General features: G+C 39.6%; 11 protein-coding genes and 2 long non-coding RNA genes across 24 annotated transcripts; 5 read left to right on the plus strand and 8 right to left on the minus strand.

Moving 5' to 3' along the window:
* Positions 1-3,017: 3,017 nt before the first annotated feature.
* Positions 3,018-33,171, minus strand: znrf1 (zinc and ring finger 1). Of its 3 annotated transcripts, none has more exons than XM_088417837.1 (5): positions 32,059-33,130; positions 20,462-20,557; positions 11,150-11,255; positions 6,941-7,027; positions 3,018-4,388 (listed from the first exon to the last, which is right to left on the minus strand). In XM_088417837.1, the coding sequence occupies exons 1-4, from the start codon at positions 32,450-32,452 to the stop codon at positions 6,970-6,972; spliced, it is 654 nt and encodes a 217-aa protein (XP_088273963.1). In that variant the 5' UTR covers positions 32,453-33,130; the 3' UTR covers positions 3,018-4,388; positions 6,941-6,969. The 3 variants fall into 3 exon arrangements, with proteins under 3 accessions (XP_088273963.1, XP_088273962.1, XP_088273961.1); XM_088417836.1 differs by having other exon boundaries at positions 3,018-4,416; XM_088417835.1 differs by lacking the exons at positions 3,018-4,388; positions 6,941-7,027; positions 11,150-11,255; positions 20,462-20,557 and adding an exon at positions 21,192-22,263 and having other exon boundaries at positions 32,059-33,171.
* On the plus strand, positions 32,443-38,615 carry LOC148421854 (uncharacterized). The gene is made up of 2 exons (XR_015865957.1): positions 32,443-32,831; positions 37,007-38,615. It is a non-coding gene; the product is annotated as an uncharacterized LOC148421854 (long non-coding RNA).
* Positions 38,616-41,783: 3,168 nt separating this feature from the next.
* Positions 41,784-67,014, minus strand: ldhd (lactate dehydrogenase D). Of its 2 annotated transcripts, XM_088418435.1 has the most exons (11): positions 66,877-67,014; positions 59,278-59,390; positions 57,597-57,738; positions 57,294-57,435; positions 55,019-55,178; positions 54,681-54,880; positions 54,379-54,507; positions 52,611-52,738; positions 52,062-52,152; positions 49,401-49,512; positions 41,784-42,706 (listed from the first exon to the last, which is right to left on the minus strand). In XM_088418435.1, exons 1-11 carry the CDS (start codon positions 66,949-66,951, stop codon positions 42,526-42,528), a joined length of 1,473 nt encoding a protein of 490 aa, XP_088274561.1. In that variant the 5' UTR covers positions 66,952-67,014; the 3' UTR covers positions 41,784-42,525. The 2 variants fall into 2 exon arrangements, with proteins under 2 accessions (XP_088274561.1, XP_088274563.1); XM_088418437.1 differs by lacking the exons at positions 57,597-57,738; positions 59,278-59,390 and having other exon boundaries at positions 66,877-66,969.
* A 193-nt stretch (positions 67,015-67,207) lies between these two features.
* Positions 67,208-75,889, plus strand: fam169b (family with sequence similarity 169 member B). Of its 2 annotated transcripts, none has more exons than XM_088416216.1 (7): positions 67,208-67,240; positions 67,673-67,795; positions 67,893-67,995; positions 68,933-69,018; positions 70,309-70,471; positions 70,682-70,864; positions 74,778-75,889. In XM_088416216.1, the coding sequence occupies exons 2-7, from the start codon at positions 67,673-67,675 to the stop codon at positions 74,912-74,914; spliced, it is 795 nt and encodes a 264-aa protein (XP_088272342.1). In that variant the 5' UTR covers positions 67,208-67,240; the 3' UTR covers positions 74,915-75,889. The 2 variants fall into 2 exon arrangements, 1 of the variants encoding a protein (XP_088272342.1); XR_015865791.1 differs by having other exon boundaries at positions 67,209-67,795; positions 74,778-75,459; positions 75,526-75,889.
* A 439-nt stretch (positions 75,890-76,328) lies between these two features.
* arpin (actin related protein 2/3 complex inhibitor) lies at positions 76,329-87,001 on the plus strand. Its single transcript, XM_088416680.1, has 6 exons — positions 76,329-76,502; positions 76,958-77,033; positions 78,917-79,049; positions 79,287-79,493; positions 82,467-82,630; positions 83,928-87,001. The coding sequence occupies exons 1-6, from the start codon at positions 76,411-76,413 to the stop codon at positions 83,934-83,936; spliced, it is 681 nt and encodes a 226-aa protein (XP_088272806.1). The 5' UTR covers positions 76,329-76,410; the 3' UTR covers positions 83,937-87,001.
* anpeplb (alanyl aminopeptidase, membrane like b) lies at positions 86,655-111,586 on the minus strand. Its single transcript, XM_088416679.1, has 20 exons — positions 110,979-111,586; positions 109,384-109,526; positions 109,095-109,225; positions 108,590-108,710; positions 106,411-106,565; positions 104,760-104,873; positions 104,350-104,493; positions 104,192-104,257; positions 100,943-101,008; positions 100,688-100,836; positions 99,454-99,533; positions 99,070-99,200; positions 98,705-98,760; positions 98,453-98,600; positions 98,137-98,228; positions 95,939-96,055; positions 93,474-93,641; positions 91,885-92,025; positions 89,436-89,499; positions 86,655-87,451 (listed from the first exon to the last, which is right to left on the minus strand). The coding sequence occupies exons 1-20, from the start codon at positions 111,584-111,586 to the stop codon at positions 87,260-87,262; spliced, it is 2,886 nt and encodes a 961-aa protein (XP_088272805.1). The 3' UTR covers positions 86,655-87,259.
* Positions 111,587-113,311: 1,725 nt separating this feature from the next.
* Positions 113,312-145,549, minus strand: LOC148421859 (uncharacterized). 3 transcript variants are annotated; one of them, XM_088416806.1, is made up of 3 exons: positions 145,409-145,549; positions 119,276-119,898; positions 113,312-114,090 (listed from the first exon to the last, which is right to left on the minus strand). In XM_088416806.1, exons 2-3 carry the CDS (start codon positions 119,804-119,806, stop codon positions 113,503-113,505), a joined length of 1,119 nt encoding a protein of 372 aa, XP_088272932.1. In that variant the 5' UTR covers positions 119,807-119,898; positions 145,409-145,549; the 3' UTR covers positions 113,312-113,502. The 3 variants fall into 3 exon arrangements, with proteins under 3 accessions (XP_088272932.1, XP_088272930.1, XP_088272931.1); XM_088416804.1 differs by lacking the exon at positions 145,409-145,549 and adding an exon at positions 120,995-121,254; XM_088416805.1 differs by lacking the exon at positions 145,409-145,549 and adding an exon at positions 120,498-120,953.
* Positions 122,191-151,268, plus strand: chka (choline kinase alpha). 3 transcript variants are annotated; one of them, XM_088416809.1, is made up of 13 exons: positions 122,706-122,854; positions 124,597-124,705; positions 125,259-125,319; positions 134,699-134,752; positions 140,205-140,318; positions 140,847-140,980; positions 142,439-142,543; positions 142,910-142,968; positions 143,073-143,160; positions 146,767-146,875; positions 146,962-147,068; positions 147,163-147,244; positions 148,339-151,268. In XM_088416809.1, exons 2-13 carry the CDS (start codon positions 124,659-124,661, stop codon positions 148,396-148,398), a joined length of 1,020 nt encoding a protein of 339 aa, XP_088272935.1. In that variant the 5' UTR covers positions 122,706-122,854; positions 124,597-124,658; the 3' UTR covers positions 148,399-151,268. The 3 variants fall into 3 exon arrangements, with proteins under 3 accessions (XP_088272933.1, XP_088272934.1, XP_088272935.1); XM_088416807.1 differs by lacking the exon at positions 125,259-125,319 and having other exon boundaries at positions 122,191-122,854; XM_088416808.1 differs by lacking the exons at positions 125,259-125,319; positions 134,699-134,752 and having other exon boundaries at positions 122,192-122,854.
* An 8,235-nt stretch (positions 151,269-159,503) lies between these two features.
* On the minus strand, positions 159,504-172,903 carry cetp (cholesteryl ester transfer protein, plasma). 3 transcript variants are annotated; one of them, XM_088417645.1, is made up of 19 exons: positions 172,655-172,903; positions 172,526-172,572; positions 172,100-172,445; positions 171,497-171,611; positions 171,285-171,416; positions 170,993-171,063; positions 170,811-170,898; positions 170,622-170,691; positions 170,451-170,511; positions 168,529-168,620; positions 168,286-168,385; positions 167,983-168,062; positions 167,806-167,856; positions 167,546-167,692; positions 165,973-166,040; positions 165,583-165,622; positions 160,794-160,863; positions 160,127-160,212; positions 159,504-160,052 (listed from the first exon to the last, which is right to left on the minus strand). In XM_088417645.1, the coding sequence occupies exons 3-19, from the start codon at positions 172,386-172,388 to the stop codon at positions 159,954-159,956; spliced, it is 1,659 nt and encodes a 552-aa protein (XP_088273771.1). In that variant the 5' UTR covers positions 172,389-172,445; positions 172,526-172,572; positions 172,655-172,903; the 3' UTR covers positions 159,504-159,953. The 3 variants fall into 3 exon arrangements, 2 of the variants coding, with proteins under 2 accessions (XP_088273771.1, XP_088273770.1); XM_088417644.1 differs by having other exon boundaries at positions 172,526-172,903; XR_015865936.1 differs by lacking the exon at positions 159,504-160,052 and adding an exon at positions 162,177-162,260 and having other exon boundaries at positions 160,147-160,212; positions 172,526-172,903.
* A 2,761-nt stretch (positions 172,904-175,664) lies between these two features.
* Positions 175,665-185,488, minus strand: herpud1 (homocysteine-inducible, endoplasmic reticulum stress-inducible, ubiquitin-like domain member 1). Its single transcript, XM_088416253.1, has 8 exons — positions 185,076-185,488; positions 184,421-184,498; positions 183,242-183,322; positions 182,131-182,312; positions 181,484-181,594; positions 180,894-181,268; positions 178,571-178,682; positions 175,665-177,031 (listed from the first exon to the last, which is right to left on the minus strand). Exons 1-8 carry the CDS (start codon positions 185,226-185,228, stop codon positions 176,846-176,848), a joined length of 1,278 nt encoding a protein of 425 aa, XP_088272379.1. The 5' UTR covers positions 185,229-185,488; the 3' UTR covers positions 175,665-176,845.
* Positions 185,489-190,106: 4,618 nt separating this feature from the next.
* On the minus strand, positions 190,107-217,265 carry slc12a3 (solute carrier family 12 member 3). Its single transcript, XM_088416252.1, has 26 exons — positions 217,050-217,265; positions 216,784-216,912; positions 212,213-212,288; positions 209,376-209,471; positions 207,496-207,635; positions 206,604-206,714; positions 204,890-205,001; positions 204,679-204,809; positions 204,519-204,603; positions 203,587-203,747; positions 203,089-203,196; positions 201,607-201,730; positions 200,900-201,001; positions 200,355-200,510; positions 200,168-200,267; positions 199,162-199,273; positions 198,005-198,130; positions 195,701-195,807; positions 195,512-195,594; positions 194,717-194,791; positions 194,422-194,526; positions 194,221-194,332; positions 191,864-191,950; positions 190,899-191,049; positions 190,556-190,623; positions 190,107-190,475 (listed from the first exon to the last, which is right to left on the minus strand). Exons 1-26 carry the CDS (start codon positions 217,263-217,265, stop codon positions 190,334-190,336), a joined length of 3,015 nt encoding a protein of 1,004 aa, XP_088272378.1. The 3' UTR covers positions 190,107-190,333.
* LOC148421864 (uncharacterized) lies at positions 191,990-216,913 on the plus strand. Its single transcript, XR_015865799.1, has 3 exons — positions 191,990-192,432; positions 216,727-216,756; positions 216,876-216,913. It is a non-coding gene; the product is annotated as an uncharacterized LOC148421864 (long non-coding RNA).
* Positions 217,266-227,923: 10,658 nt separating the features above from the next.
* Positions 227,924-238,123, minus strand: LOC148421865 (E3 ubiquitin-protein ligase TRIM65-like). 2 transcript variants are annotated; one of them, XM_088417259.1, is made up of 9 exons: positions 238,100-238,123; positions 234,790-235,160; positions 234,080-234,175; positions 233,778-234,011; positions 233,545-233,704; positions 233,407-233,448; positions 231,998-232,060; positions 231,681-231,919; positions 227,924-229,201 (listed from the first exon to the last, which is right to left on the minus strand). In XM_088417259.1, exons 2-9 carry the CDS (start codon positions 235,153-235,155, stop codon positions 228,908-228,910), a joined length of 1,494 nt encoding a protein of 497 aa, XP_088273385.1. In that variant the 5' UTR covers positions 235,156-235,160; positions 238,100-238,123; the 3' UTR covers positions 227,924-228,907. The 2 variants fall into 2 exon arrangements, with proteins under 2 accessions (XP_088273385.1, XP_088273386.1); XM_088417260.1 differs by lacking the exon at positions 238,100-238,123 and adding an exon at positions 237,882-237,971.
* Between the last annotated feature and the right edge of the window lie 26,639 nt (positions 238,124-264,762).

A 264,762-nucleotide genomic window follows, 5' to 3' on the forward strand; every position in this document is an offset into this window, starting at 1 on the left:
TTTAACTATCTGCTGGAAATTTCATCTCAATATTTTTTTCCCCATTAATTATTTTATGAGAATCATAAAAAAGTACAAGAAATTTCCATAATTTGAATGACTACTGGTGCCAATTTCGTTGTGCCGTGTTCATTTTAGCATATTTTGTCAGTTGAAGTTGTTTTCATATTGGTTCGTTTTTTTTTTTATACGTTTTTTTTTTTGCCTCCATGCTTTTGTGATTGCACCTTTTTTCAGCGTTTTTCCTGATGTTTTTCTTTTTTTTGTTTGCAGATTTTTAAAGATGTTTTTGTTTTTTCCTTTTGCAATTGTTCTATTTGTAAGTGTGCTTCCATTCCAGTTTTGTGTTTGCGTTCTTTGTTTAAAGGTGATTTTCTGTTTTTGTTTCCCTTATTTCTGGTTTTGTAGTGGTCTCCCCGTTGCAAGGCTTTTGCCCACATCGGCCACCGAGTAATATCATTTAGAGGCACACACAGCTCTGTGAATTTCACCAGGAGCAGCACTGAATGATGTTAAATGTAGGGGTGAGTCGCTACACTGTTGCTACTCTAAGTCTATATTGCATGTACATTTAATCTCCATATAAAGGGTAATAAAGAAAACATTGACTCTCAATTGCAATTTTAATTCGAGTGTTATCCCTCTAAAATGCAATAAAATGCAGGTTACAGATCTGGTCCTCAGCATCTGGGCAGAGTAGAAAAGAAATGCGTCAATAAAACAGCCCATATTTGTGATGATCCACTCTTGTCAAGTCATCCAGGGGATGGTCCTGATGATCCTTTGCCCAAGGGTTGACACAAGGCAGACTGAAAGGTGATGCCTAATTTCCCGTTGATTCGGCTCTTCGAGGCCAGATTCCTTGTCTGGCCAAGTTGTCTTGTAGAGGCCAAGCTGGTTCCCAGCCTTGGGTCATTCTGTTCTGCACTTAAAAACACACACACAGGCACAACACACAAAGCTGAACAAACGAAGCATCCTGGCCAGGAGTTGTAATCCGCTCTTGCCCTCATTTGGCCATGTTGCACCGATAGCCAATCACACGTCAAAGTGGGAAGCTGAGCTGATTGACTGTTTGTTCCACTAGCCTTGTCCAAGCTGTTGACTGCACCGCCAGCAGCAGCCTCCACCCAACATGCCAGTGAGAACACACGGTGGGAGGAATATGGTGAGGACAAAAAACAAGAGTGTTGGGAACATGTTACAAGTTCTAATAAATAAGGTTGGTTTCCAATGTAAACTCTGCTTCCCTGTTGTCATGTTTGGTCCACTCTAGGTCAACATGCGAGGGCCGTTAGGTCGAGGACAACTCGATGGAAATAGGAAGGGATAACAGTACAGTTACTGTATGAGGTTTAATAATTAAAAATATAAGTACTGTAAATATGTGTACTACATTAATCTTTGGGGTGGGGTTGAAAACCCTCAGAGACAGGCAAATGCAGTATTCCTCTGCATGTTTGCATTTTATGTTTTCCACGCATCATCAACAAATAGTGTGAGTACATAATTAATCATTCAAAGTGTTGAACTGTAGAATGGTTTACGTATAAACCGAAAGGCGAGAACCTTGGCGCACCGATCCCCGGCTACAGAAGCTAGCTCTTGGGACATGGAATGCCACCTCTCTGGCGGGGAAGGAGCCTGAGCTGGTGTGCGTGGCCGAGAAGTTCAGACTAAATATAGTCGGACTCGGTTCCACACACATCTTGGGCTCTGGCACCAGTCCTCTCGGGAGGGGTTGGACATTCTTATTGCCCCCTACCTCAGCGCCTGTACATTGGGGCTTACCCCAGTGGACGAGCGGGTAGCCTCCCTCCGCCCTCAGGTGGGGGGACGGGTCCTGACTGTTGTTTGTGCCTATGCACCAAACAGCAATTCAAAGTACCCACCCTTTTTGGAGTCCTTCGAGGGTGTGTTGGAGAGCGCTCCCTCCGGGGACTCCCTCGTTCTGCTGGGGGACTTCAATGTTCTCATGGGGAATGACAGTGAGACTTGGAGGAGCGTGATTGGGAGGAACAGGCCCCCTGATCTGAACCCGAGTGGTGCTTTGTTATTGGACTTCTGTGCTCGTCACGGATTGTCCGTAACGAACACCATGTTCAAACATAGGGGTGGCCATATGCGCACTTGGCACCACCCTAGGCCGCAATTCAATGATCGACTTTGTGGTTGTATCATCGGATTTGCGTCCTGAGTTTTGGACACTCCGGTGACGAGAGGGGCGGAGCTGTCAACTGATCACCACCTGGCAGTGTGTTGGCTCCAATGTTGGGGGAGGATGTCGGCCAGACCTGGCAGATCCAAATGTATCGTGAGGGTCTGCTGGGAACATCTGGCAGAGTCCATGGTCAGAAAGAGTTTCAACTCCCACCTCCGGCTGAATTTCTACTATGTCCCGGGGGAGGCGGGGGACATTGAGTCCGAGTGGACCATGTACCGCGCCTCCATTGTCGAGGCGGCTGATTGGAGTTGTGGCCGTAAGGTGGTCGGTTACCTGTCGTCCCCGAACCCGCTGGTGGACGCCAGCGATAAGGGATGCCGTCAAGCTGGAGAAGGAATCCTATAGGGCCTTTTTGGCCTGTGGGACTCCAGAGGCAGCTGACAGGTACCAGCTGGCAAAGCGGAGTGCGACTTTGGCGGTCGCCAAGGCAAAAACTCGAGTATGGTAGGAATTCGGTGAGGCCATGGAAAGCGACTTCCGGACGGCTTCAAGGAAATTCTGGTCCACCATCCGGCGTCTCAGAAGATGGAAGCAGTGCACCATTAAACAGTGTACAGTGGAGATGGAGCACTGCTGACCTCAACTCCGGACGTTGTGAACCGGTGAGCAGAATACTTTGAAGACTCGAGGACCTATGTGGGGGGGGCTCCGGGTCCCAGAACACAGCGGTTAGAAGATGTTTGGATGGATGGAGAATCCATAATGTCAGGTCATCTTTCTTCAGAAATCCTCTTCAAATTCCTTCCGCTTCGGTCATGTGTCATTCATTTCTTGTCATAAAAAAATTCAACCATTTGTTTACTGTAGCTTTATTTTTATCAACCATTTGTTTACAGTAGCTTTGTTTATACATGTTCTAGTCTTTGTAAATTAGCTCTTGGCATTCTGAAGAGTGAGTGACAACTCACATGATTGTAATTTTAAACAAATATTGTTAAATATGAATGAAAAGGTTAAAGAGTCTCTTTAATTGATCTACAATGGGAGAATAGTCCTTTGGTCTACAAGAGACTAACTTTCTTTTCAGCCTCGAGCAGTTTGATCTATGCTAGCAGAAACAGTAGTACAGATCACAAAGCTCCATTTCAATCATACACACAACAAGTGGCACAAAATGACACACTTGGGACTCTTGAGGCGTTCACCATATGAAAACAGTCTAAAAAAATAAATAAATAAAAGAGGTACATGATGTAATGTGTACAATATGCCACATAGCTTCTCAGTAGCTGTAAACATCAGCAAAGTAAAGGGAGGACTGCCAGTCACACATAGGGAGCATCAACATCTAGCTGTAAACATTCGAATATGCAGACAATCACACAGGCACACAGAGCACTGTCCCAGTCAGCCTCCAAATTTGAACTCAGACACACATGCGCAAAAAGCCTGTCGTTACAGTTCCCATAAATATTCAGTCTTATAGCATACTGCACTGCTGGCTTTTTTTGTCTTCTCTCAAATGGGAATTTTGGGTCGACCTCCCCTCTATCCTGTCTCCATCTGTGCTGTTGACATTTTTCCAAATCAAAATAATTTGGCTCACTATTTTAGGAGCATTCAGATTTTTCTTTGTCAAACTGGCAAGAAAGAGCATAGAAATGAGGCAAAATAACAGATAGACTGCACGATGAGGGTTATGACCAGACAACCGAATGATCCGCTAAATATTGCAACCAGTTTTTAGGGTCTTGTTCATTTCCTTGTACTCCTGTTCCCGCTTTCTGGTGTGATATGAGTCCTGTCTTCATCCAAATGTCTTGCCTTTTTTTTGTCAGTTGTTTCCCTCTCGTTTCCAAGTTAAGGCCAGGGGGGGGGGGGCTGAACACAAATGATTAGCAAATCTCGGTCTTGACAGCGCGTGGGATCTGAACATGTGAGAGAGAGAGAGGTGGCCACACATGTTTTGGGACGAAAATGAGGCAGGTGAAGCCCTTTGAAGGACGTTTACGCTTGTCTTCAGTCTATTTAGCAGAGGTCTCTGTATAAGGGTCTCTGGCAGAAAGGAAAGTTTCATGATGAGCCACCTGTTCATGTGGCATTTTTTTTTTTTTTGTTAATTATTTTCCCCAGGGTAATGGATGTTGTTATACATTTGTTTGCCCGCTTCTTCTTATTTGGTTGCAGCTGTTTCCAGCTATCAATGGCATGACCGTAAGCCATCCTGGGGACGGAGAGGAAAAAAGGGTGATCTAAGTGTAAAGGTAGAGAAAAAAAAGAGATAAGATACAGTAGATTAAGCAACTTGGTAAAGAATGAAAAACACTTTTTTACCATAGCATTTACAGTGGTACTTCATTCACGAAATGAAATTCGTTCCGGAAGTCTTTGCAAATTGTTAATTTTTTGTAAACATCTAAATGGCTGAATCTCTTCCAAGCTTCCCAAAATGCTCCAAAACCCTTTGAATGAATGATATTCAAAATAGAAAAATCCTACAAAAACTGTAACAAAAACATTAGGATCACCAGTGCGTAATAGTCATGGAACTCAAAATGCCTTCTGTAAATAATAATTAAACAAAAAAAAACAAACCAAAAAAAACCTCCTAAACCCTCTAAATTAACCATATTAATTGTAGCAGTAGACAATAAGTACACAGTTCCTTTGTTCGCCTTCAGATGGTGCTGGTGTGTTGGTGATGAGTGCAGAGAGCGACCTTTTTAGGTTGTTTTATTTGTACATTTTTACTTTACATTTCCAGTGATCTCTGCATCATTTACAAGTCCACGGGAGCAAAAATATTTTTTTCAATTATTTTGAGCATGAAAGTTTACTCAAGTTTAGTTTGAGGTCATGCCAAGTGCTTACTGTGTCACGTCATTCAGCAAGTGCTAAAGTGCTAAGGACATGCTAACGACACTTATGTCACATGCAACAGCCCACAGTGGTCTGTTATAATGTTACCCACCTCATTTGCTGCCCATGTAAGATGTAAGAGGAGCACTGGTGTGCAGTTACTCAAAACATTGACTTAAGACTGATTTTGGGGTATGTGTAACACAAGTATGGGTTTTCATGTGAATATGTACAATGTTAGCCATAGCTAATGTCAATTGTACGTTTGTTAGGTTTACGGTGTAAACTGTTGGTGGAAACTGTTAATGAAGCATGTAAAGATGAAAAAAGCAAGACCACAGTAAACATTGGTGCAAAGAACTTGTGTCGTTTGTGGACAAGCCGTCATATTAATACATTTTAAAAATGTGTCAAAGACTCTAACAAAAAGACATAACATATACATAACATATTACCGACTTGTTCATGCGAGCTGGTGTCTCATTATTATATGCCAACAATGTCGCCTTTCGTAACCTGAATTTTCTGTTGTTACCAGACAATATTTTGCCACAGAGGTGTTTCGTTACCTGAATTTTTTGTAACAAGAGGCGTTTGTAAGTAGAGGTACCACCTGTACCTGAGTTCTGCACCATTTCATTATTATTTTCTTGAGAGAGATTGTTAAAGCTTGTTTAAGCTTTGTATGTGAAATGGGAGATGGGTCTAGGCAGCTGGCTGGCAGGTCAAACTCTTGCCTAGTCTTGCTGGTTTAACATGTACAGAATGTGGCTTGGAATTTAAACAAAAAATGTTGGGTCGTCCGTAGAAAAGATGCAAGTTACGCATGCCATGTGTGCTCACACCTCGTCACGCCATCACAGATGCTGAATCTTTAAATTCGTACAGCTAAGAGTAGATATTAAGAAAGGATATTTGTTGTCATCTTTGCCTCAGAGGGCGTGAACATCTCTAGTTTTCCAAAACATTTTGAAATGTGGACTCATCAGACCATAACACACTTTTCTATTCAGTGTCAATATCGCAGATCTCTATGTCAGATGAGCTCAGACCCAGAGAAGTTGGCACCGTTTCTGGATGTGGATGATACTACATCAATGATAGCTTTTGCTTTGCATAGTAGATACAACTTGTATTTATTAATGTGAACAAAAAAAGAGTTAATTAACAACGATTTCTTAAAGTGTGCCTGAGTCCTCATGGCAATACCTGTCATACCAAAATTCCAATTTTTAATGTAATGCCAACCATAGGTCTCGGTCATAGGTATTCAATGTTGGCTTTTGGAATTTTAGCTTAAGTGCAGCAATTTCTGCAAATCTCCTGATTCTCTTGCTTTTGTGCTTTCAGAAACATTGCTCTTAAAAGGTTGGACTCCATAGTTACCTGGTCGCTCACAATTTACTCAACTTTGGTCATCCTTCTTTGTGAACAGCTAAGCATTTCAGAGATGCTTTATTTAACCCTAATCACTGTCTTGTTTCCAATGTGCCACTTCAATGTTCCAATTAGTGTTCCTCAACCTTCCCAGTCTTTTGTGGACCCAGCTCTACATTTGAAAATGTTTAATTGTACTTAAAAATATGTTTTAATGTAGGCTAAATTTCTTGTAGGCTAAAAAGTTAAAACAGCACATTTTCCATATTGCTACCATTATGGGGAAAATATGAGTGGACATAATGATAAAACTACTAAAATTAATATTTTGGTATAATAATATATGGCAGTAGGCATACAAAGCTTTCACATACAAAGCTTAAACAGTCTTAAACAATCCCTCTGAAGAAAATAATGATGAAATGGTGCAGAACTCAGGTACAGGGGCACCATTAATTAATATGTAAAGCTGAAGTCTCCCAATGTGTTAGAAACACGGTTGTAGCATATGTTGTCACAGCACATGTGTGTAGGTCTCACCTTCATCTTGTCAGTGGGCCTGTGGTCAGTTACTCAGACGGGTGTTCGGGACATGACCGATTGATTTCAAACCATGAGTCTATACAGCTGCAAAGATACAAACACAGCCACACATACACATACACACATACAAAAAAGAAAATCTGTGAAATGATGGTTTTACAGGAACTTACAAATGTACAGTAGATCTTCAGGAAGTCACAAAAATGCAGGAAAATGTATGCAAAAATACAGTAATGTGTACAATTCCTCAAAAATCGAATTAATTTAACACATGTACATACAGCATGTAATCAAGATACACCAACATTGTAAAAACAATCAAGTTACAAGGAGGGTCAAAAATCGTGTGGTTGCAACTAGAGTGGTACTCTGATTGATTAGCCACTGATTGTGAATGTCCAATTTTAGTGGATAAGGTTCTTGACTGGCATATGTTGATCACTGCCTTTCATTGCTGATCACAAAAAAATATCAGCATATAGCACCCCCTCCACTTTTGCATAACACTGCACAGAAAATTTGAATTGATTTTTTTTTCATCATAAAAATGTTTGCCAGACTAATTGTTTATTCCTATAATAAATAATGACCAGCTCTCTAATGAAAGAGCTGCCCCATGTAATCATAATCTGTATTAGTCAAGCTCATTCATGAATGGTTGGTTTTGGAAGCTGCAGCATATAAACTCTGATCAATACACCCACAACAAATGTTTTAAACTCTTAACTATTCTGAATGGACACAAACTGCAAATTATGTAATCTAATAACAGAATTATTGTTTGAACTACAAATAGGAATATTGGTAGTCCTCCCGAGACAGCTATCCATTCATCCCTCCATTATCTACCACTTATCCGGTATATATAGTAGCTTTAGCAGGGAAGCCCGGACATCCCTTTCCCCAGCCACGTCATACAGATCCTCTGAGGGAATCCCAAGGCTAGCTGAGAGACATAGTCTCTGTAACGTGTACTAAATCATCCCCGGGGCCTCCTCCTGGTGGAGACATGCCAGAACACCTTACCAAGGAGGCATCCAGGAAGTTTAACCCGATGTCCGAGCCACCTCGAATGACTGCTCGCATGTAAGAGTAGCGGTTTGAATCTGAGACTCTCTCAGGTGACCGAGCTTCTCATCCCATTTCTACGACAACCCACGCTTCCAGCGGCGGAAACTAATTTCAATGCACACAAAGCTCTGACATCGGTGTACAGGGATGAAACAGCCCGTATCAGGGGGGTGTGGCACCCTGTACTCCAGAAGCAACCCCCACAACTCCCTGAGGGACACGGTAGAACTCTTTCTCCAAATCCACAAAAGACATGGACTTGTTGAGCGAATTCCCATGTGCCCTCAAGGACCCTGCTTAGGGTGTAGAGCTGATCCAGTAGTGTTAAATGACCGAAACAAAAATCAAAATGCTCCGACTGAAACTGAGACTAGACCTCCGAACAGACCCTCCTCTCCAACACTCCTGAATAGCCATCACCAAGGCAGCTGAGGAGTGGGATCGATCCCCCTTAACTCTTTTAGTGCCAGGCATCGGAAAAGGAGCCAGTACATTTAGCATTTTCGCTCATCTTTCTAGGCCAACAGAATATAGTATGCTATGTCTATGTAAAGGTAAAAAAAACGTATTGGACGTGAATTTAATCATTTATTATTGTTTTTACTATTTTAGGTGATGAGAATTATTGTCCATGGCACTGAAAGAGTTAAACAGGTGGACCGCCACCGCAGTCTGCCAATCCAGATGTTCTGTCCCTGATGCAGAGGCGTGTCAGCCAGGGTTAGGGTTAGGGTCACGCTCAGAAGATCCAGAACCTTTTGGAACTTGAGGAGCTTTTCAATTTCCTTGGTGACTTTAAACCCATAGATAGAAGAGCTCAACCCAGAGGCTTCCACACCTGAGTTTTTGCCTCGGCAACTGCCGAAACACATTCCGCTTGGCTAGTTGTCGCCAGAGACGCGCACGATAGGACCACTTCTTCAGCTTGATGGCATCTCTCACCACTTGTGTCCTCGAGATGGTTATGGGACTGCCGTCACAACAGGCACTTACCACCTAACGGCGTAGCTCCAGTTGTCTGCCTTGACAATGGAGGTGTGGAGCTTTGTCCACTCAAGGACCCCCGCCTCCCTCTGGACATGTGAGAATTTTTCTCGGAGGAGGGAGTTGAAACTCCTTCTGACAGGGGACGTTCACAGCAGGGTCTTTGTTTAATTCTACTGGGCCTGCCTCCGTGCCTTACTGTACAAACTCTCAAATGCTTTCAGGAGAACCTTTTACATTTGTACCTTTTACTGTGCAGGAAGTTCACAAGGCTCTCAAAACTCTGAGTTACAGAAAACTTCCTGGGCCAGATTTGAAAGAGCCTTAATTTTTGAATATAGCTGCTGATTTTATTGCACAGCCTCTCACAATAGGTTTTAATCTATCAATTGAAAAATTCCTCCAGTCTGGAAGTCAGCATTTGTTGTTGTTAAAAGGAGGTGATCCTGCAGGTTTAACAAACTATAGGCCAATATGAAGTTTGTTCGTTTTGTCAAAAATTCTTGAATCCCTTGTTCGTGATCTACTTAAAGAGTTTCTATATTCTAATCAACTTCTTTCAAAAACTGTTTTCGGGTTTTAGGAAAAACCACAGTACCATCACGGCTGTTACAAAAGTGATCAATGATATACTTGTTGCTCTTAATAAAAAAGCAATACTGTGTGGCACTTTTTATTGATCTGTCAAAAGTGTTTGACGCTGTGGACCACACAGTCATAAAGCAAAGACTTAGCAGTTTTGGACTGTCAGACCATGCAGTCTCCTGGTTCACCAATTTTTTGAGTGACAGGACCCAATGCATCAAATATGATGGTCTGTGCTCCAAATTTGTGAGTGTCCACAAGGGAGTGCCACTTGTTACTGCCACTTGTTACTGCAACGTTTTTTTTTTCCATTTTAGACGATGGAGACTTGCTGTATATGAATGCTTTAGTTATATGTCTGCGTAAGATTGACTCTGTGTATCATGCTGCTTTGAGGTTTGTTTCTAAATGCAGGGCCTTGATTCACCACTGTGAGCTGTATTCCTGAGTAAGATGGCCGTCTTTATCCACTAGATTGACTCACTTTTACACTTTTATCAAGAAGGCCATGCTTGGACTATTGCCCACCTACATCTGCAACTTAATCACACAGAGAAGTGTTGAGTCATATAGGTTGCGTTCAAATGATAAATTGTTGCTCTCTGTTACGTTTGTAACGTATTGTGAGAGGCACACAGTTGGGACAAATGGCTTTTGTCTTCTCTGCCCCCTCGACATGGAACAAAATGCAAAAGGACTGGGAATTAACAGAACGTATCTCATTGAATGGTTTTAAATCCAGATTGAGAGCACTTGAGACAACCTTCATAAATGGTACCTGTTTTACCTAATCTGTATGTCATTTTGTGTTGTAATTATCTTTTTATTGCCTGTTTTTAACTCACCATGGGCAACTCCAAGAGTGGAGAAAGAGCCCAAACCCTCTTGAGAAGACTGTTACTGGAGCCCAAGCTGTGTGTGTAGGCGAGTCGGACTATATTTCTTTGGAACTTCTCGGCCTTGCACACCAGCTCAGGCTCCTTGCCTAAAGGTAACATGTCCCAAGATCCAGCTTCTGTAGCCGGGGAAAGGTCCACCTAGGTCCCAATCCTCACCTATCTCTCTCTGCACCTGGCCCCTTTGGCTCCTTACGCACGTTTTGAACCCATGGGAGGAGGGACCCACATTACCTCTTTGGGCTGTGTCCAGATTGGCTCTATATAGGTGCAGGCCCGGTCACCAGATGTTTGCATTTAACCCTACCTCCAAGACTGATGAACCACGTTTGGGCAAGGGAAAGCATAATCAAATAATGTTACTCATCATCAGAGGTCTGTGAGCCGTGCTTAGTCGGGTCCCGCAACCTAAGGCCTGTTTGCAATGGATGACCCTGCCAAGGTGCATAAGGCCCCAGACAACTTAGCTTCTAGGATCACTGGGACAAGCAAACCCCTCCACCACAGTAAGGAGACGGCGCAAGGAGGGGCCTGCTCTGTTATATTACTTTATATTAGGAGAAAAACAAAAACAAAGTAGGACAGTTACATAAGGGGGCCAGACCAGTCCAGTAATATCGAAGCACTGTTAGGATAAAAAGCAAAGGTGCCGTTTTTCTCTTTGTGTCACCTTTTGTGGTAGATACAGAGGCACGGCAGTCTGGCTATGGTGTCTCCTTGCTGTAGTTCGTCGAGACAGATCACACATTCACCAGCATCCTTCGCCAACACATCATCTAAGGTGTCAAGCAAACACAAACAAATCAAACTAGCTAAATGCACTCAGATCAGACAGCAACAGTTTCAAATTTGACACATATAACAGTGAGTCTTTTAGAGATAAAGTTGGTAAAGCACATACAGTGAACACAGTAACACATTGCTGAGAACAAACAGGCCCGTAGTGAGTAATTTGGACATTCTGGCCAACTCCCGTTGGGCTTTCCAAATAAGAGCATTAAAAAGAAAGGTGCTTTTAAATTCCTCAGTTTTGCCTACATATGGAATAATGTTTAATCAATCTGCCTTTTAAATGTAAAATGTCTCATACCATGTTGCTCTTGGGCTATTTTATCATTTTAATATTTAGAGTCTCATATTTGTTCAAATATACACCGTCTGTGATCTTGTAAGGGAATTCCATTGTAGATGAGTTTTTTTATTCAAAAAAAGTATCAATATAATTGGCAGGAATGGTAAGTTATTTTAAATAAAGACACACAATGGAATAATTGTTTCACAATGATTCAATAATCACAAGAGGATATTAAAAACTAAATAATCAACAATCTGTTTTGGGGAGAGGTACAGAGAGGGCACAAACTCAATACAAATATGCAAACTAATTCACCAATTAATACAATATGACTTTAATTTCACATTGCAAATGTGGAATTGAAACTGTCAAGTGTTTAGAAAAACTTCTGTGACTTACCGCTTTTTGAGCATTTTGAGGATTGCACATCTACATGATTTTTTCTTATGATTGATAATGAAGACCAAAAAAAAAAAATGTCCCACATGAGACACAGTCAGATCTTTACCTTTGTAATTTCCATTTCTGGTTCTGTGGTTATTAAAGCATTTGCTCTGAACTATCACTGACCCCTTTCTTTGAAAAAAAATTCACACTCTTGTCGACACCAATGCTCATTTTACCTCTGAAAACTGATGGGTCCATGGGACTCGCAATACTAAAAAACTATAGGTCCCAACAGAAATGTTTGGAGTCCCAAAAATCGCACAGTAAAAACAAAATTTAAGGTTCAAACTGTATTTACACGATTTGAGCAAAAATCAACAACAAATATGAACAAATATCACAGTAAAAATTATTAAAATAATTGAATGAACTTGCATATAGCCTCCGTCATCTTCTTCATATTGTGGCCACCAATATAATGGTTCGCTTAGCTTCAACATGTCAACATTTGTTCCTCTTCTTGATCTTCCGAAGCGTTTCGCTTTTGCGTATCCTTTCTTGCTCATTGTTAGCTGATTGTGTATTACTTGAATTGTCTCTGATACTAACAAAATTGCAGAGTTGATGTTGTTTCGGGCCTAAAGATAGCACTTTTAGGCTTTTTTTTTTTTCTATAACTAGATCCTGCAGGCGAAATCTTATGACAACAAGATCTTGGGTAAAAATGAGGAACCGTGACCTGCAAGATTCAAAATAAACAAGGTGGACTCAGTCGTAAAAAAATGTTAGTAAGTGGTCAAATTTTGCTGAATAAAAGGGTAAATGGACAATGATTAATATTTTGATTTTCAAAAACTAGAGGTGGGAATCTTTGACTGTCTCACAATTTAATTACGATTTTGGGGTTGAAGGGATTTATATAATTTTATACATGATAATGAAGCTTTATTAATTTTCTCTGGAGCTATTCCAGCGTAATATAGATTGGTAGTTTCTTCTTCACTCTTGATTTGTAATAAGATCAGTTGCAAATTGTGGTCTGGTCACCCCCCAGGGGGCCCTCCTGCAGTTACAGACGCCATAACACCTGGTGAAGTAAAGGAAAACGGCTCAACTGTGCATTGTTCCATTCTCAACCTCGAATATACATTTCAGTCAACTGACGCCCACTCGGACTGTGGGGACCTCCAATGTATCTCCAAGAGTATTCGCCAAGGTACTGAGGGCAGCAGCGGGCCGGAAACAACATGCTGACCTGGCCATGGGACCACCCCTTTTGGTGGACCGGCGAATACAAAGATGGGACCGGAAGACAAACCGGCATCATTCTCACCGTGACACGGGAATGATCCAGAGATCTCTGTTTTATATAATTGGCTTTTAAACTGCATTAGACAATTTGGTAATAATAAAACTTCGAAGTGTTGTTGACGCGATGAACGTGTGCATGTGTGTTTATTCCGGCTCATACCCGAACGCGCAGGAAGCTTTCACAAAGGTATGTGAACAATACAGTATTAATCAACTGCGTCTGCAATCAAAACTAAGATTAAATGTGAAAGATTCAACAGGGTCTACAATTCAAAATGATTTGATTCAATCAAAAAGGATTTCCGCAACAATGTATAGATTTGCACAGGATCATCATACAACTTGAGTTTGCTTTGCAAGGCAGAGTAAAAAAGGGAAACATTTATTATGTTTTGATTTGTAAGGAACATGCCTTTTCCCCCAAAAATAACATGTGGACAACTGATGCTCTTTGAAACTAGATATACATTATATAGCTATTATAATATGATTAGACTTTTTTTTAAAAGGTAGAACAAGATACATTGTCATTTCCAAGGAAATTGCAGAATCAAAATCAATTTTTCAACTACTTTCTGTATTAATTAATAGTATAACGTGAATTCTACCATGTCATGTCATGAGGGTCTAATTCCTCCTGAATAGCCTTGTTCTGTTTGTCAGTTCCGCTTGCTCATTTTCAAAATCCAAAAACCTCCCAGACAGCTGACTATGTTTCTTTGGGCGGGGGAAAAGTTCGATTGGTTTGCCTTCTTGACCCACACTTTAGATCGATAGACTGCTTGCGCCCTACCTCGAATGATGTAATACTCCGTGAAAGTAGCAAAGTGGGTTAAGGCAGTCAATGTCTTCAAATCATACTTGAAAGCCTACCTGGACACTCGAAAGCTGTGAAAACAAGGACTTCTTGTGAAAAATTTAATTAATTTGTTGACTAAATGTGCCTTATTTTTCTTTTTATTTTTTTCTTTACATTCATCGAGTATGCTGTGTTATTCCTGTTGCTTGTTTGTTGTTGCTCATTTTTGACATTTGCGTGACTGAGTTGTTAGAATGAGTGGCACTTGTAAATAAAATTTAAAAAAAAAACGGTTAAGGCAGTCAAAAAGTTTTAGTCATAATGAGAGGATTCCCCCCTCTGCAGGCTTCAACTGCCTCGTGTGAAATAACGATTAAGCATCAGCCCTACAAAAAGACGTTGCGTCCGGGGACGACATTGATTTGAAATTATGCGTCCTGCAGTAAAAATCTTGCAGGGATGCAGGCAAACGAGAGCACTGCGACACATATGAAAATTATTTCAAATATGAAATTCGGAGCACATTTTTTCAACACATCGTTGGTTGAAGTATGTTGTGACTTGATTTCAATTTGTGTATGAAGTCCCATGGTAAATTGTATTCTGAACTTGGGACAAGATGGAGGTCCACCAGCATGTGATTAATACAGTGGTTCTTAACCTTGTTGGAGGCACCGAACCCCACCAGTTTCATATGCTCATTCACTGAACCCTGCTTCAGGAGGTCTCGCTCTGCTGCTTATCCAGCGCTCTCAAAGCGTACCGTTAGGGAGTCTCACTCAGACACATATACAGCCGTCTCTAAGCGGTCTGATAGAGAGGTCTCACTCTGCTGCATAAACCAGTGACCTCAAAGCGGACCTGTAGGAAATCTCAGAGCAGGACACTTTCAATGACTGTGCCCACTAACTGCAGACTAGACTGAGGGGTGGACCTCTGCGGCGCAGGCTCCACTGAACCCCTGAGACCGACTCACCGAACCCCTGGGGTTCGATCGACCCCAGGTGAAGAACCACTGGATTAATATCTGCAAAGCTGTCTGGAAAAGTATATATATATAAAAAATATACATATATATAAATCTACATCACCCAAATCATACCATGTAAATTGTAACTGAGCGGTTGCTAAACAGAAGGTCCTGGCAGTGTTCCAGGCAGAATATGGGGCAGATAAGGACAGGGGGATAGACCATGAGATGCGCGGAGAGACAGGAGACATATGCTCTGACTTCAAATCAGCTTAGTAGCTCAAACAAGATTGCACCAACCTGCTCTTCCCATTTTCTATTGTTCATCCCTCACAGTCTGTCATCCCCCGAAAACACCTCAATGAAATTGCAGAAGGATGTCTATGCAGCAGTCCCTTTCTCTTGTTCACATTTCTCAAGTGTGCAAATCCAACAAGGAAATCCATTCTCCAAATGCCACTGAATGACTGACGTAAGATTTAATATTCAGTTAAAGATGAAAGATTTATGTCTTTTATGCTTAGGTTAGAAAAAAAAATTCTCTGCAAAAATACTCACAAAAAACACCAAACATCAATTCATAGGGCCAAATTGCCATTAACTTGAGCAAAGTGAACCATGTTCACATCAACTGACCCTAACATTTTTTGAATTGCTACCATGTAATATTATACTGTGTGTATGTATGTATGTATGTATGTGTGTGTATGTATATATATATATATATATATATATATATATATATATATATATATATATATATATATATATATATATATATATATATATTTATGTGTGTATATATACACACACACACACACACACACACACACACACACGCACACACACACACACACACACACACACACACACACACACACAGCAGCTATTTTGAAATTGGGTCATTGCAGTACAGTAGCAATCTGCTCAAATGAAAACAGGCTACAGTCCCACTTCCCCAGATGTCAAAATACTGTATTGTAAAAAAATAAAAATAAAAAAACAGTCTCACTCGCAAAGGTTTAATTTCATCAAGCCAATTATAGCATCAAGCTGATGCACCCAAGAATAACGCAGTTTCCAAATGATGATTTTAGTTTAAAAATACAAACCTGAAGTCACCTAAATAGAAAACGTTAGACAAAGTGAAAAAGACGACTAAATCTGAAGAACAAAGACAACATGCCACAATTCACATAAATTTCTGAACAAACGAGAAAAAAAGTGAGTGAAACCTATCAGTTTGGAAAAGGTTACAAAAGGTTATGTCTGAGCTATTATCCACAAATGGAGATTAATGGAAACCTTGCCAAACCTTCTCAGGAATGGTGGACCAACGAAGATTACTGCAAGATTATGACAGTGAGTCATCCAGGAGGTCACAAAAGAACTTAGAAAAACACCAAAAGTACTACAGGCCTTGCCGGCGTCAGTGAAGATCAGTTTTCACAACTCCATTAAAGAAAAACTACTGCTGTCAGTAAAGAACACAAAGGTTTGTCTCACATTTGCCAAAAAGCAACTTAACTTTTGGAAAAACATTCTGTGGACTCAAAGAGTCAAAAATGGAACTTATTGGAACGTGTGCAGCCCGTTACAACTGACGTAAAAATGGAACAGCGTTTGATAAAAAGAGCATCCTCCATCCATCCATTACACATTCACGGTCAGGTCGCGGGGGTAGCAGCTTTGGCAGGGAAGCCCACTCTACTCTCTCCCCAGCCTCTTCGTCCTCCAGAATGGATCCCCGGCCAACTGGGTAGTCCTCAGGGCCAACTAATGGTGGTGACATGCCCAGAACACCTTACTAGGGAGGCGTCCTGACCAGATGCCGGAGCCACGTCAGGTGAGTCCTCTCAATGTGGAGGAGCAGCGGCTCAACTCTGCACCCTTCCTGAACAGGCAAGCTTCTCATCATGTCTCCAAGGGAGAGTGAGGCTAGCCACATAGATCAACCAGGAACTAGAGAGCTTAGACTTTGGGCTTAGCTCTTACTTTGCCGCAACAGATCGGTGCAGAACCGCAGCATGGCGGACGCTACACCAGAGGTGAACATTTCTGGCCATCGAGAAGTGGTGTCCTGCATGTTTTCTAGTGTTCTATCCCAATACACCTGATTCAAATGATTATTTGCTCAGCAAGCTCTGTAGGAGCTAGGAAATTAATCTAATTGAATTGATTAGCGCATCCGCAAGCTCTGCAGGATCTTGAAAATGATCATAATCAGGTTTGTTTAAGAGAGAAAACTGGGAAACAGGCAGGACACCACCTCTTGAGGGAAAGAATTGTCCGCTTCTGGTATAGCGTCTACTGTGATAAGCCAAAATTTCCCACCTCTAAGCTACACTGATTTGCCTTATAAATCTCCTGCTCCATCCTGCCCTCCCATTTGTGAAAAAGATTTCACGATACTTTAACTCCTCCAAATGCGGTAGCATCTCATGCCCTGCCAGGAGCGGGCTTTCAACCAACTTCCAACTGAGGACCGTGGTCTTCAGATTTGGAGGTGCTGCTCTTCATCTTCACTGAGTCATTCTCAGCTTCTGCTGTGATCCCTATGGCACCTCCCACAGATGGTGATCCTATGGGAATTGACACCCATGTTACTTTTTTGGGCTATGCTGTGCAGTAGGCCCAGCCACCAGGCGCTCGCCAGCGTGACCCACTTCCACGCCTGGCTCCAGAGGAAGGCCCCAAGTGGCTAGCGTTCAGACAAGGAAAAACGTGATACAAGATTTTGGCAACTTACATTTTTTTCTGGCTCTACCTTTTTTGTTCTACTTTTAAAAATAATTATTTCATCATATTTTATACTATAAAAGCTATATATTTTATAGTTAGCTTCAAAAAGTTGCAGTTGTCCACATGTTATTTTTGTGAAAAAGGCATGCTCCTTACAAATGAAAAACTTAATGAATTTATACAAAAAAATACATTGTCTCTCTCTGTTATTCTGTCTCAAAAAAAATGATGAAAGTATGATGATTTTTTGCACTTCTATAGATTGAAGCAGAAATTATTTTTATTGAATTCAATCGAATTGTTTTGAATCAAAACCCGTTGAGAACGAAAAAGGTTAGGCTGTCTCACAATTGAACTGTGAGACAGCCAAAGATTCCCACCCCTAAAACACACACATACTGCATATATCCAAAGGCAGCATAGCGGATGTGCAGGACAGCTACAAGTACCTTGGAGTTCCACAGGCAAATAGTAATCACGAGGAAGCTGCTCGGACGGCAGCTGTGGCAAAATATTTAGGGAGGGCAAAAGGGAACCTGAATATTTAACTGAATGGCAAGAATAAGCTAAGCATAAACATAAATGCCTTGCCAGTAATTTCTTGGCCCCTGGAGGACATGCAAGGCACTGATATCAAGACAAGAAAGCTCCTTACAATGGTCCACCCCAAGTCTGGCATCCTGGGCCTGTGCAGAAGGGAGCAACTACGGCACTATTCCCAAGGAAACTAGCCTTCAGTTAGAAATCGAGGTGATGACCCCCGCAAATTAACTGCTCAATTGAATGCTTCAGACAACAGAAGCCCTTTGAAAGAAAAGGAGCCAGATGAACTATGGAAAGACAAGGCCCTCCATGACATGTACCACCATCAAATTTAAGAAGTGGCGGCACGGAGGTGTAAATCATGGCAGCACAAGAGAAGAGACGGCTCTGAACACACGATCAATAGAGACCAAGATCTACCATAGAGAGGATCCCAGGGGTAGGCTGTGCAAAGGAGCACAAGGGATGGTACAGAACATCACAACAGGGTGTAATATACTGGCAGGCAAAGGCGTACATGGAGTAGCATAACCATGTAGCAAGAATAGTGTGCTGGAACATCTGTACCAAATATGGATTGGAAGTCCCAGAATGAAGACAGCAGACAACTCCAAATGTGATAGAAAATATTTCTACTATTTTTACTTTAAATTTAATGTTTTCAATTATGCATTAAAGCAAGGTGTGTCACGACAGTTTGTTCGTTGACATGGAGATTATGGCAAGTCTGATACAATTTCTTTTTATTCATTTTTTTAAAGTAAAAGTTTTGAAATCCCTTTTTAGTAATCATGTCCACTAATGCTGCATTCACACCAAACGCGAATGAGGCGAAAAAGCGGACAGTTTTGTACTGTAGTCAATGTAGTTTGCACTACAGGACGCAAAGGAGCGTCGGGCGACGCAAAGGAGCGTCGGGCGACGCGAAGGAGCATCGGGCGATGCAAGGGACGCATATGGAACAACGTGTAATACCACACGACACGGAATTCAGCTAATTTCGCTTGTTGCTAGAAGTTAAAAAAATTAACTTTTGACGCGCGTCCCGACAGACAATCAGCCTCTGTAAAATTCATCGTCTCACACAGGGAGCAGGAATGAATCATGGCGGCCAGTTTGCGGTCACCCGGAGCTACCCAACACAGCCAGCTGCGCTTTCAATACAAAAACAGAGCCAAGCAAGAGCACTCACCTGGCTTGTAGAATGGCGGAGGGGGCACTTGGGATAAGCGGTGAGTGAAGGATTTCCTTCCTTTTTTAACACCTATTGAACTGTAGTTACCCTGCCAAGATAGCATAGTGCTGCATTGACAGCACAGTATTTAGCACAGTATCAGCCACTTGATTGCAACGTTGAAACTTTTTTTTTTGTCAGACAGGTATTGCTGCAAAGCGAAGGACACGCAACATAAAAACAGAAGAATAAAATTGCTGTACGAGAAAACATTGGCTCTGTTATATGCCAGAAAAGTGAATGTTCTCAGTGGGGCTCTCCTTTCCAGAGCTACTATAAAGTGCTCAAAAAGCTCACCCCTCGCACGAATATGTGAATAAGCTAAATGCTGGTAGTTAACACCCGGTGACCGAAAGCCTACCAAATGAGAGTAGCAACGCGTTATATCGCGTTCGGTGTGAACGTAGCATAATAATGGAACATAAAAAAAGTAATGGTTTGACCACTCCTCAGTCATTCAAGGGGTTTACCTCCTATTAATGGCATGTCCCACAAGTCTACAACATGTTAAGAACTACCATTACAAATGTCTATTTTAATGCTTGCTTATTTGAGACGTGAGAGGAATATTACACCTGAAATCATAGCAATAATACAAGCATTTTATATTTGAGGGACTTTTATGCCCTGCAATGTTGATTTTGTACTTATAACATTGTGAAAAACAAATTTCAAAACCAAACAGTGATGAACATCAAAATATTTTGTTTTGTTTTGTTTCTTACTTTGTGGCCAAATGCATTTGAGCTAAAATATCCATGATAAATCTTACTTTAACAGCTATGTCTCACCAAATGGCAATTACTTCTTTAATAGACACATCAATTGCCAATGAAATTTCCCATTGTGATCATTTGATATAAACACATAGACACATCTAACTAAACCAATTAATTTATAAAGTGCTGAGGTGATGCTCACCATTGTATGAGAGTCGAGGCTTACTCAGGCACATGATGAAGTGAACTTCCATTTCAGCTGATGCCACAGCTTTGGAGCACACAGGACACTTGAATCCTAAATGAAGACCACAGAAGTCAAGAAAAAAAAACAACACACATACAATGACTAACTACAGTATATTTATGACTATCTACAGTATATTTACTGCACTCAAGAGAAACAAATTGTGTGAGGTCTATTTGATCTTGTGCTAGTTCTTGTGTTTTGTTAAGGGTGTGAGAGATTAACAGGTTAATTGCAATCAATTGATTGTAGTGCGTTAAAGCATTATGTTTTTAATCACGTTATTGCAATGTTTAATTTTTAACTTTGTAATTTCCATATGCTAATTGGACCAACTTTAAAAAAAAAAAAAAAACGCCTTGATGGCACCTTTGAAAAAATTAGAGTGATAGTCTTTCTTTGTAAGGTGGAGCTTACTTACAACGGAAGTTCTTGAGGTTTAGTCAACCACATACAGTAAATGCAAAGCACCCAAAAGTGACTATACTGTTTGGTATGCTAAGATTTCTTTTGCAAATTTCATCAATAATTCTGAGTATGCCTGAGTATAGTAAAGTGTAGGAAAATTGTGATAAGTCTGTGTCAAGATTCAAGATTCAAGAGATTTATTGTCATATGCATAGTTGCACCACACAAAGACATTCTTATTCTGTTCCAGAGCAGCAGACGACATTCCATAATCAAGCAATAAATAAATAGCATTAAATAAATAAATAGCGATACAAACAGAGACAATGGTGCTAAAAGTGTAGTGCATAATATCAAGATTTTAGTGCAAGATATTGTTTATGCTTTCAGTGGAGAGAAGGAGGCAGATTAGTTTGTGAGGGATTTGTTAAGAATCTGGATGGCTTGTGGGTAGAAGCTGTTTGCCAGTCTGGCAGTCCTGGCCCTCAGGCTCCTGTAGCGTCTGCCCGATGGCAGCATTTCAAACATATTGTTTTATGGATGTGTATTGTCTTTTATGATGTTTCGTGTCCTCTGCAGAACCCTGGTGTGGTAAATGTCCTGCAGTGAGGGTAAGGCTGCTCCACAGACGCACTGTGAGGAATTGATCACACGCTGGAGAGCCTTCCTATCTTGTGCCGTGCAGTTGCCGTACCAGAATGTGATGGCGGTGGAGAGGACACTTTGGATTGTGTATCTGTAGAATTTGTTAAGAGTCTTTGCTGACATGCCACATTTCTTGAGTCTCTGCAAGAAGTACAGTCTCTGTTGGGATTTCTTGATGATCTGTCAAGCATTGTGGGACCAGGTGAGATCTTCACTGATGTAGGTGCCGAGAAATTTGAAGGCTTTCACCCTCTCCACCTCAGTCCCATCAATGAACAGTGGTTTGTGCGGTTCCGCCTGCCGCCTTGGGTCTGTGATCAGTTCTTTGGTTTTGTCCGTGTTGAGTTGGAGATTGTTGCTGCGACACAAGGCCACAAGGTCTGCCACCTCTTTTCTGTATGCTGTCTCAGCCCCGCCAGTGATCAGTCAGATGACTGTGGTGTCGTCCGCATACTTAATTATGCTGGTGGTGTTTTGGGAGGTAATACAGTCATAGGTGAAGACTGCGTAAAGCAGGGGGCTTGGGACACAGCCCTGGGGTGTCCCTGTGCTTAAAGTCCTGGTGCTGAATGTGTGGTTCTGGACTCTGTCTGACTGGGGTCTGCCGGTGAAGAAGTACAGCACCCAGTTGCAGAGGCGGGGTGCCAGGCCAAGTGTAAGGGGCTTGTCCGTCACTTTGACAGGGATGATTGTTAAATGCTGAGCTGTAATCAACGAAGAGCATTCTTACATATGTGTCACTTAATTCTATTGTAATATATATTTAGTATGAAAGATATGAATACCAATTCTAATGTAAAACCTGAAGACAAAAATCCAATAAATGAATGATTTATTACAATTTTCACAAATGTTCAATATGCAAACCTTTGGTTACCCGGCATACATTGAAACTGTATTCCATATCTTGTCAAACTGTTAAGGAAATCCTCTCCAAAATCTGCGTTGAGTACATGCCCATGACTCTGACTCTCATTAAACTAAGACATAGAATGCACTCGCCTTTCCACAGAATGGCATTTTAAATGTAAAATGTAAAAATTGAATCAGCGAAAGCCATTACACAAAAAGTAAAAACATTGATTGTGATGTAAAATTGGCCTGTCAAGAACACGGTAGCAAAAATCTTGAAGCATTTCACTTTTCAATATTGCTAATCTTGCCAGTTCCTCTGAGTTTTTAAGAGAGACTCATGAAACATCCCTCTCCTTAAACACACTTAAGCATGTTGTGGATCCACAAGAGAAACGGTGAGCGTACGATAGGTATTAGCACATTGTTATATGTATAGTCACCATTATTAGCCTTTGTGTTTAGGTTTTGAAACAAACCTGACACTATTTGTTGTAAGAATATTTCTAATAAACTGAATTGAATAACTATAAAGACAAAACATGTCCAGTCATTTTTTTCCCCTCACTTGGTAACAACCTGATGTGAAAAAGATCACACTTTATCCATCCTGGTTCATGGAAAAAAAAAAAAATCTATCTATCTATCTATCTATCTATCTATCTATCTATCTATCTATCTATCTATCTATCTATCTATCTATCTATCTATCTATCTATCTATATATATATATATATATATATATATATATATATATACACACACATACATATACATATATGTATGCTTGGGGTGCAACAACAAACACTGTATATGTATTGAATAATTCCATTAAGTCTACCAATATTTTTTTTTTGTGGGTGTTTAAATTGGGAGATACAACAGCCTCTGCACCTCTGACATTCTTTTTTTTTTTTTTCAAGTTTTTTGTCAAAATAAAATACCTACATATCATGTACTCTAACCAGACTAATACATAATTATATAAATAATTAACTTTGGGACGTATATCAACTTCTGAAAATACAAAATACATACCGCATGATCTCCACTGAAACATCGCTGAACTCTTCCATCCCTGACACAACCATTAAGCTAACCGATAGGACTGTCTACACAGACAGAACGGACCAGTGACATTCATAAGAGCAGAGGAGAGCATGTATGTGAACCATAACTGTTGTATACAGTGCCGTGTTATAAGCATCCACTGCTGACGTGACGTGGAGTCCCAAGTTCTGTGTAGGCTCTTTTACATGACAGCTTGTCTTGACAGCTGTCTACATTGGCCCTGATGCTAATGTTAGCTCTGGACTGGCCCACCTTCACCATATCATTACTATGCAGCAGAAAAATCACCCTGAAGGCATCCATGTGAACTGTGTCACCAGGGGACACAATACACTTGACCGTGTGTACCGGAACCTAAAACAAGCCTCCAGGACAGTGCCCCTCACTCACCTAAGACACTCAGACCACTTCTCCTTGCTCCGCCTCTCTGCCTCTCAGTAGGACAGCCAAACCCTACATTAAATTTATCACAATATGGCCTGAAGGAGAACCCCCACAACTTCAAGACTCTCGTGCTCAAATGTCCTGTTTGAAGATTTGGATCTTCAGAAATATACAGAAACTGTTCTTTTCTATATCAACACCTGCATCACCAAAATAACGGTAAACAAACACATCCAGGTATTTCCAATTTAAAAACTCTGAATGACTTCAGAGGTAAGCAAGCTAGATGTAAAATTATTTAAAAAAAGATGTTTTTTTTTTTTTTTTTACTCATAAGGACCATTTTTAAGTCAGTAGGTTTTGATGTTGGTGATTATGATCAGTAAATGTAAGTCTTTGTAAATAGATGCTTATATATTTCTTGATTGAGTTTAATTATAATAATCATAATAATCCAAATGGATTTATTGTGCTTTGGAAAAGAGCTCCTCAACTATGTACTGGGTTTATCTACTGTATCTTGTCAATTCTCATTCATTCAGTTGAATAACTAAACATGAGCATGAGTGAGTGGGTGTGCCCTGGAACTCCTTATACATGTATTCATATGCAAGGCAGCGTTGAAAATTGCACGCGCACAAACACACACACACACACACACACACACACACACACACACACACACAATTCCAAAAACCTTCCTGAGCAGGACAGAAGATTAACTGAACATCAATAGCCATCTGCTGTTATGAGAAAAAAACGGCATCCCTGAAAACTCTTGGCTTGATTAGCCCTTGCTTTAAAACTCATGCAACTCTCACCCAAACACTCTCAGTATTTTATCGAAAAGCTGTTTCCATGGAAACAGGACAGAACAAGACAGGAAAAAAATCGAGTGAGGTGGAGGAAGTGGATAGTTTGTGAAATGAAGATAGCTTACAGTAACATAGAAGAAGCACATATGTTGTTTTATGCAGCAGTTAGGTGAGACCTTTGAAGGATGTAAGCTGTATGATGGAGAACAGTAGAATGAAGAATGCCTTTGTCATTGCACAGCAGGTGTACAATGAAGTTAGGAATTTGAAGAGCTAAAAGCTGCTGCACCCATCCACGCTGCCATCTTGTAGCTCTATATACACGACACAATACAACACATAATGTAACTGTTAGAAAAAAATAAAAGACCTGGGTAGAAGGGGCCCAGGCGTCAAGAACAGTGCTCAGTGGTCAAATACACAAGCATGAGCGTGGTGATGCCACACCTGACCCCCTGCTGGGACAACGAGCTGACTGGTCTGGGAGATGTCTTGGATCGAAGCAAAGCATAGACTGAAGAGAGAAGGAAAGCACATCCACACCCGCCAAAAGGGGATCCCCAGCAGCAGTGTGTAGCCCTCCTGAAGTACTCTCTGAAGCATCATCCAAAGAAGGAGAAAAAACAAGCCAGGGAGGGTATTCTGAACAGCTGAACAACAGTCAGGACCCCTACCCAAAAGCCGGGGGATGTGAGCGTCTCGTCCATTGGAGTGAACCCTAACCCTCCACACCCGCCAAAAGGGGATCCCCAGCAGCAGTGTGTAGCCCTCCTGAGGTACTCTCTGAAGCATCATCCAAAGAAGGAGAAAAAACAAGCCACGGAGGGTATTCTGCACAGCTGAACAACAGTCAGGACCCCTACCCAAAAGCCGGGGGATGTGAGCGTCTCGTCCATTGGAGTGAACCCTAATGTACAGGCACTGAGCCGGTGTGGCGATAGGTTTGCCCACACCTGCTCTGCGCCTCTCATTGTGTGCAACTCAAGAGTGTAAGAGTGTCCAACCGCTCTCTCGAGAAAACCTATTACCAGAACCCAAGCTGTGTGTGGCGGGGAGTCCGACTATTCCCAGTTGGAACTTTTCTACCTCGCAAACCAACTCAGGCTACTTCTCTATGGGAGAGGAGACATTCTATGTCCCTCGAGCCAGCTTCTGCAGCCAGGGATAGTCGGCTTTGTGCACCGCCCAGCTCACCCGACCGCTATCGCCCGTCCCACAGATAGTGAGCTCAAGGGAAGGGGGGCCCACGTCACCGCTTCGGGCAGCGCCCCGTGGATGTAGGCCCGGCTGGGGAGAGGGATGTTTGGGCTATTTTGCTGCTACCTCCATGAACCGACTCTGAATAAGTTGAAGATGCTCACCTGCTCGTTTAGTTGCTGTGAATACATTTTTTTTATGATATATCTTTAATAGTAAACAAAGGAAGAGTGCCGTATCGATAAAAATGACAACAATCCATTGTTGTTTATGTTTTTGTCACAGCAACAAAACCACATTTGTAATCCCCAAATCTAATGCAGCCATTTCGCCAGTCTAAACTGATTCTTTACCCTAGAAGGAATTCAGCAGGTTTTTGAATGTAAAATAAGTGCATGCCCTGTCCTCTGATGCTTGCACTGAGAATGTAGTGCTGAATGATACCATGGAGAAGACAAGGAAGCATCGTCTGCATATGCATCTCATTTGCATGAAGGAAGGGGGGGAACACAAGGCATGGTATGGCTGACTTACAGTGTGTTGGTCAATCCCACACCTAGAATGCAAAGAACCACAGTTGTTTTCTTAAACTTCTTGAAACTCTACTATGTGTGCTCCGACCACAACATCAGTCTGAGTGAACACAACAAAGCAATGCAACATAATGTTCAAATTGCATTTACAAGATGTGAGCAAAAACCAACAACAGATATTAACAAATGTCACAGTAAAATGTATTAAAAATAATAAAATTAAATTACATGTAGCTGCCGGCATCATCTTCTTCATATCGCAACTACTGATCTAACAGTCCATTTTGGTATAAAAGTCCACTTAGCTTCAAAATGTCAACCTTTGTTTCTTTCCTTGATAGAGAGTTTTATTTTTGCTTTTTACTTTTTGGCTCACTGTTACCTGATTGTTTATTACTTGACTTGTCACTGATAACAAAATTGCCAAGTTGATGTTGTTTCGGGCTTAAAAATAGCACTTATTTCTGCTTCAATCGATAGATGTGCAAAGAATCATCATACAATTTCAGTCTGCTTTGCAAGACAGAATTTAAAAGGGAACTTTTTTTTTTAATTTACTAAGTGATTCGTAAGGAACATCCCTTTTTTCCCCCAAAACAGCATGTGTACAACAACTACCCTTTGATACTAGCTATAAATTATATATATTTTATCTTATAAATAAGATTAAACACAATTATGTAAAATAATATTTAAAATAAAAAACGAACCCTGTTCTGTCAGGTTCATTTTCGAAAGTGGAGTAGTAAAGTAGCAATTGGCTAAGGCAGCCAAAGAGTGTGAGTCACATCAAGAGAAGCCCTCCGCTGCAGTTTGCAATTGTATTGTGTGAAAAAAAAATGTTTAGCAACTCCCCTCCAAAAAAAACGTTGTGTCCAGTGGGTGCACGTTGATTTGAAATGATATGTTCCATGGCAAAAATCCTGAGTCGCGGATGCAGGGACGTGGGCTAACCAGAGCACTGAAGGAAGGCGTATTTGAGCTGATTGCAAATTCATGTTCAGATTGGAAATGAAAAATATTTTAAGACGTCAGACACCTCATCAATCCTTACTCAGATCGTTAAAGAACAGGACCTTACTAATATCACTCAGAATGAAAAGCTCCAAAGCAAATGTAACAAATATAATTTAATTTCTGCCAATTCTAAATAAATGTGTTTTTATTTATTTTAGACAGCAGTAGCATATGTGGCCAAAATGTAAACATGTCATAAGTGTCTTTCGAGAGTCTGCTTGCAGGCTACTGCTGAGGTTCCCTTTAGCAGGACACTGTCTCCCTCCCTCAACTCTTAATTAATTTTGACTTTTGCTGTTGACATTGTTATCACAGTATGAACTTAATGGCCTCATGAAAATTCCTTTTTGAATGTGAATGTGAATTGATAGTTGTCAAAATGTGTCATGTCAGTGGCTAGAGACAAGTACAGGATGGTCTCTGTTTGATGACAAGCAATATAAAATACACAATGGAGAGACTGGGAAATATATATATATATATATATATATATATATATATATATATATATATATATATATATATATATATATATATATATATATATATATATATATATATATATATATATATATATATATGCTGTTTTTCCAATGGCCAAGTAAAATTTTTGAGCACTCTCTGCTTTGGGGTCCACATCCTCCTCAAATCCCCTCTCTCTCTCTCTCTCTCTCGCTCTCTCTCTTTAAACACAGTGTATATATATATATATATATATATATATATATATATATATATATATATATATATATATATATATATATATATATATATATATATATATATATATATATATATATATATTCCCTCTTACACCTGACTTTTAGATGCATGGAAGAGGGATTTGAGGAGGATGTGGACCAAGGTCAAAAAAAGTCTTGCAAAGCAAACCAAAAACCAGAAACAAACTTACTCAAAAAGCCTTGGATGATGGACCCGAAAAACAGAAACAACTCCCAGGGATGAACTGGACAATGACAATAACAATTATCCGACAAGAAGTGAAAGGAAACTAAATACAACTCAATTTCAAGGGATGATGATGAACACCTGGACAAGACACACATGGCGCAGGGAGGTGATTGGCTAACTGGGGCAGCGTGACGAAGACAGGTGGACACAATCTAACAAGACACTGATAAGGGACAAAAAAAAAACAAACATGAAATAGTTAGTTACAAAACCATAACAAACGCAAACCCAGAACTTGGAAGGAACAAGACAACGTAAAATAAGAAGAAAACAAAACAATAACCAATGCTACCCAGAAAATGAATAGAAAAACAAAAATCTGTATCAAAATTATCATTTAATTTTAGATAGCAAAAATATGTGTTGGATTCAGAATCGGATAAAAGATTTACCAAAAGGGACCCGTCTCCCAAATCAGAAACATTTGAAAAATCAGAATTCAAACAAAGTTGTGGCAAAACAGAACGGGAAGGCGACAAGAAAGGACTAGCAAAGGTCTCTAGTGAAAGTAACACAAGAGCAGAGCAGAGGGTTTACTCGAGGGGAACAAGAATGGTCGGCAGAATGACGACGGAAGCAAGCGGAGTGACAGCGTCTTGAATGCCGCCGTTGTGTCTCTAGCTGGGTCTTTTCTTGGGCAGGTCATACTGTTAGGTTAGATGCGTGGCTGTATTATGTAAGGATATGGACCCAAAAGCAAGGAGGCAGCATGTGCTACAAAAAAAATCATTTAACTTGGCCAAGGGAAAAAAAATGTAACTAACCAAGGTCAAAAATGACTTGCAAAGTAAACTAATAACCAGAAATAAACACTCTAAAAGGATCGCATAATGCAGTGGTCCCCATCCCCCGGTACCAGTCCATGGATCAACTGGTACCGGGCCGCGTGGGCTGCACCCGAAATAATGTTTTGGAGATGACTTATTTAATGCTACGTGCACACCGAACGCGAACGAGGCGAAAAAGCAGAGAGTTTTGTATCGTACCTTTCGCCCCCAGTCGCGCGACGCGATGGACGCGAATGTAGCGACGTGAATGGCCGCGCGCAGTCACGAGAAGCGAAATTTCGCCTTTCGCGTGGTTAAAAATTTTTTGAACTCTTTTCGCCTTTCGCATCGCGACAGCCAATCAACTTCGGGAACATTAAACGGCTCACGCAGGGGGCAGGAATGAATCATGGCTGCCGCTTTGCGGTCACTGGGATATACTGTATTAATGTCATATACTGTATTAATTGCAATCTTTTAGCATATACACACAATCATAAACTTGGTCAAAAACAGGTTCTGCTCAACTTAGGGTATTTATGGTAAAATGAATTTGAATCGTGTCGCGAGGGAAAGGAACATCAACTGCTTCAAGCGCATTCAACGTTACAGTGGCGAGGTTGTCACTGACCACTCACAATGTGGGGAATCTGAAACACGTTTAACTTAAAGTGCAAGAAATATATAACTTCCATAGATGAACACAAGAAAATATGAAGAGTTTACAAAAATGAGATTGATTTTCTTTTCCATTTTACAATGTTGCCAAAGTGTTGGTTCATCTAATACGCTGTAACATAGAAACGACCAGAATTTGACCCCAAATTTAAGGCTGTGTCTTATACACAGATTTGTCTTATATGGGAATTGTGGTCATTTATATATGATGAAAAGTAAAAAAACGGCACTTGCATTTCTTGGGGCTGAGAGCAGTCATTTGAATTGGAGCAGCATTAAATTGTAAATTACTTATATGGGAGCAATGTTAGTTAGCACACACACACACGCGCACACACACCCACACACCCTTACTATAACATAATGAAGTCTAGCTGACAACCAAGTAGTTTTAATGAACATAATGTGTTCATTTAAGTACAGACTAAGCTTCACTCTTATTTAGAACACTGGTTCTCAAACTTTTTGTAGTCAGAGACCCCTTTTAGAAATCAAATTTTCCAAGGACCCACATTGCAAATATTTGCGGAAACAATACAAAAACGATCATTAACCCAAACATAAGAGCCTTAGTTTTTCACCAACAGATTCAATTTGACAACAAGTATATTTGGTACTTTTCGGCATACTGAAGTTTACAAAATAAAAATGACAATTTGTATGCTTCCTCATCACAGACTAGGTCAATTTCCCCCAAACAGGCTGCTGCCAATATTTAGTGACTAAATAATCAAGCTTTTTGATATGTGGATTATGTGGGTCTATTTGAGAAATTTCAAAATTACTGTATTACATTGTGAAAACCATATCCTACTGCTTGAATTGTTTGCTTTATTGAAGAGTCATTAATACTTCCACATTTTAATATAAAATAAAAAGAAATTATCATATATATATATGTGTGTGTGTGTGTGTGTGTGTGTGTGTGTGTGTTTTTGTTGTTTTTTTTAATGAACAACCCACATTCTTTCACAGACCCCCTGCAGTTAGGCCACGGATTCCCAGGGTCTGTGCAGCCCACTTTGAGAACCACTGAAAGTGTTGATATTTCCATAGATAATGAAATTGATGACAATTATTATAGGATAAGATCTACTGAGAATGAATGGATAATCTGAGTTTCTAACTACAAAAGGTCTTTTTCAACCTATTCCTGAGTTCCTCTCATACAGCCTTGTGTTCTCCTCACACTTACAAGATCATTGACAGGGCAAAGGGAAAACAACTGAGCTGCTGACATCCAAGTTGTTATTCCCCTGCTGTGAGCCGGCTGGGGCTTCAGTAATGAGAGCCTGGGGGCCTGATTGTGTCTGCCGTGCATGTTGGCGTACACCTGTCTTGTTCATTTCTGCACATGTGTTGTCCATTCAGTGAACAGTGACTATGTGGTTAGGAATTTATGTTTATACCTTAGACTGAAATGCCAAGTCACACACTGAGATATGTGATTATGAATGAGGTAAGCTGCAGAAAAGCACAAATCCTACCCAAACTGCTATCTCCCTTTCATACACATCCTTCTACATTTTCTATCTTTTCCAGTTTGAGCAGCCTCCTCCTTGTACTCTAATCATTGAGCTAATTAACTCAGCCCGATTTAGACTATTAGTGTCATTTCACACAACAAGGAATGACATACTGTATACAGCACAGGTGGTGCAACAGTGCTTTTGACATTGAACTCTTGTGCAATGTTTCGTTCAACACACCACATTCAAACACGGACCAGCCACAACATTATGGACCACTAAAGAGCTCAAATACAAAAGCTGACATGACATACTAATGCTCAAGCAATCTGATATTGTTTTAGTGTATAGGCTATTTATTATTGCAGGTGTACATTTAAACTTTTAGTTTCCTTGTAGTGGTTTCCTCAAGTAAATTAAAATGCATTAAAAGCATTATTGAATGAACCTAGGGAGCAAACAAGTTAAACATGGAATTTTGTTTTCCACGTGTACAGTACTATGGAGACAACAAAAACAGAATACAGAGGCACACTGTAGTTACAAGTCATATTCATTTCACTTGGAATTTGGGGTCTCGACTAAACAGTGGACGAGACTAACCTTTAAATCTTATTACCGGTGAGGCTATTGAGGCTGCATGCCCTGCATGTCTACTGTATGGGGCGTAGATGGAGGGAGGGGAGGGGGGTGCAAAGCGCGCCGAAGAGCGCCTGATGTTTTTCGTGCGCCGACCGCTCTTACCACTGTGAGCACTGAACCAGCGAGGAGCGATGTGCAGGGGTAAGGTGTCAGCCAGCGAACCCCGGGACCCCAGATAGAGCACCTCGTCAGTGTGATGCCGTCCACCGCCACCATCCTGGTAGCCATTTCCGTGAGAGGCGGCGGGAGTGCCCCCTGAGCCTCCTCCAGCTCGATTCGAGTCCGTGCTTCTGGGGGTGTAAAAGCCGAAGGGCACCGTGGGGGATTGCTCGATGCCCATCGCGGCTACGGAGCTCACTGAGCGGCTTCGGAGGCCCATGGTGCCGCTCGAGCGGTAGTGGCCGAAGTGGGCCGACGGTGGTACCGCGCTGTCATCAGTGGAAACGCCGGGAAAGGCACCCCGGGACCGCCCCGCCGTGCTCTGTTTCCCCCCCATCCAACAAACGAGGGGGGAGGGGGGGGGGTGGTCGGTCGAAGCGGGAGGGGGCTCGGCTCGATCCGCAAAGGGTCGAGGGAGCCGTAACAGGCTGTCGTCCCCCTCCTCCTCCTCCCCCTATCTGTCCCTCGGCCCACCCGCCTGTCGGGTTGTCTGGCCTGGCGCCCGTATGTGTCCGACTCCGCAGGCTCGTCAGCTATGACTCTGTGCAGACGCAACAGCTCGTTTCCCCGCTGAGCGGATCATTGGCCAGCCCGGGCGTCTGGATTCAGCTCTCGCACAGACAGCACCCGGAGGAGACTGACACGCTAAACGATGACGCAGATATCCCAGGATGACACACGCACGCACACATGCAACGCTCCCCTCGCCGTCCCAGGTGATAAACGAGCTTGCACTTCAGCAGGCGAGACGCGGCAGCCGTGCAGCTGCGTCGCAAAATTCGCACCGCCGCCGCTCCCGTCTCATCTCGGCTCAGACATCTTGACAACTGTTGCTGTTTGTCTCGCCGTCGTGACACGGCGAAATGTCCGCGATTGCGTTTTTCTTGGTCTGGTCTCTTTTCCAGATCTGGCAGGCTCGGAGCCGATGCTCGCACTCGGAATCGGGATCGCTTTCCTCGCGCTCGGCTTGTGTACCTTCCTTTGCAGCCGCTATCCGCCAGACAATGGACGCGAGCGCTCAGTGCGCAAACTCCGATCATAAATATAGATAGGCCTACTACATGGGACTGCCCTAGATGCAAAATTCAATTACTTAAGTTATTTCCAACAAATACTCAAACTGGGTGGTGCTCACAATCTCTGCAATTGGCTACAGCATAATAAGCGGGTCAATGCCTGTACTTTCTAGTAACTCTGAGGGCGAGGTGATTGTCTCAGGGTTAGGGTTAGTACAGTACCTGGTCGTACTGGTCGTAAACATGCCTCAATTCATATATATTTTGAATATATATATATATATATATATATATATATATATATATATATATATATATATATATATATATCAAAATATATATGAATTGAATGAATTGAATATATATATATATATATATATATATATATATATATATATATATATATATATATATATATATATATATATCAAAATATATATGAATTGAGGCATGTTTACGACCATATGATGATACACATATTAAAAATGAGTAACATAATCGACTGTACAGTTAAATTAAATAACATATTCAAAGGAAAAATGGCATTTACCTTTGGGGCGACGTGACTTGAGCTGGGTGGAGGCGGAGGGGAGCAGAGACCAACCCGCAGAATTTATTTATTTATTTTCTTAAACCGGAACTTTTCTCAAACTAGAACATATCACCGGCGATTTCCTTCTCTTTAATCCATAATAGAAGAAGCCTCTCCATTTTGTTGTCGATCGAGGTCCGTCCCCCAGCAAGGAAAGTCTTGCCCTTATAAGATTGCCGAGTGGTTACAGCCATACTCACGAGCAAGGTTAACCATGCGTGCGCCTCCTTCGTATTTTTTTTTTATTATCTCCTGCTTCGTTTCTATTGTCATCATCCTCTTACTTCTTCCTTTACCGCCACTAGGAATTTTAGAAGCCATGTCTAACAGATAAAGTTTGCAAAGTCTTAACAACATTCCTTCCTTCCGTTTTTGACTGATTTTCTCTCCTTCCTTCCCTCTTTACCAGCTGTGCCATCAAGCTAGATGAAGGCATTCGACCAATAGCATATCGGCATCTCCGTGACTGACACCGTGACTGAAACAGTGACTGTGACATTGTAAGAGCAACAGCATATCAGCGTTAGCGTGTTATGCGTAAGCAGATGATTTTGTTGATGTAGCAAAGCGAGGTCAATTGTACGTACACATTGACTGGCAATGCGTGGTGAAATCATAGTTAAAACCATCACGAATTTACACACATATTTAATATTAGTACCACAATATAAAGTACAGTTAATTTAATTAACATGGATATACAAAGAATAAATGACATTTACCTTTGGGGCGACGTAACTTGAGTTGAGTGGAGACGGAGGGGAGCAGAGAATTTTTTTATTTATTTTCTTAAACAAGAACTTTTCTCAAACTAAAACATATCACCGGCAATTTCCTTCTCTTTAATCCATAAAAGAAGCCTCTCCATTTTGTTGTCGAGCGAGGTCCGTCCCCCGGCAAGGAAAGTCTTGCCCTTAGAAGATTGCCGAGCAGTTCCGTCCACACTCACGAGCAAGGTTAAATATGCATGCGCCTCCTTCGTATTTTTTTATCTCCTGCTTGGTTTCTATTGTCATCATCCTCTTACTTCTTCCTTTACCGCCACTTGCAATTTTAGAAGCCATGTCTAACAGATAAAGTTTGCAAAGTCTTCACAACATTCCTTCCTTCCGATTTTCACCTATTTTCTCGCCTTCCTTCCATCCCGACCAGCTGTGCCATCAAGCTAGATAAAGGCGTTCGGCCAATAGCATATCGGCATTTCTGTGATTGACGTGACGCCGGCCAATAGTATCTCCGTGACTGACTCCGTGACTGACACCGTGACTGAGACAGTGACTGTGACATTTTGCATTTGTTGCTGTGTTGAGCGTTAACTTCTAATTTAGTTGACGTAGTAAAGCGAAAATAAACGTACGAATACAATAGACGGAAGGTTTGTTCGTAAGTGGGGGACAAAAAACTCTGCGGTCCACACTCGTAAGTCGAAATGTTCGTAAAAGAGGGTGTTCGTAAACCGGGGGCCGACTGTATATATATATATATATATATATATATATATATATATATATATATATATATATATATATATATATATATATATATATATATGTGTATGAAACTCTGAAGTGAGGCGTGTTTACAACCAGGTACTGTACTAACCCTGTTTCATATATATTTTATATATATTTTTATTATATATATATATATATATATATATATATATATATATATATATATATATATATATATATATATATATATATATATACATACATATGTATATGTAACTCTGAATTGAGGCGTGTTTTCAACCAGGTACTGTACTAACCCTAACCCTGAGACAATCGTCTCGTCCTCAAAGTTACTAGAAAGTACAGGCATTGACCCGCTTATTATGCTGTCCATGACTGTATCCATGAATTTCACACATATGTCTTCTCTGATGTCAGACTCTCAAATAAATACCCTCTGGACCTTTCAAACATCAATAAACCTACATCAGTCATTAAAACTTGTCATTATACATGATGCTGTCAAAACTTCACAATCGGCCACAATTGATCAGTCTATTCAATATCCCCGGATTTTTCTTGACCTCTTCATGCTCCCTTTTTCTGCTCTGAGATGTACAGTGTATCCCCTCGGGTGTTCCCAAAAGTTTTTTTAAAAGCACCATAGCACATTCAGAAGCTCTCTTTACCTTCAAACTGAGATGTACAATATTTTAAATCCACTCGGGTGTCCCCATAAGTTTTTAAAAGCACCGTAGTGCGTGGGTCCAGCTGTGCTTTGGTGTCTCGTTTGCTGCCTTGGTTAAACAATTGAAGTCTGCAAATCCATTGTAGCTCCAAACACCAAATCGTTCCTTTACAAGCAAAAGGCATTCCCAGCCAGAAAAACAGCAGTCTAGCTCACGCCCCTGGTAGCCCAGTCAGAAATATGGACAAGTTGGGACAGGTTAGGTAATAGCTACGCTACACCTCTAATGCAAAGCAAGCACTGCGTAGCTTGCTTGTTGAGCAGTGCACCGCCTTCCAGCAGTGAGCATCCACTCACGTCACATTCAACGTGAAGCCTCTAGATGGCAGTCTTATGACTCGGTTGGTTATACAACTATCTATTAAGTTATACGGGCCGCTCACATATCCATCTGCGCTGGCGCAGAAGCCCGCAACTGTTGAAGCAAATGCCCTAGCCCAGGGGTGTCCAAAGTCAGTCCTCGAGGGCCGCTGTCCTGCATGTTTTCCAGGTTTCTTTTCCTGACTCCCCTGATTCAATTGACCAGGATAGTTATCAGGTTTCTGCTGAGCTTGCTGATGAGCGGATTATTTGAATCAGTTGTGTCAGGAAAAGAAACCTGGAAAACATTAAGGACAGCGGCTTTGGACACCCCTGCCCTAGCCCCTCCAGGAGCAGGCAGATTACATACAGCCTGGCGACACAAGTTAGGTAATTTCTAACTAGCTAAAAACTCCATGGATATAATAAGACACGAAAATAACAGAATATGCAGAATAATTTTGTAAATTAAAAAAACAAGTAAAATATATTTAGTAAAGATGAATTTAAAATGAAATTGAATTTAATTATAGTTATTATAATTATTATAGTTTATTATCGTTATGACAATGATGTCAGACCAGCAGATTGATAACACTGATATATATATATATATATATATATATATATATATATATATATATATATATATATATATATATATATATATATGTATACACACACATTTGAGTAGTGTTTATTGTTATAGTGTTATTGAAGTATCCACTGCATCTTCAACTTTGTCACTGATTGTTGAACATTGTTTGCAAAAAATCTGCAGATGCTGACCGTTATCCATCCTACCTACCTGCACAGCACAACGGCATGAGGAACCAACACCAAATTTTGTTTGTTCCAAATGTTTGTCATGGAATGCTGTGTTCTTCTTCTACCAAGCACACCACCCCTTCTTATGTCCAAATAAATACATTTTAGTATCATCAGTCAACAGCACCTTATTCCAAAATGAAGCTGGCTTGTCCAAATACGCTTTAGCATACTTCAAGCGACTCTGTGGCATATGTGCCACATGACTCTCTCATACAGCATTTTTTCATGCAAAGTGCGCTGAATAGCACAGTGACACCAAGCTGTAGGTCTTTGGAGCTGACCTGTTGGTTGAGTTTGACTGTTCTCGCTATCCTCTACCTCTGTTTATCTGAGATCTTTCTTAACCTGCCACTCTGAGCCTTAACTCGAACTGTGTCTGTGTTCTACCATTTCCTCGCTATGTTCCCCAATGTGGAAACTGACAGCTGATATCTCTGAGCTAGCTTTTTGTATGCTTCCCCTTAACGATGATGTTGAACAAACTTTGTTTTTAGGTCATTTGACAGTTCTTCTGAGAATCCCATGTTGCCAATCATCAAAGAAGATGCAAAGAAGAAAACAACTTGCCACCTTAAATACCCTTTACCATGATTGGCTTTGCGTGTGTATGGGGGTCAAGAGTCAACGAACTTACCAGACAATTTTTGTGTTCCAATAAATGCTGATAAAGGTATTCAATAAATCAATGAAACAAGGGTGCCCAAATTTATGCATCACAATGGTGCTCTGTTTTGTGCTCACCGTATTGCTCCAGCAGCACCATCTCACTAACGTGTGAGGGAGAGACTGCTTGATTGGCGAGACAATCAAGACAATCAATCTGCTGCTGGACACGTGATTGGCTCCCTGCATGACATCGACCAATGAGGCAGGGAGTAGATTAAAACTCCCTATTTTCAAGGAGATGAACCATACTACAGTATTTACAATATATCATATCATCAATTATAACAACAGGTCACATTTTTAGGGTGTCAAAGTGAACTTTTCACTTTCTTCTTTTGTGATGTTTTTGCAACGTTTTTCTAAAAACTATTTTGGTTGTTGTGCTTTGGGTTTACATCTTTCACATTCCCTTTTATCAGCTAATACCTCTGTCAATAGATGTAGTATCCTCAGTCCACGTTGGCCATTTTCTTGCAACCAATGGAATGTACTAAACATAAACTTTGACAAAGCCCACAACCCAATATAAATGTTTGCATTCCCCGTAGAGGTAACACGCCTGAAAAATGGTACAACTACACTTTAGTCATATTAGGATTGTTGCAAAAACTCTCTATTTAACTCTCTAAAGATCTCTATTTCCATATGCCGCTCTATTACTCCAGTTGGCAGCCCCCCAAACCACCTCCTTTGCTTTTCCATTACAACAAGTACGTGGTGACATGGGGGAGACCAACTAAAATGTTCAAGCCTCTCGCAGTATGCCAAAAGTGTTTTTTCAGATGGACCGTTTCTTCATTTGTTGTGCTCTTTAAATATAATTTTGGTTAAACTTTTGAAAATGAAAATGTGCCATAAAATATGCCATTTGCAATAAAAATAATTATAACATGGTTCATTTGTATTTCATGGTATTGGTTCAAAGAATGTCAGGTGGAATGGCTGGCCCCCACTGATTTTCACCTTACCAAATCTGTCCCGCTTTGAAAAAATGTTTGGCTACTCCCGCTTTAAAGTGTACCTCCGAAGCTCGAAGGAAAACTATGTATGGTTCATCAAGAGCGGCATGCATGCAGTTGTTATTATGACCGCTGACGACCGGCTGCTATCTTAAAACCTGGAAAAGGGCATGTGCACTTGAGTTTCTTGGCACATTGCACATCATGGGGCTTTTTAGTGGCAGCACAGCTTGACCCAAAACAGTTGGCGTAATAAAACCAGATCAAGATTTTCCTGAAAAGTGTTTGCAATGTAACCGCTCAGTGCCAAAAATGGCTAATGGCCATCCCAGTGTGGACTTGCATTAATAGGAAAGCGCCATGAAACAGCTCATCTGTGTCTTGGCACATAAATACTAGTGTATCTTAACTTTTTGTACCTGTGCAAGTCTCTTTTGTTCGAGTAGTCTCAAGCTGGGTGTTCCTTCACTTTGGTCCATTTCCATTGTGGAAATAACTCGTGGAGCAAGGCAACAAGGCAGCAGGCCATGGAACAGACAGTGGGCTAGGGTTACGTATCAGATTGTATGTGCTGAGCCAGGCCGAATTAGAATTCTTCCAAAAATCCCAAGAGACATTGCTAGGCCAAAAACAAGCATCCTCAGAAGAATGGACTATGTGGCAGGCCAATTGGGCCCTCCCTTGACGGCCCAAGGTCACCCTGATGGATGTGCTGTTTCCCTGGGCGCCAGGCATCAGATCCTGGAGGAAGCTCATGTTGCTGGACATCTTGGTAAGGCGCAAATGACACGAGAACTCATACATTGAGTTTGCTATTTATTTAATGCCCATGTCCGATGCTACCGTGGAGAAAATTCACCGACCTGATCAATCGGTTTTGTGGCTAACGTCATTGTGAATGCTTACACACACTGGCCTGATGAATACACCTGTAAAAAGGAGGATTCATTAAGGTGCTAGTCAATTATTACTTTCAGACTCATGCCTTTCCTTTGTAAATTTAATCAGATATTGGAAGTTACTACAAACATTAACATCTGTGAAAAATTGAGACAGTGATCAGGATCAAACATTCATTTGGAGCAGTTGACCACCCCCAGTCTCAGAGTAAAGTAGATGGAATGAACCGTAATTTCTTGTCAAAAACTGCTAAAACCAGGGTTATAACCTAATTGACATGGGTGGACTTGCTTCCCTTACCTGAAAGTCTTGAAAATAAAAGGGACGAAGCCTCGGTGGACCAGCCCCAATGAAGCCTTGGGCATTGTCTACAGTTACCAGGGCTATTTAAACACACATATTCTACCACCTTGAGTAAGAAAAATTTGGTCCACATGGCTACAAGAATCCACATATTGCAGTTTTATGGAGCTTTATGGTTCTACATTGGCCAATTCTCACTGGCCCTCACGGGGGTTGTCAGAGATGTGCAGGGCGAATGAAGAATTGTCAACTCCATTTGTTTTTACCATTGATTTTGTCTATTCTAATCATAGACTCATAGACTGTTGGGGGTTGGGAAATGGCAGAAAATTAGGCAGTGAACGGGATAAGGCACAGGGATTTGACAAAATGTCTTTAACTTGTTTGATGAGTGCTTCTCAATAATGTTTTACAAAGCCCGCCCAAGGAAAGAAAAAACATTTCGCCCCACCCCCACTTGTCACGCTCGCCATAAGATTATTATCTCGAAAAATTCTATAAAATTCTATCCTTGTGAACATCGATAAATGGAAAAAGCAAAATAAACCAACTTTCAACTATCGTTAATCACGTTTTTTACAGCAGTTAATACAGGTTACAATTTGTCCAAGCAGGAAAACACCCAAGTGCATCAAATTGCCTGAAGAAAACATGGCAATCATTTTTTCATCACAATTACACTTCACATGACAAAATCAAATCCTTTTCCCTGGGGTCATCATGATATGAATTTGAATTATTTCCTGCACAATGTGTTTTTTTGCAATTTTGACCCGTTTGTCGTTGTGTGTTAATGGATGTCCGGAGTGGGATACGTTTTTTTCAGATATTGGCTTTGGACACTTTGGCATTTGTTAACCAATTTTAATTTAGTAAAGGATCAATTTGAGGCATCCAATTTTTTAATTAGACTTGCTAACTTTATCCGCGTTTTCGGGAACTCCAGATTATCAAAACGTGGAAATCATCAAAGTAGGAAAAAGTAAGCGGGATTTGTGGGGATATTATTTCATGTTGGAGGCCAAAGTAACAAGGATGGATCTTTTAGGTATTAAGTATTGTTAAATGAACCCATGTCAAGTAACTGTCAGTGACTCCCCTGATGGCTAATCTTCTGGACATGGTTTTGGAGGAGAGAAGTGGGACTCTGCAGGGTTTGATCACTCTGTGGAAGGAAATGAAGACTCACTCGGACACGGATAGTTCCACTTGCCACCGATGGATGATCTCTTGGTTTGGTAAATATAAAGAATTAGTTAGCTTGTTTGTCCTCTGCGGTTGTTGTGTGTCCTTTGTTTGCTTTGTGATTGGGTGATCATTACTGCGGTTAGGCACACATCTTTCAATTTTTAAGTCCAAAACCTGCAAGAATTTTCAGGATTGTAAAGAAATTAGGGCTATGGTAGAATTTAAACAACTGCTGTTCCGGACACTTCGGCCGTTTTGCCCTTTTAGGGTTGAACCAGCTTTAAAATCAATGTCCTTCAGATATCATTTTTAGATACCATTTTGTATCGTTTAAAGTTCACTATTATTTTTCACCTTTGACTAACATGTTTGAAGAGTTTTCGTCCAGAGAGAGCATATTGTTTAGTCATAATGGACTTTTACAAGGATGGGTGAATTTTCTTTCGGATGATATTATGAATAAGCAAGTCTCTGTTTAAGCTGTATGTCCGGTGTTTACAGGACATGGGGGAGATGAAGGCCAAAGAAGGATATTGGATGGTGCTTCCTCTCTTCTATGTTGCTGCAGCTGGTCTGAAAATGGAGGGTAGGGGATGAAAACTACTGTTTTGACAAAATGCATAAGCATGCTATGGAGAACCAATGCAATGTCGGGTTGAGAAGTTCTGGGTCGACTCTTAACAGACTGGATACAATAACAAACACAGTTGATCTCTCTTGTGTGAGGTTTTATTGGTAATTCTTTTAGAGTAAAAAAAAAAATAGATCACACTTCTTGGATATGTCCATAAATTACTATTCATTAAGATTTGATGCCTGGTAACAGGGTAACGAAAAAGAACAATTTCTAAAAAGCACAGCCATTCAAGTTTTTGTCCAGAGGTATTCAGTGCAAGTAATAATTTACTTATTTATAGATGGGCACACCTTAAAAGGTAATGGATGACAAGTAATTTGCATCCTCAAATCTAGTGTAGCAATTATTCTTTATATGTGCCTGGTCGACTGTGTTGCAGATTTCACCTAGTTATACCAAGCTCTTCTTTATAGCGTTCAAAATCTTTGTCATGTTCCTATGGGTTCAGCATTTTTCCAGGTTATTTCTTCAGAGCGATGTAAATGATGGTATTGCCTATGGCCAATGTTTCCAGATCTGAAATATTTAGCACTATTTATTGTTTGAATAATCAGTGTAGTGGATGGACTCATCAATCGCATTCCAATACTTCATCACCTGAAAAATGACTGGATTCAAACATAAGGTTCATTTTAAGTATGTGTTTCAGCCAGCTTTAAATACCTGGAAATAAAAACTTAAATGCTGATTAAAACCCAGATTTTTAGTTAGCAGCAAAAATGAAGAAATGTGTCTTATTGTTCCAATATTATTCTAGGTGAGTGTACATGCAGTGTAGTGTCCTACACACTTTTGTCACTTGGTTCACTCTACATTTCAAGGCTCTCTTGGAAGCAAAACCTTCCCCGGATTCATTAAGTTGTTTGGGTCAAGGGCATTCTTGATGTCCTGCATGACCTGCATAGTCATGCATCCCATCTCTTCATAGAGCAGTGCTCGCTTGCCCAAACCCACTCCGTGCTCTCCTGTGCATGTACCATTCATAGCCAGGGCCCGTCTGAGAGAAAACAAAGAAATGTTCATCAGGAAAAAAAAAATACACAGATAATAGTAATGAAAAAGTGCAAAACGTTACTGGATAAATTGCTCATGAAATAGGATGTGATCTGTGTCATAACAATACAAAAAAAAATAAAATGACCACAAACATTATTTGATGTTTTTATGCTTTTTTTGGAGCAGCAGTAGCTTCATTCACAGTGTCCTCTGCTTTATGTCTAAAGACATATTCTTATTAAGTGCCCTATTTCCATAGACAAGTACTCAACCAAACCAAAATCATCTTTACATGATCATCACTTCTGAGTAGCAACAGCACTGTTATGTTTCTATTTATAGACATAGTATTTTCTCATGGACTGATAAATATCAAGGCTTGTAAAAATGCCTGTGTGACAAATTCCAGATTCAATCAAGTTGATATATTCTTTTTTGGTATTCTAAGATTTCTTTGTATGACGGTGTGCCAACATCTTGGCACACTGATTGGGTTCGAGATTGGCTGGTTTCTGACTTTGATTAGCACTTGGAGATGTCAATAGCCTTGGGCATGTTTACATAGTAACAAAAGAAACAATATGGTTGTTTTATTCTATTTACCTTATACCAGTCACTTTGGCATACAAACGTGCATCAAATGTCTTCACGTTAGCAGCAATTTGTGCTGTGTCATAAAATGATAGCATAACTGACATGTGGTTTCTTCGCGTCTTAAATCAGAGATTCAATGGTAGAAACCTAATGTAATGGCAATAATTTGGGATGAGGAAGTAGCGAGGAAGTCAAGCTAAACAGAACGCAAGCAGCATTCTGAGGAAACACTTCAAAATAGAAGCTCGGTATTATAGGTGTTTTGTGTATTTCTTGGTTTATGTTATGTTTTGAGTTGTTAAGTTATTTTAGTTCCTTTCATGTTTTGGGTTTGAGTTTGTGTTCTTCATCTTTTTTTGTCCCCATGTCTGTATCTTGTTAGTCTGATTCGTCCACCTGTCCTCGTCATTCTGTCTTTGTAGTTCTTGCTGTCAAAAAAGGGGAAACCGTTTTTTTTTTGTACATTTACTGAGTTTTGTTTTGTAAGGAACTTGCCTTTTTCCCAAAAAATACTGTAACATGTGAACGTGAACTCTTTGAAATTATATATATATGTTATATTATTAAAAAAAAGATCAAACAAAATATTTTAAAAAGGTACAAGATACATTGTCATTTCCAAGGAAATTGCAGTACTAAAATATTATGTGAAAAACTTACACTAATAAAAAATATTAATATCTCTATCTGTTTTTTCTGCGTCCTGTTTTTGCATACCTTAAAGTTAATTAAATACGTCTTTCTGCATTTACTCCCTTTCTCTAAGCTTCCCTGCAATTGGGTCCACAATCCCCACTTCCACGTCGCCCTCTGACAAATGTTTAGACCCTAAATGGACCCAGTGATTAGCTCACAGCTAGAAATGGGCCCAGCTGATGAGGTAATTGACCTGGATCGTCTTCAACAGAAAGATCAAATACTCGCTCTGTTTCCTAAGCAGCTAGTGGCCTTTACAGCCGCCTTGACAGTCGTGCAAGCTCGGTAGTCGCCCTTCATCCATGCAACGGCGGCGCAAGCCTGGCAGCCGCCCCCTGTTCCCGCTACAGTGATGCAAGCCTGGCAGGCCCCCCCGTTCCCGCTTCGGCAGCACAGGCCCAGTAGCCGCCCTCAGTTTGAACTACGGTGGCGCAAGCCTGGCAACTGACCCCCGTTTATGCCATGATGGAGCAAGCACAGTAACAGCCTTACGTTCCCACAACAGCAGTGCAAGCATGACAGCTGCCCTCCACTTCTGCTATGGCGACGCAGGCTTGGCAGCCAAGCCAAACCTGGGGAAGCCCAGTGGTCGCCTCCCATACAAGCTCATGCCCAGCGGCAGCCGCCACAGTCTCTGGTCAGCGCCCAGCAGCAGCTGTCTCCTCAGTCTCCGGTCAGCATTCGACAACAGCCACCTCCTCCGTCTCCAGTCAGTGTCCAGTGGCAGCTACCTCCAGGGTCTTCAGTCAACGTCCAGCAGCACTACCACTAGTCACCGGTTGAGACCGGCAAGGTCACCGAACCCACGAAGGCTGACTGCAGTCACAGCAGTTCCGATGTGCGCCGTTGCTGGGGAGATTCGCTATTTGCCATAGCTTCTCCCTGCTGTGCACCCGCCCGCGCTGAATGCACGGCACAGCCAATCCCTACTTGCTTCTTCTATCGGTCGGCCCTGCTCTGGGAACTGGGAACTTGTGCGGGTGGGTTCACAGCAGAGAGTGACTACGCGCTGCACACGCATGGTCTTCCTTCGTCCATGCTTCTTCTGACTGACTGACTAACTAGGAAATGACATTTAGCACTGACATTTCAAAGTAGAAATGGTTCCGGGATAATTGGAATCTATTCCCAGGATGACTTTATTCCTGATATTCGGTACTCAACCCTACACAAGGGTCAGGTTGAAAATGGGTCGAAAATTAAAAAGCAAGCCTTGATAAAGGCCACCATAGCATGTTCAAAATATTGGGGGACGACACCAGAATTATATATATATATATATATATATATATATATATATATATATATATATATATATATATATATATATATATATATATATATATACACACACACATACTGTATATATACAGTAATCCCTCGCTGTATCGTGGTTCATCTTTCACAGGTTCGCTGCTTCATGGATTTTTTACAGTGTGACTATTTTTTACAGCGCATTGTGCTAACCCTTGAGATAAAATATTGACGCTGTACTGTATTGGTTTTTCACTTCTCAATTTATTTCAAAAGGCAAGAGGATCAAAAAGCTTGCTTTGTCTCTCCTGTGTCTCTCCTCTAACTGCCGTGTGCGAACGTGCTAGTAAGCACATTGATTGACAGCTTGGTCTCTGGGAGCCGATCACGTGACTCGTAGACATGCCAAGAGCAAACGCGCACACTATGGAGAAATGCGCAGCTTTGGAAATCTGACTTGTATTTCTTTTATAATAAATTGACATTTCAAGTGTATTGTTTTGATATAAGAGGCTTCACTTTAATTCGATGTCCGGGCATACCCGTTTATAAAAATCTTGCTCAGAAAAAAATAGAGCTTAACTACTACTCATAGCAATGTGCGGGTTCAGGACGAAGAGGCATAGCTGGGACTGTGAAATCCGTGAGTGACAAAGTTTCCAACTTTGTACTACTATATTAAAATGATTGTTTCAAACAAATTTGGGGCTTTAAAACAGGTTTTGATTTTTGGTTTTATTCTATAGTTTAGCATTGCATTGTGAAATAATTAAAAAAATAACTTGGCTACTTCACGGATTTCACTTTACGCGTGTTATTTTTGGAACGTAACTCCGGCGATAAACGAGGGATTACTGTATACACACACACACACACACACACACACACACACACACACACACACACACACACACACACCCTGCATCCCCCGATGCATGACTTCTGCCACGGGTCCCCCGGACGCAGTTTTTTTTTTTTGTAGGGGCGTTGATAAACAATTTTTTCACAATTTTTTCGTTGAGAATGCAGGCTGCAACGGAGGGTGCAGAGTTTCAATGCGACTCATATTCTTTGGCTGCCTTTGCCAATTGCTACTTTCAAGGAGCTTTATATTGGATGTTGTTCAAGGTAGAACGCAAGCAGTCTATTGAGCTCAAGTGTGGGTCCAGATAGCAAACTTTTCCCCCCATCCAAAAAACACAAAGGCTCTCTGAGAGATTTTTGGCTTTCAAAAACGACCCGGCGCCAATGCGAGATTGACAGACAAAACAAGATTATAAAGAGAGAAATAGACTCTCATCGACATGAAAGGATAGAATTCACATTGTACTATTAAATAAAACACATAGCAGTTGAACAACTGATTTGAAATCATCTTCTATCACTCGATGTTTGTCAATTTTAAGTCATCTTTCAAAATATTGTGCTTTTCTACTATGAATAAAACGGTTTATATAATTTATAAAATACTGTATGTATTTTAGAGCTGGAATTTCAATGCAGTGATATTTTTGCTCAAGGTTATCTTATGATGTCAGAGTGTAATATCGTTCCATGCCTAGTCAAAAACATTCAAAATAAATAAATAACGTGTTACAATTGAGGCTGATAACTCTCCTAATATGTTGAAAGATGAACGAACTCACATGTTTCATGCTTTGCACACACAATTTAGCTGCTCACTTGAAAAAGTTTAATTTCATCACTCATTTGTCATAAATATACTGTGAGATATTAATATTTTTTATTATGGTAACAGTTTTTCACATAATATTTTAGTACTGCAATTTCCTTGGAAATGACAATGTATCTTGTTGTACCTTTTTTAAATATTTTGTTTAATCTTTTTTTTTAATAATATAACAACTATATATTTTATATCTCGCTTCAAAGAGTTCACGTTCACATGTTACATTATTTTTTGGGAAAAAGGCATGTTCCTTACAAAACTAAACTCAGTAAATGTACAAAAAAAAACGGTTTCCCCGTTTTTGATCTGTCTTGCAAAGCAGACTGAAGTTGTATGATAATTCTTTGCAAATCTATACATTGAAGCGTAAATCATTTTTGATTGAATCAAATCACTTTTAATCAGAGACCCCAAAATCAGAATCGACTCGTAAGACAGTCAAATATTCCCACCCCTAGTTTTTGGAAATCAAAATATTTATCATTGTCCATTGACTCTCTTACTCGGCAAAACTTGACCTCTTTCTAACATTTTTTACTATGACATTTGTTAATATCTGTTGTTGGTTTTTGCTCACACGTTATGAATACAGTTTGAACCTTAAAGGGATATTGTGTAAGATTTGACAGTTTTTCATTATGGACAGCAGGTGGTTCTGCATTTGCCATTGTCCGTAGCTATAACAAACATGGCAGTCTCCGGAGAAGTGCCACCCCACTTGTAATATAATTTAATGATCTATGAATTTACAGTGGACCCCTGGTCTACAACGTCCCTGCCTTACATTTTTTTCAGCTTACAACATGACTTATTGTCCCCATTTTTTTCACGTTCGGACAAAAACGCCTCCTCAAACATGGCGGTCAGTGTGCATGCGTGACTGCGAGTCGCTCTACGCTCATACGTCTATACACGTATCACCGTTTACATCATTAGGACGCTGGTCGGCGTCACAACTCCCTAAGATAATGGTCTGCTATTGGTTGGCGTCACAGAAGCACTTAGATGCTTGTCTGCTATTGGTTATCCGTAATGGTTTCCAAAATGGCAGAATGGAAAAGCTTTGCTTGTCTGTCACTGCTTACAAAAACATATTTATAGTGCAATTTAGTGCTTAATTCAAACTTGAATTGGTTAGCCTTGGGTCCCAAGATTGCTAGTGATGTTAAAGAGAGAAGATGATTTATATGGAAATGAAGTTGGAAAGGAAGCTGGAGATATTCAAGAGATACGAAGAAGGCTAAGCTGGGCTAGGCCACTCTCACTATGGAATATGGCTAATAAGAAGCTCGTCACGTTACTTAAAGGTAAATAAATCATGTCTATATTTTTTTTATTTATGATGTTATTTAAGTAGCACTCACTATACTGTTTTGATACCAAGTTTTAACATGTATAAACAAATGTATGTTTTTACCAGCGGTTTTACACACATTTGTTATTTAACAAAGGTTTGGATTGTAATTTATTCCAGTTTAGCTTCAGTGAAGGGGGTGGGGAATCGGCAGAAGATGAGAATAACAAGAAGTCAGTAAGTTTATTATTTGGATGACTTAAAGTGTACCTCCGAGATGGATATCAGAAGGTTCTTCGCCCGCAGCCTGCAACATAAGTCTGTCCTAAGTTCATGCTAAGTTAGCTAACATTATTCCTTGTGTCAAAACAAACATATATATTTGCTGCACAAGCTGTCGAAGGAATTTGCATTACTATAGTAATTAAATGCTACAGCATTAACTCCACATAAACAATGTTCACAAGGTTAATGAATATTAGATTTGTTTTTCATCTGTAGTTCAATGAAAAATAATGCAGCTTATTGTCTGTTGGCTCTACGTGCATGATAATTTTGAGAAACGCATCATTGAGCTTGTGTTAGTTCACAGTTATAGCAACAGAATCAAAGGTGTCAAACATACAGCCCACGTCCTAGCTTGCAAATGGGTTTAAACTGGCCCACGAGATAATTTTGAGATGTACAAAAATGAGCTGAATTTTTCCAACCTGAAAAACTTGAAATGTTTTATGACTAAAAGTAATGTTACTATTTTATGATTTAATAGTAATGTTGTACTTGCGTTATTTTGGACAGTATTAAAGGTCTATCTTCAGGAGGAAAAACATTTTTCCCTATCATCAAGTTGTGGGCCATATACTGTACATACTACAGTATATACTGTATTTACTTTGACATTTGCAAATATCTGTTGTTGGTTTTTGAATGTCTCGTTGATGCAGTTTGAATCTTGGACTTAATTTGTCCTTTTTAATGTGCAATTTTTGGGACTAAATACATTTCTGTCAGGACCCATAGTTTTTTGGTATTGCATGTTCCTAGGACCCAATAGCTTTCAGAGGTAAAATGAATACTGCTTTACCCATCAAAATCTCTGAACGTACACTCAATATAGATATTTATTAAAAACTAATAATAGTACAAGAAATAGAAAAGAAACATTACCTTGCCAGACGCTCACTGAACAGATGGACCCTGTGCAGTTCTTCTGGGTCGTTAGGATCCACGACCATCAAACAGTGAAAGTTCCCATCACCAACATGGCCCGCAATAGGACCTGCATGAGCGTTCCATTGTGCAAAAGGTTCAATAAAATACAGATTTAATCGAATAACATTAAATAATAATAATGTTTCACTGCTAAAAACAGCATTGCAATTGAAATTTGTGATTAAAAAATCGGATTGAGACATTCTGTAAAAAGTGATGATGTTCCCTTATCAGAATGACATTTGCGCACTTTGTGCGTGACAATGGAAAGACAGATTGCAATATATATATATATATATATATATATATATATATATATATATATATATATATATATATATATATATATATATATATATATATATATATGTTAGAATTCAGCTAACTTGTGTCGCCAGGCTGTATGAAATCTGCCTGCCGCCCTAAGCCTGGGGCATTCACTTCAAAAGTTGTGTGCCATCTGTGTCGTGTGCAAAAACACATGTAAATGGGCCCATACTGTATCCTTAATTGACTGCTGCAATAGCTAACCGAGTCATTAGATCACCATCTAAAGGCCTCACTTTGAACGCGACATGATTGAATGCTCACAGCAGGAAGGCGGTGCAAGGCTGGGAATGCAATGTTTGCAAAGGATCAATTTGGTGTTTGGAGTGACACTGGATTTGCAAACTTCAATTGTTTAACCAAGGCAGCAATGATACACCAAAGCACGGCTGGACACACACGCTACAGTGCTTTTAAAAACTTTTGGGAAAGAGAGAGCTCCACACGATTGTTCTGTTTCACATTATGGGTTGATGGGGTTATTGTTTTGTCCTTTAGTGCCACCTTGTGTTCATTTATATTATATGCCCAAGAGGCTCTGTCGTCGGTCAGTTGAAGATCGCCGTTCTACAGTTAAACACCTCGTTCGTGGCCAAGTTGAGAAATTATGTCTGTGAGTACATGTTGTCATCCTTGTGTTGTTTATGTGTCCGAAGGATGATAGCGTGTATATGTTCAAGTTCTGTTTAGATTTGCTTCCTCTAGATAGTTAGAACAGTTGCCAAATGTATTAGCTTGTTAGTAGTGTATGTGTGTGTGCGGAAAGCTAACTTCTCAAATGTTGCTAGTCGAACGAGTGTTGTAAGTATGTTATAGTGTGTAACGTATGTTTGATCAATATGTGAATATTGTAAATTGTTAGAAAGTAATTATATTTCATTTCCATGTTATTGCAGTTTTACAGAGAGAGAGAAAAGAAAATGAGTAATGGTTCTAATTGGCTGTACAAGCCAGGAAAACAAGTAAAGAACTTAAACTTCCATGCTTTCATTGGACCAACTCAACTCGTGTTAGCTATCTGTCTAGTTTGACAGCGGTTTACGAACTCCCTGTTTTATGAATTTTTCATCTTACGAACGTGGACCGCACCACCCCCTCTTACGGACAAACCTTTCGTCTTACGAACAATCCAACATGCCGGTCAGTGTGTCCGCACTATTTTTTTCGCTTTGCTGCATCAACAAAGATACCTATTCTCGCATGTCACGGAAACGCCGATATGCTACTGGTCTTATAAGGTCACACTCACGGTCTCAGTCACAGTCTCAGTCACGGAGATGCCGATATGCTATTGGTCGATTAAGGTCACAGTCACGGTCTCAGTCACTGAGATGCGGATATGCTATTGGCCGGCGTCACGTCAATCACAGAAATGCCGAAATGCTATTGGCCGAACCCCTTCATCTCGCTTGATGGCACAGCTGGTCGGTGTGTTGTGAAGACTTTGCAAACTTTATCTGTTAGTCATGGCTTCTAAAATTGCAAGTGGCGCTAAAGGAAGAAGTAAGAGGATGATGACAATAGAAACGAAGCAGGAGATAATAAAAACATATGAAGGAGGCACACGCATAGTTAACCTTGCTAGGGAGTATGGCCGTAACCACTCGGCAATCTTCTAAGGGCAACGCTTTCCTTGCCAGGGGACGGACCTCGATCATCAACAAAATAGAGAGGCTTCTTCTATTATGATTAAAGAGAAGGAAATCGCCGGTGATATGTTCTCGTTTGAGAAAAGTTCTCATTTAAGAAAATAAATAAATTCTGCGGATTCATCTCTGCTCCCCTCCGCCTCCACCCAGCTCAAGTCACGTCGCCACAAAGGTAAATATAATTTTTCCTTTGGATATTTATGTTATTTAATTTAACTGTACAGTAGATTATGTTACAAATTCTTAATATGTGTATCAAGTCGTGATGTTTTTACCTAAGATTTTTGCACGCGTTGCACGCATTCACTAATTAACATAGGTTTGGATTGCCCGTCATACGAGCAATTCGAGTTACGAACATAGCCGCTGAACGGATTAAGTTCGTAACACGGGGGCCCACTGTGTGTATGTATGTATATGTGTGTGTGTGTGTATATATATATATATATATATATATATATATATATATATATATATATATATATATATATATATATATATATATATATATATAGATAGATAGATAGATATGTATATACCTAAGTTTTGAGTAACCAACTCTTTATTTGTGTTCTCACATTTGATTTTGTGTGGCGCTGATGGCATAGAAAAATAACTTTTGCATGTGCAGTGTGCAAACCTGTTAGTTTGTTTTCAATTAGGTCCGCTTTTGTCTCCACAATGATTTGAGGCAAATGAGAGATAGGAACACAGACATCTGTAGAATAGGCCTATGAACAAACATATTGGGAAGTTAAAGTCACACACTTTGAACTGCATTAAAATGTTGTGAAAAGTATGAAACGGCTTGATATAAATCTCAATTTTATAATGATCAATTGACAAATAACATTTTAGAAGGAAAGAAAGACGTTTTAGCAAAACAGAACATTATTCATCGCTCCTCAAAGCATATAAAGTTGTTTTTTTTGTTGTTGTTAGGAGGGCTCATAAAGGCATTTTTTAAAAATGTTTACCAGTAGTTTTTATGCATTGAAACAGGAGTGATATGGCTATATAAGACACATTGATTTGATTTGGGAATTTTTTTATTTTGCTTTGTTCTTGTCAAAATGCACCATCAAATTTGGTGGACTATTTTCTAGTTCTGCTTTTGTAGTAATTTTTGTAGCATTTTACTGCTTCAATTTTTCATTTGTTTCATAAAGCAAAAGGTAGAACACCTTACCTTGCAACAAGGCCTTAGAGCCTGTGCAGCATACCAGGCATCGTGCCGAGCTTTCCACAATTTGTTCCGTGTTTCTGCATCTCTTGCCCATTGAAAATCAGAGCCACCATTAATTTGTGTAATTTCCTCTGTGGATTTAATAAAATAGAATAGAATAGATTAGAATAGAATACCTTTGTTGTCATTGTACAGCAGGTATACAGTGAAATTATGAGATGTGCTCCGATTGGTGCATACTGTATTAAAAAAATATTAACAATAAATAGAATGAATAGAATACAGTAAAATAAAAATCCGAGTTGAAGGGAGTGCAATTGTTTTTGTTATTTTAGATATGCTCTAGAGCTCAGACCATTAATAGCTCTAGAGAAAAAGCTGCCTGGGTTGTTAGACCAAATTTTATGCATGAAAAAATAAAGCATAAGTTTTGATGCACAAGTTGTGTACATATTTAAGCAGAGAATAAAAAAAACATCTTGTAATCTCCAAAATTTTAAACTTTCTGCATAGGAGCGACAAGTACCAGATGAAATTTGAGGAAATGTTGTTTTCCATGTTCTGTTCTCTTCGTGTCATATTATATCCATTTGGTTATGCTCCTTCCAGTGTTGTAGTTTTAGGTTAGAGTTTTTATCCAATCAGAATTCAGGTAACTAGTGTCACCAGGCCGAATGAAATCTGCCCAAGGCCTTCACAATCAACAGTTGCAGGTGTCTGCGCACTGTGAGTGTACAGGCACATCAAGTTAATAGATAGATGCGATAGCAAATCAGATCACAAGGTGGAGACAGTAAAGCCAGCTAGAAAGCCTCACGTTGAACGTGACATGTACGTGCTCTATGATTGAATACTCAACATGGAAGGCAGTGCTACGCAGGTCAAGCAAGCTTGGCTGTGACAATCCCTGTATCCTGTGATTCAGTAAAGCGCTCATTCACGGGCTTTTTAAAGCGAATTAAAACATACGATAGAAAAGGATTTCTTGTTGAAACTGAAACGCACAGACAAACTGAACAAGCAAGTCGCTGAAGTCTTCTTGAGGAAAGAAAGAAAAAGGGATTTTGTGTTGAATGAACTGTTTTGGGAGACACCTGTTTTGGTGAGTGCAAGCATTTTATTGATGTATTTTGAAATGTGTGTGCATATAGTACACAACTCGAGTGAGTGGAGAGCAAGATGTTAAGCGAGGGAGGGAGGGATATCATGAGTGAGCAATGATAAGAGTTGGAGTGAGCAACAACAAATTTTGAGCACAGAAAAACTTTTTGCTTGCTAAAAATCTCTCATTGCTCACGATAGCCGTTCCTCCCTCGCTCAACATCTAGCTATCTGCTTGCTCGAGTTGTGTAGTCTCTGCACGCTCAATGTGGCACACACGTTATGAATGTGCCACAATTCCAGCCAATCAAAGCTAGTAAAAGTACATCGATTGACTGCTTGGTCTCCAGTTAAATTGCTTTGTTGCATTCACCCTGAAAGAGGAAACGAGATTGCGTCATATCACTATGGCGTTGACTTATATCATAAACTAAAATCAGTTCTATCAAATGAGACAATACAGTAATAATAATAATAATAATAATAATAATAATCATCATCATCATCATCATCATCATAAAAATGATCCCCATACAATGTTTCGAAAGAAATCCACGTGTTGACACGATCTTGTTTGTTCTTTCCGGGTGAAATAATTCAAATAAGTCAAGGCTGCTCCACAAAAGGGGGCGCCAAACAAATTAACAAATGAATTCATTCAAAGACTTACCAGTTGTGTTGACTTGTTCTGCAAGACTATGTTCAGAACCATGAAACTCCAGGAATAAGGTTGGAGTAACGGGATATGAGAGAGAGCTGAACTTGTTGCATGCATTGATCATCACATCATCTAAAAACTCTAACACACAAAAAAGAAAAAGGGTGACAATCATGTTGTTCATATATGTTATAATTGATTGTAAGTTATCCAATTGTAATAACTTAAGAGGCAATATTTTCTAGGCACTTTGTGGCCGTTAAATTGTGTACTGACAAACGGTTTCATATATAGCGTGGGTAACTTGTGCTCACCAATTCGAGCGATGGCTACCCCAGCTTGTAGGATCTGCACAGTGCTATCCACAGCAGCCTGTACAGAAGGAAATGAGCAGACTGCTGAGACCATGCCTTCTGGAATACCATAGAGGCGCAGAGTTGCCTTAGTAATAATTCCCAGAGTCCCCTCTGATCCAACAAACAGGTTTGTCAAGTTGTAGCCTGCTGAAGACTTCCTAAAGTTTATTAATAATGAAGACAGGAAGAAACTTACATAAGCAGTGTGTCATTTTTGATGCTCCTGTGGGAAAATGTTTGTTTGGACACAACACGGAATTATAAATGAATATGAACTTTTTTTCCTTCTGTCTTACCTCGGACGTCGGCCCTTGCCAGCAGTGTGAATAATAGTCCCATTAGCAAGAACCACCTCCAGGTTTAAAACATTTTCTCGCATAGTTCCATATCGCACTGCATTGGTACCAGATGCACTTGAGGCTGCCATTCCACATAGTGAAGCATCAGCTCCAGGATCTAAGAGGAAGTTGCATTTTAGATTTGTTTTCTGAATCCTTTTACAAATGTTAGGAGCAAAGCTATCTGGGGTCATAAAGTGTTTAGAAACTAAACAAATAGATTTACTAAATAAACAATAAGTGTCATACAATAAATTTGTTTGCTGGCAACAAGCTTGTCCACAAAAAAATAAATAAAAAAAATAGCCAAACAATAACTCGAATGTCAAAAAAACCCTAAGGCCCCAAGTATGCCACTGTAGTAGTAAAATGTTGGTTGGCTCTTTCTAACCCCCAAACTTGCTCTCCACTGTTTATCTATTCGATTAAAGGCATATAGACTGATTTTGTATAATTACACATTTAAAGACAAAACTAGCTGAAAAGTATGGTATTCGGTAAACCAAGAAGGTCACCAAAATTCAGTTACAGTATCTGTCAGTCAATCACGGACAGACATCCGTTTTGCTGACACCCATTTTGCCGACAGACCAATGAATGACAAGAATGCGAAAAAAAAAATGTCGGAATGTTCCAAGTGTGATTTTCATCAGTCATTGTCATCGTCAGATTAGACATTCCATCAGACAGTCTGCCTGCCCAATGAACTGGAATCACTTTATGGTCAATGAAACTATTATCACTTTTCTCTGCTACAAAGTGTCGAGGTATGTCCAGTTAAGTGAATAAACTGCCTTGGTTTAATTCAATACTTGTAATTCACAAGATGAACACAGCCAGCATTACGGGGAATGTGTGCTGCCTTTATGAGTCATGGTTTCATGAGCCAAAGTTCATACTGTACGCAATCTTTCGCAGCGGGTTTTTTGTACAGACCTAAAGTGTAAAGTAATGTTTAAAATTAAGTGTTAAAATAATTTTTATTGTTTTGCTTTTTAAATATGATTTACATAAAGAAATTGCTTGCTGATAGTTGAGCAAAGGATTCTGGGATTCCTTTCTGTGTGCAAAGATGTGTGGTAATTCCACTGACCAATGGGCACGTCCCAAAGTTACATACTCACTCACAGGAAATGCAAGATAGAAGCTTTTTGATTCCCTGATGAAAGGCATTATTTAGTAAATTGAAGCTCAGCAATTCATTGCTTTTTACTTGATATTATGGATGAAATTTAGACGACTGTGACAAATTTCAATGGAACCCTCACCTAAAATGGTCAAGCAGTTATAATTGATGAACAGACCTGAAAAGTTTGAATATCATATAAAGCATTATAATGCCTCAGAAAGGACATGACTGCCAATTGCAGTCTGGTTCCAACTGCCCACACATATATGCAATTTAGCAGACATGGTGACTTATTGCAGCTTAATGTCAAGGACCTTGGTTTATTTTGACTCTTTGGCTTACTAACATTGCTATTGCATATTTTAGGTGTTATGCAATGGTATAATTTCTGCAATTATACCATTGCCATTAGAATCATTTTATGTTCTGGTAAAAAAAAAAAAAACAGAGTTTAAAAAAGTTTTTGGGGGGTGATTAAGGAAAACAGAAGTGAGCGATGGGGGGTTATCGATGGAAGCGAGCGACAGACTGGCCTGACGGAATAACGATTCCAATTTCAGCATAATAAAAATGGTGGACCAACGATGACAGCAAAAAAACGTAAGATACCCACTTCTGCCGAAATGTGAACGAGAAAAAGAGATAGATAGCGCTTTCTCCACATCATAACAATTCCCCTCGAGAGAACGAAAGACAAAATTTTCATATATTTACATTTTCCAATAGATCTCATTATATTACATACCACGCTGGTGTAAGTAAAGTACATTTTTAACTGTCAGACTTTTATATAACAGCTAAGAACAAATGCAGTTTGTTGACATACAATTCATGTGTTATGTTTGAGAACGATGTATCAATATATTCAAGATCTACTGGATGATAATTAGCATGTATGCCTCAAAAAATTATGGAATGGCTGTCTATGAAAGCTACAGTGTGCTTTCATCCACTGGTGGATGACAAAATGTGGATGTTCAGTGGAACACATTGTAGTCATTTATGCCTAGGAATTTGCATTTCTTTCTTTTATTTTTTGGTCACTGGAGCATTGGGGATTCTGGTCTAAAACGTCAGCAAAAATGGGGTTTGGGTTTGACTGACCAACAGGAAACCAGAGTCCAGTATCTCGCAGGTAGGCATTGAGGGTTTTTCGTGTCACACCAGGCTCTATTGTCACATCAAAATCATCCTGGTTGAGATCCAAAATCTGAATCATATTCCTCAAGCTGAAACACACACCACCCTAAGGAAAAGGGAAAAATACATTTAATATTTGTTATGCTTTCTAATGATATGCCACAACTGCTGAGCTTCTAGCTTGGAGGAAGGACGTGACTAGTGTAGCTGATGGTGATGGATATCAGATTGGTGCAAAGTGCTCTAAAAGATACTGCTTTCTTTCACCTTTACTGCTCCTACACCCCCTTCCAGGCCAGTTCCAGTACCAAATGGGATCATAGGGAGGCATTTGTCATGGCAGACTTTGGCGAGTGCGCTGACTTCCTCCACACAACGTGGAAAAACAACCACATCTGGTGGACGGCATCTATACCAACATTGACATGAGAGCTGATTGGATTGTGTGTATATATATATATACACACATACATACATACATACATACATACATACATACATATATATATATATATATATATATATATATATATATATATATATATATATATATATATTGTTGTGGTTCTGATTGTGATAAACCTGGGATTGGGTTTCTGCAGTGTAGGGGTAGCTCTACATCGAGTGGGATAGAGGGAGGTCGGCCACCCACAAATTCCTTAATAATTTGCCTTATCACCTTCAACAGAAAGCTGTTCAGTAGCAGTTTATTAAATCAACTTGAAAATATGAACAATATGTAATTGTTTTCTTGACTGATTTTAGTGTGCTTAATAAATTAGTCAAATAATATTACAGTGCCCCTTGCATGTTTCCTATTTACTGGATGTGGCCACCCAAACTAAAAAAAAAAATTGAACAACTCTGATATAGACTGATCCTATTTTTCTTCATTCTATGGGCTTCAGCTATCTGTTTTCACGGCTGGTATTCATTTTTATTATTCAAGTTTTGTTGTTTTTTTTCTTAAGTTGCATAATTACTTTCAGAGGCAAAAGTTTTCATAGGGCTTCAGACTAAATTGTATTTTCAGTATTTTCATCTTTTCATCTCATACTTGATTTTTTTGATCAATCTTTAATCGTCGAAACAACAGATGGAAAAATATTTCCCCTGAAAGAAATAAACTCAATGTGGGAAGAAAATGTAGCCATATTCAGTACATTTGTGCAGTCTAAAAATATTATTTATTTAAGCATTCTTGTAGTCGAAGAAGCAAAGGCCAATCCCCTTTATTATTAATATTTTAAATAAATTAAGGATGCACTGAAATTTCTACCACCTAAATTTTGGGGCCAAAAATGGCATAAGTGCATTTTCAGTTTTTGGCTGAGGGGTATCGCTTGGTAGGCAACGACTGTAAAGCATTTCAGCAGGTCGAGCAAAGATCACTGCTGTGCTTCCACTTCTTTCCTGGGGGTAGGAGAGAGCCAAAAAAAAAAGATTTAGCAAGGAAGACACACATCCTTAACCTTTTTGTAAATCCTGTCGACAAAAATACATAGGGGAACATTTTTAAAAATTTTACTTAATCATAATAAATGGTCTGTCTAGTCGCTTATATTTACTATACCTCATAAAATAACTATGGACTGACTTGTCTTCTATTTTAGTCATTAGATTGTTGAATCAAAAAACAAGACAGCTGATTCTGTTATAAACATTCAAACATTTAGCACAAAGCTGGAGCACACGAAAATAAGTCTCCTTTAAACAGGTAGTAAAAGACAGAACAATCTTACGCAGTTTTATTTCATTTTCATAGAACAGACCTGTGCTTGATACACTTGAGACATTACAGTTCCTTCCTGAAGTTGATTAAAAAAATAAAGTTTATTAAATAAAAAAAGTTTATTTTTTTGTGGGTGTTGCCAAGCCTCTCATTTTTGGTTTGACATTTTCATTTTCATTTCAGTGCATCCCTAAAAATAATGATTGAAACAGTGACCTGTGTACAGATTCATCTTTGCCATGTTGCTCTCTGACAGCAGCTCCCAGTGACACTCCATCCTCTCCGCATATCGATCTGAATGCAGAAAGCGCACTGTCCAGCGCAGCACTCTGTGTACATACAATTAGCATGAGTTAAATAATTACCGTATTTTTCTGACTATATGCCGCAACTTTTTCCACATGATTTGTGTACATACAATTAGCATGAGTTAAATAATTACCGTATTTTTCTGACTATATGCCGCAACTTTTTCCACATGATTTGAGCCCTGCAGCTTATAGTCCAGTGCGGCTCATCTGTGTTTTTTGGGAGGTTTCTTTTGTTGTTTTTTTGTTTGTTTGTTTGTTTGTTTTGCTAGCCACCAGCAAGCAAATGAATGCATCTGTTCGAGTTGTCAATTTATGGAACAACTATGAAATAGAACTGAAAAGATGTGAATCAATGGCTGTGTTCAAAAAGAGTTTAAAAAATCTATTATTTAAAAAATCTATATATCTAAATTGAATAAGAGAATGTAAAAAAATTGGGGTAATTTGTGATGTATAAATTTTACATACAATACACAGTATATGATTTTATTTATGTATTTATGATTGTGTATATGAATTATATAGAATGTTTTTATGTTCACTAAAAAAAGTATCAAACAAAGGTAGACCAAAAAAAGATGCTTTTAAAGTGTTGATTTCGATTTTGAATTGCTATTTAACTAACAGTATTCTGTTCGTGTTGAAAATATACATCCTTCCATTTTATATAAATGTTGTCCAGAAAATGCGGTATCTGCAACTTAGATGAATTACTTTTAAAAAAAGACGACTCTCGCGTTTTTTGTACCTACCTGGTACCTGGTTTTGAGGGTGGGATGACGAACAGTTTTAATGAATTAGTTTTTTTCTTTAAACCACTCAATATTCAGTGGCATGAACTCTATCCATACATATGTTGTTTTTATTAAATACATGGCAAAAAACACAACTTGAAAAAGTGAGTCAAGCTCACCGCTTTTCCCCCACTCATACAGAGTAACTACAAGTGTATTCGCACTGGTTTGAAGCAAGTTGGTGTTTTCGTGTAGGAGTTGACACAAGGACAAAAAAAAAAATACCATTAAGTGGTCTTCGGCGCCACCTACTGTCTTAAAGTGTTACACACAAGTCATTTGAGAAATTTCTATCTGTTGTTCTATCTATCTCAACCAACGTTAAAGAGCTTGGTTCAAAAATCGCGGGAAATGCAATAAAACACATAGGTTTAACATCCATCGAAAAAAACGTGTAATATAATGAATGTTGGTATGTCCAACCAGGTACGCATGAACATATGCGTCATAATTATTTAGTACGCCAAGCTGCAACAGTTTAAAATTTGCAGCATGGTTGTAATTTGAACTTTAACATGATTATACTATTAGCGTGAAATTTCAACTCAGTAGTGTTTTTTTTCAATGCTTTCTCCTTTGATTTCACAAAGAAATCATCGAAAAGGTCCCGCATTGGTACCATGTATGCACGAGGGTTAAACTCGTGAAAGAAATTGCACTTAAATAATGCTTAAGTATCAAGCACTGCAAGTTAAGATGTTTTATTAGCTTTGATAAATGTACTTGCACTTATATAGCTAAAGCCTTTCTACCCTAGTTACACAAAAGGCTTTACAGCATAGGTGTTGAACCGGTCGTCGGGGGCCGGTATCCTGCATGTTTTCCAATTGTCTCTCCCCAACACACCTGATTCAAATAATTAGCTAATTAGCAAGGTCTGCAGGATCTTGAAAATGGTCCTAAACATTTGAATTAGGTGTGTTTGAAAGAGGGTTAGAAAACAAGCAGGTCACCGGCCCTCAAGTCCTGGAGTTCTATACCCGTGCACTGACTACTCATTTACCAACTGATGATGCAGCATTGTGAGCAACTGGGGGTTTAATTGAGAGAATTGGAATTGGAAGATGGCGGCACGCAATAGCGCAGCGGCTCACGGCTCCCCGCGTTTCTTTAATTTTGTCTTGATTTTACGAGCACCGACGGTCTGTTCTTACAATCGGCTTTTACAATCGGCAAGATTTAGTAGACATGGGCTACCATTACGAGGTTGCGGTGTCTAGCAAATTCCACCGAGCACATAACATGCCGAGTGACATTGCCAGAACACCAGGCTCGCCGTGGATTATTGTCGGGTCCTGTAGATCAATAGTCCCCATCCCCCGGTCCGCGGACCGGTACCGGTCCGTGGTTTCAACTGGTACCGGGCTGCGTGGGCTGCAACCGAAATAATGTTTTGGAGATGATTTAGTTTAATGGCACGTGCACACCGAGGCGAAAAAGCGGAGAGTTTTGTATTTTAGTCAATGGAGTTCGCGTGACTAGGCGTGAATGCACATCGGGAGACGCGATGTACGCAAATGGAGCGACGCGAATGGCCACGCGCGGTCACGAGAAGCGAAATTTCGCTTTTCGGATGAAGTTAATTTTTTTTTTACTTTTTCTCCAAGCAAGAGTACTCACCTGGCTTGTAGAAAGGCGGAAGCGAAAACTTGGGACAACTGGTATGTGCAGCATTTGCTTCACTTAACAGCTGTTGAACCGTAGTTACTGTGCTAAGCTAACGATAGCGCAGCATTGTCAGCACAATATTTACCAAAGTCTCAGCCACTTGATTGCAACATTGAAACTTTTATTTTTTGGCAGGCGAGTATTGCCGCAAAGTATAAAGGTGCTGTCGGTGAAAATATTGGCTCTCTCACATCCCAGAAAAGTGAAAGTTTTCAGCAATGCTCTTCTTTCCGGATCTACCGTAAAGTGCACAGCAAGTTCACTCCACTCCCCTCCCCTCCCCTCTCCTCTCCTCTCCTCGCGCAACAAAAAAAGTGGACAAAAAGTGCAACAGTGACAGAAAGCCCCGCGAATGAGCGTAGCGATTCGGCGAATGATTTGGCGTTCGGTGTGCACGTAGCATAACAGTTTATACGTTTGTGATGTGGTTTTTAGAGCAGCCAGCACCCCCCCCGGTCCGCAGTATAAATCTAAGGCGTTGACCGGTCCGCGGTGATGAAAAGGTTGGGGACCACTGCTGTAGATGACAGAGACGGCGGAGAAAGAGGAAGCAGAAACGAGGCTGCAGGAGCGGCCTCCTCTGGCGACTAAGAAAGCAGCCTCACAGACCACCTCTTCCCATCATCTACCTCACTAACGCCAGATCTATCGTCCACAAAATCGACGAATTAGAATCACAACTGTACGCGAACATCTACTTACGGGACTGCTGTGCATTGGTGATTTCCGAAACCTGGCTACATTCGCAAATCTCCGATGCTGTGGTGCAGCTACCTAGCCGCACGATGCATCGCGCGGACAGGACCAAGCACTCCAGTAAGGGCAGAGGGGATATCTCTGTATCCACGTGCATGACTCCTGGTCTACCAACAACTGTACCGTAGTAGACAGACATTGTTCTCCCGACCTGGAGTACATGGTCGTAAGATGGAGGCCTTTTTTTCTACCGAGGGAGCTAACAGTGATGACAAGTACAGCTGTTTATATCCCCCCTGATGCTAATGTTGGCATAGGTCTCTCGCTGCTGTTAAATGCCATCAACAAGCACACCGTCGGTCCACCCCGACGCCGTGCACATAATAGCTGGAGACTTTACCAGGGCAAGTCTGAAACCAGTCCTGCCTAAGTTCCACCAGCACGTTAAGTGGCCAACCAGGGGGAAAAACACTCTCGACCATGTATACTCCAACATCAAGCACACATACAGAGCCACCCCCCCCCCCCCCCCCTCACCTGAGTGAGTCGGACCACTTTTCCCTGCTGCTTATTCCAGCATACACTACTCTCAGATGGCACATCAGGCCAAGTACCAAGACCATCACTACTTGGCCTGCAGACGCACTGCTCCAGCTGCAAGACTGCTTCGCACGCACTGAATGGGACATATTTGATAATTTCGATCTGTCAACATTCCAATCCTCTGTGTTGATGTATATCAAGTGCTGCATAGAGGAGGTCACCAGGGAGAAACGTGTCTGGCTCTACAACAACCAGAAGCTATGGATGACCAGCCATGTCTGCAGCCTGCTAAAAGCCCGCAACACCGCCTTCAGGTCCGGTGACAAAGCTCTGTACAGAGTTGCCCGAGCAGACCTGAAGAGAGGAGTCAAGGAGGCCAAAGTGGAGTACAAGAGAACTCTGGAGCTCCACCTTGCCAGCAACAACCCTTGGCGAATATGGCAGGGCATTCAGACTATCACAAATTTGAGAGAAGCAGGGGCAACAACCAGGGACCCCAGCGTGTCTCTTGCTGAGGAGCTTAGCAGCTTCTTTGCACAGTTTGAGACACAGCACACAGCCACATCTGCACCACCCCGCCCCCCACCAGCCCCTGACACCCCTCCAATCATTCTGACAAAGCAGGAAGTGAGACGGCAGCTGAGGGCGGTGAACCCCAGGAAGGCCACCGGACCAGACAGAGTACCTCGGAAGGTGGTCCGAGCCTTCGCAGACCAGCTGGCAGGAATCTTCACTACCATCTTCAACCGCTCCTTGGCATAAACTGTCATCCCACCCTGCCTGAAATCAGCCACCATCATCCCGGTACCCAAAAAATCCGCTCCGACTAATCTCAATGATTACCGCCCCGTTGCATTAACACCTGTAATCATGAAGTGCTTCGAGAGGCTGGTTCTCCCTCACATCACAGCCTGCCTCCCCCCTACCTTCGTCCCTCACCAATTTTTTTTATCGGCCGAACAGGTCAACTGAGGACGTCATAGCTGTAGCCCTGCACTCTGTGCTGAGCCACCTGGAGCAGAGGGAGAGCTATGCCAGGGTGCTCTTCATTGAATACAGCTCGGCCTTTAACACCATCATCCCTGACATTTTGATCAGAAAGCTGCTGGACTTTGGCCTCCCTTCACTCACCAGTTTGCGGATGACACCACCGTCGTTGGGCTTATCTCAGGGGGGGACGAGTCTGCTTATCGGGACGAGAACCAGAGATTGTTGACTTGGTGTTCAGTGAACAACCTGTCACTGAACACCTCCAAGACAAAGGAAATCGTCTTCAGGAAGTACCACCTAGACTCTAGACTGGTGACCTTCTACCGCTCGGCCATGGAAAGTTTGCTGACTTACTGCGTCGGGGTGTGGGGGGGCAGCTGTACTGAGGCAGATAAGAAGAGGCTGCAGAGGGTGATCAAGACTGCCCAGAAGATCATCGGCTGCTCTTTGCCCTCCCTGATGGACATCTACACCTCCCGCTGTCTCAACAGGACCAGGAGCATCATCAAGGACAGTTCTCACCCAGGTTTCCACCTTTTTAACCTGCCCCCCTCCGGAGGGCGCTACAGGTACCTGCGGTCCAGGACCAACAGGCTGAGGGATAGTTTCTTTCCTAAAGCCATCACCTTCATGAACAATAACATGCACTGACACCCCCCCTTCATACAATGCACCTTCATTGTGCAGTTCAATCCAATGGACTACAAATGTTTTATGCTGTTGCTCCAATAGCTTTGCACTTTCAAATGCATTTTTGCACATTGTATTTATTTATGTATTTATGTTTGTCTTGTACTCCCCAATTTAATTTTATACCTTCCGGTTTTTAAAATGACCATAAAAGACTATTCTATTCTATTCTATTCTATTCTATTCTATTCTATTCTATTCAGTATCTCACAGCGACTATATACACAACATCGGCGTTAAAAAGGCCATTCATGTTTGAACATCCTACTATGTTGCTGAACTAAAACAGTTCTGTACCAAGTGGGTCAAAATATGAGAAACATTACCATATACAGAAAACACTTGATTTGGGTTATTGCTCCTGAGGGTGACCCAACCAGTTAGCAGCTTCTGTGGGCAATCACTTTTTCACATATGGCCACATAGGTTAACACAACTGCACAACACAAAACTGCAATTTGTGTTTACTTGTGTTTTATTTGACTAAGTGTGTTGTATACTGTACAATGACATCTATTCTATTCCTTTTTAATATTTAAATTTGTTTAACGAAAGTAAACATTTATGTCTGATGAAGAAAAAAGCAAAACATAAAAACAAAGAGGAAGGGGTCAAACACTTGTCACAACATTCATATTATATCACCAAACCACTGTGACTTCCGGACTGTTCCTTTTCCTAATATTTACTTATTTGTTTGATTTGAATTTTACTGTGTGGTTTCATGTTATACATGTGACAATAAATCTCCTTGAGTCTTATTTCTTCTTATTTCACCTACAGTAATTTCTTTATCAAGACTAGATGTTTCATGAAGACTAGATGCTTCAAATAAGATTACATGAATATGTAAACTGACTGACTTTACCTGAGATAATGACTTTACTCAATCAGATAGAAAAAAAAGACTTGGGATTTTCTTAGGATTTATGTCTTATGACTTGCACACTTTCACACGCGTGCGTCTACCTTGATTCAATTATATGTGCTCCAAACTTGAGACTTTGTGTTGACAACACTGAAGCACGTAAACAACACTTTATTTTTTTATTTGTTAAGCCCCAATTTCCATCCGTCCACCCGCCCATCCATTTTCTTCAGCCACTTATGCTCGCTAGGGTCGGAGGATTGCTGGTGCCTATACCAGCCGTCTTTGAGCCGTATGCAGGGGCCACCTTGGACTGGCTACCAGTCAGTCGTAGGGCACACATAGACAAACACCTATTCACACTGACAATTTGGGCAATTTGGAGTGTCCAATATGCCTACCATGCATGTTTTTTGCAATGACAAACGGGAGCGGAGTGACCCATAGAAGATCCGCGCTAGCACGGGGAGAATTTGCAAACTCCGCTCAGGAAGACCGGGCTTGCGGGGCAAGATGGAATTGGACCAGAGATTTGTGAACTGTGAGGCAGACATGCTAACCACGAAGACCCCAATGTCTTCATGAAAATAAAATGCAGTGCTTTAGTTAAACCTCTAACAATGTAAACACTTCTGACACATCCTGATCGTTATACAATGTACAATCGTTGTACAATTCATGCTTTATGTTCCATATGGTGACTTCAAAAGCATAAATAACAACTCTAGAACAGGCGTTGCCGAAATTTGCCCAAAACAGTGTGAGTTCTTAAAAAATTCTAAAAGGCTGACTTGCTCTAAAACAGTCAGAGTCCCTATCCCATTGAAGGGAAAACGTTGCGAGTGTGACTTCACTCACACTCGCACTTCACGGGTGCGCAAGGACATTTTGAGAAGTTTGCTCCATTTGTCAACCCTCGCAAAAGTCCACATTTCAGTGGGATAGGGGCCCTGACTGTTTTAGAGCAGTTTGGTTGGACCGTTTTATTATTAGATCAGTCAAATATTGACTACTGTTGGATGCACAATATAAGTCTAGCCAGGAACCACTTCATAGACAGTATAATTACATACAAATCGACGGTCACACGTTGCACAATATTCAAAACGCATTTCTGCGCAAAACCAGAAATGGAACTACTTTTACAACTGCGTTCAAAGCTCCTACCTCAACAGAACATTGATATTTTTAATAGCGCACACGACCCTGACCTTAATAGAAAAATAAATGGCGTATACTTTAACGAACAACTTACTCTGGAAATGTTGACTGTTTTAAAGCTGCACCGCTGAGAAAAAAGTCGCTGACTTGCTGTCATCAGAAGCGACATGATTTTGTTATTTTAAGTATGATAACAGCATTTTGTCTGTGGTGTCAAACATTTTCATTATTGTACTAAACACTTCCTTTCAAATATTCAGAATAAGATGCCAACCTTAGACGCAATCATTCGTCTTTTTCTCCTCAGCCGTTCATTTTATTTTTATTTTGAAAGCAGTTTCCGTTTTATTTTATATTTTGTGATTTGGCACTTGCACAGGCAAGTTGACGTAATAACCTCCTCACTCAAGTTACAGTAGTGCTAAAGTACTGCCCAGTATCAAGATCAACACGATCAGGTGTGCGGAATATGAAGGAAGTACAGTGCAGAACATGTGGATCTAACGTGTTTATGTTAAATATTCCATAACGATCCTTCGCTTTTTTCCGCATTTGAATTTGAATAATAGGTTACATTACTTATTCGTGCCGAGTGAATATTTCCAAGGATTTGATCTGCATGCCAGAATGGAATGTTCACGAAGTCAAAGTGGCGTTTCGGTATCTTGTAAATACATTACGTAATACGTAAATACATTTCACAGGAAAGTTGATATTTAATTCTCAAGCATCTCTCTGCATTATTAATTTTAAGTGATATGGTGGCGTAAACCAACGTTGAATGTTAGTTTGAACCAAAATAACCAATGTATTGAATTCGGTGAGTTTTTTTTTTTTTTTTTTTTTTTTTTTTTTTTTAAACACATCGATTTTAAATTCTGCGCTGGGAGATGTTCCCTGTAGACCTTCCACCTGTGGATGAAACTGACCTGAGGTCAGCATCTGAACAATATCTTCTGTCGCTGGACTTCAGACCTGATACTGAGTGGTTTGAATCATCAAATATCTTGAAGGTTGGGAACTCTCTTTAAAACGTTGAATGCCGGTTTAACTCAAGCACAATTGTGTTCTTGTGTCTTAAAGAAATATCTATTGTGTCTTTTCTATTAGGTAGAAATAACAACAAATAACATAAAATGGTTGCAACTTTTTGAAGACAACCAAACAAGATGTTCATTGTTGGCACTTCATCTGCCTGACGATCCAACTCAGGGTGGGATCACGCATACACAAAAGCATACGAGAGATTTTTCTAAAAAAAAAAATAACACATATATTTGTGATTTTCACGTTGGGTTTTTTTTTTTCAGATTCATCGACATTTCTGTGATGTCGCTTATTTTTCAGATCCACAAACATATTTACGATTTTTACGTGTTTGTCTGATTCACAATATTCGCGATTTTCCCGTGTTTTCTTAAAATGTTGGGTATACGTTTATCATAATGTGCCATTTATAAATGTTTAAATGTGCCTTTGAGTTGTCGAATGTGCGGTTGTGGCTCGGCGGACATGCACGTTTATTGGTTTAAACAAATATCACACTTGCAACAAACTGTTAAATCCCCAGAAAGTCCCGTTCCTCTTCCGTCCACGGAGAGACAATACGCATTGAGCGAAAAAATAGTCTCCCGTTTCTCGTTTGAAATTTTGAAATTAACAACTTAAAATAAGCCTTTATCTAAGCTTTATTTATTGTCCAACACATGCTGTGAAACAAAATACTTAAACCAATAATTTCCCCCGTATTCACGCTACCTAAACAAGGGGCTCTGACTTATTTTTTTTCTTCTTCCATGTCGCTAAATAGCAGACTACATTCATTGGAGAGCAGCACTGCCTTTTCGTGGACGGAGGAGGAATAGGATTTTAAACACGTGACTATCTGAGTGTGATAGCTCGTAATTGCGTGGTTTGTCTCGAAAATAAACGCCACTCCACAAATATAACTTCAGCACTCATAAACACAATTGAACGTATACAAACAGTAAATGGCGATGAATGCGTTCACAACATCAACAAACACGCGTGAAATTCAAGCATATGTTTGTGGATCTAAAAACAAACGTTAATGTTCCAAACATATTTGTATGAAAATTTTTAAGACAAATCCGCCGAAAACTAACACGCACACTCCATTCTCCTTCTAGTGGTGGCCTTATACTTGCACGGAAGTTGGTGGTGTGTGAATGATGTTATCCGAACTTCCTGCAAAACAAGGACTGACTTGATTCCAGTAATCCCATTTTATATATCTACATATGATAGATAGATAGATAGATAGATACTTTATTCATCCCCGTAGGGAAATATATATATATATATATATATATATATATATATATATATATATATATATATATATATATATATATATATATATATATATATATATATATATATATATATATATATATATATTATACACACACAGTCTGCATGTTTTCTGGTTTTCTTTCCCCAACACACCTGATTCAAATAATTAGCTCATTAGCAAGCTCCACAGGTGCTTCAAAATGATCCCAATCATTTGAATCAGGTGTTTTTGAGGGAAAAGGTTTGAAAACATGTAGGATACTGGCCCTCGAGGACTGGAGTTCGACACCTGTGCTGTACATAGTTCAAATATTACTGCAGTACATTAATTTAATTAAATCTTAAATCATTAAACCTTATACAGTAACTGCTGTCACCCCTCCCCATCCATTTTGCTGTAGTCTCAGCTGTGGCCATATTAGCGGCGCCAGAAAGAAAATGAAAGTGAACTCAGTAAAAAGACATGAGAAAAGTTACAATTTATATTTGAAATTCCAATTTATTACAAAAGAAATCTAGGTAAGAGCTTTCCAACGGCATGGTGAAGCCGCTTTCCTCCTCCCGCCAGCGTGTGTATTCTGATTACCGGCACTGCCTTGCTTGAGGCACATAAAGTGGTCATAGTAGCGCCGCACGGAAGTCTAATTCAAGTGATAAGACACGATATGATAAGAATCGCAATTTATACCTGAAATTCAAATTTATTACAAAAGAAATCCTGGTACACTACTTCCAACGGAAAAGCGAAACGTCTTCCTCCTATGAGTCTGCATGTTTTCTGTTTGAGATCAGCACTAGTCTCTTAGACAACCAGATGCGGAAGTTGGGGGGGTAGTAGATTACACTCCTGCCCTCATTGGTCGATAGTCGTGCTGGGAGTATGTGCATTAAGTGCATTTATAGTTACCTCGTCTGTCTGGCATGCAAGAAACCTTCATAGCGCGTCTATCGGCAATATAGCTTTTTTTCTGCGATGCACTGAGGGCACGATAGGCGTGACGTGATATAACGAGGGACCACTGTGTGTATAAATATATATATATATATATATATATATATATATATATATATATATATATATATATATATATATATATATATATATATAAACAAACAAGCAGCTTTTTCCTGACATTTAGTTTTATAATACCGAAGTGAAACATGCGTTTATGCTAACAAAGATTTCTATTGGTCAACATATGTTTTTCAGGTGCGGACACTTATGGAGAGGCTCATTATGTTTCTGCTAAGTCAGGTCGTGGAGAGGCCTGCACAGGAGAAAACACTCTTCTCCTTGCACACCCGCACAGAGAGTGCCAAATTGCTGTGGAGAGATAGCCAGGCAGTGGGCTTCTACACTGTCAAACACAAAGGTATCTTTTAAAGCGTCATACTGTATGTGATTTGCTGTATCCTGATGGCGATCAAATTGGTTTTCCATATACTGTATCTGAGTTTAAGTGTGCCATGTGTGGTTAGGATGAATTCAACTTTTTGCTGTTTATGGTTTTGAGCATGAAAATTCTCGATGAATGTATTGGCCTTGCTGTACACACCTGATTCCCATGGGTGGATGTTTTAAGGCAGTCTGTGTGACAACTGGAGCAGCCGCTGTTACGTGCTGCCTGTTCTGGACACCGTGCTGGTGAGGGCAAGTTGGAGAAGGAGAGGACTAGGACTCAAGATGCTAAGTGACTTCTGTTCGTCCTTCCCCAGTGAAGATGTGCTGGGTATCAGTGTGCCTCTTTCCGCCAGCATGGTTGCAGGTTAGAGCAGTTTCCAGGGTTACCCACCATCAAAAGAAAGAATAAATATTACATTTTAAATGTCTGCAGTGTATAAACACGAAAAGAGTTTAGATCAATTTTTTTAACAATAATTATCTTAAAAGTTGAATCCAGCGGGAACTTCTGTGGTTTAAAAAATATTGACTCACTTCTCATTTAATTTCATTATTTTCAAACATTGTAGCAATATACTATACTTAACAACACAGACCAAACTATACATGATTCACGTTAGCCTTCAAAATACTGAATGTCTAAGAAACTTGGAATTGTCTCAAATGAAATATTATTGCAACAAAGAACAGCGTCCTAACAACATGATTTGTTTACAGTGGTTGTTCATGGAATGCTTCTGAGAGTGGGTCTTTGACACCTGTGAATCTCGCTGCTTTAGCTTTACAAAATGTTCCTATATTTTATTTGACTTCAGTTGTTTTCTTTTATTCCTGGAAGACCGTCTCTTCTGATTTCATCCTTTCATCAAGCAAGTGACATTTACAGAATCCTTCCAACCTCACAAGTATTCCATAGTTTAATCCATCATTTGTCATCAGCATTTGGCCAGTACAGAATTTGAGACTTACTGCTATGTTAGAATGTATCGAAATGACATGAATATGAACGAATCCAGAAATTTTCCATCATTACTTATCAAACTTCCACACCTGGGGTTAAAAAAAAAGAAGTTCCAGCCCTCCCAACAAACTAGCAGCACAGGTCATAAAATCAAACAAACATACAAGTAAAATTATAAACAAATGCAGAGGTGGGCAGTCAGCATCGACAGACTGTCCATCAGTCTCCAACCGACAGACACCCCTTTTGCCGACAGACCAACAAATGACAGGAATGCTAAAAAATGACAGATTAATGTCGGGAGCGTGTTTTTCATCCTGTGTTGCAATTGTCAGGATAGACATTCTGTCAGCTGTCCGTCAGTCCGACACTCCCCTTTCCTGACAGAAATACAAGCTCATTGGCTTTGTTGTTTGTCTGCACTGTTGCTTCATCTTTTGACTAAAAACTGGAATCACTTTCTCGTCACTGTGACTATAGTTACTTTAGTTTGCCACCAAGCAGTGGAGAACTACTGTATGTCCAGTTGAGCTAACAAATAGCCTCGCTACAGCTCCATTGACACCAAAACAGACCAGGAATAGTTCCTGGTCGCGGGGTTCCGGGTCGGAAGTTGCTGCTCTTCGTCCCATTCGTTTGTGTTCAGACCGAGGGGGACAGCGGAGGGGGTAACTTATTCAAATCGGGCTGATGACGCAGGCAGGGGAGGGGTTGACCCATTCAGAGTACAGGGGCATTGCTCATCTCTTTGGCGTCGGCATGTCAACAGTGTGTCACTGCGTTCATGACTTTTGTTCTGCAGTAGAGAGGGTGCTGTTGAAAGAAATCATATGCTTGCCCAGTATCCACAAATTGAGAGACATGGCAACACAATTTCAGTGACGATATGGAATGCCACTGTGTGTGGGTGCGATGGATGGTTCCCATATTCCCATTCTTCGCCCTCAGGAATATCACACAGACTACTTCAACCGCAAAGGGTGGCACTCAATTATCCTGCAAGCTGTAGTGGATGAGAAGGGACTATTTTGGAATGTTTTTGTTGTTGCTGCAGGGAGCTTGCATGATGCCATAGGATCTTGTGGACAGGGGCTTACTGCATCCTCAAGAGAAAGAAAACATGTGGACAAGATGTTGGGTTCTACCTACTCGGCAATGCAACATATCCCCTTAAAAGCTGCCAGCTAAAGCCTTTTGCAGACATTGGCAAGTTGGCCACCAAACTGTTAATTTACAACAACAAAACAAGTAGAGCCAGATTCGCAGTGGAGCATGCGTTTGGGAGGCTAAAGGGCAGGTGGCGATGCCTACTGAAACGCAACGACTGTCACCTGGCTAAAGTTAAAATCAATGGTCTTCAATCAAATGGTCTTGGCTTGTTGTGTTTTACATAACTTGTGTGAAATGAATGGGGATGGTTTATTTTTTGATGAATGGGTTGACACTGCTAGTGTTCCTTTGCAGCAGCCTGATAATGCTCAGTCTGCAACAGTAGAAGCTGAGGGCCTGCATGCTTGTATGGCTGCAATGGAGCATTTACTGTAAGTGTAGCATTGTAAAGTATTTCATGTTTATGACCTGCTTTTCAAAATCTAAAAAAAATGACTCACTTTACGTACTAAAAGTGTTTTGTTTTTTCTTTTGTTAACAAAGACAAAAAGGAAGAAAAAAAATCACTGCTTAGTGATCCAAACATCAATGCATCGATTCAAGGTTGCATGAAATCCTATTTGGAATTCCGCATTCCAGTCGTTAAAGGACCTCATGTTGTCATAGTTCAACCTCTGGATTTCGTTTACTCCCTCTGGATTTCATTGTTCGCCCTCAGGATGTCAATGAGTTCCCTTTGCCACTTCATTTCCTTGTGGTGCATGGTCCTCATGAGCTCCTGATCGCTTTCCTCCATATCTTTCACGGCCTCCACAAAAAGGCTGTCCCCGTCTGTGTCCTTACCTATTGGTATGGAAAAGCACCACACAACTTCTTCGTCCGTCCACTTACCATTATTACTCGCTTCCATAGCTGCAGAGCAGTAGTAAGCAGTAATAACGCAACAAAAAAATGGCAGATCACGCACTAGTGACTGGGTTCACGGACCAAAGCAACACACCACTCAGTTCAACCAACCAATCCACATTAGTCAGCACAAGCTAGCACAGCACGCCCCTCTCTGCCCGGGTAGCTACCCGGGTAGCTCACTGAAGACTCTAGTTGCAATTAGGAGCTAAAATGGTTCAGGTTAAATGCTTAAGGGAACCTTCCCTACCCGGAATTATATTTGGTGTGAAGGGAAAGGGGAACTAAAGCTACGCGGTTAACGCAAAAGAGTTCTTGCGGTGTGAAAGGGGCTTACTTGTCATTCACAGCTGTAACATAGCCACCATTACTGGGGATCTCTTTGTTTGTGCTGCCTTTCTGAGCCATGGTTTCATGAACCAGAATTGAAAAAAAATATATATGATTTACATTAAAAAAAAATTGGAAGCCATTCTTTTGATTTTGCCAGAGTATGTCCTAAGTCACAAACATTTGCCTGGCGTTTGTCTGTACCTCTCACCTGGAAATTTCGGACATATTCAAAATTACTCTATTATAATTCCTTGCAACGAGCAGTACAGGTGAATGTTTGATGATAGTCTGGCAAACGTTAGTAACCTTGGACGAATCCTGACGAGATCAAAAGTGCCTCCACTTTTGCTGACACTCACTAATGTTTGCCCCTAGATGGTATAGGAGCTTAACAGTTAAATGTATCTAGTCATTATGTCTTTAATATTTTTTACTCTGCATAGTAAAAAATATGTTTAGTGAAGTCTAGAAATATTTTTATTTATTAATATTAATAATTTTACTTGTCTAAACAAAACAAGTAGGACTTTTATGCTAATTGACAACCAAAATAATTTTTTGCATTTAAAAACAGATATAGGTCAAACATTTTGTCTTTTATTTTTAATGAGAACCTTGACTTTATACTATCATTAAAAACGTGCTTTAAATAAAGTACTGTATAGGCAAAACCAGCTGTCATTTTTATGTTAAGCCGAATTGTTGACATCTGCAGAAAGTACTGTAACTAACAAAGTAAATTTTAGTCTTCCTTTTAAAGTAATCAAGTAATGACTGTTACCTGTCACATTTTCACAGTAGCTGTTGCAACATACATTTCCACCTCATAATGTAATGCCACATTTCCTGCAACATTTTGTTGTAAAATTCTTGAACTCCATAAAGTATGTAATAAACTAATGTATTTTGTAAATGGTTCCATATTGCATTAGTTTCAGCATTATGTGAAAAACCTTTCTGTGTTAAGTTTGTAGGCATTTCCTGCAGCTGAATGAAGATTACAGAGATCGTCTGTATGAAGTCGAGGCTCCGGGAGCATGGACACAACGGCGAAACATCTGGCTCAACATCCAACTATCCCGCTATTCGCTCATGAAGTTGTAGATGTAGTTGGTTAATGGGGGGAATTTCATTTGATCCTACACTGGGTCCACACGCTTTTTATTTTGCCACTAATTGATAAAACTTGTCATTATTTTTCCCCTATACTAACTGTTACGTTCAAGGTTTTGTTTTTTTGCTCTTTTTTAAACCGCGAGCTACTTCTTTGGTACTGAGTAATATGAATGACTACCAGTTTATGGAAAGACCCCGATCATGTTATTGAGTTCTCACAATACATTTAATTAAAAAACAGCTGTTGTAAATATGTAAATCAAGTGTAATATGTAATGTAATTGTCATATATGCATAAAACTTAGTAAAATTCCTAGAAAATCACAGTGTTCTATCACTTAACTATTTGCAGAACAGGTCTGCAGGCTACTCATGTGATACTCGGGGGCTACCCAGTGCCCGGGGGCACCACGTTGGTGACCCGTCTAATTTCTGTGGTAGGTGGTGAGTTAGAGCCCAACCCAGATGACTTTGGGCTCCACGCAGGACACTCATTGTACAAAGTACATTATTGCTTTACAATGATGTGGAAAGTGAGTACTATTCAGTGAATGTATACTATCCATCCATCCATTTTCTAGAGCCGCTTATCTCCACAGGGGTCGCAGGCTTGCTGGCGCCTATCTCAGCTGGCTTCGGGCAGTAGGCAGGGGACACCCTGAACTGGTTGCCAGCCAATCGCAGGGCACACAGAGACGAACAACCATCCACGCACCAATCACTCCTATGGACAATTTAGTATGTCCAATTCACCTGCCATGCATGTTTTTTGGAGTGTGGGAGGAAGCCGGAGTGCCCTGAGAGAACCCACGCGGGCTCGGGGAGAACATGCAAACTCACTCCACACAGGAAGACCGGAGCAGGTGTATTTGAACTGGGACCTTTGAACTGTGAGGCGAACGTGCTATTTACTGCACCACCGAGCCGCCCTGAATGTATACTAATAAATAATACATAAATGGCTGGTCAATGAAGAAAATTGAGATAAATGTTAGGGAAATGCACTCATGCACTGCATGGTAGTATATAGCAGGAAAAAAAAGACTTTTCTGATAACATGACTTTAATAATCGTATATTATATTTATACAGATGTCCCAACAGAAATTTGAATTTAAATGATTCACATTTCTTTTACCAGTTTTCCAGAATTTTGAAAAATTACTGTAACACTCTTAGTAACACTCAGTGAGTGTTTCAATTCCAAGTGGTCATAGGGGAAAAAACTACACAGGGAGAGGGAAAGTATTCTCAATTAACTCCTACATCCATAGCCCCCCCCCACCCCCACCCCACACACGTATGTCCATGTCCAACACACAAATGCCCATCCCAGTTTCCGTTTCTGAAATGGCAGCACCGACTGACTTCCGGTACTTCCAGTTTTGAAAACAGCGTATCATTCATGTGGGCGGAACCGGAAATATCAGTTCCATGAAAATTACTGACGGATTTTTTGGGGAATACTGCTGAGTATTGTGGAAAATGAGCCGGATCTATCACAACACATCTTTAAAAAACAAACCAGTACACAATGAGAACTATAACAGTGTATGGTCACCCGACTCACATGAAAGGTAAGTGGAAAACGTGTATAAATTGAGACATATCCAGATACGCTACCTTACATTGTCATATTTGTCAACGTATTTTGACGAGAGTTATTGTTTTCCTCTGGCTTTACGGCGGTCTTCCCGTACTTGAAACGGTTCAGTCAAAGAAAAAACGTTCGGGTCTTTTTTAAGGAGCACAATTCAGTTAGTGTGCATTTCGGGAAGAGCTTTTTTTGATCTTGTTTTGTCATTGTGTACATGGCTTGTTGGGGGCATGGCATGCGTGCATATGAATAGTATCTGTAGTTTGTGATAATGCGCCGTCATCATAAGGTCTTTTACAAACACAGCATATTTTAGCTGCAAAGGTGGGTTCTAAGGAAATTGTATTACATACGTTTTTGCTGTTGTATTTTAATTGCTACATTGTCACAATTCACACAAAATACTGTTTACATTGTTTTGTTGTTGTTTTGCAGTGGTCCTGGAGTGATTCTTGAAGGAATACTTGTTGATTTTTCAAGACATGCACTGACTGATGTCAGTAATCAGAGGGTACTGTACGGAGACTTACTAATCACGATAACAATAAATGGAAAGTTCAATTCATCAGTCGACTATAAAATGTTTATGTATTCAAGGCTAATGGTTAAAAGAGTATGAGAAAATTACGCTCCAACACACAGCCATCAAATCAATAATTCTTGACATAGCAAATTGGGTTCAAGAAGGATGCGTCTGTTTTGAATAATGGAATTGATCTCAATGTCCTTCACAAACTGAAGTATACAGATTCCTGCCAAACTTAAAATACGTATTACACATTGAATGATCCCAATCTAAACAGTTTAACGGTTTCTTGGTTCAGATCTTACATCCTGGGAAGGACGCATAGTGTCTCTTATGGCGACGCAATCTCTGAGTCTTTCTCCGTCTCATGTGGTGTCCCGCAGGGGTCAGTACTTGGCCCCTTACTGTTCAACATCTACATGATTCCTCTCGGCGATATTATACGTAAACATGCTATTAGTTTTCATTGCTATGCTGATGATACCCAACTCTATATGCCCTTAGAAATAACAGATCCGTGCAAGTGCAGTAAACTGGAGGCTTGCCTCGCCGAGATTAAACAATGGATGTCTTCCAATTTTCTGCTTCTCAACCCTAATAAAACTGAGATGTTATTTATTGGCCCTGCTCATCATCAGCACCTGCTTAAGAATACCACGCTGAACCTAGAAAACTGTATTATTTCCCAAAGTAGTTCTGCAAAAAATCTCGGCGTGATATTTGACTCAACTCTCTCCTTTCGAACACATATTAATAACATGACAAGAACGGCGTTTTTTCACCTCCGCAATATAGCTAAAATTCGCCCTATTCTTTCTCTTAGCGATGCAGAAACATTAATTCATGCATTTGTTACGTCGCGCCTAGACTATTGCAACATTTTGTTTTCTGGCCTTCCCATGTCTCACATTAAAAGCCTGCAGTGTGTACAGAATGCAGCGGCGAGACTATTGACAAGGACGAGAAAGTTTGATCATATTACTCCGATTCTAGCTGACCTGCATTGGCTTCCAATACACGTGAGATGTGATTTTAAGGTGTTGTTAATTACTTATAAAATTTTACACGGTTTAGCTCCTTCCTATCTCGTCGACTTAGTATCACCTTATGTTCCGTCCCGACAACTTCGATCACAAAATGCCGGTTTGCTATCGACCCCACGGGCTAAAAAGAAGTCTGCGGGATCAAGGGCATTTTCCATTCGCGCGCCAGTACTATGGAATGCCCTACCTATGGAAGTTCGCGCAGCCACCTCGGTAGAAATCTTTAAATCCCGACTAAAAACACATCTATACTCAAAAGCATTTAGTTAAATTAGCCTGTCTGCAGCCTTCTTCTTTTTTCCTGCCCCCCTCTTCCGGCCGGGAGAGGGGGCTAGCTAGATGGTGAGGGTTGACTTGACCGCCTCCATTGGGTCCTGCGCTGGTCGACCATCACGGGTTAGGAGTCTAGCCGTCTGCGGTCCACCTGGCTGGAATGCGGGATGGTTCCTGCCCAATGGCTTTGCCTGCTGTCAAGACATCACTGCACTATATAGCACAATATGTTTTCTGTAATTTATATTGTTTCTGTGTTCGGTACATGCAGCATCCACTTCAACCTGTGGGCCTGGAAGGGGGCTCCTCCCACCTGTGGTCCCTTCTGGAGGTTTCTGATTTTCCCCAAATTGGGGTTTTTGAGTTTTTCCTTCCCCTTCTGGGAGCTTTGACAGGGGATGCTGTTGTGTACCTTACATTGAAAAGATGTCTCTGTATGACCTCTTTTCATTCTGTGAAGCCCTTTGAGACTTCGGTGATTTAGGGCTATATAAATAAAATTTGATTGATTGATTGAACGGAAAATGGTACATATTTTTTTCCATTTGGCAGGTTCGTTACTATGTGTTGTACATCAAACCTAGACGCATCCATCGAAGGAAGTATGACCCAAGTGGGAAGGAGATTGAACCAAACTTCAGTGACACCAGAAAGATTAACACAGGCTTCCTCATGTCCTCCTACAGTAAGTAAAGTTCAATTGAAACTTACTTACAATATTTAATCAGTCTGACAACTTGAAAAATATGTGTGTGTGTGTGTGGGGGGGGGGTTTTAGTGGGCCACAAATTCTATGCAGTGTTCTTGAAAACTATTTCACTATGGGAAGTGAGCAAGCACCGAAACTACACCTAATTAAAAAAAAGAAAAAAGGGTAAATTTCCCCTAATGTGTGCATCTGTTTCCTTATGTTACCATGTAGAGGTGGAAGCTAAAGGGGAGTCGGACCTCCTGTCAGAGGAGCATCTGTCAGCGCTGATACGTAAAGCCGAGCTGGTGAAGATAACTGACAAGCACAGACCTGATGGAACGTGGGCCTTCTGGTACCCTGAATGCAAGATGGACAAAACAGAGCTGGAAACTGAAACACTAATTCGACTGAAGACCAAGGGAAACAGCCCTTTTATATGTGAGTCTCTACTGTAATGATGGTACAGTTCTTTTATCGATACAAGCAAAAAATACAACTTCATATGACACATTTTAATGTTTAAGAATACAGTCTAGAGACAGTTGCCCAGATCTATAAATTGACTTTTACAAACCATTGCAAAGATACTATTTGGTCTTAGGTAGGAGACCAGTGCCTAAAATAATCAGGTAATTACTAAAAAAAATAAAAAAATAAATGGCTATTGACAATTATGTAAAGGGTACCCTAACCCTGCCCAAAAATCAATACACATAAGAATCGTGATTCTCATTTACTACAATTTAAATTGATTTAAAATCAATATGCTTCCTGTCGGCTGTGCCATGATGTCAGCGCACAGCCCGTTCTGGAATGGCGGCAGGACGCACGAAAACGAGGATGGAAATTCAACCGCCCTGTCATTGAAAGCAGTCTTGCTTTTTTTTACAAAGTTGTGTGATGCACAAAAGCCACACGGCTGTGTGATTAAATGCAATGTTTACACTCCGCCATTAAGGAATGGAGGGTCATGCGTCCAGTGATTTTGTAAGCATTAAAATAGGCTGTTCTCTATCACGGGTCTCAATCAAGTTGAAGCTGTAATGAATATTTCTGACAACGACAGGAATAGCGTTCAGTCATGTCTTCCTCCGCTTTCCCTCACACTTGACTGTCCTAGCTCTCTTGTGGGTGCATGTGAATTAAATGAGTAAACCAGGCACAAATATTCATACGGAAAAGAAAGCAAACAGTCCGTAATCAACACAGCACAAAACTTCAGCATTTCCACAAAAAATTACATAACACAAAACAAGATAAAATACAAAACAATGTATGTAAACTCCAAATTAGACACACGTTACTTACATATGTACAGGTAAGTGGATGACAATACTGTCTACACTAAATAATATGTTACAACTGTGACTGATAATACTGTACTCCCGATCAGTGTTCCCTCAAAGCTGCGCGCGTGCGCAATTGCGCACTGCTCTTATGTTCTCAGCGCACAAGAAAAGCTATGCTGCGCATAAAACAAAATGCAATATAAACATATTAAGTCATATCTAATATTACTCATCTTATCTGATTAATTGGACCAATAATATCGTTTTCTGTAACATTTTGTATCGTGACAGCGAGTGACAAGTGTCCAGCCAATGATATGATAAATTTCACTTGCATTATTCATCTAATCAAACGCATGGACAGAAACGTTCCCTGCATATACACCCAGTGCAAGTTAGCTCGCAAACATTGCAGAATTAAGAGATGCACATTCTAACCTCTTTTCTTTGCGAAACGAACGAGCAGCGACACATCCACTCATCCAGCGAAAGTAAAAAAGAAGTGCGCTTCGTTTATTGCCATGGGGACAAGTGCTATATACTGTACATCACACTGTCATGTCTAAAACATTTATTGCTCAAGATAAAAAAAAAATATTAATGACAAACGTGTTGAAAACAAACAAAAATAGATTTGTTAAGCAACATTGTGCGGGTTGAGACTTCTGGCTGCCTGGTTTACTTGTATGCTTGCCCAGGTTCAAATACAATAAATACAATTTAAAAAAGAATCTACAGCTCTATCTTTGATTCAACAAAATATTAATGTGATTCCATAGTAGTTCCAAAGCTCTTTAAACAAAAATACTTTAAATAAAAGGTAAACATTACGGTAAAGAAACCGTGTTCTCTAATCTGTGATCAATCTCAACTGCCCCTGTGATGCTGGCCTAAGGCTCCTAAAGGGCCAGTAATACGCACCTTTCCCTCTGCCTTAAAGGGGCAGTAACATAAATGTCCATTGGGCAGTGAGCCAAAACAACTCACAAACAAATAAATAACTTTCTAGCTCTTGGCCATTACAAAAAATGAAATTTAAAGTAACTCTGTCAAGTGAAATGCTGTGAATTGGCTCCTACAAACATGACAGTCACAGATGCATCGTTCTCCCTTATTGGTCCTGGACAACGCTTTTCACCTCAGCTATCCCTTCATAAACGACGGGATAAGTACCCAAAAGCACATTACTCTGAGCTCCCCTTTTTCCTTGCTCATGAATGAAAAAATGTGAATTATGTGATATTGCTCACTTTTGGAGCATCAGATATGTGCACGTTGACTCACTGTGTGCATGTCAGAAGTTGCTCACCGTGGTCCAAAGCCTGCTCAGGGAGTTTGTGTGAATGCTCAGGCGCTTTGAAAATTAGAGGGAACATTGCTCCCGATATGCTCAGAGATGAACGAACTGGCACATGTGTCATGCTTTCAACATACAATTTAGCTGCTCACTTGAAAAGGTTTATTTTCATATCTTGTTTGTCATAAATGTACTGAAAAATATGAATATTTTTCATTCGGGCATCAGTTTTTCACGTAATATTTTGGTACTACAATATCTCCTGAAATGACATTTGTTCTATTTTTCTTTATTTAGTTTCATCTTATTTTGTACTAAAAACCTATCAGTTTATAGCTAGCTTAAAAAAATAGCAAAATAGCCATTGTCCACAAGCTATTTTTGTAGAAAAAGACATGTTTCTTACAAATCAAAACTTAATAAATATAAAAAGCTAAAGGAAAAAAAAAACATTTTGAGTGTATACAGTAACACTGGCTAGGCGTTCACTGACCGGTCACAATGTGGGAAATCTGAAACACTTAACTTTACGCACAACAAACTATTAACTTACAGCTATGAACACAAGAAAATATGAAGGATTTAGGTCGATGAGATTTATTCTGTTTTGCTGTAGTTTTTACATTGTTGCCAGTTGAGAGTTGGCGTGTCTTATACACAGTAACATAGAAAATACCAGAATCATGCGCCTTATATTTGGGGAATTACGGTATTTTTTTTAGAATTAGTGTGGCAGTGGTAGAGGAGTCATTGTCATTTTGCAATATGTGTAGCCTGATTTTAGTTCATTCATATTTTGAACATGTAATTTCCTGCTGTTTATAGTCTCCTTAGCTAAAGTAGACGGTGGCACAGTGTCCAAATGTAACTTTGCCGGAGATGAGAAAACTGGAGCTTCATGGACAGACAAGATTATGGCCAACAAAGCTGGAGCAGATAACACTCAAAACACTGGAGGTGAAGGCGAGGGATTGCAGGATGATGAATGGGTAAGGGTGTCATATAAAATTCAATGTAATTTATGCAAATGTAACTTCATTAACAATTTATGTGAGGGTCCATTTTTAGAACAAAATCATCTGTTTTTAAATGCTCATTCTCAAATGAGGACCAGGCATATTCAGTCACTCACTCTAATGTGTTTAGATACAAATTAATCTTTCTAATACTCTGACCTCTTGTAACCCTTTTACATTGTCTCTATAACGGTTGTAAATCAAATGGGACCAAAACAGAGAAAGCTTGTAGAGTAAGAAGTGACTAGAGATCAACCAATGTTTTCAATGTTTTTCAGTGCTGTTATGATACTGATTATCAGAAGTCAAGGAGGCTAATAACGGATATTTGAAGCTGATATTCACTACAAGGAATGTTTATTGCAGCAACATTGCTCAGGGTCTCTCGAACAACTCAGAACTTTAACTTTGTTAAAATAGTAATTAAAATAATGTTATTATAAAAATAGTATGAATAGAAACACAGACATGCATGCTCAGTTCAATCCATGGCATACAGCATAGCAGACTCAAACTTCCCGACATCAAGGATTCACCTCCAGATGAAACGTCATTTGCATGGTTAGCATATTAGCCAAGACTACCAACTAATGTAACTCGACGTGACGTATACGAGCATACACTTATATTACAATGTACAGCAAGCACTTGCCTCAAACATCATTAAGGAATTAAACTCACCCATTGGCATATGTACATAAACACGCTGGAAAACGGATGGTACATAACTTGCGGTTTATTGAACAAACAGTCTTGAGTTTCGTCACGAGAAAAAGAAAAACGACTGCATGTGGCATAAGCCTGGAGTTGCGTTCACTGACCACTCACAGTGTGAAAAATCTGAAATAGGCTAATTTTAAGTATTACATTAAATGGCAGAAATTACAAATAGTTAAACGATTTGGGCCTTCTAACAGCCATATATGGATTCAAATACTAATTGGCTGTAGCTCTTGCTTGTCTAACCAATCAGCAGTCATAAAACGACAGACTTTATCGGCATAAGATTTAAAAAAAGGCAGATGCCAATATGCATCAATATAGCAGATATAGACCCCAATAATCGGTGTATCGCTAGAGGTGACAAAACAAAACTTAATATAAATAACAATAGAAAAAACAACAGATCTTTTTAGAGGTGACATCACAAAATTTAAAAAGGGTGTCAAATGCAGCCTATTTCATGGTTGGAAAAATAAATATCAGACATATTGGGAATGTCATTAAACCTATTAATAATAAAAAGCTCACTATTTTGTTTCTCTTTTAGGATGACTAAAGCCATCATCAGCTTTGAATTCTTTGCACATCTCCAGATTGTTTGATGTTGTGGATCTGATTTCCTCCCACAAAACCTGGACCTTCTTGTTAATGTGGTGTGAACTGTTTCTTCACACCTACAAAGTGAGCCGGGTTTGCTCTCTGACTAAAACCAACATCTATTTTTTCTGTTTTTGATTTGGTCACCTACACGAATCTCTGATGTTTTACTTGCGCTGCCCTTTTTATGCATATTTGCATTAGTCATGCTGCATTAGAAAGAAGGCTCAAATTCCACAAAGCGACACAAGACTGAATTCCTTTCAACAGCGGTTGAATGAATGTATTATGCAACAGTAATAATAACAGTAATATGACCAAAAAAGGTACTCATTTTGCCTATAGCAGGGCTGTCAAACTAATTTTGATCATGGACCACATTGTAGTTACAGTGAACCCTCGCTACTTCGCCATTCCAATATCGCATATTCACCACATCACAGATTTTTTTTTCCATTACGCGGATTCACCACATCACTGATTTTGTTTTTATTACGCAGATTCACGACTTCAAGGATTTTTTTTTCATTACATATTGAACTTTTGCAATGGCTCCCAAGCGTGCATCGGGCAGGGTAGCTTCCAGACACCTGTGATGGCTTATACTGAGCCTAAGCGGTGTCAAAAAATGATGACAATTGCTGAGAAGGTGATACTTCTCAAAGGGAGAACTTAGGCGGCCGTGGCCTGCCATTTGGGAGTGAACGAATCCACTGTTCGCTACATTATGAACGAGGCAAACATTAGAAGATGGCTACCATCACCTTTGGCAATTCAGCGAAGCCGGTTGTTTACGGCTTGTAATAAAACGATCGTCCGAATGGAAGCTGCTTTAGCAATCTGGATTGCCGACTGCCGATGGAAGAAGCCCTTTCTTTTGAAGTCTCGCGCAGCTGCAGTCATATTAGTCGCGGCCCGGACGTTGAATTAAAGTCTAATGTGTACATTATCAAAGATGATTACAATGTAGAGTTTACACTTGAAATACCATTTCATTATAAAAAAAATCTAGGGAAGAGGTTTCCAGTGATCTGGTGAACGTCGTCTTTGCTCCTCTGTTTCTGCCTCCTGCCTGTGTGTTGACAACAACAGCGCTGTGCACTTCATGAGTTATACGGCGCATGCCTGTAGAGTTTTAATCTACTCTCGCCCCACAGGCACAATCGTGTCAGTCATGAAGCGCACCCACAGCAAAAGGCATATACACACACACACACACACACACATTGTCGGGGCAGAGATATAACAGTAAGTAACAAGACATTCGCCAGACCGTTGGAAATGTCTGACCTAGATTTCTAGCAGCGAGGCGGCAGCTGGACGGCGGCTTTTATTTTTATTGTTTTTTTCCTCGTAACTCACATAAACTGTACTTACATTTAAACCTAACTGTGGTCCGACAGTTACACTGCAATTGAAACACAACACAGTAATATAAGTGTTTCACCATGTGATACAGCATAGCTCACAGGTGTCACTAGCTGCAGCTCGTCGGGGGAAGCTACCCTGCCCGATGGTCAACCACCCAAAACAAAACGATTCCCCCCACTATGCAGACGTGACATCATATGTGTAACCACTAAAGTCAGGGGTAGACTTATAATCACGGTTTTTGTCAAATTCACCCAGTCAGTGCCTCTCAGTTATGTTTTGCCAAGTCCCCCCTAGAAAAGAGAAAACTTTTTGTGCCCCCCCACCCCCACTCCCTCAGTTGACTTGCTGACTATAATTTTATGCTTTACGTTTATGCGAGTTACAGCTTAGTCTAAAACAGAAAAAATAACAAAGTGCCTGAAATAAAATGAAAAAAAAAAAGAAAATTCTTATTCTATTGTAACTACATGTCACATGACAAAAACAAAGCCTTTGTGGTTTTAAGTATATCATACATCATGTCACTTCAATTCATATATGATGTCACTGTTTTCACCATGTGATACATCATAGCTCACAGGTGTCGAACTCCAGTTCTCAAGGGCTGGTTGTCCTGCATGTTTTATGGTTTTCTCTTCAACATACCTGATTCAAATGATTAGCTCATTCGTCAGCTCTGCGGGAGCTTGAAAATAATTCTAATCATTTGAATTGGGCGTGTATGACAGAGAAGGTTAGAAAACATGCAGAACACCGGCCTTCAAAGGCTGGAGTTCGACACCTTTGTATAGTTGATCAGGGCTCAGGTAATGTTCAAAGCAAATGGCAAAACAGCTGGCCCCTGAAATTTTGATACAATTTGCAGGTTTTTACACTTCATACAAATCTAATCTGAGTGCAATAGTCACAACGGTCATTCAAAACGATATTCATAATGACAAAAAAGCCATACCATCAAAACATTCAAAGCTATTGCTTTAAATATAAGGACACAAGGTTTTGTGAGTGAGGCAGTCCTTTTTTATGTTTGTTTTTTTTAATTGAAGGACTGTTTTTTAAACCTGTTTAAACTTCTGTTTTAATCTACACAGACCAAAAAAAAAAATTTAAATATTTTTATCACTCGTTTTTTTTGTCTATATTATGTTCATTTCTGAATTATTTCTGTAGAAAGAAGGGTGTAGAATAATGGACATATTGTACTCATTTTTTTCTTTTATTTTTCTATAATTAATATATCTACAAATGCAAACATACATAATTGTAAACACACTTTAAACATAAATGTTACCAGTTCCTGCCCTTAGAGGTCCAAAATAACCTCTATAGCTTTTTTTCTAGTAAAATATTGCAATAATGTAAACAATAAACATAAATTGTAATAACTACCATCATTCTTGGCATTTCTTTGTCATTCTGAACTTATGGGATGTTTTAAGAGATGATAAATGGAACAAATGAGAAAATAAATCAAGTGATCTTTGTTGTAATGTACAGCATAATAATGACAAAAAACACTAAGAAATCAGGCCTAATCACAACTGTATATAAATACCACTGAGATCCCAATATTTTCTAATGGACTAACTTTCAGCGTTGTACACAAATTATTCAGTCATATGATTTCAATAAAAATCTTGGCATCTGAAACATGTTATCTGCAGTTAATATTTTGTTCTGTGACTATGCTAAATGTAGAAGCTGGACATGGATATAGGCAGCATTCATTTTTTTCCACTTGAATTGGATGAATGTATTATAAATAAATATAACGAGACTTGCCTCTTAGCAGGAATGGACTGTTTAATTTTGTACTGTAATCAGCATTCCGCTTACATTCTCTGTCTAGCTCAGGAATTGGATTTTAGAAAAGTGCGTCAGTCAGTTTTTTCATCCGTTTTGTTGGATTTATATAATTGCTCTATTCTGGATTGGACCAAACAAATGCAAGATGTCGTTATCAGTTCTGCTGAGAAGCCACTCCAGTACGGTATCCTTGTTCTCACTGACCCACTGGATGTTGACTTTGATTTGCTCAATCGCCTGGTCCGCAGCCCCAGAAGCTGAGCCAAGATCATGATTTGTGGCAAAATTCTCCAACTGCAGAAGGTCAGAGGTACATTTTTTAAAATATATAAATGTTACACATTTTCAGTCATCAGCTAATATTTGTGCAAAGGCCTAAACCAAACAATTAAGGAATAGAAATTGAAAGCATCAATGTAGAATTGAAAAAAAATAAAAAGAAAGTAACCAGCCAACATTCAATAGAAACTCAGAGGTGGGCAACTTTGTTTTTTGCTTGTCCGACATTTGTCAGAGCCCCGCCCCCTTTCCGTCATGGTTGGTCCACTTTTTTCAAGCCAGACGAAATTGTAATCGTCAGTCCATCTGTGTATTTTTACCCAACCTTCTGCCACCGCTAGAGGGCGACATTTGACCTTTTTTTCTGGTCTGTCATTTGCTAGGTGCTGGTCTACTTCTGTCTGCGCTCATACTTTTTTTTCCTGTTTTAATACAGTGGACTCCCGTGTTACAACGTCCCTGATTTGCGTTATTTTCATGTTGCGACCTGGAATACTGAGTTTTTTCATCCCCCTCTATGACATTTTCCCAGATTTGTGACAAAAACAACAGTCATGACCCCAGGGGGTTGGCTGTATTTGTGTTGTTTTGCCTCCATCTGCTGGCGTTTTTAAGTAATTGCACTTATTTACTATTGCCGTCTTAACTGCTCCCATGCAACGTGTGACTACAATGCTGGTCTACTATTGGTAGGCGTCTCCTCACGGAGACGGTGGTCTGCTATTGGTCGGCCTCACTCATTTCAAAATGGAGGAATAGTAAAGTTCCGTCCTATCACGAGTGGTTACAAACGCAAAATAGTGCATTTCACTGCTTAATTCAAAGTTGAAAGGGGAAGCCATGGGTCCCAAGATTGCTCGTGATTTTAAAGAGAGAAGTAAGAAGATGATTTATATGGAAACAATGCTAACCCTTATCAGGGAATATGGGCATAACAATGAGCATTCAAAGGTAAATAAATCCTTTCTATAGTTTTTTTAATTATGATGTTTTCTGAATATATACATGTATATTATATATACGTAGAACTTACTATACTATTTTGGTACCAATTTTAAATATGTATGTACAATATGGATGTTTTTACCTGGGGTTCTAAACGCATTAGCTATTTAACATAGGTTTGGATTGCCCGTCATACGACAAATTCACTTTACGACCCCAACCACGGAACAGATTGATGTCATAACACGGGGGCCCACTGTACTTACATTTAAATCTAACTGTGGTTCTACAGTTACACTGCAATAGAAACACAACACACTCATATAAGTGTAACACCATAAAAATGCCAGCTATGGGCTTTAAAACTAGACTTCAACTACAGAAGACAGTTTCGATAACATTTGTCCAAATTTCATCATTCACAAACACGACAAATAAAGTATTACTGAGGTTGAATTTACTAAAAAAAAAAAAAGTCTTTAATTAGGGAATTAAAAAACTTCTATCTTGCATTTCCCGGCCAAGAGCCAATCAGAGGAAAAATGCAAATTTGTTCTGCATTTATAGTTTACTTGAAAGAGTGACTGCCTTGCAGTCGAAACGCATCCCAGAATGCTCTTATCAGCAAGAAAGCTGAAACCAGGGCTGAGAAAGGAAGCAACTACAAATAAATCTCCAGTAAAGTCTGCTGTGTTATAGCTTGGAATGACAGGTGAATTGAACCAACCCAGTTTATTCACTCAACTGAACATATTTCTCCACTGCTTGGTGATACTGTAAAGTGACTATTGTCACGTTGACTGCAGGCTGAGTGCATTTTTTGCTGTAGAAATAGAAATACTGGTTAAGTACCTACGTGCATTGTTGGTGACATCATAAATCAGCGTGGTTGTTCATAAGTTTGTCACTCCATCCAGATAAAAAAAAACAAGGAACTCAAAGGAACAACTGGTGTATAGAACCCAAGATGGGAATGACAGTTTCATTTGAGTGACTCATCTTGGATCCATGTGTCATGATAGGTTTTTTTGACATCTCTACTAAAGATAATTACCTGCTCCAATTCAAATTGAGTTGAGAACCTTCCAGTCACTCCCTCGATCAGCTTGGCTCCATTGCTGTTGACATAAAAAAATAAATAAATGTAATCTTGAATATATTTGTTCTGAAAGATAAAAAAAATGTAACAACATAACAAACGTACCGGTAGCACTTGAAGAACGTTCATTTTGTCTATAGTTTAAAATCAGCTTATGTTTTCCTCATTATCAAACAGTGACAAGACTTTAAAACTTTAAAATTCAAAAATAAAAACTTTAAAATCTTAAAATTTCTAAGAGGTCTTACATGTCATGTTTTCGCATTATCTTTCACCTTCAGAGTGACGGTGAAAGATAACGTCGGAGCATGTCAGGTAAAACCTCTTAGAAATTTTAAGATTTTAAAGTTTTTATTTTTGAATGTTAAAGTTTTTATGTCTTGTCACTGAAAAGAGGAAAACAACATACTGCTAGCATTATTAGGATCACACTTACATTACATACATTTGAACAGAAATAAATGTCACTACCAGCACCAGTGGCCTTTATGGAGAAGGTGCTCAAGATAAGCACTGATTACAAATGATGACCTTTGTATTAGAGGACAACAAATTTCAACAAGCCTCTGTGGATCATTTTATGGCACGTGTTTGTCATAAGAACTGCGCCCTTAAGGGGCCAACGTAAATGGCCAAGTATGCAAGACTAAACTTGTTCACCTATGAGAGTCTCTGACCAAAAGATGAACTCAGAGACAGATTTGCAGGTATGCACCTGCATTAACAGATCACTTTTATGAATCAACATATGAATGAGAAATGTGCTTCCACTTTTTCAGAGTTCTACTTTTGTTTTGCTACAACTTTAAGAAAAAGTGACAATTAATTACAGACCCAAGTCACAACACTGCCATTTCTTTGCAATAGAATTTACAAACTTATTAAGTTGTTTATTTCTTGTTTGCCTGTGTTTGTCGTGGTCCAGCGCCATTCCATCCTCTAACACAGAGGTTCCCAAGCGCTGGTCCGCGGCTCGGTGCTTGTCCGTGGCCTAACAGGTACAGGGCTGCATGGGCCGCACCCGAAATAATGAACTTGTCATGGCCTGTAAGAGTTGGCTAGTGTTTGTGCTGTTTTGCCTCCCTCTTCAGGCGTCTCTTGTGTATCATCGGAAATTCATCTTGTTTTTAAAGCTAGACTGACTTTATCGTAGGAATTGCCATGAACATGCCAGAGTGTCCTATTCCCTGCACTGATTGTACAATGCTACAATGCTGATGTGTTGTCAAATCTCTATTTTACATGTATGTCTGTTTTAAACACTGCTGTGATCTAACACATTTTGCCTAAGACAAATTTCCCCCTGGGGACAATAGAGTTCATCTTAATCTTTTCAGTAGTTGATCTAATATCAATTATTTCCAAGCTGTATTACGGTAGATTTAGACCTTGTCTACACGTAACCGGCTTATTTAAACACTCATAGTCTTCCTCTCGTCACTGTTGTTTTCTTATTTAAAGATATCATGTCAATATGAATCCAGTGCAGTGCGGTTTCATTTACTTACAAGCATGCCAATTCGCTAGGCGGCAGTAGTGTCGCCAAATTCTGTCCAGTCAGAAAGAACTTCCGCCTCTTGAACGTGTCCAATCACAAAGAACTTCTACCTCGGACGTCTTTGGTGGGAAAAAGAGTAGCCCGATGACGCAAATCTCCAGTTTAAGCTTGTTACACGCAACCGCAAAACTGGAGGCTTGAGCAAATCTCAACTTTGGCCAGAGGTTTTGAAAGATTCGGTTTTGATGAAAGAAAAAACCCGCCACGTATAGCAAATAGGGCAAAACGGAGACATTTACTGCCAGTTTGCTAGAACTTGTCTACATGTAGACAAGGCCTTAATCACATGAAACCTCCGGCTGAGGGGACAATGATGACGTAAACTGAACAACACTCCACTGTAGTTTCTGTGCTTACAGCCACTTCGCGGCTCCCAGTGTTCTCGTAACATCCACTTGCTGAGTTGTGTTTTGATTTTCTTTTATGCAACATGCGTGTTTGTTTGTACATTTCATGTTGTATAACCATTTAGTTTGTGTCGAAACAGTGTATTATAATTATTATAATTGTACTATATGTTTTTGTATTGTTTCAGTTTTACAAAATATAACCTTAAGAGGTTGAAGATATATTATTTTTATATTGAAGACATTTTATGTATTAAGAGGAAAGACCCATATATTCGCCATTTGCCCCCCTTCGATGACACAATTGTCGTGTTGACATGTCGTGCCCCCCCTCCAGTCGTCCATTGCCAACGACAAAATTGTTAATTGTTGATTGGTCCACAATAAAAATCTCTAGTGTTGACCAGTCCATGGTGATAAAGTGATAAAGAGGTCGGGGACCCCTGCTCCAACACACATCACAACAACAGATATATTTAACAATGAAACATGAACCAACCCCTGACTGACGTAATCCCAGTGTGCTTGAATAAAATTCCAGGCCAATCCATGTCCTGCCACATTTGCAGCGATGTAGTTAATAGTGGAGGCAACATCCGTTAGTCGTATCTTCTCAGGGTCCAAAGTGTACTCCAAGTATCTGCAAAACAACCAAGAATCTCTTTAGCTCATCTTTGAGTTTGTAATTTACATTACCTGAAGGTGTGGCCATATTAAACAAGACATTATGTGATTATGGTGACATGGTGGAAGACTGGTTAAGACGTCCACTTGACCGTTCTGGTGTTTGCATGTTTTCCTTGTGCTCGTGTGGGTTTTCCCCGGAAACTCTAGTTTCCACCTACGTTCCAAAAACATGAAGGTAGTTGTTTTAGACACTCTAAATTGTCCTTAGGTGTTTGTGAGTGCAAATGGTTATTCATCTTTCTGTACCCAGCGATTGGCCAGGAACCAATTCATTTCAGGGTATATCCCGCCTACTGCCCGAAGACAGCTGGAATAGGCCCCAGAGTGCCCAAGTACCCTGAATGGATGAATGAATGGAAGGATGGATGGATGGATGGATGGATGGATGGATGGATGGATCACAGTGATCTAAGCGGTTAATGGGGACTGGAAACCCACGATAAGTGAAAAACGGTGAAGTAGCGCCTGGATGACAAGTCCTGCCCTCTTTGCTCGATGGTCGCATCGGGAGCCATTTACATGTCTTGCAGGACACTCGACAATGTTTTTAGGAAGGAAATGAGCACTCCTACAAGACACGTGATTGGCTCTCGGCATGACCATCGACCAATGAGGGCAGAAGGTGTAATCTACTCCCTCCCCAACTCCCACTTGTAAGACAAATTCTCAATCATAAAACACACTCTTTTGGATAGGCACAAGGGAGAGGAGGAAAGAGCTAACCGGAGCGTTGTAAATCTCTTACGTAAATTTCTTTTGTAATAAATTGGAATTTCAAGTGTAAACTCTCATTGTTAACGTGTTTGGTCATCAACAGATTTCACTTTAATTAGCCTTCTGGGCGCCGCTAATATAACTGCGTCTCTCTGTGAAACTATAGCCCGTGCATAAGATGGGAACGGGAAGGGAGAACAGTACTACTGTACAGTGATCCCTCACTTTTCACGGTTAATAGGGACAGGGACCCCCCCGCGATAAGTGACATTTCTTAACTAGATTTCTTTTGTAATAAATAGGAATTTCAACTGTGATTTTATCATGTTTTCTACAGCGTTCACTTTAATCAGACTTCCTGGCGCTGGCTCATATGACAGACACAGCTCTCTGTGAGACCACAAACACATTAACTTACATTTCTTGTATAAGGTTTAATAATTTAAGATTTAAGTAAATATGTGTACTGCAGTAGTGGGATGCCCAAGAAGTCTCCATGGCAAGTGCATTAATAGTTATCTTGTCTGTCTGGCACGCAGGAAACCTTCACAGCATGTCTCTCTGCAATATAGCACCCCCCCCCCCCCCCCCACCCCCACCCCCCCCCCACACACACACACGCACACCCCACCCCCATCTGAAATTAAAATGAAACATTATCAGGATTGAATGTTACTGTAGTGTCACCTGCTTAGAAGCCAGATCTTCTTGGTGCATGACAGTGCTTTACGAAGCTGGTCTTTCTCTGAAGTTTTACTGGAGGCCTGGAACTTATTCCATGCAAACTCCCACTCTTTTTTCCCGCCAGCAGCCACAGCTTGGCAGTAGATGACTGATCGCAAGTTAGGGTGAATGCTGACACACACACGATTACACAACCAAAACAATCACAAATTTTAGCATGCATTGTCTCATTTCTTCAGTAGATGTACAGTGAAAGTGATATCGGGATCTAAATTTTTTAATTTCCAAGAAAGGGAGGGACAGAGACAGAAAAAACCCATATGCATCCTGTGCAAGTATGAATACATTTGATTGACAGCAAACTGACTATAAAAACTGTTCAAGAGAGGGATTGAGAATTTAAAAAAAAAAAATGCTTGTACCCCCCCACCACCCTCCAATTTTTTTTTTTTTTTTTTTTGGGGGGGGGGGGGGGGGGGGGTGAAGACAACCTGCAAGTCGGGTTTTTTAGCCAGAAACCTGAAGTCAAATCAGCATTTTGCAGGCCACGTAAAATAATGTGGTGGGCCAGATCTGAGAGAACAAAACCCGTTGAGAAATCTGGAAATTACGGTCTGGAAAAATATGGAACCCTCAACCCATTCTCAACCAATTCATACAGTAATGGGCAGCTGCCATTTAATGTCTTGCCAAAGAACACTGCCACAGCAGGCAGTCAGAGTGGAGAGACTATGGCTGTGACCAACTCTGGTGGCTCTTTTTGGGCTACTCTAATATCGGGTCAGTGAAATCGGGCCAAAAACTTGACTATGTCAGCAGGGTCAACATTAAACCCCTGTTAACATCGTCAAGTTTTTTTTTTTTTTTTTCTAATTATCATGGGTGACAGGAATGTTGACCGATTAAATATTAGTCCAAACCCTGGAAGTACAGTAAGTATCTTTGGCTATGTGCTGTCCAATACGATGCACTTAATAAATTGTACTCTCACTTATCACAGTAAGTATTTTATCACAGTATACCGTCCCTATGGAAACACTGATTAGCATTGAAAGATAATCATGTAACTAACAGTGGTAAATGACTAAGCAATAGCACACAGGAGACAAAGTGACAGGATTGAACTTTGGCTTTGATCATGTTTTTGATAAAACCATAACTTAATACAAATTAAAATGAATTACATTTGGCTAAGCAACTCTGATGAGCACATTCTGCGTTGTATTGTTCATAGATTGCTCTCCATTTTCCACAAAAACATATCAAGCTATTCACATTTGGACTCTTCTAATAACTAAAGCTACTTTCCTGACCACATTCATGTCACCTCAATGGCCAGGTCTCTCCCTAAGTTGATGTGACATCACACCCCTATGGCCTGGCCAGGTCTCTCTCGCTCTCTCTTGATGGCTAATCTTTCTGGAACGATGACTTCTACGGATATATATATATATATATATATATATATATATATATATATATATATATATATATATATATATATATGCACAACACACACAGTAGACCCCCTGGTTACAGCGTCCCTGGCTTACGTTTTTTCATGTTACGATGTTGAATACCCATTTTGCGACAAAAACAACTGTCATGAACCTAAGGGGTTGGCTGTATTTCTGTTGCCGTCAAACTGCCTCCCTGCAATGCGTCACTACAATGCTGGTCTGCTATTGGTTGGCGTCTCCTCATGAAGATGGTGGTGCCTCACTTGTTTCAAAATGGCAGAATAGTAAAGCTTTTTTCTATCGCGGGTAGTTACAAAACCGTATTTATAGTGCATTTTACTGCTTAATTCTAAGTTGAAAGGGTTAGCCATGGGTCCCAAGATTGCCAGTGATGTTAAAGAGAGAAGCAAGAAGATGATTTATATGGAAACTATGCTGGAAATACCACTTATTAGGGAATATGGGCAAGCACCACTCAAAGGTAAATAAATCCTTTCTATATTTTTCTATTTATGATGTTTTCTGATTGTATACATGTATATTATATATACGAAGCACTTACTATACTATTTTGGTACCAATTTTTAATATGTACATACAATTTTGATGTTTTTACCCGGGGTTCTAGACGCATTATCTATTTTACGTAGGTTTGGCTTGCCCGTCATGCGATGAATTCGCCTTACAGCCCCACTGTGTGTATGTATATACGTGTGTGTGTGTATATATATATATATATATATATATATATATATATATATATATATATATATATATATATATATATATAATAGATAGATCTGGCCACTGCTAATAATGGAGTGTCCTCATGTTCTCCAAACTTGAACGTGGACTAATACGTGCTGAGCCATTACTGAAGACTAAAACCACACAAGAATAACAATTTACATCATTAAGACCACCACATTGTTCCAATATTTAAATCAATTAAAGCAAACAAATGGGTTGTTTCTTTAAAACATTTTACTTAGCCAGCTGTGTCCATACCTGTTGGTGTTGTTATCCTTGCTATTCATCCAGTCAGCAAACATCTCTGAAGCTCTACTGATGCATTTTTGGAGTCCATTGGAACAAGCCACATCAATGGCTAAAATCTGGTTGTGCCTTAAAATGGAACCTGGTGTTATTTCTTTTGTAAAGTGATCCGTAAACCTTGACTGGCAAGAAAATACGGCCAGTGATTTGCCGGGTTGTTGCCCAGTATGGGCAAAGTTGTCATGGTATAACAATGCGTATGCGGGACAGTTTTGGATTGTTTAGCATTCATACACAGGTCACAGTCAAGTCACATTCATTTGGAAAGTTGAACGACCTCACAAAAAAAAAGTTGGAATTGAGCATTCAGCCCTGTAGTGTGAAACTAGACTTTCATCATGCCTTTGCCGTAATGACCCAAACGGCAAAGGAGTTCATGGAGAAAAAACAGAAAGGTTTCAGATTAGAAAAGTCCATTTGTAGACTTAAACCCATTGGTCTGTAGATCATAAACCTTATTGGCTAAAGAGGAGACTAAAAAGTGTAACGACCCCAAAACAAAAGACTCGACGAAAACCATACGGAAATCCTAAAAAAGCATTACAAAAGAAGAATCCAGTGGTTTGGAAGTTTCCACAAGGCTTGATTTCAAGCAAGGAATTTTCCACTACTCTACATTCAGCCATCCTATTTCTGTACCAAGGATTAGCTATATCCTATCCCAGAACATGCTAACAACACAGCAGGGCCTCGACTTTGAGGCAGACATGTGGTGGTGCTTTACAGCAGTGCTTCTCAAAGTGAGGCCTGTGGACTTCCGGGTGTCTGTGGCCTAACTGCAGGGGGGCCGTGAAATAATTGGAGTATTTTGGAACAGATTTAGTTGCTCTTTTAACAGTTACAGATTTGTGCCTTGTTTGGCTTAGGGTCCCTCAGAGAGTTCTGTTGGGGGTGCTTCGGGAGAACGGGGTACCACCGATGTCAGAGTTTGGTCCGTATTGCCAGCAGAAGGTCGAATCCGTTTCCAGTGGGGGTTGAACTCCACCAAGGCTGCCCTTTAACACCAATTCTGTTCATTACTTTTATGGACAGAATTCCAAGGAATAACCGAAGCATTATGGGAGTCCGGTTTGGGAGTCTCAGCATTGCATCTCTGCTATTTGCAGAGAATGTGGTGCTGTTGGCTTCTTCAGGCTGTGACCTCCAACTCTGACTGAAGCGGTTCACAGCCAAGTGTGAAGCGGCTGGGATGAAGATCAGCACCTCCAAATCTGAGACAATGGTCCTCAGGCAGAAAAGGGTGGAGTGCCCTCTCCGGGTCGGGGAAGAGATCCTGCCCCAAGTGGAGGAGTTCAAGTATCTTGGGGTTTTGTTCATGAGTGAGGGTAGGATGGAATGTGAGATCGACAGGCGGCTCGGTGCACCGTCTGCTGTATGCGGACTCTGTACCGGTCTCTCGTGTTGAAGAGAGAGGGCAGAGCCGAAGGGCAACCTCTCTATTTACCGGTCGAAATGCATTCATGCCCTCATCGATGGTCACAAACTGTGGTTCATGACCGAAAGAACAAGATCCCGGATACAAGCGGCCGAAATGAGTTTCCTCCACAGGGTGTCCAGGCTCTCCCTTAGGTATAGGGTGAGTATATTGGTCCTCCAGGATGGACTCAGTGTCGAGCCGCTGCTCCTCCGCATTGAGAGGAGCCTGTTGAGGTGGTTTGGGCATCTGGTTAGGATACCTCCCCACACCTTGGGCTCCCCCATCGTAGCTGGATGAAGTGGCCGGGGAGAGGGAAGTCTGGGCATCCCTGCTGAGGTTGCTGCCCCTGCGACCCAACCCCGGATAAGCGTAAGAAAATTAATGAATGAATGAACGGATGGATACTCAAAATGGATTCCAAGGTCTGATGGGCACAATTAGCTCTTGCTCAATCTGCATGTTATGCTTGCTGGAGTTTTGTCCCAGTGCTCCAATTCTTTTCTTCCTCCTCAGGTTTCCTTGTTTCTTGGGTTAATATGCCCATTGGCATGTGATTGCTTGCTACCAGTTTGTAACAAACCAAATTTAAGATAATCTGCGATAGGCTAAAGAATAATACCATGGGTATGATTTAGTATACATTGTATATAATATACTTGCTAAAGTGCATGAAATACATCAAAGTAATTTAAAATACAAGCACATCAAAGCAATGGAAAAATTTGTTGCTTACTGTAAGGAATGATCCACTGGAATTTCATTGAAGTTGTTTGTGAAGTTGCTGGTGTCGCTGTACAAGTTTTCAACTTGAGCTCTAAGATAGGCCTGAAGGGAAACAGTGTTGTGAAATGCATGAATCCATCCATTGATTGTTTCTTAAGCACATTTCTACATAAAGTATGATTTTACAAACAACGTTTATTTTAATGTCCTTGATAAAAAAAAAAAGCAATCACAAAGTCAATAGACCCTCAAAAATGTGACAAATTGCACAGTTATGTATGATTTTTAAATGGTTAACTTGCTCATAATAGCGTAATGGAACATGCCTGCAATGGTCCGTACACCTCGGAGCGATCAAACATGAGGACCAAGTACTCAAGATTCCCAACTGCAGAGTTCCAGGGGATGTAAGCTTTCTCAAAGCGAAGGAACCCAGTAAAATTTAGAGCCAGAGTCACATTGACAATTCCAGCCCTGAAAGAAAAGTTTTAGCAACGTGAGTGATCACGGTGATATTCATTAGTATTGATCTACAGAAAATCAATTGCGTAAATGCTCAGATAAAAAGAAAACAATACCTCGCCAAATGAAATGCATCATCAATGAGCTGCCCTCTGTTCATCACAGGAATGCGCTAGATAGCAAAAAACAAGATTAGACAGATTGTGAAAAACACTGTGTACAGTATGTAAATTGGCCGGTTGCTATGGTCTGACGCTTTGTTCAAGGGGTTTCCAGCCAACCCTCCATGCAGTTTTAATGGTCTGCTTACAAAAAAAAACAAAACAAAAAAAACACGTTTCACTAAACACCTACTTATAGTACTAATAGTGAGCCTTCTATCCTATGCTCAAAACAGTGAAAAAACACAATCAAATGATCAAATACAACAAGAGGGATAGTATTTCTATTACTTTATTTGCCCGTTTGGCTTAGTACTTACATCTGTGTTTGATTCCAGCTGAATGAGTAGTTTTTTCCAATTTTCTGGGTTGTAATTGACCCGGTAATATCCAGTACAATTGACATTTGCAAGGATCCACTCTCCATACTTAGAACTGAATGGGTCTTTAACTGCTCCAAAGGAAATATTGGTTAATGGTGTATGTAAATAAAAATAATAGCAAATCAGTACCAAATCAGGCTATAGTGGAAAAAGGCTACAGCCTGGGACAAGGCCAAGCTGCAGGGGGAGAATCGATCAGGAGAGAAGGTGATCGGGTGAATAGGGGAAAAGATATAGTGAATATGCCACATTCGATCACTGGCTGCTAAAAAGGGGTATGTAATCAAATCTAAAATGTGTAACAAGTTGCTATTCTCCTACCTGCTCTTTTGTCCTTCAGCCAGGTTAGAGCAGGTCCTGATGTATTTGACATCACTCGAATTGGAATATCCCACAAAAGACTGAACAGTCAAAATAACAGACAGTAATCAGGGTTTGTCTTTCCAGGTAATAATATGAGTCATCTGAACTAGGGGCGCTCATGACATAATTTGCAGATAAACCAAAGGAACTATATTTCTACCGTATTTCTAAATGTGCAAGTCGACCTCGTGCTTAAGTCGACCCCCCTCCTTTTTTTTTTTCTTCAATTTGGGTGAATTGTACAAAAACGTGTGTATAAGTCTACCGCTGACTTTAGTGGTTACACATATCGTATGTGTTATTAAATGGTGTGTGTTATTAAAATGACCAAATTCTGATACTTTTAGACACATTTCTTCCTCGTATATTGAATAACATAATATTGTGGTAATGGGGGGAGGGGGTGGAGCGGAAACAATACAAGTGCCTGGCAATGTATGCACGCATGTAGACGCAAATGCCGAAACTAATGTTTCAACAATAAAACAATTTGAAGTTTCAATGCTTTATTTTTTGATACAGCTGAATAAGAATTTGTCGAAAAGCCCTAAAAGTCGTCATCACCATTTGACATGTCAAATAGTTCCTCCCATTTAAATCCTGGGCGTCCTCTCCTTACTGCTTGTCATTTGCACAAACGTCTTTGTTACTCTTCAGTGGGTAGTCATCTTGTGATTAGTCCAATTTTCAAGACCATGTCAAAGTGTCCTTGAGCAAGACATTGAACCCCCAGTTCCTCCTGGTGCTGCATCATCAGTAGGTGAATGACTAGTTAGTGTAAAGCGCTTTGAGTACCCAAGGTAGAAAAACGCTTTATAAATTAAAGTCCATTTACCATTACCTTCTTTACACAAATGACGCCCATGGATTTATAGGTGTATACTGTATATATGTATGTATATATAATCATTTTAAGCTTTGTAAATGACATATTACTTATTTCACATTCAAATTAATGTTATTTTAAGTACAGACGGAGAGAAGATTGGTCTAGTTTTGAGTTATACGGGTTGGGAAAAAAAAAAAACTTGACTTGTACATGGGGAAACACGGTAAGTGAATCACTTAATAGCATACAGTACGGCAAGTAGCAAATCAGCTGCCCCTTGAGATGGCTAAAACTTGTGATTTTGCTTGTTGATTTCCAGTTTATTGGAAACCATACATTTGAAAAATGTGAAACACAACATACCTCGAGTCTAAAGAACTGTTGAAAAGAAAGTGTTTCTGGTCGATCTGGCCACTTGTGGTGTTGATGGTAATGAGAGGAAATCCATTTTGATTGGTCCATGTGTTCATCACTTTGGCTACATTAGTGTGACCCCCATCATCAACAACAGCCTGCATGTGTGACACTTAACAATGTATGAGATGCTTCTCTTTTGTGTAGACTTGCTAATATGTACATGAAAAACTTTTTGGGTTCTGTTTGATTTCATGACCTTACCTTTTGGATGTAGTACCAAAGGTCATCTTGGTCAGTGTTTCCATATTTAAAGGTACTGAGGTACATCTGGAAGGATTAAAAAGGGAAAGAAACGGGTAAGGCTTCCTTCAGTGTTTTCATCTGGGTTGTTGTACATTACAACAGGAAAGGGAAGATGAAAAAAAAAGAAATCTCTGCCAGCAGCAGCAGAAGAATATTTTTGTTTTGTTTTCCTCTTCAGGTGGAAATATTTCCAGAAGTAACTTTTTATTTGAGGTATGACAGGTTGTCAGATGAGAATGAAGGTAATGAAAGAATAGAAATGTCAACACAAACCTCCAGATGTGCTCAGGTAACATTAGTTGACCACCAATTGACCCCTTATATTGGTCACAGTGGCCATTTTTGGCTGATAGTCTAAACTGGCCAAGAACGACCTTTAATTAGGCGCACGTTTTCTTCTTTGAGTCCTAAACAGACATGATTTTCAGGATTTTAGAGAAATTTAGGGGTGTCTAGGAGTATTTAGGATATTTATTTATTCAGGTATTTAGGGGTAATTTAAGCAATGGCTGTTGTGGACGCTTTTGACCGTTTAGACTATTGGCGAAAAGTGGTCGCTGTGCCCAGTAAAAAGGATTAAAGAAGAGCAGAAATAAAGCTAACACAGTAAAGCAAACAACAAGGGCTCGTCAATGTTGTTGTACATGTAAAACGCAGAGGATAGTGAGAAACGCAATTTCCATTCCTTTGTATGTTAAGCACATATGAAGAAATTGACAATAAACTTGACTTTGACAATTTAGTATGTCCAGTACACCTGCCATGCATGTTTGTTGCTGACAGGGATTTGACTGTGCAAAAGCAATATCTGTAGAGAAAATGAGCACTTTGACAGTCTTGCAAACGTTTTGTATACAGTATATGAATTTGAATTCATACCTTACAACAGCGGTCCCCAACATTTATATCACTACGGAACGGTCAACGCTTTAGATTTAAATTGCGGACCCGGTGTGTGTGTAATATCACCACGGACTGGGGGGGTGCTGCTGCTGCTGGCTGCTCTGAAAACCACATCATCCTTCTCACTATGTATGTAATATCAAAAGCGCCTAGAAGCAGCACCAAAAAAACAAAGATCAAGCACAAACGTATGAACTGTTAAAGTAAATCTTTTCCAGAGCAATATTTCAGGTGCAGCCCACGTGGCCCGGAACCAGATGATCAACGGAGCGGTACAGGTCCAAGGGCCCGTGGTTGGGGACCACTGCCTTACACCATCCCAGACTTTTACATGCAAAAGAATTTATGTCACACAGACCTTCTCAAATAGTAGGGCAGGCACAAGGTGATGCCAGGGAGGGGAGGCTTTTTTTTTTTTTGTCATGTGAAGTGTATTTGCAATAACATAAAGATTTTTTTTTATTATTTAGGCACTATGATGCAGTCTGTATGTTTTTTTTCCTGTTTTAGACTAACATTTTACCTGTATAAACGGTATAAAAAAGTAGTTAAGAGTTAATGTAAAAAAGGATAAGGTTTTAGGTATACTAATACAATTTTGATAAATAATGTTATTTACTGGCACAACGAGTGGGGGGGGGGGTGCAAAAGGCTTTAAAAACGCACTCACAATCACAACCCTGTCACATTGCTTCCCAGAAGTCAGTTAACATGGGCATATACAAATTGAGCAGCAGATTGAGTTGAGCCCTCATCTAGGCACTCAGTTAGCCCCACAGGATTTACTTTTGTGCAACTTAAACCAGGTCAGTGAATGGTCAATTGCACAAGTGTCAAACTCAAAAATACCAAAATAACAAACTTGCAAGTTGTCTTCAACTTAAAATTTGGGAGGAAAAAAAAAAAAGAATAACAACCTTTTTTTGTTCCCAACTTTCTCTTTTGAACAGTTTTTACCAGCCTTTCATCTCAAAACTAGGTAAGTGTGCAACAAACACACTCAAAATTTATTATAGTACAGTTAACAGTATTAAGGGGAGTACAGCTTATTTTTTCAGTTGTTAGTTCTATAGTTTATTCCATTTCATAATGGCAGCAGATTTTAGTTCACCTTAAATCAAAGGTGTCAAACTCAAGGGCCGGGGGCCAGATCCGGCCCACAACATCATTTTATGTGGCCCGCAAAATGGTGATTTGACTTCAAATTTCTGGCTAAAATGCCGAACTTGCGAGTTGTCTTCAACTGTTAAAAGTTTTGGGGGGAAAAACCCCAACAATTTTTAGTTCCCAATCTCTCGTTTGAACAGTTTTTACTGACCTCTGATTTCAAAACTAGCTAAGTGTGTGACAAACGTAAAAAATTATTTGACTTTACAGTTAGTGCGGTGCTCTGACAGAAACCCAAACAACAAAGTGGTCCGCGATAAAAATGAGTTTGACACCCTTGGTTTCGTGCAGTGGTTCTCAACCTTTTTTCAGTGATGTACCCCTTGTGAAATATCTTTTCAATCAAGTACCCCTTAACAAGTGCAAAGCGTTTTTGGGTGAACAAAAAAAGACTTAAAACATGCCATCAGTGTCTGTTTTATTAAACTTTTAACTCTTTCCAATTTCATTTCATAGAAGAAATCTGTTATCAAATGAAATAAATATTAATAAATATTTTTCCACAAAAAAATATCAACGTAAAGTGTCTGACCTGTTCTCACAAAGAAATATCTATAATATTTGTTCCCAGAAAAATATTAAATATAAAGCATCCTCTTTTGCAATTACAGTAGAGATCTGTTCACAAAAACAGATCATTAACTTAATTATCAATATATATTTTTCCACAAAAAATAATCAACATAAAGTGTCAGAACTGTTTTCAAAATTAAGTTATTATAAATTAATATTTGTCCACAGAAAAAGATTAAAATTTAGGAATCAGAGATGTGTTCACAAAAATAAGTTGGGTTGAACCAGTCTAGTATGGAGGAGAATCTGGCTTTTACAATACTGTAATGAAATTGAATAACCTAGTGAATGTAAAATTTGTTTTATGAACTTATATTTTCCTGAAACAATTCATTCAATAATTATTTATAAAGGATTTTTGTATGTTTGTTTGTTTTATTTAAAATCTCGACTACCCCCTGAAGTTCTTTCACGCTTACTAGTATCCCCATTTGAGATTTTATTTGATTTTTTTGGTCAAGTTTGCGAGAGTAGAACTTATTTCTTACAATCAAACAGGTCACACCACAGACATAATTATGACACAATTAATGCTGATTCAAACAAGGGCATTTCAACACTTACTTTAATCCCTTTGTCGAAAACCCTTTGCTCCACAGCGTCTGCCAGCATTCTCAGCACAGCTGCTCCCTACATCATGAATAAACAAATCGTATGAATACTCATATCCAAAGTGCACTTATCGATAAAAGAAAACACAAGGTCTTTGTTTCATACGCTACCTTGTAGTAGGATATAGCATCAAACATCTCAATGATCCGTGAAGTGGACTGGACGTTGTTTGGTGGGACATTAAGAGGATTTGAAGAAGCTAATGCGTCCTGCTCAAGTGCTGCATGAAGATCACTCATGATGTTCATTTCTCTCTTGGGTAGAAAGACAAACATCACACAATAATGCCTCTACATTAGGCCAATAAAGAGACATCAACTTGTCAAATCAAAGATTTGTTTGTATAGCCTTTTTTTTCCAGAAATGCAACACAAAAATACAGATTAAATACGACAATAAAATGGCAAATATATCCCCTAACCCACCCCATTACTCTTGCAATGTTTGCTCAGTCCATTTGTACTCTCTAATATTTGGCAAAAGATGTATTTTAGTGTATGTGCAATACATTTCAGCTTACAACTCTAAATGAAGGTTCAACTTCGTCCAGTGCCAAAGTTGACAAGTAGGTGGCAAAGCCTTCATTTAGCCAAACTTGATTCCACCACCTCATTGTCACAAGATTTCCAAACCACTGAAAGCAAAAGGAGACAATCAGCATAAGAAAAAAGTCAGAAATATAGGAATGCAATGCGTGAACCGCTGCTGTATTTAATAATAGAACAACAACAACAAAAGGAGGACTGTTTACATATGTAAAGCCAGTTTTACGAATGAAAGCGGACCTGTAAGCATGTGACTTGAAACATCCCCGTCCGTAATCACATGGTTACAGGTTCACCAAAATGAAACAGAATGAACCTAGCTTACATGTGCAGTATTTGGACTGTCGAAGGCCCGGTACCCAAACACACAGATTGAGAACAAGTAAACTTATAGAAAGACCCAAGACCTATGACGTAAGATCGCTCTCAAAAAGACATGCGTGTTTAACAACTCGTACGACTCTAAATTTTGTTTGAAGTGTTTTCATATGAGGACAACTTAAAATTGTGTTAGTACGACTCAAAACTGCGGTGAGTTTTTGAGTGCAAGGTATTTTGAATACAACTGTTGTTTGCACGACTATGACCACACGAGACACGACTGCACGTCTTTGCATGAATCCCTCCTTTAGAAATGGAGATCTGATCCTTTGCATTCATGTATCTGGATATGCAATTTAAAATGATGTCGCACCAAGCTAACAGACAAAGTTAGTCGATCTGCGAGTCATCCGCTCTGCCATTAGTCACGCACACATATGTCTTTTTGACAGTGATTTTACCCCATATATCAAGAGTTGATAGTTTGTAATGTTAATGTCCAATTTATTCATAAATTATTGAATGAAATAGGACTGACCGGCTTTTGTCCGTAGCTTGCCAGCTAATGACTTGTGTTTCCAAATCCATATATTGTTTGAAAATCATTATTATGAATTATAAATTGGTATGTCCCAATATTTTTAAGAGGTTTACTGCCACATAACCACAACAACAGTTTAACCAAATCATATAAAACTCTTTATCTGTAGTTAGTTCATCTTTATTTCGCAATAACGTTCCACTTCAGCGTTCATGTGTGCAATTCAAAGGAAAGGGTTTTTCCAAATCAACTGCAGTGCTTGTTTCTGCCACCAGAGATCACTAGGTTTTACAGAAGCTTGCCAAAATGATGAAATTGGCCCTAAATGACCACCAATGGCCCATAAAAGCGTCATTTGAACATAACTCAAAATGTGCATATATTATCCTTGTGATTGAAGACTGATGAGCTATTGAAAGCTCCTCTTTGGCGTTCCGTTTGCATTCAATTCAGTCATTTTTTTTGGACTGACTTTGCCTGCTAGCTTGGCATGACGTCGTCTTATTTTGCATATCTAGATCCAGATTCATGCAAATGCGTGAAATCGTGTCTCGCAAAAGTCGTACTCGTACGAATGCTGAAACACGCATACTGTAGGTCTTTTTGACAAGCGATCTTACTCCATAAAACGAGAGTCAAAGCAAACCTTCAAACCTTCAGCTATGAGCTATCCAGCTAACCAGAATGAACCATACTGATTGGTCAGATTTGGTGTGTAAATGTGTTTTGTTCAGAAGTGTTGAAAGACAGTTGTTGTAACTAACCTGGTGTGCCAGTTCATGTGCAATCAGGTAAGAGATTGTTTCCTTGTGCAACTGGGATGACACTCCCTTTTCGTACAGCAAGACTCCCTCATCGTATGTGATCAGTCCCCAGTTTTCCATCGCTACAGCAGATAAATCTGGCAGTGCAATTTGATCTAAGGGAAGGATTGCGCACATTCACAAGTATGAGAAATTTGTCAAGAAAAAAAGACAGAGAATATAGGGCGTGGGGGACACGTGATCGCAGTTTCAAATCTGTATTCTACACTCTTGACCAAATTAGCAACAATGCAGATTGTTCCCAAGGACCACAATTACTTTATTAGACTTGAGTTGACAATTTGATTTGAGGATCTTGGGCATAAAAGATAAAAGCACATTTCAATTTCAACTGTCACCAGTGGAATGCTACTCAGATGAAAATATTTTACTGTTAAATAGCCAGTAATAGAATCAGTGATTTGAGAATAGGCTTTCAGGACAAACAGTTTTTGTACAACATTCAGATAACTTCTGCCATTGCTCTTTCTCTATCACAAATAATTTGATGATGCCTTGGAAAAAGAAAAACAGAGGCAGGAGTCATTATTGGCTGCTAAGCCAGATAAAAATGTTTATAGCTTGATGGGTCATCAAGGTTACAGTATACACAATGTTTGGGCCCAATAAACAATGTGAGTCACACTCATAATCACTAACCATATCAGGAAACATTGTAGAGCTTGGCGATGTTGGTAAACGGATACCACCTCCTTATAATGACGCAGATAATACATACTAATTACTATCAATGTTGGGAGTAATGTATTACAAAAGTAATGAAATTACTATAATGCATTACTTTTTGCTCAAAGGAAGTAGTGTAACGCATTACACACACAAACAATAGTAATATTTTACTTGGTACCAATGAGAATAACGCAGTACATTACAATGCATTTTTAATCTGAAAGTGGCGTTTTTCCCCAAATTTGCCCAAAACACAGCGAGATTGTAGGATAAAAGTTCAGGGCAAAATGTTTATTCCGGTTATTAGTATCTACTACAGCAGCGATGAGTGTGGCTTCCTGTTATTCGTATCTACTACAGCAGAAATAAGTGCGACAGCAGCAGAAAACAGCTTGAATATGGACAATACATACACGAGATGAACATAAGCCCATTACAAGTTCGTAAGCGATAAAGACAAGAAGACTAGAATACCTAGGCGCACTTTTTTTCGCAACACCTAAAGAGCTGTCCTCTTTGTCAAATAGCACCAGTAATTTGTCAAGCCATTTAGAGCGGTGTAAAGAGCAAAAAGCAAAAAGAAGATACGCAGAGGACTGAGAATGGGGACAAAACAGGAAAAATTATGGTTCTCTCGCTCAGGGATGACACTTCCACCTCAAGAGGTGAGGAGACTCATGGCCGAGTATGTCGTGCATAGAAGATATGCTGCCACTTTCCACATTGGATTTGGCAGCATTTCACAAGGTAAGATAATGCTATTTTTCACTGTACAATTGCTTTAGTTTATAAATAGTTGTGGTTAATGCTATCAAGATGAAGCATACAAAAACTCATGTTAAACAGTACGTTAAACACAATAATGATGATTTAAGCTAGCTGCGAACCCCACCAAAACCATCTATTTTTGAAGCTTCAGTGCCTAACCTAGCCAACTGAACGTGAATTTGAATATTAACATTGAAATTGTGTAATGCACTGTTTCTGCCTAAAGCATGAACAATGCATCACTATGCTGTGAAGCTAAGTAATAAAGGGATTAAAATACCAAAAAAGATTTTGTATTAAGTCTTTTGAGGTTTACAATACAGATTAAATGATTTGTACTGTTTTTAGGCTTAAGCCAACCTTCCACTGGATATGTGATGAGCGTAATGAGCAAATTCATATTTTCAATTATTTTGGTGAGAGTAATCTAAAAGTAATGCAACAATACTGTGGTGCCTTACATTTCGAATAGAGTAATATTGGAATATAACTAATTACTTTGAAATGACAGGAGTAAGTAATAAATAATGCATTACAGCTTTGAAGTAACTTGCCCAACATCGATATCTATACAGTAGTAATTTATGCCATGGTGCATAAATTGCAAAGAGTTTAGTTTTGTGTTTTAGAAGACCTTTCATGAAAAGTATTTTATCCATTGATACGCTGAGTGAATTCTTACCAAGCTTTTTCAGATGGTATTTCATATCAAAGTATTCCTCATAGAACATGAGAATCTTTCCTGTAACATTTGCTGCATATTCAGTATGTCCAGCTTTAGTAGCCTCTGGCCGAGCAAATATCTACAAAGAGAAAAATCAGAGAGAGAAAAATCAGAGATTGCACATTGCATAAGTCTCGACTCATTTTATCCTGGCCTACGTTTACACACAGGGCAAAAGTGTTTGTGCCTCCCATTAAAGGTGACGGGTCAATAATTAAAAAAACAAAACAAAACAAAACTATATCTTAATATTTGAATTAATGATTGTGATCATCGATTCCCGCAACTGTACAGTGACTCTTGAGCACCTGTGGTTGTATTTCTTTAATAGAAGGGTGTCAATCATTTTGTCCACAACAGTTTGTGTCCATTAAAATCCCTAAACAAATTGTAGTTTAAAATGAAGAAAATGATTGTGCCGGCAAGAAAACACTGCATTATCTCAAAGTCAAAGCAACCATACCTGAATTTTCACACGGTCGTGAACCGATGGGATGGATGCTAATTCTGAAACTGTGAATGCCAACAAGTACGTGGACATTTTTGGAGTTGGATTAAAATGAGTGACTTCCCAGTCTTCTATGGAATCAGAGTCTGAAAGAAAGGAACATGGGTGGAAATTAGATTGTATGGGATGTATTGTATGTATTTATGTATATTGTATGTAAATATCTTCATTTTGCTTTGTCTCAAAACACGTTGACAACAGTACATGTACAGGAAATCCTTGTGTGTAAGTATGATGTATTCACCTTCAACAGCTTCATTTCCTAATGCATCCATGCTTTTTCTATGGAGGATTGTCACATCAAACACAGCTTTCATTTCCGGCTCATCAAAACATGGAAACACACTTCTGGCATCTGTTGGCTGCAGGTGTGTACTAGCAAGAAATCTATAGATAAAAAGTTCCAAATTTTTATCATCAAGTACATTTTAAGCGGGAGGTGGCAGTATGTCACATATGGTCACCGGTCAGCCTCTTGAAATCATCAACTTCATTGCATTTTGACAAAAAAAGTATACATTTTTGCCTCGTGATGGTCACCTCTGTCAGCTACATCACAGGTGTCAAACACAAGGCCAGGGGGCCAGATCTGGCCTGCCAGCTCATTTCATGTGCCCTGCGAAATGCTTACCATGACTTCAAGTTTTGGGCTTGAATGCCAAATTTGTATGATGTCAACTTTTAATAATACCCGAGAAGACAAAAAGCATTTTTGGTACCAATTCACTTTTGGAAGCCTTTTGCTGGCCTCTTGATTTAAAAATGAGGTAAATGCGGGACTATTATACTTGAATGTGACGCGTTTGCATGTCTAAACTACTTTGTATAATTGACATTGCACAGGTGTCAAACTCAAGGCCAAGGGGCAAGATCCAGACTACCCCATCATTTTATGATTTGACTTCATGTTTCTGGCTGAAAGACCAAACTTTTGAGTAGTCTTCAACATTTAAAAATTAAAAAAAAACAAAAAAAAAAACAATCATTTTCTTAATCCCAAGATCTCTTTGGAACAGTTTCTCCCAGGCCTCCGATTTCAAAATGAGGGAAGTGTGTGTGAATCAGTCATTCAGGCCCTCTGGCAGAGATTGGAACTTCAGTGCTGCCCACAATAAAAATGAGTTTGATATCCCTGAGCTACATTGTCAATACAGATCAGTTCTCGGCCTGAATTGGAATTGTTAATTCACATATCAGAATAAGTATTCGGTTCAGTTTTTTCTTCATTTTCAGGAAACAGAAAAGCTGAAAAATAAATTAGGCGGGTGCTCCGTCACAACATATATTGGATTAGTAAATAAATCATTTTCACTGATCATGCTGTTTTATGTTTTTGTTGTTGTTTACATTTGATCTTTGTGTTATCAGAATGATGATTTGAAAGTGTAAACACAGGCCGAGGTTTATAGAAAGAAAGTGTTGCTTTTTGTAATTGAAATTTCCTAATTATTGTGAGCAATCTCTAACATGATAAGTGTATTCCCATGAACAAATATCATGAAATATTGATCACGTCATTTGAGGAAATTTCAGATATGTGTATGACACCGGTAGTCTCAACTTCAAAAAGGTTGCGGGCCCCTGAACTTGATCAAACCAATTTGTCATTAAAATATAAACTGACTCTTTCATTAAGATGAGATAAGGCACTTTTATTACATTTTCATTCATGATTGCGTTTGTTTGAATCATCCAGTAAAAAAGCAAGTAACAAATTTAGACTGTCCATTTTACAGTATGCCAACAATCAAGTTGGATTTTGCATTTAAGTACCAGTTTACAAAAAAAACTTCACATGGGAGTGAAACAGATTTACAAATGAACATTTTTGTCACTTACCTCTTTGTATTTGTATTGTTATCTTCATAATGTGGAATTCCGTCATCATATGTGCTCATATACAACGCTTGAAAATTTTCTGATATGGCTCCCTTGAATTCCAGAAACAAGCTGTAGTTCATTCCAACCTCCAGAGTTTCTTTTAGCTGGATCTCTAGGAAATCGCTTCCATCTGTGTGATGCCTCATGCTAGATATCCCAATTGTACTTTTTGTATTTTCGTTTTCCACCCGTGGAGAATAAACACTCAAGTCTCGACTATGGAGGTAAATGCTCCGCGTGGTCTCAACACAACGAAAAAGTACAGACGAGTTACCGGTGAACAGCATATTCTGCTCGGGAGTGGTGACATTAACCTTCTCGACGATTCTGGAGTAGAGATGAAGATGAAGAAAAATTTTGTAGATTTCAGGTACAAGGTTAGTCGGCAACCGCATGACTGGCGGTGGTCCCATAGTGGTTGTCGGGTAAGTCGGGCGTGGTGTCGGATTCATTTTGTCGATCTGAATTCTGTATAGAATAGTCATAGTGAGAATGCTGCCAATGACAGACACGGTCAGGACGCCAAAAGCAGCCGCAAAAGCCTTGGATGTCGAAGTCTTCGGCATGGTGGCTGCGGTACCAGTTTGTTCGGCAGATCTCTGTACTTGAATAACTCGGATCTTCAAAAACTTATCTGGAGCCGGGGACCCACCCTCCAATAAATAGGGCTTGGCCCTACCATCCCAAGTCTCTGTTTGGATTAAGCATTAACCTGGACATTACGTAGGGAGCAAAGACTAAGTGATTCAGGGTTGTAAAATATCCGTCATTGACAGTGTTCAAACATCTGCAGGTGGTTACTGTGATTCAGGCCCACTATCAGTATTGGATTGTAAAACTTTAAAGACGAGATACAAAATCTGTTTTTGTATTTTAATCCCTAGCTTCACAGCATACTTTATGCTTGAGACAGAAACAGTGTGTTCCACAATTTCAATGTTAATATTCAAATTCAACTTCAGTCGTGAGGGACAGACATTTAAAAAAATAGATGGTTTCGATGCGGCAAACGCTAGCAGCTTGTCTACGTCATTGTTATTGTGTGTAACTTAGTTTAATATGAGCTTTTGTAATGCATTACAGAAATTACATTACTTTTGTAGCGCATTACTCCCAGGACTGTTCTTAACATCAAAGAAAATTGAGCTGTTCAAGTATTTTTTTGTTTCCTGATATCGTTCCGATCACATTTACAAGCCATGAGACACAAAAGTGCTTCAACAGAACTGAGTTCTCCTTGTCCAAAGGTAAATGATACTGCCAATGTATTTGCGGACATGCCTTGCACTAATATGAATTTAGGTGATTCTTAGTGTGTAGGTATACCCTTTTAAGCAAAACCTGCTTTATTTCTCTTGGGAAGGCTTATCGGGAAATTTTCACCATTCTTGCAGAAACACATTTGAATGGTCACACAAAGCCAGATGACTTAACACTCTCTGCTTTAAATGATGCCAAATGTGTTACATGTGGAAGGACTCTCTGCACTTGAAATAAAATGCATTGACTTCATCCATTGAAATGATGCAAGTGTGCAAAGTCTCCAGTAAATATTCATCAACAAAGAAAATTGACACATATGATCTCGACTGGTCAGCGTGTGTAATTGCAAAAGCACTGATAGTATTTCTCAGTTGTCAAACCAAAACAGTTGAATAGCTTCTTACTTGATCCACAGTCCATGAACTAAATTCCATAAACTAAATTCAACCAATGATTTCCCGTTCATGACAGCAATGGAAATTCGGAAGAAACAAACATTACAGTATTTACAGCTTCGGAAATGTTTTGTTCAGTCATTCATCTAGCTTTAGCTTGAACCCAGACTGAGCTGTACAGCATTCCTGATAGGCTGAGAGCTTAATACATCTTTCTTAGGATTTAATTCGCAGCCAGTTGAAACTTCAAGGTGTATAGAAACTGGTCGTTCATGAAAGCTGGTCCTGAAAAAGCATTTTGTGGTCTTCACTGGTCCAGAAAGTGTGTGTGTTTAGTATTGGTGAATTTACTTAAAAAAATTAAGTTTTCTTTTAATCCACAATCTTGCACAAAGTAAAATACGTACATAATACATTTTCATACATTACGTATTACACACACACACACACACACACACACTTGTTGGGGGTTTTGGTTCTATTATATGGTTGATGACTTTAATTTTTTTGACAAATATTGTGTACATTGGTGACCGTCATCATGGAATTGTCTTACATTCTTGTTAGCCCGACAGGACCGTTAACATTTTGTTTTAAAAAATGTCATTTATGCTGAATTTACTCAATGAAAAATGAATTTCTCACAACTTTATTCCTGTACAGTATGCGTAAACATAAAACAATAGTAGTCAGTTACATTTTGGGACATGGAAATTACCGGCAGTCTTTATCACATTTATCACTTTTGTGACTTATTTGTGTCCCTCTGAGTAGACAGGCTAACAACAGTTGAGAACTAAAACGACATTCACAGAGGTGACTGGTTACCAAAGCCAGCTATCTAGATGCTGAACACAATAACAGGATTCTTCCAGAATGGCGGACAGTTCCCCGTAGCTCTTGTCTCTCCAAGTAGAAAGAAGTCTCTCATTGTTGAGGGCCTGGAGTCTGGGCGTCCCTTCCCGAAGCACGTGGTACAAGCAGGGCCATCGACTCTGGATCCTCAGCCTGGTGCGCCTGTCCAGTGTGATGCCGCGAACGATCTTCTTAGCTCTGAGCTCACGTAGAGCAGGCAGCTTTAGACAAGAAAAGACCAGGCCTCTGCTGGGAGACACGTCCAAGAACTCCAAAGAAAGCGACTCCAGAGTGTAGGAAATACCCAGGTTCCTCAGTGGCACCAGGATGTGTAAGGTTAGTGATTTTAGGTTAGGAAGGGATGTTGTAAGTGTCTGCAGTGTGGATGGAGTCACTCCTTTGAAGACCCAGAAGTACTTCAGCTCCAGAACTTTGAGCTGCTGAAACTGGGTGAGCAGAGACACTGACAAATCTGACCAGTCAAAGTGCGACCTCATCTTTGTGATACGAGGACAGCTCTGGGTGAGTTTAGCCAGCAGCTCCTGGAAACTGGTCACCTGACAAAACAAATTCAATTGCTTCAATGAAATGGGAGCAACAGGTTGCTGATATAACTTTCAAATCAATTTCAAATGCCCAACGGTTCTATATGGATCCCTGCTACATTAAAAAATTACAAAGACAGCCCAAAGTCAGTGGGGGGGGGGGCAAACATTTGGAAGCATGCTATTGGCAGTTAACAAACATTATCATATGTAATAAAATGTGCACGTATACACAGAGGTGGGCACTGACAGACTGTCCGTCAGTCCGCCACCGGCAGACACCCATTTTGCCAACAGACCGAGGAATGATGAGAATGCTAAAAAAAACAAAAAAAAAACAAAAAGGCAAACTAAAGATGTCAGAGCTGCCTGTGATTTTCATCTGTCGTTGTAATCGTAAGGATAGACATTACGTCAGATGTCTGTCATAACTATCAGCCAAACACTCCTTACTAAAATATAATTCAACTGACTTAGATGTTTATCTGCTACAATGCTGCATCTTTACTGTACAAACACTGCAATCAGCCTGCAGTCAATATGACAATAGTCACTTTACAGCACCACTAAGTGGAGAAATACTGTATGTTCAGTTGAGTGATGTATGTATACTAGGTTGCTTCAATTCACTACTTGTCATTCACAACTATGCCACTGCTGACTTTATTAGCCATTTATTTGTAGTTTCTTGCTGATAAGAGCATTTCAGGATGTGTTTCAAGTCACCAATGACTGCAGACCAAATTTGCATTTTTTTTTTTCCTCTGATTGGCTCTTGGCCGGGAAATGCAAGATAGGAAGTTTTTTAATTCCCTAATTAAATACGTAAAGTCAACCTCAGCAATACTTTGTTCCACTTGTAACGTATGTGACAGATGAAATTTAGACAAATGTTAATCAAACCTTTCTCTACAGTTATAGGGCAGGCGGTAAATGAGAACAGAAGCCACCATTGGAGAGTCCGTAAAACATGATATTGCGATCTAGTGGACATGCTTGTTAATTGCATCTCACCCCCTGTATTAAAAATGAGGGTGTATGAAATCCTAGGTTTAAACCGCTTAGCTGGCTTTGTTTTGACGTGTGTGTTGTGTTTCAATTGCAGTGTAACCGTAGAACCACAGACATGGTGTTAACTTTAAGTGTAAGTTTTAGGACAGAAAAAGACTTAGTATGAGTGCAGACGGTGGTAGACCGGCACCTGATGAAGTCCAGGTAAAACAAAGTCAAATGTCGTCCTCTAGTGGTGGCGGAAGGTAGGGAAAAATACACCGACGGACTGATGATTACAAATTCATTTGGCTTGAGAAAACGATGGAGCGATGAAGACGGAAAGGGGAATGTTAAATACAAACGCACTCACAACATCTGTTTGAAATACTCTGGTTCCATTTTCTTCACATTGAGTCGATAGTGGTACTACATGGCGTATTGGTACTCATTTGCGTTGCATTGAGTTTTTGTTATATCTAGCAAATTGTTGCAATATTTTTTAGTAAAGAGTTTGAGGATGAGATTTTTCAGGTGTGAAGATTTAATGACGATTCATTATTCTTTACGGAAGGGGGGTACAAACATTTTTCTCTGAGAGACACATACAGATGAATAGAAAGGCATTTGTTAAAAAAAGAAAAAACGCGTATAAAACATAGTTATATGTATTGTATTTCCCGGTTTTGCGACAGAAACAACTGTCATGACCCTAGGGGCTTGGCTGTGTGTGTTGTTTTGTGTCCATCTGCAGGTGTTTTTAGGTAATTGCACTTATTTCCAATGCCTCCATGCAAAGCGTCACTACAATGCTGGTCAGCGTCTCCTCACGGAGATGTGGTCTGCTATTGGCCGGCCTATAGAGGAGCGGTAAAGCTTTGTTCTCTCATGAGTGATTACAAGACCGTATCTTTAGTGCATTTTACTGCTTAATTCAAACTTGAATGGGTTAGCCATGGGTCCCAAGATTGCTAGTGATGTTAAAGAGAAGTAAGAAAATGATTTATATGGAAACGATGCTGGAGATAATCAAGAAATATGAAGCTAGCCAAGGCTACCCTTACTAGGGAATGTGGGCATAACAAGCTCCACTCAAAGGTAAATAAATCCTTTTATATTTTTATTGATGATGTTTTCTGATTGTACAGATGTATATTATATATATGTAGCCCTTACTATACTATTTTGGGACCAATTTTTGCATATGTATGTACAATTTTGATGTTTTTATCTGGGGTTCTAAACGCATTAGCATTTTAACATACCTTTGGATTGCCCGCCTAAGGGTGAATTCACCTTATGAGGCCAACCGCGGAACGGATTAATCTCGTAACACGGGGGGGCCCACTTGATTACTGCTGCTTTCCACAACTTGAATTTGAATATTAACATTGAAATTGTGCAATGCACTGCCAGAGTGGCCAGAGACAACCCACGCGGGCTTGGAGAGAACATGCAAACTCCCCACGGGAAGGCTTGGAGCTACGTGGATTTTAACTCTGGTCCCTTTAACTGTCAGGCGGACATGCTAACCACTTTTGTATACAAAATGTCACCCAAATTTCCCTGCTGCTCTGCTCCTTTTGGAGGCCATGACTTTTGCCAAATCAGGTTTTTAATTTTGTCAACCCTGCTGGTTGGAGGTTTATAATCTAGGGATAGGCCTCTGTTCTCCACGTCGGTCATAGCCTCGTGCTCTCTCGAGCTGTCTACCTCACTTAGAACATTCTTAAACTGTCCAGGAACAGAGTCTGGAATCATATACCATTCTCCCGCAGCTCCCTCTTCGTCTGTGCATTCCTGACGTTTTCTCTGGGTCTCCGGTGCGTAGTCAATAACAACATGACATTAACAAAATCTTTTTTTGGCAGCTAGGAACCCCTTTTTGTGCCATACATTCTGCAGAACCTCCTCTTTCATTTTGCTGCCTGCAAACCTTACTATTACAGACCTTGGGGGTGAATCGGTGGGGGTTTTTGGTAAAATATGTTGCGCCTGCTCAATTTGGAGATCAGTAGCGAAAGGCAAATACGACTTCTCTTTGAATAAATGTTCCACAAATGTGAGGATTGATGCAGAGTTGTTCTCAGTCCTTTCCACAATGCTATGAATTCTTATGTTGTTCCTCCCTCTTGATCCATTAGCTTATCTACCTACTTAGCTTGGAGGTTTAGCACGTCCCTCGCAAATTCCTCCAGCCCCTGCACTTTTTCCTCAGTCTCTGAAATGCACTTTTCGGTGTCGTCGCTTCTGTTATTCATAGTCTTATTTTTACCCTGGATCGGTGGGACCAACTTTTTGTTTGATTTGGGCATCTCATCAACACCACCTTAACTTTAATTCGTCTTGTCAAATTATTATGAAATAAAAATTTTTTTGCACTTGTGCCGCTTACAGCATGGCTCCCTACCTGAGGTGATATTATAGTTTTTTTTTTTTTTTTTGTCTGTTTGTTTGTTTTTAATCGGATGACAAAGGTGTCATCATGCAGCATGGCTCCCCACTTGAAGTGATATAGTATTTTTTTAATCAGATGACAGAGGTGTCATTGTTTTTAGGAGCAACAGAAGTCAAGACGGACATGCCGTTAATATTAAGCTGATGGACTGATGATTACAGTTTGGATAAACGTCCAAAAAAGATAGACAAAAACAGGTCCAAGGTACCGATGAACCGTAATTGACGGACCACTACAAAAAAGTTAACTCTTTCAGTGCCAAGCGTTATCTAAAAGGCAATCCCCAGAGTACCAGCCGATTTCGAGCACCTTGACCTATCTTTCAAAGCCTATCTTTCAAATTTTGTATTGTATGACTATATAGACATTCCGTGCTTTAGTGATCACTGTTTGGATATAGGTCATTTTGAATGACACCGAGCTATTTTGGACAAACAGAGCATTTTTGTGATTTCTTGCTTAAAGAGAGACTTCGACACAAATGTATACTTTTTAGTAGTATCCGAAACATCTCAACAGTCCTTTTCTTCAATAAACAAAAACAGTGGAAATGTTCTTTTTTGATGGCAAAGTAACAGTTTGCGCATGTATATAACTACATTATAGTGCTCGATTAACATAATATTTAGGAGAATCCTGGCCACGAGTGTCATCCATCCATTAGGAAAAAAAAAAAGAGAAAAAAATAGGTAAGAATTCTTGTCACTGGCACAGAACCTAAGTATTTTACATGATGAAAATTCTCTGAATGGCACTGAAAGAGTTCATTGGCTGCCTCTGATTATTTATATGCCAATTGTCACACAGAAAAGCTGCATTTGGTTATTTTTCTATCTCCCTCTTACCCTCTCTCTCTCCTTTCCCCTCCCTCCCTTCATTCTTAAAAAGCCCCAAAAGCATATTTCATTATATATGCAATTAGCACTAATTAAAATTTACAATGCTAAAACTTAACTATCCCTAAGCTTGACAATTTCTATGACAATTTTATTGTCATAGAAAAAAGAGAATCCCACAAATGTGTGCTGCACAGTTGTCGTGACCTGTTAATAATATTGTGGCACCTGGGGCATCCAAACAGAGCCCTCATCTTTTGTTTATGGTAGATAAATAGATATATCGATGTATTGTGACCATGTTTATAAAAATCTGCAGTCAAAACCATTATAAATATATATATATATATATATATATATATATATATATATATATATATATATAGATGTTAACCCTTTAAAAAGTGGTGCAAAGTATGACGCAATACTTTTTTTTTGTTTTGTTTGACATTTCAGCGGTCTAAGTCTTGGGAGATTTTTCGCACTGAAAGGTTTCAACTGATTAATCCTATTTGGTAATCTTAGTATGTAGTTTGAGAGTTTCAAGGCACTTTGGGCATCTGGTGGGGGTACAGTGCTCCAAATATGACTATGAGACAAAATGAGCATTTCAGAGCCCAAACTTCATACCTCTAATTGGCCTTGTAAGCACAGGATGAGAGAAATTATATTTTTACCACATCAACAATCATCTGTCATTTACATTTTGAGCCAATAAAACCTTTGATTGTCCAACTCCTTCACTATGAACTAACCTTCAGCATATGGTGGGCGTGGCTCCAAAACTTTGAAGGGCCCTAACTCGATAACCGTTTGAGTTGGGAGGCTCATTTGAATTTTAATGAATATTTACTGTGTGTGAGTGAGCATTTACTCTTGATAGTATGCAATACAATCTAGCCTAAATTGTTACCTGGTCCATTTTAGTAATGCTGTCCTGGTGGGAACTTGAGCTGGAGTGCACCCTGAGATCCAGAGGTTCAAGAAGCGTGAAAGTCCAGTTGAGGTCCAGGTGAGTGAGGTCCCTGCAGTGGACATTATCCAACAGGTGGCTTATCAGGTCGCCCCATTTGTTACAGCGATCCCCCAAATCAAAGCTGGCTTTGAGTGTGAGAAGGCTTGCCCGGCGCGAGATGAGATGGTGCGTGTAGAGATGAACCCAGGATTTCCACCTCTCAAACTCACGATTAGAAACAAGCAGCCCCTCTTGCCCCAGGTGGAAGACGCCTCGACGGGAGTAGTCAGCAACCCGCCACAGTTTCCACGAGCGAACGAGGCAACTCCAGCTCAAGCAAACCAGAGCACAGCTACATTTATCCACCTCATTCAGGAAAGACAACACATGTAGCTGGCACTCGACCGGCAGGAAGTTGAAAGGGAAGTAGTCATCCACTGCTTTGTGACGGTTGCTTAAAGGAACCAAGGGTCTTTTACGTGGAGACATGTTGCTAGGACGAAACAGTGGCCTAGGGCGGACGTCAGAATCTCCACCAGGAGGTCTTGTGGTCTGGTTTTGCCATAAATCTGCCTCTTCAGCTTAAAGAAAAGTAAGAAAAGGCAGATGTGAGTCAAGGAAGAATTTGTCTATCTGGTCTGATGGGGTTTTGTCTACATTTTACTAAAGGTCTATCATCTATCGACATTGTTTTACACATGACGCATCTGAGGCCTAATCAGTTTTAAACAAACATGATCACATCAAAAGTGTTTATAATTCTCTGTGCTGTCATTTAGCGAGGGTTCTTTGCACATAAACATGGTGCATTTCTACTGGGTTAAGAACACATTTTTTTCTCCTAACCCTTTCACTACCGATTCCTTTATTAATAATAAAAGTTATGGCATATATTACTAGTTTATAAGTACAGGATACTTGGAAAGTTAGTTAAAAAATTCCCACTTCCATTTCCACCAAGAAATACCACCACAGTATATCCCATAGACCACGACGCTTGTACAAAAAAAAGGACCAGAGAAGTGAAAGTGATCACCAAACGCCTACAATACATCCTAACTAAAGTAACACACACACACACATATTTTACTATTATATATATATATATATATATATATATATATATATATATATATATATATATATATATATATATATATTTCAGCAGTACGCAACCTACCTTGTTGACAGTCAGCCCAGTACTGACTTGTTGTGTATGGAAAAGTTGCTAAATGCCACTAGAATCTGTAGATAGGTGTGTAATGTGCCGCTACCAATTCCATTATTGCTACCATTCCTATACCCACTGCCATTTTATGAAAAGCTGTGGGACGCATTGCCCCAACGGGAGTGAAAGGGTTTTAGAAATACGTTAAGTAATAGTTAAACCTTTACTTATCCTTTCATTATCCTCACAGGTAATGTGGTACGAAGTCCAAATACTGTACAGTTTCTGTAGTTTTACACCAACATTTAGCACATTAAAAAAAAAAAAAACATAATCATAGATCATTTTTATTGATCATCGAGGTTTATGTTGTTTGCTGCAGGCAAAGTTCAGTTGGTGGTTTTACTGCTCTAAATATTTGTCAATTTATAGCTTCTGCAGCAGCTCGTCTACTTTGATAATAACATTACATGGAGGTCATTATATTGGCGACAACAAAGTGTATTTACCTTTTGGTCGACCAGCATTCGATCCCCCACTTTCTGAGGCTAATCTGCTAGTGGCTAAAGCAAGAAGAAACAAAGGAGTTTCCGACCGATATGATTTATTTCCAAGTTGTACCATAAATTGTAAAGAGAACGTTCAAGCGGGTTGGGTTGGCATGGAAGACTCAAAACACTAAAACACGGTATTTTGCGAATTCCGCTCGTGGCCGTTTTTGCCAAACAGCTGACTTCCGCTGTTTTCTTGCTAAGGATCGCGCTGCCGGTGACGCCATCAAAAGCCGCCGTGTTGTACTATGCAACGTAAGGGCCTAGAGGGCGCTCGCCACCCATGATTGATTGATTGTTAAAGCTACAGCGGCGTTGGTAGCATCTTAGATGGCGATTTCAGTCCAGGTGCAAAATAAAATAAATGCAGCGGGGAAAATGTGATTATGATGGATCTGGATGCGAGAAATGAGCTTCTATATCAGTAAGTGTTTAACACAAAACAGCTCTATGTGCATCCACAGCATATGACACACGTAAATTGCACACGTTTGGACCAAATTAAGCGTGATTCCTTGCTGAAAAAAAAACATATAGACACTATGTAGGCGCACGTAACAGCACATGCTGATTTTGCTGCAGTAAGATCAGATCAAAAACTATTTTTTGTTACGAATATGATGATTTCATGATGATGATAATAAGTAACTCATTAAATTATATATATATATATATATATATATATATATATATATATATATATATATATATATATATATATATATATATATATATATATATATTGTGGCGAGGCGAAGAAACCACACGTTGCTGTGCTAGGGGAGATCTTTACTCTTCGCATGTCATCACAAAACTGATACAAAAAAGTCCAAAACAGCAAAGACAAAGCCAACAGGTCCAAAGCATCAAAGGATCATAGCGACATGCCTACTGGGTGAGAGACATGGTCCTAGTGTCCGCCAAAATATATATATATATATATATATATATATATATATATATATATATATATATATATATATATATATATATATATATAGAATAAAATGTACACGTAGGTTTGTGTGCGTTATGCCACTGTGGATTTCACTGTGGACAAGCACATGACATTACTCGGGATTACGTTAGCTATTTTGATTTTCATCTGTTGTTCGAAACCGAGGTGTTCGCAGAAACAATGGAATCAGCCGTATGTCACTGTTTACGGGATTCGTGAACCTGTGGAGGGACAACGGAAGTCAGATTTGTTTTGTTCTCGTCCAAGGTGACCACCCCACTGCCGTGTTTGGGCCAACCAATCAGCTGAGGAAATTGGTGTACGTGAGTCATGTGACCACACCCTCCTTTCCCTTAGCTTCGCAGTCCGCGGCGTTTCTGTCACTCATTCTTAGCAGTATTTCTGTGTGCTGGGACTATCTTCGTTTACAAAGCTTAAACGTCACATTGCTATTTGTCGCATTTCTCCGAATTAAAATTGAGGAAAACCTACTCCTTGAAAATACAATATACAGCGAACCACCAACGAATCATAGCAAATTAAGCAGAAACGGGTGAATATTAGTTTTAGGCGTACAATTCGTAGTCGATTATTTTCCTGGGTCCACTGTTTTAAAAAGCTAAAATGAAGACCAAATTTATCAACGGGGTTTCGTCTTCCCCCTCCATGTCCCTGGGTTTGCTGGTGACCGAGAACGCCCTGCAGGTTCAGCCCGGTTCTCAGGAGGACTGCAAGGAGCTGGTCCGCCCCGAGACTCCCGACCAGGACACACGGTTAAATGCTTATCTGTGGTGCAAGGAGTTCCTGAATGGGTCCTGGAAAACCCTGGCGGAAGACGACTTCGAGATCTCTATTATAAGGTACGTCGTGTGGTTGATGTGTGGGCGATTAAAATGTTAGTCAAAGCAAACGCGCATCTTTGAAATTGTGCACGCTGGGATGGTGGGAGTGCGGGGTGCATATCTGATTTTGAAATAAAATACAATTTAGTATCAAACACATTTACTTAAAAAAGACTTAAAGCAAAAGTAATATTTCTATATCCATCAAGTGAGACTCTATCAGGGACATCATCACCCATTGAGCATAGTTTCAATTATATAGATCACTTTGCTGTGTTTGGTCTAACAGCTCTGACACCTGATAGACCGTTTAGAAAACACTGTTGAATAAATTATTGGTAATATTTAAAATTTAATTATCATTACTGTAATTACAGTAAAATGATTGAAAATAAATAGTGTTAGAATTCAAGATTACGGTACATGATAGCTAGAGCTACTCTACTGACTGATCAAGAACACACTACAATTGATTTTGAAAATACTTATCAAATTTGATTTATAAGTAACATGATTATACTGGTTTGAATGATAACCTGAAGTGTCTGAAAACATTTTCAAAATACAAAAAAATAAAGGGAGGACATAACTTAAATCAGGGATCAGCAATTTAGTTTGGCCGTGGATCAGATTTTTTCCTAAAAATTCTACTGCAGCCTGAAGTTCCATTTCCATAATGCAAATCATTTTTTCATATTAAAAACAATGCATTACCAGTAGAGATTGTAACAATATGAAAAGCTCATAGGTTCATCACATTATGATAGTTATGTGGTATTCTGTGAAAACCCGCAGTATTGCAGTAAGCCTCACTGTATTGCAGTAAGATTCATGGTAAATGGTCTGAGCATTTTCCCAGCTTCACGTCTAAAAGACATCTTCAAAATATCTTTAACCATGAACTCCTGTCCCCATCCATCCAATGTTTACATTCGTATGACACCAAAACAATACTATTGCTGCTGTAATGATCATGCTCTGCTCACGATAACGAAGTTGCAGAGTGAGAAATGATCTGTTCACTACTTTCACTGTATTTGTAATGTATTTCTTAGTCATACTTTATAAATGCCATACATACTGCGTACTCACAATGATTAATTTACTAAAGTCTAAAAATTCAAGTAAGATCCAGTTAGGTATGAGGCAAGGCCTGGAAGTTGCACAAATCTGAGAGGTCTCACGCTCGTAACCCGTCCCTGTTCGATGACGATGGGAAATATGAATTAAGCAGCAAAATCCAGCTATTTGCCACTTGCTGTCTGCTAAAAATCTCAATACAGTTGCTCAGGGCTCAGGAAACAACCAATAAGGTCTCAGCTTGTAAACATCACATGATAAAACTCAAAAGTCGAAACGAAAGAAAATTCAGTGGCCACGTTAGTCAGGTATAAATCACTGGAGTTAACTCATGAGTGCAGCATATAGGTCGATGGCAATTTGTTATGTTAGTTACACTCACTTAGCTTTTTGAATCGAAAAATGAAGCGACAGCAAACAGTATTCCAAAGTCACCATCATCAGTGATTTAAAACATTTTTGTAATCATTGTCACCACTCTGTTGTTTTTGCTATCTGCTTGGAAATTGAACATGCACCATCTGTGTGAAATCAGAGGTGTGTCATTGTTCAATGTTATCTCTATTTTAGCAGAAAGAATGAAGATGAACACAGATTGTGGGATCAGGTTTGACAGTGTGAACCTCTGATTGAGTGTTGCCATTGGTTTATTCTAATCAATTTGTGATACTGTCTTCCAGGGGTGGGCTGAGTAACAAGCTGTTCCTGTGCAGCCTCCCAGACAGCATTGACACTGTTGGGGATGAGCCCAGGAGCATTCTGCTGCGCCTTTATGGGGCCATCCTGCAGGTGGGTGTCTGCTATCACTCTCATTTTTTCAACAGTTCACGGCTGTCTTTTGTCACATTTTGTCATATTGTTAAGTGAAATAAGCACTTTGCATTGGTGCATTCCTGCATTACAAGCCTGTGTACATGATGGGATATTTTCTGACTGCTTGTTTTCAAGATGAGCACTCAATCACAAACATAAAGCTAATCCTCAGATTTACTAAACTGGCATAAATGTTGCCTTGTCTGCCCTTAGGACATATAGTATTCTTGTAAGTGGTTGACCAATATTTTGTTGCTTAAGGCAGACAGCAAACAAACAAAATTAGATTGATCACTGTTGCTATGTGATGATCACGGGACAGAGGAGCGGTGGAAAAGCTTTTTGGTAGTGTGTGCACATGTTGGATTGTGCGTGCGTGCATGTGGCGGACAGGCTGACGATAGCGTATGCATGCATGCGCAGTGATGCCTTCACTCCTGTTGTGTCTGTGTGTTTACGCACGTGTTAGCCATTGTCGTACATAGTAATGTACCCCCATGGCTGTACATGCATGTGTTCTTTGCCGTAGGCTTTCCAAAGGAGCGTGCCTCGGGCACTCTTGTTCCCTGTTGAACCCACCAAAAAACACGGTACAGTATGAGATCTCCGAAATCTCAGACTAATACAAAGTCCAATTACACACATGTATAGTAGCACAACTGTAACTTTCAACACAAATATGTTCCAGCGTGGGTATAGAACCGAGCGTTAAGCCCCTTTCTTGTCTATTTTTTTCTCCTCTAAATATTTAAGAGATTGTACTCAGGCAGTCAGCTGGAACAGCTTTTGAAACATGTTCAAAGCTAGTAGGGCTTAGGGTGAATGCCACTGAACAGAAACAAATCAACACAACTTTATTTTTAGAGCACGTCAGCCACAGCTACATAAAATGGAAAAGACCATACTTAAAACGTATAATCATACAATAGTAAATAACTAAATAAAAAGTATAATGTATGTAAACGCCTTTAACGTTTGCATTTAGCATATTGGCGGTGTATACTTGGATATCGGTAGCCAGGACACTGAAACTATTCGAGGCGCCACAATTATTCTGTTAATCGACAACCAGTTGACTATGAAGTTAATCCTTAATAATTGATGACTTTATTAGTTCCCTTTTTTAATTTGAATTTGTCTAAGTGCTCTGAATTTCAGCTTCTCAGCATTAAGCATTATCTATTTTCTGTAAATGCCAAATAAAGCAGTCTACTTATTTTTGTTTTGACTCAAAAATAAAATCTTTGTTTAAAAAGCTTTGCTTTGCTTTGCACAAAGATCAACATTTTTGCCCGTTTTCAGACATTTACAAACCAAACCAGTACGGGTCTGTAACTGATCCAGTAAGGAAATTAGTTATTTTGTTTATGCGTTTTCTGCACCGTCAATTTGCAATACTGTCTGGTTTTGAATGGACGATGGGAATTTAAATCTCTAATTTAAATGGGAATTTAAATTTAAAAAGAAAAACAAAACAAAACTCAATTATTCAGTAATTGAAATCATTCGTCACCCTCCTAGAAACTGCAATGTCATGATCATAGTGTACATGATGTAACTCATGTTTTTACAAGTTGAGTTTGAGAAAAAACAATAAAACTACTTTATTTCTAACATCTGTGTCATTTGGGAAGTAAACCACATACATACGAATTGGTTAAATTCTCTCATCCCATTTAATTCTTTTTCTCTCACACTTCACTTCATTTTTGCGCTGGCTCTTGTCCCTCTCAATCTCCCCTCTGGGATGCATCTATCCATCCAGTATCGTAATCGCTTGTCGACACAGAGGTCGTAGGTGTGCTGGAGCCTATCCTAATTGTTTTCGGGCAGTAGGCGTGGTAGACCCTGAACTAATTGCTAATCACTTGCAGGGCACACAAAGACAAACAACCGTACACACTCACAAAAGTATCTAAGGACATAGAACAGTGTCCATTACATGAAAGGAAAGGGAAGTACTCATCATAAAGCTATGCAGGCAAGGGGAGAACATCCAAACTCAGGCATAAGCAAACTCATGACCTCCGCACTGTGAGGCAGACCTGCTGACTATTCTCTCCGGGATGTGTTCCTCTTCAAACGCTCATTGTAGTCAAGCAGCAGAAGCTCATTTGGGCCAATGTTCACCACTCAATCTGGTTTTACTTGCCAATATTCTCAAGCAGGGATTCAATGATGTTTCATTGTGCAATTATCATGACAATAGTTATCACGATTAATAATATTATTCCCATTTTGCAAAAAAAAAAAAAAAAAACATCCCAGGTACACAATCTGATAATATTGTACAATGGTTTTCTTTTACAAAAAAATCCCCAACCCTTTTTCACTTTTGCACATTTTGAAGTGCAACCAGTGACAACTAAAGTGAATATTCACATGTGCAAGATGCCACAAAATGTACTTCCAAATGTACCCAATTAAAACAATGCAGTATTATGACTGCGACAAATACAGGTCAGTGCCAATAAAATAAGGGAACATTTCCTCTTTTGTAGTGATATCACCAAACAATGTTTAGTGGTATCACAGTTTAGTAAACACCATACGTATGAAAATATACATCTGGGCTGTGTCACTCACGTGCATAGACTCGTCCAACTGCAGTGAGACACAGAGTCCGACTCGCTCAGCTTACTTCGGCTTTGCAGTACTCATAGCTTCTCACTTCAGGTAGGGAAGAGTAATGACCCAGGCAGGATAGACACATTTACAGATCAGTAACTTTGGAATTAGGGAGGGGACCCGTTGGCCCAGAAGTACAATTAGACCTACAGGAGAATGTGTTGCCTGTCAAGCCACTGTATTATGGTAAAACAGCCAAACAGTGTGAGAAAGCTAACCTATGCGTCAAAATAAACTGGAGGATATTAAGTATTAAACGACAGGAACGGCCTTGAAACACTTGTACAGTAAAACTCCTCTGCAACAAAACCTGCATGTGCAAAAAAATCTATCCATTGAAGCCTTTCTTACTTCCTCATACAATTAGAAAAAAATCCTATTGCATAATACGAAATGTTTTTTGTCTACATTTGCATTGCACTGAAATTCACTACGGCGAAAACAAGCCTGCAGCAAAATCTAGCTTGGTTTTTACTTGCCGCGCTGGCAAGTGTTTTGCAGCACTTTATATTCGAAGCAGCTTTCCCTCGCAGTCAGATGATATTTTCCCATACTATAGATGGCAGTAAATGGACTTTACAGCATACAAACATGAAAATTAATGCTATTGTAGATTTGGCAATTTCCTTCTTTTTTCAAATTTTTTGTTTTTGTTTTTTTAATGTTGGATGGTTTTGTTTTTAACTTCAGTCTGATTGAAGATTGCAAAACACATTTTTTTATGTTGATATCTGAGACATAGATTTGCTATAGTTAAAAGGCCCCTGTCATGAAAATGTTCTGGCTGCAAATATGATTTTGTTGTGGAGGAGTTCTGCTGTATTTTGAAGTTCCTCCTGGAAGCAAGGTCGCAACAATGGTCTACTACTTGATCTTTACTGCAATGAGCAGCGCTCGATGTCAACAACCCTGTCTTCTTTTTTTTCTCGATTGACGTTAGTTTTTTCCAGCTTTTTTCCATGTAGTGCAATGTCATGCCTGCAACCAACAATAGCTAGGCCATCCACTGGTCGACCATGATTAATTAAAGATTATAGTTACACTTTGGACAAAGAATATACATGAACATACACACCTGCTCAAGGTTCCAACAGCCCTTGAAAAATTTTTGAGGAGACTTAGAGATACTTGCACTTCAGGGCTGATTCCCTGTGTTGTTGCGACTTGAAGAACACATGGACAGAGACTGGTTGCGGTTTCCACAACATTATTTACAGAGGTGGAATGATTGATCCATCATGGACGGACACCCATTTTGCTGACGGACTGCGCAATGATGACAAACATTTTAGAAATGATGGACTAAGTAAGCCGGATGGGGAGGCAGATTTTTTTGTCACACAGATAAATCCAAATTAAAAAAAAAACAAAACGTGGAAACTGCATTCTACTTGAAGCAATGGATGTATGTAAACAGTCAAAATGGGCAGAATGAAAGTGTCACAACTGTGTTGCAATAAGCAGCACTCACATGACATACCTTTCACCTCATTGTGATTATCAATCATGGCTGGGAGGTCATTATTTGATCTGCACTTCTTAGTCATTGTTTCATTTACTGAACAGGCGTAATGTTAAGTTCTTGTACATGCATTGTTTTATTCAGTGAAAGGCATGTTAAATAATTGTACAGGCATAAAGTAAAATGCTTTGTTTAGAATGAAGTATTAGGTGATTTCGGTGTTAATTTGCTTTTTAATATTTGAATGAATAAATTGTGTGCACATAGCTGAGCATAGCATTCTGGAATGTCATTGTGTCGATGAGGTAACGTCGTACAAGCAACAATGGCGACTGATCGCAAAGTTATATCTGTGACGATCCCTCTGATTGGCTCTTAGCCGGTAAATGCAAATCAGAGCTACAAGTTAGAGCGTCGCAAAGAAAAAGGCAGTCTAGTCTAATTAAGCTCAGCAGATCCTTGCTTTTTACTTTTTTCATCCCCTCTTTACGGCATTTTTCTTGCTTTACGACATCAACAACTGTGATGACCTCAGGCGTTTTCAGGTAATTGCTCTTATTTTCTGGTCCGGTCAAACTGCCTGCGCTGCAACGTGTCACTAAGATGCTGGTCTGCTATTGGTCAGTGTCACGGTGTCACTAAGATGGTGTCACTAAGATGCCAATATGCTAAAGACTTGGTCCTAGTGTGAATGCTTACAATATTGTATTCATTGTGCATTTTAGTGCTTAGTTCACCCTTTATTTCGTTCACCATGGGTCCCAAGATTGCTGGAGATAATCAAGAATTATGAAGAAGGCTAGGCTAGGCTAGGCTAGGCAAGGCTACTCTCGCTAGGGAAAATGGCCATAACAAGCGCAAACCTCGTCACTCAAAGGTAAATAAATCTATTTTATAGTTTTTTTAATTATTATGTTATTTAATTGTATACATGTATATTATATATAACTAGCACTTACTATACTATTTTGTTACCAATTTTTAAGATGTATATACAATTTTGATATTTTTACCTGGGGTTTTATACGCATTAGCTATGTACCATTGGTTTCTATTGCCTGCCATACGACGATTTCGCCTTTCGATCCCAACCCTGGAACGGATTGATTTCATATAGCGGGGGTCCACTATACATTGAAGCAAAATTCAGCAGGCATATTGCTGCAGTAAGCCTTTTGTTGTGTGTTTATTTTTTTTCCCTCTTGTAATCATTTCTCTCTTACTTGGATGAATGGGTGATTGAAGTTAAAATTATAGTGGTACCTGTTCTTATGAATTTAGTTCGTTCTGGAAGGAATTTCGTAATGTGAATCTTTCATAAGTACAGCCGCTTTTTACATGTAAATAGCCTAATCCCAGGACCCCCAAAATGCTCCTAAACCCTTTAAATGTATATTATTCAAATATGACAATGCATCAGAATGGTAACAAATACATAGTAGCATTACAATCGAGCATAATAATCAAAATATATCTTGTTAAAGAATAATAAAAAACGCTCCTAAACCCTTTAATTTAATCATAATAATTGTAGGAGTTGACAAAATGAATGCAGTTCACTTGTTTGCCTTAAGAGAGACACACCTTTTTAGGATGTTTAATTTGTATTTCTTTATTTTACATTTTCAGTGATCAAGGAATCATATACAAGTCCACAGAAGCAATAATATTTCTTTTGGAATTATTTTGAGCGTATAATTTGACTTTAGTTTGGGGTCATAGAAAGTGTTTCCTGTGTGATGTCATTGCTAAAGTGTTAATGGCGTGCTAACATCAGACGCAACAGCCCAGTTATATGTACATACTGTATGTGTTTTTATGTGAATATGTACAACGTTAGCCATAGCTAATATCAATTTTATGCTTGTTAGTTCTATATTCTACGGAGTACATTGCTGATGGGAAGTGTGGATGAAACAAGTAAAGATTAAAAGTGGAAGACCACAGTAAACGTCGGTGCAAATAACTAGTGCCTTGTTTTTGGGCAGGCTGACATATTGATAAATTATAAAAAACAAAAAAAATACATCACAAACTGTAGCAAATACAGTAGACATCACGAGTTATGACAACATATTACATCACAGTTTTGTTGGAGTGAGCACTGGTGTCTCATATTATATGTTAGCAATGTCACCTTTTGTATCTTGAATTTTCTCTCGTCACTTTAGTAGCAAACACATTAATAATTGTCAAAATGACATCACCAATTGAGCCTATCACTTTATCCAATGTTTGGTTTGGTCCTTAAGCACTTTTCCCGATACAAAACCTTAAGATTTGTGACACGTTATATCCCCTCTTCTTTTCTTGTATCCTTTACATTAGGCACTAAATCTCTGTCCTGCCCACTCTCTTTTTAGTTTGGTATGGTTTACCTTGTTTAAGTGTGTTTCTTGTAGAAGCGCAATTGAACAATTCAATCATTTTAGTCAGGATCTTTCCCCTCTTTATAACATCGTTCAAAACATTTTTAATAATACAATCAATTATTTTCAAATAAGTCATGGTCTAAAGAAGAAAAAAGATTTAATTTTTTTCTTAGGACTCTTATCAGATACCTTGACACACCCCATACAGAGCAAAATGATGCTTGGGTTCAATTTGCAGAGAAAAGAGAAACTCAACGTGCAACACCCTATATTTTGAATAACCCATCAACCACTTAATTCCTAACAGGATTTTAACAGGAAAAACACCAAAAAACACTAAAGGAGAACAACAAACTCTCAAAATTATGTTCAAAGAGAACCTCAGTGTATTATTTGTGACCCCAAAAATGCGAGGGTCTTCCGCTAGCTCAAAAAAAAGGCCTCCGTATGCATCTCCTCATGATGTGCCCTCCATTATCTGTCCAGATTTTACAAAAACTAGCCTTGAACCTCCTCCAACAGAAACCATATAGACTCTATATCCATTTTCTATAGCCGCTTATCCTCAAAAGGGTCGCAGGCTTGCTGGTGCCTATACCAGCTGACTTCGTGCAGTTGGTGGGGGACACCCTGAATTGGTTGCCAACCAATCGTGGGGCACACAGAGACGATCATCCATTCACACACCCAATCACACCTAAGGACGATTTAGTGTGTCCAATCCACCTGCCATGCATGTTTTTGGAGTGTGCAAGGAAGCCGGAGTGCCCAAAGAGAACCCATGCGGGCTTGGAGAGAACATGCAAACTCCGCACAGGAAGGCTTGGAGATACGTGGATTTGAAATCGAGTCTCTTTAACTGTGAGGCAGACATGCTAACCACTTTTGTATACAAAATGTCACCCAAATTTCCCTGCTGCTCTGTTCCTTTTGGAGACCATGACTTTTGCCAAATCAGTTTTTTAATTTTGTCAACCCTGCTGGTTGGAAGTTTGTAATCTGGGGATAGGCCTCTCTTCTCCACGTCGGTTATAGCCTGGTGCTCTCTCAAGCTGTCTACCTCACTTGGAATATTCTTAAACTGTCCGAAAACAGAGTCTGAAATCATATACCGTTCTCCCGCATCTCCCTCTTCGTCTGTGCATTCCTGACGTTTTCTCTGGGTCTCCGGTGCGTAGTCAATAACAACATGACATTAACAATATATTTTTTTGACAGCTAGGAACCCCTTTTTGTGCCATGCATTCTGCAGAACCTCCTCTTTCATTCTGCAAACCTTACTATTATAGACCTTTGGGTTGAATCGGTGGGGGTTTATGGTAACATATGGTGCACCTGCTCAATTTGGAGATCAGTAGCGAAACGCAAATCCAACTTCTCTTTGAGTAAATGTTCTACAAATGTGATGATCGATGCAGAGTTGTTCTCAGTCCCTTCCACAATGCTATGAATTCTTATGTTGTTCCTCCCTCTTGATCCATTAGCTTATCTACCTACTTAGCTTGGAGGTTTAGCACGTCCCTTGCAAATTCCCCCAGCCCCTGAACATTTCCTCAGTCTCTGAAATGCACTTTTCGGTGTCGTCGCTTCTGTTATTCATAGTCTTATTTTTGCCCTTAATTTCATGAATGATTTTCATGGCAGACCTCTTAATTTTTGTCGTATTGTTTGCAGGTTAGCTGAGGCTGCCTTAGTCACTAGCTCCCCGGTGTTATGACTGCCATCCTTGTCGCTTGCGGCAAAATCATCAGTCTGAATGAGTTGTTTGGATCGGTGGGACCAACTTTTTGTTTGATTTGGGCATCTCATCAACACCACCTTAACTTTAATTCGTCTTGCCAAATCATTATTAAATAAAATACGACATTTCCTGAAATTGAACTAGGAGCTTTGTACTTGTGCCGCTTACAGCATGACTCCCCACCTGAAGTGATATTATAGTTTTTTTTTTTTGTCTGTTTGTTTTTAATCGGATGACAGAGGTGTCATTGTTTTTAGGAGCAAAAGAAGTCAAGATGTACATGCCGTTAATATTAAGCTGATGGACTGATGATTACAGTTTGGATAGACAGAAAGACAAAAACAGGTCCAAGGTACCGATGAACCGTAATTGACAGACCACTACAAAAAAAGTTAACTCTTTCAGTGCCAAGCGTTATCTGAAAGGCAATCCCTAGAGTGCCAGCCGATTTCGAGCACCTTGACCTATCTTTCAAGGCCGACAGAATATTGTATTGTATGACTATATAGACATTTGAATGACACCAAGCTATTTTGGACAAACAGAACATTTTTGTGATTTTCTGCTTAAAGAGGGACTTCGACACAAATATATATATTTTTAGTAGTATCTGAAACATCTCAACAGTCCTTTTCTTCGATAAAACATAAACAAAAACAGTGGCATTTTTTTTTGATGGCAAAGTAACACTTTGCGTATGTATATAACTACATTATAGTGCTCGATTAACATAATATTTAGGAGCATCCTGGCCACAAGTGTCATCCATGCATTTAGTTAAAGAAAAAAAATGGTAAGAATTCTTGTCACTGGCACAGAGAATCTAAGCATTTTACGTGACGAAAATTCTCGTCAATGGCACTGAAAGAGTTCATTGGCTGCCTCTGATTATTTATATGCCAATTGTCACACAGAAAAGCTGCATTTGATTATTTTTCTCTCCCCCCTTTCTCTCTCTCTCTCTCTCTCTCTCTCGCTCTCTCTCTCTCTCTCTCTCTCTCTCTCCTTTCCCCTCTCTCCCTTCATTCTTAAAAAGCCCCAAAGTATATTTTATTATATATTCAATTAGCACTAATTAAAATTTACAATGCTAAAACTTAACTATCCCTAAGCTTGATTAAGGTTTCAAGGACTGGTTTTCCTCTAAAATGTGTCAGTACGTCTTTGAGGCGTTGACTAAACGACAAATAAAAATGCATACAAGTTGACAAAGCCATTAGTTGTGGTTTCACCTAATAAGTTTCCAGCTAGATTAAACCCAAGCTAGTTAATAACTGCTGGCTATGACCGTGCTAATGGATCTAATTTAAACTTGGCTTTTATTGCGAGACACGGTGTCCTTCACCAAGGTAACTGCAGCCATATTCTGCAAAACAGTGTCTCATTTTAGGACGCGGATGTTTAGTCAAAAAGCTAATGTAATTAAGAAAATGCAATTTCATTGTCAGAGTGTACAACTACTAATGATTAAACAAACCTTACTCACACTAGAGTTGGCGTTTCTCAGCAATGAAAATATGTGAGTGGAATATTGTACCATGAGTAAATGCATAAAATGGGTGCTGATATTTTTTTATCCCAGTTTTAGTAATTAAGTTCAACAAACGCAGCCAACAGAGAGCATGTGAGTCTGTGTGTGTGTGTGTGTCTGTGTGTATTTTAACTCAAGTTTTTTTGTCGACACTATGCATATGGCTCATTTTGGATGCTCATGGATGGCTTCTCCTGTATTCATGGATAGTTTTTCCTTTTTCTTTTGTTGCTAGATGTCCTGTAATAAAGGGGATTCCCAACAGTCAAACAAAGAGAATCACTTTCAAGTAAGTAACAGATGATGACTTACCATTCAGTGTGTCCGAAAGCACATTTCCCACTATGTTTCTCGTTCACTTGTTGGAATGTAATGTTATTTTTGTGATGGAACTCTTGCTTTGGGTAGTCATAAATATGGACACGCCCTTGTAACCAAACCTTTGGGTGATTGTACTTACTGTACGTTCTAAATGAATTCAGCACCTTTTCCTTCTCGAACATCTGTTCAACACAACAGTAAACTGCTGAGAAATGTGACAGCGATGATGGACGATATTAAACTCTAGTTCAGATCGTGTGAAATAATTGAGTATTGTTTGGGAATTACTATTTAGGAAATTCGGTTTAATGATAGGCAGTAGATGGATGATTCACCTTGAGTTATTTTTGAAAGAAGCCACATAAATGAGCTCAGTGTGAGATGGCAGCTTGAGGGACCTACGAACCTCACAATGACCTCTCAGTCACAATGACCTCTCACATTGTGAGGGTGAATCACAACCCCCTCCATCATGTGATCGAAATGAAGTCATTAGATTGTTGCCTCTCCATGCGCTGCACTGCTAGAATAGCGACAGCCCCACGTTCTATTTTATTCACAATTGCCTGAAAATAAACCGAGCACACTCAGTTGTAATATAGTGTATGCATTACAAACACAGAAGCAAGGGAAACGTGTACAGTATGAATTGATCCAGAGAGCATGCAGGTAGCTCCTTTGTATAGCAACCCACTTTTGGCACTTTGGCTCTTTTGTTCAAAGACAGCTGAGCAGTTTGGAGTAAATTAGCATTTCATCAACAACTATTTCCAATGTTCTTGTTTTGGTGGGATTCGGCACTACAGCCCTTTTTTCCCTGAAGTTAAGTCTTTCAAAGACTGAGCTGCAGCTGCCCCTGTTCTAGAGATAACTTAACCTTGATCGTCTGCGATGTGTCTGGTCCAGGTAAATCCAATTTGGTTTAGAAGGAACGGTACTGCATTAATCCTTTTGGGGTTATATCAGATTGCACTGCAACATAGTGCTGAATCTGCTTCTTCTTTGTTGGCGGCGTATTCCTTAAATGGGAGCAAGTTTAGACCGTGGCCAGTGTTGCATAAGGCAAATGAAGAGGTCACATTTTAGACTTTATCAATGTATATACTGTATGACACAATGTCAGTGACTTTTGAGTTCTCTACTTCTAGTTCATTAGGTTCCCGTGGCGGGCAAATTTGACTTATCACTGCTGTCTTCACTGGCTTATTGACTTACGGTCAGATAAGTATTGAGGTTGCTGGAGCAGCTGTCATTAGCTCATAGTGCACCTGCTGAAACACTCCATGGCTAGTCATGTAACATCGTAGCATTGATATATGAAACAAGCCATGATCTCAGAACCTTAGTCAGCTTTCAGTTTAGCAGTTCATTCCAGTGTTGAAAGTACTATGAGAAATGTACAAACTGCTGTACGCGTGGTAATTGTCTCAATTTGATTTCAGTTTTTGACATGTTGAAGATTAAGTCTTAAGACTGCTATAGTCCTTTTCAAAGGGTTTGAAAAAAATACAGCTGGAAGATTTGTTTTTTATGCTTTTTTGTTTGTTAGAAATTAATATTTGTTGGACATCGCCAAATTAATTCAGAACCAGGAAACTTTTTATATGGTGTGTGCCAGAGGTGGCCACTTAACAATATTTTGACAGTCTATCATTTGTCATCGCCATTGGCACCTTCCATCATTGTGAGTTTGAAATTTCTTCAAGCCAAACCGACCTGTCAGTCCATCATCATTATGTTAATCAAGGAAATCATAGTCCATCAGAGGAAAAATCCATTTAGATTAAAATGGTGAATGAAGTGCACTATATATCAACGTACTTATCACATTGATCATATGGTTGCTGCCCAAAGAGCTTTAAAAAAGACACTTACATACACTTAATCTATTACGAACGCTATTGGTAGGTACAGCAGGAGCACTGGTGACTGCCTGTTGCTTTTTTAACTCCTTCAACACCAACATCATATTCTATTGTCTACATCTAGGCAGGTCTTTTGCAAATGACTGATATTTTTCTTTGGTTTGCCCTGTCAGCTTCATGTCCCCAGAGAGTTTTTTCATCTTAAAAACGAACGTTTCTAAAAACGTCTAATTAAGGATTTACGGATATCTACTGACAGTTGTAACTAGCAATTTACACTGTACAGTATGTCAGTTGGTCATTAAACAGGAAAATATGAACAGAGATGGGCATGTCAAAGTCACGGCCTGCAAGGTTTTCTCTGGCCCCTGGGAATTATATTGATTTCTTATTAGAACCAGCCTGTGGGCTTACTGCGGCTTGCTGGCCACGTGTGTTTTACACACACCAATACAACATTTCCCATAATGTAACGGTTTGCTCGCGCGAGCGGCAATTGGCTTCATCTGAAGTCATTTGCTGTTCAGATACCCATCAAAAATGGCAAAATCCAAGGTGGACACAGAGAACTTGGGGTTTCATACAAGTTTGTTTTCGGGGGACATGCCCCAGAGATTGGAGAGTCCACATCGGAGTCTCCCGACCGACTATGCTTCCTCAAAGGAGGATGTGTGGAATGAAAGTATTCTGCCCACCGGCTCACGGCGTCCCAAGTTAAGGTCAGCGACGCCCCATCTCCACTCACAGTGTTAACGGTGCACTGCTTCCCCCTCCTGAGACGTCGCATGGTGGACCAGGATATCCTCGAAGTCGCTCTCCATGACCCCACCGAACTTCTCCCACACCCGAGTTTTTGCCTTAGCGACTGCTGAAGCCGCGCTCCTCTTGGCCAGTCAGTACCTGTCAGATGACTCCAAAAATGGTGGCTACTCTTAGCTGCTGTTTGTTGCATAGGCACAAACAACAGTCAGGACCCGTCCCCCCACCCAAAGGCGGAGGGAGGCCACCCTCTCATCCATCAGCATAAACCCCATTGTACAGGGTGCGAACCGGGGGGTGATAAGTATACTCACACCTGCATGCAACTCTAGAGTGGAAGGGAGTCCAACTCCTCTCAAGAGAACTGGTACCAGAGCCCAAGTTGTCTGTGGATGCGAGTCCGACTATATCCAGTCAGGATTCACCAGTGAGCCCCACCTCCAGGCTTGGCTCCAGACGAGAGACCCGGCGACCCACATCCGGGGCAAGGGAAAACTGACTCTATTGATATGACTCACCATAAGGGCCCTCTGAGCAAATATCATTTAAGGTCTCTCAAGTCAAACATAATTCATACAATGTTTGCAAGTGTACATTTCATGTTTTAATCAAAACTGCATATTTACTGAATTATTAGCGATTGCGCATTGTCTGTCACTTTCCCAATTCTTTAACTCACGAAATGCCAGCCCCAGTGAAAATAAGTTTTGACTTGCATATCTATCATGGGTTGAAGGGATCTTTTGACTAGCACAACCGTGAAGAATTGAATAAGTTTGAAAATATGTATGTACCATATGTGTTTCACTTTTCTCCCAAGTTAAGCATGTGGAGTATTTCTGTTGCGCTTCAAAAGTAATTAGGAGAACATTTTTTGATGATGGCGCTTTGGTAGTACTTGTTTGTCATTGCTGATTGATTACCTGCTGGTTCAATATTTGAGCTCATTGTTTGACAGTTTAGAGCAACGACCCTTAATTTTTATTTTATTTTTTTTATATAAAACAGCCACATTAGTGAAGCAAAGTCAGGGGAGCACTTTTTTAACAGAATGCTTTAAACAACCCCTATTTACATAGACATAGCACACAATATTCTGTCAGCCTTGAAGGATGAGTGAAAATGCTAAACTAACTGGCCCTCTAGAACAGTGGTCTCTAGAACGTGCCTGCGGGCACTAGGTAGCCCCCAAGGATCGCATGAATAGCCCGCAGGCCTGTTCTGATATAGCTTTCAAGTGATAGAACATTGTGATTTTTCAAGGAATTTTACAAAGAATTATACATGAATTACATTTACATTATATATTAAACTTGATTTACATATTTACTACAGCTGTTCCCTAATTATTGTGAAAAATCATTAACATGATCGGTGTATTCACATTAACTGGTTGCCCTTCATATTACTCTGTATTGAAGAAGTAGCTCTTACTTTCGAAAGGTTGGTGACTTGGTTGCTTGGCAATAATGACCATTTTACCAGTCACTTAGTCATCATTTTGGTCATTCCTTGAAATTAATTCATTAAAGTGTATACCACATAGTTTACATTGTTTACAATTGAACCTCAGCGAAAGTTGAAATGTCAAGATCGATCAGTTACATTCCTCGCGCTGTAGGTGATGCACTGTGAAAGAACTGGACTTGATGTTTAATGGCTCACAAAGAAGAACTGTTTCCTATAAGGCAAGACCTCTTCCTGCAGGACAGCAGGCTACATTCCCTGGCTCATGGCCCAGAAACCAGTAGTCACCCTCATGTGCTGCCTCTGCAGCCATTCACCCACCCATGCTTATTAACTGAAGTCAGTGGCAGCATTTTACACTGCCATTGCTATGTTATTCAGTGAAACATAGCCTTACTTTCACATCAGTTGACGCTCAAATTTCTTTACGTTAAGATTATTTCGTTACGTTTAAATGAAATGAGAAACAAAGCTGTGAAGAAGATGGCGGTCAAAATCGAGTTGCTGATATACCCTACAATGAGAAGACAGGTGTAGAAAGTTAAGTAAACAAAGTAAAGTCACTTTTTTAAGCAAACTTAAAATTTCATTGGTATTGTTAATAGCATAAGATCCATCCATCCATCCATTTTCTAGAGCCGCTTATCCTCACAAGGGTCGCAGGCTTGTTAGCGCCTATCTCAGCTGGCTTCAGGCAGTAGGCAAAAGACACCCTGAACTGGTTGCCAGCCAATCATAGGGCATACAGAGGCAAACAACCATGTACGCACCCAATCACACCTAAGGACAATTTAGTATGTCCAATCCACCTGCCATGCATGTTTTTGGAGTGTGGGAGGAAGCTGGAGCGTCGGGAGAGAACCCATGCGGGCTTGGGGAGAACATGCAAACTCCACACAGGAAGGCCAGAGCCAGGTGCATCTGAACTGGGAACCTTGAACTGTGAGGCGGACGCCCTATTCACTGCACCACTGAGCCGATTCCTTAAGACAATATAGTGTAAGATGAATAAGATTACTAAAGTATTGCTGACTTTTCAGCAACTTTTGCTTTAGGGCATAGAATTGTACTAAGAGAATTATGTAAATTTATTATGTTAACAAAAAATGTTAGTACAATGGCTTGTCCCATTGGAGGTTGCCACCACTTGCATGATGTGTTTTTGGCATCGTTTTTTTGCGTCGGTTAAGTTCACCATGTCTTTTTTATGGAGCTTCCTTGTTTTTGTTTTCCTCATGCATCATTTATACAGCATGCTTTGTTTCGGCAGTTCATTAAGGCAATACCAGACTGCAGCTTTTGCTTATTGTTGTTACTTGTCTGTTTCAGGGTGCAGAGGCCATGGTCCTGGAGAGTGTGATGTTCGCAATCCTGGCTGAAAGGGAATTGGGTCCTAAACTCTATGGTATTTTTCCTCAGGGACGACTGGAGCAATATATGCCTGTAAGTCACCCTTTATGGCTAATGCGCGTTTACTGTATGTAAATGGTAGAGAAGCTTGCTCTTTGCTCTTGCACTCTGCGTTCAAAGTTATTCTTTTAGCACATGGATTCTAAGTATCTACAAGACTTAATGAATACAGCATTCATTGCCGTTAGCTTTTAGGAATATGTTTCTTTTATTTGGTCATATGAACAAATTCAGCCATTGAATGAAAACACATCGGCTGATCACAACTTAATGACAACTTGCACAATCTAATAAGATCAATGTACTGTATCAAATAATCTGAATTGTAAAATGCTGAGTTTGGACTGACATTGTCAGAAAAATGTACAATATTATTAGGTTAAATATTTCCGTTTAGTTGTGGGAGATATAGTTGTTGTGAGATATGTCTGGTGTTTTTGTTTGCTCATTTAGATAGACTCTGCTTGTATTCTGTCCACTTAAAATTTTGTATTCAGTCTATGCATATTAAAAAAGAATATAAATTCATGCCTTTAAGTAGAATTTATTATGGATCGACAGAGCCGTAAGCTGGAAACATGTGAGCTCAGTGACCCAAGCATTTCAGCAAAGGTTGCAGAAAAAATGGCCAAGTTTCATGGAATGAGAATGCCTTTCAACAAGGAACCCAAATGGCTGTTTGGAACCATGGACAAGTAAGTGACTAACATTACTCAGGGATTTTGCTGGTCTAAGGCAGAGGTGATGTCATTCTAACTAGTTGGAGTTGTGTGCATGGGTGGATGTGCGGATGGATGGATGGCCCGTGGGCGGATGGATGGACGCATAGATAGATCTTATCAGCGGTCATGCCGCAAAACACACCAGATCCAGGTTCATCTGCAGCAGGTCATGTCACATGGACAGAGATTCAGGTGCGACAGAGGTGTTTTGCCATCAGGTCATGTTGGTGTGGTGTTTGTGTACGTGTGTGCTTAAGATGTCCTTCGGCTGAGACGCCGAACATACTGTCCCAGTTGGAAAAGAAGAGAGCATTGTCATTTTATCAGTCCAAGAGAACACTTGGTAGGAGATTGTGGCATCTCACAGGATTCCTCTACCAGAGCAAAGAGTCCAGATAACAGTTGTTTAGGGAACAATGCAATCACTTTTAAGTCCAGAGCATGGGACTCTGAATGGGGCTTCAATTAGTCAAATTAGCAATCAATTCTTTGAGGCAAAATGTCAACTTCTACATCATGACAAGTGTTTTGCTCATGTTGCACTTTTTTTAAAAGTTATTAAAAAAATACAATTGAGTTTAAATCTAACGAATGTATGCCAAATCAAGTTCAAATGTCAGCAGTGTCCAGAGCTTTCAAGAATTCTACCACCGCCCCCAAATTGCGGTTCAGTTCACTCACCGCATGAGTCTGAATGTTGTCGGAACCCCCTAACATCTTCGAAGAAGACTGGCAGCTTGTTCTCCAATCCAACTGTGCCCATTTAGGAATTGGTGAATAAGAAATCTACCAACTCTAATAACCCTTATGGAATTATTGCTATTGCAATTCCAATAACGCAGATGTTCTCCGTTTCTATGTTTATTCTACTAGTGAACATACTGTTCCACTTTCAAATCTCTCCAAAGTCAACATAACCCACTTTTAAAGATAACATGTCTGAACTCAAATAACTTTATTGATGTACCATGATGTATTTCCGTTTGAATTGACCCAAAGTTTGTCTCGTTGGTGTTTACAAGGATTACATCACGCAATTATTGTCAGTGTGTAGTGACAAAGTCCATCGTTCTGTTCCACATTTCTTCATGGAAAGTTCCAAAGTAGTATTTTATGACCTGCTAGGTAGAAGCAGAGTACCAATATTACTCAGATGGCGTGGCATGGTCACTGTTTCATTTTACATCATTTGTTGCAAATAATCTTGAACAAAAATGTGAATATGGTGTCAACCCATTTCATTTGTTGTGGGGTCAAAGCTCAAAGTATGTATTGTTTCCTTATATTTCTTTATGTGACATTCCTTTATAGTGTATAATCATACAAGTGTTGAGAGATTCCCTAATTTCTTGATTGGCTCTACATTCTGCTGACTGCACAATTGATATGTTGACTGAATGTGTCCTTGTGTTTAACTTCTTGTGTCATTAGGTACTTGAGCCAAGTCATGAGGCTCAACTTCACCCGTGAGTCTCACTTGGGGCGTTTCAACCGCTTGCTCAGCTACAACCTACTGCAGGAGATGGATTGGCTGAAGTATGTTCAGTCTTGTATTATGTAATCAAGTTAAGGGGCTTTCCATTTGATAGATGGCAGCTAAAGGGCCAATAAAATGGAATTTGTTACTGTGATGCGATATGCGTTCCCCATTGTTGCAATGAGAATGTGAACCTGAATGCCACCAGATGACAAAACAAATATTTCACTCGTGCTCTAGTAATATTTAAGCTGATTATGTTAATTAATTGGCGATTAACGTGATGACGGTGGTGTGTGGCGTCATATTTTCCTCTACACAGATAACCTGTACAACACGGATGTTTGCCGACTAAGCAACAAAAAGACTAAGCATAATAACAGGTTTATGAATTGAACCGATGACCTCTTTTTGTCTATTTTTAGGTCTCTGCTGGAGTCAACCCACTCTCCAGTGGTATTTTGCCACAATGATTGTCAAGAAGGTAAAATCAAGCAGCTATATCCTGTTTGTACAAAATAAACTATGGAAACTCTGTATTTATGTAAGGGAGACAGACATATATAACATTTGCGTTTGTTGCTGTAGGAAACATCTTGCTACTGAGAGGCCATCATCAGTTGGACAAACAGAAGTTGATGCTCATCGACTTTGAATACAGCAGCTATAACTATAGGTATATTGTTTGCATGTCTTTACTTGTCATTCACATGACTCATTTAAGTGCCCCAAAAAAGTCTTTTTTTTTTTCTCCCTACAAATGTAATTTGCTTCTTTGCTGCCTTTACTCCCTTTTGTCATTGTTGCGTCTTGCAGTATCATAGTTGCAATGCTGCTGTCACTAATTTCTGTCACTAATACTAATTTTAAGCATATCACTTCACAATTAACAGGGTGTTTATGAGCAGTTTTCACAAAGGGGTTCAATGCTCCAGGTCAACTTTGTCAAAAAAAAATTTCAACATGAATGTTCATGATCACTATGTCCTATAAAATATCAGAAGTCTTTCAATTGTCTAACACAGCTGCTTCCATTGACTCCTTTTCAAGAATTGTCAACACCTTTGAGAATGTTTTGAAAACCTGGACCTTTTGTCGCGTTCCGACTTGGCAAGGAGAGGTAGAGGAGCGGGCTGTGCTCACAAGTGGATTTAATAAAGGCAAAAAATAAATCTTGATCAAAAATGACTTGAAAGTTAACAAGAAAAAAAAATGAACTAACTCAAGCAGCTATGAGCAAATGTGACGTACACGGATGTAGACATGGGACGATAACCGGATTGGCTGTATATCGCAGTTTTAGAATTCACGGTTATTTAAAACCCTCTAAGTCTGTCCTAACCGGTAAGTTTTTTCTTTTTTTCCCGTCCTGCGTCATCTACCTTAAGGGGTAGCTGCAAATGTAGCTCTCGTGTATCATTCGCCAGTCCTCTTCTGCTGCAGCAGTTCATTTTAATTTTTTTTTGGCTTTAGTATATAGCTAACTACCTCAGCTAAAATGTATCAATTAAGAGTAAAATGTGGATTCTGTCACTTCATGTCCACTATCCCCTCCTCACACACACACACACACACACACAAAAACACACGCACTCGTGCACACGCGCTCTCTCGTCCTATTGCAATCAAATGAGATACTGTAGCGGTCGGAGTTCGAGCCGGAGTCAGTGGAGATGACAACAAGGGTGTTTTTATTGACATTCCAGCTCATATCTCAAAACCAGCAACACACACACACGTCAAAGACGTAAACTTGAAAACATGCCAACACTGCTCTTTTCATACAGTTCCTTTGGACTATCCTTCCCTATGGAAATTCTCTTCTCAACAACATTTCCGTCGGTGAATTATGCGTGCCCCACTACAATACGACGCTAATTTGCATTTGTTTGAGTTATACCGTACGCCTTTAGAACGCCGTTTTTTACACCGCTTTTTACCCCTAGCGGGATGAGAGACAGCATTGAGAACACCTCTCTTGATGCCAACCAGCAACCAATATTTATTTTGAAAAAAAGCCATTTGGAGCATTAACATTAATTAGCAACGCCAGTCGGCATCAAAAATTAAAAGCGCTGTTCCAAACGCCAATTAGTGTCATATGATCTCATCCGCTTGCCGTAGTGCGGAAGCAGGCAAGAAGCCGAGTGACAGGAAGATTGTTTCAATGTAAAATGACAGACTTCACATACTACATTTAATACTACTATTCCTACTACTAATAATTGATGCACATTATAGTTGAATAATTGATCATTTTTTAAAATATTGTTTTTTTATACTAATTAAGTGCCCATATTTCAGTTAAAATTGGATGTGTTCATTCAGAAAGAATTTACTGTATGTCCCGTATTTTCCGAGGGTGCGCCTTAAAATCCGGTACGCCTCATAGTGCGGAAAATACGGTATATGTTTATTGGTGAGGAAAACCTGTGTTGTTCACCAGAGGTTTGTTTCAATTCAAATCTATACCGTAATATTTTTTCTCAAGGTTATCGTACTGTTAGAATCTGATAGTGTCCCATTGCTACACAGACGCAACAGCACAGTAACAACAATCAATGACCTGATGAGAACTGAAAGAAAACAAGAAACTAAATTTACTCAGAACTGTCAAGACAACAAGGAACACCTGGGCGAGACACTATTAGTGCAGGAAGCTGATTGACAGGGAAGCAGCATGACGAGGACAGGTGGACGCTAAGAAGACACTGACACAAGGGGACCAGAAACATGAAAAGCTAAAACCAAAACAAAACAATGCTGAAATTAAGTTCTAATCCTTCATCGTCACTTGAACGTACACTCTTCTAATTAACGTTGTAAGCATGGGTGCGGATGGTGCAGAATGATAAAAACCCATAGATACTCAGCATACAGTAGAAGTAGATTGATGGAGCAAAAGAAAGGAAAAAGAACATTACCTGGCACGTAGCCTGGAATGAATCAATACATCCTCCCAGCAGTCATAATTCATGGCCTTCTTACAGCTTGCAATGTCAAAATACTCTCCGCAGTGGTTATGTAACCAGGATTTTGTGTAGGCCGGTCAGAGCGAACAGTGTGTCTGAGCACCCTGACAAGTATCCAGACCTAATGCAATGATGGTGCATTATGCTTGCTGTGATCTGTTTGAAGAGGTGACAGTCTTGTCCTTGAGAGCCAGCATAACATTGTCTACTGATTTCAAGGCTAATGCGACTAGCTTACGCTGGGCTTGACTCACAGTGAAAAGCAGGCCTTAGCTTTCATTTTCTCTCACAGTTCAATTCTTTTGTCCCCATCCCCCTCACTCATGTGGCCCCTTTAAGGCTTCCTCACAAGCTGTGGTCATGTGATGTACTGTACACAAATGTAATATTGCACATACGCACACATAACTTGTGAGCACATGCTCTTGAATTTAACGGGGAGAATATGTCCCTAAATGGACATCCAACCTTATTATATACAGGTATACATACAGTATTTGTTCACTCTGACATGACCTACTTTGTAGCCCAAGGCCATGAGGCCATGCTTTGGCTTTTCAATCCCAATTTTCCAATGAATGCATTGGATTTGAAATCCAACAATTGAAACAAATTGTGAATAAATACATTTGTTAAGATTTGTTATAATGGGCATGAAATTGAACACCAAATGCAGTTACTGTACGCATATAGACTTCTGGTCATACCGGAACTCAAGCACCTTTTTTACATACTGTAGTGTAGCCGATTCTCAAGGCTTTGTGTGCTTTCATGGTACATTAAGGGCATCAGATTCTAATCAAAAGATGTGAATCCCATTGTCACCTCCATAGTGCTATTCTGATAAGTACTTATTTTTCACAATCAGGAACACCCATATTATCTGCCAGTTCCTTGACTCAGTTTCTGATTGTTTGGTTTGGGGAATTAGCCTGCAGTACGTCTGCTGTGTTTTTGTTGATATTACCAGTTATAAGCCACAGGGTGTCAGTGCAGGGAGCCGAACAACAAAGAAGTCAACATCTATGGAAAAACAAGACTTCATGCCCTCCTCAAATAGAGTAAAGTGTATGAAAACACATTGAGTTGGACGCCAAATTCCTATTTATACACTGATGTTGGCTTCGTGACACTTTATTGATTCCTTAGGTGCTTCAATAAACTCAAAAGTAAACCAAAATGACTTAAAATTATGAGTTTATGGACTCCCCATAAGAGGAATTTGTTTGACAAGTAATTATCATCGGGCAAATATTTGGTCATTTTAATGTAACATGAAGCCTCTGAAATACTTGTGTCATTTGTTGCAGGGGATTTGATATTGGCAACCATTTTTGCGAATGGATGTATGACTACAACTGTGACGAGTTTCCTTTCTTCAAAGTGGACCCTCTGGCTTATCCGTCCAAGGCTCAGCAGGTGTGCGGAATGAACTTTTTTCTTAGAGCACATTGGTGCTTTCCGCTTCAAATACTGTTTGAAGCAACCCTGTCATGTTTGTACAGCTCCACTTCATTGAAAATTACCTGCGCACTTCTGATGAAGGATATGACAACTTATGTGATCTGGACCAAATGAAAATGAAAGAGGAGCTTTACATAGAGGTCAACAGGTCAGTGAGCCACATTTGACACACTTAGAAACAGCTCATTTGAAAGGCTAGCAATTTAAAAAAAATAATCTGTGTGCTGTGCGTTGGATCACAGGTTCTCCCTTGCATCCCACTTTTTTTGGGGCCTATGGTCTATCATCCAGGCCCGTCTATCCACCATCAAGTTTGGATATCTGGTGAGTGACGTGATTTGCAACTTTTACTTTTATTAGCCGAAGGCAACTACTGTGGGCTCCCGGTTTACGAGATTAATCTGTGCTGCGGTTGGGATCGCGACGCGAATTCGCCGTATTGCAGGCAATCCAAACCTATGTTAATTAGCTAATGCGTGTAAAACCCCAGGTAAAAACATCAAAATTTTGTATACATATTACAAATTGGTAACAAAATAGTGTAATAAGTGCTATTTATATATAATGTATGTATACAATTAAATAACCGAAAGAAATGCCATAAAGAGGAGACAAATAAACGTTGCGGTCCTTGATGCAAGGCAGGGACGTCATAAACCGGGGCTCCACTGTAAGCATGAATTAAATTTGCAAAATAAAACAGTAAGCGCTTTTGACCTGCACAGGTATATCTGTTGAGAAATAGTCTGTATAGGTCATGTCATACTGCCGTGTCATCCGACATGTCAAAATGTCCGAATGTTTGCAGTTTTACTCGTTTCACTAGGTGTGTTAGACCTCAGCCCAAAGTCTAACATTAACCAGTTGTCAAATCAATAAGTGAATAACTACAATCTACGGTCATAATGGCCAAAACAGGATAGACCCAAATCCAGACACAGTATCACATTTCTGATAGATTGAAGGAAATACAATTTTAAAAAAATTCACGACAAATACCCATTGAATAATTTGTAAAGTGCGAGTTCAAGATAGCACAATGGTCGGTGCACGTTAACAGATTCGACCTGAGTGAAGAAGTGTGGTTTGAATTAAGTTTACACCACAAAGGTATGGCAGAATCAAGTTGTTGGGGTAGAGTCTTAGTTGAGGAATTGGCCCAGGATCTTTTTTTTTTTTTTCTTTTACACTGCCTATACTCCACACCGTTGTGATGTCAAATTAAATGCAATGATATGAGTAGCGCTACCAAATTCTATGTTTAACTTGGTTTCATGAACCTAGAACCCTGAATACTGATGTAAAAAAATGCTAAACTGACTGATACACTTAAATGCCTTAACATAAAAATGTTATTCATTGTAGGAGTATGCCTGATACACTTAAATGCCTTAACATGAAAATGTTATTCATTGTAGGAGTATGCCCAGGACAGATTTGATGCCTACTTCCAGCAGAAGAAAATATGGGCCGCCTAATAAAGCGAGAGAAGATTTAACAACCTTATCAGGCTGAACGAGGTCATACTACTGTAGTTGATTCCGATTCCATGCTTTACTTACACTCTACTCCAAGAGGATTTGCTGGCCGCTATTGGTGGAAGCCATGCCAAATTGAATCAAGTCCGGGTGCCCCTATACTCCCCGAATTCCGCCGCGGCTCAACGTACAAGTGCTCGCTGACATACAGTAATCTTGTCGGGGCTATTTCTGCTTCTGCGTTGCTCAGTGATTATTACTAATACAGGCTATGACTGAAGCAGGTTGAAAATGGATTTCAGTTGAAGCTAGACTGGACGCATTAACATTGCATCAATGTATGTATTGATCATTCTGTGGGAAAGAGCCAAAATGTGAACTTCTTTGGTAGATTTCTGCTTACTTAAGCATCTAACTGTGTATATTATATATAAACCTCAAAGTACCAGAGAACTGGCCCTCTCTGTTACTCTTGGACTCGACATGATGTAGTTGCTATACATGCTGTTTTTGTTTTTAGAGGCAGTATTTGGCACTGTGATTTAGACCTGAGAAAGGGACTGTTATCTTTTCATTTTGATGAATTGTTCTGAGTTAAACACTCTCCGATTCAAATAATGTCAAATCAATGTAGCGTATTAAGTAGAATTCATCAGTGTATGTAACAGCACACTAACTCTGACATGGCTCCACACACCACTTGGTACACTAATAGTGTGAACTTGCACATTCATGTGAAGTAAATGCTTAGGCAGCTCATCAAAAATAACATTCCATTTATGCGTTATGACCTTGATAATAATAAATAATTGTTGCCTTACTCTCCGTTGGTAATTTGGAGAATCATACTAAAAAAGCCTCCTTAGACAATTAAGAAAAATGGTCGTCTGCAGTTTTCTGGTCAATGAGTTTCCGATACAAATAAAAAATAAATACATAAAATCATATTTTCTAAGAGTAATTGGTGAATAAGAAAGAAATGTTATAATTGTCTGCTATTACCTTTGTTGTTTATTGATTTTGTGCATGAAAACTCTAAACCAAATTGCACAATTGTCAATACCTGTGAGAGCTGTCAAGAAAAAAAAACAGATGTACTGCTAATCTTTAAGAATCCATCCTTGAGGGTAAAAAATTTGCTTTATTTAATAATTTGCTTGAACTGTTTAATTGTTTTGTAGTCGATGAAGCTTTGTGCCGAAAGCTGTGTGATTACCTCAAAAGGTTGATGGACTCACAGTGTTTGACAAATACACTAGACCACTTTCAAACCATCCGACATAACGGAGTGCTTTTAAGACACCATACTGGACTCCTCGGAGAAGTTAGACGTTATGTTAGCCTATCATTTAATCACAAATCTTCATTTTCTATTGACGAATGCAAAGCCAGTAGAAAGGTCTAGTTTTGCATATTGTAAAATTGGATAGCAATCATCATTTCCGATTCAAAATATTTCACTTTTCCAACCCCTGTCGTGGCCAGCATCTAATCTAGCGTCATTTGAGACGCAAAGTATAACGATGGAGAGGTTTTATTACCATTAAGCGTACATTGGGTGGTGGTCTAAAACATGTATCGAAACAATAATTGCCAGTAATAGTGTTTGACTTTTGAGCCACTATATTATGATTTTGGAAAGCCCTAAAATGTGATCCTGTGAAGGGTGCCATTGGTATTACCTCATAATGTTTATTTCAGTGTTTAGGCTCTTAATATGTATGATTTACGCAGCATACCGGGAATTGACCCGTCACGATCCATTGTCAGGGCCAGTTGTATGACGTCAACTTAACCAGATGTGTTTTGATGTCCAGTGTAGCACTTTTGTTCTTCAAGGAATAGAGAAAATGTACTTCAGTGTGTAAAGGGGATTCTGTTGTTTCATTTTACATGTTTTTTTTTTGTTTGTTTTGTACTTGACAGTTATCTTTCTTTTTTCCTTTGTGTATGTTTGTAGTTTTATGATGTGAAGGGAATGGGACTGAGGGCGCATCACAAAACAGTATTGTCCATTAGGCTACAGAATCATATTGGATGTTTTCAAGTGTGAAAGTATGAGCCAAGTTTTATTCTTTTGTTACATTTAGTAGAACATGTCTGGTAGGTGGTTTTTTTTCATATTACATTATAAGCCCTTGTATAAAATACAGTTATAAAAACTCCACTCCTTTACTTTTTAATTAAATACTGAACAATTATCACAATTATGAATTAAATGTAGTATGAATTAAATCTGTAGTAAAGACGGGCATTTTGAGGCTAACGTTTATGAGGCGAAGGACATACAAACATGCCAAATTTCAGTCACGTGTCTCAGGTGGCTCCCACATTGGTTTCATGGTTTGGACCAAACCTAAATCTGAGGGCAGATTTTGATCGACCACCCAAGATTTAAAATGTCATCCATTTTGAGGCAAAAGTCTAAACCTGCTTTATTATTTTAATCAAACTGTTTACATTGATCAATCATGTTTTTTTTTTTTTTTTCTTTTTTTTTAATCTTGGATTGGATTGTACATATTTTTTAGTTTTTGTTCCCCCAAGTAAGTTGCTTGGTAATTTTAAAGTGATTCTACTAAACTGATCAATGTTATGTTGGAAAAAAAAAATTGTTTTTGCTGAACATCACGTGTATATTCATTGTCACTCTGTGTAACACGCGCATTTCTCTTGCAATGTTCAGTAACTAAGACTGTGATTCGAGGTGTGAAATATATTTAGTGGAAATGTGGATTTGAATACATTCAATACAACATTATTTTTGAAACTGAAAAAGTTCCATGTTTAACTACTGTAGCATAGGCAGCACAAACCTCCTCACTTGTATTTCTGCTTTGCACAAATAAAAGAAATAATAATTGCAAACACTATGGCAAGATCTGTTTTGCTTTTGTCACCTGCTGTTTGAACATTTGCTGGAAGGAACATCTTCTACACACACTATTTTATTATTATTATTATTATTATTATTATTATTATTATCCATATTCAGTTCTTTTCCTGTCCTGTTATATCCATTTGGTTACAATCCTTCTAGAGTTGTAGTGTTTGTTGGTACTTTTAGCCAATTAGAATTTGTTCGCAAACAATCAATTTGGTGTTTGGAGCTACACTGGGTTTGCAACGAGACACCAAAGCACAGCTGGACCCACGCGCTACGGTGGTTTTAAAAATTCCTTGGGACACCCGAGTGGATATACACTATTGTACATCTAAGTTCGAAGGTAAAGAGAGCTCCTCAATACGCTACGGTGCTTTTTAAAAACTTTTGGGAACACTCGAGGGGATACACTGTATATCTCAGTGCCAAGAGAAAGAGAGCATGTATATAATCTGCCTACTCACGGAGGCGCTAGGGCATTCGCTTCAACAGTTGCCAATCGAATCATAAGATCACCATCTAGAGGCCTCACGTTGAACGTGACGTGAGTGGATGCTCACTGCAGGAAGGCAGTGCATACTCAACAAGCAAGCTACGTGTTGTAGCGTTAGAGGCATAGCATAGCTATGAGCTAACCTGTTCTGACTTGGCCATATTTCTGACTGAGCTACCAGGGGCGTGAGCTAACACTGGCAAATAGTTCTGCTGGGAATGCCTTTTGTTTGGAATGGATCGATTTGGTGTTTGAAGCTACACTGGATTTGCAAAATTCAGCTGTTTAACCAAGGCAACAACGAGACACCAAAGCACAGCTGGACACACACACAACGGTGCTTTTAAAAAACTTTTGGGAACGCCGGAGTGGATACACTGTCCAGTGCCAAGAGAAAGAGAGCATGAAGAGGTCAAGAAAAATCGAGAGGTATTGAAAAGACTGATCGATAGTGACTGCCGTTTGTTTTGGTGAGTGCAAGCCTTTTCTTTATTTATTGACTAACTTTTAATATGTTTGTGTTATTTTATTTTGTTCACATTCAATTCTTAGTAAATAATAAAAATGATGTCCTTCATATATTAAACTGCGATTTCTAAATTGGACTTCATAAAATTTTGTGGATATTTATTTTAAATAGTTGACAGCATCGCATATAATGACAAGTTTTAATGGCTGATGCGAGTTTGTTGATGTTTAAAAGCTCCGGAAAACAGCCTGCGTAGCCAAGTTTTGCGGCTCAGTACTTGAGTGGTTTAGATCATATCTGTCTGATAGAACCTTCTCTGTTAGGATTGTTGACTTCTGCTCCTCAGTGCTTCTCTCTCATGTGGGGTCCCGCAAGGTTCTATTCTCGGCCCTATGCTGTTTTCTTTATACATGTTACTACTTGGGTCAAGTATAGCAAAACACAACCTTTCTTTTCATTGTTATGCAGATGACCTTCTAATCTACCTGCCACTGAAACCTGGTAGTGTTGATGCACAAAGTTCCTTGCTTGCATGTATTGCTGACATCAAGCAGTGGTTGGCTCAAAACTTTCTACATTTAAATGATGACAAAACAGAGTGCATTATGTTCAGGGACACTGCAATGACTGGCTTTGGCCCCTTGTCTTCCTCTTTTAACCCTTCTGTTCAAAATCCGGGTGTGATTTTTGACAGTGCTTTTAAATTTGATAGGCAAGTTAACAATGTGGTTAAGACAAGTTCTTACCAATTACACCAGTTAGCTAAGGTAAAAAATATTCTGAGCCGTCACGACCTGGAGAGAGATGCACATGCTTTTATCAGCTCCAGGTTGGACTACTTGTAACGCTCTGTATGTTGGCATCTCCCAGTATTCCTTTAACCGCATTCAACTGGTCCAGAATGCCGCTGCCCGTCTGCTAAGAAACACCAGAAGAAGAGAGCACATCACCCCAGTCCTTCATTCCCTCCATTGGCTTCCTGTTCATTTTAGAGTTGAGCTTAAACTTGTATTGTTCGTTTTTTATAGCTTTTAATGGCCTTGCCCCACCAGATTTATCTGAGCTTTTAACTGTGCGGGAACATGCTAGCGCTTTGAGGTCATCCGACCAACTGGTGTTGGAAGTGCCCAGGTCCAAGTACAAGCACTAGAAGACCCTGCCTTCTCGGTGGCTGCTCCCAGACTCTGGAATAAACTCCCTCTTAACTTGCGCTCTTTATCGGACCTGGGCCTCTTCAGATCAAGACTGAAAACCCAGGATGGCTTTCAATATTCAGTAGTGCAGTACTCTCTTTTTTAAATCTTTTATTCTGCGTTTTTTTATTGCTTTTTCTGTGTCTTAAATTGTATGGGTTATTCTGTATGTTCTACTGTGAAGCACTTTGGTCCACCTCTAGGTGGTTGTAAAGCGCTATATAAATAAAGCACATTTACATTTTTACATTTACATGCGGATGTTCAGGCCAGCAGAAAAAAAATCTTTCTGACCCTGACCTCCCCACCAGAAAGTAACTGTGTGTTATAACTTGAAAGGAATGCAAAGCCAGCGAAAGAAAGCATGGGGGAAGGGATGAAGGACACTGACCATCACATCCAGCTCTGTTTGTACCATCTTGAAATAAGGCCAAAGCAAAGAAAAGTTGTTGGTTATTATCTTCGTTAGAACAAACATGGAAATCTGTATCTGTAGTGGGAAGAACCTAACTGTGACCTGAAACATGAATTTGCTTTCTTGGCCTTGAAATGTAAGCAAGGAATGGTTTGGCATGTAACATCTGCTGACACACCGACAGGCAGGGGGGCAAGAATGCAGTGGAGAGGAATGTTATCACAGACAAAGAGGTCTGCAAGGCTAAATAGTTGAAGTGATCAGCTGGGGCGTTTGTTCAGACATGATGTTTGTTTCCTTGTGTCCTGGGTCCTGTCTGCAGTTGTATGTTTAGTAAGATCCAGCCAGAGCAATAATTAAACTCACCAAACAAAGATTTCAAACATTACTCGTGAATGTTTCCACAAAATATGCTCATTTTCTATCCAGCAATAACATCCATTTTCTATAGCCGCTCATCCCCACAGGGGCGCAGGCTTGCTGGCGCCTATCTCAGCTGGCTTCGGGCAGTAGGCGGGGGACACCCTGAACTGGTTGCCAGTCAATCGCAGGGCACACAGAGACGAACGACCAATCATGCACCCAGTCACACCTAAGCACAATTTAGTATGTCCAATTAACCTGCCATGCATGTTTTCGGGGAGTGGGAAGAAGCCGGAGTGCCCGGAGAGAACCCATGCAGGCTCGGGGAGAACATTTAAACCGGAGAAGATTTGAACCGGGACCTTTGAACTGTGAGGCGGACGTGCTCTTAGCTGCGCCACCGAGCCGCTCCAGCAATAACATTCACGTTTTATTTGTGAACTGAGATGAATCGAGTGGCACCATTAGGCCTCATTTTGGGAGGCTAAAAAAACAAAACAAAAGTGTTCTCAAGCACCACCTAAATGATTTGCCTGCCTTTTGATGATTTTTATTTACAACTAGAGCTGCAAGCAACTATAAAGGGCCCCGCAGACTTGTGCACGTTGGGGTATGAACACTTTTGGGGTATGAGCATATTTGGGCATAAGCATGTTGGGGTAAGTGAACATTAGAACTCAATGTTTTAGAAATGGTCAAATTTGCATTAGCATTTGTGCAATTGACGCAACAATGTATATAGAAAAGCAAAAATTATGTTATTTCATGCCACAAGGTGGTGCTAGCACTAAAGGAATGTATGCTTGTTGATGTATTTAGGAATGGAGACTAATCCAGTGTGAAATTGTGAGAAGATCAGATCATCTGGGTCTAATTACAGCAGCATTTACTGTTACGATAAATAGTCATAATTAGTACTGCTATATAGGCCACACCCATTATTGAAACATCGTAATATTTGGTGAAGGATAGTTGGTGTTTCTAAAGGCAGAAAATATTTCAGCAATATTACATCAACAGGGTCGACAAATTACATAAATAACAATTTTTTTGCTGCCATTAGGTGGCGCTCGCACTACAACTAAAATTAGCACCCAAAAAAAGCCTGGGTTTTTTTTATCAATAACTTTATTTAACTACCGTTCTTCCAACATGAAACATGGTGGATCAATATAGCACCGCCTTCGTGCAATGAGCATCCAGTTACATCACGTTCAACATGAGGCCTTTCGATGGCGAACTTATAGCTCAATTGACTATTACAGCTGTCTATTAAGCATTAGGCCACTGACATATCCATGTGCGTCTGTGCCATGTTGATGCAAATGCCTTGGCTTCTGGGGAAGGCAGATTTCACGCAGCATAGCGACACAAGTTAGCTGAATTCTAAACGGCTAAAAACACTAACATAAAACTACAGCACTGCAATGAACATTACCAAATGGATATAAAATAACACGAAAAGGACAGAATATGGAGAATAATTTATAAATTATATATATATATATATATATATATATATATATATATATATATATATATATATATATATATATATATATATATAGAAGAAATACATGTAAAATGAAATTGACTTTTATTATAGTTATTATAATTATTATGGTTTATTATAGTTATGATAATATCAGGTTATTTTAGGCTAGAAGAGAAGGCCTTGCTGGCTCTGATGGTCCACCACTGGTCATTTCATTGCGATCACTACTTACGTACATGGTGAAGTTTTCAGCCTATGAAGACAACCCAAAAAATAGGTCAAGGATTTTTTTCATGTCATTTGGCTAAGATTTTGGCATTTTTGCATTTTGCAAATTGAATTCCCCAGGATTCTCACGAGTTATATTGATAACGAAGGATATGCAACTCTCTGGACTTAGATGAATTCAAGTGTTGTTAGCTTTGGGTTTTGAGGCCCAAATCCTGTTATGTCATTAGTTTACGGAGTGTTTTCGCATTTCATTTAGACAGCCATCACCAGAATTCATTTCAATTAGAACTGTATGTATGTCCAATAACATACATGATTAATATAACTGCATTGGATTGAATGCTTTATGTAAATATTCATATTTTTATGGAAGCACCAAGTTAGAATGGATACTGCATAAAATCATTGTCTGAATCGAAAATCAAAGCAAATCGGGGATTTGTGAACTTATGATGGAAATCTATCAAGACCCAACCTTAGTTGATAGCTTGTAACAGTCAATCTTACAGCCTTGCTGCCGTTGGATGAGATCTCCAAGGTTTTGTCCAAGACAATTTTTGAATGTTTGGAAAAAAATCGCATGTTTATTGTAATACATAGGCCTATTGTGTTTGTTGAGAAATACACGAGAACATAACCTGGAAAAAAATCCAACAGGGCAAGGGGGTGCTCGCAATTACATTAGTTCTCAAATTCTTTTAGCATCAATAAACTGAGACATATTGCTGACACTGCTCCAAACTCTGTATTCTCGTATTCCAGTGTTGGAGGATGTGATTTTCTCTCTCCAGCAGGCCATGAAGGATTTCTGTGAAAAGAAAATAACACACAAAGGAAACGGTTAGAGCATTAGTTTGTGATCCAACTTCCAGAAACCTTCAGCCTTCTTTAATCTGATTAAGCGTGTTTTTTGTATGCCAATTTAAAAACGGCATAAACATATACACAGCATAAATGATATGTCATCTATTACAGTAATAGTCAAAATCTTTTGTGGTATTCAAAAAAGCGCTGCCCAGTTATGTTTCGCTTGTATTTAACCTGTAAACATAATGCATTTGCATATGAGCTTTAGGAAATGTTGTAAAAGGTTCTATTCAGGTTTGGTGGGGAACATTGAATATTTTACTACAGTTGTTTGTGTAGGAACTTTTCAACACTAAACATCTTTACAACATTAAATGACTACCTAACAATCCAACTCGCAGCGGTTACCGCTCAGGCCCTAATGATAATAATAATCCGGAGAAAAACAACAGGGACTGCTTTACAATTGTTGCTCAGGCCCTAATAATAATCAGGAGAAGAACAAAAAGCTGCTGTCATAGCAAGGACCAAGTGTTCACTATTAAATGGCCATTTCATTTGCTCTTTGGCGCCATCAAGTGTAAAAGTCGAACAAGTCAACAGTGTTGAGAATGATTTGGCTGCATGTTAAAGAAAATAACAGGCGTGAGCTTGTGTTACAATGATCAAATCACAACACGTGCAAATAGGATATTTTCTTACTCACTTGTATTTGGAAATAATAGCTTTTCCTCAGTGTGGGTCCTTAAACGGTTTATTTTTTGGGGAGAGTATTTTGCCACCTTGTGAAAATATTCTTTCACAGAGCACAGATGAAGATGGGGTGCAAAAAAAATAAAACTCCCACTGTTAACTGCATGTGATTATGAGCTTTTACGACAACCACTACAATAACAGATTTTTCATCCTATCAATACTTGGTTCAGATGGGTACAACCTTCTATCATTGCATTTAGTCGTTACATTTTTTGAAAACTGATTTTGCTTTACTTGGACCAATCCAATCAAAATGTTACCAAACAAATGAAATTCTCCTTTTTTCATGCAGATTCCATTGCGACACGCCAAAAACGCTTGAAAAAAAGATTGGTGTTGCATACGCAGCTGCAACAGCAGCCCAAAGCCATCAAATGTGCAATGGTAGGCGATCACCGTAACATTTTGCGGCATTTTTGTATTTGCGATGCATTGAACCACTTCCCGAGGCAGTCACATGGTCCAGCGAACCAGCGAAGCTTCAAATGTCATCATTTCCTGGTCTTGCCCATATGAAACTCACCTCGATCCAAGCTTCGTGGACACGCCCACTCCCATTACTTGACACGGGCCTCACAGCCTCATCACATTGCGTCCAGTCACAAAGAAGATCTACTCTTTTTGTGTCCTCTTGAGTCCAAACTGTGATTTTGTTACAATAGAGTACATCCTTATTTACAGTAAATCCTGTCCATGATTTCCCTGTGACCTGACTTGCAGAGACTTATGTTATGCCAAGGAAAATAGACTGTCAGGCCATTTGCTGGTCACACACTAGGCTGTCTGAAAACTAATGTTCTGATATTAATTGGCCTCTTTGCTATCTTGACCTTGTGGCATGAAATTGTTTGGTATGAAGCACCTGCTGACTCACAGACATTCCCAAGGACTGCAGCATAGAGGAATGTTACCACAGATAAACAGGACTGTGAGGGTAAATAGTAGTTCATTTGAACCGAGAGGCTTATGGTCTTATGATACTGGACAGAAAACTGGGAGGAATAGGCCAACAAGATGCCAGACACACATCGAAAATGACCCCAGTAAAAAGCACTGTTAAGCTCAAAGCACAACATCCATCTATATTTAGTGCTTGTCCTCATTTTGTGTCATAGTAGTTGGACCTGTTGTCGACAGCCAAGTGCACACATATAGACAGTCATCCATAAAGTAACATGTTAATATTTGAAACAAGGACAGGTAAATCGGACATACTAAATTGCTGAATTCTAAATGGCTAAAAACTTTTCGGATAATGTTTCGAATAATTTGCACGTAAAACCCTGGCGAGTAATAGTTCATTGTATGAATGGGTGTTTGTCCCTGTGTGCCTTGCAGTTGGCTGGCAACCAGTTGAGGGTGTACCCCGCCTACTGCCCGAAGGCAGTTAGGATAGGGACCAGCAAGCCAATGACCCTTGTGAGGAGAAGTGGCTATGTAAAATGGATAGATGGATAAAATTTACGAGTTTTAAAAACGTCATCTTTAAAATAATCATTGTAAAATATGTTTTGAAAATTCACCATAATTTACACATCAGATACCACCTAACAATTTGTTGTTTTTATTTATCTAATTTTGACATTTTGGGCCTTCTGTATGTGCCAATGGCAAAGGCTGTTGTGCAGAACTTGTAACAACTGTGCTATCTAGCGGTTGTTCAGCGGTTTACCTCCCTCTATTGCTTTAACGTATCACAATATAGCTACTGTAAAAATACATTATTCATACTAGATTAATGTATAATTTCAAAATGAATGGCACAGGCAGAACAGTGCAATTGAATCACAGCTAGGTTTAGCAAACGATCAACCACATTCGAGAGGATCTTGATTTACAAATGTGGTTCAAGCCTCCTGAAGAGTTTTTGTTCTCCACATGCTTGCGTGTACTTTGTGGGGACTATGGCTTCCTCGCATCCCAAAGCCGTGCATGTTAGATTAAATTAAGATCCTAAATTGTCCAAATGTGAGCAAAGAAAAGAACACTGGCAACCGCCTCATAACAAATCATCTCCAGCAGTTTATTACAGATATTGAAAAGTCAAGCCTCTGGAAGATGTAAGGCCTTTCCATGCACAGTGTTTCTGTTGTTGTCTTACCGGTACGGTGAATTGTTACAGTAGGAAAACAGGTAAGAGAACAGATGTGAGTGACAAAATGTGTTACATTTTTCTTACAACACTACCTAAAACACTACAGAATACAGTAAATGCAAAATTACTATGAATAAAATGTAAAGGTAAGCGTACCTACGTTGTAAATAAAAATGGGCAATATTGGAAACGTGCCTGACAGATTGTGAGAGACGTGTCCTCTGCAGATCTCTCTTTCTATCAGTTCGACAGAATTGAGCTGATTTCAAAACTTTGATCCCTTACATTGTAGAGCTAAGATTTATTTTACATTTTTGGGAATTGTAAACACAGGTTCTGGTCAAATTCGACCCTTTATTGCTGAATACTGCTTGTTTGTTGTAGTGTAATTTTGAGGAAGTCAACAAGAAGGTGATGAGGAAATCCAAAGTCCATCTGTATGATCACAAATCCCTAAGCGAAAGAAAATAACAATGAAAGATGAACAAAAATTGATCGGATGACAAATCTGGTAAAGTGACACTTACATCCCGAGGAAGCACTTCTGGGTTGTAGATGTCAAATAAGTTTGCTCCTTGTTTGTCCAGCAGTCTGGTTATCTCATTTTCCAGTACTAAAATGGTAAACAAAGAAGAAGACAACAGTCTTAGTTTATACACGGATCATATGATAATTGTTTTAGTATATACAGTATATATATATATATATATATATATATATATATATATATATATATATATATATATATATATATATATATATATATATATATATATATATATATATGAAAGTGGAAATGGACGGAATCAGTTGGGTGTTAGGAGCCAGAGGAGTTACATACAGCAGCTTTTATTATTTATGGTTGTACCGCAATATTTACATTAAAAGAAGAGAGCAGATCTATATATATATATATATATATATATATATATATATATATATATATATATATATATATATATATATATATGTATATATATATATACAGTCGCTCCCAGTGCTGTCTTATCCCTGGAAACCGGGTCAAAATGGCTCTTCGAATGTTAAAGGTTGCTGACCCCTGGTATAGACTATGTAGGTAACACTGCATACAGTACAGTGATCAGTACAGTGATATCTTTGAGGTCATCAATGCTCACACATAACTTAATATTATCAGTTCCGAAAGGCAAATATTTTATAATATTTTCTGACCAGATAACACCTTGGGGACACCTATCTTCATCACAGCTTCTTGTATGAAATCCAGTTGTTCTGGATCCCCCTGCCAAGATAAACCAGTGAATGTCAATGTAGGAAGAGTTAAGTGCATGCTTGTCCATAATTACCCATAATCAAAATGTAAACTTGTTTGTTCCTCAAAAAATATATTTGTCAAAGTTTTAAAATGAAATTTCAACTCATTCACTGCCTTTGACAGCTATGTAGGTCTATATAGCACCGGAAATTTTCCAAAGGAAATTGTATGTTGAACAAATTTACTGTAGCATTTTGAATAAACAGCATTGTGTGGATAGGACAGAAAGATGCAACAGTGAGTTATAAATGTTAGCTGATATTCCCTCATTCCCTCAACAGGTGTCCCCTCACTTTTTGCGGTTAATGGGGATGAAAACCCCTCCCGTGAAAAGTGTAATCTGCAAAGTAGGGACCCCCTCCACTTGTGAAAAGTATTTATACTGTAAATATCAGAGACAAAGATTACTACAGTACAAGTATTTACTTACATTTTTAACAATTAAACCTTGTACAGAAACGCAGAGGTGGGCAACTTACAGTTTTTTTGCTGGTCCGACATACGTCATTCGTCAGAGCCCCGCTCCCTTTCCATCATCGTCTGTCATTTTTTTCTAGTCTGTCATTGTTTATACAGTATATATATCTATATATATATATATATATATATATATATATATATATATATATATATATATATATATTTTTTTTTTTTTTTTTTTTTTTTTTTTTTTTTTCTTTTGGGACAAGATTGGCACAATTATCAATCATGTCCACTGGATGGCATTAGCACACCTTTCACAACTCTGGTGTGGTTAATGACAACTCTCTCTTTATACCTGCCTGCTCAACATTTTTAGAAGACAGTTTTATTAACATTTGTTGAAATGTGTCTAAACTTCAGCTGTCACATACACTACAAGTAAAACAAGTACTGCTGAGGTTGGATTTACTTTTTAAAAAACGTCTTTAATTAGGGAATTTAAAAAATGTCAATCTTGCAATTCCTGGCCAAACGCAAAATACGAATTAGGCGCAGGCCATTGGTTGCTTGAGAGAGTGACCAACTTGCATTGGAACGGCCCGAACGGCATCCCCAAATTCTCTTATCACTTATTAGTAATCAATTTCTTAATCTAAAACATATTCAAAAAGCAAAATAACACAAACATCTTTGAACACTTACTTCTAAACATTACTTTTAACTTTTGTTCAGCGAGATTGTGTACAGTATGGGTTTTGGTTTCAAAAACTAAAAGTGAAAAAGAGAGCAACGACAAATACGTCTGGTGAAATCTGCTGTGTTATGGCTGTGAATGACAAATAGTGAATTGAACTTACCCAGTTTATTCACTCATGTGATCATGTTACTCCATTGCTGGTAATGATGTAAAGTGAACACCGCCACATTGATTGCATTTCATACTAAAAAGGTGCAGCAACATAGCAGATGATTAAGCAAGACAATTATATCATGTTTAATTACTAATGAATGGCAAAGGGACGTGGCCATATGACGGACATCTGAATTTATATCTACCCAGACGATTACAGTGATGACGAAAATACATTTTTAACTCGCTGTTTATTTTGGGCGTTCCCGTCATTCGTCAGTCAGTCAGCAAAATGGGCGTCCGTCGGTGACATAATGACAAAGAGTCCGTCAGTGCTCACCGAAGTGCCCACCTCTAAATTTGAGTATCACTATTTCAAAAGATTTCGCTTGAAAAAAGTTAGTAATAAAGGGATATTGTAAAGATTGCTTGGTGCAATGTTGCTACGTTGGCCTTAAAGGGTTAAAATGAACAAGAAACTGTAGAAAAGGGGGAGGTGGTGGCAAAGTCAAAAGCAGAACGGCAATATTTGCATTGATGAGCATTGGGTAAGATCATTTTATCAGTGTTTGCCTCTGATAGCTGACCTAAACTCCAATGTTCAACCGAGTTGTTGAAGTGGCGAGTGCATTGGTTTGAGTGAAGGATCCATTACATACTGTACATCAGATGGACGTATCCGCACACAAATTGACAAGGGTCATTTTTCAGCTTGGTGATGAAAATCTGTCTACAGCAATACCAAACATATCTAAAATGCTATAAAGTACAGAATTTTTATTTTTCCCTTTAGACTGTGGGCTGCTTGAACCCAAATAGCCATTTGCCTGGTTGCAGCGCCATATCTCCCAAATTATTTGCCCAAGACATTACTGACCCCAAAGAGTTGAAACCAGATTGATAGAACTGAATGTGCAATAGCCTGTAATATTACTTCATCCTTTGTTTACTTTGGGGAATGCGTAAAATGTAGGGATGTCTCGATCACTTTTTTTTTTTTTTTTTTTTACCCAGGTCCGAGTCACCTGTTTTGAGTATCTGCCAATACCGAGTCCCAGTCGGAAAAGTTTCAATGTCTTGAGGAAAAAATAAAAGTGCATCCAAATTGTTTTAATTTTTTTCATTTGAATACAACTACATAACTTTCAGTGCCATGGACGAGAATTTAGGTCATGTAAAATACTTAGGCTGTGTGCAAGGGACAAGAATTCTTCTCACCCATGGATGTTTTATTTTTATTTTTTTTAATAATTGGATAGATGACATTCGTGGCCAGTGCTCCTCCCAATATTATGCCAATCAAGTACTGTTGTAAGGTAGATACATACACAAACTGTTATTTTGCCATCATTTTCACTGTCTTTGTTCATGTTGTATGGAAGGGAAAGACTGTTTCTATGTTTCAGATGCTATTAAAAACAAATATTTGTGTCAAAGTCACTGTTGTGCAGAAAACAGAAAATAGGTTGGTGTAACTCAGATGACCTATTTTCCAACAGTGATTACTAATGAACGGAATAAGATAACATCTTACTTTTTCTAGGTAACACATGGAATCCATTCTTATGGTTCCGCCGATATCTACATAGTCGTACAACGTAATATTTCGTTGGCCTCGAAAGATGCGTCAAAATGCTCGAAATCGGCTGGCATTCCAAGGGTTGCCAAGATAAGGCTTGGCAATGAAAGAGTTAACGTGACACTAATGGCTCAGTAGACAGTGGTTCAAACAAGTGAAATATTTAAATCCTTTATATGGCACATCCGTGGTTTAGCTCAAAATAATGTTGCTAATAAATGGTTAAATATCATCTCTCTCAGAAATAATATTAAAAATAAATTTCTCTAAATTACACAAAGATCAGAAAATCTCAAGTGCTAAACCTTTTATTGCCTCTCACAATGCCAATGCCCTGCCCCCCCCCCATCAGAGCATTGGCAGCCAGTTCCTTTTGTACGGGAGGGACAAACCAGCCTCTCCATCAATAGAGCGGACACTGGGCAGTTGGGCAGGGCACGGGACTGGAAGCTGCAAGCTGACTTGGACAAGAAACTCTGCTTCCCACTTGAGATTGCTTCCACCAACCTGCGACCAGATCTTGTGCTCTGGTCACTCTCAACCAAGCTTGTGTACATCATAGAGCTCACAGTGCCCTGGGAGAGTGCAGTGGAAGAGGCGTATCACCGCAAGAAGCTGAGGTATGCAGACCTTGCTGCAGACGCTCAGCAACATGGCTGGAAAGTATTTGTGTGTCCAGTGGAGGTAGGCTGCAGAGGGTTTGTAGCCACCTCAACATCTAGGCTACTTAGGGAACTGGGAGTGCGAGGAAAGACCCACAGACAGGCAATCAAGGACCTCTCTAGGGCTGCTGAGAAGGGGAGCCAGTGGCCGTGGATCAAGAGAAAAGATCCAACCTGGGCATTCAGGTGAAGCGGTGGCTCCTAGGGAGTGAACCTGGGATGCTGGGTTTCACTGCTGAACCCTCTGGAGGTGTCGTGGGTTAATCAGTGAAACACCGATGAAAGAGGGCGCCCACTTGACAACCCATAGGATGCCATCGCTCACTTGAATCCCACAGTCTCGTCGATGCCTTCTTAGATAGAGGGATATCAACAACTAGTCCTACATAATATCCATGTACATACGCTGTATGTAAGCCACCAAAGTGTGGCATGCAAATTTACATGCTGTAAAGCCAATATTTCCTACCACGGACAAAGGTTGGTCGTCCAATGCCATGATTTCAGCTACGGTGGCTGCTACTTTCTTGTCTTTTTCAATTTGCTTGTTCATTTTTTCTTTGTTCTGCAAAGTTTGTGTCAGCATTGGTGTTATGAGTGTCTCTACCTTGGAGTGTAGTGCGAAGTGTTTGTTTTTCAGGTGACGTATTAAACTATATAACGTGTCAAAATCAAGGCCCGATGGGCCAGATCTGGCCTGCCTCATCATTTTACGTGGCCCGGGAAACGCTGATTTGACTTGGCTAAAATACCAAATATGCAAGTTGTCGTCAACTTTTAAAACATTTGGGGAATAAAAAAGCATTTTTAGTTCCTGATCTCTCTTTTGAACAGATTAGCATCATCTGATTTCAAAACTAAGTAATTATGTGGCAAACACGCTTAAAAAAAATTTTGACTTCTGGCTGAAACCATAACTACAACGATTAAATGAGTACTACGCCTCTGAACTAGATGAATTAAAATCAGCTCTGTCCTCATTAATGAAAAAATAAACTAAAAATCCAATAATTTCCTCACAATTTCGATCACTCAGGAAATCAGGCCCGATTTCCAATCTCGGGATCGGGACATCCCTAGGAATATGTTTTAACAAAGATATACCCAGGGCATGAGAATGTCATGAGTTGTGATAAACAGAATATGGTATGACATCAGAGCATTCCACTTACCAGAGGGTATTGGTATAATTCAGCATGCAGTATATCAACCCTGGAGAATGAAATATATTATCACTGCTTTGCATCCAGCAACCAGAAGCAAAATTGTACCCTTTGATCCTCAAACAAAGGTCACAAGGACTGGGCCACGATTGCCCCATGCAAACTCAACTTTTCGTCAACTTCAAACAACGGAGACATCATCACTTCCAAACATATACGTGCGTTCCTATAGGACAGTGTGGCTTGAAAGATCAGTTAGCTTCCTTACCTTAGAACTACAGGAGTACATACATGGACACACCCAACATAAGTTACTATAACTCCAGTGCATCCCAGTGAGATACAATTAGAATGTATAAAACAGAGATCTGGTAATAATAAGATGAGAAAAACACCTACTGTAAAGCTTTTCCTTGCAATAGGACGTGTTTGTTGACATATGAGGCCGTGACATCAGTGGTGATTAACTGCACAAAACCCAAACAACAGAAGCATAATATATGGGTTGTATTGAATATAGTAAATTAAATGAACAAAACAGAAATTAATTAATTGCAGCTTGCGTTTAATGTCCTGCGTTAAATCCCCCAGATCCCCAGGCGTTCCCAGGCCAACCAAGAGACCAAGTCTCTCCAGTGAGTCCTAGGTCTTCCCCGGGGCCTCTTCCCGGTAGGACATGCCTGAACCAACTCAACTGGCTCCTCTTAACGCGGAGGAGCAGCGGCTAGGCCCCGAGCCGCCCCCCCAGATGACCGAACTTCTCACCCTTTCGGCCCAGCTCTTTCTTTACTGTGTCCGCAGTGCAGCAGATGCTGCATCGTTCACCTGTCGATTTCCCGTTCCATCCTACCTTAACTTGTGAACAAGACCCCGAGATAATTGAACTCCTCCACTTGAGGCAGGACCTCATACCCAATCTAGAGAGGGCACTCCACTCTTTTCTGATCATTGTTTCAGATTTAGAGGTGCTGATCTTCATCCCAGCCGCTTCACACTTGGCTGCGAGCCACTCCAGTGAGTTGGAGGTCACAGCGTGAAGAAACCAAGAGCACCACATCATCTGCCAAAAGCAGAGATGCAATACTGAGACCATCAAACCGGATCCCCTCAAAGCTTCTGCTATGCCTCGATAATTCTGTCCATGTAGATAATGAGTAGAATCTGTGACAAAGGGCAGCTTTGGCAGTCTAACCCTCATTGGAAATGGACTGACTACAGGCAATGCAGGTACAGTATGCACCTTTTCTTTTATCAAAAACAGTCTTTCTCAATGCCCCTTTCAGTGTTGCCCTCAAATTAGTCTCATAAAGTTTCATAAGTACACCATTGTATGGTTTGTTTGGGACTCAGTTTAATTAGTCCAAGGAAGTCAGTAGTAAATTCTTTGTCAACTGTGGAGTGACAATGTAAACGATCTCCTTCACACCTTCACGAAAATGATACGTAACGCAGGCAGCCAGTCCAAGATGCTTCAGTAAACAAATACTCTCAGACTAGGAAGACATGAGACATGCATGCTTAACTTTATGAAAGGCAAGCAGAAAACTATTAACTATCTTCATGCAGTTTTTCATGCCACCTAGCATGAAAATGTTCAACCCCGTATCAAATGCACCGGTTTTGCTAATTGAGGACATGAGTGGGAAATCTTGCACCACATTAAAGTGTGCTTCAAGCTGCACATCTTGGAGCTACTTTTCAGGGGAAAAATGTTCAGTTCAGGCTTGGTTGTCGTGATTTTGGTTCCTAACCAGTACCTAGTTCAGCCCCCCACAGTGGACGGAATCGATCAGGATGAAAATCCTTTTGTTGGGTTTTTACATGTTTCACAGCTGCATGGGATAGCAAGACTGTTGCAATGTGAAGAACAAATGTAAAAAAATAAATAAAGTCTTACTCTTTCTGGTTTATTGTACATATTGCAGACTAATCATTTAGGAACTTGGCAAACCCCAAATTTTGACAGTCTTACCGTCTGAAAGAAAAGAGTTTCTTGATTTTCACACCACAGCTGGCCAGAGGCCTTGGCCCAGACTGTTGTCCCAGAGGTGGAGGTGTTTATGTGGGGCACAGATGAACTCCACACACGTAATTGTGGATTAGTTCTCTCTATAAGACACTTGACACCCACCCACACCAAGGAAATATGTAAGTATCTTCAGAATGAATTAAAAAAAAAAAATGCTTATTGAAAAGGGCAATTCCAGTGAGATTGTGCATTGTCTACATTACCTTTCTAAAAAACACAGGCATGGTTGTAGAAATATTTATCTTGAAAAGTTCCTGAAATCACATTCGAAAGTTGTGAGTTATTTGACTATATTTCTGTAAGTATTGTTTTTGTACATGATGGTGGATATGCGTATTAATCTTGTTTGTTAATGTTTATGTTTGTTGATGTTTGTTTACTATCAACTCTGCTCCAGTGATGTTAAGACGGAAGCGACCATCTTGATGGGCAGCCATCATCATGGGGTTTAAAACCTGGTCTAGGGGTAGAAAAACATTTCAGCATTAAACTTTCTGAAACTATTTTAAAGAAGGGTGTTGTGAGTTTTTAACAGTGAGCGTTATAATATGCTGGCAATCATGTGAATTGACTGGTAATTGGTTGTTTTCCCTCAACATGGCGGCTTATAATGTCCATTTACTTATATCAGCGTCACAAACCTTATCTTGTATTATTCATCCATTTTTTTAGGTATTTAATACCTGAAATCCAAAAGTAGAGCATCTTGCTTTCAGTCAGCTGACTAGGTTTAAAAACAGAATCCTTAATGACAGCAGAAGTGTTGTTATAGCTTGTGAGCCCCTGAAAAATTGACAAAGACAAAACTAAAATATCGTCATTTAAGCCATTTGATGGTACTTATTTTTCTTAAAATGAACATTTTTATTTATAACTCCAAGTTAACTTACTTGAAGTACAGTACATGTCTCTATAACAGTTATTACCTTGTGGTAGGATTCTATGTAGTTAGAAGTAATGGTAGGAGCAGTGGTCACACCGATATCCACAGTAATGTCACCATCACTGAGGAACTGCTCTGAAAACACATCGAGACACAAGAGCTTGCATTCTGCTTCATGTCAAGAATTTTTTTTTTGTAGTAGCATAGAGCAGAGGTCCCCAATCGCCGGTGCGCGGCCTGGTACCAGTCCGTGGATCAACTAATGAACTATTTCTGTTTTATGTATTTTCCAAGTCTGAAAGCTGAAAGAAAAAGATTTCTTGGGGAGAGGAGAATGGTCGTCAAGAGACAGGTGACGAGCCTACAACTTCGAAGAAAAAGAAAGCTTTTAACCCCTGGGGTAAATTTTCACTCAAATTGGGCTCTTTGATGTTTTTGTTGCGTGATATCAATTTCATAAATATATAAATGTACAGCGTCGTTCCTTATGCTATTGTTGCATTTTAAAAATCTTTGTACACAGGACATAAGACCGCCCCTAAACAAAAAAATATTTATGTACTGAAAGGGCTGTTGCCACTGAACATTTTGAGGGGTTGAACGTAAACATATATTTATATTTGATGGTGTTATGACCCTTTCAAAGTCAGCCCAAGTTGGGTGAGGACTTCTCCTGTTGGAGACTTCGAGCGCGACTTTGTCCAAAAAGGACCCACAAACTGACAAGGAATGTATTCTCGTGTTCTTTGTTACAGAACCTGATGAGCTTGCAAATGGTGGCAGCCTCAAAAGTATATTCAAGACTCCTGACATCCCAAATGTGAAGAGAGAAACCATCTGAGGGCTCCCATTAGTTTGCTGTGAGGGTTAGGGTGGTGAGTTCATATTTTATCTGCATTTTATACTAGTCAGTCCCCCCAGTCGATAAAATTGTCAAGCATTGGTCTGTCCGCACTCCCCCGTCAATGACAAAATTGTCAATCGTTGATTACCCCTTGGTCCACGATAAAAATCTCAAGCGTTGACCAGTCGGTGGTGATAAAAGATTTGGGGACCACTCGTGTAGAGAATCAAAAAGAAGACGTAAAAGGTACAGTACAGTGATCCCTCGCTACTTCGCTGGAGACGTGCTATGAAGGTTTCCTGCATGCCAGACAGACGAGTTAACTATAAATGCACTTGCCATGGACACTCCTCGGACGTCGCTGCTCTTTCCTCCTCTCCCTTAATGTCTATCTAACAGCATCTGTGAGTTTCATGAGGGAGATGGGAACGCCTACAAGACACGTGTTTGGCTCTCGGCACGACCATCGACCAACGAGGGCAGGAGTAGATACAACTCCATGGTGGGAGTAGAATACAACTCCTGCCCTCATTGAAACTCACGCACGTCGTTGGATAGGGCGATTAGGAATAGAGCAGCGCTGCACCGGAGAGTTGTAAATCTTTTACCTCAATTTCCTTTGTAATAAATTGGAATTTCAAGCGTGAACTCTGATTGTTATCATGTTTGGTCAGCTACAGGCTTCACTTCCCATTAGACTTATTAGACTTCCCATTAGCGCCGCTAATATAACAACGGCTCTCTGTGAGACTACAGCCAAAGGAATGGGAAGGGATCACAATACAATTAATGTATAAGGTTTACTAATGTATACTATTTTTTAATAATTTATAATAAAGATTCAAGTAGATATGAGTGTTGCGGTAATATTTGTCTGAAATGTGTAAAGTAAAAATACTTTTCACATTTAAAGAACTCAGGTAGAGTAAAAATACTTTTCACATTTAAAGAACTCAGGTACCCACGTAACACTTACTGGTGGGGGACGATGCTACTTTGCCGTTTTTTCACTTATCGCGGGGTGTGGGGTGTGCCGGTCCCCATTTACCATGAAAAATGTGGGATTACTGACTGTACACAGGAATGCACTTCAGGAAGTAGCTTACTCTCAGTGAACCCACCTGCTCTCTCCTGTATGAAGTCGGCTAATATGTTTGCCACTTTGTTGATCTCCTTACAAATCTATACAAAATTAAAGTGCAAAGTGTTTTTTGGGGTTTTTGTTTTTTTTACAGAGCACATTATTGTGGCTATGTTTTTGATGATCATATCAGAATTTAAAAAGGATTTACCTGTCCCTTGATAACAAGCTTGACGGTAAATGTGACAAAGTCAGTGAAGAGCTTCTTGAGCCAGTTTGGTCTGAAACACGCATAATGCACGTATACAAACACAACACAAGCAAACCTCATGTGAAAAGTGTGTGTTCAGCAGGGAGTCTGAGTAATTCAAAAGTTTTTTAAAAAGTATGTGTAACTCACTCTTTCTCTCCCTGCAGGTGCAAACGCAGCTTGTCAAAATTCAAGTAACAAGATGAAGTGTCTGCTGCTACCTTCCCACTGCCACAATCTAAGGCAAGCCAAATCATATAAATACAAGAAATAATGACCATGTTTTTAATTATACATATCCAGCAAATAAATATGAACGGATTAATTCTTACAAAGTTTGGGGTTGATTCCAAGGTCAATCTGAGACTCAATCGCAAAATTAATTGACTGAGCAATGTTGACTCTAGATGAAAAAAAACAAAAAACACTTTGATTACATTTGTACTTATCATGTGAGCTTGGAGGTTATGGCCATCTGAATTTCTAAGAGTTTGTTCTCGAAACCGCATTTCTTCAAGAGGATTTGAAATATTTGCACACATCAGAAATCAAAAGAGGTAAGAGGTTAAACACTTCTAACTAATTTATTTGATACAATGTTGTTAATTTTCCAGAAACACTTACAGCCAGCTGCCATAACCGTAATGGATGGTCCCTATGAAAACTGCGGAGACGTTGCTGATCTCCATGGCGATGCCTTCACCTGGAAGAAGCTCAAATGAGCTTTGACCGATCGTCAGGTTGTGAATTTCCATACTGGTGAAAGATGTGGAAACATCACATGATTTGAAGCCGGTTTCATTTTCCAACTGTGTGTCTGGCATGCACTTACTCACTTTTCAAGCCCATAGGAGACATTGCCCATGAAGGGCACAGTCTTCTCTCCTTTAACCCCTGGGTATCTAGCATGCTGGAATGCTGCCTCTATCACGTTAATGGTTTTCTCATTCACTGATCAGAAATTACATTATTGCAGTTGTGAACTCAAATACATTGCCAATCACTTGTCCAAATCAGATTAATTTAATGTCTAATACACACAAACACACACACACACACACACACACACACACACACACACACACACACATATATATATATATATATATATATATATATATATATATATATATATATATATATATATATATATATATATATATATATATATATATATATATATAGGTGATAAAAAGGGCTCATAAAAGGGCTCATAAAAAAAAGTACACGCCTGTACTGTGAGACAAGAGGATGCAAACTTCACACAGGAAGAAAGAATCCATATGCTCAGAACAAGCGGCAGTGCTAATCATTCATCTATTTCACAACGTAGCTTCTGCTAAACTAATATTTATAACCAGGACACCCAATGTCCAAGAAATTTAGTATGTAATTGAAAATCATAAAATATGTATATGTACATGCTGTAAGGGACTCACACACTACAGCTGCAGGGTAGGTGAGACGACACACGGCTCCGGTAAATTTGTAGGCTGAGGCAGTATCTTGCAGGCACCCATGGGACCAACCACAGAGGCATAACAGGTGTAGCACCAGTAACCACAGAGAAACACCATGAGTCATTCTGCAGGCGGGCACTGCCCCCCTGTCTGTTAAACTTTGTCTTTCTCTTAAACTGTGAATTTTGGTTGGATTCAGGCTCAGTTTCACAATTTGGCTTCTAAACAGTGCAGCCCTTTGCCTGTGCGGCACTAGAAGTAATTTCATTCTATTTGCGATGGTGTCGTTGTTATTGCTCAGAGAATCTCAATAATGAACTTTCTCCTGAAAAGAACACAGAAAATGCAAATTAATAATCCAGTTTTACGATTTCAGTATCTCGTTGAATGAGAAAATATGCTTACTGTATTCATTTACACATGTCCGTCACATTGAATCAGTCTTTCGTTGCCTGACCAAACTGGGACTTATTACCATGCAGTGATCATTTCAAAATTGTAACACAATTCAATGAAGCGCAATATTGTACTTACTGGATTAATTGCAGAATGGGCAATTAATAGAAGGGCCTTGTATACCAGGGTAAAAAAAAAAAAGATCAGACTCACGGAGCTCCTTATGCCTTGTGGAGATCAGATGAGTGTATCAATATGAAGTCTCCTGTCATTGTTATCCTATGATGTGGATAAACCAGTGTAACACAAACCAAACAAACAAACAAAAAAGCCCAAAATACGATAAATAGTCAAACTAAATACAGGAGACCACTGCATTACGAGCAAGCTGTCCAGTAGTGAGATTTTTCGAACTAAGTTCCTTTTATTTGTACTTGTCGGAGGTAATTGATTGACAGCGAAAGTCATCATTTGTGGACCACTGAATATAGTACCATCTAGCGGACATGTGTGTGTATACCACATTTATGATAGTGTGAGTAGGCTATACGCTACAACAAACATGTATCTGTTTCATGAGTATAATTACACCATTCAGCGTGAGCTGTTGAGTTGCGTCTTTGAATGCAAACATTTTATTTTATCATGTTTATTACGTGGGTGTGGGGTGCCGAATAAACCTTTTACATTTGAAAATTTTAAAAAATTAGCAAAGTAATTCTATTTGGCCAGGATGTTCTAAAATAGCTCACTAGAGAACATTGTGATTTAATTCAGCAGAAGTTATTTATTTAAAACAATATGCCATAAATTCCAGTTTATCTTCAATGATTTGGGTCATTTCTTTTGAAGGAAATTGCATTCTTAAAACTAAAATATCATTTGATGACAACTGTTCGTTCCCGTTCATCCGGTGGCCGTAGACACAAGATACGGGGGAAACCTCATTTCCAGGGCCGGATTTGCCCGTCCGGGTAAATAGCCCTCGCAGGACGGCTCGAAGCGGTGCTCGACTCGTACAAACGGCAGCGGGAAAGCAGCGCCGGTCTCAGCCGTCACTTTTATTTTTGTAAATACAACAGAGAACTGTACAGCACTTCCACAGATTTTTTTGTATGTTAACACGTTTTTCTCAGAAACAGCATTCTCTCTGCGCATGCGTCATCTTTTCTTCACGTTCTACTACGTCTCTCTCGCGCGACCAGCCACCCTGTCTCTCTACGCAACACAATACAGCTCATTAGCAAACGCTCACAACACTACCGAATCTATTTCCACGTGCTTCAAAATAGATCCATTCCTCATATCGTCATATGAGTCAGTCTCACTAACATGGCAAAGCTCTTTCTCAATTGCTTTGGCTTTGACGTATGAAGCTACCGCTTGTAGTGAATGGGTTCGAAGCAATATTGAATAATATCATTTTTAAAAGAAATTTGAGAAAACGTGTTTTCAGACGTGTGTATTTAACTGGTAGCCCTTCAAGTTAATCAGTACTAAAGAAGTAACTCTCAGCTTCAAAAAGTTTAGTGACCTCTGCTCTAAATGGCTAAAAAGGCTGGAGCGCAAAGGTTATGACACAACCTTGAAGCACTAGTAATCAGTGATAAAAGTTCATGTTTCTAAAGATGTCTAATCAAAGTCTCACCAAAACAAAGGTGATTTAAAACTTAAGACACTTTAGAGGGGAATGCAACAGAGCCTTTTAGAGGGTGCCCAAGTGATACTGAGTACTCCAAATATTGAAAAATCATCTTGAATTACTATTAGTTACATTTTGTCTGGGGGCCGTGAAGATTTCAAGGACTGCTTTTTCGAGGTCCGGCACAGAGTGACATTCAAGACTCATTAGTGCTTGCCAAATAAACAGTGTTGGGAGTAATGCATTCTAAAAGTAATGTCATTACTGTGCTTTTACCTGGTTATGTCATTACTGTAATGCATTACTTTTTGCTGTTACCTGGTTAGTGTAATGCATTGCACACAAAATACAGTAATATTTTACTCAGTCCAAATGAGTGTCACAATGCATTTTAAACCTGAAAGTGATCTTTTTCCTCCAAATTCACCAAAAACGCCATGAGATTGGAGGAGAAAAGTCTGGGGCAAAATGTTTTCACTGTACAATTGCTATTAATAATGTACAATTGCTATTAATCATCAAATCTAAATAGTTGTGGTGAATGTGTATCAAGATGACACACACAAAAACTCATGTTAAACAGTACGTTAAACACAATGATGATGATGTAGGCTAGCTGCTAATGTTAGCCCCACCAAAACCATCTATTTTTGAAACGTGAATATTAACATTGAAATTGTGGAACGCACTGTGCCTGCCTCAAGCATAAAAAATGCATCGCTATGCTGTGAAGCTAAGTGATAAAAGGATTCATATGCAAAAAAAGATTTTGAACCTTGTCATATCTATAAAGGCTTACAATACAATACAGATGAAATAATTGGTACTGTTTTTAGGCTTAAGCCAACCTTCCGCTGGATGTGTAATGAGCATAATGAGTTACCGTACATTTAGAATGATATACTCTAATCCATATTTCCAGTTATGCTGGTGAGTCATACAAAAGTAAGCAATAGTGAACAATAGTAGTGGAACGTGCTTTACATTTCAAACACAGTAATATTGTAATGTAACTAATTACTTTGAAATGCCAATAATAAATAACGCATTAGTTTTGAAGTAACTTACCCTACATTGCAAATAAACACCACCAGTCTCCACTGTGTACATTGGGGCCTCGTCCATAAGTGACACACGTTCTAATCACGTGAATGCTCTTCTGTTGTCACTGAGTGAAAACTAGACAACACACTCATGAGTCTAAAAATCATACCTGTCAAGAGCCAGCCCTTGAAGGCTGGTAACCTGTATGTTTTTGATGCTTCTCTATCAAATACACCAAATTCAAATCAAATGACAAAGGCTCATTTTCAAGCTCCTGCAGAGCTTGGTAATGTGCTCATCGTTTCAATGAGGTGGGTTGGGGAGAAAAACATGGATAATATGCAGCATACCGCCTCTCGAGGACTGGAGTTTGAGACCAATGGATCATGCCGTGGTGTTGTGGTCACAAATCAACAAATTAACAGAAATCAATATTGTGCTCACATTGAGGCAACAAACACATTTAAGTTAAGAATATTTATTGCATCTTATTGCAAATATTCCCGACATACAAAACATGTCAACATTTTTTTTGTTGAACAACGTTCATTTATACTGTAGCGACCAGCCACAAAATCTCCCTCACCAGGTTATGAATTCTACAAACAAAATAAGCCCCAAATACAAATGTTTAATTGCAGGGGATGAAAAGCACATTTTAGTCAAAGACTACTCTGGTAAGCGTGAATCATCAATCTTGAAGCATCGATCGCATAGCAACACCGTCAACAATGACTAGCAACAAGAAATGAAAAAGAAAATGCATAGAGCTAGAGCTCAATACGTAGGGCCTTCAAGTTATTTGAAAAGTACATCATTCCATTTCCTCACTCATATTTACTATTGTTCAGCTTTCAATAAACCATGGTTTCCATAGCTCATTTATATTATAAATAATTACTTTGAATAACAACCCCGTGTAAAACACTTGTATAGAATATTAAAGTGCGTTATAAGGTACATACAACATTTTCATATTACCAACAGAATTTACGTGGGCAAAGAGAAGCAGTTTTTAAATGAGGTGATGGGTGAATCATGCTGGACTCATTTTTTGCATTGGTATTTCTTCTCATTGTGTAGAATTTGTTTATGTTGAGTCTCTATATATGTCCACGCAGTCAGGTTTTACTGTCACTAATCTGCTTGGATTGCTGAACAAAAAAATGAATTTAAGTCACCCCTCATGTTCTACTTTAAACAGACGATATGGCATAATCACATGTGATTATTTTAACATGCAGCAAAAATATACAACGTAAAAAAGGTTTAGTTCGGTTTGCCACACAATTTTTCAGATGAGGTGGCCAGTGGGCATTATTCTTTGCACAGACTGGACTGACTTGTATCATCTTGGAAAATTACAAACTTTTGTGAAAAACCGTCACACAATCAGTTTGCAGCCTCATCCACCACATTTCCATAAATCTAGCAAAATAAATATCATTTTGTCTTGCAGGAATTTGCTTCGAATTGTAATTTCTATCTCTGTTCTGTATTCGAGAGCTACAGGACAGCTTTTGTCCACAAGCTTGGCCCCAGTCTCTCACACCTCTGCACATGATGCTGCAGTGTTTGGTCAAGTTGAAGTTTTCTTTCTACCGTGATTCCCCAATACCGTGGAGAAGATCCGCCTGAGCAGGTCAGTTGACCACACCCTGAGGAACATCGGGTATGAGCGAGGAGAAGAATGTTTTGAAAAAGACCCAGGCTGTCCACATGACTGAGACCCTGGTCGGAGGCACCAGGACAGCTGCCATTGGCTCACGTTCATCTGATGCATCAGCTGCAGCAGAAAGTTCCCTCTGTTCTTCAGCAAGCTCTGCATCCTGTGTACATACACGACATCAAAGTTTTCACTAATAATCAAGGTGAACCTATCTTCAAGTCAATTTCAAGCAGTGATGGGAAGTAACAAAGTACAAATACTTTGTTACTGTACTTAAGCAAATTCTGTACTTTTAGAAATATTTTTTTCTGACAACTTTTTTCTTTTACTCCCCACATTTAAATACAAAAATTGTACCTTTTACTTCCTACATTTAAAAAAAAGCCTCATTACTTTTTTTTAACAATCCACAATAAAAGCCCATGTTACTTTTCTTTCAGCATCTTTGCGCAAACTACATAAACCGTGTTTGACCAATCAGCCTGGCTGCAGCTAAAAAAAAAAAAAAAACACAGCGACGTCCCACAACTGTCAGTGCCACATAACCTGGAGAACAGAGAAGATAGCAGTAGGTAGACTTTGCTCGAAGCCAGTGTCGAATAAGACACGGACAAATAAACCGAATAAGCACAGGCTCCAAAAGCTAAAGCCCGCAGCCATTCACCCTCACCCATGGCCTTTACTTAAACAATTTCTTTGCGTTCATTGGAGAAGCCAAAACGTCATGGAATGGTTGCCTTCAAGAACTCTATGTCGAATCTCAGAAAGCACGATAAGGTAAATTAGCTAAACACCGCCGCCGTTATAACTTTGGCTAGTCGCTAGCTCACTTGGATATGTTTGCTATGTGGCTAACATTAGCTAGCTACGCGAATAAATATAATGCTAATGTCGTCAGCTATAGGTTTTTGTTTTTTTTTGACAAAGGTCTAGGTCTATATTCTCGTTGGTTTTATCTTCTACCACGGTAAGAAACGCCATTTAGCAGGGGTAGCCCATAGCAAGCAAAATTGTGGGGATTTTTCCAGCATAATTTAAATGATTTAATTTATCTGTGCCTGGGTGCCTTTAACTTGCAGATAGCACCATAGAAATCACTGAATTGATCACACAACCAAACAGAAATGTCGTTTCCCTAAATTTAAGATGAAATATGATATGCATATAAGGCATTATTGAAGTTGGCTGCAGACAACACATCCCAAAGGCAGAAATATGAAAATCAAAACTCATTTTGATCATATTTTATTATGTTATTAAGTTATAACACTGTTGTGCAAATAAGGAGAGTGGATCGTGAAAGGAATTGAGTACTTCAACTTGATTCATTTGCAGTTCATTTGCATTTTTTGATGTCCTTGGCATACGTATGTGTTTTTATTTGGTTATTTGATTTGCACAGCGCAGCTGGGAGTAAGAGTGGTTAGCCCGTCTGCCTCACAGTTCAGAGTCCTGAGTTCAAATCCAGCTCGCACTGACCTGTGCGGATTTAGCATGTTCTCCCTGAGCCTGTGTGGGTTCTCCAACTTATTTCCACATTCCTAAAACATGCATGGCAGGTGTATTGGACACTCTAAACCAAGATTTTTGCTTCAGCACTTTTATTTTGTCCTCAAGCTATTTTTTACATAGGGTCCTTTTACTTTTACGCAAATAAACAATCTGTGCACTTCACTGATGTCAAATCTAGTATACATACAGCATTTGGGATTCTGTTCTCATTCTCCTGGTTGTGCAGGACTTCAGGGGGCTGCAAGTGGTTGGGTCTTTGGACCTGCCGTCTTCTAATGGAGAACCAGCCCGTGGTGTGGCTGCACATGCAAGAAACAACAAAAGGAGAAACTATTTAAATTGCTATATATATTGTGTTATACAGTGATCCCCCCTACTTCGCGGTTAATGGGGGGTGTCAACCCCCTCGAAGTCTGAAACCCGCGAAGTAGGGTATAAGTTCCTTGATTTCTATGTACGCCCCAATATAGCCGCAGTAACCATAAACAATCTTTTTTTTTCTTTTTTTTGGTATTTTTTGCGTATTTTATTTCTTTTCTCCTATTATTTAACATTACATTATCCTTATTAACATTATTGTATATTCATTAAATAACTAATATTACTTAGTTTGTTGAGAATTTGTTCTCAGGACTGGTTATTTGCACCAAGACTCCAGTGAAAGAGTACGCAAGTCATCACGTTGAACTTCACATTTATTTTGGCTCATGTATGGTGTATCATGTGGTATCTGAACAACAATGCTCAAGTCAGTCAACTAACATATAAACACTTGCCGAACTTTAATCTATGAATTTACTGTACTTTTAGCTGACATTAGCGGGTTAGCAAAAACTAACAACAACTAACTATAAAGTGCAACCTCTACACAAACGAACACATAAACAGAATAAACACTCATCGCTTACTAAACATAGGCAGTAGCGTGCGTTATCAACATAAATGATAATAAACTATAAATATGAGCTTACGTTGTCATTCACTACGTCACCGTAACGAGTCGAATGACGCAGAGAACGTAAAATAGGAAACGGAAATGCAATGCGACCTGACAAATTTCAAAATCAAGATAAAAAAACGTCACGAACTCTAACGCTTGAAGAATTCTTAACAGTTATTAACTAATATTACTTAGTTATTTAATGAATACAGTACTGTATAATGTACTTTAATGCTTTTTTCAATTTTTCTCAATGTTTGCGCCTTTTTTAAATTATTTTTTTATTTTGAAATATTTTTAATTTTTCCTGGAAAAACCCGCGAAGTACTGAGACCGCGATATCTGAGACCGCGAAGTAGGAGGGATCACTGCATTGCAATACAGCTAAAGAATACCTATTGTGATATATTGGGCAATGTTTGTAAAAAAAAAAAAAAAAAAAAATCTATGGCAAATACTGTATATTAACAATGACTGAAGAAAACCCCAGAAGGAAACAGAACTCTTGTGTTGCTCTCGAGAACACATACTGAAGCTAACTATGGACAACCTGAACAGGAAAAGGAAGCCTGAGATGTGACTACAACGCTTGAAGCAAAGGAAATTTATCTTTTTCTGCTGTTTGACCTCCTCCTCTGCCACCACATGTGGTGTTTTTGAAGTACTTGGAATGATTTACGGGTTAAACACGCTTCATAATATGACAAAAAAATCATGATAGGAAATCCACTCCGGAGCGGATTGATTAAAAAAAAACGTGTCGCAATATATCAAGATATCTGCATTACCGCCCAGCGCTATTATTTTAAATGAGTCTAGTATTAGGGTGTTATTACTTCAAGCTGAGGTTGAAGACTTGTTCAGGACAAAATAGTACACAAATGTAAAGAAAAAAACTGTACCTATCAATCAAACGTCTCATTGTGAGACTTAAGAGTCCTTCTTTAGAATGTGTGAATGTGAATAGACATGTGCGATTGGGTTATGTAATAAAAAACAAATATTTGCAAGATAAGTGCAAGCTAGGCAAAAGTGATGTGATAAAGACACCTGGCTGCACACATTTTTTTTATCAGATTCAAAATAGAACACCTGCTATCATCAACCCCCGATAATAACAAGGATCTGCAGTGTAGCTAAAACAGTGCATGATAAAGCCACATATTTCAATGCAGTTTTATGGCAAAATATTTTTCATCGATATTGACACAGTTCTAACAAGGTTAAACTTTGTTAGAAATTTGAAAATGCATTTAAAAACAGACAGTTTTATAGCCTTAGTTATGACACTTGGATTGTAAGCTAAAGTTTTAAAGCACACTCACACAAGGCAAAGCAAACAAAGCTTGGACATGCCTAACACTTAAGTGTGGATTGCTTGCCTAGTTTAGGCATCTTGCACCCCACTCCAAGATCCCTCCACTTTGCCTAAGCATGATTGAGAAGGTGTTCTTTAGCACAATACACTTAATTGATTGAAATAAAAGTCTGGTTGCTGCTGAAATGATGTAATAGACGTCCCATAATTTGGGGTTCAAGGAAGTGAAATGTGGATGTGCACTATACTCACAGGTACATAAGGAAAAGGGTGCCCATCACCAGAAGGAAGCGACTCAGGTTGGAGTTGAAGTACACGATCATGAGCAGAATGCCAAGCCTGGCTGCAGAGTACAACCGGTCCAACCAGTCTCGCTCAATGTCTTCCTCGTCTTCCATTACGGCGCCGCCCTGAGCGTTCATTCGCATGTTCTGATTGGCTACGCCCGGGTCAATGAATGCACCGTCCTGCGCTGGGTTCTGGTTTGCTGCTTGCAGATTGTTGATGGGGTTTTGATTGGCAATGGGCGCAGGAACAGGCACCTGGTGGGCAGGTACAGGAGGGTGATGGCCAACAGTCGCAGGTGCTATGGACGGCCCGGTGCCAGCTGCTGCCATAGCTGCCTGACTGTTGATAGAACGCATTGGTGGGATCACAACTAGGCAAAGTTACCACCCATGCCTCATCAATATACTGCAATACACTGTAAAGTAAAGGTAATGTGAACTTTTTTTGTGTGTCTTAAGAGTTCCTCTACTGAGCTATGGATAGAGCCTAAATCGTTGGGAATGTATCCCGTTACATTTGAAAAGTCCTTTTAAAATTCTGTGAAACAAACTCACTATTGCATGTAATATTGTCGAGCATAGACATGCTGAAGCCACAGAAGTTGTTGGGGGCTGTACAGGGAGTAGGCTGGAAATGCTGGTTGAGCCATTTGTGGTGTTCCGGTCCTGCAGGAACAAATGAGAGTCAAGTATATTGCTATATGACAGTCGTGATCATCTGCTCAAAGCAGTCAAATATGCTTTAGCAAGCTTAGATGAAAGTGAAACACCTTCCAGGAAGCAAATCAGGTCAGTCAAGTGTTTCAACACCTGTTTCCCTTTGGGGCTTCTAATCACAGGCGCAAGTAAAAGAAAAAAAAAAAGATCTTGCTACAGGTCTCTTTGTTGCCTTAAACAATATGATGAATATGAAAGACTTTTGGTAAACAATGGTTATAAAAGTATTAACTCATTCACTGTCACCAATGGCCATAGACATCAAAAATCAATTTTTGCAGGGCTGGCAGTGAATGTTAACTAATTGACATCCATTGATAGCTGTATAAGTAGACAAAAATAACTAGTCAAACAGCTTGACATTGTCATATTAAATCGATTGAGGTGGAGGTTGAAAAACAATCGAACGATATGATTAATCCAAATTCTTAATATTTGACTAAATATTAGCTGACAGACACACTAGTGTTCCCACTTTTTCTTACATGTTGGTGCCAGACCCTGTAGCAACTCCCGAGGGTGATGTCGATGTCTGCGTGTTTACTGAAGAGGCAGCTGAAGTTGAAGACGTCTGTCTCCTCTGTCTCAGCTCTGCTGTGCTACTAGATGAAGCCAAGGAAGGTGTAGGTCTTGGAATGGAGCCATGCAGCTGGCCTTCTTCCTTAACCTAAGGAATAAAAACAAGAGCCATTACTTTTTGGGAAACTCCAATCATCTATCAAATTGGAGATGTTTAATTACATACAGTGCCATTTAAGTAAAGGATTCGAATGGGGGACTATTAGAGTTTCCCATTGGGTAAGAGAAGTCAGAATTTATTAGAACTCTATTTTGAGCGTGGACAGGTTGTCTTAAGACAAATCATTTTTATCCTGGGTCACATTGTAGTTCTACTTTTCGTCAGAGGACCGGACTCAATTTGAAGTCAATTTGTCATACACCTAGCTAGATTTGAAACCAGAGGCCTATTAAATAAAAAACTGTTCAAAAGACAGACTAGTAACAAAACATTGTTTGTTTTTAAGACAACTTGCAAGTTTAGTATTTTAGCCAGAAACCTGAAGTCAAATCAGCATCTGATGGGCCACATAAAATGATGTGGCGGGACGGATCTGGCCCCCAGGCTTGGGGTTTGACATATGATTTTAAGACATCAAAGTCGTCTTAATGACTGCAAAATAAAGGATGACAGTATGATAAATTATCAAAATAAAGGGGGGGGGGGCTCACTTATCTCATTATTCTCTGCCATAACCCCTCTTTGTTGTGTTCATGCACACGCCAAGCCAGTCCCCGCTTGCTGCTTCTCTGGGTCTCTGTGGCCCACACATCTGAGAAGAGTGGCAAGCGGGGACAAGCTCTGCCAGCGTGGGCGGGTGCATGGCAGAGAGGGGCTACAAGCGCATGGTTTTCCTTCGTCCCTGCTTCTTCCGCCGGTTTAACAACCAGGAATCAAAATTTAAGCGCCATCAGTTTAAAATCTGAATAGTTCTGAGGGAGCCAGAATTATTGTCCCAGGTCCACTCAATCGCTGAATCTCAGTGAGTAATCTTAGTCATAAGTTACTCAAATTATGTTCGGTGTTGTCCTTCTCACCTTTGGTCTTGCTCCCAGATGTGCTTTGGGTTGCATCTTGTTAACAGCAAAGACAAGATGCACTGTGGGAATGGTTTCTGTCTGAGAACGCAAAATGGGATAAATTAGATGGATATGTTCCAACAACACAATTCAGTTTTTCTCCACATCCCTAACAGTTTCATCTACGTTTTCTTAGTCCGCGAAGTACCAAACTGATTCAAGAGTTTGAGGCTTATTTGCTGCTTATTCGAGTGTTGTCATAAGATCTTGACATAGTTACACAGAACAATGTGGTATCTAAACAGCGCATAAAATCTGTTATCTTAGCAATATTTGGTTTTGTGCGTTCATATGGCTAGCAAGAGATTGAATTCTTTTATGTATGTAGGGATGGATACCATTCGAATTTGAACTGGACTCCTGCTACCAGGAACTCAAAACAGTCACTTTGTGTAAATTTGGGGACTTTTTGTGTGTGTGTGTGTTCCTGTATGGCTACTGGTGAGAACCGTTTTCAGTTTTCTACCAAAACTGTGAGTACAGTATTAGAGTAATCATATTAAAAATGCTTTTTCCTTTTATCAATGCTCATACATTTTTAAATGGTAATGACATCATTTACAGCAAATTACATTTTCTCTATCCTGGGGGGCTTTGCAAAAAAAAAAAAAAAAAAAGAGGGGTAAGATTTGGCTTTCATTTCTGATGGTTAACGTTGGAGGCTAGGAAATTATCACATTAATAGGATATTAGCCTTTTGTTAATGGGTGTCCTCACAAGTATAGCCAAACATGTGGTGTGGTGTATGTCACAAGCGAACTATGTAGGCAATACACAGGTTAATTAAGTGCCTTCTCTCTTTCCAAACTGTTTTTTGGGGGGAGGTGGGGTCAATCTATGTGGCCTTTGCAGCACTGCCTGCATCAGCTAGAATGGTTCATCTAGAAAAGTGGTGCAAAAACTGTTCCTGCAGAGCTTTGCGGTTTGTCTACTTAAAAAAATTGCAAAGTATTTTATGATTACCTTTAAAAATTGTATGCTTTTAGATAATTCAGTTTTGATACTAATAATTGAATTTTCCATAGTTCCACCTGTGTCTCAAACCTTTGAAAGCATGGAATAACCATGCAAAGGTTGAATGGTGAACTACATTTTGTAGCCGCTTGCGCAGAAAGACAAATACTGACTTAGACATACCTGTGTAAAGAGATCTTTAATGGAAAGATGATCAGGTAGAAGTTTGCCGGCATAGATGAGCCTCTGGTCACTTTCTGCCTGATGGGGAGAAAAAAAAAACAACTAAGTTTAACAGTATTGACGACTGGATTCCAAACGATCTGAAATCACACAATTTCCCAAGCAAAGGGAAAAGCCATGGCAGATCTCCCTTCTACCCAACCATTTTACTTATACTGTATAGGATTTATTTCACGTACTCTCAGGACACTTTGCATATTGAGCAAATCTAAAACCGCCCTTTTAATGTGGGGAAATGTAGAAATATTGCTGCATTTCTTTCAGTATTTATTTTGAATCTTATGCTTGATCCCCAGGGAGAAACAGTCACCAGGGAGTTCAACTTGACGACGCAATGCAGACCGAACAGTAACTGTAGTTGAATAACAAAACTATACTCGTTAGCAACACATGACGATGACTCGTTTGATTTGTACAAAAGACAAAAAACAAGGGCCCTTATTAAATATCCACGAAGTGATTCAATTTGGCAGGGACAGGAAACAAGCAGCTGTTCAGAGGCGTCAGTCAGCCTGAGCGACCCAAGCACGTCATGACATTCCAACACAGGACTAGCTTGTTTCGCTAAGCTTAGCCAACGCCTCAAAACACTTACCACTTTGGTCGGATGGACAGCCGTCAGATGTGACTTTAGGTCTTTTACCGTCCAGTTCAGGTGGACTCCTTCGATTGTTTGATCCGCTACAGTTGGAATGGGTGTTTTTATGAGAATAGTCACGGTCTTCGGTCGCGAGTCTTCCACGTCCATTTTTCCACTTCTCACGTTTTGTGTCACGTTTCGGCGATAACTCTCGCTCGCAGAACAGTGTATGTAAAAATCTGCTCTTACCCACACCCCAAAAAATAAACGAGGATTAATTTTCGTCAAAATCAAAACTTGGGTGACCGACAGTCTGTTAGGCGTCAACAATTTATGCTACCTAACTGAGACAAGGCGGAATGTTGTTGCCAAACAAAGAGTGTGGCCGCTCCCGATTGGTCAAAAATCGCTAGCGTACCTACGTGGAGTATCAGAAACCAAACACATTCCGAGCATGCGCACATCATACTTGGGTTTAAAAAGATCGTCAATCGCGCGAAAATGCTTTCGTTAGGCTTATTTTTTCCCTCCACTTGAGTGTGAATTTGTAGAAGTCCATGTATTCTTTCCTATTGTTCACGTCCAGAGGTAGCTGAGCGAGGTAACACACTCCATTTTCATTCTCGTTCACAACCAAGGGTTTACAGAGGAAATGCTGAGAAATGATTGAACGACCGAGGGATCGTTCAACTAGTAGCACAAAGGCATACTTGGTTGTTACGTAAAGACAGTCATGTTGCATCATCTGGAAAGCACCAGAAGACGACTTTAAATCTTTCATTTTTTTTTTTTTTTGAGAGGATAACCCCCATAAACCATATCGTTTGCAAGGGGTCCCTGGTGACCAGAAAATAAATAAACAAGATGAACAGACAGATACAGCATAAATTAAAAAAAAAAAACAACAACAGATGAATGCGCACTCGTTGTTTCTCTCAGTCACTCCACACACATATGGACACACAAGCAAAGCCCTCCAACATCAAGAGTCCAATACAACGGTGATACATAGCTGGGAAATCCGGACTCGGGTTTGAATCTAAACCAAATAATGTATAATGCGCATACTATTTTAAAACAATTGAAGCGAGGTAATGGAGCGGGTAGAAGGAGGTAAATGGTTCCAGTCAAAAGGCGCCTTATATCTAAATTAAAATGAATCATTTTTGTTTTAATTCATAGAACCGAAATTATGATTTCACATACACGTCTTAGACTGTAACACACGTAAATCAAGTTAAGTACTTTATCAACTAGTCGGCATAATTGAGGTGGATGCATTTGAAATAAATAGTAACCGAAGAAATTGGTATCTGGAGAAAGAGTGAGAAGACAGTTGGTTCAGCAGACAATGATGAGTTATAATAACACGATGGCGAATGAACGTGCACAGCATATACGCAACACTTAGTGGTTGAAGATCCGTGGCTCTGGCAATGGATACATCGAGTAATAGTTGTGTAACTATTCTTTTCCTAATTTGAAAAAAGGAAAGCAATTAATTGATAGAACAGTTTCGAACATTATGTGATTTCAACTGAATTTTGTAACAAACAGTACTGTATGTGAAAATTAAAAGAAACCTTGGTATTTATATTTCTCAGTCACTACAGTGGGTATTGAATCTATACATGTGAGATTAAGATTAACAGAAAAAGACCTGCTTTGTTTTTTTTAAATAAAATTGAATGAGATTTGGATTGATTGAAAAGGAGTTTGTTGTCTTGAAGCCATGCTTGTACTCTGTAAAAAGCAGATTGAAGAGAGTGCTGGATGTCATTGAAATTGGAATTTGTACAATAGGTGATAGTATTGTCAGCATAAAGTTGAATATTAAAGTCTGCTTTGAGGAAGATCACTGATAAAAAAAAAAAGAAAAAGTTAAAGAGGACCATAAAGAAGCTTGTCTCAGTAAAAATTGACAGTTGGATTGGCTACTTTTAAATAAAACACATTGTTGACGATGGAGATAAGAATTAAAGAATGGACCTGTTAAGACCAATGTCAAAATCAATAAATAAAGCCTCTATAAGAATATTTTATCCACTGTATACCAGTGAAAATATCATGAATTTCAATAATGCAGAGGTTGTTGAGAAATATTTTCTAAATCCCAAATGAAGTGGGGATAAAATATATCGGACAGATATAATTGACTACTGAATATAACTGTTGACATCATTGGGGTCACACCCTTTTTGGATGGGAAAAACCCTTGCACTAAAGGGAGAACACAAGATACAATCTTCAATCAGCGCTTGCATTGAATGGGAGCTCGCCAATGGCTTGCTGAACTTCGGCAAACTGATGTGACGTGAAATATATTCATGAATTGTTGTATCATTAATATTACCATTAAATAATTGAAAGAAATTTCCCAATGAATTTAATATTCGACTTACTTAATTTGAAAAAGGATTGCCTGAACTGGTAGAAGGATTTGGGGACATTATTGAAGGACACCATTGATTACAAACTCCATGCTATTCACCCAAATTGAAAAAAAAAAAAGATTGTATGCGAGATTTCATTTTCATTTTCAAAGCAATAAATCATGAACAGTCAAGTCAAATGATTTATATAGCCCTGAATTACCACACCTCAGGTGAAAACTTTGCCACGTGAGTATTTTCCTTTGGTCATTAATTTTTCTCCCCTCGAGTCCTTTTTTCGAGTGCTTTTTTGAGCCAGCACTCCTCCAGCAGCCCCTGGTATTTAGTTCCCTTCCTCTCATTGGCTTCCTCGATGTGATCTTCCCACGGGACGGTGAGCTCCAGGAGCATGACCTGCTTGGAGGACGCTGACATCAGTACCACGTCTGGCCTTAACTGTGTGTTAGCCACATTCTCTGGGAACTTTAGTTGTTTCCCCAGATCAACTTTCAGTTCCCAGTCTTGTGCCGTTGCTAGCAGGCGAGAGGAAGAGGTCCTGGCAGCAACTAGTGGTTCTTCTCCAGCTCTGACAAAGGCAATGGTCTTTCTCACCGGGCGGAGGCGCTTGCAGTGGGCAATTCCACTGCAGATGGCCTTGAGTACCTGGTCTCCTTGCTGCCCCATACCAACCATTCTACTGGTTCGCTCCTCTTCAGCTGTTGCTCACACTTCCTCCAGAAGCGGTGCTCTCTTGTCCTTGCATGGGTTATTAAACCCATCTGGGGAAACTAAGAAACCTTTCAGAAGGGACCACAGGTGGGAGGAGCCCCCCCTTCCAGGCTCAACAGGTTGCACTGAGGTTGCATTGTGCCATATTAGGCAGGAAGTGTCTAGTGCAGACACCTTGACAGCAGGCGAGGCCATCGGGTAAGATCCTCTGCATGGTCTAGCCTTGTGGGTCCATCCTCATGAATGCGCCTCAGAGAAGTTGGTCCATCTCAAAACTCGCATTTGTCAATCAGTGTCGGTCCGCATGACAGCATTCAATTTCGCCATGGAGGCGGCTCGGTGGCGCAGTGAATAGCACGTTCGCCTCACAGTTCGAAGGTCCCGGTTCAAATCCACCTGGCTCCGGCTTTCCTGTGTGGAGTTTGCATGTTCTCCCGGAGCCCGCATGGGTTCTCTCCGGGCACTCTGGCTTCCTCCCACTCCCCAAAAACATGCATGGCAGGTGAATTGGACATACTAAATTGTCCTTAGGTGTAATTGAGCGCGTAATTGGTCGTTCGTCTCTGTGTGCCCTGCGATTGGCTGGCAACCAGTTCAGGGTGTCCCCCGCCTAGTGCCCCAAGCCAGCTGAGATAGGCACCTGCGACCCCTGTAGGGATAAGCGGCTTTATAAAATGGATGTATCGCCATGGATTTTGGGAGGCTTCTTAGTCTGTTTGACCAGTCTGCATAAAAAAAAACACTTGCTGCAAAGCACACTATGAGGACGGGACTACGCGATGATCAATGGACGAGCCAATGATATATATCTTAGTTAAACAAACTCCTACAGTATGCCTTCTTTATTGATTTTCTTAAATTTCTGACTGACGATACTATACAGTTTTATTCTCCCTCTTAGGGAAATTTGTCTTGGACTCAGCAGCTGCAGCAAACATGAGAAAAAAAACACAATAAGACAGCAAGCAATGTGCACAATGCACACAAAGAGACAAAGAGAAAAGGCCTTGTCTACATGTAACCGGCTTATTTAAACCCACATAGTCTCCCTCTTGTTGTGTTTGTTTATGTATTTTAAGAAACCGCATCCATACTATAGCACAGCCTGGTTTCATTCACATCCAAGAATGGCAAGTCACGTTGTAGTAGCGTTGCCAAATTCTGTAAATCAGACAGAACTTCCGCCTCAAACGTGTTGACTCAGAAAGAACTTTTGCTCATGCCATCGCAAGTATCTGCGTCTTTGGCGGGAAAAAAAAGAGTAGTGCGGTGAAGCAAAGCACAAAGCAACCACAAAACCAGAGGACCAGGTACACGGCAAAACCCTACTTTGGCCGGAGGTTTGAAACATTCCGTTTTGATGAAAAAAAAAAGCCCAAACAAACCGGAGACATTTACTGCTAGTTTGCAAGAACCCCAGCTACAGGAAGACAAGGCCTAGGTCATAAACAATAAATTTAGATGGCAAAAATAAGAGTTGTCAATTAGTGTCCAACCATCCTGCGGGCATACTTTCTTTGCCCCTGTTTTCAGTCTCTTGGGGTCATGTGGAATCTGTGAGGCTTTACGCCTTTGCCACTTGTGTGACACAGACTTTGTTCGAGTCGCTAACTCTAACCCGCTCCCCAATTCAATAATGGAAGATTCACGAAAAGCTATTGAATTACTAAGTGCCAGCAACAGCTGATGATGTGCTGCGAGACGGCTCTATAAGTCATGTGACCACTTTTGACCAATCAGTGTCCATAGCTTAAAAAAGCAGCAAGATCAGAACTCATTCACTACCATTAACAACTATAGACATCAAATGGACAGCTACATTAGTTGAAAATCAATTTTAACTGGGATGGCAGCAAATGAGTTAATTTAGCCAGTGTGTTGAGATGCATCGGTGGTACAAAGTCTTCCTCTTCTGGTATGTAAAAGAACAACTGCCCAAGCACAGTTCAGTTGTAAGGGTACTTCATTAACATGTAATCAAATGATGCAAATTGTGTTTTTTGTCACTTTGATTTAATGTACAGAATTATAATCATTAAATTTGAATTTATTTTGTATGATACAGTTTTGATGGTAAACTTATGAAATGAAACTTTTCATTACGACATTGATTTATCTGAAGTATTAAATTGTGGATCATCATAGCGATATACACATACAAAAAAGGACAATTTATTGGCAGTAGAAGGTGAGCACGTTTTCTTGATTTCCTCTGACCAACAGGACAGGGCAGCTTAAGTCACGGGACAGGATTTCCAGCCATGCCATGTACAGTACACTGGGGCACACTCCTCTCCTCCTCACTGGCATGGTGCTGGAGGAATACAAAGCCGGATTAATGACAGTGTGTGTTGAATTTTATGGAATGCAGTATGCACAAATATGAATACTCACATAACAACCAAAGCGGCTTCTCGAGAGTAATCCTGCAGAATCTCATTTACACGAATCTGACGTAAAGACTGAATGCATAGACATATGGATGTTTAGTAGTCGATATGTCACAATAATTCAATTCAGTTCAAATGATAAAGGTGCCGTGAAAGATGAAGCATGCTTGATTATCATTGATGGTGAATGAAACGGGCGGCCTTCTAAGGTTATTAACCAGCTTTCTTGCAATACACATTTTAGAGATGTTAATTTTTTTTTATTAGTTTTCACAGAACGAACAGAAGATGAGTGAATTTTTCCTTCAGAGAACGACATACAGTGTATGTGTCTGAGCCAAAACTACCTTTGCTCTGTTCCTCTCTAGATCCTGGTCTGTGATCCACCACGGCTCCTCGTGTTCTCTTGATTGTACACTTGCTGAACCAGAATGAAATTCTTCTTTTTGGTTTGTGCCCAGCCTGAATGCACTCAACATATTCTCAAACTGACGAATGCTGTTTGCAAACAAGAATATAAAGGAATAATCACAAGTTAAAGTGTTTATCTGATGTGTGCATGGTGTGCGAGTGTGTGTGTGTGTGTGTGTGTGTGTGTGTGTGAGTATAAAAAAATGCTAATTGAGGAGTCTTTCACACTGCAATTACTAATGGAATTTTAGACCACTCTTTTTTGCAGAAAAATTTCAACTGTGCCATATTGGAAGGTTTTTCAGCATGAGCTGCCAGTTTAAGGTAATGCCACAGCAGCTCATCCATAAATTCATTTTCTTAAGCCACTTCTTTTCACAAGGGGCGCTGGCATGCTGGTGCCTATCCCGGTTGTCTATGGGCAGTAGGTGGGAGACACCCTGAACTGGTTGCCAGCCAATTGTAGGGCACACAGGGACAAACAACCATTCACGCACCCAATCACACCTAAGAACAAGTCAGACTCTGAATTCGTATTGGACTTTAAATTTTAGAATGTCCTGAATAAAGTGGAGTGTTACCAGGCTTCTGTTGAGCTTGTTGATGAGCTGATCATCCAGGCCCAGAGAGTAAAAATACTGCCACTGTTTGGCCTTGGGCACAAGTACTTTTACTCAACCAGCATTCAAATGGGTTTGTTAACCTACCAATTGAGTAGAAACACCTGTGACTGAAGGCAAACTGTGCTAGGGTTTTTACTTTGTGGATGTGATATTTCCATCTCTGAATCTTATTATCATTCTCACATGCAAAACAAGACTAAATCTGAACATTTCTTTACTGTTCTAAATTATAAGGTCGGCTATCAATCATTACTCATTTCTACTGTGGAAATGCTTACTTTCCAGGCTGAGGTTTTTGAAAAAGGTCAGGAAGCACTTCCACTTCATGGAATCCAAGACGGAACTTTTTGATTAGTGTCATCACCCTGGAAAGAAATACAGATTCCATGTTATGAATTACTTCCACAGATTTATCTTCTGTAACATCTTTCCTCAGTAGGGTTGTCTGCACACCTCATAAAGACCCATTCATTTTCAAAAATTATGTTTTCACACAATCGTCTTACATTCAATCATTGGATCAATTTCTTCACACAGAAGTTTTTTATTTTGTATAGAAAGGGTGAGCTTGGGTTTTGTAAGATTAGTATATTATCTGCCTACTAAAAACATTGTACACATCTGCAAAGTGCATATGGTCTACTCACAGTTACATAAGACCAGAGAAACACTGATAACACTGAATATATTATGAGGTTTCAGTGAACGGTGGCATAAAAAAAAGTCTGTACAATCATGAACTAGCGAGCAAGTCTTCTCCAGTGGGTTTTCAACTGTTGTCATCCTGGGACCCACATTTTGCTATTATTGCAAGCTGTGACTCACTTTCGTCAAAGTTCAAGCTCAGGTAAACATTCTGATTCTAATTTTTTAAGCTCTGGAAATTCATGTATAACATAGTATGGTAGCATGGTGTACAGTATTTTTTGAAACACAGCTTTATATAATACACACACACACACACACACACACACACACACACACACACATATATCAGAGGTGGGCTGTCAGGGCAAGCAAGGCCTTCTCTGCTGTAACTAACTATAATGAGCTATAATAATTATAATAAAAGTTGATTTCAATTTCAATTTATTTTTACTAAATATATATATATATATATATATATATATATATATATATATATATATATATATATATATATATATATATATATATATATATATATATATATAAAAAAATTATTCTCCATGTTCTGTTATATCTATGTGGTTATGCTCTTACGTTTTAGGTTAGAATTTTATAGCCAATTAGAATTCAGCTAACTTGTGTTGCCTGACTATATGAAATCTGCCTGCACAGACCCATTTGAGGGCATTCACAAGCTACAGTTGCGGGCTTCTGTGCAGTGTGCAAAGACTTATGTGTAGTGTACAAAGACATATGTGAATGGGCCCATATACGTAGTTAATAAACAGTTGCAATATCCAATCGAGTCATAAGGTGGCCATCTAGAAGCCTCACGTTGAACGTGACATGATTGGATGCTCACTGCAGGGAGGCGGTGCTATGTTCATCAACCGTCTGTAACATTGGGAGTTGTTAAATAAATAACAAAAACATGTTGCTCAACCAAGCTAACCGTGTTGCTTGGCCTATCTGCACTAAAGGCGTAGTGTACAACGAAGCTAGACCCATGGACGTTTAGTAGAAAAATCAAATCTACTTGCTTTTATTTTTACCCACAATTGCTGAAGAAGAGCAAAACGGAAATTGGACATGGACATTTAGCAGAAAAATCAAATCTCCTTGCTTCTATTTTTACCCACAATTGCTGAAGAAGAGCAAAACGGAAATTGGACCGACGCGACTTTCAGCATTGGTGTCCATGTTAATAGAAAAGGATTTATTATTGGGAATGAAACGCACAGACAAACTCTACAAGCAAGTCATTGAAGTCTTTCTGAGGAAAGAAAAAAGAATGGATTTTGTATTGAAATAAGTGAGAGACAGCTGTTTTGGTGAATCAAGCATTTGATCTTTTTTTCATTTTTAATATGTTTTCATAAATTTATTTAATTCATATTCAATTAGTGGTAAAGAAATTAGTTTCCCAAAGAAGTCTGCACATGACCTCTTTTCATCTGTGAAGCCCTTTGAGACTTCGGTGATTTAGGGCTATACCAATAAAATTTGATTGATTGATTGATTTTGCAAGTCTTTCAATTACTTCACTAAGTGGCTTAGCCTGACTTCCATAATGCAAAGATCTTGCAAAGCATTGTGGGACTTTTAGTTGACAAAACACTTCGATCCAAGAACTAAATTTTGCAGGAATGCTTTTTTTTTTTTTTTTTTTTTTGGTGACCGGAAGTGTTTTATTTCATGAAACGCATAATATTGTAAGTGCATATTTCCATCTGCAAAATTGAATAGCTGTTAACATTCTTCAAAACGAAACAGCCTTGGAAAATATATGTAAATATAAATATGTATGGATAGGGCTGATGCTACTGAACATTTTGAGGGGTTGGATGTTAAAAATATATTTCTATTTGACAATGTTATGAGCCATTCAAGGTCAGCCCAAGTTGGTAATAATAAATCTAGGTTAGGGAAAAATACCCGTAAACCCAGGGGTTAGAAGTTACAGTATATAAGTGATCCAAGTTCTTACTCTTCTCTCCTCTCGTCCTTTATGGAATTGTCTCCTCCCACAAACACTCGAACTCTACATTTAGCCCAGCGCTTTCTCCGTGTTAAGAGGTAAGGGAGGAGCAGAGTAAGACCTAGTTGGGAGTAACAGTAACACCAGTAATGAGAAAAAATATGTTTTGCATGCCTGAAGTAAAAAAGTTGCACATGTACAATATCAGACCTCCATCATCAGATAGCCAGTAAACATCAATTGTCTTCTTTCCTTGTTTTTGCTGAAACAGAGTTGGTCTACTTGGTTGAGCCTTTGGGTCAATGGGTAAAGCTGCTGCAAATAAAATGAGTGTTGTATTTCATTAGTACCTATGTACAGGAGCAGTTGTATACTCACTGGCCACCACATTGGCTCAGCTACAACTATCAAATACTAACCATACTGTAAACACGGGCAGTGTCAGTGATGATGGACATTTATGAATCAATTCATGATCTACATTAAAAAAGCATTATGTACACACATGAGATGTTCTTCAGTCCATAAGAGTTATACATGGTGTTCATGCTTCCGAGGTCTCCATCAAAGCCAGGATTGTCTGTTAAAAAAAGAAAACAACAAAATGACATATACATATATGCGGTTTATAGTCCAGTGCGGTAAATCCGCTGTGTTTTTTTCCCCACCAGTCAAGCAATTGTGTGTATCTGCTCAAGCAGTCAGTTTATGGAACAACTATGAAATATAACTGCAAAGATGTGAATCAATGGCTGTGCTCAAAAAGAGTTTTAAAATAAATTCTTAAAAATATTTTTAAAAAATGTCAACATTGAGTTAAAATATTCTGCCCTTCAGTTAAATTATAACACCTGTGTTGTTCTAGATTTGTACATAGACTTAGAGCACCCTCTTCTGGTTACTTCGAAATATTGTTTTTCTCAGTAGACGTCAGTTCTATGTGGCAGCATGCAAAGATGTTCAATTATTGCTGATCTTATTTTGTTTCGCCTTGTTCGTCAGTACAGAAGTTCTCAAAATTATGACACTGTTCATCTGTTTTGTTTATCGTTAGAGACATTGGAAATAAGAGTATTTTTCCGTTGTGTAACTTGTTTGTTAGCTCGAGAGGTCCTATGTATCATGAGCTGAGTACGTGTTTTGTTTTTCAAGTTTTACGGCAACCTAAAGAGGGTAATAGTCAACGGCCGTTGTTCAAATAAAGCAGAGCAAAAGGAAAGACAGTCTGCTTGTTTGAAACATCGTCATCCAGCCGTCTAGCTGTACTTTATTATTGTATTATTTTAAATTAGGTTCTCACCACGTGACTGATCCGAATGAGAGACATCCAGCTTCTCTCTTGTTCTTAACATACATACACCATACTGAAGGTCAAACGTATCCCTGGACAAATTAACAAACAAATGTACAGGCAGCAATTTCATGTTCCATTATGGAGTCTTAATGCCAAATATTTTCTATGATGTATGTGTCTACAAATGCAACTCACTGAAATATTCCAATGTAACTGTCCGTGGCCTGTGGTGAGTCATTCTGCCAGTTGGACTTGAAACCCACTAAAAGGACATTGGGTCGCATCCTGCCCAAACCTGCTCCCTGATGGTTGCAAGACAACATTACAAGTACAAAGCGGAAATCCTTTTGATGAATTAATTAAACTGAGATACAATCCAAATCAAAGGTTTGGAAACGTCTTCAAATCCAAACGTTCTCAAACTTTTAAGAGTTAAAGAAATTTCCTCTAACCCTTGAAAATGCACAAGTGTGAACAAGTGAGTCAGGTCATGAAGTAATTATCCATGTCATTGAGCTGACCGAGAAAATAGCATTTCCAAAATACCAAGGCTGTTGTCAGAACAAAATGTTTCTGCATTGAAGAATCTAAATAAGAAAATATATATTTGGTTGGATTTTTTTGTTTACTAAATAATTACATAATATGTCTTTGTCAATGTCTAAAAGCAAAACTAATTAATTATTATTTGTGTTATTATTATTATTATTATTATTATTATTATTATTATTATTTGTGTTATTATTATTATTATTATTATTATTATTATTATTATTATTATTATTATTATTATTATTATTATTATATAACTCTTCTGATGAAAAAATCCACTTCCACACGTTAAATGGTAAGTTTGTCATGGCCTGAGGGAGATTTGTATCACTTTTCCTGACACTAGGCAACTTTTGAGAAGGTTGGCAGAATCCTGCTACGCAAAGAAAAAAAAAAAAAAAAACTAGAAAAGTGCTGATTGCTTTACAGCACATGTCACGCCCCCCCCTTCCACCATTTGTTACAGAGTTGGCAGGCAAAAAGCAAAAGGGAGAATACCCAGATTGTCACATCCCGTGTATCTAATCCTCTGTCCTTTTTTGCAATTTCCATCCACTACTCGCTCCTCTGGGTCACGCGGCGTGACACAGATAAAAAAACCCTCAGTGATCAACATTGGCCCAGCATGAGGTCAAAGGCAAGAGATTTCTGATTGACACTGCCTTGGCTCTGTTCCTGCTGCACTAGTAAAAAGCTTTCAATGCTCAAATTACAATGATAGCGCTAATGTTCGCTATCTGAAATTAGCAAAGAAAAGCCACCAGTTCTATAGTTTGTAGTCCCACATTGAAACAACGCAACAAACCCAAAGGTATGACATTGTTTAGGCAGTAAGAGTCATTGTAGTAAGATTCATTACCTCATTGCTATTCTTTCTTTACACAGCCACTAGAAACAGAATGGTAATTTAATCCAACTGCAGGCGACTGGCAATTTCGCGTCGCTATTGCAGGCTTTCACCAGAAATGAAGTCTTCCTCCAGGCAAAATACTACCACTTTTGTCCGTATGGTTCAAATATAATTACTTGCGATCATAGTGGGTTTTTCCAGAGATGTGATGTCACAGACACCTTGTGAAATGGGATTTGACAATGGATTCACAGTGTGTTCGGAGCCTCTGGTTTGAAACACGTGTTAAAATTTCCGGCTCTACACATTCAAACACGTGACTCATTTATGAGTGTGCTGTATCTCTACGGTAGGGGTCAAACTGCTGGGTTAGCTACACCTGCAATACCATATGATCCAGTAGGTTTTTATAATAATAAATTGTTTTTTAATCGAATTATGGTTGACTACTTCCTATGTATTACAAAATATATAAACAATAAAAATATGATTTTAAACAGATACAATGAAACCTTTGCATCCTAACCTATATGTGTTACTTTAAGTGTAAAGCTACATTTCAGTTTGTTTTTTTTAAACAAAAACAAACAAGGAAACACAGAATTGGATAAGCAGTTTTCAAACTTTTGAAAGATGCTGTACTTGTGTGCAGGTGAAGTTAATTCTGTTTTGTAATGTTAGAAAAGTAATAGATCACAGTTCTGTATTTGGCTTTGTTGTCACAACAGAGATGATTGATTTTATATGTTCAGCTGTTCAGCCGCCTGCTTGTCTGCCTGTTCTTCTATCCATCTTTTTAATTCATTTGATATGTATGTACTACATTTTTCAAATCATGGGGCCCAGTAACTTATGAAGCACGTGTAGTAAATGTGTGAGATGTCAATATGTAGTCTGTAAAATGTCTGGTTGATATCATAAACAGTAAGAAGAAATGAGTGATTTTTGTCATTACAATGATGTGCAAATTTCAATTAATTCAAACAGATTTGGATTTGAAGAGTTCTCAACAAAAAGCTCTGCAAAGGAGCAAACAAAGTGGATTGGAAACAAAAAGCAGTTGACAGATTGTACTCAATTAATTAATTATATCAGACCTGGAGTAGAATGTTCACCCCTGATCGTAGGTCTTCAGCCACCACATTTTTGTAAAATGACTTCACCTTTCTATGGTTCAACCAGGAAATGTGACTTCCACTTTGCATTAGTGCAGAGAGATCAGCCTGGGGAAAAAGTGTGATACAAATTTGTCAGAACGTATGGTATCTGCCACATTGACTTATGTAACAATTTATGTAAAGACATATGTAACAAGTCCAATCATCCATCCATCTGTCTGTCTATCTGTTGGTTAGTGTGTACCATTTAAAGCCTACTTGTGGTGCTCAGAAGGAAATATGTATGTGGTCTATTGGTTGTTTTTGGTGGTTTTTTATTTCACTAGTTGTTTTATTCGTACAGCCATACTTGCCAGTTTGGAGTCGGAGCCACGGCAGAGCCTCATTGACACTTCCTTCTATTTCTTTCATAAACCTTTAGTCAATGCACATCATTTTCTCGTTCACATTGTGATCTGGGTAAATCTTACATTTTCCCGGAATCAATATGGACGAACGGTCCTTCAAGCCATTGATATTGATACTGGAAAATTGTGAGACTTATTCAGTGTAGTGAATGGGAGATGAATGCAAGGAAAGATGGCTTTCCTCAAGGCTTTGTGATCTCTTCACCTACGAACTGGCAAATATGGATTAGCGTATATTGTCTCAGCAGATAATTATCCAGCGCTTTTTTTTCCTGACAAACAATATATATTTTCCTTATGAGTAACACACAGGTACACATAATCATAATTATGGTCACAAGGAAACTGGATCCTGTTGCAGTTGACCTTAATGAACCTAACATGCACGTTTGAAAAGGAAATCCAGAGTATCCAGAGAAAACCACAAGCACAGAGGTACATGCAAAACTCCACACAGGAAAACCACAGCCAAGATTGAGAACTCTTAGGTGTATGATTGTATGAGCTAAACGCTTAAGTGTAAACAAATATACATACATTTGATCATGCAATATTACCTGTTCAGGGTGTACCCTGCCCAACGACAGCTGAAATGGCTGCCAGCTAAATGATTCAGAGGGTGGATGGATGGATGGATGGGTGGATGGGTGGATGGATGGATGGATGGATGGATGGATGGATGGATGGATGGATGGATGGATGGATGGTTACGCAATGTATTGAACTCACAGTGATCACATGGCCACAAATCATGAGACTAAGATTCTTTGTGAAACAGCTGACAAGGTCCACAAGAGCAGGCCGGCTGCTGGGCGGTCCCGTCAGCACCAAACACTGTGGTCTGCAATTAAGACAATTTATATCAAGATAACCGGATGGTCAATTGTTGAGTCACATGTACAATACATGCTACTATTAAAAAAAAGATCACCTGCCTGCCATCCAGCCAGCCAGTCAGCCATCCATCCATTCAGCCATCCAATTCCTATAGCCGCTTATTGTTGCTCGGGCCACCGGCTTGCATGACATTCATCATACCCATAATTTCAAACCTACTGTAAAACTGTTGAGGCCAAATACTTACCTTCAACACTTTTTGTTTGTTTTTAAAAATCCTGAATTATATGGATTGACCACTGCATTTGAGCTGATAGTCTAATATGCTCTTATTGTGTTATGGGGGAAACATATATTTAGACATTTATATATACAAGGATTGGATCAATCCACAGAATTAATCCAGACATGAAATGTAAAAATAATTACATTTTTTTTAAACAACAACAAAAAAAAAATAGGTGCAGTACAGATATGCTTGTTGGCCTGACATTCCTCCCTAAGCATAGCTTAACATAAAAATAATGGGAAGCATGTCAAATGTACTTTCAATGACCACACAGTGTGAATGTAGTGATAGCAGGAAAGGTGGCATGATTTATTTTTCTCGCTCCAAGTAAAAGGAAGGCTGAGAAAATAATTGATACAATGATTTCAGAATGTTAAATAAAGTGCTGTAGGACTTGACTGCTGATAGACAGCTTTCAGTTGGCGTTATAGCACCCCCTTATCCCAGTGTATCATTGTCTCTGATCTAAAGAGTGGCAACGCTAGTAAGTGGCTTATGATGACAAAAATACTGCCTACTGTTATGTACTCTCTTTGTTTCTATTTTTCCTCACAATATGGCACACTGCAAAACTCCCAAGAGAACAACATTGAGAATTCAGTCACTGACCTGTAGTTCTTCACATGGTCCTCCACCTGGTTTAGGCCCACGCATTGATTCAATGCAATGTTGTAGGAGCTGGCCTGCACTGAAGAGCCCCAGTTCACAGCTAGGCACAAAGTAAAGAAAGGTCTCCACATGAGTTAATGACATGTAGTGTGCCTTCAACTGTACTTTACATCGACAATGTACTTACCAGGCCTCTTGTAAAGTGTATAGCCTAAAAGGATCAAGACAACACCAAAGGCAATGAGAGCTGCCCACCAAGTCAACAAGAACATGATGACCAGACAACACACAGCACACAGCAAAGAAAGCCATTTATTGTAGAACCGGAAGGATGGGCGCCAACCTGTAATACAATCAATACACATTTGCATCATACTAATGCTAACGACTGAATTAGCATATGAAAAGATTACGACCATGCTTGTTTAGCATCGCAATGCTAACATTAGCATCAAGGCACATTCCTTTCCAGTTATTTGTGATGCATTGATTTATTAAGCAATGGTGAATGCTTATTTTATTTTTACTTTTGGTTTCACTTAGTATGTTCATGAAACTCATTCAACTCAATTGCAATAAAGGAGCAAGCCGCTCAGCTTCCTGGCTCATGAGACGAGTTTGGCTTGCTGCTGACCAACTTTCACATAATCCATTTATTCAATAGTTGCGATAACAGTACATACGTTATTAAAAATACAACTTCTAATTTAGATACTGGTTATCTTATCTTACCAGGTGAGTTGGTGATTGAGGCATGAAAGCAGCTGAAGTTGATTAAACAGTAGGAACAGAGAAAGAAGTTGGAGATGATCGGAGCAATCGTGTTCAACTCGGCTGCAGTAACAGAAAAAAAGAGAATATGTCATTGTCTTAACAGTATCAGTCTCTTGCCATATTGTACAGATAATAAAAGGCTTTAGAGTACTGTAAGTTTTCTCTCTGAAAATGTATTGTTTTACATTTTTTTCAATATGAACAATATATTGTAGATTTTTAAAATAAGCAATAAAGACTAGTCAGTGTGCAAGTGGTTGCAAATGTCTCGCTCAATATGAAAACATTTTGGTCTTGATGTGTGCAGGCCTCCTATCAGTTTTTCAACTTTGTCAGAATTATAGTTGGAGGACAGGGGTAGCCAAGTCCGATCCTCGAGAGCCACAATCCAGCCTGTTTTCAATGTTTCTCTTCGACCACCACACCTGCCTCAAACCAGTGTCGTTATCAGAATTCCGTGAAGCGGGCAGCTGAGGTCATTATTTGAATCAGGTGTTTTGGGTGCAGGGAAAGATGGAAAACAGGCTGGATTGTGGCTCTCTAGGACAGGACTAGGCCACTCCTGTTGTTGAAGAATTGTACTTTTTCTTAATGATTAAAGAAAAAAGCATGACTCAAAATAGTACCTTTACATTTACATATATCTGTACTGTTCCAGTCCTCACCAATGAGAATAAAACAGGCAGCAATTATGAATGCCAAGAGGTAGCTTCGTAGTGCTTCGTCATTTTTACCATAACCTTTGCCAAAGAAGCCGATCAAAGGGTAGAGTTTGTCCTTGCATAGACACTACAAAAAGCAGACAAAATATACGTAAAATTCGTAAAAACGTAAAATATACATACATATAAGTATAGGATTATCAATATGGACATGCACACGCACAAACACATGCATGCACACACACTCTGAATTATATTTTATATATATATATATATATATATATATATATATATATATATATATATATATATATATATATATATATATATATATATATTTTATAGGACAACACTTGAGGTGTTGTCCTATAAAATATAGGACAGCAGGTTTCTACAGGTCATATAACAGATAAACACATTTATAAAATTAGTGCATGTATTCGAGAAGTAAATGTGTCAATGTATTGTTATAGCCCAACTTCCTAATTAGTACTATATAACTAGCACTGCTTTTTAATAGATCTGCCAAATAATTGTAACTCCAAGAGTCATTACTTTACAAGGATCTAATATCTATTTATAAAATGACTCTAAAATGAAATTATGATGTCAAATATGCTGTACAGTTCTACATGACATGTCCATCTCAGATTTGGAAAAACTGGCACAGTTGCCCTTTGTTTGGTGTTTTTTTTTTTTTTATTTATATAACAGCAATTATGTTTTTTTTTATTTATATAACAGTAAATATGTTTTTTTTTAAATTTGTATATATATATATATATATATATATATATATATATATATATATATATATATATATATATATATATATATATATATATATATATATATATATATAGGTTCAGCGCATGGATATATATATATATATATATATATATATATATATATATATATATATATATATATATATATATATATATATATATACATGTGCTTGACTGGTTAGTAAATAGTCAAGTCCAGATTCAATTCCAGCTTGCTCTGGCCCTCCTAAATGGAGTTTGCATGTGCACTTGTGCTCGTGTGGGATCTCTCCAGGTATGACAGCTTCCCTCCACATTCCCAAAAAACATGCATGGTAGGTGTATTGGACACTCCAATTTGCACTTAAATGAGACTGTCAGTGCGAATGTGTGAATGGTTGCTTGTCTCTGTGTGCATGCAACGGGCTGACAACCAATTCAGGCCCGAAGACCGCTGGGATAGACAACAGCACGCCAGCGACCTGTGCGTGTGTGTGTGTGTGTGTGTGTGTGATTTAAAAATAAATATATATATATATATATATATATATATATATATATATATATATATATATATATATATATTTATTTTTAAATCACACACACACACACACACACACACACGCACACACACACACACACACACACACACACACACACTCAGTGATGTATGTACAGTAGATATAGTTCATTTATTTATTTTAAGCCAATACAGTACCTGGAACACTTTGGGTGCAGACACTAGGCAGGCCAAAGCAGAAGAGAGCGTTGCTCCAAATATGCCAGCAGTGATAAGCGGAGCAAAGGCTGACACCATGCTCATTGACTGTAGACACAAATATTCTGTTGCACATTTGTCTAATTATGGATAGAAATTACAGTCCACAAAACCTCAGCCTTGATGAGAACAATTGATTCCGGCACACTTGACAAAAAGTTTGACAACTGAACAGTCGGGTCAGGCGCTTAGTGTTCCGCATAGAAGCATGTCATCAATGGCTACTGTGTATATGTTTCGACTACTCTTCATCAATTCTAATTTTCACTCATCAATCTCATCTGTTGTGATATTTTAGTTTTAGACGAAAAAATATGGAATCAGTTTATAGACATAAAAAAATCGAAACTCTTAACAGATTTACAGCACAATTACAAATTGAAAAAAACCCCTTTAATAATTAATTAAATTTGGTTTTGTATATTTGCATGTGTTTACCTGATAGTAATTACTAATGCCAAAGTTGCACGTGTTGTTGTTGATACAATCAGTGAAGTCCCAGCCATACTGACAAGCTAAACCAACACAATGATTACTAGATAAAGAAAAGGATAAGGTGTCATTCAAAAGTCCGGATGCATCCCTGACCACACAGGAGCCTGGAAGCAATCAGAAACACATACTGTAAGCTCACACAAAATCAACTATGGCTTACATAAAACACCACTCCAATGCCACATTATAAAAACAACATATTCATTTTTTAAAAGCATCATTACTGTTCAGGGTTCTCTATTTACAGTGACTTGGTGGTTTGGCGCATTTCCTAAGTTAATAGCTGTGTTGGCATGTTCATTGAAGCGACAACAAGTTTACAAATTTAAATAAATGCGATGAAATCGACTTTTAATAAGCGGATCTTTTTTCACCAATGTCGACTCCAACGCATCCGCTGGAATACCCACTATGGTGTAGTGTTCTGGGTTTACCAAATTCCAAAACACACTAAATTAAACTCGCCTCAAAATAAAAATTAAGATGCGCCCATTTTATGCCAAGTCTATTTTCTGTGTCCAATTTATCAGGTGCGCAATCACTGCGAAAACCCTGTTTGCTGGAATGCCCAGACTGGCGGCACGAAACGCCAACCCAAACACAGTAGATTAGACTTGTGCTTGCACCAAAATGATGAAGATGTGACCATTTTTATGCAAAGTGTAGGAAAAAAAATCTAAATCTTAACACAACAAATTACGAACATAACAGGGCCAATGCCAGTTCTGTCTGGGCCAACACAACATAGTTCAAGGTTGCCTGACTGGGCCACCACCCAAAAAGAGTTCATATAGAACCCTTCTGTCTTTAGATTATATATTATTATCACAATCCCCCATTTGTAGATAATCCATATGAAAAAAAGTATAAATTACCAATGGTAGCAGAGATTATGAGGTATGACAAAGTGGTCCAGAATATAGCCATTAGTGTTCCTCTAGGGATAGCCACTGTTGGATCCTGACAAGGGCAGAGGCAATATTTCAAACAACAGAAGTATGCAGTTTGACATTTGAGACAGATAAAGGGGAGTACCTTCAGATCTCCAGAGATATTAGCTCCTGCCAGAATGCCCGTCGCCGAAGGAAAGAAAATTGAGAACATGCCAAAGAAGCTGCCTTCCTGCCCCCGCCAATCGGGAACAAAATTGTTTGCAAAAATGGCCGCTAGTGGGAGAAGACTTAGTCTGTGTCAGACGCTAATGTGTTTGTATGGTCAAATGCTAAAACAGAAGAAATTCTGTCACCTTTATAGCTGAAAAAACCTTTTGCTTGTTTTTGTGGTGATGCAGGGATTATGGTTCCAACAATGTAACTGGAAAAGGAAACCATGATGACCAGAAAAAACAAAACCTGGGCCTTTGGGAGACAAAAAAAAACAAAAAAACATTCACATGGAAATGCAATATCTTTCAATTAAACACTCTTTCTTAGATGTGTCTCTCGTTCTCGTAAGCATTATCTTAGCAATTACAAAGTGAACTGAATGTATATTAAATCTTGGTCACAAATCTCGTCAACTGTGTTCAAGCCCACGATGCACAATTAGGCTAGGATCACATTGCAGGCATTAATGCTCAATTCCAAAGTTCATGTAAAATCTGATTTTTTTTCGTGAGGTTCATCAAATTTCCAAATAAATGCAACCCGTATGTGAATGCCAAATGGCCCAAAACTGTCAGCAAGGACACCATGACATCACAAGATCACACAAAGTGGCCGCACTTACCATTCAAATTAAAAGAAATACCACAAGGTGCGGTATTTGGCCATGGTATTTTGTGCCATGACAGCGCTGTCTCCTTCACACGTTTGGAGCAAGCAGCTTGCTCCAAACGAGCGAGCGAGAAGAAGAGAAGAGAAGAGAGAGAGAGACACAAACACACACAGAAAATACACTTTGTTGACCCTCTAGAATATTTTCAAACTTCTTTACCTGGTCCGCTATTCTTGTTTTGTTTTTTTTCGAAGTTGCCTCCTCCTTTTAGAGTGCAGACTTGTGACGTTTATTGCTTGTTTGTTACGTGCAAGTCAGATCAATGCGACCTAGCCGCTCAAATTGAAGTCGCAAGTCAAAAAATCGGATCCCTATCAGATTTAGTACCACATAACCAAAGTGGCCTGGGTGGCATTTGAAAAAAATGTATCGTTCGCACCGCCATCAAAAGATCAGATACAGGTCGGATAGGGGCGAAAACATCCGAATTGTGTCACTTCAGATGGCAATGTCGTTAGTTACTGTATAAGTTGTAGACTGTGCGAAATCTTGGCATCTTTGCTGAAGCTGCTGCCCATCACAACCCGAATCCTGATACAATAAGTGAAAGAAATCGGATGGATATGTGTTTAAAATATCTTTGCATTAACTTAATCTGTAGTTGCATGTTTTTTGTTTTTTTGAAAACTAAACAAACGCAGATAGATATTTAAAAATGGAAGATTAATTGGTAAAGCCAAGTGACACTCATATGTATTTGACAAGGGTTGTTTCCTGAACGCCTTTCTGGTGAGTTATTCCGGGCACGTTCTACAATGAGGAGGCCCCGGGACAACCCAGGACTGCTGGTGTCTTTGGGCAGGCCTGGGTGGGAATGCCTTGGTATCCCCCCCAGAAGATTCGGAAGAAATGGGTGTGGAGAGGAAAGTCCATACTTCCTTGTTGCAGCTTTTGCCATCGTGACCCAACTCTGGATAAGTTGTAGACCGTGGATGGATGATTCAACAACAACCTCCAATTCCCTAACAGGACTCTTTTCCATAGCTTAACAAAGCTAATAAAGCTGTGAGTGTCACAAATGGCTTTTTTTAATGCGATGGAACATTGGAATGATAAAATATATTTGCATTAAGGTCCAACTACAGCACCCAAGTGGAATGGTGCTTTCGAATTCATATTTGTTGAAAAGATATTCTGATGAATTGCCAATCATATAATTTTGCTCTTATTTTTGTTCTTCTTACCTTTGACTCCCATGCCATGCCAGCCATTGAGATACCAAGAAGACATGTGACTGTGATAATACCAATGATGCGTATGTCATTGATCCGGTTCACCATCACGGCGCCGTTTTCCTTAGGGACAAAGTAAATCTTTGTGAGACTGAGACGGTAAAAGCAACATTTACCGACTTGGCTACAAGGGAGCGACGCTGGGTTATTCCTTCGCCACACTCCTGGCGTCCAGTGATCTCCCCAGTACCCCTGCTCCGTGCCCTCCCGTCTTGTGATCTTTTGGTTTGTACTTTGAGTCCCTTGCATTTCTGCTCATTTTTGATATCTTGTGTTGCTACTTTCTCTCAGTCACTCTCCTGCAGCCCCCGCTCCCTCGTTGCCCCACTGTCCCAGTTGAACTGTACTACGTAGACGTTGACGTCTCTCCCTCATTTGGTACTTTGAGTGTCTTTGTTTGTACTCTGCTGTTTTTGGACACCCTTCGTTCTCCACGCTATCCGTGTGCTTTTTGTGACGATAAACTCTCTTGAACTCGACTCCTCATGTGTCTGGTCTGGGGTCCTTATCCTGTTCGGGCTGAAAGGTTACTTTTGACAGCTGGAGGCCTTAAAAGGACACTGTGTAAGATTTTGACTGTTTTTCATTCAAAAGAAATAAATTAAATGGTTATAAAGTCATCATTTTAATAACACAAACCATGTGCTTTAATTGGACATCCATGATATGTGAAACCACTTGTCAGGGTTGGACCTATACACGCTTTTTTGTAAAATTGACCCAAATTGGATTGAAAAAAAGGGGGGGGGGGGGGGGGGTCGATTTATGCACGAGGCCGACTTGTACATGTAGAAATACAATCATTAAAAATCTGTATCACACGAATGGTATATCAGTCACTTACATGCATGAGGTCGACAACAGTCTCTGCGAAGCCCACAGTATGCATGGCCACAGCCACAGCATTGGCAAAGGCAAAAATCAGACCAATGGACCCACCTAATTCTGGACCAAGGCTACGGCTGATTAGAAAGTAGGTCCCACCTGAGGAAAATGTTTGCAAACCGATTTTCTATGGTCAATCATACATGTAAAACTCAATGTACAGTAAAAAACTATCAATAGAGCTGGACATTTAAGTTCATTAAAATGCAGTTTTGCCTTGAAATACAACATTAATTACTTTGTTCACCATACTTGCAAACTGAATACTTTTTCTTCACTGAAATGAACAGAGAGAATGAATGATGAATTCCAGGGACAAAATACATTTGCAAGAAAATGTCTTTTTTCACGAGAAAATAGCACTGCATAAAATTATGCAATTCAGTACAGTGGTACCCCTACTTAGGAAATTAATTCGTTCTGGAAGTAAGTTCGTAATGTGAATCTTTCATAAGTAGAGTCACTTTTTACATGTAAATAGACTAATTCGTTCCGAGACCCCCAAAATGCCCCTAAACCCTTTGAATTATTAATATTAATGAATTATTTAAAAAAATCATCAAAATGGTAATAAATATTAGAATTACATTGATCCATAATTATCAAAATAAATCATGTGAAGAATATTTTTAAAAACGATCCTAAACCTTTTAAATTAATCACTTGTTAGCCTTGAGATGGTGCTGGTGTGTTGGTGATGAATGCAGAGAGAGAGAGAGAGAGAGAGAGAGAGAGCAAGAGAGAGAGAGAGAGAGAGAGAGAGAGAGCGAGAGAGAGAGACCTTTTTGGGTCATTTAATTTGTATGTTTTTATTTTAAATTTCCAATGATCCAGGAGTCATTTCCAAGTCCACAGGAGTAATACATTTTAATTTTGGATTATTTGGGGAATGTAAGTTTACCTAAATTTAGTTTGGGGTCATGCAAAGTGCTTCTTGTGTGATGTCATTGCAGTGCAAAGGACTTATCAACAATCCTAACGTTAGATGCGACAGTCCAAAGCTTTATGTTACATATGTGTTTTTATGTGACTATGTACAATGTTAGCCATAACTAATGTCAACATTATGTTTGTTAATTCTATGGTGTGAATTGTTGGTGGGAAGTGTGGATAAAAAGAGTAAAAGAGAAAAGTGGAAGACCACAGTAATCATTGGTGCAATAAAATAGTCTCTCATTTGCGGGCAAGAATTTCGTAACAAGAGACGATCGTAAGTAGAGGTAAAAACAAACTAATTATATAATTGACTACAAATAAACTTTCTAATTTGAATCAATGACCGTTGTGCTACTTAATCTGGTCTATGACATGTGGGAGCTGCGTGACAGGCATTTGATTTGCATTCTGCCTGAATACAACAGCCAATTTTATTGCAGAAGGTTGGGTGACCCTACAAATTAAGTCAACTTTGTAATATCGTTAATCAGCGGCATGTGTGGAGCGTAGAATTTTAGTGGGATTCATATAGTCATTCCTTGCAGTTGATAAAATAATCATTAAGTGACTGAGTACTGTTTTAATTTCTGTCAACATGTGCGGCAACATCATTTGTATCAACATCAATAGCCATAAATTAAAAACGATTGTAACCTCGTATATAGCCAGATGACATGTCTTTGCCTTAAGATAGCACACAAAGTGATAAACTATGTGGTAGCTTCAAATACTCTAAGCCGGTAATCTGTCACAAACAACCATAACTCAGTGCTTTTATCAGGTTGCCTTTGCAAATACAAACAGTACAATTGTAGCTCAATGCAGCACTGTAAACCTTCTTTCAAGTAGGTGAAGTGTTTTGTTGCCACTAACAGTCAGTAAGTGATCACAGAAGGAACAGACCTCCTTTGACTTTGCCGTTGGTAGCAATAGCTGATGTAGACAGCCCTGTGATGCCAGTTATACATGAGGACAACAGGATGATCACCCAAGTCAGACCTGAAGAAATATATGGACTACAATATTAAAAGACAAAGATGTGGAAATGAGTGTTGTTTTTTTATGTTTGTTTATTTGTTTTGTTTTTTGCACAAGCAGAGAGGTTTGTGTGTTGTATGGATCCTAGGAGGTAAGTAGTCTGGGGTTTTGTGTCGCTGATAAGGGCACTCATGGCAAACAAGTCCTAAATGAGGGATCAAACTAATAATGGCTCACAGACCCCTTATAATGAATAAAATAATTGGATTCCAAATCACTGCTGGGGCCAGGCCTGCAGATGGCGCTCAACGGCAAGCATCTGGTTGCCTAAAATGCACCCATTGGCCCTGACCAGGTGCAGTCCGAAGAGGAAACGGATGGGGGGGACAAGTCCTGACTCTTGCTTGTGGCTATGCACTCAACATCAGTTTAAATTAACCACCATTTTTGGAGTCCTTGGAAGGTGTGCTGGAGATCACTCCCTCTGATGACTCCTTTGTTCTGCAAGATGACTTCAATGGTCACGTGGGCAATGACAGTAAGACCTGGAGGGGCATGATGGGAGGAACGGCCCTCCAATCAAACCCAAATATCAATCTGGACCAGGGAGGTGTTTTGTTATTGGACTTCTGTGCTTGTCACAGACTGTCCATAATGAATGCTGTTTCAAGCATAGGGGTCATCACATGTGCACTCCTTGCCAAGACACCATGCGTCTTTGGATTTGCAGTCACATGTTTTGGACTTTGGATTGAAGAGAAGGCAGAGCTGTCAACTGAACACCACTTAGTGGTGTTTGATGGTGGGAGAAGATGCCGTGCTAGCCCAGCAGGCTCAAGTGTGTTGTGAGCCCTTGCTGGAAACATTCGGCAAAATCCCCCATTAGAAGGAGTTTCAACTCCAACTTCCGACAAAATTGAGGGACACTGAGTAAGCGCAAACGATTTGTTATGCCGCCATTGTCGAGGTCCCAAAGGGAGTTGTGGTAGTAAGGTGGAACCCTCTGGGTTAAGGGATGCCGTCAAGCTGAAGGAGTCCCATCAACATACTGAACACATTAAAAATAACGATTGTCCTCCTGTGAACCTAAGATTTCTATTCTATTGTTGTATTTTATTGTGTTTTATTGTTCATATTATTAATATGCACCAATTGGCGCAGTGCTCCTAATTTTGTTGTATACCTGTGTAAAATGACAATAAAGGCCCTTGTATTCTATTCTATTTCACCTTTTTGGCCTGTGGGACTCCAGAGACAGCCGACGGATATCATCTGGCTAGGTGGAATCTGGCTGGCATGAGAGGAGTTCAGTGAGGATAGTGACTTATGGACGGCTTCAAGTAAATTCTGACCATCTGATATCTCAGAGGAAAACATTGCACCATTAAAATATGTACAGTGGAGATAGGGTGCTTCTGACCTCAACTCAGGATTTCGTTAGTCGGTAGACCTCAAAGATCTCCTTAATGCCAATGACACATCTTCCACTGAGGAAGAAGGCTCTAGGGGATCTGAGCTCATCTATCTCTGGCGTTGAAATCTGTGAGGTAGCTAAACAGCTCTTTGGCAGTAAGGCCCCCCCAGTGGATGAAATCCACCCAGAGTTCCTAACGGCTCTGGAAGTTGTGGGGCTGTCCTGGCTGACAGGTGTCTGCCAGGACATCAGGGAACTACCACCGGATTGAATGAGAAGGGAGTATTCCAACTACAGAGGAATTACACTCATCAGCTTTCCTGGTTAAGTCTATTCTGGGATACTGGAGAAGAGGGTCCATTAGGAGGCCAAATCTCAATTTTAAGAGAATAGTGGTTTTTGTCTCAGCTATAGAAAAGTAGACCAATTGTACATCCTTGGCAGCATCTCCAAGGGTGCACCCGGCTACATGTGTTTTTTGGATTTGGAAAAGGTCTTTGACAGAGTCCCTCGGAGAGTTCTGTGGGGTGTGCTTTGGGAGTATGGGGTATCGAACCCTATATGGGCTGTTTTATTCGTGAGCCACAAATTTCAGAGTTTGGTCTGTATTGCTGGCAGTAAGTCCGATTTGCTTGACTTCGCTAAGGATGCCCTTTCTCAAGGATTCTGTTAATTACTTTCATGATCAGAATTTCTAGGCACAGACGAGCGGTTTTACATATCTGCTTTTTGCAGATGATGTGGTACTGTTTGCTTCATCAAGTAATGATCTCCAACTTTCATTGGAGCGGCGCGCCTCCAAATCAGAGACCATGGTCTTCAGCAAAAGGTGAAGCTCTCTATTTACTTTCCATGTTTCTACCTTTACCTATGGTCACGAGCTGTGGGTCATGACCGGAACAACAAGATCCCAGATACAAGTGGCCAAAATGGGTCTCCTCACAGGGTGTTGGGGCTCTCCTTGAGAGACAGGGTGATAAGCTTGGTCATCCGGGAGGGACTCTGAGTTGAGCCTCTGCTCCTCCACATTGAGAGGAGCCGCTTGAGGTATCTCGGACATCTGGTTAGGATGCCTCCCAGATTTCTCCCTGATCAACGTTTACAGGCAGAGAGTATGTGTCTCAGCTGGCTTGGGATTCCCCAGGAGGAACTGGATGAAGTGGCTGGGCAGAGGAAAGTCTGGGCTTTCCTGCTCAAGTAGCTGCCCCACCTCCCCAATCCCTGATAAGTGGTAGAAAATGTATGTATGTATGGATTTTTTTTTCTTTGCGTAATTTGTCTAGGGAACATAACAAAGCAACATAATATTGTGGGCATACTATAATTCAGGCATGATTGTTTTACTTGCCTATGCCAGCTTGTGCAGTAATCCAAGGCAGCCTCAGATACAGGATCACCCCCCAAATATTTAACATGCAACGGATCTAAAAAGACATAAACAAGGTGAATATTGTCAGATGCAGAGGCATCATTTCAAGCACTAACAGTGTTAGAAGAAAACATGTTTTAACCTTGGGTTAAACCTCAAGTTATCATAAAAACCTGTCTGTACACTTCTACTGTGTGATTATTGATTTTGTGACAAGCAAAAATGGTCAATGGAGATGTAAGTGTCCAATGTAATGTATAAAATCAACTAAAAAGTCTGTCCATTGAGGAGAAAAAAATATATATTCTTTGGCTTCCTATGCACCAACGTGCTTTCAGTCTTGCAAGGCTCACAAAATACATTTATCTTTTTTTTTTTGCATAGCAGTTATATGAATCGTTGACTTAATTTGAAGGGCTATTTTCTAATTTCGTGTTTTTTTTTGTTTTTTTTGCAGTTCAATCCCACGTAATTGAAGAAATGTTTCCATGAATGAAAAATAATATGACATTGTCACTATTTTTAAAAAATAATATTACATTTATTATTGGATCTTTAGTAATTGTCATATTCCACTGTCTCATTAATAAAATGTGGATGAATTTTTATATTTTAAATATAGTTGCAGAGGTAAAATACTTTTGATCAAAAGTTGTTTTGAATTAAGAAGAATTCACACAATGCCCTTAGATCAAGTTTGTCAAATGTAAGGACCGTGGGCCAGAGGTTTAATACGTCCTGCAAAAAAAATAATAGAAACTTACTATTCATTTCATGCAACTTAAGGAAAAAGTTATATTGTGATACATGGGAAAACAAAAAGAAAATGATGTTACTTTGTCTTTATTTTTTTAAAATGTACTTTTCAAAAATAAGTTGATCCCCCCCCCCCCCCCCCCCCCCCCCCCACACACACACACACACACACACACACACACACACACTATTCACAAGGGATTGAGACCTGGCCAGCAAATTTCTAAAGTATATATGATTGACGCTAACCTTTTTTAAGATTTATAGCGTGATTTTACTTTTTACTATTTTACTCCGTCCAGCAGAAATAAAAGTAAGGGTAGGATGGAAGGGGAGCTTCACAGGTGGGTCAGTGCAGCATTTGCTGTAATGTGGACTCTGTGCCGGTCTGTCATGGTAAAGAAAGAGCTGGGATGAAAGGCAAAGCTCAATCTACATTTTACCTATGGTCACGAGCTGTGGGTCATGATAGAAAGTTGATACTCAAAAAGTTTTTCGACGAAAATCTTCCTTTTAATCTTATTTTTAGGAGGGTTTGCTCTTTCGGGTTTGTGTCTAATGGCTTTCAGAGTATAAGTCATCATATCAAGGTGTCTAGCTACTATAGGCAAACTGATAATCAGAGCAAAAGTCTCAAATAACGATGCAACAATTTCACTTCATGTGATTCGGGGGTTTCTCTCTATCAACATTACCATATGTGCTCGATGTTCATCATTGACTTTTTCAGATCTCTTTCCGCCTCTTTTGTCTTTTTTGACTCTGCTGAACCCAACGGTAAGCAGGTATCCCAAGATTGCAGGCAACCTGCCTCCAATTGCCATTTGCCTGAAATACTGCAATTATTTGGGATTTTTCCACTTCTCTTTCCCTTTTATTCATACTGATTGACATGAGAATCAAATTCAAACTGAGAATATAAATAATTATGATTAAAATCAAAATCAATAAATATATATTTTTTATACATTTAAAAAATATTGGACTATTATCATTTTGAATAATACTATTATCATTTTGAATGTAAAAAAGTATAGAGCTGGCCCGCCGTTATTATACAGCGCATTCATTCATCGCTAATGCTACAAATCCCATAATGCCTTGCTGTTGTTTTGGCGCATCATTCAGTACAGGTCCCAGAAACGCCCTCTCCTCTGTGACAGAAGTCATAGGGATCCCAAACTACAACTGTCACAAAGGATCCCCTTCCCGAGAATGGCGAAAAAAAAGGCAGACAACAGGAACTAACTTTCTGGACAGGTGGGAGAAAAAATACCTGTTTACATATGTAATAGACAGACCTGTTTGTCTGATTTGTGGAGTCAACGTGGCTATAACTAAGGAGTACAACATTCGACGACACAATGAAACAAAACACCATGAAAAGTACAAGGACCTGGACATGACTCAAAGGAGCCAGAAACTGGAGGAGAAGAAAAGAAGTTTGGTTTCACAACAGAATATATTCAAAAAAGGCACATCACAAACAAAGTGGGGCTGCCGTTTGGCTAGTTAAATTGTGACAGCAGAGATTGCAGAATTAGTCCGGCCCTTTAATGAGGGAGAGTTTGTGAAAAAGTGCATGTTGAACGTTTGTGGCATTGTGTGGCCAAAGAAAAAGCAAGCCTTTTCAAACGTGTGCCTAAGCAGAAACACATTAGCTGATTGCACATGTGATCTTGCTACCACTCTGTATGACCAACTTTTGGAAAAGATTTCGTCGCATTCTCCCTTGTTGTGGATGAGAGCAGCGACGCATCTTGCTTAGCTGTCAGTCTTCATCCATGAACTGGACTCAAATATGTGTGTTACGGAGGAGCTATTGGGATTCAAATCAATGCATGGTACAACCACAAGAAAGGAAATCTTTGAGGTTTCCAAATGCCAAACTGAAATAAAGCTGCCATGGCATAAATTCGATTAACGAATTAACGACAGAGGGTGCGCCGACGATGTGCGGTAAAAAGAGTGGGCATGGTCCGGGAGAAGAAGCAGGAAGAGAACTGTGGAGATGAACTAACTGTTTATCACTACATCACACATCAGGAATCACTGTGTGGCAAAGCCCTAAAGATGGAACATGTTATGACCACAGTAACACAAGTAGTTAACTTTATAAGAGCCAAAGGTCTGAATCAATGCCAGGTTAAGTCTTTTCTGGAGGAGTGTGGTTTGGAATACGCAGATGTGCCGTATCACACAGAGGTGAGATGGTTAAGCCGAGGAAAAGCACCAAACATATGTTTCGAGCTGCATGAGGATGCATGTCCGTTTCTGGAAAGCAAAGTGATGGACACAGCAGGACTTCTGGAGAAAAAGTTTCTGTGTGAACTGGTCTTTCTGTGTGACGTCTCGAGCCATCTCCATGCGCTGAACCTGCAGCTTCAGGGGCAGGGGTGCGTCATCACAGACATGTGCGCTGCAGCGAGGGCTTTTAAAACTAAACTGTTCCTGTGGGAGAATCAGATGCTGCAAGAAAACCTTGGCCATTTTCCCTGCTGTCAATCCACAAGAACGAAGTTTTTTACCACCTTTTTTTTTTCTAAGTCAGTGAGTTTAGCCGGCGATTTGCCAACTTTGATGTCCAGAAATGTAGGTTTGAACTGCTCAGTAATCCCCTCGCAGTCAATGTGGAAAACACACCAACCAACCTCCAAATGGAGCTAATTGAACTCCAGTGTAATGACACGCTAAAGTCAAAATATGATGATGTGGGCGCCGTACAGTTTCCACAGTTCATCCCTGACACAATGGCTCAGCTCCACACCCAAATTGCTCAGATGCTCTCCATGTTCGGCAGTACTGGGGATTTCCTCAGCTCAAAGTCTGAGCACAAACATTGAAGAACCATCATCCAAGAAGAGATGCCAGGTATCTGGCTTGGGCACATCAGATTAGATCAGTGTATAGCAAACTGAGCAATAATTAACGTTTTCATTATGCATTTTTTCGTGCTACTCCAAGACATGGGCTAGAATGGTTGATTGATTTATTATTGTTATTTTGTTTTAAAAAAATAATATTATTTAAATATTATTTAATAAATGAATGTCATTGATGCTTTTTATTATTTGAAATTTGATTTTGACGTCACTGCACTATATAGCACAATATGTTTTCTGTAATTTATATTGTTTATGTGTATGCCTGTTTTTGGTACATGCAGCATCCACTTCAACCTGTGGGCCTGGAAGGGGCCTCCTCCCACCTGTGGTCCCTTCTGGAGGGTTGTGATTTTCCCCTAATTGGGGTTTTTCCTTCCCCTTCTGGGAGCTTTGACAGGGGATGCTGTTGTGTACCTTACACTGAAAAGATGTCTCTGTACGACTTCTTTTTTCGAAGGAGGTCTCCACATGACCTCTTTTCATCTGTGAAGCCCTTTGAGACTTCGGTGATTTAGGGCTATACAAATAAAATTTGATTTGATTTGATTTTGCATATCTTGACTTTTAAGTTGTATAATGTATAGTAATAAGTGTTGCTTGTTCGGTATTCAATGTTAAAGCAGATCTTGTTTAGGTCCATATTAAAAGGTTCATTTGTTCAAGACTTTGTTCAAGTTTGACATTTTGGCCTACTGTGTATTTGAGTTTGACACCCCTGGTAGAGGCTTTGAATATTTGCAGGTTTATGAGTGAAATTACACATAGTCACGATGTTGTTTGTTTTGTCCGTTTAAAAGAAATTAACATCATTTCCTGAGCAAAGTCCTGATCATGAAATCCTTTTCTTTACAGATCGTTCGTGATTTTGACTACAACTCACAGGTATATTATGCGTTCTTCATCACTGACCATTACTCCATGAACCCAGCCAAATCGTGTTGGTTCGGGCAGTGGCTCCTTTTCCTCCTCTCCCTCAGAGCTGTCTCCATCCATGCTTCCAGGTGTTGTCTCTTCATACATGGGAGGTGGAGAGTCATCCTTGTAAAGGCAATTAGATGGTGTCAAAAATTAAGAATTACATATTTGCTTCAAATTGAATAAAAAGCGCATTGAATAGTAATATTCAAAGTGTCTTCAAATTGTATCTTGTTAAGGATTGCATGATGTTTCCTCACCATAGGGTTGGCATACAGCTGATAGAGGGATGGCCTGAAGCGCTTCCGTCGTCCACAAACCTCGGTGTTGGCGTAGAAGTCCGAGTTCGGTGGGACATCCAGCGTTTCGTAGCGACTTTGCACATCAGTTTCATAGGATGCAACAGTCACCGTTTGAGGAATTTGGGGTCTGTATGCAGACAGATGAATGCCATCGCTGATAACTTGTAGCTCCATCTCCAAGCTGATTTATACTTTTACACTTATAATTTCTGTCAAAGCCGTTTAAGAGAGGCAAGTCAAGTCGGTATAAGTCAAGGCCGTGTGAAGAAGGGTTCATTGTTTGGGTCAGTTTTATATTCCACCTTAGCCAAACAAGGAAGGGCTTCAGGCTATGGACGAGGTCATGTTCAATGAACAGTTACAGAAGTCGTTAAAGAATCTGTCAGGATCTAAAGAAAACCACAAAACAAACTCAACCAGAACTGTTAACATGTTGCACATGGAAACAAAGGGGGATTTTCCCTCTTGCTCTAGGCATATTATCAATATTGATCTTAAATATCCAGGAAGCCGTTTTTCTATAGAATAGATTTGTATTAATACACACCACAGCCATAATTTTAAATACTTTTTGTAAAATAATAGAAGGGAATGATTACAAACCTTTTTTTTTTTTTTTGCACTGTATGTTTTTTAATTAACATGAATTGGCTACCTTTTCACCCTCATTTATCTTAGATATAACTCATTTGTTTGGTAATGCTTTTTAAGCTTGTACTTTTAATTTTTTTTACACAGTTATCACAACATTGTTATTATAAAGTTAAACCTGTCTTGCACTGACTAAATTAAGCGTTTAGAAAATTTTGTTCAAAGACAGATGAATTGGGGGAATTATTGTACATACACGTACATTTCAAGTGTCAAAGTCATTTTTATCCTGGGCCACTTTGTCGTAGTGGTTTCTGTCAGAGGGCTGGAATGACATTGAATCAAATACATTTCAAAGGTATTTGTCACACACTTGATGACAGACAGAAAAACGATGTGGCGGGCCTGATCTGGCCCCCAGGCCTTAAATTTGACACCTGTGATATACAGTGTTGATAGTCTATAATTATTATTATTTTTTCAATCGGGTGAAACAGCAACCAGAATGTACATGGTAATTTAACAATACTGCCTGATCTCCAAGATAATCACCCTGTAGGTCGTTTTTTGTCTCCTAACTTTGAGGAATCAAACAATTTGGTGTTGTTTTAATAGCATGGTTTAGGGGTTTTTTTGTGCATTTGACCTTTAGTCCATGACTTTCATGCCTCTCTCATGTGACTGTTACCCATTTCTGTATATTTATACAAATATATCCAGGCCCATTGGAGCATGCAAAGCCTTTGATCTTCTGATAAAACGTAATGACTTTTGTTCCTTTGCTTAATAGCTGCTGGATTGCCTGAAAACTTTGGCTAATTAGTAACTTACAGCAAAAAACAAGCACAGAAACGCATGCCCGCGCGCATGCACATGTGCAACCACACAAACCATTTTAATACATAAGGCCAGTAATTCATGAGGCTATTGAGCTGCCCATCTAAATTATAATTACAAATAAGCCTTTACCTAATTACATTTTTTTTTCATAATGGCAAACCTCCTGCTCTTTCAAATCAGAACAAGGTCACCTTGTTTACCCGGTCAACCACAGTTGTGCACTACTCAATGGAAGCTCTTTATCCAATAAGATTTTTTATTGTAATGCTTTTATTATGCATCATAATTTGCATTTATTGTTCCTCACTGATTGTTGGCTTTGTTCTACTGCCAGTGCTGTTCTTAATGAGGCTTGACCCCCTGTTTACTTTTTCTTTGTGTGTGCTAGGCAAGAAGGACTCGGGGTGCTGCATTGCTGTTATTTTTTTCTACCCCGTTTTCATGTACACAATGTTCATTTGTTGCTTTCACATCTTTTGAATATCTCTCAATAGTTATTGGGACACATCAACATGTTCTGGTCCGATTCCTGGCATTAGTCATTTATAGACCACCTAGACAAAATCTAGTTTCTATGTGAGTTCTCAGTTTTTATCGATTGATCTGGTTAAATATGACAATATAGTCTTACTAGGTGATTTGATCTTTCGTATGAATGATAGCTCAGATTCCAATGGAATTCTTAGATTTTCTTTCTAGTCTTGATTTTATCCAACATGTTAACAGTGCCACTCGTTCACTTGATAACACACTGGAACATATTTTTACCTAGAAATCTCACTGCTAGCCCCTGGTTCGTCTGGCAGGTCATTACGTCGGACCACTTCTGTGTCTTACGTTTTGTTTTGTCAGGAGTGCTGTCTGAGCCAATTTATAACTCTTTTTGTCATATTGACAACCGTATCGGGTACATTTTAGCTGATCATCTGCCTGGTAAACTTGACTCATTCTCCTCTATTGACATATCACTAAACAACCTTACTTATAACATAATCAGTATGCTTGTCCACCAGCTCAACCTCAGCATTTGATCCAGTCTCCCTAGGGTAAGGATGTCAAACTCATTTGTATCGTGGGCTACATTGTAGTTCTAGTTTCTGTCAAAGAAATGACTGTGAAGTCAAACAAAATTTTAAAGTTTGTCACGCACCTACGTAGTTTTGAAATCAGTGGCCCATAATAACTGTTCGAAAGAGAGATTGGGAACACAATACAGTTGTTGTCCCCTCAAAATGTTTAAAAGTTGAAGACAACTTGAAAGTTTGGTATTTTAGCTAGAAACTTGAAGACAAATCAGCATTTTGGTGGCCACATAACATGATGTGGTGGGCTGGTTCTGTTTGACACCTTTGCTCTAAGGGCTTTGATGGCTTTCGTAGCTGCATCCAAGCCTCCAACACGCGCACTAGACCCTAGTCCTACTTCAGTTGTTTTACATGCACTTTTACATCCTGTCTCGTTGAAGGATCTGTATGCTTATTGGATCCTTTCCCCTTTGCCTACAAGTTCACACGTTTGGTTAAGTTTTTATTGCTGTTGTCGTTACATAATTCCTTCCAAAAAATACCAACAGGTCTTTTAAAAAAAATGTCTTGTCTTGCGTAACAGAAATACTGTATTGAAAAATAACAGGCAATGATGCTATGTGGCTGAAGAAATGAACAGTAGTTGACAGAATTTGATGCCAATGCCCAGACTGGAAACATGTCACAAATCACAGACAAGGCAAATGTCAGAGAAATCTCAAAAAGAAGACTAGGACAAGCCTCGCCGCTAAGCAGCAAAAAGAGTAACTCAGACCAGCCAAGATTGACTTTTCTATGCCATGGATAGGGAAAAAGCTTGGGCAAATGAACTCGTGGGTTCTCCAACGCTAATTTAACTGCCCAAGCGCCCCTGCCTGGTTTTTATTAATTCAGCAAAGCATTGCACGTGACAAGACATAACAAAAAGAACCAGCCGGGCGCCACCAACAGCTGGGCCAAGGTCCCAGCTCACACTTTCCTGCATCAACAGCTTTATCTAAGGACTGGGGCCAGATGAACTCGGACTGCACACATGGATAGCAATGCACACTATTCTAGACAAGAAACAAGCATAATATATGATTTCCTTCACAGCAAATTAACAAAATCATTTTTATGATTAACAACATCAAAAATAGGTCTTTCAATATAATCATTTTTATTTTCAAGGGCTATTACTTCTCAGTCGCATGGTGGTCACATCAGTGCCCTCTAAAGGGCAACTGCCCCGCTTACGAAGATATTTTTTGCACAGTGTAAAACAATAAATTAAAACAAACAGTCGATGTCACATAATTCGGTCCATCAATCTTCCAGAAGTCCAAAGCCCAGGATGAGGAGGCGTAGCAGTGACGACTAGTCAATAACGGGCATTCTGGCACGGGTCCCTCCAATCAGCTGAGCCCCTATATATGGGAGAAAAATCAAAGAATAAAAATGGTGGCACAAATATAATGCCATAAAATGATAGATGATAAATACATACCTATACATATCTATTGTTGATGAGTAGAATGCACGGTTAATGACGGACAGTGGATTCATTTTCTGTGTGTCTGTTGCCAGCGTTAATATACTTCGCTGTTGACTTGTGTTAAAAGTTTGACATCCTAATTAGCAGTATGTACTAAGTCTAGGATTTATTTTGACCCCCACCACCAGTGTACCACAACTCCTTTCTGTGACAAAAAATATGATTTGTTAATTAAAAAGTGATTTTCTTGAAAAACAACTTATTTTCACGGTTGTCCAGCTTTCTTTGTTGTGGCCTGACCATTTAGTGCTTCTGATGTCAACATACAGTAATTTGTGTTTGTTAGTTTGTGTGCTCGGATTGATTTTTCTGGACAATTCCTGCATCTGGGAAGCAAAAAGAATCATAAAATGCATTACTGTAAGGCCCAGTCATGTGATTGAATAAAAAACTTTGCTGCCTGGCTGTGTGGCCTCATCTGCGATTGGTCATCAGGCTGTTTAGTGTTGGTTTTTCCCCGCCAGGCCTTCCTGTCACTGTCCCCCTCCTCGCCGTCAGCCATAAAAACGCAGTGGCCACTCGTCTGACTTGTATTCTTGCCTCTTGTATGTTGGCCTCGCCAGGTAAAATCAACAAGCTTCACAGATCCGTATGCAGGAGGTCCGGGGAAGCAAATACCAACGGTTAGTACACACACTATTTCACTTAGTCAATAGCTTCCTGGACACAAGCTAGGGTCTGATCAACCATGGCTGGGTCGCCTGGAAGAGAGCGCATGATGCTTGAAAGACCCAAAACGCTCTGAGACCCTAGGTATCATCACTGACGATGTGTACAGGTTGCATCACAAGTTGATGCTTGTTACAAGAGTTGTAATTGTATCGCCTGTTTCATCTGTCACTGTTGCAACCAGTTTTTTACCTTATCCAGTTACATCTTCCACAGTTCTGAGAAATGTTTAAACTACCATATTCTTGGGAGAATTGAAATGTAAACAGTTCAAATAGGCAGCAAACATACACACAGGAACCCAGGAATGACTGGCTGAGCGTTAGAGCAGGAGTATAACTTTTTTTTTGATGGGGGTGGGGGGGGGGGGGGGGGGGGGGGGGGTTGCATTTGACAGGTCTTTTAAGAGGTCTCCACATGACGTCTTTTCATCTGTGAAGCCCTTTTGAGACTTCGGTGATTTAGGGCTATACAAATAAAATTTGATTAAACAGTGCTTATTACTTGTTAGTATAAACAAATGCTGAAATTAATGACTCCCCTGAACATATGACATGACTGCAATATCAATCAAGGCAGTAAGACACATAATTACATGCAACCTGTATGGTTTGTATGTAAAAGACATGAACATTACTAAGAATCAAATGTTTTTATTTTGGTAGGAAGTGTCAGTAAGACAAAGTCTGTCCCTGTCCTACACATATCCAAGCTTGCATAATAATAACTATAACAATAGCTTGCATAGTAATAACTACTAAGCCCCCCCCCCCCCCCCCCACACACACACACACACACACACACACACACACACACACACACACACAAAAGAAAGGAAAGCCTGCGACATAAGTCAAAGCATAAACATGAAAAGACTAAAAGCAGAAAAACCTGGATAAAGGAAGGAGGAGCACATTTTATGCTTATTCACTACAGCCACAATTAGGCGCTGTGTGATTTTGCATTAGACACCGAGCAGGGTAGAGCGTTGTACCTGTACCAAACAAAGGCATCTCTGCTCTGATTCTGATGTGACTGTGTACAGAGTGATAATGTTATAAGCAAATGTGGATCCCGACAATTTCCCCACTTTGGCCAGAGATTTAAGGTTCCTACATTTTTAATGGAGAGTAAAAAAAAAATGCGTCTGCCAGAAAAGGCAGAGAATTATCACTAGTTTGTAAGAAATCCAACTAGGAGTAGACTAGGCCTGATTCCTGCATAGAAAACATTGCCGACCAGACTTTTTATCTCAAACCCTCTTCTACATTTAAAGTCGTATTTTTAGCAGCCAATAATAATTTATGAATTTGAAACTTGACCAAATCTTTCTGGTCTGGTGGCAATCTTTTCAAAGCTGGAACCAGGCTCCTCACAAAGAGTTCATCTTCATCTTCACATGGCGGTGTGGGTGGAAATGGGGCTGCGGGAGAATTGACAAGCTGCCTCAAACAAAAGAGCAAGCTGTCCTCAATTTCATCCGGATTCCATTTCGTGCACTGTTTCCTCTTCTCTTCTTACCTGACATACAGACAGTATATTTGTTTTTACAAAGCAGATCGAAACAAATTTTACTATAATATATATATATATATATATATATATATATATATATATATATATATATATATATATACATACACACACACACACACACGCACACACACACACACACACACACACGTTATTTTCATGTTGTGAAGTGGAATACTGAGTTTTTTCATCCCGTCTATGACATTTTACCGGATTTGTGACAAAAACAACTGTCATGACCCTAGCGGGTTGGCTGTATTTGTGCTTTGTCTCCATCTGCTGGCATTTTTAGGTAATTGCACTTATTTACTATTGCCATCTAATTCCATGCAACGCCTGACTACAGTGTTGGTCTGCTATTGGTCGGCGTTTCCTCACAGATATGGTGGTCTGCTATTGGTTGGCCTCACTTGTTTCAAAATGGCGGAACGGTAAAGCTTTGTTCGATTGTGAGTGGTTACAAAACCGTATTTATAGTGCATTTTACTGCTTAATTCAATATTGAAAGGGTAAGCCAAGGGTCCCAAGATTGCTGGAGATGTTAAAAAGAGAAGTAAGAAGATGATTTATAAGGAAATGATGCTGGAGATAACCCTTATTAGGGAATATGGGCATAACAAGAGGCACTCAAAGGTAAATGAATCTTTTTATTTTTATTTATGATGTTTTCTGATTGTATACATGTATATTATACATATGTAGCACTTATTATACTATTTTGATACCAATTTTTAATATGTACAATTTTGATGTTTTTACCTGGGGTTCTAAACGCATTACCTATTTAGCATAGGTTTAGATTGCCCGTCATATGGCGAATTACCGCGGAACGGCTTAATCTCATCACACGGAGGTCCACTGTAAAACAAAAAGTATGCTACGAAAGCCACACGGGAGAAGATTGATTAAAAAAATAAAAGTAAGATTACAAAAATAAGGAATTTCAAAACCGATACGCTATAAATTGGAAACCCAACGTCATATTGCAATATGTGTATTGTGTCACTTCTCATCACAATACAGTCAGCATTCCCAAGTACGGACATCTGTCAAACGAAAATTCCTGAACCAGAAAAAAAATAAATGTATGCATTAAATTTTCTATGATTAAATTACATTAATAATTGATTCTTCGCAATGGCACTTCCGGTATCCGGAACCTTTTCGGTGGGGCCGCTTTAACGTAAACACAGGGAGTTCACGCTCCAAATAACAGAGAAGGATCCGCTCCTCCTTTTATAAATCTAATATCATCGGCTCCAAAACGGTGACATATACATTGATTGAGCGTAGCGGAAGACGCTCGGCCTCGGAAAGACTCATATCTACTTTGAAAAAATAAAATAAGTTTAAAAAAAAAAATCTGATTTGTCGTTCACACTACCATTGAAAGATCAAATACAGATCAAATAGGGGTGTAAAAAAAAAAAAAAAAAAATTAGAATTTTTTCTCCTCAGGCTCCATCCGACTGTACATACCCCCTGCCAGTGGTTCTTGGGCACAGGCAAAAGTTCCCGCCTCCTTTTCAACAGAGTTTCCTGTTCCCACTGTTGTTGTTGTGGTTCATCTTTTAATACAACAAAGAAATAAATACAGTGTACATGTGTCAATAAAGTGCTGTTTAGTGTGGACAAACCCCCTTGTATGATGGCAACGGCGATTGAGCAGTCGTATCCGAACTACTTGTACCTTGCATAGTGGCGGCACGTGCACCGCTGAGCTCGACGGTGTTGTCTTCCTCGAACCCTCGTTCGACATTCCCACTTGTCTCTTTTAGGCAGTGGTCCCCAACCTTTTGATCACCGCGGACCGGTCAACGCAGGGGGGGGCCCGGTCAATGCAAGGGAGGGGGGGCGCTGCTCTAAAATCCTCATCACCCTTCTCACTATGCCTCAGATTTATATTGCGGACCAGGGGGAGGGGGTGCTGGCTGCTCTAAAAACCACATCATCCTTCTCACTACGCCTCAGATTTATGCACCGAATCGAGGGGCTTTCTGTCGCCGTTGTACTTTTTGTTCACTTTTTTGTCGTGCGAGGAGAGGGGAGGGGTGTGGAGCGAGCTTGCTGTGCACTTCACGGTAGATCAGGAAAGAAGAGCATTACTGAGAACGTTCACTTTTCTGGGATGTGACAGAGCCAGTATTTTCAGCGACAGCCTCTTAATTCTTTTCTTTGCGGCAATACTCGCCAGAAAAAAATAAAAGTTTCAATGTCGCAATCAAGTGGCCGAGACCGTGCTAAATATTGTGCTGACAATGCTGCGCTATCGTTAGCTTAGCACAGTAACTACGGTTCAAAAGCTGTTAAGTTAAGCAAACGCTGCATATACCAGTTGTCCCAAGTTCTCGCTTTCGCCTTTCTACAAGCCAGGTGAGTGCTCCCGGTGACCGCAAAGCGGCCGCCATGATTCATTCCTGCCCATTGCGTGAGCCCTTGAATGTTCCCGAAGTTGTTTGGCTGTGGCGACGCGAAACGCGGAAAAAGTAAAAAAAAAAAAAATAAAAAATAACCACACGAAAGGCGAAATTTCGCTTCTCGTAACCGCACGCAGCCATTCGCGTCCATCGCGTCGCCCGACGTGCATTCGCGCCCAGTCACGCGAACTCCATTGACTACAATACAAAACGCTTCGCTTTTTCGCCTCGTTCATGTTCGCTGTGCGCGTACCATTAAAGTAAATCATCTCCAAAACATTATTTTGGGTGCAGCCCACGCGGCCCGGTACCAGTTTATCCACGGACAGGACCGGGGGTTGGGGACCACTGCTTTAGGGGACACGTAGGCATCGAGAAAAGAGAGGATCGCTGAGTACGGATATGAAATGCATTTGATGTAAAGATCAAAGTATTTGATAATTCTCACGATGAAGTCAGAATGTTGACGCTTACACCCGTCAATTTTAGCATTCAGAGAATAAAGTATTATTTTTTACTTTAAAGCTATATTGTTTTTTTTCAATTTACACACTTATCAAACTGATAATCCTGAAAGTCAGAATTATGACTTTAAAATGAGAATTCTGAGTCTAAAGTCAGATTTTCAAGAAGTAAGAATCTTTTGTGGTGACTATTTTTTTTGCAACTTTCTCTGGAGATAAGAGCACTAATGCTGTTCAAGTTGATGATCCACTGGTCAAAGTAGTAAAACAGTTAACTCAAGTCCCAAAGGGGGGAAAAATGACTTAAATTTTACACAGTAGTGTATAAAATTACGTTCTCAGGACACTGGATTTGGGTCTGTTGTGTGAATGATATGGTTCAAAATGTTTTGAAAGAAAGCAACATACAATTGACAACATCTACTATGATTGTCCTAGATTGGGGTGTCAAACTCATTTTGACTCAGGGTCGTATGTAGGAAAATCTTTCCACAAGCGGGACAGGCAGGTAAAATTATGCTATATTGTTTATCTAAAAAGCAATTGAGAGTTAATTATGTATAGATTTTTGCTCTGCACACTGGCCTTGACTCGAATAGCCCCCAAATAAAAGAGAAGTGTCAACTGTAAATATACTGTATTGTCAAAAGTATATTTTAAAAAATAAGTTCAATTACTGTTAACTTACTGTTACCGTTAACCCCTATGTATCACAATACTGAATAGCAGTGGTCCCCAACCCCCGGTCCGCAGACCGGTACCGGTCCGTGGATCAACTGGTACCGGGCCGCTTGGGCTGCACTCGAAATAATGTTTTGGAGATAGTTTAATTTAATGGTACGCGCACGCCGAACGCGAACGAGGCGAAAAAGCGGGAGTTTTGTATTGAAGTCAATGGAGTTCGCGTGACTGGGCGCGAATGCACGTCGGACGGCGCGATGGACGCGAATGAGGCGACGCGAATGGCTGCGCGCGGTTACGAGAAGCGAAATTTTGCCTTTCGCATGAAGTTAATTTTTTTTTACTTTTTCCGCGTTTCGCGTCGCCACAGCCAATCAACTTCGGGAACATTCAACGGCTCACGCAGGGGGCAGAAATGAATCATGGCGGCCGCTTTGCGGTCACCGGGAGCGATCAAACACGGCCAGCTGAGCTTTCAATACAAAACGGAGCCAAGCAAGAGCACTCACCTGGATTGTAGAAAGGCGGAAGCGAGAACTTGGGACAACTGGTACTGTATATGCAGCGTTTGCTTCACTTAACAGCTGTTGAACTGTAGTTACTGTGCTCTGCAATGTCAGCACAATATTTAGCAGCCAGCACCCCCCACCCGGTCCACAATATAAATGTAAGGCGTTGACCAGTCCGTGGTGATGAAAAGGCTGGGGATCACTGCTGTAAAGCATTTTTTCAATAGTTGCAGGAAACAAACATTTTCTACAATCTTTTTTCCGTTTGTTCCAAAAAATACATATTTTGTATACAACACGTGATAAATAAACAATTAAATACAATGAAAGACAACTTGCCAGGGGAAGGAAAATATCCCACTCAAAATCTGTGTTTGTGCAACTGTGAACTGCAAAGACTTGGAACAGAATAAAATAGTGCTGCAGTGTTTCATTCTTGACACTGGGTGCCACCCACGTATTGATATATGTTAAAATAAAACTCATGAAAAAAGTCATGACATCATGTCAAATACGTTGGAACTATGTGCTAACAGCTGAGCTGTAAATAAAGTAAATTTCAAACAAAATATCAGACAAATAGTTTATAACACAACAGAGACCAAAGGTGAACGTGACCCAGATGATGCCTCCAGCCCAATGGGAATCTCTTAAGGGCGATTTTGTATGCGCTGAGCAGTAGCATGACAAAGCTTAATGCTAACGTGAGTCTTCCACTTTGTCAGTGTAGCAATGAGCAAGTTATTTGGCGCAAACATGGCAACTCGTAGCTTCAGCTTGTAAGTTGCAGTGCTCATCTTCGCATTGATAGTGTAAAAAATAATTGTGTATATTGTTACGTTCGTTGTAGAGCATAAGGACGTCAGCAAAAGAGGACTGGGGCATCTTGGGACAATGCATTTATCAATCATTTCTTTCGATTTTGTAAATTGCAGCGCTGGTCTTTTCATTGCTTGCAAAATTAACAGATTTTTGCGTACTGTAACATTTGTTGTTAGGCAAAAAGCTTGTGGTTAAGGACTGAGTCAATTATCAAGCACAAGCTGAGTTGCAGCTGGCAGCAGTTTGGGAAGACGTACTTGTGTTCTTTCTATTTGCCTTTCAATAAAAGAAGTGATCAGGCAGAACCATGACTGAGTGAATTCTTTAACACACGCAAGAGCATTACAGTAATGTAGACAGCAGAATATTTTTCAGTCCCATTATTATTATATATATTTTTTTTTTAAATGCTTCATGGAATCATTTTGCGGGACGGATTAAACATCTTCCGGCCCGCGGGCTGTATGTCTGACACCCCTAGACTAGATTCATGATACATACAATATTTTTGTTTAAGTTAACCCAAATATTTTGAGAGTTCTGTGTCTATGTCGCTGCTTACAACAAGATTCCAGAAAGGTTTTCTCATAGTTCATGTCCAAACATTGTTTCATTGTCACTTGATAAAACCTTCTCGCACCGAGGCCCGTGTTGTCTTCTTTAAGCCAGCCAAAAGTCAAATAGAAATTGGAGAGGCACCATGTTGAAGAATGAGCAGCTTCTAACACTTATCAGTCGATGCAAGAGAGGCTCACGCTGGCTTGGGCCCCCAGCCACATTGCGAGGTAGAGAGGCTGGTTGAAGGTGGTCTTTACCTGCTGAAGCAGCTGTATTCCTTGCGACTGCACAGTATAGAAGCAAAGCAGCCCTTCATCATGGGCCAAGAAAACGCCGATTCTGCGGGATGCCGCGCTGGGCGAAATGTTGATTGTCTCATTTTCGTGGGTGAATGTGTAAGATGAGGCGCTACAGCCAAGACTCCACGATTGACTGTTGTGTCCCAGCCTGCTCTCATTGGATGACCCCTGGATGAAAGGAAAGCAGTGGAAGGCACAAACCCCAAAGCATATCTTTAATACATACTTAGAAATCATTTGCAGTTTGTTAAGCCCAAAACAGCTTGGCAGGCTATTTGTGGAGCAGCCCAGACACCTTTGGCTACGTTCAGACAGCTGTTTGAAGTGTATTTTTTTTTTTTTTTTTTTTTACCACTATGAAATCTGTTATCTGATCTTTTATTGGCAGTTTAAACGACACAGATAAGATTTTTTCAAATGCGATCCAGGCCACTTAAGTATGTGGTCCTGAAATTGATCATACAGTATTGGTTCTTTAGTCATGCGACTAAATCGGAATGGCCAGGTTGCTTTCAACCAACCCACCTGTGTTAACGTTGTGTAGAAACTCGTCGGTGAAACGAAACACATCAAGCTCTTCTGCACATACCACTGCTCTACAAAATGCCATGGCCAAAAACCTCACCCTTCTCCTCAATTTCCACCTTAAATTTCACAAATTGAAAATATTCAGGGACCTGCATCACAGCCATTTAAATATTGCCAGTTACTCACATTGGCCATCTATTGTGTACACCGTAAACACTAACGTTAAGCATGTATGTGGGACAGTTTTGCAAGACTTATAATTCAGACGGAGGTCACAGAGAGGTCGCATTTTTTGGAAACGTGAACGAACTTACAAAAAAATTCGTATTTCATAAGATAATTGGAAGTGAGTATTTAGCCACACACTCACCTAAGGCTAATGCCGCGTTCGGATGGAGCGCGAAGAGCGTACAGTTTTGTATTGTAGTCAATGGAGTTCGCGCGACAGGCGCGATGACGCGTTGAGCGACGCGATGGAGCGCCGCGTAATTACGCGTGATGTGAGAAGTTAAAAAAATTGAACTTTTGTTGCGTGTCGCGTCGCGTCAGCCAATCAGCTTCGGGAACGGTTAACGTCTCAAGCAGGGGGCAGGAACAAATCATGGCGGCTGCTTTGTGGTCACTGGGAGCTATCCAACACGGCCATCTTAGCTTTCAATACAAAACGGAGCCAAGCAAAGCACTCACCTGGCTTGTAGAAAGGCGGAAGGGAGAACTTGGGACAACTGGTATGTGCAGCGTTTGCTTCCTTTTTTGAACAGCTGTTAAACTGTAGTTATTGTGCTAAGCTAACGATAGTGCAGCACTGACAGTACAGTATTTAGCACAGTATTGGCCACTTGATTGCAACCTTAAAACTTTTTTTTTTTTTTTTTTGGCAGACGAGTATTGCCGTGAAAGTGAGGGACACGCAGTGTAAAAAAAAAATAATAAAGGTGCTGTCAGAGAAAATATTGGCTCTGCCAAATCCCGGACCATTCTCAGCAATGGTCTCCTTTCCGGATCCACTGTAAAGTGCACAGCAAGCTCACTCCCCTCCCCTCGCCTGATACTGTTGCGTGAAAAATGAACTTCATCTTGACCTCGCGACAAAACGCCTTGCGTAGAGCGTAAACGACGCGCACCATCTGAACGCAGCATAAGGCTCTTTAACATTTTGCTATTCGAATATCCTGCAACATTCTATTTGATAAAATAATCAGGTAAAAATAATCACTTGGTTAAAGCCAAGTATGAATACAGAACACAACACAGAACACATTTTAACTTAAATAAAAAGGATGTTCGATACCATTTTTCTTCTGACCAATAATGGTACTAGTTACAGTGGTACCTCTACTTACGAACGTCTCTTCATACGTAATTTTGAGTTACGAAATGCCTCAACAGGAAAATATTGCCTCTTGTTACGAAAAACTATTTCGAGGTATGATGGGTAAAAATAGAATATGTAACTTTCCCGGAAAGCACTGAACGCACCTCACAGCTCCGGGAGTTCACTGAACGCAACATACTCCTTTTGAAGTGTGATGAGTCAATTTCAGTTGTTATATCACAACACAGTCAGAATTAACTCAAGTGTAGCAAGACTTTAATCTCCATACGTAACTTGATCTTGTTTTCTTTAGTTGGCCTCATTACCATGTTAGCATTAGCCTGAACACTTTCTGTACTTAGCTCGACTTCTTCCTGACTAAATAAACAGGTATTCGAGACAAAAAAATGCATTGAGCATTTTGTAACAGAGATTTTCAAATCACCCCATGAATGGTTTTAGCCAGGACACGCCACTTCTACTAAAACTACAGGACCAAGACAAAGGTGCAAAAAAAAAAAAAAAAAAAAAAAAAAAAAAAAGAGTAAAATCCACCGGCTATGTAACTGTATCAGGCACAAGCACACGTAGAGAAGAGAAAACCTGCCCTTTTCTGAAGAAAAATCTCCATTACAGCTTTTAATTGTGGTGTATACTGTATGCTTAGATAAAAGTGAACACACTCAGATATCAAAATCCAAAGGAAGTTGAACCTGCTTATCTTTTATATATTTCGATGCAACTCTTACATGAAAAGCTGCTAAATGAGATGAAAAAGATTTGAGGCAGAGTTGACTTAGTCACCTTTCTGTTGATGCTCTGGTAGGTGAGCCCGAGGGCCACCTGATTGCCGGCCCACTCCATTTCCCAGTAGTGCATTCCTTGCAGCGCCTCGTGGCACATGACCTGAGCCCAGGCATCAAAGCGTTCGGGGTGCTCCGAGTAGGACTGCACTTGTCCCGTTCGACTGATCGTGCGGTTCCCGTTGGTCAGAGCCAGCTCCTTGTGGGCTGTGAACGGGTCCAACGAAAGAGGACAAAAGTCTGTGGAAAAAAGCGTCCAAAGGTATTTGTGAGTGGAGGACAAAACACTGTTGGTGGCGAGCGGCTAGAGATACTCACACTGCAGGAGGGCGCTTCTGTTATCCAAAAGCGGGAGAGCGGACGGATTGCTCTTCTCTAACGCTGTCAAAGACATAGAAAGGATTACAAAAAATACTAAATAAAATACAGAAAAATCTGAAAGATCGTACAGTAAGCAAAAGAGTTTAGTTCACTCAAGCATCTGAGCTGACAAATACGGGTTTGTCAAATGAAAAGTAGAAACAACTCGATTCGGGATGTTTTATCGAATATTGATTTTGACCAAACCTTTTGGTCTAGAGGAATTTGGGGCTAAAATTGATATGTAAGCCGGATATTTTCATTCAAATAACACAACTTAAAAGGGTTAAATCTCGGACTGGGTTGAGTCGATTCCAATTTTGGGGTCTCCGATATGATTCAGAATCGGTTGTCAATTTGAAACAGATTCAATTAAATTAATGATTTCTGTTTCAATCTATAGACGTGCAAAGAATCATCATACTATTTCAGTTTGCTTTGCAAGAAGAATAACAAAGGGGGACATAGTGTCACTTTTGTTTTTCTTTATGTTTATTGAGGGTTTTTTTTTTTCAGTTTGGGTTATTTTTGACCCAACTAATTCCGGGTGTAAATTTCCTTGCCTTTGTTAAAAAAGACATTTGTTTTAAATTGACATGAATTTCTTCTTGATTCAGTCATTGGTTTGCTCCATAACATGTCAGAAATTTGTCTACAACTCTAAGGTTATATATTTCTGCTTCAATGAAGGACTAGAGAAATTGGATAAAATGTTGTGTTCAGAAGCAAACTGAACATAAAATGTTATCCTCTCTCTCTCTCTCATATATATATATATATATATATATATATATATATATATATATATATATATATATAGGCTAGGCTACCCTCACTAGGGAATATGGTCATAACAAGCTTTCACATTGCTCAAAAATAAATAAATCCTTCAGACACTTTTTCTTTATGTTAGTTATTTAATTGTATGCATGTATATAATATATAAGTAGCACTCACTATACCAGCGGTCCCCAACCAGCGGTTGGATTGAATTTATCAAACTTTGGAACTAAACTTGCAAGGACTATTTTATTCAGAGGCTCCAGAACATAGATTGTGTTTTTGCTAGTCACTATAAAACACTTTAGCATTAAGTTGCTTCATCTTTAATTTCACTTGCTCCTAATTCGAAAAGGAAACTATTGTTTCTGTCACACATTACAAAGCACTCCATTAACTTTGCTGATACCAGCAGAACCTATGTACAAATCTCAGGTACATTTTGAGAGCAACTGGGTGAGTTGTTGCACCTTTAATATGAAATGATGCTTGCAAACTCTCAGGGCATGCAACCTAATCTATATTAAAATAACGAAAACGATATAAAATATCGGGCGTTAACAATTCAATTTTTAAATTTTTTTTACCTTTGGTGGTTTTTGCAATTTGTAGGATGCACACATTCTTTACTGTGAAAACACAACACCCACATTATTGTCATTTAAACGTCACTGTAGGAAAAAAACACAAGCAAGCTAACATTTAATTGAATTAGGTGAAAGCACCTGCAGCAGTGATGTCGCCAAATTCAGTGGAATAAAAATCCAGGACGTGCTCCTTCATGTCAGAGATGGCTCTTCTCACACCACCAAATGATACGTGTGGACTGACTGTCAGAGAAGTGTTTTCTCCTACTTGGACTGGACTGCAAAACGAATTGCAGGTCTACACGCACAAAACAAAAGACACAACTCATGCTCAAAGTTTTGTTGCATTCTTCAAGCCATCCGCCGCTGACCTGCGCAATGAGATGCGAGTCCTGAGACTGGGCCAGCCCACGGAGCACTGATTCTCTGCTCTTGAGCTCGGCGATGTGCCGCTCGAGACGGCGCAGCTGGTTCTCGGCTCGAGTGACTTCCGCTTTCTCCTGAGCCCGAATCAGCTCCTTCACTTCCACATGACAGCGCTTGAAGAACTCCTGCAGCTCTGAGAAGGTTCTGCTGCTGTCTTTTGCCGCTGCTTTGACAAGGCCCTGAAAAATTTGGCCAACGCCCATCAGCGAGTGTATTGCAAGAAACCCTCAGTGGTTTTGTTACGCACAGAGAAAGACTGCAACGCATGTTGAATCTGCTGAAGCTCAGATTCCTTCTCTGCAATTTGCTGGGCCAGATATCGCTGCGCTTCCGCCACGTGTTTCTGTCGACAAAAGAAGTGGAGGCAAATGTAGTCAAAAAAGGACAAGTGCATATTTTAAAGTTATCTATTTAACCCAAAAACGGTGGGATACAAAAAAGTTAAAGTGTTAAAAAAATTAAGTTAAATGAATATTCAATTTCAATATTTAATGTCAATTCAATTTTGATAGGCATGTTTCAAATGAACCAAAACACCTGCTTAAGATCGCTGAAATGAAAGTAAAAAAGCAAATGTGAAACACAAAACAGCTCGCTGAAATGTATTTAAATTAAGTGCTGTTATATGTAAAGGACGCCCGCCAAGGTTGCCCCCCCTACATTTGTAACACACCAAATCTGGCCCCCACTTTGCAAAAAGTTTAGACACCCCTGGGTTAAACAAACTATAACTAGCTGCTTGTTGAGGAAACACCAGATTTGTACTTTTTTTTCATTTTTTTGTTTTAAGAACACAGTTTTCACGATATATTTGCTTTACAAAGTATGAATTAGAACACCCAAATAAATGGAATTTTGTAAAACTATGAAACCAACATATCTCATGGGCCCTCTTCTTTCATTTGCAATATAAATAAACAATGCTTATTTTTCGTATTCAGCCTTAAGATGACACACCTCCCCATTGGTGCGCTCCGAACAAACTGAAGACACGTCAAAGGTAACGTGTTGAAAGCCTTGGCTTCCAGCGGTGCACGGGTTCTGACCAAGAACGGGAGTGGAGGGAACTGCGTTCAGGTGCACGGCGCCGAGTCTTTGGATCAGCTCCTTCAGTAGCGTGTTACTCCCCAGAGTGGGCCTAGGACTGAAGGTGGCTCTGCACTGCGGACAGCTGCAGAGCAGCTGTCGGTCCCAGTAGCCGGTCAGGCAGGCGGAGCAGAAGCTGTGCCCGCACGGGACGGTCACAGGATCCTTCAGCACTTCCAGGCAGATGGAGCATTTTAAGTAACTTTCCTCCAAACTGAACTGGACTTGATAAGCCATTATTGCTACAAAGCAGAGGAAGAATACAAATAATTGTTGGACACTTTAGAGGAAAAATATTCCTCATGATGAAGCAAACAAATAGTTACTAAATAATGTTGATTACTTTGTTAATGAATATAAAATGCCAACACTTTAAGAGGAAAAATATTCTTTCGGCAGTCTGAACTCGGGATGAAACAAACTAATATTTACTAAATAATGTTGATTACTTTGTTAATTAATATAAAATGCCAATTAACCCTTTCATTCCCATTGGGACAATGCGTCCCACAGCTTTTGAATAAAATGGAAGTGAGTATAGGAATGGTCGAAACAACATGAAATGGCATCCCAGCAGATCATTACACACCTATCTTCCAGTGGCATTTAGCAACTTTTCCATACACTACAAGAACATGAAATGGCATCACGGCGGTTCATTACACACCTATCTTCCAGTGGCATTTAGCAACTTTTCCATACACTACAAGACAGTTCTGGGCCCACGGTCAACAAGGTAGCTTGCATTGTACAATTTCTCCTCAATTAACCATCTAGTACAATGCAAATATATTGATAATACGTGCTATTTCTTTGGTGGTAATTTCCACTTCTCTGGCATGTTTATATTATTATTATTATTATTATTATTATTATAAATGATGGGACAAAAAAATTCCAGGGCCTGTATTCTAAGTGGGAAATTGTAAATAATTTGCCTAGTATCCTAGACGTATAAAGAAGTAATAGAATCATCAGGTTTGTTTTTTTTTTTTTTTTTTTTTTGGGGGGGGGGGGCAAATAATAATAATTGGTAGTGAAAGGGTTAAAACATATATATTTTAAACTTTTCATTTCAGGTTTTGACGTCATCTAAGGCTGTCTCCTGCACCCTCTTCTCTCACACGGACTACCTTCATGTCCTCTTTCACCTCATTTTAAAACCTCTGCCTTGGTCTTCCTCACGCCCCCCTGCCTGGCAATTCAAAACTCAGCATCCTTCTACCTTATTCTTTATCTCACTTTTGGACATGTCCGAACCATCTCGGTCGGTATGGTCTCTCTGACTATATCTCAAAAAACTGTAACCTGCTCTCCCTCTGATGTATTAATTACTCACTCTATTCATCCCGGTCATTCCCATAGAACCTCAGCATCTTCATCTGTGCTACCTCCAGCTCTGCCTCCTGTCTTTTCCTCAATTGTACCGTCTCGAGGCTAAACTGCGTCGCTGGTCCCACCACAATCTTCTACACCTACACCTTTCATTTTCGCCTAAACTCTTCTATCACACATCAAATATGACATTTTTCTCCACCGGTTCCAGCCTGCTTTCACACGCTTCTTCAGCCCTTTTCCACACTCTCCATTGCACTGGACTGTTGACCCGAAATACTTAAAGTCCTCCATGTTCTTTATCTCTTCTCCCTTTATCCTCCCTTTTCCAATAGTGTACATCTCATTCAAACAGCAATATATCATCTTGCTGCGGCTAACCTTCATTCCTCCATTTTCGGGGCCAAATTCCACCTCTCTAGTTTCTCCTCCATCTGTTGCCTACTCTCACTACAAATCACAATGTCATCTGCAAACATCATCGTACGTGGCGATTTCTGACTAACCTCATCTGTCAGCCTTGTCATTCTCCATCGCAAACAAAAAGGAGCTAAGAGCTGATCCCTGATGCGGTCCCACCTCCACCGAGAATTTTTTTGTCACGCCAAAAGCACATTTCAACACTGTCTTACTGTCCTGCAATGTTCTTCCATACTTCTTTGCCACTCCAGACTTTCTTTTACAATATCATAGTTCTTCCCTGGTTACCCTGTTATAAGCTTGCTCCAGATCTACAAATGCACAACACAAGGCTTCATTATGTCTCTGAGCTTCTCATTATTTTTCTATCAACATCCTCAAACCAAGTATTGCAACTGTGGTGCTCTTTTTTGGCCATACTGATGCTCAATAATGTTCACTTCAGCCCTGAGTCTAGCTTCAACTACTTTTTCCCATAGCTTCATCAACTGTATTCCTGTTGTGAACACAACTCTGCACGTCTCCCTTGTTCTTAAAAATGGGCACTGGCACACATCTTTTCCATTCCTCAGGAATCTTTTCACTAATACCTGAGTAAACAACCAAATCAGAAACGCTAAAACTACCTCTTTAAGATACTTCCATACCTCCTCAGGGATGTACATCATCAAGGCCGAGTGCCTTTCCACTCTTCATCCTCTTCAATGCCCTCCTTACTTCATCCTTTCTAATCCTTGCTACTTCTCTTCCACCAAATCATATTTATTTGATTAAAATTGATAAAAAAAAAAAATTAATTGGAATGACCTTATATCGTCAATAATACGGTATATAGTTTTAAACATTAATTTTTTTGGCTGGTGTTGGGCCTAAAGTTTTTTTTTTTTTTTTTTTTTTTAATTGTGCGGCTTGGCTCAAAAAATGAAAAACGCTTATCTAATAGATTACCTTTTAATTAATTATTGCTGCTCTAGTCAAAACACTTTTTTTGGAGTGAATGTTGGTTAACTGTTCAGTACTTTGACGCCTTCCTAGAATTGTGATTTTGTGCGAAGAAAGACAGGGGGGAAAGGTCACTGAACAGTTTGTTGTGTTTTTCAAACCGTTGTTAAGTTCGAATTGTGAATATTTGAATCGGTGTATTACATTACATGAAAAAATGAACAAAATTAAGAGGTAAGAGTTATGCACGTATTTTTTTTCCATACTTTAAACCGCATTTCGTTATGTGCATGGTCCACCTATGTGCCCCCTAGAAGCCCATCCTGTGGCACAAATACAGATTGAACAGATATTGCCGATCTCGCTTTAACTTTCCAAGTGGAGGCTGCATCAAATGAGTCGCCGCTGGTTAAGAAAGCAGGTTTAATCCGAATAACACACATACAAAGCAAAGCAAATCTAACATCAAACTCGCTTGACATACCACAGATCACACGGACGGTGCAGGATGAACACACCGGAAAAGGAAATGCCGGCCAGGCCTCTCCTTCGTAAAGGGGCGGAACCTCACGAGCCTTTTTAATACAGCAATGCAGCGCCTGATAGTTTACTTAATTTTTAAAATATGGTTATGAAAATACGGTGGTATTTTTAACCTAAATTATATCAAGCTAAAAGTTGTATAAAAAAAGATAAAAAAAAAACACAGAAGTGAACTGAAGTTTTTGTCATAAAATGCTCAGAAACCGTATTTCATTTAGGCTATTTGAGTATTGTCTATCTGTAAGTATATTTAGATAAGATAAGATAAACTTTATTGTCCCCAGGGAGAAAGTATCTTGGGCAAAAGTGCTTTGACCACAACAGTGTTAAAACAGACATACATATAAAACCACACATTAAAAAAAAAAAAAAACAAACAAAAAAAAAACATCAGCATAGCAGTGCAGTAAAATCAGTGCAGAGAATCACACCGGCTGGTATGTTTCTAGAGGTAGTTTCTACGATATAGTCAGTCTTATATTTAAAAATCAAAATACATACCGAAGACACAAACGAAGAGTAAAATATACTGATTAAAATATTTTTCATTTAATGTTCATAAATTATGCACACACATTTCATACTCAGTCTAGCAATTTCTGTACATGTTGGTATTGTTTCTATTGTTTTTAATGAAAAATGAAAAGTAAGAGAAATTATGCCAAAAAAATAAAATACATAGGAGCGCGACCATATAGCAACCCATACCTTATGCAAGTGGTTCTCAACCTTTTTTCAGGGATGTACCCCCTGTGAAATATGTTTTCATCCAAGTACCCCTGAACCAGTGCAGAGCAATTTTGGGTTAAAAAATAGACATTAAAACATGCCATCGGTGTTTATTACATTTTCGATCCCTTCAAATTGTATTTGTATTGGTTCACAAAAACCTAAAAATAATCAAATCAATCCAGCCAATCTATTTGCCTTTTAAAAATAATGGGAAAAAAACGAATCTACTGAACATAACATTTATTTAATCAACTTATATTTTCCTGAAACATTTATCAGCTCAATAATTATTTTTAAAGGATTTTTGCATGTTTCTTTATTTAAAATCTCAAGTACTCCCTGGAGTTTCTTCTAGTACCCACAGGGGTACCCGTACCCCCATTTGAGAAGCACTGCCTTGCTGATACCAAGTGGTAGACATAATGCATTAACCCGGAGGTTACAGTAAAACATATGAAAACTGAATTAAAAAGATCCAGAAAAAAGAAGTTGAAAGGAAGATCCAATTGTACCCTCAATCTCTTTGCTCTTTCTCTCAGTTTTTTCCCCCATTACTATGACTACTTTGTTTGTTTTGTGATTGTTCAATGTCTCACTATTGCATGTTTTTTCTCTCTTCTCTTCTCTCTCTCTTATTTGTGTGTGTGTGTGTGTGTGTGTGTGTGTGTGTGTGTGTGTGTCCATACCTTTTTTGTGATTGGTTTGGAGTTTACTTCTGCTTTTGTTTTATATGTAAGTTTGATTCCATTTTGTCTTTGGATTGAAACTTTTTGTTTTAATTGAAATGTTGGCTTAACCCTAAAAACAGTATAAATCATTTAACATGTGTTGTATTGTAAACCGTTAAAGACAAGATACAAAATCTTTTTTGTATTTTAATACTTAAATCCTTAATAATTACTTAGCTTCACAGCATAGTAATGCATTGTTAATGCTTTAGGCAAAGGCAGATAGTTCCACAATTTCAATGTTAATATTCTGTCACGGGGGAACCCCGAGCACGAACAGGACGCGACCGACAACCGAGGGGTTGGGTTCAAAGAGTTTATTACAACAGAAAGCGCACGTCTGCCATGGAAAAAAGGGTGTCCAAAAAGGGAACGGGAAAGTACAAACAAAAGTCACAAAGTACGAAATAAGGGAGAGACGAGAACGTCTAGGAGGGATCAGTCCAACCGAGGAGTAAGGCAACGAGGGGGCGGAGGCTAAAGGAGAACGACTAGGAACAAAGTAACAACAAAAAACATAAAGCGAGCAAAAATTCAACGAGAGAAAAGTACCAACCAAAAGAATCACAAGCGAGAGCGACGCGAGGCATGGGAGTTCACTGAGCGCAGGGAGTATGGCGAAGGAATAACCCAGCGTCGCTCTCCTGTAGCGACCAGCCTTAAAAAGACCCTGATGGGTAATGGGGAACAGGTGCGCAAGGCTGGTGACCCCGCCCCCTCGTGGCACAATTGAACGCTGCCTAGGCACAGAGCAAACACACACACATGACATATTCAAATTCAAGTTCAGTCTGTTAGGTTAGGAAGAGATGTTTCAAAAATAGATGGTTTCGGTGGAGCTAATGTTAGCAGCTACATCATTGTTATTGTGTGGTTCATCTTGATACATCTTGACCAGAACTATTTATAGATGATTATACTGTAAATAGCAATTGTACAGTGAAAATTAGCGTTAGCTTACCTTGTCTTTATTGCTAGTTGTGACAGGCGTCTTGCTGACAAGGTTTTGAAGTGCTGCTGAATCCACTGTGGAAAGCGGCAGCATATCTTCTATGTACGACATACTCCACCACGAATGCCCTAACTTCTTGAGGAGGAAGCGGCATCCCTCAGCAAGAGAGAAAAATCCTCCATGTGTTTTCTTTTTGCTAACTTCACGTTTCTATGCCACCGCTCTAAATGGTTTGTCAAATTACTGGTCCACGAAGTGGACAGCTCCTTAGGTGTCAGACACTAAGTCCACCTCATGATTATATTCTTCTTGTCTTTATCTCTGATGAACTGAAAGTTAAGGGTGTATGTCCATCTTGTCCATATCAAACCTGTCGTCGCATTCATCTCTGCTACAGTAGATACTTACAACACCAAGTAAAACTTTTGCGCTGGACTTTTCTCCTCAGATCCCTCTGTGTTTTTGGCAAATTTCGGTGGAAAAACACCACTTTCAGGCTAGAAATGCATTTTAATGCATTGCGTTACTCTCATTACAAATGAGTACACTGTTAATATTTTTTTTGTGTGTAATATATTACTCTACACTGTCGAGTAATGCATTACAGTAATTACATTAGTTTTGTAATGCATTACTCTCAACACAGGATGTGACACACATGAAGTGTTAGGGCTGCAATTAACAGTTATTTTTATATGCTATACCAATTTTTCTCCAGACCCACGACAGTACAAGTCACAACTCTTGAGTCGTTACTGATACCAAGTACTGATACCACCAGTACTTTTGATACACAAACTTCGCCAAAAAACAATCCCAATTTATTAAAAAAATATCTATTATTAAATTATTAATACAATACCTTGAGATACGGCCAGAGATCAGCACAATACCAATACTTGGTATGAGTACTAGCCCATCCCAAATTATTTTGATAACTTAAATATTTTTTAGGATGAATCACATTTTTAAAAAGTCTTAATTTCTGTGCCTTTATTCCAACACATGACATAATTTCAAACTGATATGAATGAATTATGATTTGGTTACTGGTCCATAACATGGCATAAAAAGGGGAAATTACTTATCATTATTTTCCAAAGGGGGTCACTGTGGAAGACTGGTTAACAGGTCTGTTTCATAGATCAGATGTCCCGGGTTGGATTTCTGCTTTGGGAAGTTTGTTTGTTCTCCCCTTGCTCGCATGGGTCTTTTCCGGGTACTTTGGTCTCCTCCTACATTCCAAAAACATCCATCCATAGTGACCTGAGTGAGATGTTTTTGTAACCGAGGTACTCAAATGAATTAAGGACTCGTTTCATCTCTACTCACAAAAGACATCACACTTATTGCAGACTACCTAGTCACTGAAGCTGAGCTCAACAAAAACTAACACCACATCCTTCCATCTAAAATTTTCCATTCTGACCTATAAATGCTCACCTGACATACCTCTGGCAAGCAATTTACCATATCTACAGGCATCGCTGTGAATGAACCCTGGCTAACCTGCCATATGCCTTTTTTGCTGGTTTCTCATGCGGAGCAAACCCTTTGCGCTCTTGCCCTAGTTTACAGCCCTGAAAAATAATCCACCCCAGCATTATGCTGCACTACACACACAGGTAAGCTTGACATACAGTTGACATATTGTGTTACAAAAATATAGTACACAGAAATAGGCTTCTTAGAAAGCAGCCATCTGGTTGTATTTGAGCTGTTCCCTTGCATGCAAATTTGTACTAATCTGTACCTTTCGTTATCCTTAAAATACTTCTCCTGCCTCTTGTCTATTAAAGAGTTAACATTTGACACATTGAGAGCCCGGTGATAGGCGTTGACCCCACCCACTCAATTCTGTGTCACACACAACTCACTGATGCCACCAGTTGAAAGCAGAATATGGGCCAACATAAACTCTTTGCACAGAATGTCAGCGGGTTTGATCACGACACCAAACATCAGCTTCCCTCGCATTTATCAGCGTGCCACCCTCTCCCAAGCCCAGCTCCGACACATGAACTGGCAGCGATGACTGACACAGGCAGCGTAAATATTTTCAGCTCATCACTGTGTCTTTCAGCCAATTCCAACACTGGGCTTCCCATTTGTATTGCGAATACGTTTTTTGCCATTTTGAAACAAGTGAGGCCGACCAATAGCAGACCACCATCTCCGTGAGGAGACGCAGACCAATGGCAGAATTTTAGTGACGTGTTGCAGGAACGGCAACTGAAAATAAGTGTAATTACCTAAAAACGCCTGCAGATGAAGACGAAACAACACAAATACAGCCAGACAGTTGCAAATATTGGGAAAATGGCATAAACAGGGGATGGAAAAACTCAGTATTCCACGTCGCGACATGAAAATAATGTAAATCAGGGACGTTGTAACATGGGGGTCCACTGTATATTATATATACGTAGCACTTACTACACTATTTTGGTACCAGATTTTAATATGTATGTACAATTTTGTTGTTTTTACCTGGGGTTCTAAATGCATTAGCTATTTAACATGGGTTTGGATTGCCCGCCATACGGTGAATTCGCCCACTGTGTGTGTGTGTGTGTGTGTGTGTGTGCGTGTGTGTGTGTGTATGTGTAGGTGTGCGTGCGTGTGTGTGTGTGTCGAAGTCAGACAGCTATCAATCCTGGTTAAGTATATTGATAGCAGCAGCTTTGTTGAAGGAGACAGAAGTCAGAGTCCTCAATCCTGGTTGAGTGCAGTGGGAAGCGGAATCTCTCCTGTTGTCTCAAATCTTCATTAGAATAGCACGGTTACATGGACACACTATTTTACTGATACATCATGTTTATAAAAACACATATTTCCTTTACTGTTCAGCACTTTGGTCAGCCCTTTGATGTTGTTTTTTTAAATATGCTTTATAGAGCTGGGTGATAATATCGATACGTCGCATGACATTCATTTTCCGACATATCGCGTATCCGTTTTCAAAAGCCTTATTTTCATAATATTCATTTTTTATATGAGTGGCTTTTGTGTCATGATTTTTCGTCATATTAGGAATCATGCTTGACATAAAAATCATTCAAAGAGCTTCAAAAACACTATTCTATTTTACCCAGAAACTTCAGTCAAATGCGCTAAAGCGTCAATTCAGTGCGAATCAAATTGAGAAAAAAATTTGACACAAATGGCTCTATTACTTTTTTACTCTGATATTTTCCCAGGAGCAGGTCCGGCGATCGGCAAGACACAGACGTGTGATTGGGGTGGGGCCAGACCGGCATTTGGCAATTTGGTAGCCAGGCCCAGCTTGGCACAGCTAGACGGAGGCGGTGTGCGCCACGTGCGCCTGCTCCCATCGTGCAATCAGAACGGCCTGTCTCCCTATCAGCTTAAATGTCTTGCACCTGACTGTGCGGACTGTCCAGATGGCAGAAAATGGTGGAAAAAGTAAAAGCATGCAAAGTATACAAAACTGCAAATAGACCTCCTCAGGCAGATGATGTCTAATTGCCCTAGGAGGAAATCACAGCTGTTGTGAATGAGTCCTCCCACGGCACACTGGGAACCACTTCTTTATAAGCAGTTCAGGGAGGGGGCAAACTAGTGGCACTCCCTCATGAAGAGCAGGCAACTTTTGGTGGGGCCTTGCTACCTTCAACCATCATTAAAGCCAGGAAGGGTTTGATTGCGTGGCGGCCGGCAAATCTTCCATGATCACACGAGCCTACATATAGCATTCACGTGACATCACTGACCCAACCATATTGTGGGGCAAACAAACACTTGTCAGGGTCACTGAGCAAGCACAAACGGCAAGGAGGTTGCATGAAAAGTACTTGATAACACCTGCGCCATTCAAAGGTGCAACAATAGGGCGAACAACAACGTTAAAAGAAGCTTCTTTGCAATACCTGTTGACAGACACCATGAATACGAACGCACGAAGGAACTCAGTAAGTGGAGAAGAAACACATGGATTGCAAGGATGAATCGAAAGGATTTCCATTCAACAAAATACACAAAAGTATGTTCTGACCATTTTATGGAAGGTGAATATTATTGTAATATTGCTAAAATACATTTTACCATCATGTGATTGTAATACATTATGCTGATTTCTATCTTACAAGTCTGTTAAATGCTAGAGTCTACAGCGATATCCGCATAATATCACTCACTTCAAAAAAATAATTTGCATGTCCGCTACACTTTAAATTTGAAAAACGTTAAAAGTACATAGAGATGATACTTAGGAAAGGCCTTAACATATTGGCATTTGTCTATTTGTGTTTTATGAACTGTACACGTGGTTTAAAAGACAGCTATTTTTGCATACAAATGCATGTATGTTTTGTTGTGTGTTGTGTATTAGTCTAACCCTACCCTAACCCTTGTTTTTTTTTTTTTTTCAAATATTCTACTTGATCTATCATTACCTAGTCTTGTGGCTTTCTGATATTGTTTGACCATTTTCCGGTTTAGTTTTTGATTAATGTGTATTGTAAATTGTTCGTATGAACTAGGTTCTGGCTCGGGTAAAACATATGAGATCATGTAATGAAACTGTATTATATTCAGCAAGTGTACAAAGTATGTTTTATCAAGCATACTGTGTTATCTGTCATACCCCAATAGGTAATAGTATATCTTTGCAACAGTTTATATTAAACATATTTCACATTTTATATTCCAGCTTGTGTTTCTCCCACTTTCATAGCTGGCTAAAAAAATGCCACAAATCAGACAACATGGCTGTCATTTTTCAACATTTTCAGTTGTGCTCTGTTTAAGACTGATTAACTCATAAATTGATTTACATAAAAACAATACAAAATACTTTCGTTCATGTTCAATCATATATCATTTTAAATTTGATGTAATTGATACTATTATACCTCGGACCACGTGATTAGGTATGCTAAGGTATGCTGTTTTCCGCGGCTGATTTATTTATTTTACTTTATTTATTTATTTATTTATTTATTTATAAGTAAGCCAGCAGGTCTTTTTGAGGAGACGCATCCTGATTGGGCTCCATCACTAAAGCTTGTTGCAGAAACAGCTAACATATTGGTTCGCCTGTAATGCCGTGTTCAGATGGAGTGTGAAGAGCGGACGGTTTTGTATTGAAGTCAAATTATTCTTCCTGCTCTGTTCCATGTACGCCATATATCCACTTTTTGCAGTGCTTCCAATGCTATATACTAGAGTTTTTCCAGAGAGTAAAATAATAATAATAATAATTAAATAGCCAATCATATATTAGCTAGCTAGTGTTTCCAGGTTCCCTGAAATCAGCCAGAGCCTTCAGAACAAAAAGAGTGAATGGACACACCCTGTTCAGTTTACGGTGTTTGGACCAATCTTGTGAGCGTGTGACCTCAGGGCCAGCTAGATAGTCCTACATAAAAATCAACTCATACATGTCGTGTGTCCTTTGATGGAATAAGCTCTTTTGGGAGTCCGACACCATCACTTTGCCGCAAAATGCTGTGAATTGGAATCAGATTTGCTTGCTACAGACACACTGTAGATGAGGTGGATCTGGCACATACTTTTCATGATGGACCACCAAGAATTTAGGTAGGAAGATTTATATAGGGTTTAGCATTCATGTTTTTTTTTTTCTTAAGAAGTTTGCTATTGTTTACCTTTTTGAGTAGGACTCCGGTTTCTCGATGTCTGAAGAATTATTTGGTATAACCATAAGTAAAACAGATGAAGATGGGAAAAAAAACAATACAAAACATACTTGTACTGTAGACAATACCTGTAAGTACTTCTGTGTTGTTTGCAATCCGTTTTTGCTGCTTTGTCCCTGGGAGTGTTGTATAGCAAGACTAATGGCAAGCTGCATCATCCCTTGAGATGGATGCTCAAAGGGCCACATTGTAACCCTAAGTTTTTCTAATACTTTTTTTCTGCTCAGTCACACTTTTTCTATGACTCAGGCCAATTACATAAAGTAATCCCTCGTTTATCGCGGGGGTTGCATTCCAAAAATAACACGCGAACAATGAAATCCGTGAAGTAAACAGCTTTATTTTATTTTTTATTATTTTACAATGCAATACTAAACTATAGAATAAAACCAAGAAGTTTTAAGACCCAAATTAGTAATTAATTAATAATAAGCAAGTGATTAGTAATAAGTAATTAGTAAATATAGTAATACAAGGTTGGAAACATTGTCACTCGCGTATTTCACAGTCCCAACTGTGCCTCATTGTCCTGACTCCGCACATTGTTATGGGTAGTTGTTGGCGCTCTTTCTTTTTCTGAGCAAGAAGATTTTTATAAAAAGATATGCCCGGACATCGAATTAAAGTGAAGCCATAACAATATTATAACAATACACTTGAAATTTCAATTTATTACAAAAGAAATCTAGGTAAAAGTCAGATTTACAAAGATGTGCATTTTTCCGTTGCTGTCTGTGTGCCTACATAGTGTGTGCATTTGCTCTCGACACGCCTACGAATGATGTGATCGGCTCTCAGTGACCAAGAAGCCAATCAATGTGCTTACTAGCCTGTTGGTAACATGTGAGCGTGTGCGGAGCTGAGCGCACAGAGCGGTTACAGAAGAGACACAGTAGAAACGAAAGCAAGCTTTTGTATCCTCTTGCCTTTTGTAATAATTTGACAAGTGAAAAACCAATACAGTACAGCGTCAATATTTTATTTTTAGACAACAGTAAAGCCCCTGAGCCTATCAGGATTCAGAGCACAATGCACTGTAAAAAATATCCACGCTGTAAAAAATCCGTGAAGCAGCGAAGCCGTGAAAGATGAACCGCGATAGAACGAGGGATTACCGTATTTTGTAGTTTTTAATTAGTTGTATTTTTAACGTGTGATGCGATGCCTGCAAGTACAATGCTTCTCAGTGGTCAAGACAGATAATGTCTGACAACACCATCTGTAACTTACGCTCAGCAGTGATTTCATGTAATCAAACAAGATTCCATACAATAACATGCAGTTAGTTCCATCCATCAATCCAACCATCTATCCAGTTTCTTAAGATCGCTCAAGCTGGAGCCTATACCAGCTGTATTTGGGCATGAGGCAATGTACACTCTGAACCAGTCATCAAACACAGCCCACGGACTACAGCAGAAAGGTCTATGTTAAGTAAATAAAGTATACCCAGTGTGAAAAAAAAATACATGAAAATGATGTGATTTGGAATCCGATTTGTTTGCTGTAGACACATTGTAGGAGAAGATGTGGATCTGGCTCTTTCTTTTTTCCTCATACAACTAAAAATCCCCCTGTTGCATAATGCAAAATGTTTTCTGTTCTGAAATTCTCTACGGCGAAAACAAGCGTGCACTTTCTAATCGGATCGGCTTTTCCCCACTGTCAGACAATATTCTCCCATTCTATAGTCGGCAGTAAATGGACTCTACAGCATACAAACAACACAACTCTATAACAGAGGTAGCAAAGCCTAGTAGATTTATCCATCCATCTATCCATCCATCCATTTTCTAGAGCTGCTTCTCCTCACTAGGGTCACAGGCTTGCTGGTGCCTATCCCAGCTGGCTTGGGGCAGTAGGTGGGGAACACCTTGAACTGGTTGCCAGCCAATCGCAGGGCACACAGAGACGAACAACCATTCACGCAGCCAATCACACCTAAGGACAATTTAGTATGTCCAATTCGCCTGCCATGCATGTTTTTGGAATGTGGGAGGAAGCCGGAGTGTCTGAAGAGAACCCCTGGTAGATTCAAACAATCTAAAATCTTCCAAGCGCTTTCAAACAGACTCCTCATTTCAATCCAACGTAGTACTCTCCAGAAGTTAATTTACAAGATTCAAGAGATTTATTGTCATATGCATAGTTGTACCACAAAATGAAATTCGTATTGTTTCACTTCCTTGAGCGGCATCCCACATTCCATAATCGAGCAATAAATAGCAATAAACAATAGAGACAATGGTGCTGATGATGTAGTGCAGAATATCATACAGTGAAAAATTTTAGTGCTGATATTGTTTATGCATGCAGTAGGAGGCAGATTAGTTTGCTGTTTGCCAATCTGGCATATTTGGCCCCCCGGCTCCTGTAGCCTCTGCCTGATGGCAGCATTTCAAACATCATTTTGTGGGTGTGTCTTGTCCTTGATGATGTTGCGCAGTTCTCCGCAGAACCCTGGTGTGGTAAATGTCCCGCAGTGAGAGTAAAGCTGCTCCACAGATGCGCTGTGAGGACTTGATCACACGCTGGAGAGCCTTCCTGTTTTGTGCCGTGCAGTTGCCATACCAGACAGTAATGGAGGTGGAGAGGACACTTTGAATAGTGTATATGCAGAAGTTGTCAAGAGTCTTTGCTGACATGCCAAATTTCTTCAGTCTCCGCAGAAAGTATAGTCTCTGTTGGGACTTCTTTACTGTATTTAGATCAAAGTATTCCTTTTCAGATGAATCATAAAGGTGTTTGTACAAGTGAATTTCCATAAGCAATAGTTAGACTGCCATTTTAGTAAAGAAAGTCCAGAAGATATGCGTTGCGGAAAATCTGGTCCGCGTGGACTCCGCTTGGAGGGGTGTGGTTGCTTAAATAACGTCATTTTGACACCAGCAGCTGCACAGAACTTAAAGGGACAATGTGTAAGATTTAGACCGTTTTTATTATGGACACCACGAGATGCTGCATTTACCATTGTCTGTAGCTATAAAAGACAAGGCAGCCTCCGGAGGAGTGCCACCCCCCATGTAATATAATTTAATGATAACTAGACCAACGACTACATTTAAAACATATTGTTGGTCATTAAGTACGCATTTATTTGCAAGTTTTTCAAACTTATAATCATTTAATTTATTTCTTTTTAATGAAAAACGGTCTAAATCTACACATTGTCCCTTTAAAACAAGAACACTTGAAGACAGGATCAAAGAAATAAATACGAAAGTTGGATGAAGCAAAGTGAAAGACATTATGCAATAAATTGATGAAACTATGAAAACGAATGCTTTAGATTTGGCAATGTCTTTCTTTCTTCTTTCTTTTAAATGTTGGATGGTTTTGTTTTTAACTTCAATCAGATTGTAGATTGCACAACACATTTTTTATGTTTATGTCCGAGACATAGATTTCCTAATGAAAAGTCCCCTGTTGTGAAAAATTTCTGGCTGCAAATATGATTTAATTGTAGAGGAGTTCTACTGTATAGTCAATGCAACAAACAGAAAACCAACTGCCTGAAGGGTGCAAACTCGCTCCTGTGTAATGCCAGCTTGCGAGTAGCCTACTGAAGCAGGTTAATTCAAAAACCAACAAACTTACTATATACCTGTACATATCTAAAGTAATAAACACAGGCACTTACAATATGTTTCTTTCGCCCACTCGTAACTTCCTCAATTTTCAGCAACCAAAGCATCCCCGCTTGAGTATCGTAAAGTAGGATGTGGCAAAGTTGGTGTCTGACAACACTTTATACCATTTCTGTGGCACACAGCCAACGCAGAAGTAAAAAGGTGACCTGCTCTGCTGGCTAGTTAAAGTTCCAATCTTAAAGCAATTTCACTGGCACCCCAATAAAAGCTTCACATTAATTTTTAACTTATCCCTCCTTGTTTTATCCCTACCATACGACACTGACTTGCACCCTAAAAATAAAAAATAAAAACCCTTTTGGGAAACAGTGGCCCATCTGATGCGGACACCCATTCCATCCCAAACACCAAACTCAGAATGTTTTCGTCATCAACTTTCCGGGTCAGAGCCTCCTTATTCCCGCTGACACACACACACACACACACACACACACACACACACACACACACACACACACACACACACACACACACACACCTATACACACGCACACGCACACGCACACACACACACACACACACACAAACAAACAAATAACGAAAGAAATACACTTTAGTTATCCAATTATATGGTATTGTTAAGAGCTTGTGTATCGCCTATCCCCAATCAGAAACATTAATTTATGAGGAAGTCTTAAAGTCATTTCCTTAAACAGTTTTCCAACAGTTTATGGGAATTCATTCTCTGTGTTTTTCAGTGAAAATAGAAAGCGGCTTAGAAGCAAAAACATGATTTATTCATTTATTTATTTGTATTAGGTCCTTTAATAACGAATTGAAATTCTCGCAATAAGAGATAATAATCAAAACAGAGATTGAAGGGTACAGCAGAAAAGCACAGGGACTAACTAGATGAGGAACGGCAATTTTTAGACTGACATGCACACACTCGCAGCAAATAGGTGTTTAGAATTGGTGTGAAAGTGTGTGGGTAGAGGTGGCAAAAAACATGATTGAACATTCCAAACAGGGCTTGTGACAAGAAAAAGAAGCAAGCAATGGTTGCGGGAAACTATATTGGAGATGATGACTTGATAAATAGAACCCATAAGAAATAATAACCACTCAACTTTTCTGTAATTTATATTGATTGTCCTTGAACATATTGAACATAAACTGGAGTATATCCTTGGTGGCTTTGGACAAAAGACACACCACACCTTAAATTTGTTCACATCTTGTAGTAGTACTACCTTACTAGTTTCAAGTTGCTTCATTAACCAGTTGTAATATTTTACCCCTTCAGATGGAACTCTCTGGGCAACATAGAGATGATACCTAACCCACTTGCCATTACAAATCCCTTACTTTAAAAAACAGTGCCACATAGAGAAGTCAAAATGTACAAAAACTGTTTCATAAAGCCAAACTTAAGCTTAATTTTCTCATTACCAGTCGTAGTATAAGGTATGCAATGATTACTGTCAACAAACTGTCTTGTTTTTTTTTTTTTTTGTGAACCATGTAAACATGGCAGGATTTGAGATTCATTCATTTATTCACAGATTTCTAAAGATGCGACTAAACTTTAAGCAAGGAAGACAGACAGAAAACACTACACAGTAAGCTAAACTTAAGATGGACATTCTGGAACTACAGGATAAAGGCACATTTTAATACATCATGCATCTAATATGCTGTATACTCACACCCACATTCTTCCCAATCCACATGAAATTGTCTGCTTTGATTGACTCAAATCTCCTCAACTTCAAAATAAACCACACAAACGTTTGCAAGATGCAAACAACTAGAGGCTAGAGATGTCATGGTCTATATACGATGTGTGTGTGTGTGTGTGTGTATAATATATATATATATATAAAACCAGGTGAACTGATGTTTTACCGTTGGCCAGCATCTTTGCCTAACAGAGGGGGTGCTGTCCCTTTGGGAACAGCGGTCACTGAAATACCGCGAAAGCGAGTAGCGCGCATGAGACCCAGACCAGGAAATAGAGTAAAATACCCGCGAAGACTGACGGTCTTGGAGGCATCGTGTTAAGTGGACGTTCTGTCTTGTAATTCCAATAGTGCCTCGATAGAGTTTAAGGTAACTAATACATTCAATTACAATATGTTCAATAAGACGGCAAATCTTTGACGATAGCGTGTTATGGAAATGACGTTTTTACAGTGGAAGCTGGTCTGGAGAGGTTCACTGTTGTTTTGCTGCTGCTGGTGGGTGTATGCCGCGGCGCAGCGAGAGTAATTTCAAACTGTAAAATGTGGTGAAGATGTTACCGTTTATACTGTTCAGAGGGGAGATTGTCCGTGCCTTCTGAGTGACCTGTGAACATTGGAGAGAACATTGAGTAAGTGTATTGAACAGTTCAGTTTGTTTGTCATACATGTGACCATTGAAGCTCAGTGTCTTGAATTGTTTTATGTTTTTCTCTTTGTTCAGCAAGCTACTACTGTTGTCTATTTTGTAATAAATCTAATCTCAGTGTTTGTAAATTAATGCTGTGCATATTCCATGTGCAGTCGGGGAATAAAGCCCACATAAAATCAAGTGTGTACACGGTCTAATTTCTCACCTGGCCACATACACACACACACACACACACACACACACACACACACACACACACACACACACACACACACACACACGTACACACACCTGCATCCCTCAATGGTACCACCTCCCCAAATGTGTATAAGAACTGGATGCAAATGTTGAAACATTGTCACTGTTGCGGCTACTCATGGTAGTAACAGTGGTCCGAGGCCTCGAGTACTTTTCCACTCTCTGGATTAAATCAATTGTTTCACTATGTTGTGGTATGGGAAATTTTTCAACAAAAACAAACTGGCTAGGAACTAGTTTGACGCAAGATGTTTTTCTAGGTTCCTGAAACAGTTACCAAATACAAACAAATCATCAAGCACAAGTATAATAATAACAGTAATAAAATCAATACTGAGCAGAGAATAAAGGATGAGGTAAAACAAACAGACAGAGCCAAGATTACTCGCCTAGCATGGAGTAAACGCCAGAGAGAAAAGGTTTTAAGCAGGGTTTGAAAATGTTCAACAGACTGTGCAACTCTAACCTGGAAAGGTAGCCTGTTCCACAGCTTTGGTGGGGGTGCAGAGAATGCTCGGTCCCCACGAGTAGCGAACCTGGACCAAGGAACCTTAAGGAACAACTGGTTAGCGGAGCTAAGTGTCCCAATAGTAATGTGAGGCTGAACAAGCTCTGACAGGTATGATGGTGCCAAACCATTTAAGCACCTAAAAACAATCAATACAACTTTCAAATGGGTCCTAAAATTAATGGGCAGCCAGTACAAGGATCCTACTTTAAACGGGCGGCTGCATTTTGGACAATTTATAAACGGGGGAGGGCTGACTGGTTGAGATCCACAAAGAAAGAATTACAGTAGTCTAGGCGTGCTGTAATAAAGATATGGATACATTTGTCAAAACCATTCGTGGGGAAATACACCCTTTCTTTTGATAAGCTTTTAAACTAAAACAAAATAAAACAAAAAAAAACCTTGTTTTGACGACCAATCAATTAATCAATCAAATTTTATTTGTATAGCCCTAACTCACCGAAGTCTCAAAGGGCTTCACAGATGAAAAGAGATCATGTGGAGACCTCTTTCGAAAAAAAGAAGTCAGACAGAGACATCTTTTCAGTGTAAGGCTCACAACAGCATCCCCTGTCAAAGCTCCCAGAAGGGGAAGGAAAAATTCAAAAACCCCAATTAGGGGAAAATCACAAACCTTCAGAAGGGACCACAGGTGGGAGGAGCCCCCTTTCAAGCCCACAGGTTGAAGTGGATGCTGCATGTACCAAATACAGACATACACATAAACAATATAGATTACAGAAAACATATTGCGCTATATAGTGCAGTGATGTCTTGACAGCAGGCAAAGCCATTGGGCAGGAACCATCCCACATTCCAACCAAGTGGACCGCAGACGGCCGATCTCCTAACCCGCGATGGTCGATCAGCGCAGGACCAAATGGAGGCGGTCAAGTCAACCCTGACCATCTAGCTAGCCCCCTCTCCCAGCCGGAAGAGGGGGTCAGTAAAAAGGAAAAAAGAAGAAAGCTGCAGACAGGCTCAATTAACTAAATGCTTTTGAATATAAATGTGTTTTTAGTCAGGATTTAAAGATTTCTACTGAGGTGGCTGCGCGAACTTCCATAGGTAGGGCATTCCATAGTACTGGCGCACGAATGGAAAATGCCCTTGATCCCGCGGACTTCTTTTTAGCCCGTGGGGTCGAAAGCAAACCGGCATTTTGTGATCGAAGTTGTCGGGATGGAACATATGGTGATACTAATTCAACAAGATAGGAAGGAGCTAATCCGTGTAAAATTTTATAAGTAATTAACAGCACCTTAAAATCACATCTCACGTATATTGGAAGCCAATGCAGGTCAGCTAGAATCGGAGTAATATGATCGAACTTTCTCGTTCTTGTCAATAGTCTCGCTGCTGCTTTATTGTACAGACTGCAGGCTTTTAATGTAGGACATGGGAAGTCCAGAAAACAAAACGTTACAATAGTCTAGGCACGATGTAACAAATGCATGAATTAATGTTTCTGCATCGCTAAGAGAAAGAATAGGGTGAATTTTAGCTATATTGCGGAGGTGAAAAAACGTCATTCTTGTCATGTTATGCATATGTGTTCGAAAGGAAAGAGTTGAGTTAAATATCATGCCGAGATTTTTTGCAGAACTACTTTGGGAAATAATACAATTTTCCAGGTTCAACGTGGTATTCTCAATCAAGTGCTGAAGATGAGCAGGGCCAATAATTAACATCTCTGTTTTTCTAGTGTTGAGAAGCAGAAAATTGGAAGACATCCATTGTTTATTCTTGGCAAGGTAGGCCTCCGGATTACTGCACTTGCACGGATCTGTTATTTCTAAGGGCATATACAGTTGGGTATCATCAGCTTAGCAATAAAAACTAATAGCATGTTTACATATAATATCGCCGAGAGGAATCATGTAGATGTTGAACAGTAAGGGACCAAGTACTGACCCCTGCAGGACACCACATGAGACGGAGAAAGATTCAGAGATTGCCATAAGAGACACTATGCGTCCTTCCCAGGATGTAAGATCTGAACCAAGAAAGTGCTGATCCCAAGATACCAACACATGATTTAAGACGTTCTATCAGAATATGATGATCAATAGTGTCAAATTCGGCACTAAGATCAAGCAATAAGAATATTGATGAGATGTTGGAATCCATGACTGAGAGAAGATCATTCGTCACTTTTACAAGGGCTGTCTCAGTTGAGTGGTTGGCTCTAAAACCTGACTGAAGGAGTTCAAATCTATTGTTTTCCATCATAAAATCGCTAAGCTGTTGTGCTACAACTTTCCCAAGAATTTTGGCAATAAACGGAAGGTGTGACACTGGCCTATAGTTAAGAGATTTTCAGAATCTAGGTGAGGTTTCTTAAGTAATGGTTGAATGACGGCCGTCTTAAAAGCTTCAGGTACAATGCCAGAGGAGAGTGACAGGTTGATAATATTCAAGACAGATGACCCTAAGACCGGGAATAAGTCTTTAATGAGTTTGCCTGGAAGCGGGTCGAGCATGCAGGACGTTGGCTTTGCTGCATTAACCAGGTGTGTAAGACACTCCAGGGATACTAAATCAAACTGGGACAGGGTAACCAGACTTTCTTGAACCTGATTGTCCGAACTAGCATCTATAATCACAGCCGAAGGGGGTAAGTGGCGCTGCTTTTTTATTTCTTATTAGCTGAATCCGCTGAGTAAAAAATTGCATGAAATCGTGTGCTGAATGGAGGGAACTATGATTAATCTGCTGCTGTTGTGTTAGCTATGCTACCGTGTCAAATAAATATTTTGGGTTGTTTTTATTCACACTAATCATTTTGGAAAAGTAATTTGTTTTTGCTAACCTAAGAGCCTCTTTATATTTCAGCAAGCTATCGCACCAGGCCTGACGGAAAACCTTGAGTTTAGTTTTTCGCCATTTACGCTCAAGTTGTCTACTTAACATTTTACAAGTACGCGTTTCATCCATAAACCATGGAGTGTGCCGCTTCAGATGAGTTTTAAGTTTCAGCGGTGCAATAGAGTTTAGGGAATTTAAAAGAACCGTATTAAAATCATTCGCGAGCTTATCGACTGAACCAGTGAAAGACAGAAAGGCAACTGTTGCGAAGGCAGTAATTCAGAAAGTGCTGCAGTGGTTGATGAGTTAATATCACGGCTCTTAAAACCTTGGTTGTGGACAATAAGACCACACTGAGCTAGGACTTCAAAAGTTATAAGATAATGATCAGACATAGCGTTGGCATACGGCAAAATTGTGACATTTGAGGCAGTTAGGCCACGGGTTAACACTAAGTCTAAAATATTACCATTCCAGTGTGTCGCTGCTTTTATTATTTGTGTAAAACCAAATGCATCGATTATTGCTTGAAATGCTACAGTAAGTGGCTCCAATGAGAAGTTCATATGAATATTGAAGTCACCCATAATTAATGTATTATCTGTGTGAGTTATTATGTCAGCCATAAGTTCAGGGAATTCATCTAAGAATCCAGTGTATGGACCGGGTGGACGATAAATAACTACCACATAGAATGGTGGTGAGGAGCTCAATCGCATAAAGAGAGACTCAAATGTCTTGAAGGTGTTATTAGTGCTCATGCTAAGTTTAAGATCAGATTCTGAAATTAGGGCGACACCTCCCCCTTTTTTACAAGGACGGGAATCATGTGAGCCTACAAAGTTTGGGGGTGAGGCCTCATTTAATAAGAATTCATTTGGTTTTAGCCAGGTTTCGCAGAGACCAAACACTTTAAGATTGTGATCTGTAATAAGATCATTTACAAGAAGGGCTTTTGAGTGGAGTGACCTAATATTTATGAAGCCGAATTTAAACTGGGAAATTTTTCCTGGACTATTCTGAGTCTTCATGTTGGTAGTACTAATACTAACAAGATTTTTATGGCTGGGCCTTGGTTTGTATTTTGAGTAATTAAAACTTCGTCGCAATGTTAGTAAAGTAGGAATTCGATTGTTGATGGCTAAAGCGCACATATTAATATTAATATTCCGCCTAGGTACTATGTCACTAGTCTTACCGATCAAGGAGGCACGGCTATTTTTCTTAATCAACACCACCTTAGCAGAAATCTTATCATTAGGGCATTCAGCATTAGGTATTGAAACAGTGTGTGGATTGCAGTGACCTAGACTAAATATGCTATGTGTGTTGTAGCAGTCCAGCCTAGTGCCGGTTAACTCTAGCCTTAACGACTCCACACCCGTTCTAGCAGGCTCGCTACTCGCCTGCGACCCGACATGCTCTAATGTGAGAAGTCATGGAAGGCTCAAACAGTAATTTATGTTTCTAGAAAGAGTGATGGCGCCTTCCCAGATAGGGTGAAGGCCATCCATCTTTAGCAGGTCGGGCCGGCCCCAGAAAGAGGGCCAATTATCTACAAACTGGAAACCCTGCTCTTTACAGAAACTAGCCATCCACCGGTTAAGCGAGAATAATCTGCTAAACCTCATCATTGCCTCTCGCAGGCAGAGGGCGAGAGACGATAACTCGATGCCGACTCATCTTTCTAGCGAGATTACAAGTCCTAGCTATGTTCTTCTTTGTAATCTCAGACTGCCTCGTTCTAGTATCGTTGGAGCCGAAACGTATCACTATGTCCGAGTAACTAGTGTTGTTTGCACTAAACTGGTGTCCAGGCCTCTTGTGTGTCAGCTCCCTAAGATTAGCTTCAATGTCGGGTGCTCTGGCCCCAGGAATACACATTACGGTGGCTGGCATTTTCAGCTTGATGTTACGGGTGATGGAGTCCCCTATAACTAATGTGCGGAAGCCAGTAGACTGAGATGGAGTGTGCCTAGCAAGGGGGCTAAAACGATTATGCATCCAAACAGGCTCACCGCGGCTAGCAGGCTTCTTAGGGCTAATGCTAGCCGGACGAGCGAGTAGGCTACAACCCGCACTAGCCGACGCCAGCGGCATTGCGGGAGGGCTACGGCCTGCACTGTCACTATCAGATGTGTCCGTCTGATCTACAATCATCAGACTACTCTGCTCTAGCTGACGGACACGGCCCTCTAGAAGAGAAAGCCCCTCCATGAGAATAACGCAGGTGTTGCAAGTGAATGATGCGGTGGAGGTGCACGAAGCCATGCTTACCTTAGTACAGCCGAGCGAATACAGTGGGCCCCTGTGTTATGAACTTAATCCGTTCAGCGGCTACGCTCGTAACTCGAACTGCTCGTATGACGGGCAATCCAAACCTATGTTAATTCGTGAATGCGTGCAACGTGTGCAAAAACCTTAGGTAAAAACATCACGACTTTATACACATATTAAAAATGATTATCATAACCTACTGTACAGTTAAATTAAATAACAAATATACAAAGGAAAAATGACATTTACCTTTGGAGCGACGTGACTTGAGCTGGGTGGAGGCGGAGGGGAGCAGAGACCAACCCGCAGAATTTATTGATTTATTTTCTTAAACGGGAACTTTTCTCAAAACTAGAACATATCACTGGCGATTTCCTTCTCTTTAATCCATAATAGAAGAAGCCTCTCAATTTTGTTGTCGATCGAGGTCCGTCCCCCGGCAAGGAAAGTTAGAAGATTGCCGAGCGGTTACGGCCATACTCACGAGCCATGCGTGCGCCTCCTTCGTATTTTTTTTTTTTTATTATCTCCTGCTTGGTTTCTATTGTCATCATCCTCTTACTTCTTCCTTTACCGCCACTAGCAATTTTAGAAGCAGTGTCTAACAGATAAAGTTTGCAAAGTCTTAGCAACATTCCTTCCTTCCGTTTTTGACTCATTTTCTCTCCTTCCTTCCGTCCCGACCAGCTGTACCATCAAGCTAGATAAAGGCGTTCGGCCAATAGCATATCGGCATTTCTGTGATTGACGTGACGCCGGCCAATAGCATCTCCGTGAGTGAGACCGTGACTGACACCGTGACTGAAGCAGCGACTGTGACATTGTAAGAGCAATAGCACATCAGCGTTACCGCGTCATGCATAAGCAGATGCTTTCGTTATTGTAGCAAAGCGAGGTCAATTGTACATCCACATTGACTGGCAACGCGTGGCGTAATCATAGTTAAAACCATAACGAATTTACACGCATATTTAAAATTAGTACCTTAATGTACTCTACAGTTAATATAACAAGCATGGATAAACAAAGGATAAATGACATATTCCTCTGGGGCGACGTGACTTTAGCTGAGTGGAGACGGAGCTGAGCAGAGACCAACCCGCAGAATTTATTTATTTATTTTCTTAAACAAGAACTTTTCTCAAACTAAAACATTTCACCGGCGATTTCCTTCTCTTTAATCCATAATAGAAGAAGCCTCTCCATTTTGTTGTCGAGCGAGGTCCGTCCCCCGGCAAGTAAAGTCTTGCCCTTAGAAGATTGCCGAGCGGTTCCGTCCATACTCACAAGCAAGGTTAACTATGCACATGCCTCCTTCGTATTTTTTTATTATCTCCTGCTTGGTTTTTATTGTCATCATCCTCTTACTTCTTCCTTTACCGCCACTTACAATTTTAGAAGCCATGTCTAACAGATAAAGTTTGCAAAGTCTTCACAACATTCCTTCCTTTCGTTTTTGACTCATTTTCTCTCCTTCCTTCCGTCCCGACCAGCTGTGCCATCAAGCTAGATAAAGGCGTTCGGCCAATAGCATATCGGCATTTCTGTGATTGACGTGACGCCGGCCAATAGCATCTCCGTGAGTGAGACCATGGCTGACACCGTGACTGAGACAGTGACTGTGACATTGTAAGAGCAATATCGTTCTACGTTCCTGTGACAAGCTTTAACTACTGACTTTGATGACGTGGCAAAGCGAAAATATAAGAACAAATAAAATGGCCGGCATGTCAGATTGCTCGTAAGGCGAATGGTCTGTGCGTAAGTGGGGGACAAAAAACTCCACGGACCATGCTCGTAAGTCGAAATGTTCGTAAAAGAGGATGTTCGTAAACCGGGGGCCGACTGTACTTACGCTAGCAGAGCTGCATGAGAACAAGGACGAACGGAGCTAGGAGCTGTTCATAGAATCGGCGTATCACTAGCTATCGAAGAATGGAAACAGTCCTCAAAAATGAAGAAAAAAAAAAACACCGAACACAGGTCCAACAGGTGGTGGTAAAATAGAAAAATAGAAAAATATCGTTTGTCTCTCCAGCTAAGGCTGGACGCCCCGGACCAAGTTAATTTGTTTGTCAAATTGAAAATTGTCTAAAATAAAACCCAGATTCCTTGCAAAAGGATGAGAGTGGGAATTAAGAATCCCAATGGCACTGTCACAGCCATGCAGGAAGTTTTGTTGGTCAAATGAAATCTCAGTTTTGCTTTTGTTTAAGGAGAGAAAGGTTCCTCACATCCAAGACTGGATCTGAACAGTATCTGCAAAACAATGGAATGTTGTGGTTTGTAAAAAACAGATCCCAAAAGTAACATAACCCCTTTCACAGCTGAAGGAAATTCATATTTTTCAAATTCAATGTATCAATAAAATAGTGTGTACATGGAACTGTGTTATTCTAATAAAGATTGAGACAACGTAATGTCAGTATAAAGCAGATATAGTCTCAGCCCGGGAGAAATAAAGACCTCCAAAAGGAACAGATGGCATCCCCCGACCAACATTCCACCATGAGCAAAAGGCTAGGTGTGGCCTTCAAGAGAAGATATCAGTAAGGGTTTATGGTGCTCAGACTTCCTCTCGCTTCAAAGAATGGCCGGCAGAACAAAGACTTTTGAAGACACCATCCCCATGCAAACAGACCCCCACGCACGGACACACGCCCACACTGACATGCACGCACGCACGTGCACGCACACACACACACACACACACACACACACACACACACACACACACACACACACACACTTGCATTCCACACTGGGACGACATGCCCCAAAAGGGTATAAGAACTGAATGTTGAAGGTGAAACGTTGCCATTTTCTGCTCCGACCCGTGGCAGGACTGGCCCAAGGCCTCGTGTACTTTCCCACTCTGTCTGGATTAAATCAATTGTTTCACTATGTTGTGGTATGGGCAATCTTTCAACAAAAAAGAACACGCTAGGAATTAGGTTAAGGCAAGAAGCTTTTTCTAGATTCCTTCACAGCGCAGGAACTCTTCCACTGTACCCTGGCAGTGTGAGTTCCCCTTTCGTTCACATCGAAAAACGTTCCAGGTAGGGAAGGTTCCACTAAGCCTCTACTGGGAACCTTCTGAGCTCCCAGTCGTGATGAGGGCCTTTCCCTTCATACCCGGGTAGCTCGAGGAGGGCGTGCTGTGCTAACCTCTGCTCGCTGATTAATTGGTTGAACGGGGGGGGTTCTTTCGTTGTCAGCAGCTGCCATTATGCTTTGTTTTCACTGAGGCCAGTTTAATATTTTGAAATAAAGGAAGGAGAGAAAAATACCTGGGTGTATGCGTGGAACAGACTCTACTGTGTATTTACATATAAGAGGACATCTAACTCCAATTTGCTTCATCTAACGAGAAAGGACGAGTCACTTTAAAAAACTAAAAACACATGGGCAAAACACAGACTGAAGCAGATTTACGTTCCAGCAATCGAGATCATCACTGTTTGTCGTAATAACATGCCGGGAAAAGGGGAGAAGCCAGCCAAAGGGTCTGTCGGCAAACGTGTCCGTCTGCAACTTCACCGCCTTTCTACTTCTCATTGTTGAAGCAAACTGGCATTGGATCACACAGCTAACACAGCAAGTGCAGTGGGCCCACGTTAGACTCAGGCAGACATGTCAGGGATCAGAAACTCCGCCACAGCTAGAGCCCAGTCCGTGGCATGCACTTTCCTGAAAGCTCTGCATCTCAAAGCACACGCGGGGAGACACGGAAATCGCTTGCTGCGCGGAAGCTGCTGGCTGCGCTTGCCTAAACTGAGTGTTTTGTGTCCGCTGGCAAGGTCTCCATGATACAAGCTCCTGAAAAGAACACACTGCCACACCCGCCAATTGTTGTCACTGCAGATGGTCCCTTTAGCTGGCTTCCCGTCATAAAGCACTCGCTGGAAATGCAAAAGTACTTGCTCCGTCAGTGACACATAGTTTTGTTGATAGATTATTTAACATGTTGTTTAAGATGTATAGGAAGACAGCGGAATTAGGAGTCATAGTTTTACCCTTACAAGAAGCTCCCTCCTTCCCCTTCTCAAGTTTACAGATTGCACTGCGCAAATAACGTATATGGATTTATTAGTATCAAGCTAACAGCGCTGCTGAAAAAGAAAAAGCTAATTAGGCTCCATTCTCATGCAGTGTGTGGCAGCTTCACGTCATCAGTACAATTTCAATAAGCTACCCCGTCTGCTGTCCCTTGGTATGAACGCACACTTGTGGGCCGTCGATAAGGGACGGCTGTGACCAGGAACTCAGAGTTCCTGAACTGTATGGTATTTATCTATCTAGATTGAAAAAAGGAGAGGGCCCAAAATGGGACCCTGAGACACCGCATAGCTCAATACACTAAACACCGGCATTGCTTTTACAATGTACTAATAAGTTGGTTGAAACATGTTTGCCAGCAAAAACTCCATATTGGCAGCTCCATGCTTCCATGTAATTGTTCTGCTTTAGGTTTGATAAATTCAATGTTTCACTGTATAAAATTAATAACATACTCTGTTTTTTTTCCAAGGTTGCCAGATCTAAACATAGGCAGAGTCATGTTTATTTGAGTTTGAAAATATGCATAAAAATGATAATATTGTCAAAATACTCACTTATCTAATAATTATGCACACAGGTTATAATTTATACACCCGCAAAAAAACCCAGATGGTGTGTTGGAACATAAGTATTCAGCATAACATTGCGTTTTTCAGTGACCACCTGTTTTGTTTGAACACAGAATCTTTCACTTAACATACATGAGAACTCTATATGTAGAGGTCAGATGACCTCGATAGATTGAGTTCAACAATTCAGACACATATCATTTTGTATTTGAGTCACTCCTTGAAGTTCCTCCCTTCCGTAGCCTAAAAAATCTTCTCTTTCAGTTGTCCCTGCCCACTAAAAATTCCACAACAGTGGTGACCTGTATGTAAAACTAATTATGTGCACATGCGAGTGTACAAATTGATCATCCTCACGGTGCCCATCATGCACAGTCAGGGTTTATGGTACCATCAATGAAACGGAGACATTTAAAAATACAAATTTCAATTCACAACGATGTACAACTAATCAGTATATGTAATCACAGTCACAAATGTGTAAATACACAAACATGCAGTGGAGGTCCGTGCGATTCACACTTAGGCCTTCAGTGATTTGGCCCCCTCAGAAGCACACTAACGCATTACTGGGCTACACGGGCTATTTTCCGGGGCATTTAAACGTCAATAAACCCGCATCAGCAATTGAAATGTATTAATTAAGCTGTATATGATGCAGCTGACAATACCATTATACGCGATACTGCCAGAACTTAAAATAATAATTTTAAGTTATTTGTCCACAGAGTTTTATGAATTCCACCAAGTGTCATGTTGGTGCAGCATGTTGGCGATGGATGTGGGAAAGTGGATCCAAAATGCAGGGAGGCAGGATGATGTGAGCTCATTAAAACGAATTATTACTCGCAGAAGCTGTGCGAAACACAAAACACTAAAGCTTCACTAGAGCTACATTTATGAATGTCATTCCCACTTTAAAACAATGACACAAGAGCAAGAAAAGCATAGTCTTCTGTCATGCAAATCAGTGGGAAACAATATCATCAAGCAAGAAAGCGCACTTGCTGGTTTTTAAGGGGGCGGCATAGCTCGGTGGTAGAGTGGTCGTTTCCCAGCTGAGAGCCTGTAGGTTTGATCCCCTGACCATCAAGACCATGTCGAAGTATCCTTGAGCAAGACATTGAACCCCCATATGCTCCGTCATATTTTGCATCATCAGTAGGTAAATGACTAGTAAGTGTAAAGCGCTTTGAGTACCCAAGGTAGAAAAGTGCTATATAAGCCCATTTACTGTTTACCAAGGTGGAATGGAAGACTAAATTCTCAGGAGCGCACCCGTGACGCCATTTCTTCATCATATATTATGTACAATGTACATGCGCACGTAGACGAATGCTCAAACTAATGTTGCATCAATAAAAGTTGAAGTTTCAACACTTTATTTTTTTGACACAGCTGAATTTGTTGAGAAGCCCTAAAAGTGATCATCATTATCTGACACGCCAAATTGCTCGGCCCATTTAAATACTGGATATCCACTCCTTCCTGCTCGTCATTTGCGGAAACATCCTTGTTAAACATCCGTGAATAGTCAACTTTGGACCTGTCCAACTTATTTGAAATGGAGGTCTGCAGAAATGCTTTTCATATTTTACTTTTCCTTCCCATTTGTTTGTATTCAAATGTTGTTGTCAGGTTTTATGGAGAAACTGTATTTTACATGTGTGTAAATTATGAAATGCTTTGATGTAGCCTTCTTTACCCAAGTGACGAGTGTGGCGGGATCAGAGTGGGAATCAGTTGCTCGTTTCTCCCCTGCCTGCTGACATTCTCGCGTGCCTTGCCACTGCTCTCGCAAATGATCCACGTATATACAGGTATATATATATATATATATATATATATATATATATATATATATATATATATATATATATATATATATATATATATATATATATATAATTTTTATTAACAACCCAAATTATTTCACGGACCCACTGCCCTCAGGACGCAGACACCGGGGGTCCGCGGACTCCATTTAGAGAACCACAGGTTTACAGTGCTCGTTTCAGAACATACACTTTCCAATAGATTCT

Source organism: Hippichthys cyanospilos, chromosome 6 (assembly GCF_059441005.1).
Source record: "Hippichthys cyanospilos isolate Australia breed blue-spotted pipefish chromosome 6, RoL_Hcya_1.0, whole genome shotgun sequence".
Classification (NCBI taxonomy): Eukaryota; Metazoa; Chordata; class Actinopteri; order Syngnathiformes; family Syngnathidae; genus Hippichthys; species Hippichthys cyanospilos.

Bases quoted from the DNA above. Each gene is read 5' to 3' on its own strand.
- znrf1 (XM_088417835.1), bottom strand. From the start codon at position 32,452: ATGGGGGGGAAACAGAGCACGGCGGGGCGGTCCCGGGGTGCCTTTCCC. The intron at 22,264-32,058 runs GTAAGAGCGGTC...CGTTGATTACAG, and splicing joins CTGGTTCAGTGCTCACAGTG to CTCAGCATTTAACAATCATC.
- ldhd (XM_088418435.1), bottom strand. From the start codon at position 66,951: ATGTCGCTTCTGATGACAGCAAGTCAGCGACTTTTTTCTCAGCGGTGC. The intron at 55,179-57,293 runs GTCAGTCAAACC...ACTTCCTCTTAG, and splicing joins TGGACTCTGGTTTCCTGTTG to ATCCTGGAGCTGATGCTTCA. The intron at 52,153-52,610 runs GTAAGGTGTTCT...GTTTGTTCATAG, and splicing joins CTCTAAGGCCTTGTTGCAAG to GCCTATTCTACAGATGTCTG.
- fam169b (XM_088416216.1), top strand. From the start codon at position 67,673: ATGTTCCCTGTAGACCTTCCACCTGTGGATGAAACTGACCTGAGGTCA. The intron at 67,996-68,932 runs GTGGGATCACGC...TTCTCCTTCTAG, and splicing joins GCCTGACGATCCAACTCAGG to TGGTGGCCTTATACTTGCAC. The intron at 70,472-70,681 runs GTATCTTTTAAA...GGATGTTTTAAG, and splicing joins CTACACTGTCAAACACAAAG to GCAGTCTGTGTGACAACTGG.
- arpin (XM_088416680.1), top strand. From the start codon at position 76,411: ATGAGCCGGATCTATCACAACACATCTTTAAAAAACAAACCAGTACAC. The intron at 76,503-76,957 runs GTAAGTGGAAAA...GTTGTTTTGCAG, and splicing joins TCACCCGACTCACATGAAAG to TGGTCCTGGAGTGATTCTTG. The intron at 77,034-78,916 runs GTACTGTACGGA...TCCATTTGGCAG, and splicing joins CTGATGTCAGTAATCAGAGG to GTTCGTTACTATGTGTTGTA.
- anpeplb (XM_088416679.1), bottom strand. From the start codon at position 111,586: ATGCCGAAGACTTCGACATCCAAGGCTTTTGCGGCTGCTTTTGGCGTC. The intron at 101,009-104,191 runs GTAAGTGTTGAA...TAATCCTTCCAG, and splicing joins TTTTCGACAAAGGGATTAAA to ATGTACCTCAGTACCTTTAA. The intron at 87,452-89,435 runs GTAATTATCTTT...GACCTTCTGCAG, and splicing joins CTCAATTTGAATTGGAGCAG to TTGGAGAATTTTGCCACAAA.
- LOC148421859 (XM_088416804.1), bottom strand. From the start codon at position 121,109: ATGGTACAACTTGGAAATAAATCATATCGGTCGGAAACTCCTTTGTTT. The intron at 119,899-120,994 runs GTAAATACACTT...CTTTTCTTTAAG, and splicing joins GAATGCTGGTCGACCAAAAG to CTGAAGAGGCAGATTTATGG. The intron at 114,091-119,275 runs GTAACAATTTAG...TTGTTTTGTCAG, and splicing joins GCATTACTAAAATGGACCAG to GTGACCAGTTTCCAGGAGCT.
- chka (XM_088416807.1), top strand. From the start codon at position 122,619: ATGAAGACCAAATTTATCAACGGGGTTTCGTCTTCCCCCTCCATGTCC. The intron at 124,706-134,698 runs GTGGGTGTCTGC...TTTTGTTGCTAG, and splicing joins TTTATGGGGCCATCCTGCAG to ATGTCCTGTAATAAAGGGGA. The intron at 142,969-143,072 runs GTAAAATCAAGC...TTGTTGCTGTAG, and splicing joins CCACAATGATTGTCAAGAAG to GAAACATCTTGCTACTGAGA.
- cetp (XM_088417645.1), bottom strand. From the start codon at position 172,388: ATGAAATTACTTCTAGTGCCGCACAGGCAAAGGGCTGCACTGTTTAGA. The intron at 165,623-165,972 runs GTAGGTGTTTTT...TTCATTCTCCAG, and splicing joins TTGCAAGGAAAAGCTTTACA to GGTTGATATACTGCATGCTG. The intron at 160,864-165,582 runs GTAAGTGGAATG...TTATCTTGGCAG, and splicing joins AATTATACCAATACCCTCTG to GGGGATCCAGAACAACTGGA.
- herpud1 (XM_088416253.1), bottom strand. From the start codon at position 185,228: ATGGACGTGGAAGACTCGCGACCGAAGACCGTGACTATTCTCATAAAA. The intron at 183,323-184,420 runs GTATGTCTAAGT...TTGCGTTCTCAG, and splicing joins TTAAAGATCTCTTTACACAG to ACAGAAACCATTCCCACAGT. The intron at 181,269-181,483 runs GTGAGTTTGTTT...TTCTATCAACAG, and splicing joins CGACAATATTACATGCAATA to TCAGGCAGCTATGGCAGCAG.
- slc12a3 (XM_088416252.1), bottom strand. From the start codon at position 217,265: ATGGAGCTACAAGTTATCAGCGATGGCATTCATCTGTCTGCATACAGA. The intron at 206,715-207,495 runs GTAAGTGACTGA...TTTGTCCCTAAG, and splicing joins CTGTTGTCGACCTCATGCAT to GAAAACGGCGCCGTGATGGT. The intron at 203,748-204,518 runs GTAATTTATACT...GATTGCTTCCAG, and splicing joins CATAATCTCTGCTACCATTG to GCTCCTGTGTGGTCAGGGAT.
- LOC148421865 (XM_088417259.1), bottom strand. From the start codon at position 235,155: ATGGCTTATCAAGTCCAGTTCAGTTTGGAGGAAAGTTACTTAAAATGC. The intron at 234,012-234,079 runs GTGCGTAACAAA...CAAATTTTTCAG, and splicing joins ATGCGTTGCAGTCTTTCTCT to GGCCTTGTCAAAGCAGCGGC. The intron at 233,705-233,777 runs GTCAGCGGCGGA...TTGTGCGTGTAG, and splicing joins ACTCGCATCTCATTGCGCAG to ACCTGCAATTCGTTTTGCAG.